This window comes from Bacillus rossius, chromosome 1 (genome assembly GCF_032445375.1).
Source record: "Bacillus rossius redtenbacheri isolate Brsri chromosome 1, Brsri_v3, whole genome shotgun sequence".
Taxonomy (NCBI): domain Eukaryota; kingdom Metazoa; phylum Arthropoda; class Insecta; order Phasmatodea; family Bacillidae; genus Bacillus; species Bacillus rossius.
Window position 1 is genome coordinate 240,170,696 of NC_086330.1, and position 288,358 is coordinate 240,459,053.

At 39.3% G+C, this 288,358-nt stretch overlaps 2 protein-coding genes and 1 long non-coding RNA gene across 5 annotated transcripts; 2 read left to right on the forward strand and 1 right to left on the reverse strand.

Annotated features, from left to right (window-relative positions):
• The first annotated feature begins 9,055 nt into the window (after window positions 1-9,055).
• On the forward strand, window positions 9,056-41,974 carry LOC134527405 (coatomer subunit epsilon). The gene is made up of 6 exons (XM_063360068.1): window positions 9,056-9,255; window positions 15,136-15,299; window positions 15,389-15,541; window positions 18,673-18,808; window positions 30,409-30,633; window positions 41,762-41,974. Exons 1-6 carry the CDS (start codon window positions 9,076-9,078, stop codon window positions 41,897-41,899), a joined length of 996 nt encoding a protein of 331 aa, XP_063216138.1. The 5' UTR covers window positions 9,056-9,075; the 3' UTR covers window positions 41,900-41,974.
• A 20,900-nt stretch (window positions 41,975-62,874) lies between these two features.
• On the reverse strand, window positions 62,875-228,177 carry LOC134527406 (protein regulator of cytokinesis 1-like). 3 transcript variants are annotated; one of them, XM_063360069.1, is made up of 13 exons: window positions 227,997-228,177; window positions 211,896-212,028; window positions 211,403-211,501; window positions 207,367-207,507; window positions 188,088-188,204; window positions 170,397-170,549; window positions 168,815-168,979; window positions 165,799-166,022; window positions 135,203-135,350; window positions 122,460-122,618; window positions 117,879-118,103; window positions 114,085-114,228; window positions 62,875-75,825 (listed from the first exon to the last, which is right to left on the reverse strand). In XM_063360069.1, the coding sequence occupies exons 1-13, from the start codon at window positions 228,011-228,013 to the stop codon at window positions 75,592-75,594; spliced, it is 1,959 nt and encodes a 652-aa protein (XP_063216139.1). In that variant the 5' UTR covers window positions 228,014-228,177; the 3' UTR covers window positions 62,875-75,591. The 3 variants fall into 3 exon arrangements, with proteins under 3 accessions (XP_063216139.1, XP_063216141.1, XP_063216142.1); XM_063360071.1 differs by having other exon boundaries at window positions 228,118-228,144; XM_063360072.1 differs by lacking the exon at window positions 227,997-228,177 and adding an exon at window positions 225,924-226,531.
• Window positions 225,931-226,805, forward strand: LOC134527407 (uncharacterized). Its single transcript, XR_010074186.1, has 2 exons — window positions 225,931-226,197; window positions 226,283-226,805. It is a non-coding gene; the product is annotated as an uncharacterized LOC134527407 (long non-coding RNA).
• Window positions 228,178-288,358: the final 60,181 nt, after the last annotated feature.

Genomic DNA, 288,358 nt, shown 5'->3' on the forward strand with positions numbered 1-288,358 from the left:
ATTCATAATACTTTTGAGAAATTGATGTTAATATGAAACTGTACAGGACCCGTTAAGTAAGGCGCAAACTGACATTTATTGCTATTCTGTGTAGTTAGGTAAGTGTTATCCGGCATACTTTTCAATTATACTAACGTTTCTTAATTTAGTGTAACAACAAATTACTTGATTTGCAGCTTGTTTTTACATTAATATTGCCGTCGCCCGGGTTCTCGTGTTCGAGACTCGGCGGTGTTCCTAGCGGGAAGGCTGTTCTGTTGAGGGGAAACGTGTCCAGGAGGGCGCCAGGCTAACGCGGTGGTTAGCCACGAGGTGGGTCGTGAGGTTCGAAGGCCCCTGCGTGGCCCACTAGGAACTGCGGCGGTGGTGATGAAGCTAGGGATCCCTAATGCTTGTTGCCCCACTGGCCCTACACAGCATAGGACGCTGATCCCTAACTGGATTGGTGAGGTTTTAGAAATAATGTACACGATTTTGCAGTCGTTCATACGTCTCGCACAGAGGGTGTGGAGTGGGCTTTAATTACGTTGGTAAACTACACGGCACTTACAGTCACACGAATTCCCTAATACAAAATACATTGTCCATTACACACTGACGTGTCCCGGCAACAGCATCAGGTGATGGAGTGGCATGAGGTGGGGCGACAGGCCCACTGGTAGGCTGGCTGCTTCTCCTTGACTCACTGATATTGGTCTAACCTGCCCTTTTGCTGGGCCAGGGGTAGAGGAGGGGTGGAGTCAGGTACAGTGCGAGGAAGGGGCGTTAGGTGGAGCCTTAGAGCGAGCACCCAAAGGCCGTTCCAAGGTGAGGGGAAGTGGCCGCTCCAGGGGAGGAGATCTAGAGCGTAATCCCGAAGGCCGCTCCAGGGGAGGAAGGATGCTAGAGCGTAATCTTGAAGGCCGCTCCATCAAAGGATTCCAGAGCGGAATCCCGAAGAGGCCGCTCCGGAGAGAGAGAGAGAGAGAGAGAGAGAGAGAGGGGGGGGGGGGAGGAAAGCAGTAAGTAAAACAAATCACCAATCCAATATTACTACTGTATTCCCCTAGATTTCTCTGGGGTAGAGATCTGTGGCTAGGCAATTTTTTTTTTCCTAACCTAACTAAAACTAAGTGTATTTTGTTTGGGAGGGGTCTGGGTTAGGGAAGACTCTAGGTGCGTCCCAGGCCGAAGCCCTTACGCCTAATCATGCTGGGTTTAAGCCATGCAGAAAGGGAGGCGTGCATCGTGTGCTTTGTTCGGGGATTGGCCAACCATGGCAGCAATTGGCGCCATGGCTAACTCCCCTATCTTAATTCTAGACTAATTACTAGATAAGTTGGGCCCAGGTAAAACCTGCATAGACACAGGGAAAACCCTGGGCACTTTCATGCGGGATGCAAAATATCATGCATTATTAGCAGGCAGGTTGAGTAAAGGAAAAGAAGGATGGTCCTGGAAGAAGAGTTGGGCAGATAGAAAAATTCTACTAAGCAATTTGGGAGCTTGGACCTTTTGTCCGCATTTGTTTTGGTGGGCACTGGTCTTTAGGGGCAACATGTTGTTGTTCCCACCAAGCTGCCAGTCAGCTCGCGTACCTAAAATAAAAAAGAAGAGTGATATGTTGTGTACGCACGATGTTGTTCATTGCATTAATTAACCGCGAGTATTGGCACTGGGTCGTACTCCGGAACAGACATAGCTTCAGGTCGCCTGTCGCCAAGATGGCAGTCGGCAGTTAGAGAAATTGCCTGATCCGTCATTGCAAGACCCTAGCCGCAACATCTACGCTATGAAGCTACGAATAATTAATTTGTATTGTGTTACCCGCAAGTTGATGTGTCGGGACACACTCTGGAGAGGACATAGCTTCAGATCGCCTGTCGCCAGCAAAAGGCAGTCGGTCGGTTAGAGAAATTGCCCACTCCTTCATCGCGGATCCCTAACAACAACTCCTACGCTTTATTTCTAACGGTGTTGTACGGGCTGTGTGAGAGCTTGATGTAAGTGTTTGAGCTGCCAGCAGGCTCGTGTATTTTGCCCAGCGGCATGGCCACCCATTACAGTATAGCCATACTCGGCGCTGGACGGAATTCTCTGAACAGTCCGCAACCATTTGGTCGGGGTCCGGACTCTGGGCGCGCGCGCGCTGTGATTGGCCGGAGGGTCCGGCCAATCACAGCGCTCTACGGTGGTCGGTGCGCAAGTACCATTTTCGGTCGCTTAAATTTAATTATTTCATCTGGATCATATTGTCCTAGTGATGAAACAAGTGGATTTTCATGTGTTGCACATTTGTCATAAAATGTCTGTGTGGTTCGGATGTAAAAATCATGTAATGTTTCTGTGTTCGTTTCCCGATGGAGAGCCTCGACTGAGCAGTATCGGGGAGCGTCTGTGGCGATGCGAATGCATCTGTTCTGTATTCGCTGTAGTTTTGCAAGGTGTGATTTAGCTGCTATAGCCCACACAGGGGCTGCATATGTAATTATTGGGCGGATGAGGGCGTTATAGAGCAGCAGTCCGTTTTTAACTGTGCCTCCGAGGCGCCTACTCATTACTGGGTACAATGCACACATTCTGCCATGTGCCTGTCCCTTCTTCGAATCTATGTGAATCCTGTATAGTAGTTTGCGGTCCATTTGAACACCTAAGTATTTAGCAATGTCTTTATGGGGAATTTGGTCGCCGAACAGGTTTAATTCAGGCCTGCGATCGTGTGGTGGTAGATTTTTACGCGTGAAAATTACAGTTTCTGACTTTGTAGTGTTTATTTTTATGCGCCATTTTGTGCACCAATCTTGCATGGAGCTCAGTGCGGTTTGTAGCCTATTTGTGGCTAATTGTAGGTTATGCGATCGGCTGTATAGGACTGTGTCGTCCGCATAACAGCCTAATTTTACAAGGCGGTGTGCAGGTTTTGGCATGTTGCTCACGTATATATTAAATAAAACAGGGCCTAGAATGCTGCCTTGTGGCACGCCTGCATTTATGGGTTTTATGTCTGATTTAGATCCTTCTGTTGTGACTCTAAATGTCCTATCGGCTAAGTAAGATGTTATTAATTTAATGTAACAGTCAGGGAAGCCTGTTTCATACATTTTATAGATTAGACCTGCGTGAAAGACTCGATCAAAGGCTTTTTCTACGTCCAGGAATGTAGCTACTACATAATCCCGCACATTAAATGTGCTAGTTATTTCTTCCGTTAGGCGGACTAGCTGTTGTACAGTCGAGTGTGCACTACGAAAACCGAATTGCTCGTCAGGCAATATGTTATTTTCTCGTATGTGTGTTTTAAGTCTGTTCAATAATATACATTCTGCTACTTTAGAGAGTGTATTTAGTAGGCTTATTGGCCTATAGTTTTGCGGTAAGGATTTATCTTTTCCTGGCTTATGAAATACTATAACATTAGCTTCTTTCCATTGTGTCGGAAAGTAGTGTAGGGTTAGCATAGCATTTATGCATGCTGCTAAGTATTCGAGTGTTTCATCTGGTAGTTGTTTTAGGACGATAGCCTGTATACTATCATTCCCCGGGGCTTTTCTAGGTCGCATGCGTTTAATAACACATTTGACTTCTTGCGCTAGTGTAGGGACTGGTTCTGCAACTACAGGTTGTTGTAGTTTCAGGCGCAATTCCCTGTATATTTGGGCAGTGAATTGTCTGTCGCACGGCTGATTGTGAGGCCGGAACGCAGCTTCAAGTGTATTCGCGAAGGCTTCTGCCTTATCACGAGGTTGGAAGGCAATACCAGTGTCTGTTTGTAGTGGTGGTATTTTATCTGTTTTATTTAGGATGCGTCTGGTCATGGTCCAGGCGCTGTTGTCCTGGATTTTGAGCCTAGATATTTTTTTGTCCCAATTGCTCGCTCGCCAGAGGGCAATTTCGTCCGAGATTACTATTCGTAATTCATTTATTCTACGCTTGGTTTGGGCCGTTCTACATCGTGTGTATTCGCGGCGCAGTCGACTTTTTTGTGAAATTAATTGGCCTATGTATGCTGGCAGCTCGTCATGCATTAACCTAATCTCCTTTTCTGGAATGCACCTGGTTACTCCGGTTTGAATTTTTGTTGTTAATTCAGTGATTGCTGCCTCTAGATTTTCACTGTCTGTTATGTTTATTTCGGCCGCGTCCGGTAGATTATTTCGGAGATAATTTTGAAAACCCCCCAGTCGGCTTTTTTATAATCTTTGATTTTACGAGGCGTGTTTGACTCTGTTTTTGCATCATCAAATACAATGTGTACCGGAAAGTGATCGGAAGACATTTCATGCACAACTTCAAGTTCAAATCCGGAATTGACTCTTTTATTAAGTGCAGTATCTAAAATGTCTGGTCGTGTGTTTTGTCTACCAAAATCATGCGTGGGCTCTGAGGGAGCATAGACATGATAGTTTCTATTTAATTGGTGCATGTAGAGTAGTCTACCATTCGCTGTTTGGTACCTACAGTTCCACTCTATATGTTTCGCATTTATATCGCCGATAGCTAAAAACGAAGGGCCTACATCAAATAATAAATCTAGGTCTGCTATTGCTAGTGATCTGCCGGGTCGCGCGTAAATAGAAATTAATTTAATTTGCTGCCTATTTATTACAAGATTAATTCCTACGGCTTCTAAATTTGGAAAGGGAGGGAGCTGGCATTCTGAGTGTTTTATACTCTTATGCACAGCTAAGGCCACACCCCCTCCTCTATTATTTGGTCTATCGCATCTGTATGTGACGTAATTTAAAATTGTGAACCGATCGGATTGTTGCAAGTGTGTTTCATTTATTGCCGCAATATTTATTTTATATTTGTCGAGGTGATGAATAAATTCGTTCATTTTATTTTTAATTCCATTTGCATTCCAGAAAAGGATTTTGTGTAAGTTTGTGTAGTTGGTCGAGTGTGTTATGTCGGGTCCCTGATTATTTGCTGCCATTATGGCGAGCAGTGATGACCTGGACAAAGCCCATTGTGGCTCTGATTTTTTCCTTAAGCTCCGTTGCGGGATTGCACCATATGGCCATGAGTTGGCACATAGGGAGGATGGTCGCGGCCAGAACTGGGTCAGCCTTAAAGGTCTCGGACTGTTCCAAGACCTGGAGGAACTGCGACATGTCTGGCGCAGGTGCGGGCTCACTGTGTGGCACTGCCTGTGGTTCGGTCGATGGGCCTGGGGCCGCGTCTACTGCCATTGTTTCGGCAGGTGGTGGGGCGGGGGCAGCTTGTGGCTTGGCCCGCGGAGTTGGTTGCGGAGAGGGGGCAGGGGCCGCCGGTGCGGCCTGCTGCTCCTTTCTCTCGGTGTTCTTTTTTGTTTGAGAAGCACCACCACCATTTTTGTGGCCGCTGTGGTGCTTCTTGAAGTGCGGCTTTGGTTGCCCTTGATAGGGTCGTCGCGGCCGGTAGTCGTTGGCAATGACTGGGAACTCCAGCTCATTGTAGGTAGGCTCCTGCGCGAGTGGAGCATACCGATTGTGCACGGCTTGGGCCAGGTATTGCCCGAAGTAGTGTGGCTCCGGGTGCCTGAGAGGGCCCCATGGGTTGGGCCTCGGTGGTCCCTGGTGGCCTGAAGGGCCTGGATGCTGGCCAGAGGGGCCTGGATATTGTGGCTGTGGCTGTGAGGCAGCCGCAGCTCGCCTGTTGTCACGCATCGCCCGCTTAGACTGGCGCTCTCGTTCCTTCCGGATTTGCGCGGGAAGATGTCGGCGGGATGCTGCCTTGTACTCGGAGCAGCCGCGGTAGTATGCTGCGTGTGGTCCGCCGCAGTTTGCACATTTTACATGGTCGCGGTTGCCACCGTGGGGGCAGTCGGAAGCGCGATGTTGTCCGCTGCACCATCGGCACACTGGTTTGGCCGCGCAGCCCCTGCCGACGTGCGTGAAGCGCTGGCAGTGGCTACATTGACTGGGACCCGCAGGGTGGCGGTAGTCCTCGACTCGAATGAGCATCCCCGCGAATTCGCGAATCGCGAGGATTTTTTCCGTGTCGCAGGTCTGAGGGACCTCGACTACGAGCTTGTCACATTTTTGTCTGGTTTGGCGGTTGTCCAGAAACCAGAACGACTGGACTGGCAGCTGCATGGATGCGAACACTTCGGTAAGAAATTCGCTCGGGGTTTCCCTGTGGATTCCCCGGAAAACGAATTTTTTCGGAATTTCGTCCTTCTGGAGGACGGAGTACTGCGCGTCAATTGCCTTAAGGGCCCTGATTGCTGTGTGGTACTCGGGCACACTCGCGGTCTGTATTTGCAGTTGGTCGCGTCCACGATTATATACTGTGAACTTCTCCTGAAGGGAGTTCTTCAGGGCGCTGTAGATCATTGGGTAATTGTGCCCTTTGTCTATGCATATGAACAGCGGCTTGATTTGGCTCTTGGTCGGTTTGGTCGCTGCCTGTTGCGGCTGTGCTGGCGCTGCGTGCACGGTGGGCGCTGAGGGCGCTGGAGGGGGGGGGGCGCGGGGGGTGAGGGGCCCCCGGCCTGGCCTGTCATGACCTCGTGGTGTCTTTTCACGCGCTTGCCCTGGCTCGTCTGCCATGGGCCGTCACTGTCGCACTCGCCTGCTGTCATGGGAGCCTATTCGGAAGTGTCCATTTCGAGTTTGAAGTGGTCTTTGTCGCAGCCTAACTGTACTGCCACACCCACTGACCGCTTCCCTGGGGCTAGTTAGCCAGGGTCGCGGCTAGGCCAAGGGGTGCTGCACCCTGGGTGTTAGCAGTACTGATGATCACTGATTTGTCCGTGTCAGTCAGTCAGCAGTTGTTACCCCCTGCTCGCTTAGAAGCGCACAGGAAACTAGATGGGCTGTGTAGCACTTAAAAGTGCACACAGTTTTGTAGTTCTCTTCTACTTCTTCACTGTAGCATGAAGGCCTGGAAGAGCTGCTCCATACGTCCGGTTTCTTCTGCTGCCGAAGGGCCTTTTCGTGGCTAGGCCGCCGTTTCCTCACATGCTCGGCCGGGAGCGTGCGACAGCGATACCGGGAACTATTACGTTCCCATAACTCGCTACGTGGCTAGGCATATTCCGACCTAGCTTAAATACAGCTCCTTCAGATATTGGTCACTGACAAAGCGACAATCTTTCCCCAATACAGAAAAACAGGCCATCCTGTGCCCTCCCCAGTAATTCACACACTAGTAAATTATTTACTTATAACATATATAGCACTGACACACATTTTATATTATACAGTCCTTAATAAATCCATATGCACTGCTATAAACGTTCAAAAGATGCGTGCTGCCATCTATGATATGTTTGCGGCACCACTCGTAGCCTATATCCCACGGCTGGTGTAGAGAAGCCTGTTGGGATACAGCTTTCCTTGTGAAGCGGCCATGTTGGTTGTAGAGAGAGGAGGCCGAGGGCAAATATAGGACACAACAACACTATGCGCTCTGACGTGCCGTCACTGACATTATGCCCTCATGCCAGTTACAGCTGAGGGAGAGTGTTCGATTAGAGTCGGCTAATCCCGTAATTGGTAAGCTGCGACGCGCGGGCCCACCTGTGTGGATCGCGGCTCGCTATTAAATTAAGAACACGTCTACGCTTTGATGTAGCTAGTGCCTGTGCACTAAGCAATTAAGTAAAGTTCTGTGGTGGCGGGAGTCGGCCCGTGCCGTATATTGCACGGCCCCACGTAATGCGTTGTGTGGGGCGTGTTAAATTGATGCGGCTGGGTTAGGTCCTACACCGGAAAAGGACCGGGCGCACACGGGGAGTATTTAAGAAAAGGTTTCGGTTGTGACTATAATTACCAGATTGAAGTTCGATGAATGCGAAAGATGATGGTTCCCCGTGGGACGTGCGTCCGTCCCGGTCCGCGAGTCGCGCTGTACTGGCGTCTGGCCCTATCGCGAGGGGAGGGGTGAGCTCCATGTCGCGTCAGAATTTCCAAAGTTCCGTTATTCGTAAAAATCTCTATAATTAACTAAATTTAAGTGGCTCTAAATTCACATAATAAAACATATTGATCAATTTAATAACTATATATGTTTTAGAAATGACATTTAATAAGTTTGTTTAAAATAAGTTTGAATATTAGAGTCAAGCTGGAGACTGTCTGTTTCTTGATAACTACTCCAGTGGCGAATGATAATGCTAATTTGGGGCGGTTTGAGTTACGTCACATATTTCACTTTTGAATTTAGGCTGAAGGCCGCAAGGGTTGCACTCACAGCTGTTTTAGTAGAAAGCTACACGTCAGTGACCCGGGCACTCCTACGTCGCACTTGTGTTGCGTGATGTTACTAATTCAATGTGTTGGGTTCGTTAATGTTTGGTGAATTTACTGTATACCTGGCTTGGTTTGTCTTGCCAATTAATGAAGGGCGTTGAAATACCTTAGTACCGTGGCGCTCGCCTGACTCGGGTGGGCCATGGCTAGGGGCGCGTTCCGTTAGCGGGGTTGGATACTGGTGGTTGCAGGTCGGGCTTTAGGGTGGCCTTCAGCCGGACGACGTCAATATTATTACGATGCTTAAATCACGACGTTGCTGTATTCTTGTAGCTATAGGTAGGTAGCCATTTCTTGTTTACGAGTATAAAATGTTTTTCCTTGTAATTGGAGAATGTTGTCATGTGAACATGAGCCAATAGGTGATTACGTATTCATTAATTAAAAACGGTGGCTGCGTGAATGCATGTTTTGAACAACTTATATATTAAAAGGTCAATTGACTACATTATAAATACTTTAAAACACTGCGGACGGTGAGTTAGGTTAGTAGTTATAGCTACATTAAAAATACTGTCAACTCATTTTAATGGTTGTTTAGGAATTTGCAATTTAATAATTATGTAGCTATCCTGACCTAACAAACATTCACACAATCTCCCAATTTTTTTAAATGTATCTATACTAACCAAATTAACCGACCAAAATCATTATTTTAATGATTTTAATCTTTTTAGAAGTATAACAACACGTATGTGTGTTTGTTTGTTGTTTAAAACAACTGTTCATGGAAACAATTTCTCAGCGCCATATGGCTTAGTGAATGCCAGCTTAAAGAAATATCGGTTATGTTCCATCTGGTCCAATTACTTATATCTGGTTATATATGGTCTATGGCATCTTGCAATGGCATAACCAGATGTTGACTCATGCACACCTACCAAAATTTTTATTTAGTTTATCTCTATACGTCTCTGTTCTATGGTGTAAAACAAAGATGTCACGTCAACAGGGTGAAGTTGACGAGTTGTTCGATGTAAAAAATTCATTTTATATTGGAAATTATCAGCAGTGCATTAATGAAGCTCAGAAACTGAAGGTTTGGTTTTTTTATTGTTGCGATGGAAATTTTAATTTAAATTTATGGTATATTTATAACGACTCTAAAATGTTTTTTTTTTCTCGGGGGAAGAAGGTAAAGAATTATGAAAATAGTGAGTTATAATGAGAAATGACAGAAAAAAAGTATTTATATTCGCTATTTTTACGGAAAAGCTGTTTTTTCCCTTAAAAAAACACTGGTTTAAGGATTAGATGACAGTACTCTTCCTTCCAAAATACTTTTGTGTGAATTTGATATTGAAAAAAGGGGTTAAAAAAGATAAAAAAAATGCAAACATTTGTGTGGGCAGCAACCTGCTCAGTGGTATATATATATCAAAACAGAACTATACACAAAATCAAAGCCTATATAGTCAGCATGATTCATGATCATTTCACATACGAAAATTGGCTTTACCCATTGGATCCTAAAATCTGGATACAGAGTAAGTTCTTTAATCTGGCATTCTTTGCTTTAGAACATGATGTAACTTGTCATTAATTGACCCAGAAGGATTCTGGTGTTTGAAATCCCATTTAAGTGATAGGTTATTGCAATCCATAATTTTATCAGTTAGTACATTAAAAAATATTGGGTAAATATGTAGTTAGCAGTATTTGCGAAAAAAAAAATGTTAAAAATCCGAAAATATTTTTATTATATACTCTTTAACATCCTCTTTTCATTAAACCCGGCGGAGATAAGATATTCCAAATACTTTAGGAGATATTGCCGTTGTTATTTTGCAATACAAGACCTGTGCAATCATTCGACCGCCGCAATTTTTTTATTTTGCTGTGTGTTCGTGAATGCCTAATTAATTAAAATGGTCAATTAGGTTAGGTTAGTTACATTATAAATACTTTCAAACTAAGAGGACATTAAAAATAATGTGAATTAATTTTAATGGTTGTTTGGTTTTAAAGTATTTATAATGTAACTGACCTGACCAAACTAACCGGGGCAAAGGATGAACAGTAGGAACTTACGTAATTTTTTTTTTTACTTATTACTTGTGCAACAATATCCAAATAACAAATAAAACATTAAAATTTGAAACGTTAAAAACTCACCCAAGTTAGAGGCGGGTACAATTCCTTTGCCATTAGTAGAAAATGATGTAGTCGTTCACCTACGTCGTGAAAAAAAATAATTCCTACTCGTAAACAAGAAACGATGTTTAATGCCGCATGAATGCACAGGTATTGTGATGAAATTAAAAAATTCTATATCTCCTAAAGTATTTGGAATTTCTTATCTCCGCCGGGTTTAATGAAAAGAGGAAGTTAAAGAGCATAGAATAAAAGTATTTTCGGAATTTTAAAATTTTTTAAACAAATATCGCTCAACTATGAAAATTAAAAAAATTCGATATTTCCTAAAGTATTTGGAATTTCTTATCTCCGCCAGGTTTACATAATGAAAAGAGGAAGTTAAAGGTCATATAATAAAAGTATTTTCGGATTATTAACATTTTTTTTGTCCGCAAATAACGCTAAACTACATATTTACCAAATATTTAATAATAAATAAATAAATAAATGAATTTAAAATTGCAGCCGGCGATGTTTTGGAACTACTTTGGTAAAACTACATGTACCTACTGCAGCCTGCCTGGAAGGAAGCCCTATGTGTGACTTTGCAGCAAAATGTTTTCTTTGTTTTATTACTAATCCACTACATTCTTCCCGTTGCTAGTAGAAATGATTTGGCTGTCTACAATACCTCACTTGTCCCTCCATTCCCACGTGTAAGGATAAATAGTTTACAGATATGCCCAAAATATACTCAAAATACATTGCTGCACACACAATCTGGTAGGCCACAGATCGGTTTACATTTTTTTTTACTCCACAAGACGCCTTTATACGTGGTGTGATTTTATTCCTAATATGTCTAGCTACTGAAATAATTTATTTATATAAAATGTTCAACCTTATTGTGAGAAGAGACAAAATAAATTTCCCTTACTCATTACTTAAACTAATGTATATTATTCAGTTATGAAACTGAGATGTTTTTGCAATACGACAAGATGTTCCTGTCATTAGTAAAATTTTATTGAAAAGATGTCTCTAAAAATTATTTTTATAACTAGGCATAATTTCTGCTTATATTTCTTCATTTGTTGACAACTAAACTGTTTTGTCCTTGTATAGTTTTGTTTTATTTGGAGACATTTTCCTACTTAAATAAATTTATAACAAATTTTATTAGGAGCCTCTCAAAATGGTTTTGGTGCATGCATTTCATTAAAACTTAATTATTAACTCATGTTAATGCTTTGTTTTTAGCAAGAACAATATCATTGATATGCCCTACTGTTGTATCGTTTTGTTCAGGAGACATGTGGCTGATAAAAAATAAAATATGATTTCAACAATTACATCCATGTTTTCTTGCAACCGACTACCAAAAATCGACTTTGCACCGTCGGCTCGCTAAGAGTAAGTGGGGCTCTGCTTCCTTTGGGCTTTAGAGACGTTTTATATGCCCTTCTTAAACATCACTTTATTCAGAATATGAAATATAATTAGGCCTAACTATAAAAGAATATTTCACTAATAATCATCCAACAGTTTTTTACGAAACTATTTAATTATTGTAATAAATATTTCAACAGTGTGGATAAAACACTTTATTAGATGCTTGTGTATTGCACGTATATCAACTGTGCAGTTAACTTTTTTATTCTTTGAAATTACAGTTATCACTATGTACCTATATTGGAAATATCTAATAGGCCCTAAGCGTTTTCTGAAGTGGGGTGGGTGATGAATTTGAGGGTAATTGTGGGGTGAAAATCAATGAAAACCTATATAATTTTAGTAAAAGAATGTTTTTAAAATGCTTTAGACTTAAATTACAGGATTGTAATAATTTTAAATCAATATTTACATGTTTTCAATATATTACGGATGGGTCTCTCATGCCATGGAGATTTTTTTAGTTTTTCCATCATTACTTTTATTTAAGAGCTATTTCTAAAATATTTTACTCTCATTTATTGTTCTGCTACAAATATTTTTAACATGTAGTGTAATATTATGGGTGTAAAAGGGGCATCATCACTTGTGCAACTTTTTACACTAAGATATTAGATTAAATGAATATCGGTTGGAAATATTTCTGGCAAAACAATAAATGCAAGGGAGGAATCGATTTACAATGTCAGAAATAACCCTTAAATAATAGTTATGATAAAAAAATATGAGACAATGTTTTAAACAACATTAATTAGTATAATTCATATTATTTTATAACTTGTGAGTTGTGCAGTAACTAGGTGGAATACAAAAAAAAACATGCAGAGTGTAAATATATTTAAAAATACATAACCATAAATTTCACAGTTAAAATTATTTGAACTTGCTGTAATGAATAGTGATCGTAAGTTGAATACAAACAGGGTGTCTACTGACCCTGGAAAACCTGGAAATATCAGGGAATTTTGTAATCAGGGAAAAATCAGGGAATTTTTGTTTGGTAGGTTGTAGTTGGCAATACGTTTTTTGTTTATTGATCAGCTTGCATTGAGGTGGCATCATGTGTATCCCCTCCCATTTTTATTTTTGAATGGCAAATAATGAACAGTTCCCACGTCCAAATTCTTTTATTTACCATCGGATGAAGTGGCATCAATTCACGTGATACAAACTGGTTCAAGATGGTCTGTTATCCTGCTGACGTGACGTGCTGCAGCATGTGCTTCTCACGTTCAGATTATACCGACAGGTGCATTTAATTTTAAGTATCTATGGATGCCCTCAACGTAAACTGGACATTTTTGTTAGCGTTGAAAATACATATCACAGACACTTTTGGTGAAGATTCACCATCGTTGCTAGAAATTGGTAGCTGTGGGCTTCATACGGTCCATGGTTCTTTCAAAACTGGAATTTCTGTTACACAATGGGACGTTTTTAGTTTTTTGAGGCACAGTTACTATTTGTTTAAGCACATATCTGCAAGGAGGGCACATTACATTAGAATAACTGGATCAGAGCTTTTTCCCAAGAAATTTTGTGCAATCAGATGGAATACTGCAGTTGCTGAGCGTGCCATGAAAACGTTACCCCACCTAAAGAAATTTGTTAGTGAAGTTTCTATTTCATCTCTCTCTTTCAGTGTAGTGAAATGTGCTCTTGAAGATAATCTTCTAAAAGTAAAATTGACATTCGTCCATTTTTTGGCATCAGAGTTTCTCACAATGTTCCAAAGTGAAGCACCCATGGCACCCTTTCTCTATGATTCACTGGTTTTATTAGCTTTGGCAGGAAAATTTTGAAACCATAAGTACTGAAGAGCTTTAGGGAGAAACGCAATGTATCTCGATTGGATGTAGATAACCAGGAAAATCTATTGACTGCTAACAATATCAAGTTGGGTTATGCAGTACGCCATGCCATCAAGAAAGAGAAAGTACCAGAAAAGTCTGTCCTGTTACAGAAAAATGATAGGACTTGACTAAAGGTTATGGTAAAAAAACTTCAAGACAAAAGTCCCCTGAAGTACAATCTTACCAAGGGAATTTCCTGCTTATGTCCGTCTGTGGCTTTAAATTCGGGTGTGAGGAAACAGCGTGTGAAGTACAGTTTAGAATGTTGTCTTCAAAACAGGTGGCTATCAGGACAAGAAGCTGATAACATTGAGTGATCATATCAGTTGATATGTTCCTTGCAAGATTCTGCAGCACTGTTCTCGTCTTTTTCTCGAGAAGACGGGTGCCTTGATCACTTGTGGATGCTCATTCTTAAGGCATATACAGTAGCTTCCAAAACAGGCCTTCTAAAGTTTGTGAGGATGGTGTTGGTACTTTCCCATGGAAATGCATCATTGGAAAGAGGATTTTCAGTGAATTCTAATCAGCTGACTGAAAACTTGCAGGAAGAAATACTGATCGCACAAAGATAGATGTATGACTTTGTTCAACGTTCTGGAGGTGTAGAGCAGTATGTAAGAAATGCTAGTTGTAGGCGTAAGGAAGCCCTGCAAACAAAACAAAAAGATAAGGAAGCTACAGACAAGAAGAAGGCAGAAAAAATAAGAGTTGAAGAGGAGATCAAGTCATTGCAGTTGAAGAAGGCTCGAATGTTGGATTTGGCTCGTTCTGAAGTAAGTGCAATAGACGCAAAAGTTGAGTCACTGCGAAATTGATGGGAGCTTCCTTTTACTAATTTTTTTTGCAAAAGGAAGTGTGTGAAATATTTGTAGCAGCATGTTTTATTTGCCATCAATTGAGTCACTTTGGTCACGTTTGGAAGAAGGTAATTTTTTTACTAATTTAAGTAAGTTGAAATACTTTGAAACCCGTCAATGTAATATTAAGCAATTTTTTTCAGTTTCTTGGAATGTCGTAATTGTGTTAAAGAAAACCTGGAAAAATTCAGTTTTAGACCTGGAAAACCTGGAAAAATCAGGGAATTTAATTTACTAGATCTGGTAAGACACCCTGTACAAAATATATTTTCAAATTTATTTAACTTAAGATGGTTTGTGCAGGATATTTTGATGTACTAAATTAAAACAGCAAGCATCATGTACCACAGGATCTAAATGAACAGGATTATGCCATCAGGATCCATGGGATAAACTTGGATATGTAAATTGAACTTTTACCCTTATTTTAAAATAAATTTTTTATTTTTGTTCTGTAACCTATAAATTAAATTTTTTTGACATTTGGGATAGCTCATAATGTAGGAATATAATACAAGGCAAGGCCATATGACTGGTAGAGTACAATAACTTTATGTAAGTCAACATCATAATTGTGTTTTGGCTGCTCAGATTGCATATCATTGTTTTGTTAACTGTGTTGTTCATGAGGTAAGTTTGGGTGCTAATTGAAACCACAGAGTGTGCGTGGTTTTGCAGAATGCAAGTGCTGCTGTTCAGTTGGAGAGGGATGTGTTCATGTACAGGGCTTACATTGCCCAGAAGAAGTATAGAGTTGTGCTGGATGAAATAACTGGAGTGTCACCAGACGAGCTGCAGCCTCTGAAACTCTTGGCAGAGTATTTTGCAATGCCTGCAAAAAGGTAAATAAAAATTGTATCTTGTGTTAGTCTCTAACATTGGCTGTAATCTGTCTTATTTGGTTTTAATAGCGTGGCATCTCCATTTTCAGGAGCTCTATTGTCTCAAAATTAGATCAACAGACATCAGGAAATGTCGATGTTAGTAATCATACATTCCTGATTGTGGCTGCAACTATCTATTACCAGGAGGGGAACTTCGAATCTGCATTGCGCATTCTGAATCAATCTGACCATCTAGAATGGTAAGTGATACTTGGATTTGCTTTTATATTGTTTTTCACTATTTAAGGGTTAAGTTAAGATAAATGCAATAAAAAGCATCATCCTTGCTACCATGGCGATGGTGTTAGAACCACAAAAATGGCATGTGTATGACTGACACATAACAAATTTATGTCATTTATCTTACTTCATGACCTCTTGGATTAATTTCTCAACCAGTTTCTATATTTATCAACTTGTCTCAGTATGATTTTTTTAATCTTTACCCATCTTAGAAATAAACCTTTGTTTTTGAAGTTATCATATGCCTGAATGTTTGTGTATGCTTGATATATAGAGACGGGAAAAAATGGTGTAATGATTTTTACGTGAATTTTCGCAAAATTATGCGACTATTGTGGTAAACAACAACAAAACGCGAAAATGGCCTTTCTCGCGAAAAACTATGAAAATTGGTAGATCGTTTCGCAAGGGAACAATTAAAAAAAAACTACGTCAGCCGACAAACGATGTATGCAAACTTGCCAATAATTTATGTTAAGTAAATAATACAACGTTGGGCATACTAAGAACATAAGAATAATATTTTGTTTCGGCAATTGAAATGTAAATACGGCGGCCATCATGGCTTCAGTCAAGATTATGGCCAGCGGAGCGGTATATAGCCAGACTGCTTGACAATTGTTTTGCTAGCAATGCTCCAGAGAGAACGTGTTCTAAACTACCAAAAAAGTTAAGTAAATAACGAGATTGAATTTTTTAAAACAGAAACCCAAGTGAAAAAATTAATTAAAATTTTTAAATCGCAGTGGAACGTTTGATTTCAAAAGACACGGATATTGGAATATTAACCATACAATTGCGCAGTTGTCTATTTACTGCACGGAATAAAATTGATACGTCAAATTCGTGTTAACGTTCATAAACAATTATTTTTGGTGCTTATAGTGTGTTCTGTGTTGTATCTGTGGAGGTTGTATCATTGTTTAGTTTCCTGGATCGTGTTGCATGACTCATGCAAACACACTCAATACTACCTCATGCAGCATGAGGTAGTATTGAGTTTGTTTTTCTTTACCGCGTTGCCAAAAATTAAAGCCACCCCCGAGTCACGTGCAGCAGAGTTAAAATCTGAAGGGTTGTATACCTCAAAGAAAATTTTGTTTTGCAAATGGTGTAATTGTAGAGTGGACCATGAAAGACGTGACACTGTTGTCAAACATGTGCAAGGCAAACATCACATTAAAGTAAGGTTAGGTAGTCCCGGTACCAGCAACAAGCGCCTTGCAACACTGGAAGAGGTAGCTATAGTTGGAAAGAGATGAAAGATGACAGGGAAAATTTCATTTTGGAAACCACAGAACCATTTATTTCGGCGAACATACCACTTGAAAAGTTAAACAGAAAATTCAGTGACTGGATAAACAAAAATGTTAAGTGAGGTGGGGATATTCCTTCCGTTAGTTCCCTTCGTAGAACATGTATCCCCAAATTAGGTGGAAAAATTGAAAATGATATTAAGAAAGAGTTTGAAGGTAAAGAGATATTTGTGTCCTTTGGGAAGAAACAACTGACATAGGTGGAAGATGTGTTTTCAACATTCTCTTTAAGAAATTGGAAACAGCCAGTAACCAGACCACAAAGCTAGTTGCTTCCACTGTACTTGATACTGCAAAATATGCAACATGTTCAAAAGCAATTTCGGATACCCTAGCAAAGTATGGAATTGGATTTGATTCAGTTAAGGCCATAGTGAGTGATTCTGCTCCTTGTATGATCAAATGTTTCAATAATCTGTCTGGTCTACTGGAACATGCAGTTCATTTGCAATGCTGGGCCCACAAGATGCACTTAGTGGGCAATACTTGGCAGACTTCACTAACACTGTTAAACAAAACAGTGGCAAAGATCAAGAAGGCATTTTTGAACAGCAGGAAAAGGAAACACCACTACCTATCCTACATACTATCAGAAAAGTATGGAATGTCCAGTGGAAAAGTAAAGGTGTTCCCTGAGCCAGTTTTAACGAGGTGGAATTTGTGGTTCCGTTCAGTAGTTTACATTTGCAGCTATTTTGATGACGACATTGAGTTCTTTGCATCATCTGGTAATTCATCAGACTATAACAACAGTGGTATTACTTGGCTAAAGGAGAGGAGCTCTGCAGAACTGCTATAAATCAAAGTTGAGGCTATAATTTGTTTCAGAATACTGCAAGCCAATTGAAGAGCTAATTCTTGAAGGTTCTTCTTATGCAACATCACATATCCTGTGCTGTAAACTAAATGATATAGAGACAAAACTACAGTTGCTAAGCACTGGACAAATCGAGCAGTTCAGCCCTTGTATGGTTTTGCTTGAGCAGTTGTCTGCAGTTAAGAAAGCTGAGGAACTGTCATCACTTAAAGCAGCAGCAGTGAAGGCACATTCCAAACTTCAAGATTTTAGGAAAAATGATTATGCTGCAAAAATGTTTTTGAGCATAAGTGTTCTGCTTAATCCCAGAAACATTATGAAACCAATCCCAGAAAAAAAACACCTTCAGAAGGATATGAACAACATACCTTTTATCAAACAACTTGCCCTGCAAACCTTTTTATAAGGTTAGAAACCCAATCATAGAAGATCTAGGGAGGCCAGATTGTTCTGAAGTAGACATGGTGAATCTGCTGTGCTCATGGAAGGCTGACCATAGTGATTTTGCTTCAGGATGTTTGAAGGCAATATGGTTGCCTGCCAGTAATGTGGACAGTGAGAGATCATTCTCCCAATACTCACTTGTGAGTGACAGGCGCCACAATCTTCTGCCAGCAAATGCAGAAATCTTGACAATGGTTAATTTTAATTAATGGTCAATGACTCAATAATTGAAGTGCAGAACAGTTATATGGATCATATAGGAGTTCTAAGATTTTAATTAATGTATATTATTTTGTTCATTTTAGAGGTTATCGTCAATAATATTGTAGTTTATGCTTAATGCATAAAGGTATTTTATTGAAAAATAGATAATTTTTGAAATCAATTGACTACAGAAATGAATGATGGGAAATAAAGGCTTTTATTAAACAATATTTTCCTGTCCATATTGATATATGTTCATAGTTTTGGCAATCTAAAGTTTGCATTTGTTTTGCTTCTTTTGCTTCAGCTCAGCCCTAACTCTGCAGACGTACCTGAAAATGAGTCGTGTTGATCTAGCATTGAAGGAGTTGAAATCTATGCAGGAGAGAGATGACGATGCTACCCTGACCCAGCTTGCTCAGGCATGGCTCAATATAACCATGGTAAGGCAAGAGTTGGCATGTGTGAGCTGATTGAGTATGTACATACCCTACAGATTATACACACACTTGTAGCCTAGGACGTAAAACTTATTTTAAAATTTCGAAAACTCTTTTTCTTTTGACAAATTAAAAAAATCACAGGAGGTAGCGTCGGGGACATACATCTTGGATTTGTGCGTCATTAGTTGTATTAAGTTCAAGCAGTCTCATTTAGGTGTATTTCAAATAAGGAGTACTTATTGTAGTCATTACTGTGGTAGGGATTTCATAAAATTACTGTGTATACTTAGTTTCATGGTCCTTAGATCCCAAAACTATAGGAAACTCAAATGTTTATTTACTTATTTCTACACAAAGGTACTACATTTTAATGGACACAATAACTGCAGTAATTTTAGACAAATTACTTCCAGGGTGACACAAAAAATATAAAGATAGAAAATCTGTGGAGTTTGTTAATGGCCAAAACCAGACCAAGGTGGTAGAAGTTAAGTAGGTTCCTTGAAAAACTGAAAAATCACAGTAACTCCCTTTTTCATCCAGTTGAGGTTATTATCCCTTCAAAGAGAAGAACCAAAACATTTGTTTAAAAGTTTGTTTTTATAAACCAACTATAGTTCAAATAAAATATGGGTGAAAAAGGGGGGGGGGGGGGGACCTAACTCCATTTTTAGGTAGAGTATCATATCTGTTCAAAGATATTGTAAACTTTTGAAGTATTATCCAAAACTTTTTTCTGGAACAATTTTTTATACGAGCAACTCTTACTGCTAGGTGTAACCAAAGATAGAGGTTGTTGGATAAAATAATTTATGGCTTTCTTAGTATGCACAATTAAAAAATATTTTGTAAACCTTATGTCCAAAACAGTTTCTGATTCAGTCGACTCTGCCTGCGGGAAAGGGGGGGTTACTAAAATGCAGTCTCAAGACAATAAATTAATCATTCCCTTAGACACAATATGGACCGGTTCAAAATAGTTGTAAATTTTTTTAATATCACCAAAATCTTTTAACTCCCTTAGTAGCATAGTATCAAATCCATTTAGTTTTATGATAAATCTTTTTTCATGTTTCTAAAACTTTTGCCTGAGACAGTTTTTGATACAACCAACTCTTCCTTTGAGAGTTGACCAAATTGAGCTCGCAGAGAAAAAAAATTCATTAAGCCTTTGCAGAGATATTATTGAACCCTCAAAAATTTATTTTTTGTAAATCCTTTGACTATAACCTGAATACAGTAAATTCCCTTTATTAAGTACTTGAGGGGACCAGAATATTACACACTATTTAATGAAGGTGTACTTTATATTGGGTTCATCCAGAAGAAATGTTACAATTTGTCACTTCACGCCAATTTCAACAACCTGATGGCTTTTTTATCGTAGGCCTAATTACTACATTATTATTATTATTATTATTATTATTATTATTATTTCTAGTAGTGAACTAATGACATTAAATAAAAAAAGTTACCTAAATTTCAAGACTAAACAGCACAATTAAAAAAAAAATTGAAATCCTGCACGACCTTTTGTTACAGTTGAATTAACATGCCAAATGCACTGACATGCAATGGAATATTACTAGTCCATGAGAAATAATTGGTAGAATTTGCATTTTGCATGTACTTTTTCCCTAATAGCTGGACATATTCAAACCCAATTATAAAATAATGTTCAACTGTACAACATACAGTACCTACAGTTTTTTCATTTAGTCAAGAATGTTTGTTTGAACTTTCCATTGAGAAATGTCTTTCATAACTACACACTCTATTTTCCTAAATAGTTCCATGTTTGCCTCTGGAACATCTGATGTCAGAAATACCCTGTGCAGAACATCCAGTGCATTTGTAGCCTCTTGTTTACTAGGATGTTTTTCTTCAGATTATGCTTCTTCCTCTTGCTGATCCTCATTTTCTTGGCAAGTTACTAAAGCATTGTCAACATCAACATAATCATTGAATGTTGTTGCCTCTACTATAAGACTTTGCGAGACTTGAGACCACTCAGGAACATCATCTTGGCCCTGGTCATCAAGTTCCAAAGTCACATCTGTAGAAGTGTCTCCCTTGAACCCTGCCCTCTTGAAACATTTCGCTATGGAAAGAGGTGGGATATGGTCCCATACCAGGCAGAGTCTTTGCATGGCATTTAAAATATTCCACTTCAGTTTAGAAACATCTTTTTGATGCTCCATCTGCCAACACAAGAACTGCACCAGCTGCCGCCTATACAAGCGCTTCACTTGTGAAATAACGCCCTGGTCTAAAGGCTGCAATTTACTAGTGCAGTTGGGTAGGAAGAAAAAAATTTTTATGTTTCGTAGCTCAACACAAACTGTGTGAGCACTGCATGAATCTAAAAACAGTAAAATTTTTCTGTTGTGTGCTCCCATTCTAGCATCCAAACTTTGCAACCATTCTTTGAACAAAACTGCAGTCATCCAGGAATTTTTATTATTTCTGTACGTGCAAGGCATCTGCTTGATAGTTTTGAAGCACCTAGGTTTGGAGTACTTTCCAATGATCAAAGGTTTTAATTTTTTGGAGCCATCAGAGTTTGTGCAAAAAAGTACAGTGAATCTTTCCTTACTGCGTTTCCCTCCGTGACAAGCTTCCCTATTTAGGCCTAATGTACTGTCTGGCAAAAGATTATAGAAAAAACCAGCTTCGTCAGCATTAAAGATGTTTTTGTCATCGTAACCTTCTGTGAGACTGTAAATTTTCCTTCCAATTGTCTGTTATTTTTGTGTCTACTGTTGCTTCTTCGCCACATATCTACAGTGTACTTAAATTCCACATGGCTTTGAAGCATGTGAGCCAGCCATTTGAGGCTTGAAAATTGTCAATTCCAAGCCTTAGTGCCTCCATTCGTGCTTTTTCTTGCAGTGCTGTGCCCGAGATGGGTATGTTATTAGAGCGTGCTTGCACAATCCAATCAAAAAGATGTTTGTCAAGGTCACTATCGATACATTTGCTATATCTTTTCCTCTTCTGGTGCAGTTTTGCAGCATTTTCTTCAATTTTTGCTCTGTCTTTTCTTATTGTGGACAGATTTGTAGGTGCAATATTAAAGCGTTTTGCAACATCACACTTTTTCTTGCAGTTGTCAACAACTGTAAGAATCTCTAGTTTTTTTTGCAATGCTGATACCCACACGCTTTTGGGTACTCATAACTTCTATGGGTAGGCCTACTTACATATGCTGCCGTAATACACTAAATATAAAAATATAAACTAGTTACCCACGTCGTCACGTCGCCATTAAACAAGCTTCACGAAACGTCACAAAATGTTCACTAGCGTCTGAAACTGTGTGCCACTAGATCTGTTAAATAAATGTTGTATACGTATATATTACATTTGTGTACGATTGCGAAATATGTCAATCTGAAATGATGTTTACAAACAAATAATAGGTTGGGTCATCGTAACAGAAAACAAACTGTAACAAAAAACGCATTAGTAGTTGTTGGCCATCGTATAATCCACGTTTTATGTACCTAGCCAGATATGGCCACCATCGGCCAATATCAATTGCTACAAATTCAAACGCGAAAATACACATTTTGTAGGATAAATATTATAATCAAATCTTTTTTTCTTAATTGAAAAAGCTAAGCGTTTTTTATTTATAACTCTAGATTATTCAGCATGAATGTTATGTTGCTACACCAATCACACAAAAAACTGACTTTTTTTTATACGAATGAAATTTCTATCCACACGGTTACCAGCACTGCAACTGCCATTTTACTCAACAAAATAAAGAAAACATCTGTAACAATTTCCACAATACCTGTCGTTAAACAAAGCTATAGAATTGTGTATGAAATGAGAAAATGTTTAATATTTTGTGTATTAATATTGGCAAAACGATACGTATCAACGAGAAATTACAGTCTAGGGCTTTGAAAAATGTACGTTATATATTTATTATGCTTATTAATTTGCATGGCGTTTCAAGGGACCGGCGGCTTTATACGTTATACTGGATTGTACGTTAACAAGAGGGACGTAATAGAGAGAATTTGCTGTATTTTGTTCGGAAATCTTTAAACATGCAACCATTAACACAAGAAGAGATAGTTTATGCTTGGCTTATGCAAGTATGTGGTTTTTTTTTTAAGAGTTTTCACTGTGTCATCACACAGATCCTGCCTACCTGCACCGAGATATCTATATTATAGAAATTCTACAAAATTGTTGTACATGTTAAATGGAAGAGACTAGAAACATTTTGGCTGCATGTAATTTGTGAAAATGTTTGCTATATCCTTTTGGTTTATAAGAGAACATATAAGGTGCTTTGTACATAAATCTACCTGAACCTGTAAGTTGAGAAGAAAGGGATTTTTTTGTTTACAAAACTTTGTTACAAGCAATAAGTGGAGAACTAAATGTTTTGTCACCTAAGTGCCTTCAGTCATTTACACAAACTGTTGGGAGTATTTTATTTTTTGCTGTGTCCCAAACATGAAAAGCAGACAGTTTTCTTGGAACGTAGGTGATTGGTTCTCTATCTTGTCGGCAAGGTCGTTCAAGACAAACATATATATCACAAGTCGGCCCATGGCCTATGGTAAGGAACCATCAGCATTAGCCTGGAGTGGTCCCATGAACCATGGAGAAACAAGATGGGGATTCTCCTGTTTGACCTTTACATCATGTGCTCTTTTTTAAGTTTTGTTGGATTGTCTGGAATGGCATCCGACGAGTATGGTCGACAGCACGAATGTACTGTACCGCATGCAGGATGCAATAACTGCTAAATTGAAATGAATTGGAATGAAACCCAAAACATCTCACCAGTGAGAAACATTTTTGATTAAGAACTGTAATATAGCAGACTCAATTATCTGGGCCCCCTTCCTGTCACCCACCCCCTCAGCTGTCACCAAATTAAACCCAAGGAGGATGTCCAGACACTGCTTCACTTTCCATTTTCCTTCTTGTTTGTTTAATGTGCCGATATGCCACTTTCCGCTCGTCCATTGGCCGGGCAGGCGCCCGGTGAGTTATGTGACTTGCTGGCTTTCGGCTGGAGGAAGGGACACACAATAATTCTAAAAAACAAACTTGTCATAATGTGTGTACATGGTTTATGATATCTTGTCTTGAGCAGTGTTGATTTAACTTTCCCTCTTCGGCTGTTGTAAGTGACCATGAATCAGCAATGTACGCAAAGGAAATTTTCATGTCTATCACAACGAGTTTTCATGACATCAACAATATTGTCTCGTGCTTTGTATTTCCCAAGCTTGTAACTGCAACATTTCAAGATGAACACTGCAGCTACGGCTCTGCAAGATGTATACGTATTGCCACATTCATTTTTAGTTATGGAAACTTTCGTGTGTTAGGTCTGTGAAAAGTACGCCTCGGAGAATTTGTGTATTGAAGTGTTACATATGCATTCCTCCAGCCTGGCACAAGTTTCTCTGTGTGCTAGTTTTATGAAAAGACTAGGAACTGAGAAGAAAGAATAACTTGCCATCGAGGGGTCAAAAAGTTAAATACAAAGAAAGAGGGGCAAAGGGGGAGAGGAGTGGGTGACTGCTGCTCTCCAGTAGACAGAGAAAGACAGCATGGCGACGCAGTGACGTATTGTTTTGTGTTCCAACAAAATCTTCACTTATGTTCAGAATTCTACTGAAGAGAAATATTCAAGGGTAACCCTTACAACGGATTACCTGTTTTTATTTATTTTTTATTACATTATTTCAACTATCCAGGCATCGATAGGTCCCAATTAACATGGATAATCGAGAGTTTACTGTAGCTTGAATACTGAGGGTAATGGTTGGTATTAATGTCCTTCCTCTGGGTTGATTTAAAGGACTTCTTAAAGAGTCTCTTTTAATATGCTAATCCATGATTATGCTACAGTTTCAAAAATTTCAAATAGTCTAAAATATCTATGATGTAGAATAAGGCCCAATGTAATCTTTGAACTAGCTAATCTTGCCTTCTTTGCAAAAAAACCATTTGTAGGCTATAATGTCAGACTTACAACAACTTACCATATCTTCACAGTTTCTGTCCACTGATGTTAATAAATGAAGATTATTAATTAATAGAGCAGAATATAATACTTAGTAAAAGTTTGTGTTCTTCCAGCAGGTAGGAACCCGTTAGGTTCCCAGGCAATGTTTAAAATAAGGACTATAGATAGCGCTTACTATAGTGAACTAGTTTTTTTGTAAATTTATAGAAATTGTTAATATTCGTGGTAAAATATAAATATAAATGTTTTTTTTACTGAAGTAAATGTATGTATAAAATGATAAATGCTGTTCTAATACTTTAATTTATTTAATACAAGTAATGAAAGAAGGGGAAATCAATACAGTTCTAAGTACTAATTCTGTATTTAATTCATTATAAATTTAAACATGTTTCAGAAATAGGTGAAAAACTAATGAGATACTAAAATAATTTATAATAATTACAGTACAGAATTTGGCAGAGACAGGATTCAAAACATAACAAATATAACAAAATTACTCAAATTTTTGACAACATACTGGCCCACATCAGTAGTGGATAAAACATTGCTGTTTCTAGATACCGTCTTAAAGTGATTCTGTAGCCTAAGGATCCTTGAAAAATGCATCTTAAGGATGTCATCCATTTTTGTTAACCTTCCAAATAGTTGTAAGCACCCTTACAGAATTTCCAATCCAACTGTTCGTGAAAGGACAAGTTGCTTGCATCTTTTAACTCACACTTGTGGCCATGTCTAAGTAAAAATGTAATAATCTGTTGCTTAGCCAGCAAACTGTTGTCTACATCCTTTTGTGTTTATCTGTTATTGTCAAATGATTAAATTACTTGTGTATTAATTGAAAATTTAGGGTGAAAAATGCATAGCTGCAAACAAATAACCGTCGAAAAAGTATTCCTTTGTTTGTATACTAGATTGTTAGCATCAAAATAATTTAGATATCCATTCATGGATGCAGCCTTGTACTAAAGAATCTTTGGTTAAAGCTGTATCGGTAAAGCACACATCCTTACTGTTCAACATAGCAACAGTTTACACATGTGTCCAGATGAGCCAAGGCAGTTTTTGGAAACTGACACCTATGTAATTCTGGTAATGCCACTATAGTAAGAAAACAACTATGCAAATGGGTATCAGAATCATTCCTACCCTAAAAACAGTTAGCAAGCCAGCTTTGAAAAAAAAACTGAAGCTTTATTTGTTACTTTTCTTTATCTTTCTGTTCAAGAGCATGAGATTATGAATACATTTCTAATGAATTAATCTATCACATGTAAAAGTAACAAAACTCAAGACAAAATTTAACTCGTACACCTCCTTTCATCATATGTCTGTCCTAGAAGAAGACTTTGTTTGTATAAACAACAGCTTCACTATGATAAACGTGCCAACTGTGATTCTACGTCGCCTATTCCTAGCCATTCAGGAAGGGCCAGCCCAAAACCCACATGTCTTGATTCCAGCCCTCGCTTTGTAATTTAAAAAAGAAAAAGAAAAAAAGAAAGGATTTTTTTTTATAAATGAAAATGTAAATATCTGGACAGTAATATCATTTTCATTGCCAGTAAAGGATGGTTTGAAGGATGGTTTGGAAAGTTCGCGGAAAGGTACATGACGTGATTTTAAGGTCTTATGGAAACATGGTTTACAGGTACCTTTTTTGACTCTCATTATCTTAACAACTCCTACTACATATTTAGGACAGAGACCCATCTCGAACTTGCAGGAAAAGAGGCGGCGGCGTATTTATAGCTGTTAATAATCATAAATTAAAAAATATAATATCTATGTGTGAATACGATCACCTCAGTATTGAAGCCATCTGGATAAAAATTAAAACTCATCAAACTAAATATTTAAATCTTGGTAACATTTATATTCCTCCCCATACTACTCCATCAACTTTTGCATCCTATTTGAAGATCTAGAAAATAAATTCAAGAATACTCAAGACAACATACTATTAATAGCAGATTTGAATGCCCCAGGCATTGAATGGTCACAAATGCATAAATTTAATATATCTCAGTTCACTATTAAATCCAAAGCATATGCTCTAATCATTTTTATAACAGCAAAGAGTTTATCTTAATGTAACTATAATCAACCATCTAATCGGATGCTGGACCTATATTTTACATATCTTGAACTCTGTACCATCAATAAAGCTCTGGATTAGCTAGTAAAAGAAGACATCTAGCATCCAGCTATTTAAGTTACATCAAATTTGACTCTGTTTCAACATTCCAAAATGCTTCGTGTTCCTTTAAAAACTACAAACATTGTGATTTTATTGGTGAATTTAATACTTTGAAAAATTAACAGTTATAATGTAAATTTTATGGTAGATCACCTATCATCCATGATGCAAGATCTATTACAATCTCATATTCCTACTACTGTGAAATATACATCAAAGTTTTCTGTCTGGTATTCTAAACAACTCATCAAATCTTTGAAACTAAAAAAAAAACACTATCATAAATTATACAAAAGAGGTATGAATTTTTTCTACTATTCTCTGTTTTCCCACTTCAGAAAAATGCTTATATCTAGAGATAAAAAATATTGGCTGTATAATATAAATAATAAAAAATTCTGGAATTATGTTAGAATTATGAGAAGAAATCTTTGAAACTAAAAAAAACACTATCATAAATTATACAAAAGAGATATGAATTTTTTCTACTATTCTCTGTTTTCCCACTTTAGAAAAGAGACTAAATTGCTTATATCTAGAGATAAAAAATATTGGCTGTATAATATAAATAATAAAAAATTCTGGAATTATGTTAGAATTATGAGAAGAGGCTATACTCATCAACTATCACTGAAGGTAAATGATATAGTAACTAGTGACCTTTCACATATTGCTAACTGTTTTGCTGAATACTTTTCTAGTGTCAATGTAACTCCTACCAGCAAAAATAATCTACCTATTTCCTTCTCCTTGCCCCTATCCTTCAGCATATGTATAACATTAGCATAAACAGTCAAATTGATCCTTCCAAATGGAAGCTAGCTAAAGTAATTCTCATTTATAAAAAAGGTAACAAGCATAATGTCTTGAACTATATGCCTATTTCACTCCTCAGTGGTTTTGCAAAAATCTTTGAGAAACTTATTTTAAAGCATCTTAAATTAAATTTAAAAAATCAATTCATCGACTCTCAGTTTCAGAACCGGTAAAACCATCACAACTAATTTAGTCTCTTTTTAAAATCCTATTTACTCAGAAGTAATTACTCGTAGGCAAGTCGATGCTTGTTATTTGGATTTAGTCGAAGCTTCCGATACTGTAAACCACCAAATTCTTCTTAACAAATGTTCTAAATTCGGTGTAAATGATACTTAACTTGGCTATCTAATCAACAGAAATTTCTTTGTATCAATAAACAATGTAAAATCCAATCTACATCTCGCTACTTCCGGCATTCCTCAAGGTGGCACACATTCATGCCTATCATTCAATATTTATATTAATGACATTATCTTATAGTTAACCACTCCACTGGAACTTTCTTCGTCTATGACTTAAAAATACACCAAAAAATATCATCCTATGAAGACTGTTACCTACTTAGGCCTGTCATCTCTGAAGTTGTCAATTGGCGTATTCTAACATGGTTGAACTTAACAATGAAATAACTACTGTTATAACCTTCTCCAGATAATTATATCCCATTGTCTATGACCATAATCTTGACAATTCTCCTATATTGAAATCACTTTATGTTAAAGATGTAGGCATTTTACTTGATTTCAAATTAAATTACCATTTACATATTGAATCCCTTATATCTCATTCTAACAGAAATCTTGGTCTCATGAAGTTCATTACCTACTATTCTACAAAAATTTATATTCCACTCTGTCCCTCATTACCCTTATTAGATACAAACTTTAATATGGTTCCATTATTTGGAATAATATCAACGGCACTGACATTGAAAAACTCAACAAAATTCAAAACAAATTTTAAATTATTTATCTCAAATAACAAATGAAATTATTGTTATAAATTCCTTTGTAGGATAAAGGATAGTGAAGGAACATTCTTGATGCATTATTTATTCATATTTGCTATTATCATTACCTAAAATGTCCTTATATTTTCGAAACTACAGGCATTAAAATTCCTTCAACAGCCGTAAACCTCCACTACTTTGGAACTCAAATAAGAATAATGATATAGTATATAGATTGATAACTAATTACAGCAAGTGTAAGGAATATTTACATCCAACCAATAAAAAAATCTTTGTTAAAAATGTTCTCTGTAAAGCCCATTCTTAATGTTAATTTATTATCTTATTTATTTCATCCTGGCATCTGCCTGTGACTTCATCTGCATGGATTTCAGAATTGGATCCAGAGAAAAATGTGAGAATAATAAAAAAAATTGGATAAAAAATTTTATCAGTCATATCGTACATTGTTTTTTATGTGATGCACATATATTAAGTTAATATACTTCTGTAGATAACATTCTTTGATTTATTATTATCCGCCAGTACGTGTAAGTTTTGGGCACTTGATACTCTTGAAACTTTCACAAACCCTACGCAAGATGTGACAGACTCATCAAACAATAGCGCGTTTAAATTCAAGGAAACACTATCTATTGAGGAAGTTCAGAACTAAACTAATTAATGTCGTTTGTTTGCTAGTCGCCGCTGCTCCACTAAGCGGACGGGTCTCACAAAGGAGAAGGATAGGAAGTTGCCAGACCTTACTACATGATTGTGTGGCAGACATAGAGAAATGACGACACTCACTATTTGTATGTCTATGGCCTATGATTTTTTCTGTTATTAAAATGAATTTATCTATTTTTCACTCCATTAGGGATGGAATTTCAAATTAATATGTGGTCTATGTGTTAATCCAGGTAATAAACTATCTGTGTGCCAAATTGAATTCAAATTTGTTTTGCCATTTTTGCATGATTGAGTAACAAACATCCAAACATACAAATTTTCACATTTACAATATTATTAGGATTATTGTTAGTTAAATGTGGGGTTTTTCAAGGAAATGCTTTACCACCGATTGCTTTTATGACAACTGAAGAAAATGAAATTAGCTGGTGTAATTTTGTCTACATGTTAATAATCAATGTAAGAACACATTTCAACAGAGGAGGAACACTTTCAGCATATTGAGATTGAATCGAGCATCCTGAAAGTAAGAATGTGGCAAATAAAAAGGTCTCAGGTGTTTATAATTTTTATTATTATTAATTAAAATGTTTGATCATACTACGTAAAAATGATAGCTATACAGTGCTTCTCTTCGAGCTCGAAAAAAGAGTTAGTCAGATTTTTCGATACAGTCTGTCATGCACTTTTGATCATGTTACTTCATTTGTAGATTCATGGAAGGAGGTGTATTTGGCAGTTGTATGTGGGTACAGAAAAACAACGTTGAGTTTCTGGTCTTTGACTTATATGGTCGTTGCTGTTAAATTACAAACTCCTTTTTTTTATTTATTAAGAAACAGCTTTTTTCATGGTGTAAAATTGTACACAGAGGAAATGAAAAATCAATAAGCATGGTGAATGCACATGGCGGTGCTGGATGCTTGCAGGGCGGGGAGAAGCTGCAGGACGCCTACTACATCTTCCAGGAGATGACGGACAAGCACACGGGCACCCCGCTGCTGCTCAACGGGCAGGCGGTGTCCTTCCTGGGGCAGGCCCGGTACGAGGAGGTGGAGGCCGCCCTGCAGGAGGCCCTGGACAAGGACAGCAACAACCCGGACACGCTCGTCAACATGATCGTGCTGTCGCAGCACCTCGGCAAGCCTCCGGAGGTGCTGCACCATTGCAATTACTCTCTTCTCAAGCAGTGTTAACATTTTACCAATGGACTCGTCGAGCTAATTAATTTTATGTTAAAAAAATAAATTTTTTCACAATATTATTATATTTTACTTACTCAGCACTTAACATTCAACATTAAATATAAAAAAAAGCATCTATGGTATCTTTCTAAAAAGATTTCATTGAATTAAGAGTAGCAATAAAAATGTATACTTTTTTTTTGTATCATCATGGAATAGATGGCAAACTAAACTATAGTAGAACTATTCATCTACATATAAAGTCACATTAGAATAGCTATAAACCAAATGTTTTGTTATAGTGATGGCCCGATATTCGATATCCGATATCGGAGATCGGTAATATCGGCACATTTTTTAATATCGGACATCGGTAAATACTTGCGATATTTTGATAACCGATGTTTGCTCTCGCCAATAATACTTCTCACATAACCTTAACTGTAATTCCAAGCTTATTTTCCGCGGGCGTAATTTATCTTTATTCACGTCACCATATTACCTAGTAATTCCAAGCATATTTTCCACAGAAAAAATTTCAAGATTTCAAGCCTATTTCTTCTTTCTGATACTGCAATGCATCCCGACGGTACAATTCTTCCATGTGTACACAAATCCCAGTCATTAGTGCATATTTATTCGTTTCAGATATTCGCAAAATGTTTTCGCTTGAAGAATTTTCGAAGTTCACTATGTGTACATAAATTGAAAACATAAACAAAAATAATTACGATATTTAATTTAATAAGTGGTGTAGCCGTAAGTAAACATGAAGAAGAATTAAAGTTGCTGCTTGATATAACAGACATTTTCTTTCCGTGTCATTTCATGGTCGCCAACTGCTGTTCTATACAAAAACATTACGTAAGTTTTTACAAAAGCTAAAATATGAAACGTGTTTACGTAGGGCAAGTTGCAGCAAAGGTATTATGTTGGCTATATTGAGTGCATTGAAAAAAACATAAAGAAAGATGTGTGGTTTTATAAACTCTGCAGTACGTTTCAAAGTTGTATTGAAATTACTTTTCACGTATTTTTAACGTGTTTTCGCACCAATAAATGGAGTGATACACTTTAACAATGGTCACAAAATTTACTACTTGAAGACCTTCCTTTCTAGCGTGTTGTTTACCGTGATGAAATTTTACAAAGGGTACAAAAGTTTGATGTTTTTCGGCGGTAGCCTACAACTCACGTAGTTTAGGTTCCCTACCACGTTCATGCAACTTCTGATTTCTCTCAAAAATTGAAATTAAAAAATATCAAAGTGTTAGGTTAGGTTAGGTCAGTCACAACATGCTTGAACTTCTGATTTAGCGGCTGAAGTGGCGTTAATAAACTTCGGAAATCTTAGAAAATTCTTGCAGGGAACCGAAACTACGTGAGTTGTGGGCTTCTTGTTTTTCGGACGGTATTTTTCGTAGAATACAGTTGAGACACTGGACTCAGTACATGCAGTGGCTTGTAATTCATACATTATAAGCAAATACACTAGAGACTAATACCGGACAGCTACAATATTTCTCAACATTTCTCCACAAAAATCTGAAATTTGTTTCCTTGTAGTTACAATATGTTTTTGCATACTGTAGGTAATACCTACACCAGAATATTGCTTTATCTGGCCTTGAAAAACAATTTAAATTTTTAAGACCTTGAATTTAGAGAGCTTATTTGTAGGCCATTATGATAAATTCATTATTAGCTTTCATTTAATGTGAATTTACTATATTTTACAATTAATAAAAATAATATACATTCACATATGTATGTTTTATTAATATTTAACATTTTTCATTATTGTCTCTAACAATACTCCAGAACCACAATTTTATAGAATCAGTGTTAGAAATGAGATAGGCCTATTATCGGAATATCGGGTATCGGTAGAGACCTGAAAAAAGGGAGGTTATTTTTTCTTAAAAGCGGTGTTATTTTTTACAAAATTCGCAACAAAAAGCGAGGTTATTATTTTTATTTTTTTCATTTTTATTTGACGGCATTTAAAGGTGAAACCGTAAACTAATGTTTATAAATAACTTTACAGAAATTTTGTTTTGTAAGTAATTGTTTTATCCTATTTTTTAAAAAAAAGTAAATGTTCATAAATATTTAAATTATAAATCAGGAATTCAGTCATCAAATGACAGCATAGTGAACACTTCACCATTTCTTTCTTTCAGGTTTTGCCTTCTGTCTGTGACAACTAAGTTGTAGTGACTAAGTAAACGTTCACTGTCAACATTGTTTGTCGGTCTGTAAACAGCACGGAGGGCTGCTAATGCAAAATTATGGTAATTTATACTTTGAGAAGTCAGCACTTTCAACATATCTACATGATTTTCAGTCTTGCAAATCTCTTGCACATCTTCTTTCAGGGCTTCGTAACCCTTGAAAAGTTCAGTGTTCTGAAAATTACTGAGTTCAGGAATGGATTTCATTACTGAAATAACATCTTCTGTCTTGTTAAGGATGATGTTCTTTGGGTTGAAACACTTATTTAAAGCCTTAAATACTGCCGCAGAAGGGTCATTGTTCAACAACATTTGCATTTTGTCCATGCTCAAAGCTGTAGCCTTTTGGCATTCGTGCCTAGCACGAGCTTGGTCACTAGTATTTAAGTTACGGGTAGCATTTTCAAAAGCAGAACAAAACACACCCTTTGATACACACTCAAAATCTTTACGGATACACTCAACATCACCATACAGAGTATGACCTGTTGGATACTTTGAACCTTCAAGTTTGGTCAGAAGGTTCACGAGATCAGCTGCATGATGTCTGATGAACACACACTGAGCTAAAATAATGTTAACATCCTTGTCAGATAATGAAGACAAGTACCTGATACCAGCATTACCCACCTCCTGAAGCTCATACCCCCTGAAAAATGCAATTATGTGAACAAAGTTCTCAGCCAGATAAAACACAGACTTGAACCAGGAATTCCAGCGAGTTATGACAGGCACTGGAAATGGCGAAGCAGGCTGTGATGTTTTTTCTTCCAAGTACTTGAGGAACAGGTGCTTTCTTTTCCTGGTGTTTAGGAATGCAGACTTCACATTCACCACAGCAGAGTTTACTTCAGTAAGTTCACTACTAAGCACGTTTCCGACAAGGGAGAGTTTGTGAGCCCAGCACTGGATGTGAGCAACATGATCACCAAACAACACTTGCAGACTTGTGACACATTTGGTCATGTATCTGGCAGAATCAGTTACGAGTCCCATGATATTCTGGTACTTAACACCATACTTGCTAATACAGTCTGTTATAGCCTGAGCACAAGTTGTAGCGTCTGCCTTCTGCAAGAAACTAACGGAAGCAACTAGAAGTTTTGCAGTATCAAATATTGCTGTATTAACTTGAAACAGTATTACAAAAACACACCTTCCCTTGCTGTCAGTGGTTTCATCACATAGTATATACAAAGGATTTTCTGATGCAACATCTTTGACTTTGTTGAAATGTTGTTCTGCCAACTGAGGTGTATATTTCTCCCTTAGAGTTTTTACACATGGTAAATCTCCACCACCTAAAACCAAAAGAAAAGTCAGATAATTATTTTATTTACAGATGATACTTTTTATAAAATACATTTTGTATAGCATATACAGCTATGTTTTATGCACTACAATCTAAAATATAATTAATTGACATACTAAAATCAAGTTATTCTATGATTTCTTGAACTACATAATAAACACAGGTTTGAATAAGAAATGCATCATTCTAATTAGGGATTTTATAACCACATTATAACTGGAACTACATAATAAAGTAAATTTAAAAACTTCTCACCTTCAATGAATTCATTCAACCACAACTTTATGTTTGGATCTTCCAATTTTTCCAGGGGTATATTTGCTTTCGCGAACGCCTCAGTTGTCTTCAGTGCCAAGTTTTCAATGTCTATCTTTCGCCGTTTGACACTGTTGAAATTTTCAACAACAGATGACTGCAATTTCCTATCGGAAGGACCACTAGAGAATTTTTGCTTGGCATTCACATGTTTGTCACTTTTTATGTGCTTTGCCACAGAATCTTTTCTCTCAAATGTAACTCTGCAGTTACAGTATTTACACATTAGTGTAACAGCATCGGATGCATAAATACCATCACTTTTGAACTCATCAGCTCGTTGCCTTGCACTAACCACATTTTTTGGCATTTCTTATGTGGAGCAATTAACATTTAAGCCTGGAAATGTTGATAACGGCAATGTTTACAAGGGTATATTAAAACAACAAGCAGGCAGCTATAAAAAAAATAGTTTGGTCGCCTGCAGCATAAAAGACGTTCTGAGCGCTAACATATAAACAGAGGATGTGGAGCGCCGGAGGAAAGAAGGGGAGGGGGCAGCGGAGTTAAGATAGATGTTTGACAAGGGGAGGGGGTGGCCTTTCACGGCAGTAACAAAGCAAGGAGGAAGGCTGAGGCATCCTGTGGCGAGTTCGAGTTCCATTAGCGCTGTCTCCCTCCCTCCCCCCAATCGTAAATCCTTTTCAGGGAAAGTCCAAAGTGTCATCACCTGTCACCCCCCTGTCCCCTCTAGCTACAGCTTCACGGAGACATTTCCAAGGCAGTAAAACCAACAGCGTCAAAACAGGCATAAGTAACACAGTTTAGACGCAAAGCGTGTTGTTTTTCAACCAAGCTTACTCACCCAGCACTCTGCCGACATTTCAAAAGCCACAAAGAAAAACAAGAAGAGGTCAAAACTGACATAAGTAACGCACATTAGACGCAAAAGTGTAGTTTCTCAACTAAGCTCTTCCAGCCCTCTGTAAACATTTCAAAAGCCATAAAGAAAAATAACAGTGGCCAAAACTGGCACAAGTAACGCATTTTAAAGGCAAAGTGTGTAGTTTTTCAACTAAGCTGTTCTAACCCTCGGCCCAGCATGTGAAGATACCGTGATGGTTCTTGGTATTGGGGAGAAGAAACGTAACATTCATGCTTTTGTGTTGAAATTCCTGACAAAGACGGAAAAAATGAGAAAATCGCATTTTAGCTTCAAAACATCAAAATTCGCGTTATTTTTCGGGTTTATCGCGATCGCGATTTTTTCAGGTCCCTAGGTATCGGTTATCGGAAGCGGTATCGGTATCGGTATCGGGTTTTTGGTTATCGGGCCATCACTATTTTGTTATGTAGTTTTTCAAGATGAAGGTGCCAACAGACACATAACTGGAACCGTACAGTATTTACAGGATGTCTACTAGGTCACGAAAGTCCCGAAAAAGTGACCATTTTTAAGTATATTTTGGTAAAAGTCACGAAAAAATTAATTACAAGGCTAATGTGTATTTCTTGTGCACTGATCTTGTATATATCATATTTTTTGTGCTTTTGGCAGTTTGCATTTTCAGGAAAATCATCGCTTAAGATGTTCTCACACAATACATTTTCCCGTGTTTAGCTAGGCCAGTCCCGCCTTTTTCGCCATAAGACGTTTGCTTTAAAATCCCGTTCAAAATTTTGCTTACAGCTTCTATTCTCCTACATGCAACATCATGATTTTCACATAGAATGTAGAGAAAATTTTAATAATAGCGATTTGCTCCTCTTTATTTAAAAAAAAAAAGTCCATTAGAATGCTGTAAAACGTAATTGATTCAATTCTCGTTCCTTACACGCTTAAAAAAAGGGTGGTATTTGTTCCGTGGCGGCCACGGCGTAGTCAGTTTCATTCTTACTCTACAGAGAGCACAATGATCGCACATAATCGATTGTATCTGTCAAGGCGTCAATGCACGCGACCCGCGTCCATATTGATAAGTTGTTAGCCAAATGGCGAGCGTTCATAATCGAACTTATAGCTTATAGCTTTGAGTTTTGTTTACTGCTTGCTTGTGTGTACGAAACGTAAATTTATGTTTGGCTAGGATAAAATAAAGCCAAAAATTTGTGCACAAAATGTTTTCATGTTTTGGTTTTGTTAACGACTATGTTTACAAATTACAAAACACAAAATACCTAAATTGCAGCCACATTTTATTTTCCAACTGAAATCATCGAAGAGGTTAAAGTAGTGATGGCCCGATATTCGATATCGGAGATCGGTAATATCGGCAAATTTTTCAATATCGGACATCGGTAAATACTTGCGATATTTTGATTACCGATGTTTTCTCTCGCCAATAATACTTCTCACATAACCTTAACCGTAATTCCAAGCTTATTTTCCGCGGGCGTAATTTATCTTTCTTCACGTCACTATATTTCCTAGTAATTCCAAGCATATTTTCCACTGAAACAATACATAAATTGAAAACATAAACGAAAATAATTACGATATTTAATTTAATAAGTGGCGTAGCCGTAAGTAAACATGAAGAAGAATAAAGTTGCAGGCATTTTCTTTCCATGTCGTTTCATGGTCGCCAACTGCTGTTCTATACAAAGACGTTACGTAAGTTTTACAAAAGCTAAAATATGAAACGTGTTTAAGAAGGGCATGTTGCAGCAAAGGTATTATGTTGGCTATATTGAGTGCTTTGCCAACAACATAAATAAAGATGTGTGGTATTAAAAACTCTGCAGTACGTTTCAAAGTTGTATTGAAATTACTTTCACGTATTTTTAACGTGTTTTCGCACCGATAAATGGAGTGATACACTTGAACAATGGTCACAAAATTTGCTAATTGAAGACTTTCCTTTCTAGCGTGTCGTTAACCGTGATGAAATTATACAAAGGGTACAAAAGTGTGATGTTTTTCGGACAGTATTTTTCGTAGATTACAGTTGAGACACTGGACTAAGTACATGCAGTGACTCGTGATTCATACATTATAACTATTATAAGCAAATACACTAGAGACTAATACCAGACAGCTACAAGATTTCATTCTGAAAGATTGTTTAGCTCTGCAGGTGGAATTTGTACATTTCACCTGAACACATTCAAATGCTAATATTTCTCCACAAAGAACTGAAATTTGTTTCCTTGTAGTTACAATATGTTTTTTGCATACTGTATGTAGGTAATACCTACACCAGAATATTGCTTTATCTGGCCTTGAAAAACAATTTAACTTTTTTAAGACCTTGAATTTAGAGAGCTTATTTGTAGGCCATTAAGATAATTTCATTATTAGCTTTTATTTAATGTGAATTTACAATATTTTACAATTAATAAAAATAATATACATTCACATAAGTATGTTTTATTAATATTTAACATATTTCATTATTATCTCTAACAATACTCCAGAACCACAATTTTATAGAATCAGTGTTAGAAATGAGATAGGCCTATTATCGGAATATCAGGTATTGGGTATCGGGTTTTTGGATATCGGGCCATCACTGGGTTAAAGTGTTACGGAATGGAATTGTAATATTTTCTATGAATGATATAATGTGCTGAAAATGTTTGCCAACAAATGTTAACGTGTTTTAGCGCTTAAAGTGCGACGAAAAATTGACATGCGGGAAAGCAGATCTAATTAATTTTATTCAATTAATTTTCAAACTAATCTTCATTTGTTAACTTAGTATATTTTTGCATGATTTTATTGCAACTACATGCAACTAGATGACAAGTCCAAGGCATTTTTCACACTCTGTAAATCGAAGTTTGATGTAAGTCACAGTGGTTTGTCATCTTTGAAGGTTCATGAAGCAGGAAAAAAACATCTGGAGCTGTCTTCTGCCATACTACAAAGCAACAATCAACACTAAGTTTTTTGACTGTTGACAAGCTCACACATTTGGGTCAGGAAAAAGATACTACACCTTCCACTTCAAGTAGTTCAGGAACTGTGACTTATATTGATAAATCATTTACTGAATGTGCAACTCCTTCAAATTAAAAGTCTCAACATTTCACAGGTTCTATAAATATTGTGTTGATGAGAATGTGTGGAAAGCAGAAATATTGTGGTCACTTAATAAGGTAATGACACACACATCTGACAGAGGTTCAGGCACTTTTCGTGTTTATTTGTTCACAGAATTCGAGGTTATTTTTCTGGAAAATCGGTGTTATTTTTCTCTGAAAGGGAGGTTATTTTGACTACCAAAATGGATAACAGTAATACCAATTCCAAATCTAAAGTGTCATGAAAATTGTTTTAACACTTAATACACACCAAATACTAACTACTTAATATTAAAAAAGATGACATTAAAAAGGTATAATTGAAATTAAATGTCCAATATTTGGAGAAGTATGAAGTAATTTCTCAATTCTTATTTAAATACTTACTGTACTCACTGAATTGTTCACTTCAAACCATTGACAAACTGGGACCTTACTGCTTCAAAATTATTACAACACTTAATCAACACAGCAAACACTATTTAAAATAAAAGTTAACTTAAAATAAATGAATATCAATTAAAAATAACACAGTAAGTAGGCTACGCTCACTAAGTTATTCACAGCTCAAATCTTCAAAAGAAAATATGGCCATTGTTGCAAGTTTTGACTCTGTGAGTGTTGTTCTTCTATCCGTCAACACTGTATTGTACGAAGACAAGAACCATTCACAGTCAACATTGGCACAAGGGAACCAAATCGCTTCAAAACACTTGGTCGCAAAATCTGGCCTCGTTAATTTCACAACTCTAAAAAGCTGCGAGAATGTCTGGGCGATTACTTTCTGAAACCTGCTGGTTCAGTGCCGCTTGCAACTGACAGAAACCTGAAGTTATTTCTTCAGTATCCAGTGAAGTAAATCCAAAAATGTTTCTAATTTTTTCAACCAGGCTTGGGTTTACTGTTGCTAGGATGATATATTTTGGATCCAATACTTTAAGGTGTTCAAACATTTTTTTGCTGGGATCCTGTGCCATTAAAGAAGTCAACTTTGCTTGGGCTTGTGAAACTATTCTATGAAGTGACAGTTTTGCTTCTGCTGCCTTAGTTGGGGCAAGAGACTCTAGTGCACTTTGGGTGCTATCAAAGTAAACATCATTTGAAACAGCTGTGTAGCATTCTTTGAGATGCTCCAGTTCACCATGTAGCAAATGTGAAGTTGGATATGATGAACCCTCCAACTTTAGCTTCAAATCCAAATCCACCAATTCCTTGGCATGCTCCTTTACGAAAATTGCTTGTACATGAACAGCTGCCAGATGCTGTTTGCTGATGGCACTGAAGTATTGTACACCAGCATTTTGAAGCGCTTTGATCTCATCTTTTTGGCAGAAGTCAGCAATATCAAGCAAATAATCTGCAAGGTAAACACAGATGTGAATCAAGAGTTCCACGTAGTAATTACAGGAATGGGGAACAAAGTTCGTTTCTCTCCGTACTTCTCTTCTAGGAAACTTGCGTACAGTTCTTTGATCCACACCCCACCAACAAGATTGAGTTTATGTGGCCAACACTGCACATACTGTAAATGATCGCCAACAATGATTTCCAAATCTTTGCTGCACTTGACCATGTACCTTGCAGAGTCTGTAACTAAGGATCTCACATTGTCATATTTGATGTCGTACTTATGCAAGGAATCAACAATTGCTCTTGTGCATGTAGTTGCATTAGCTGCAGTTAAAAAATGTAAACCACCCACAACAATTTGTGGCTTATCAAAATCAACAAAAAAACGAAATAAAACAACAAACACACATCTTCCCATACAATCTGTCGTTTCATCACAAAACACACCTTCTCGTTTCTCTTTCAGGACTCTATTTAGGTCTTCTACTTGCTGGTGTGTCAAGTCTTCCACGCATTATTCTCTCAAAGTACGTGCATTCTGCAAATCACCAGCTCCTTCTATGTACTTATTGAGCCATTTCTTAATGTTGGGATTTTCAAGTTTTTGTAAAGGTATATTTGCTTTAATGAAAGCCTCTGTGGTGTCCTTGATGAAGTTAGTCTTGAAATCTGTCTTCTTTGCGATGTTACTGAAAGATGCCGATATCGAACAGTGCCGTTTTACATTTTGCTCAGCAACACTTTCTGTTGCCCGTTTCTTAGGTTTTTAACTGCCAATATGCTTCGCACACGAGTCTTTGCGGTCCCATGTCACAGACACATTATAAAAATGACAGAAAATGGTTTTTTCATCACTTGCATACAAACCGTGTTGTGAAAACTCTCTGGCCCGTTGTTTGGCAGTCACTACAGGTTTCGGCATGTTTGTCAACAAAAGTAATTACAGTAAATGAACACATTTTTGTTAAAAATATTTATTACTTCGGATCAGTATGTAGGCCTACGCCACGTAAGTATTAGAGCACAACTACCACACCACGCAAGTTCAATTCATACAGTTTACAAGTTTGTCGTATTCAACCACGCGTGGGCACGGCCGTAAACAGCTTTGTTATGTTGTGACTTTGTGTAAGTGTGTGTGAGCGTGACTGCACGCACAGCCTACAGGCTGCCAGCTGCATTGCTGCTGCTGATTGCATCATTGTGTGAGCTCAGCAAGTAACGACGTGTTGTCTAGCTACTGCGTATTTGTTTGATGTTTTGTGTACAAGTGTATTAAACTATACTCATGTCTTTGCTTACATCGTTAAAGTTATTCAAAACATTCAATTTCGCCTCGATACATGTTTACACCATTTTTCTTACCATAAATACTAAAAACATCGTCACATGTTCGCGTGTTAGAGGAAGCAGCGCATCGTACTCTAGTTGAATTATGGCAGATGTGTTGTGTTTACTAATTCAAAACCAGGTTAGGCCTACGTTACGGACTTTGTCAGAAGTACGTATTTTTAGCATAGTTTAATCAAATAGTTATGGTATGGATATCGAGTTTATTTGTTTTCAAACGTTAAGATTCGCATAAGAATAGTATCCTATAATGTGGATATCGGGTTTATTCGTTTTAAAATGTTGAAATTTGCATAAAAATGATTTTATTCAAAATTCGTGATTATTCGCTTTAAAATATCAAAATTCGCGTAAAAAATAGTTTTATCGCAAATGCGAATTTTGCATACCCCTACTCATATACAATGAACATGACTTTTAAGCTGAGCTGATGCTACTAACTTGATTTTCGAGTGTGTGTTTATCTGTATAAAATTATCATATTGTTTCATTTGGGGCATTATGTGGCAAAGTGGAGGTTGTTAGTCTAATGACTAGTAATATATTGATAATTACTCTGGTTCATTTGCAGGTATCCAATCGATTCCTGAGCCAGTTAAAGGAATCTAATAGTGACCACCCCTTTGTGAAGGAATACCTGCAGAAAGAAAGTGAATTTGAACGTTTAACAAAATTGTACAGCCCATCTTGTGTTGGAGAAGTGCAGTAAATGTAAAAAAAAAAAAAAAAACTTTGTATTTTAGAAATGTTTCAAATTGAATAAATTATAATTTAATTTATCAGATTATTGAGTTTTTTTTTCAAAGTCACTGGTAGACTTGTGAAAAACATTTTAACTCATGGTAATACAGTACTGGTTACCACAGAGAACATTTTTATCATTTTTAAAATCATAATACAGTTAAATGTCTTCAATATTTGGCTTCAGTAGCTGCTCACGTTGATCTTTGCTGCCAGGTTACAATCTGTGCTGCCTGCCCTGCCTCCATTTTGAGTATGCTCAGAGCTTTTTAAAGTTGGTTTTCATTTCAGTGATTGCTCCTGTTTTCTACTGTTACATTTCACATTTTAACTCTTGGTAATACTGCGAAAACTATATTGACTTCCGATGATCATCTGGCATGGTCGTTGTCCCAAGTGTGTCAGATTAAAGATCTTTCATTATAAAACAAATGTGTGCTATCTTAAACCATGCTATATTACAGTGCTGATTCTTAGGGGTACAGCCATGTAAGCATAGTCATGTCAGAATACAACCCTTGTCTAATAAACTACCTTGGCTTTCGAGATTGAGCCACATCGAAGTGGTCACTGTAATGACGCTTAGCCCTGTACTGCAAAGCAGCCATAGCAGAACAATAGCCAACATAGAGAATCACAGGAACGTTACGAAGCCATAGAAATATTCAAACAATATCACAGTGAAGATGGCTACAGGCTGAGCAAAACATGGGCACCACTAATTAGGAACAAAAAGAAAAAAAGCAACAGGGGCGAAGCCACAAAGGGCCTAACTCCAAATGAACACAGCCAATGAGAAGAGGCCTGCTATGATTGGCCATCTGAAGACAAGCCTTGGCAGTATACAATTCTAAGTTGATTTCTCAACCTCGAAATCCAAGATAGTTGCTCGATCCACTCTGCAATGAAGACTGTGTGGTGGTTGGTGGAATACCACATTCCCCAGTTTAAAAGATAGTAGTATTACGCATGTTTGAAGAACTTAAATTTGCTACTCGCTTGAGTGACGGTACTGATTTCAATGCGTGGAATCTGCACTCCCAGTCCAAATAGGTAGGTCATTAAGCTGATTCATTGCAGAATGGCAAGAAAAAGCATCTTGTCCAGTCTTTCACCCAATCAATTACATCTTCCCGATTTACAATTGCCTCAACTATGCCAGCACCTATTCACACTCACAGCTTATGCACCAATCAAAGTTCAACTTAGTGAAATAATATCGATACCGAGTTAAAAATCATCAAATATGTTTTACCACAGATTATAGGCCTACTGTTTTCTTACATGGTGTAAACCGTCACTATGTTTACAGTTTTTCTTTTTCTTTTTTTCATTTTTTTTATGAGATTATGAGTGCAAAATTGATGTAATTTATTTAAAATGTTTTATGATAAAAAAAGTAAGAGGAAGATGTGAATAGAGAGCCTCAAATCTAATTAATGATGCTATTGCAAAGCTATTTTATCTATGCATTTATAAAAACATTACTATATTTTAGCACGGTTTAAATTATCATTATTCCTACTTGCATAAGTCTGTGGATTTTCAATTCCAGCTTTGGTTAATTCATCTATGGTTGCTATAAACAGGTATTCGTTCGATAGTGGTTTTTTGAATATGGATGTTTTGAAAGCAAATAAAATAAGGAAAAATTATCTGGAGAGGAAGATACATACTGAGTGAGGGTCCTACTTCTCTTTACATTTCCATTCAGCTCACAAGAAGAGACTACAGCGGAGTTCCGTTATTTTGATAGACGTCAAGTTGGGTTCATTAAATTCTGCATTAATTTGACAGAATTATGGATTTTCCGAACTTCAAGAATGAACTTACTCTTCGGTCGATATCTACATTTCTGACCATCCTGGGTTGGAATCTTCGTACTTTCCATCCCTGGACGATGGTCGGTGCCGTCAGTCGCTGTCACAAGAATTCTGAGGCCTGAGTTCCCGACACAACCATGATGACCATACATCCAAGGTTCCATGTTGTCTACGTCGGTGAGATCGTTTCAAATTAATTATAAAGACTTTTCAGGATCAGAGGAGGATGCTGGACTGCCGTCATCTAATTTTACAACTAGAACAGTAGTATTCGTAGTTTTCAGCTGGTCGAAAACGTCCTTGTCTCTGGTTACCGCTATCCAGATGTCCAGTGCTGCAGAGTTTGAAGTATCTCCAAACAACTGAACTAGACGTAAGGTTACGTGAATCGAGACATTACTAGTATGAAATACCTTTACTTAAATTTTTGGCTCTCTAGGAATGTATGTCCGCTTACAGATAACTATCACTGAAATAGTATATATGTTATTGAGACTATTTGATCACCTAAATAGATGTCATTTATGTTTGCTTGTTCTTTTAAGTCAAGATAATAAAAAAAACTAATATTTTGGAAGGTATAACTAGTTACGTCAAATTCCTAACTTTTGGCATTACTTTAACATATACATATTACAAATCGAATTGATGAATGAATATTTAGTTTATGATTCACTCTACACTTCCTTATTACACATTTTAGACACTTACATGTCTTGTAAGCGGAAACAAATTAGCCAGGAACAAATGAGTGTAATAACTTGGATAAAACAATATTAACTAGAGGAATCATAATCAATTGTTTATTTCTGGAGAAACATATATATAAAATTAGGCACCCAATTTCAATAAATAAATATACCACGTTCTACAATGGCAGTCACAAGTGGTCATTTCCTCCACTTTAGAAATTTCTAAGCTCCTTTTTTGACTTGAAGCATTCCTGTGTGTACTGAAAGGGCAGTGCACAGCCACAGCAGGAGGTTGTGGTAGTCACCGTTCTGTCTCATGCTCGTGCTGCAACTTGTAACGAGTCACAATCATGCTCGGTTAAGACAACAACTGTAACTTGTACAAACTCTTAAAACCATTGATGCAACTCTCTACAAATGTTGTAGGTAGTGGTGTTTAAAGTTTATTGATTATTAATTGGTTTGAAAGTGTTTACAAAAATTACTGAATAAAAACTTCCCAAATGAATTTCCACTTTTATTCTCTTCAACAACTAAATTGTAACTTGTCCTTTACACGCAGCACAAAAAACTCACTTTCGCTGATAGTTACTCACTGTTCTGTGCCTTCACAAACTAATATCCCTAGTGACTCCATCATCTAGGTATGCAGATATACAGGAAAAAATAAATCCCAGTGGGCCAGCGGACCACCCAGGCTATGTCACATGTCTCGGACCTACAAATTATAGTTTAAATTTTCAAAAATTGATGGGAAAAAAAAACTATGGTTGATATTAAACTGTGTAATGGCCTCAGCACCCAGATGTGAAATTGTCCCTTCTTAACAGCTCATTGCTATTAACTTTGTGAGCTACCGCCCTCGCGTGTTCTCGGCACAGCTCTTGAACGACTCACAACCCAGCACATTACCAAGCCTTTCAGAATACTTCAGTTAGCTGGGGACTTCCCTTACTACTGCCTTACTATTGGCTACAACATTTGATATTACAATTATGATGAAGAAACCCCTTACCTATGAGGGCCTCCCCTCGCTTTGTCGTTTGTCTCTATCCTTTGATACACTTTCTGTATCTTTATAATTTAACACCAAATTCTGGGAATTCCCAGTCAGATATTCCCACAGTCTGGGCTAAATTCTGTCTCTCTCTTACCCAGGATGCGATAAACTATCGTCTTTTGGCGCCACTATGTCGCACATTTTTCCCCTTTTTTTCACATAATTCCTAACTGTTTTAAAACCAATATAAACTCATAGGTACACAAAATTATTATTAAAAAAAAGAATATTTAAATGCAATAGATTACTGAAATTGACACTTAGGTATACAATTAATAACCAAGCCAGCAAAAATGAAAGCGAATAAAATTATAGTAAAGAGGCTTTTCCAAATAAAAAACCTAAACATTAAAATAAATTACCTTAATATTACCAATAAAATATTTTATAAATACAAAATTGGGTTACTTGGACCTTGAACTTTCATACTAGCTGAATGATATACTATTGTTGCGACATGTGGGGAGAACTGGGTTCGTAAGGGATACCCCAATTAAGTTTTATTACAGTTTTATAAATTACTAATATGTACAGTACTAATAAATAATTTTATTAAAAAAAATGTCCGATTACCAATCTCTGGCAATTAAAATTGTTTATATGCAAGTCACTCAATGTCTGTCAAGTTCCACAGTTCACACTCCTCACTGGAGCTAGGCTCGACAGTGATTCGCCCCTTATCTCGCACCTGTCCTCACACACTCAGTCACACTCTCTCAATCCCGGCGCTCCGCGTCGTGCCACTCTTGAGGGGGGATCTGCCACCCTCTTCACCGATGTCACACTTCCCTTCAAACGCGGAACTCTCTGAACACTCGGAACTGGCTCAGAACTCGTCGCGGGACTCTCGCGAAGGTCGGCATCATTGCTTAAGTACCTGCCCTTCTCAAACTGACGAGAGCGGCTGTGATGAGTTGCGTGATCCAGGGCCAACCCGACGTCTGAAACATTGAGAAAGGCGGTGTTTATTCTCGCCACTCCGCACGGCGGTCCGCGGAATTCCCAAGGCCGCTCAGCGATAGATAACGGCGGCGAGTGGAGGGTGAAGGGGGATAGCGACGACCCTTGTGATCTGGCCAGGCGTGTAGCATGCCTGTGTCGGTGAACGGCACGTGACAAGGCGCGTGACGCCAGTGGTCATGCAGGGCTGCCGGTCAGCTCAGAACCTCGCATCATGGTCTGGACTTCTCGCGTTCGTAACAATATAATATGTATTTTTTTAAGAAATACTTTTAAAAGCTTAAAGAGGGCAGGGGCTTGTAACGTTGCAAACTATGCCTCACTTGTAGAGCTTGGCCTGCCATCGCCACTGGCGTCAATTTCCCTCTCTGCATGTCACTAGGAAAAAATAACTTTTGCAGAAATTCAGATTAGAATTGGTTAAATGAATCCCTCCATAAAGCTTTTACCACTGCTTTATAAATGAGTGATTTTTACACTATAATGAATGACGTGAGTTTATGGTTGGTTTTAGCTATACGCAACTAGATTAATGGCTAATTTTTGGTGAATTAATGTAATGTTAAGAAGAAAAAAATTTATCATTTGAAATATAACCTTTTAGAATATAATTTAGCTGTTTTGTTAATGCAATCAGCATTATTAAATACAAGCATAAAATGTAACTGATCTTACAGTACACCTAAAAAAGTGAGCCATTAAAATTTGGAGAGGAATGTAAAATGGTTATTTGATTTGATAATATTCCTGGTTAATAAGGCAAGCGGTAATGAAACACAATTATGACGTTGAACTGAACCCTTAACAGCGTGAAATCAACAACACATTGAATAACTGGCACCTCAGATAGTAGCAAATAATAATGGCCAAATTGATGAATTGAATTAGCTTAAAGAAGTATCTTAGACTAGTTTTTGTACACAAAATAAATTATAATCAAAGAATATAGATATAGAATTTAATCAAAGTAAAATTCCATCTGGAAGAAGAAATTCGGGATAAGGGTTGCCCCTGTGTATGGGTCATAGCAACACATATTTGCACCATAGTTAGTTCTGAGGGTACAAGTGAAGTGTTTCTTTTCTCAGCTTATTGGCACATAAGAAATACGACATTGGCATTGACCCTTGACTCTTCTTTGTCTGTTTACTACAGGAGGGCGTAAGGCGGCCCATCCCCCGTGAAATATTTTGATTTAACAATTTATACTTACTGGTACTCATGGAGTTATATTTATTTTGAAACCAACATAGGTTAATTATTTTAGTACATATTAAATCCATAGTAAAATATTTTTTTAAAACCAACATACACATATGTATTGCAATAAATTTTTTTACACTAAAAATCTGCATAAAATATGCTATCCATATGCGGGTAAATTCTTTTATTTAATACATTATTTGAATATTGGTTAAGTCAAAAGTGAATTTATGTAAGTACAGTTTTTTAATGTATTATGGATTAATATACACATTTACTACATGTTAACAAATGCTCGAAAGAAAATGCACTTACACCCTTTACAAAAACAAGGAAATTAAATGTAGGTAAATACTATTAAATATAATTTTTGAAAATATATTTTTAGTCAAATGAACTGGTTAAAAATTTAATATTTCTTTTATGGAAATCCTCCCTACAATGAAATAAGTCAAGAATCGAAAAGAATTTGGAAATAAGACAATTTATTGTAGTGTTAATATTTCTGCTGGTAGGCAGATGTGACCTTTGTACACTCAGTAAAAGTTACAAGTTGCTTCATCTGATAAATAAGGTGAATAATGGTTCAATGAAACTGTTCATATTAAAGACAAAATAAGTAGTGAAAGAGTAGTACAGAAATGTATGTTCTGCAACTGGAGTTGGAAAGAAGGGCTGGAGCCAGTGTCTGCAATCTTGGTTTCTGATATGATGGCCATTTTGAATTACCTTGACCTTCATAATTCACTAAAAATCACAGAAAATTTGCCAAAAATTTAGAGTTTTTTGGAAAAATATTATGCCAAAAAATTTCAAAAAATTATATTTCCCTACTTGGAGGGAAAAATTTCTGTTTTGAGAGAAAATTTCTCATTTTAATCCTTAAAAAATGCCAGACTCTGGGAAAGTCCTCTAAGAGACTTTAAGAGCTCATTTACAAGGCTCCAATAAAACTCTTGAGGACACTTGACCTAGACCAAAAGGATGTCATGGCCACCAACTTTAATTGTTACATAGATTGCAATTTTTGTTATGGCTGCCATCTTGAACATCCGTATTTTTTATGCTAGAAAATCTGGAAATTTTTTCAAGTTAATAAAATTTATATAACAACATTTCTAATAAAAATTTGTTTTGGCAATTTTGAAATCATGTCACATATTCCATCTTGGAAATTCATAATTATTTAGCTAGAAATTTGGGAATAAATAAAGAAATAAAAATTTAATACAATTTTAGTAAAATTTTAATAAAAAAAATTGCACTTACGTCATGAAGCTCGATGTCCCCAGTTCGAACTCGGCGAGAGCAAAAAAATAAATGGTGACGGAACCTTCCTCAATGGAAGCCACCTAGAGAGTGACCTACCACTAATGCAAAGGTAGATATATTGCCAGCTAGTACGATGACATGCCCGCCACCTTGTTTTAGTCTGCTGTTGGTAGCCATCTTGGATCCAACATTGTTTTTATTTGCTAGAAAACCACCATGTTAGTTTAATTTTCACCCACTAGAGTGCAGTAATTATTTATTGCCAGGGTTGTCGTGGATAAGTTGGGTTTCCTAGGTTGGCGACAGTGAACTAGCGCAATAATGGACGACAGACACGAGGCAGTAGTGTATAATGTTTTATCTGTAACTAAGCAGTGTTTCTAATTATCCGTCTATGTAGTCGTGTATTGTTGACAACTACCTTAGTAGTTATTAAAGGACTTTATGTGAAACTACATGGTGCCGAAACCCGGGAGTGCGTGCGAACTAATTGGTGAAAAAATAGCAAACAATGGCAGAATCGGGGGTTAGCTTGAAACCTGATTCGGAGGCGTCCTTTTTGCTGCCCACCAGCAATCGTTTCGCGGTGCTCTCGGATGAAGATTTGCCGACTTCGCAGCCCAGCTCGCAGCGCTCACAGACCGCGCGTCGCGGTCGGGGGCTCTCGCGCTCCCGAGAGTCGCCTGCTGTCCAGACTTCTGCCTCTGATGCGGGACATGGTCGCTGTCCTACTCGACCTCGCCTAGTGCCGCCTCCGCGCCACTCACTGAGCCAGGGCTCCGATGGCTCTCCTGACCGCGGTCTCGCTGGCTCCTCGTCCTCTGTGGACGAGTTTGAGGGCGCCCCTTCTTCGGCTGTGTCTGTTGGCGATTTGGAGTTTTTCATGATGGCTTCTTCGCCTACTGTCACTCTGACTACCAACACGACCACCACGACTGTTTGTTCGTCGCGGATGTCCGCCACCGCTGTGTCTCCCCACGTGGCGGTGCCTACTGCGGGTCATGCGTCCTCGACCGACTCGTCCTTGGCCATTTCGCAGCCCTTGCCCGCTTCGCCTCCGCTTACTGATGCTTCGCCCTTTCTGGCCGAGTCACATGGTCTGCCTGTGCCTGATCTCTCGCTTCCTCTGGTGTTGGTGCCCTCTGTGGTCTCGTCGGCACCCTCTCCTGCTGCTTCGGCTTCGGTGGCGCTGTCTGTTTCGGCCCCGCCGTCGTCCTCACCGCGGACTACGCCGGATGCTGTCATGGCGCCGCCTCCTGTGCCGGCCTACCCCTACACGAACGCGCTGCTGGCGCCGCCTGCTGGCCCGATGGACTTCGTCGAGGGACATCTGGGAAAGCGTGCTGGTGCTGATGCCTGGTGTGATGACTCCGACGAGTGGACCAGAGGCGCCCTTCCGAAACAACAGCGCGTCAAGTCTTCGGGGATTTCCCGTTCCTCTTCTGCGCGTTCTGGCGCCTCTTCCAGGGACCCCAGCGCTGATGCCGTTCCCGCACGGCCGTCCTCTGCGCAGTCTCGCGGTACGCCGCGCCAGCCCCGTTCACGTGTCTCTCGTGGTGGCGGCCGGCCTTCTGCTTCTGCTGCTGGGCCCTCGCGCTCGCCTCCGCGTGCGCCTCCGTCTCAGGCCCCACCTCCGTCGTCGGCGGCGCCATCTTCGGCCCGTTCTCGCAAACCGCCACTGATTGTCTGCAAGGGTGGTCTTTCCCCCTCGGCCATCAAAGACATGGCTGCGCTGCGGTCCATGTTCACGGCGGATTTCAAGGCCACGCACTATAGCAACACGTCCACCTACCAGATGGCCAACCGTGAGGACCACTTCCACATGGCGCAACATCTCCGTGCGACTGGCGTCCGTTTCCACACGTGGACTTGTGCTGAGGACCGTAATGCCCGTGTCATAATCCGCCGTCTCCACATCGACACGCCCACCGAAGACATCTCCGAGGCTCTGTCCGAGAAGGGGATCTCGCACATCTCGGTGGTGCGTCTGCAGACCCGCCAGGCCTTTCCGGAACCGCTGCCTTTGTTTCTGGTCGTGCTGCAGGGCACTTCGCCCCTTCCAGCTGCACTCCAACTGACCAACCTCTGCGGCGTCGGGATTGTGGTGGAGCCTTTCCGTGGCGGCGGTCGCCTTGTTCAATGCTTCCGTTGTCAGGGCTTCGGCCACACCACCCATAACTGTGACGAGGCTGCCTGCTGCGTTCGCTGTGGTGGGGAGCACAATGCTCCTGATTGTCCTCGACCGACCACCGATTCTGCCACTTGCTGCAACTGTGGGGGGGCTCATCCTGCCAACTACTCGCAGTGCCCCATCCGCATCAAGAAGCTGTCCACCTTGGAGAAGCGTCGCGCTGAGTCCACTCGCCGTGCCCCGGTGGCGCCGCCGCCAGCCTCCTTCACGAGCAGTCTGCGTACACCTGGCACTTCCTTTGCTGCTGCCCTGTCTGGTGCTCCTGCTGCGTCTGCTGATCGTCGGGCTCCCCAGGAGACCGGGGCGTCTCTTGGTGACACTGTTCGGGAAGTCCTGGAGTTCCTTCGCGGCCTTGATATCTGCTCCTGGGTTCAGCGTCTTTTGGGACACCTCAAGCGACTGCTCCGCGCGCCTTCCTGGTCGGCGCGGTTAGATGCTCTCCTTGCTGCGGTAGCTGACCTTTGCGCCTCGTCTAACGGGGGTGACGCTCCTGCTGTACCCCGCTCTTCTGGTCATGTCTGACTCCATTCTCACGTGGAATGCCCGCTCGCTGCTCCCACGTTTGCCTGAATTTGTCGGCTATCTGGCTGTACACCGCCCCGCTGTCGTCAGCATCACGGAGACCTGGCTCTCCCCGCCCGACCGCCTCCAGCTGCCCGGCTACGTCGTCCACCGTGCGGATCGCGAGGCGGGGCCGCGCGGTGGTGTTGCCGTGCTGGTCCGCTCCGACCTACGCCACCATCGTCGCGAGCTGCCCCCGGCGCAGGCTGTTGAGGCGGTCGCCGTCAAGATCTCTGGTGTTCAGCAGCCGTTTACCTTTTTCGCGGTGTACATCCCTCCGCACGTGGCTTTTCCTGTGGTGCCTCTCACGGCCTTTCTCCAGCTGGACCGGCACTGTGTCTTCGCCGGAGACTACAACTGCCGCCACACGCATTGGGGCTGCGCCACCACGGACTTTCGGGGTCGTGGTCTCTATCGTTGGACTTTGGCTGCCGGGGTGGACATCTGTGCGCCCCTCTCCCCGACTTATTTTCCAGTCCGTGCTGCTCAGCATCCTTCGGTGTTGGACTTTTTCTTGACCACGGGTCTGCCCATTCTGGACGTTTCGGCGAAGCCTGCCTTGAGTTCGGACCACCTGCCTGTATTCGGGGTCCTCGTCCTCCAGCGGGATTTTGGTGGTGACCGTGAGCTTCTTGATTTTCGGCGTGCTGACTGGCGCGCGTATCGGCGGTGCCTCGATTCTCATCTCGACCTGTCGGCGATCCCACGCACTACACCTGCTCTGGATGCGGCGGTGGAAGATTTCACCTCTCTGCTCACGATGGCGGCGTCGCTCACCATTCCGACCTGCCGTGCGTCCCGGCGCGGCCCACGACTGCCTGCGGCCATCGGTGCACTTCTCACCAGACGGAATAGGGCCCGTGGTCGCTGGCAACGTTCCCGCTTGGCTGTTCATCTGGAGGACTACCGTCGTCTCCGGTCGGAGGCCCGCCGTGAGGTTGCCGCTTGGAACTCGCAGGTGCAGCTGGCCCGCATTCAATATCTGTCGCTGACTAGGGGCACGGTCTGGACTTTCCTTCGGCGGCTGCGCAACATTCGCGCCCCCATGCCCCCACTTGTTGACGGGGGTGTGGTATTGGAGGATCCCGTGGCCAAGGCCGAGGCTTTGGCGGACGTCTTTCACGGCACTTTTCGGCACCACGATCTGCCTCAGGGCCATCTTCCGCCGCGCCTTCCCGATCCGCCGCTTGTGGACGGGATGGATCGCCCTGGCCGCTTCTTGACCACTCCTCGCGAGGTGTACCGGGCCCTGGGCCGCCTTCGCTGTGGCACGGCTCCCGGTATCGATGGCGTGCAGGCGCAGCTCCTCCGCGCCCTCTCCAGGAAGGCGGTGGTGTACGTGACGCAGCTGCTCAACTCCATGATCCTGTTGCGGCACTTTCCGGCGCCTTGGAAGTCGGCCATCGTCGTGCCGATCCCCAAGCCTGGCCAATCGACTCGCTCGCTCACTGACTACCGGCCCATCTCGCTGCTGCCTATGTTGTCAAAGGTGGCGGAGAGGATCCTTCTTGGCCGTTTGCGCCTCCTGGCCGACCAGCTTCAGCTCTTGCCGCCGACTCAGTTTGGTTTTCGCCAGCGCCACTCGGCCCTTCACCCGGTCGCTGTGGCGGTGGATGACATCACTGCTGCCTTCAACCGTCGCGAGCATTCGGTCCTTGTTTTGCTGGACTTGTCCAGGGCCTTTGATTGCATCCACCATCAGTTCCTGCTTTCGAAACTCCGCTCCTTTGGCATCCCGGAGTCTTTCCTGGCCGTCCTGGACAGTTTTCTTGCTGATCGCACTTTCCGTGTCAGGGTGGACTCGTCTCTGTCCACTCTGCGCGGGGCGGGGGCCGGGACTCCTCAAGGCGCCCTGCTCAGTCCACTGCTGTTCAGCTTGTTCATTGCCGATCTGCCCACACCTCCTTCCGCTCGGGTGCTGCAGTATGCGGATGACACCGCCCTCTTGTTGTCTGGCCGCGATGCTCAATCTTTGGGCGCCAGGGCCCAGAACTGTCTGCGCGTGCTGAGCGGCTACCTTCAGTCCTGGGGTATGCTGCCTAACCCCAGGAAAACGGTCGCCATGTTCTTAACCAAGCGCCGCTCCAGGCCGCCTGCCCCTCTGTCGCTGCTGGGCACTATTCTTCCCTGGGCTGCCACGGTCAAGTATCTGGGCGTTCATCTCGATCCCGCCCTGCTGTGGACCGGTCACGTGGCGCGGATGTCTCAGCGGGCCCGCACTGCGATGCGCGCCCTGCAGCCCGTCCTCTCACACCGCTGCCCGCTGCCGCTGGAGCTGCAGGTCCGCCTCTGGCAGACCCTCGTGCTGCCGATCCTGTTGTACGCGGTGGCCGCCTGGGCTTACGTGCCAGCCTTTACCTCTCGCCCGGCCCGATCGACCTACAACTGGTGCCTGCGCCGCCTGATCCGCTGCCCCCACCGCACGGCCGTTGCCCGCCTGTACGAGATGGCCGGTGTGGACGACCCCGCCTCCATCACGCTGCGGATTGCCGACTCTTTCTTTCGTCGGGCAGGCCGCCACTTGAACCCGGTCATCAACGCCTTGGCGGACTACGACCCGTATGCTGCCCACCCTCACCGGCGCATCAAAGACTACGGCCTCCACGAGCCCCCGTGATGATGGGGCCCTTCACCTGGCTGCTCGTCGGTTCCTGTCGACCTATGCCGCGGACCCTTCTTGTATATGTATGAGTGTTTTTGTTGATTATGTGTAACATGTAATCTGTTTTTGTAATGTATTGTATGTATTGCTGCTTATTTGTTCTTAAACTCCATGTGTGCTTAATATTTATATATTGTACTTGTGTATGTTTGCTGCTCACAAGCCTTCTGCTGTGCGCTCGGTTTTTTAGTAATAAATACTTTTCCTAGCATTAAGTCTTGATGTATTGTATGTTTTTATGTATTGCTGTGTTGTGTATATAGTTAGCTTGTAAGCGTGTTAAAGCGCAGTGCCGCTGGGACATGCTGTCCCCCCGGCTGATCGGGCGTAAAATGTCTGTTGAAATAAATGGTGAATGAAAAAAAAAAAAGGCAGAATCGGGGGTTAGCTTGAAACCGCCAAAATATTTATCGGTATCAGAAGATGGAATGCCAGCACTCTGGAAATCGTGGCTGCAACAATTTAACTGGTACGCAACAGCAACCAATCTCGAGAAAAAGGCTCCTGAAATCCAAGTCGCGACATTCATTACCGCGATTGGACCTGATGCAGCGAACATTTACAACACATTCACACTCACTCAAAAGGAAAGTACGGACATTAGCGTCATCAAAACCAAATTTGATGCACACTTCGCACCAAAAACGAACATTACCTACGAAAGATACATCTTCAACAAAATGAAGCAAGAAGAAAGCCAACCATTTGACGAGTTCCTAACCTCAATTATCAACCAAGGAAAAAGGTGTGAATTTGGAGAGTTATATGATAGCTTACTTTGTGACAAGTTGGTGGTAGGAATTACCAGTGACAATGTTCGGGAAAAACTGTTAGCAGAAGAAGATCTCACATTTAACCAAACAGTGAAAATATGCAGGGCATGGGAAGTAACTAAACAACAAGTACAGGCTATGCAAGCTGATGCACCTTTACCAGCGGTACATACTGTAAGTCGTAAAAACCCCACCCTTGCAACTAGCGATCAACAAACACACACAAAAACTGTCACAGCTGCGGTTATATCCATCAACAATGCCCATGCCCAGCTCTGGGAAAAGAATGAAAAAAGTGCAGGAAATTAAATCATTTTGCTCAGGTATGTAGGTCAAAACAAGTGCACACAATTACTAGCAGACCCCAGGACCAATACTTACAAAAGGAAGACGCTGCCACGTTCTATGTGTCAACCATAAACATACACCAGGGTGAACTGGATTGGACAGAAAAACTGGTGCTACCCAACAACCAGAAGGTTACCTTCAAACTGGACACAGGCGCACAGTGTAATGTGTTAAATAGTAGCGTCGCAAGTAAAAGCTTGCTACATGTGACCCCTTCCAGAACAAGAGGACTCCTGTCGTCCATTATTGCGCTAGTTCACTGTCGCCAACCTAGGAAACCCAACTTATCCACGACAAGGGTGCCCACCATTTTGGATAATAGCCATCTTGAAAAACTGTAAATTTATGCTAGACAATTGGAATAAATTACAAAATTCATTTGAAAATATAGGCCCTATTATTAAAAATAATGAATGATGAAATCAATTATAGTATGCAAAAATGTTTATTCTAGGTATAAATCACTTATCAAAATAATGATTGATGCAACAAATTTCTGCCCTTGGTTTGATTCTCGGCAGGTGATAAGGATACTAAAGCTTAAAATAAATTTTAAATTCTTTTTCCCATTATTTTTTGTGGAAAACAACTCTAGACAAAATACCTGTCGGATGAATTAAACATGTTGTGCTAACACGGAAGTCTATTTTTTTTTTTTATGCATGAAATTCGTTCTAACCAGTCATGTAAACTGCTATACGTATAGGCCAAGTGTCTTCGGACCTTAATTAAGACCAGGTCATGTACAATGTCAGACGTATAGGCCAAACATTTCCGATCCAAAATACTTTCTTTGTTGATAGCTAATACGTATATATATATTTCAAGCAGTCAAGACATAGTCTTCGAAATGTCAGACCTAAAGTTTCAATAAAATCAAATACAAGCAATTAGACCAATGTAACATCTTTTACGGTTAGTTAAGGACCAAGACCCCCTGAAAAATATTTTATCAACACCAAGAGGTTTTGAACCAGTAAATGTTCAGAGCTACTATAGATTTGACTACACACATTTAACGTAGGTAACAACACACATTAAACAAAAGAAAAGAACATACAATACACACTGGACACACCGTACTCAGACAGTATGTACTCTCTTTCTTTAGTCACCTGTAATCTGCATGAAAATGCATGTTTACTTTTCAATTATTCTACATCATCTGGATCATCAACTATACGGCTGTAATCAGTATCTGGAGGAGATACAACTGTTCAATCTTTAACATGATCTTCAAACTCGTTATAAACTTATCTGTGGAACTTAGCTTTGCTTAGTTGGTGTTCACGTTTCTTTTTGATGTGTAAACATCTTAGCTCTTGGTATACTGCATTTAGTATAAATAATTTTGTGAATGGAACGGAAGTTGAATGACTGGAAATGCTTAACCACTGTGCTGCCATGTGTAGAAGTATCAGATATATCGAAAAGATTGTGCCAGCGTGATTCATTTGTATATATTGCTTTTGTAAACATAACAGAATTTATACCACACATGGGTATTAAAAAAATTAAACTTAATAGTCCTTAATAATTTAATACTTTATGTTATAATTTATGGCCATGAAAAAAAAAACAACTAAAAAAATATGTTAGAAGAATCCTAGTATTACAAACCTTAGATAACATTGAAATTTAGAGATAGTGCAGAATTATCATACTGCAGACATAACAAATTGCCATCCTACATATGTATTCAACAGCATGAAAAATAAAAGAATATTGTGATTAAATTGTTACTGTTAAATATTATATGTTGAATCAGCTCAATAAGATTAAGGTCTGTTTGCAGGAAGTACCTATATACAGACCGATCTTTCGTTTAAGCAGAAATAAATTTAAATATTTATACCTAGTGTTATAATGTGTTTAAAAAGTTTTCACTTTGATTTTGTTTGAATTTATTTATTGGAAAGCAACATTAAGTTTCAAAAATACTTAAAATATTGCACTGCATTTGTAATGCCATAGAGAACCAAAAATGTTTGTTCCAAAACAATTTTCCTGGCTAATAAAATATTTTTAAAGTTGTGATTATACCTTGTTATGACTATTCAAGTTTATAAAATGTATTCCAGGTTAGTTTCACTACCTTCAAGTTTCTTTTGGCACACCAATACGCTTAGCACATCCCCCAATTGTCATGAAAGTTTATTTATATGGATGCATGTTGCCACTCGTGGGTCCGCCACTGTGACGACTTCGTTTTGTGACTATAGCAGTTTCCACATGCATGCACATTGGACTTTCAACCTGTTAAATTTCCCTTGAGTAATACGTGCTTATTTAACATTTCTTGTGCATACTAAAATTTTACCCTCAACACACCTTAAGAGGTATAACCATAAAAATACAGGTGACGATTATTCCGGTCCACGGAGAAATGTTACAGGTTCAGAGTTGAGGCATTTGCATGTGACATGTTCGTTATCATGCTGAGAAATCAATAGTACCATCTTGTTAAACATAATTATAGTTAGGTTTAAAAAAGTGAAATTTTTTTAGTTTTTTTCCCTATAATGAATACTTTTTGTATGTATTTATCATACAAGTTTATTTACAAGATGAGAACATATGAATTTGCTTGTTACTGAGGTTAGATGTTTACACATCTCTATTGAATACTGACTCGCTCACATTTTTAAAATTAGAGTCTTAGATTTGTGTTGTCAGTGGGGTTTGCTCCAGGAAACTTTTTGGAAGGTTTGAGCTCCCATTGATGACCCTTTTGAAACAGCAAACTTGCAACACTGCAATGATGCTGAAAAGACCCTCTTTAGGTGAAATTTATTTATTACCATAAATTAATTCTTTCTTAATCTTGCCAGTGAATAATCATTTTTATAACACCAAAATTATTGCTCATCTCTTTGAAAAAGGAAAGAAAATGTTGCTTCTGAATGAAATATAAATGGGCTATAAATAATTTACAAGCTATATTACTATCTTATGGTATACAATATCGTCTTCCTGATTAAATTTATTGCGTTTTTTACATAGCGTTTAATATTTTTTTAATGTTATTTACCTGTAGTGTGGTATCATAAGCTGCCAACTATGCACACTGCAGAAATCGGCTACCTGGACCAGATTCACTTAAAAAATGTGCAAACATACACGTAGACAGTATTTCAATTATTTTCTGCGAAGAACATACAACTTCCTGAAAACTGATTTTAGCAAATTATTTCACTTTTTGGAAGTTGAGAGTTTTCAATAATATATAATTATAACTGGTTTAACAACAGCAGAATTGTTAGAAGCGACAAAAGTTTAACACATTAACACACACATGACCCTCCATTCAGAAGGAAAGTGATTCACAGTTTGATCAATCATAAGTCGTTAGCAGTCTTTTCCTTTTGAGGTTCCAGTGGATTGAGAATTCTGTACCGTCAACATACATTTCCAATATAATTGTTAATTAATAATCTTTCCCACTTAAAGTGTGCAGGCTATTTGCGGTGGTGCTTGGCTGAAAACTTATAGAACCCATGACCACCCATTGTGGCGACAGGTGCTACACCATACTTTTAGCTTCCCTCACATTACATCTCAAAAAACCGAATGATTCTTTACTAGTAGTGTACACCAAGTAGTGCATGCGGAAAAGTTTTTTTTTTTGCATAATGAAATGAAGAAAGCAATCTTCCTCTTTTTTTCTAAATGTCAACGTAACACTTTTTTGTATTAGGTATAAGTAAAGTTGTTATGCTTACCTAGTGAGAAATAACAAAAGGGATTGAGAGCTATATATTAAAAATTAATGTAACAGTAGGTTAACGAAATAACAAGATCTTAAATCTAGTGTTTAAAAAGAAGTTGTAAAAACAATAATAATATAGTCCACTCTATTTGAAACTGGTAACTCAAAATAGGATCCATGCATTTAAACACTAACTGAAATGAAACAATGAGAATTTAGAGTTATCCCTATTTATGGTAAAATCCCAGGATTTCAACGTAATTATATGGTTGCAATTTCTTTTCGTGACAGTTAAAAGTTTGTGAAATGTATTCCAGGATAGTTTTACTGTCAGAAAGTATTTTTTTTTGATAATACCTTGATATTCAGATATGAGAATACATACAAGATAATGCTGTCCATGCAGTTGGCTATGAACAACTCCAGCTTGTAGAAATACCAGAAACACAAGGAACTCCCGTGGAATGGTGTGTGCACAGATCACTGCATATCCATTCCTATCTGAAATTTCATTCTGAACATGCCTAAAGACATTTAACATCAAAAACTCCCAAAATGTACCACTTCACATTGTAATTTACTACATAATGCTGTGCAGTACCTACTGCAGGAATATTTATACACTAAATAAATACAATAAATCTTACGTACTCTTAGCAGCTAAGTAAGTGTAATTAAACGCTCTGTGACAATCATCAACTGGTGAAAGGACACGCAGCAACAGGGAAAAAACCAAATTTTTTTTGATATAACATTTCTGTACACAGAATAGTTTTTAAACACAGCAAAGAAGAAAACCAAAACTATGAAACATATAAAGCATTTAAGTAATTCTTAAAACTTGTTTTACCTCTCAGCACAAAATATTTGCATCATTTCCACTTCTTCGCATTTAAAAATGTTGAGTTTGTCACGTTTTCACTATAATAAAGAAAATAATTTTTTTTCTCAATAATGCAAAACACTGAACCGAACTGTAGCTACAGGAACCTTTAAAAAAATTGGTTGTCTGTAAAGTCGGTTTATGGACGATAGTTTAACGTGACGTCATAACAAAACATTGATGAAATGATTGCATACTTTTATGAATAAAATTGAATCATTTTTATTGAATTTTCACTATTTTGTATGGATACAAAGGAGTGAAATGAAATCTACAATTTAATTGATAAATTTACTTTTATTTGCACTTATTAATTCAAATATGTATATTACTTTAACGAAGAGATTATTTTAACTATAACTTTTATACATGTTTGCTATTTAACTTCAAGGTCGTCGAGAATGTTTTACGCTTTTTCGCAATCACACATTTAACGACGAAGTTTGTTCGTCGTGAAATTAAACGTAGAATTTAATAAAAATGCCCTTGCAGTTAATAAAATAAGTATTAGTAAGTTAAAGAAAGAATTTCGGCTTTAATCTCCAACTCAGATGCTCGTGGTGTGGTGGGGCCGAGATTAAAATTCGTCGAGAATATTTTACGTTTTCATGTCTTCCAGTGCTCAAAATGATATGCAATTGTGGCCCCAGGCACGAAAATTTATTTATATTTCATTAATAATAACACCCCTCGCGATAAACAAAGGAAAATATGTATTAACGAGTGCATGGTTGCAGTGGACGCAGGTAGTTTGCGTGGTTCGTTCGGTTCGCTTCCGTCACCATAGATGGCAGCACCGTAGGGGAATAATATTATTTCGTTTTTATAATACGATTTTATAACAAATACGCATCCCAAATACACCAAACTTATTTAGGTGTTACAATATTTTTTAAGACATTGTGCAAAAGATCCCGGGTGTAATTTGAATTATTATGTGGAACTGTAAAACACCATTGTTAGTACAAAAACGTATTTGAAAATTCAACATTACTTTTAAATAACCGTACGGATTGTGCTGAAAATCGGTGGACAATCGTTAAATTACATAATATTAATAATTCAAACGACGAAACATGATTGAAAATTCAAATCAATGGTTGTTCGAATCGAGTGGGACAATGTGTGTTACGGGACACTTTTTCGTGTGTGCAGCCCACGTTCATCGATTTATTAGACGTCACGTCAAAAAAAAATTCTTGAGAATTTTTGATTATGCAAAAATTAAAAGTTATCTTAAGAATTATATCACTGACAGCACTTTCGACTTATATTTGTGTCTATTTTTAGACTTCAAAATTATTTTATTACATTAATTTCAGTTTTAACTGGAAGAACAAAGATGTCTTAAAATAAGCAACAATATAAGATTTCATTTCCAAATAGATTAACCATGAACTAGGCAATGAGAGAGAAATTAAAAAAAAAAAAAACATGAACTGCACCCTTACGCTTCACAAGCACACGCTCCACCACTGTGCTAAGTCTATTGGGATTTTGCAAGGAGAATGTGTGTTATAATCATTGTAATGCCTGTTTACTTATGTATTTTAAAACTAGTAATTACTTTTAAGTGCGATAATTTTAGTTAACCCAATTTATTTTGGGGTAGTTTCACCATCATAGTTTTTTTGGCACACCAATACATTTTGCATGTCCTCTAGAAAGTGACTGACTACATACTGGTTTATAATGCTACACGTGGGTCTACCATCTTGACGACTTCGGCACCGTGGTTCACAGTTCCATTGATACAACTTCTGTTCCATTCACAAAATTACTTCTCCCATTAGCGTTTACACATAAAATATTTTTTTGTCAGAGTAGACAAAAAGCAGCAGAATCTTAATGACATGCAGGTAAATAGATTACTGACAAGTTACATCTGAAATTTCAGTTATTTAATCTCATTTCAGTTTCAATAACAAGTCATAATAGTCCACCAAATTTACGTTTTGGTATTTAAAATTCTATCAATGTTACAGCAAATTGATAAACACTATCTCTCAGCATAATAAATAAATAAATAAAATGCATAAATTATGCTAATGCAGCCCACCTGTATACTGAATAGGATGATATAACTTACTAATTCACAATCCACTTAGTTTACACACACACACATCTTTCAGGATTTGTTTACCTTTACATTTCATGTTTCATGATTTTTTTTTAGTTTGTAACTGAAATTTGTAATAAAAATATTTCTTAATTTATTGCTTGTTTCACTATTAATTATTAAATGGAAGTATCAAATCAAGGTATTGATACATTTCTTTAAGTATTTTTATGAGTACAATAATTTTCTTTCGGAAATGATCATTAGTACAGATTCAATACTTTCCATTTGTTACTTGTCGCTATTCAGAAGCCTCAAATGTGAGTAAATATACTGAATTCAAAAACATGGTTCTAAATAGTTTCTACTTTACAGCAAATAGAAACTTCTAAATCATTTTCTTGTTCGCTGCTGAACAGTCATAGCTCGCCCTTGCATTTTACCAAAAAGTAGTCTCACACACGGGCCAGAAAGTTGGTCACGCAGTCACTGGCCCACACGTAGTGTGACGGCTGGATCCTGTTTGCTGGTCACCACATCGCAGAAGAATAATTTTTTTTTTGGTTTACCACACTGTCCATAATGTTAAATTAAAATGTTTAACTTATAAGTGTGTCTACAATACATGTGCAACAAAACTGATGTTGGATGTAGAGATGTCACCTTCCAGATACCTGCTAATAAAGGAGCATTATCTCATCAATATCTTGGGTGTCCACTGACTGCATTACCAAAGAAAAACTAAGTAAACAGATTTGTTTTAGTTCTTTATTAAAAATGTACATAATAAAATTTCTAAAAATATTTACACTTATCCTTTTTAGAAATATTTGCTCATAAAGAATATCTATGAAAGTTGGTTGTTACATTAAACATTTCAAAATTATGCTAACAAGACATTTAGACAAATTGAAAAAATCCTAACAGCATATAACACTGTCACTCAGCACATTGCATTAGTAATTTTTAGTTACAACAACCCATGGCGAATTACAATTGATAAAAACCCTGTTAATAAAAAATCACTGTTCATACACTTTTTGAAGTCCCAAGAAATGTGCTAAGAGTCCAAACAACACACAGAAGTTGGTATAAGTTTGTAACTATTGTTCTCTCCAAAATATACGAAGAGGAACTTTAAAAAACACTTGGACTAACGGAAGTGCCGAAACTGTGTATAGTTCTCTCTGGATGGTACTGATGCAGTTTGTTTTAATAAAAGGCAGGAAGAGTTACATTGTGATCACGTGGAGTTTCCTCCCATAAGTGCTACCTACCCGTGCAACTTAAGACAGCCACAGCAAGGATGGTGTGGATGGCCGTTGTGGTTCAAAGCCCTCAAGAACAGTTGTTCACAGGCTCTAGCTACGGAGCTAGCCCGTACAATATAAGCATTGACAGGAATAACAAAAGGTGAACAACAAAGTGTTTTACAAGTCACGTCTAACAGCGGACCTCCAAGAATATGGCGTGCTCATAAATTTGAGTTGGCCAGGGCTTCAGGTCAAACCCACAACCCCTTCCCACGATCACGACACGTTAGATGTGGAAACGGACTGAACTGGAGTTCTGAACATGAGGATATTGATAGAAAAAGTACACAACGTAATATAATTGATGAAAAGAAAGGAAGGAAAACAGAGTTTTGCCATGACACTTGGATAGTGGTAGACCTAAATGTACGCTAGTAAAGTGCTGGATGCCAGAGGATCGAGAAGCAGAAATGAGAAGGACCAGATAGAGGATTTCTGCTCGACGAATGAGAAAATAGTTTAAGAAAAAAAAAAAAAGAACCCGAGCCACAGTGAATCTAGTTGGCCCAAAGTGTGACAAATACTGGGTAAACAAATTTCTAACATTGAATGCAATACTTTCCCACGAATAGTATGTATATAAACATAACCCTGTGATATAAAAATAAGTTATAAGAAAATTTTATTAAAATTTATGGCACCCTGCCCAATTGTGGATTTCTACTCTAAATACGTAGAGCTCCATAAACTGAAAAATGAAACAAGTGCATGTGTGATTGGGCACTTGAAGTCATTTTTTTTTCTAAGTTAGGAATTTCAGTGGGAGTTATGTCCGATGGTGGTAGTAATCTAAATTCCTTGCAATTTGACCAGTTTGTTAGCAAGTGGAATCAAGTTTGAAAAGTAGGGGTGCGACGATTATGCGGAGAAAAAAAAATTGTTAGGTAAAGTCATTCATAAAAATAAAACCTGTTCATGGAAAGTACGTTTATTTAAAAAAAGGTGGAGTATACAAGAGCACGCCAAACAATTTATATTAATAATTCATTAAACAAAAACCTTTCAACTTTAAATAGAAAAACCAAACTGTGACGCGAACGCAAGCCACTTGAATCTGTGACGTGAACTAACGCGTAACTTGCCACGAAAGAGTGCGGCACCTGACAAAGAGCACGCAATGCATGCAATCGGCGAGATATCGATATTCGACTACGTGCGCGCGCTCTTTATGGGAAACAACATAACCAAACAAGAATGATGCCAACTAGCGCTGGCTACATGTTTACAAAGCGGTACACTGCGGCGACACAGACGATCAGAAAGAGTAAATAACTTTTAAAAATGTCTTTAAAAGAAAATTTAAACGTCAGACAACTTCGTATTTTTGTTAATTAAATAAGTAAGAGGTAATGTCCGAATAAATATTAAATTTCTACTTTAAAATACATTATTTTATACGGAAAAGATATCTACACTGGTACACTGCGGCGACGCAGACGATCAGATAAAGATAATAACGTTTAAAAAGTCTTTAAAAGAAAATTTACACGTCAGACAACTTGGTATTTCCGTTAATTAAATAAGTGGTAATTTCCGAATAAATATTAGATTTATACTTTAAAATACATCTTTTATACGGATGCGTGTGTGTGTGTGTGTGTGTGTGTGTGAGGGAGGCTGGCGACCAGCAGCATCGTTAGCTAGCGAGAGTGTGACGGTAAATGTCGACCTTGACCACTTCCGCTTGCTGCAGGGCTCACTCTCTTTTATCTCGGTCTCCCCCTCCCACAAATATATTGGCGGGCAGCTCTCACCCTCTTCACCTTCTTTATCTTATCTCTCATGCACACTTGAAATTCATAGAATCAAGCCAACAATGTTACCAAATCAAAATCCAAAAACAAATGTGTGTGTCAACAATTATTCACAAAACCAAACCAGTAGTGTAACCAAATCGGCATCCAAGAAACAGTGTCTAATAAGTCGTCAATAATCACTAATAAAAACCAAGAGAAATCCGAATCAACAAGCGAGAGTAGCGTATCCACAAGTGAGCAAGATCACACTAACCAGTCGCAAGACAAAGGCACGGGACCGGGACGGCAATAGACGCGGGCGTAGATGCTATCAGGTGATGCGCGCAGTTTACCGGTATTGGCTAGTGTGGACAGTCTAGAGGGGTGGTATCTATTTTTAGCCATCTTTTGTATGCCTGCCTGCCTGCTTACAGTACAGCGCTTGCCAAGATAAACGTGAACACATAGCGCCAACAAAGTGTAACAGACTTGTTTTTCAGCCGATTTTACTCAAATTTTCAACTTTCTCTGCTCAAATTTTTCACGGTTTCTCAAAAAACTATCGTATAAACGGAATGGACGCATTATAGGGGGGTCGTATCGGTGGGATTCTACTGTAAATTTACAGACTGGCAATCATTAGTGTGTTTGAACGTTTGACAGTTTTAGTTGGATATTTTATAAAGTGTAACATGGCTACGCACATTATTTACAGTAAAACTTATTTCACTTAATTCACGAGTTTAGAATTTTTTTCGAGTCGAATTTGAGAATATTTATTAAAATAACATAGATCATTAAAAAATTTTAACATACCACCTTTGAAAAACTTGTCACATAATTCACAGTTTAAATCAAGTAACTAAAATTAAAGTGAGACTATATTGAAGAAGCACAACCAGATTCTCAAAAATTAAAAATTATATGTCTGTAGCACTAACATAAAATCACACTAATTACTGTATTTTGTAAATTTACAGACTGGCAATCATTAGTGTGTTTGAACATTTGACAGTTTTAGTTGGTTATTTTATAAAGTGTAACATGGCTACGCACATTATTTACAGTAAAACTTATTTCCACTTTTCATGGGGTCAAAGTAAAAAAGTTTAAAAAGCAGGAAAGTGTAAATAAAGGAAAGACCATAAAAAGTATCACAGCTTACCATATTTAGCATGTTTGACTTTCAAGGATAAAAATATTAATAAAAATATCACAGCATAAGGAAGTTGTACAAAAGAAAAATAACACATTTACCGTTTTTATCGCTTAAGCATCGCACATTTTATTCTAAAATCAAGTTTGAAAATTAGCGGTGAGACCGTGGGTGCTACTATTATGGGGGGGAAAAAAAAAGAAGAAATTCATAAAAACAACACCTATTCATGGAAAGTACGTTTATTTAAAAAGTAGACGTTGTGAAAGCACGCCAAAAAATTTAATTTAATGAGTGATGCCATAAAACCATTTTATTCAACGTAAAAAAAAAAAAGATACAACAAGAACGCGATTTGTAACTTTACGCACAACGATCTTGCGGGTTAACTCGGTTCCTGACAGAGCGCGCGCGTGCATGCAGTCTGAGAGCTATCGATATAAATCTTCGACTACGTGCGTGCGCTCTATACGGGAATACAGGAATCAATACAACCAAACTGGCACTGCTTACGTTTTTATAAGCGGTATAAAGAGACTCCCGAGACGTTAAAGATGAAGTTTATAACTTTTAAAAAGTCTTTAAAACACGATTTACACATCAGATTACTTTGTAATAGGATTAATTAAGTAAGCAGTTTTATCAAAACGAACGGCGTAAACTGCATAAAGCAATAGGCACGTTGTAAACAACGGGAATTTATTGCATTACATCAAATGAGGTTAAAACTGGACAGAAGTAAAATGGTTCAAATAACAGGAAAACGTAAATAACGGTAACATAAAGAAGGGGTTTCGCTGTATAATTTTTGTAAGTGGAAGATATAATCGTCCATTAACATTTCTTTTAAACATGGGGAGGGGAGTGGGGGTTGGGGCTTTGTCTTATATTAGCGTATCCGGGCCAGATTTTGCAAGTCAAATTATTGTAAAATGAATTTGATTCGAATTGACGAATCAAATATCAAAAAATTCGAACTTGAATTCGGAAATTTCAAATATTCGCAGAACCCATAGTAGGTAATTCACTCAAACAAAAGCAACGGCTGCACATTCATCTGCCGGTAACTGCATGTGCTTGATCACTTATAATGCATCGTGTTCAAGTATGTGAGACAAAACTAGAAGTATTACGGCACGCAGATAGTCATGAAGGACATGCTTATGTTGGTCGCACTTTAGTTTTAAGCAAGTCAACTGTGCACATAATCGTACGAAATAAGGGTTCTTACAAATAGTTTATATACATAAGTCTGATGCTGTTGGTTGTACTAGCGGGAATATATTTGACATTAGATACAGGAACAGAAATTAACAGATGATTCACGTGGAAAAGGTTTTCAAATGAATGTTGCAATGAAAAAAATAATCATTGGACTGACATGAATGGTGTGAACCAGGTGGTGATACGCGAATAAGCACTTTAATTTTTGAAAAATTAAAATGTAACTATCCAGACAGTAATATAGGTTTCACTGTCAGTAAAGGATGGTTTGGAAAGGTACGCGATGGAAGTTGAAGGTCACGCCCGGGCGGGCAAGTCAGCCAGTCGACTGACAATAATGTACATAACCACGTATCTCCCGTTACGCTGTGTCATATATGTCATGCAAAGTGTGATAGGAAGCATATAAAGATAAATGGTGTGACATATTTATAGTTGTTATTCAACGCATTTATATTATGTAAAATATATTTTCCTACACAATTTTGGAACACATTAAATAAATAAGCCTGGCTATTAATGGAAACTAATGCTTCAGAATATGCGATTTCGAACAACACAAGAATTTTTAGGAACAAATTAGTCGTGCTAAGTGAGGGATAGGTGTAGTGGATTTTGTCTATCGACATTAAAAATTAAAACATGAAATAATACGTGCATATAAAGCACAATAACATTGGTCATCTGCATCAACAATTCATGCTGAGGCACTAAATGTATTACATACAACAGTCCTACATATATTGATAAGAGTTAATAAAAAAAAAAAAAACTGCATTTAAAACATTCAACATTTTTCTGAAAAATTTATTTGTTCATGAGCAAACTACAAATATAAAAATAAAAAGTACAGTAAAAAACATTTAAAAAATGCAATGTACAAAAATTGTTATTGTTTTAATTTTTGACAAGTTTTGTAGTTATTTTAATTTTTGAAGTATTGTGCATCAATTTATCAAATTACTTAAATATAAAAAGAAGGGAGTTATTGGAACTTCTAAACCTAAATATAGTTTTAAGCAGTGGTAAAAAATATTTGTTTGATTTAGTGGTATAAGGAGTATTCTTCTTTAAATTCTTTAAATTAATTAATCTATCAAAATTGTTAACTTTATATTTTAATGTCTTATTCCAAATTACTATTTGAAATTCTGAGTTTTGCATCTGTGCATTAATTTTAGCAATATTTATTTCATTTTTTTACTTTCAATGTCTTTGGAATTTTTACGATTACTTAATAGCCAATAGGGGAGCATTTTTGTAATTATATTGTTTTTTAAATTAGTGAATTTTAATTTTATATTGAAGTATTTTATTGCAAGTATTCCTAATAGAACTCTAAATTAGATGACGCTATTAGTTCAGTTTTGATTGGCCAGGACAAGCCAAAAATGTAATATAAATCCCTAATCCAAATGTTCAGAATTTTTTTTATAGTGCCACTCTCTCTTCTCTGTAAAATACTTTAGCTGATTATGTGGGTGTTAGTAATGGTTCCCAATTACTGTCTTAAATCCGGCTTTACTATATTAGTCTTTTTAAATTTACATGGATAGATGTAGCAAAAAACTTCACATAAATAACCCAAAATATTACTTACATCCTGTGGAAATTTTGCCCCCACCAGATGAGAAAATCATCTGTAATCCCAAATTTTTCCATGCTTTCAAGATTCCACATAGCCATATTCATAAATTACAAAATATTTGTTTTTTCAAAGTGTTAGTATTTGAAATTGAATTGAATACAAATAATAAACTATTCATTTTGATATTTGAAAATTTGAATATTCACACAGGCCTAATTGTATGAAAGGCATTTTTCATCTTTTTATCTGTTAGTCTAAATTGGAACTGGTTACCCAGAGATTAAAGTTAAAGTGGGCTAACTTTTAACAAAGTTCCACCGTAGTTTTCAAATTGTGTAATTTTTCAGACAGCATAGTATGAATTTTTTGATACAAAGCACTTGAAATCATAGTCAATATTTCACAGCAATGTTAATGAATATAATGTGAACACTTTCAAAGGGCTTTCAATAAGTAAATATACAGATACTACAATACTACAAACAAGTTTCTTCCATTAACGATGAAAAATTATTTGTAGCTGAAATAAATATTTTCTTAAAAACTTGTTTTTTCTTCATAAATGGAGTAAATACAATGCTAACTGTTAAATTAAAATAATTTACATCAAAAAAGAAAGAGAACGTTTATACAGCTCATTTCTGACATCAGAACCAATGTGTGTGCACAAATGCTAGTGGTGCATCTATACATTTTGCTAAGATAGAGATGCATGCAGTGAGTGGGCAGGAATAATTAGTTGCTATCTATGCTATTTTTTATTTACTCTTTGAATTATATTATTTTCCCCAGCTAAATTTTGAAATAAATGCCTTTTCCCCACTGCTATATATGTTAAAAATGTTATGTAACTGCTACACATTTAACAAGTAGGTACTGTTTCACATTTAGAAGAAGTAGAAGAAAAACCAATCTTGTAGATTTCAGTGACCTGATTCATTTTATATTTGTATTTTGCAGTTTTTCTGGGACACATGTGCATGTATAATGAAATATTTTTAATGTATGTTTTTCATTTAAGACTTCTCTGCACTTCAGCTTAATACACAAAAACATGTCTACCATATTTGCCGTAGATTTTCTCTTGTGTGGATGGCTAATAATATGAAAACAAAAGAGGTTGTACTATATTACATTTTGCTTTAGCGCTAGTGGTAAGTACACCACAGCAGTACTGCACATAATAGGTGTTCCTTCAAATGTTACCTTGACCAATGTAGTGATTGGTCATTATTCTTTCTCTAGTTTACGTGACCATGCATTCTTACATTGCCATGTCTCTGTGATGTATCCAAGATAACAAAATATAATTCCAAACCAATCAATCTGGTGTGAATTACTGTCATTTTTGGTAGTATATTACACAGGTAATTTTATTTAGTAAAATAAATATTAGAATTTTTAATTTAGACAGGCATTAACAATTTTTTTTAAGTAGCATAAAAATGATAATTTTATGATAATAGATTATACAGTTAAAAAAAAAAAATATTCATGCTACCGTATAAACCCACGTACCAACCGCACCTTTTTAAAAAAAAATCAGGTTTGAAAAAGTAGGGTGCGGGTGTTACGTGGGTCTTGGGCCATTTTTGCACGGTGATGAAATAACACAGGCGCGACTGGAGGTTGCTGCGATAGCAAGAGGGGTAGGGGGAAAGGAGGGGAAGGAAGCGGCAGACAGTCAAGGTCACATTTCTCACAGCGTTGTCACGCTGCAGCTTCACTGGTTACAAACGCGCGCTACCACGCACTGTCCTATCCTCATTTGCAAAGTACCCAGTGGTTTTACACGTGTGTTGGCTGCAAGTATTGTAATGAATCGTAAAAAGTTGCGTTCTTTCACAGTGTTGTGGAAAAATTAAAAATACGTAATCAGTGAAACGGAAGAAATCGGTAACCGTGCTGCTGGGCGAAAATACAGATATGATGTCGACGAATCATGTGTGAGGGATTGGAGGAAAAGTAAAGACAAACATCTTTCGGCCAGTGGCGATAGACGTGCGTTCCGTGGTGCGGTAGCAAAGATTCTGGAGATAGAGGAAAAACTCTACGACTACATACAGGACAGACTGCAATTTGGGTTCGCTGTAAGCACGGAAATGTGTTCGCTAAAGGCACTGCAAATTGCTCGTGAACTTGGCGTGGGTGAAGGCTTTAAAGCAAGTAGGAACTGGATGCGTAGGTTCATGGTAAGAAAGGGTCTGTCCATGAGGCGGCGTACTACAATCTGCCAGCGTTTACCGACAAGCTACGATGAGAAATTAATAGCATTTCAGAGGCATGTGTTAAAGCTGCGGAAGCTGTAGAATATGCCACATTTAGGCACAAGGTTTTTTTATTATGCATGTAATAAAAATAGTTTTTTTTTTATGCGTGGCTAGGACTCGCATGCTTTATCGTTTATTTGTTTGAACGAGGTCATTGCCCGGCGCACGATAATGGACGCGGAAGATTGTAACTGTAAACAGCTGGGAGCTGGGCAAGGTCACGCGCATACACGGCGTGTTGTTCTTGATCGCGCGCGTCGATGCCACGTTCTACTCGCGCGATGTTGCCACATAGCAGTTGCCTGCCTTCTGTACTTTTAATACAAATGCCGAGGCTGTAATAAGTAGCATAGTACTTTTTTTGGTAATTCTTTACGATTTTTTACTGTTTGAAAGGAAAAGAAATCATGACTAAATTATTTTTTTCCATGCAGATTTGCAATAAAAACATTTTTTCCCACCATGGCATTCTAAAAATAAGGGTGCGGGTGGTACGTGGGTTTATACGGTAATTTTTCCAGCCTCTAGCAATGACTTATAGCACACCCAACTTTCAAAAAACCAAGGTTTAAAAAGTTGTTAGAGGCATACTGAAGCAAGCTTCGTCACATGGTGATGCAGATGCTAGTGTTTATTACACTGTCGAGTCATTCCATATCAAATCAACCAATGAAAAATTAATTTAGAAACTTCATGTTTCAGATTTATATGATTTTTTGTATATTGGTAATATCAACTAAATACATTATAAATCTATTTTTTCTAAAAAAAAAATTTTGAGTAATTTTTTTTGTATAAATTTTTGAAAATTGCAAAAATAGCCAATTTTAGCAATGTTTTGGATCATTCAAATACTTGTAGGTTTCCAACTAATGGTGCTAGAAGGCTGTTTGACAGCTCATTTTAAAGGTCATTGAATGGGCAATTAATGCATTTAGCTCTGGTTTAGATACCATGCCGCCTTAAGAAATAGTTGTAGCAAGGAAGAGTAGCATAATTTTACATCAAATTTTATTGTTGTAGACTAAATTTTTTTTGCAAATTATAAAAAAACGGATAACAAATCTTACCTTACATTCATCCAGTGTTCTTTGATTAAACATTTGATCAATATGATAATACAAAGCACGTGATCTTGCTGAATTAAAAACTGAAGGTTACTTGAAGCCAAAACTTCTGCCTTGGTAATTTCGAACATTTAATTGCTGCGGAAGAAACAATGCTCGAGAATTGTCTTTTTAGGACGTCTGCTAATAAAGTTGGCAAATAACATTATGTAGGATTGTTGTTTTGCAGTTTTTCAATGTTGTCTTCCAAAAACCAATAACGTCCAACTGACACTTAAAGCATTTATTTTATCTAACATGCCCCCTTAAGCATCTACTAAACTTCTCATTTTTATTTACTCATGATCCCATTTATTCTCCACCTTGAAATTTGGCACAAATCTAACCAATATATGTACGAATAACATACTTAAAAAAAAAAAAAAAAAAAAAATCGAAAATGGTGTTTTTTTTTAGAAATTCAATATTAAAAATTTTGAAAACAAATAAAAATTATTTTTTTCCCCGAAGTTGGTCATGTTACATATCAAATTGAAGCCCATTCAATGACCTATAAAATGAGCTGTCAAACAGCCTTCTAGCACCATTAGTTGGAAACCTACAAGTATTTGAGTGATCCAAAACATTGCTAAAATTGGCTATTTTTGCAATTTTCAAAAATTAAAAATTAAAAAAAAAAAAAAACTCAAAATTTTTTTTTTAGAAAAAATAAATTTATGATGTATTTAGTTGATATTGCCAATATACAAAAAACATGAAAATCTAAGGTGTAAAGGTTAAGGCCTCTGGTTGATTTCATATGGAATGACCCTGTCCCAATAGATGACACAAGAAAAGTTAGTCCGCTACCGTGATTTTACACTCATTTTCACATTAATTAGTAATACTTATAATTGCACTTGAAAATAGAATCAATTTTACAAGTAAATAAATCCTCATGGGTTAAAAAAAATTCTCATTATGTCACATTTTTCGTTAAATACAAAAACATATCGCCCAATGAATGTCGATTATTATGGCTCGCAAGTTTAGTTAATATTTTCTTATATCTGTCATCATTTAAAACTAAAACAAACCAGTCAAACTAATATAAAAATTGTATTACATACTTGAGATACATTTTGCTATATTGCAACCATATTTTTGTACACTTTTATGGTAGTACTTTTGTCCATTTCTCAGATATATATTTTAACCATAACCACCCTAATCAATAAAAAATATTACTGCTTCATTAAATTAAATAATAATAATAATAAAAAACAACAACAACCAGTCAATCTTTGTGCCAGTTTATAATGTATTCATGTCAACTTAAAATTGAATGACTGTAGAATTTTTTTTTAAGAACAATTAGTTTTGAGAAGTGAACCTTTAAAAGTTAGTACGTATAACTAGTTAGTAAAACAAACAATTAAAACCATTTCCACATTTAAAATAAAAAAAATTATTAAAAATTAGTCCTAAATTAACTTAGAAATGATTGATGAACATTTTCATTTGTAAGTTGATGGCTACCATATGTTTGTTTATGGGTATTAGGTATGCAGCATTTACATCTAAACCACTAGTTGAAGTATAGAAGACTAACAGTCAGGCAAGTTTAAAGTACATACAAAGTAAATCCTTAAATGGCTCAAATTTACTAAGGTGTAAAATTTGCTTTGCCAAGAAATGAATTCATTTTATCTATATATCACACAATATACTTCAAAATTTAATCAAATTTTCAACAATTTTAGTATATTTACATGGAAAGTCATTATGAGAACACGTCCTAACGTAAAAAATTAAAAACTATCTTCATTTAGTCATATCAAAATCAAATTTATAATATTCAATTGTTTATATTACTAGTATCAAGAATTTTATGCCTAAAAAAATAGATTTTGCTAGTATCATTTAAAAAAAATCTAATTTTAAATATAAATTTGCTAAAATAGTTTGTCCGGAAATGCTTGCGTCATTTCTGAGAACACAGATGTAATTGCCCGAAAATAATTTAAAGTCAACACACCCACAAGGTGACTGACTCCAATAGTGGGAGCAAACAATAACATAACTGGCTGAGTGTGTGTTTCGCGCTAATTAAATTATCATTCATTGGTAAGTACCTTTCAAGTCATTATTCATAAAGCGTACATCAATTGTTCATAAATTCGGGAATGTGGCAATTTGCCAGAGAATCCATTTTGAAAACAAAATCATCAGTTTGAGAACGTGTCATCATGTCCGGAAATGTTCACGAAATGATATTAAATAAACATGCGGTTAATGTAAAAAGTTTGAGGTTACTTTGTCATTTTAATTGGGTTCACGTAAATAGGCAATGAAGGAAGCAAATAGCTATTAAGGAATGGGTATTAACTTTCATTTGCATTAGTATTATTCATTGCATTATGTTTAATTTTAGACAAATGCAGTTGCCATTGTTTATGCAATGAAATAAAAATTCATGTAGCTGAAAATAGTTTTTACTTGAAATAATGCAGTAATTTATTGGTACTCATAACCACACAAATCTAACAGCATTATTTCGAGGAGCGGCTGTATAGCGTTTTATGTGACTTCATGAAGATAAGTTTCTAATATCGTAGATTAGGACATGTTCCTGTAATGCCTTTCCATGTAAATATATTAAAATCCTCGAAAATATAACTCAGTTATTAAGTATATTGTTAATGCACAGATATGTTCATTAACTCAATAAAGTAACGATCTCAGTAATTAATTTCTTGGGAAAGCAAATTTTCCACCTTAGTGATTTTGAGCCATTTAAGGATTTACTTTGTATGTATTTTAAACTTGCCTGACTGTTCCTTCAGGAGTAATTAAATCTTTTTTTTTTTTTAAAGCAAATTTATGATATCTGCAGGATTATTTTGTAATATCTTGTAATACCGCATAACACTAATGAAGCCAAATACAAAATACAGTGGCGAGAATTAAAATTAACATTAGTTATTCCTATCTACAACATATGAACAAACATACAAATAATATTACAAGTGCAAACACTAGAAGATACATTTGCTGAACAGAAGAAGATAAATAACAAAATCGTGTAAAAAAAGCTGTACATTATTTACATTTGGGCAGTCAGGTGACACTCAGATAAGGAATGGCATCTTGACGCGAGGCGTCGTGAGCCGCGGGGGTGCAGGCGCTCTGCCCTGAGGAGTCTTCATGGCGGGAGTCTGGAGTCTGGCTGCCGCCACCCTCGGGGTTTCAAAATTCCTTGGGGTCAGCGCTCGCCGTGACGGCTTCAACGGAGTCTCACTTTTAGCCCCTGGTTTCACAGAACTGCGACACTCTGATTCTGTATTGAGTAGTTCTAGCTGACCCTGTGGAGAAGGATGCAATTCAGAAACAATCAGTGGTTTCAACAATAAACACAGAGCTGCCAACCTTAAATCACACCTATCAGTTACGACAATTATATGAAAAAAGTAACCGTAAATCATGCACGATAAATTTTTCCTGGGGAATTATGAAACAAGGACAATAATATACAAAAAAAAAAAAAATCAAAAATATAGGCCTATGTATGAGGATAAAATGTAAATTAATAAATGGAAAAAAAAAAAAAAAAAACTATTCGAACAATATAATCATCTGAATATGTAAGAAATTTCAATAATTTTACTGGAAATTTTGAATCTTCAATTCAAAGTAATCAAAGTTAAACTTTTTCACAACTTTCTTATGGCTTGCTTGGCTTTCCTCAGCTGTTCTGAAAATATTTCGTCGATACCAAATTCTCCACTTGATTAACCTTTTATTTTTTGGATGAGAAGGGAACCTACGGTTTTTGTGCTTAATGAGGGCCGAAACTCAGTCAAAAATTTGTTCAGTAGCAGAATTACTATGGGGAACAGACAAAACTGATTGTTCTGTACTTAAAATTGACGCTGTCATTCTTCATAGCTGCAATCCTCCACCAATGTCATCAATTCTGGAACTGCTCAAAATGTCTTCAGAGAAATCATCACATTGATAAAGTGCAAATTATTGTTCAAGGCTGTCATGCTCATTTTCTGAAATAAAATTAGGAAATCTGGTAACTAAATAATCAATTGATGAGTAAGATGTTCTCTTCCTCAGTGTGATAACAACCTCTGCCATGTTTCAAGAAGTCATCAAGGGGAAACTTCTTTGCTGTTTCATAGAATAATCTGACACTAGAATAAAACTTCTGTATGCATGAATCATCTTCTGGTATTTCTTTAATATAGGCTCTTGCTTTGGCACCTATAATCATATCAGAATCAGGTTTTTGATTTTTTCGCTTCTGAAAATCTACTTCAGTGACCGAAGTGACTCTCTCATGTAATGATGAAGGTTCGATAAAGCAAACAAACAAATCTGTCAATAAACCAACTAATTTTCTCTGTAATACATGAATCACAGGATGCTCCTGTTGGAGAAATAAATTTACTTGGTTGAAAACAGGAAGTGAACTGCTCAGAAAACAGCAGTAAAGTTTCTTAAGTGGATCCTGCATGAGAGATTTTACATTTTCATACTGTGAAGTTGAAGGCTCTTTATTTTCAGGATCACTACAAAATAATAACTGTAGTGCCTCCCATTGTTCCAGCACTCTGCCAACTAAATCTAGGAGAGAGAGCCAACGTGTGCTAACATATTTCAAGATTTTGTGTGACTTTGCCCCACAAACCTCTTGATACACTTTCAGATGATTCTGGTGTTTTAAACTTTTTTCCAAGTAATAGAAAATGTTAACCAAAAATGTCTCAATGCTAAATGTTAGCTGTGCACTGGCTTTTTTTTAACAACTAGATGAATGAGGTGACATGAGCAGCCTTGCACAATAGCTGGATGTTTTTCTTTAACAAATGCTACCACACTTTTGTTTGTACCAATCATAGTAAATATTGGCACTGTCACACTACACAATTTTTCCAAGAAATTCCAAAACGTTCAAATTCTTTATTCAGCACAGAGAAAATACCATATCATGTGTTGTCTGTACTTGATGAACAAAATGGCTTTCAAGAAAGAAATTAAAACAACACAGGTTAGCCAAAGTACCATACAAAAATTATTGTGATGTAAGTAGCCAACAAACGAAAAGTCCGAGAATATGTACTAGTTGTATCGTACAACGTACGTAATACCATCCCATTATTATTTCAAAACACGAGAATTAATCTACTTATTTCGACAGTACATGCGCACACTTACTAGTTCCGTTATTTGCTTAACCACGTGATGTATTCCAACTGTGTTCACGAAACAGCACACCAGAAACGGAATTTTTCCCGTTACCATGCAGCACAAAGCCTCGTTTCCGTAATAAACCATAGATGTTCCGTAATTTCTTAATTCTGTGTTAAATCCGTAGTTATTACGGAAAATCCGTAATGGTTGGTAGCTCTGTGTAGAGAAACTCTATACTGGAAAACCATAACAGACTGAAGAGGGGTGGTTTTACTCGCTGCACCCAAGCAGGAAGAAAGGGGAAAATCAAAACTTGTCGACCACCAGTTTTATAAACATCCCTCTCCTTGTCAAAGCACGGTCCTAGTTCAATATACATCAGAGGCTGGAAATGGAAACCCATTCAGAATTTTAAACTCACTAAATGGTAATTTGCTACAAACCCGACCACTACTAATAACAAATTACAGTAGAATCCCGCTAATCCGAACTAATTAGGACCGAACCCTGTTCGGATTAGCGAAAATTCGGATTAGGCGGAATTCTGTCATATAATGCCATATATTGTCTTTTTGAGGTGTATTTAGTGTCTCATATGTCAAATATGTATGAAAGGTCAGACGAAAAATACATATTTATTATTTAGCGTACATAATTAGTATCATATAATATTTTTAATTACTCACATAGCCGAAACTGCAATTTCAAATATTCTGAGTTAAACAAATCCAACAGTCTACATTACGTGACATTAGGTCAAAATGAAGAGCGGTTCGTGAGTGTGTATTAGCGGAAGGGCAGTGACCTTCAACCAGAGTAAACAAAGCCCCCATCCTCCTTCCCGCATAGACTTACGCATTCCTCTCCTCTTCCGTTGCCAACTATGATGCGTCAGACAGTCAGTGCGTCACATGCTACTTACTGCTGTGTCACCTGCTACTGCGCATTTGCCCTGTGTTTTGTGAGCCCTTGTAAGCGGTGTGTAGTGTGGTTTTTACATTCTGTGCTTGTCCATGTTGTTGGTCATCATGACAAGCAAGCGTAACATAATTTGTGTACATTAAAAGAAAAACTGGAAGTGCTGAAAAGAATTGACAAAGGTGAAAGTGCCACTCTGTTATCGAAAGAATTTGGTGTCGGCAAAGCAACTATTTCTGATTTGAGAAAGAACAGAGGTAAAATTGAGCAGTTTTGTACTACTACAAGTAAAAAAATTATTGAAAAAGTAGCAAAACGACAGTATTTTCTTACGAAAAATTGGACGAAGCACTTTTTTATGGTTGACCCAAGAAAGACAAAAAGGAATCCCTATCACTGGCCCTCTTTTTTTAAAAAAAAAGCACTTAAATGGAACAAGCTCTTGGATGGTGACGCATCATTTACGACTAGTTGCGGTTTCTTAGACCCATGGAAGAAACGACATGGAATCAGGCAGCTTACAATAACTGGGGAGAAACTGTCAGCGAACAACGAAGCAGCTATTGAATACCTTGAGGAGTTCAAAAGATATCATTTCTTCCTACTCGCCACAGCAAGTTTATAACGCGGATGAGACGGGACTTAACTTTAAAGCATTGCCTACCAAAAGTCTTGCATCACAAGAGGAACAATCTGCACGAGGGTTTAAAATGGATAAAAAACGCCTAATTGTGTTAGCCTGCAGCAACTCTTCTGCCACAAATAAGCTTCCAATGATGGTTATCAGCAAATCGGCAAAACCACGCTATTTTGAAAACATGAACATGAACACTCTCCCTGTATTTTACAGAAACCAAAAGAAAGCTTGGATGTATCGTGTTTTGTTTCAAGACTGGTTGTGTCAAAAGTAAAGGCTTTTAACAAAGAAAATGATTGCCGCCTAGTGCTTTGTTACTCATAGACAATGCTCCATCACATCCTGAAGAAATGCAACTTGTTTGCGGTGACATCAAAGCCATTTTTCTCCCACCAAACTTCACTTAAATTTTGCAGCCAGTGGACCAAGGAGGTTTGCAGGCTTTGAAACAGAATTAAGGAAAAATGCTTCTTCGTAGCCTGCTTCAAGAGAATTAAGAACTGACAATCTTGCATAAACTCAAGAAAATCACCATCAAAGAAGTCATTTACTGGGAGCAGAAGCTTGGGAGAAAAAACAAAAGGAATCTTTACAGAAATCATGGAAAAATCTCTGGCCTGATTTAGAGTTTGTCCAAACGGTCTTCCCCCCGGCAAAAGAAAAGTTTGAACTTCATCAACAAGTGAAAAAAATTGTACCAGATTGCGAAAACACAGAAGAGTACGTTGAAAAGTGGACGGCCATTTACGACTGTGGCCACGAGGAATACACAGATGAAGATTTCGTAGCAGCTGTGCAGGGAACGTCAACTGATCTCGATGCAGACGACAGTGAGGAAGAAGGGAACGCGCCGAATGATGTTTCTCACACTATCGCAGCCAGTGCCCTTGATCTGGCTTTGCGCTACGTGGAGCAACATGCCAATGCAACCCCAACAGATGTTATGTTTATGCGGTGTGGGCGAAACATTGCATCTTCAAGCAAATTTAGTGAATTGTGTCAAAGGAAGATTACTGACTTTGCCTCTTAGATAATGGTTGGCTTTTTTACATTTTGTTTTGTGTCAATCCTGTACAGAACATTAATTCTACATATAGTATGTAAGTAAAATAAAAAATTGTCAGTACGTACATATGTATTTAAGTACTATGTACGTACAGTAGAATCCCGCTGGAACGACCCCTCACGGTTCCCGAAAAAACGGTCGTACTTACGGAAGGGTCGTTCCAGAGAATTTGGGCAATTTTTGGCCAATTCCCCCCCCCCCCCCCCCCCCCCCAACCCAACCCCCCCCGGCCGTTTCACGGAAAGAATCCTTTATTTGGGCAGCTTTAAAATAACATCGTGCTAACGTTATGTAACGTGGGTAGTTTATTTTTTATCCATTTATTGCCCCCCCCCCCCCCTTCCCTCTCTTTCGGCGTCACCATTCGTCCCGCCGCGCCGGACACGTCTCTCGGCGCCAGGCGAGCTAACGGGCGGCGGACATAATAACCAACCGACGTGAGAAGGGAAGCGGACGTCAGAGTATTTTCCCTGGGTTTTAAAAGTGTGACAGCTGAGGTTGTTTAAAATAAGGGTCGGGCCAAAAAGCTATTTTACATGGTACGTAACTGGGTGGTTTGAAATATTGAGCGGCCGAGTTTTCGTACGTCGCGCCCCTCAAATTTTTCAGTTGCACATTGCGGCCTTGCTTCTGTACTGCATTCACAATATCTTCTCTCTGTTTGAGAATCGTGAAGAGAGTAGACTTCGGAATGTTGTATTGCTGCGCTATCTTAGTCTTGGAAATTGTTTTCTTATCCACTTGCTGGATGATCTCATATTTTTTCATTAGCGAAAGTGTATTTCGCTTGGCACTCATTTTCACAAATGCGAAACGAAAATCCAAAAAAAAAAAAAAATCAAAATCCGTGTAAAACTGCGTGTGTCGTCAACGATCGTTCATAGAATCAAGCCAATAATTTTACCAAATCAAAATCCAAAAACAAATGCGTGTGTCGTCAACAATATACAAAATTCACAAAATCAAACCACTAACCAAATCGGCGTCCAAGAAACAAAGCGTAATAAGTCGTCAACAATAATAAAAACCAAGAAATATCCGAATCAACAAGCAAAAGAAGCGTATCCACCAGCGAGCAAGATCACACTAACAAGCCACAAGACAAAGACACGGGATCGAGACGGAAACAGAAATGCGCATGCGCACCACTGTTTACCGTTATCGCTAGGGTGGCCAGTCTGGACTCTGGAGGGGTGGTATCTATTTTTAGCCATGCGTGCGCCTGCCAACAGTACAGCGCTCGCCAAGAAAAACGTGATGCGCAGCGCCGTACATAGTGTGTAGCGCACTTGTTTTTCATCCGATTTTACTCATTTTTTTTCGAATTTTTTCACGGTTCCTCGAAAACTGGTCGTTCTTACGGAATGGTCGTTCCAGAGGGGGGTCGTTCGGGAGGGATTCTACTGTAATACTATTTTTCTCTCTTTTCAATTAGATAGTGTAATAGATAAATTAGAAGTTTCTTATGTACATATTAAAAAATGTACAACATTACTTAAAAAAAAAAACTGGTTTTTCTTTACTTTATTAGTTCTTAAACGTTATAACAAATAAATTTTTTTGTCCTAGCCCTGTTCGGATTAGGTGGATTTTCGGATTAGCGGGGTTCGGATTAGCGGGACTCTACTGTACAATTACACATAAACAAACATGTAACCAATTATAAGGACTTCCCAATCACTATAAATTACAAAATTCACACACCGTAACTCCGTATATGCTGACAACGATGTATATATGACAGACCTCTATTCTTTCAAATGTTCATGAGTAGCTGGCAGTAATTATGTGCTTCTACCAAACCCATGAAGAAAGTGCTCTCAACAGAATGGCGCTTTTTCAAACAAATTTTCTACTTCCCACAAACAAAAGATAAAAAAGGATACAAACAAATTTAAAATGTTTAAACATACAAAATCAGTCAGTTATCAAGATTTAACTGATTACATGCATCAGGCATGGTGTGATCACTATGTTCATTGTGCTGTTTGGTAATGCAGATAATAATACAGATGACTTTATTGTAAAATAAAATAAAAATATGGTAAATATAATCATTAGGCATTATTTTGAGCTGTTATGTTTAAGAGAAGCATCACGCATCATTGCATGCAAAGTACTCTTAATTAGGCTATACTGTCATTATAAATATCTTATGGAACAGTGCCTATATTAATTGGGACATTTTATTGTGCATTTCAAGACTAATATAACAATATATATATATATATATATGAACTTTTTTTTTTAAATCTTTTATTCAGTAAACCAGAAAATGATTTTGGGTAAACTCCATTTTTAATTGCACAACACTGGTGAATTCAGGACAACACAAGTTATTCAAAAGTACACAAGTTAAACTCAATCTTTTGAACAGTTTCTCTCTATAACAAACACTCAAATTAAAGATAAGATAAATCAACATAAATAAAAGTAAGAGCAGGGTGGCCACTCTACATGGAATTCTAAATTCCTGGTTATTTCCATATTTTTAAATGCTTTGAATTAAAAATTTTCAGGTTTTGCCTTTCATTATTTAAAAACCAGTTCCAATAAAAAGTTGGAGAGTTTAATAAATTTAACAAGCCAGATTATTAATTGATATCATACATGTATTACACTCAAAACAACCATAAGAAATTCTATTTTGTTTTTAACCTCATAAACACTTCTTGTCACTATGCATACTCATAAGATATTCTAAGAAGAAATTTGAAGTAAAACAAGAAAAATTTATTCTCTCTCTCTCTCTCTCTCTCTCTCTCTCTCTATATATATATATATATATATATATATATATATATATATATATATATATATACATACACATATATATAAATTGCCATGTGTAAGTCTCACTAAAACTAGAAAACATCTCGACCTAATTGAATGATTTTTTTTGTTTTGTTTGCTTCATTACAGGAATGGTTTAGTGTGGTAAAGGGGGGGGGGGGGGGGGAGGGGGGGAAGAAACAGTTGAAAAATCTAAAAAATCAAATTTGGTAATTTTGTATGGGAATTGCCACTTTGAATTACTTTTGAATGTTTCTATATTTGTACTCTATGCGTTCCTAAACCACTGATCCGATCTGATGAAATTTTATACACTTGACCTTTAAAACACGAGGAAGGTCACTGTCTAGGTGAGATTAAGATACCGCCAACCCTTAAAATAGAATTTGAGGTGGCGCGTGAGTCGTATGGATAGCTACCTGTAAGTATTTTAAAGTATTTCCTTTTTGCTATAGTTCGAATAATAATGGTGGAAAGGAGGGTGGAACAGAGGAAGATAGAGGAAGGGAGAGAGTGATAAAGAGGTAGGGGGAGGGAGAGAGTGATAAGGGGGTAGAGGGTAGAGATAGTTAGGTATAGAGAGAGCTATAGATATAGGTAGATATGGAGAGTTACAGAGGGGTATAGAGGTAGAACAGGATAGACACACACACTCACACACACAGTTTATGTATACCTACTTTTAAAAATTTGGAAAAAAAAAAAAAAAAATTAAAGATGCATTGCAACACATGCCGGGGCCTTAGTCTCTCTATATAAAAATCAATCGCAGTGCGTTAATATTGTCAAAACTCGAAAATGGCTCAACCGGTTTGAATAATTTTTTTTGTTCGCCTCAATACTGGGGTGGTTTAGGAAAAAAGAACATTAGGAAAAACCCAAAAAAACAGCAGAAATAATTAAAAAAATCGAAATTGGTAATTTTGTGTGGGAATCGCCACTTCCGATTACATTCAATAGATGGGATACGTGGCGGACCTTTCGTTTGACAGCTGCACCATGTAACTGTTTTTCCCCTATGTGTTTTTCATTCCGTGCCGTTGTGTGAAATCTATTACATTTAAAATTGTTCCCCATCCCCGGTTAAAGAAAGGTAGTGAATTTTGTGAATAGATTTGGTTAAAGCGAATTTAATTACATTTTGCACACATTATTTTTGATCAGCCATTCTATTAAGGCTAACTAACTTTGCAGGCTTAGACATAACCACAAATTAATTCAAATGTGTTTTAGCAAAACTCAAAGAATAAGTTTGAGGTTAATGATAAGTTTCATTTAATAACCAAACAAACCCAAACCGTACATGATAATGCTAAAATTCTTGATCTCAATGAATTAGAGTTGGAAGGTTTAAAAGGATTGATAATCGCTTATGAAGAGTTACAATCAATTTAATTTTAGGTCGTACGAAGTTCACCGGGTCATCTTGTAACGTTTATAAAAATTGAATAGTTTTTTCTTAATTTTACAATTTACATCACACATTTTAAAAATATTTTGAAGAAATAGAAACTTCATTTATATACGACTTATGTACACACAACATGTATTGTTTACGAAAATGTTTTAATATAAATTACAAGTTCACAAAACAACTAATACATTCAGATATCTTTTATGTTCTCATATAGATTAATTCTACTTATTTCTTAGCTTATACTCCAGTCGTTATGTACTTTCAACCTTCGATTAAATGCCGAGTTAATGCAACTTGGGGTGGTGGTTCGGTATGGTACAGCCAATTTATCCTACAAAAAATCCTTGTGGAAACTTTTGGGGGGCTGAAAAACCCCAATTTTTTGGCACTTTTTTCAGTTTTTTGCCTCATACGACAGACTATACTATTCGATTTTGAAGGGTGTTAAATTTCCTACAATTTGCACTATTCAAACATCTTTTTTTGACTTCATACTTCCTGAGATACAGGATTTCAAAAATGTGTGAAATATCCCAAATTGGCAAAATATGGCCAAAAAAAAAAACTGGTTTTTGCTGTATATGTTTCATATTACAACATATCCAATGGTATCATCATGGTACTTGAATCCAATTTCCTACGTTAAGCAACCTCCCCCACCCTTTATTACCCCCCTCCCCCCGCACCATGATGATAATGTTGTACCGGTACAGATAAAAAACTTGCCAAATTCACTCGATTTGTCTTTTGCTAAGTAACCCTTCCCCTCAATGTTTTTAAAAAATTTACATTTCTCTTATCTGTGTTCATGCCTCAACAATGTGTGAATAATACTCAACTAATAATAATACATACGAACAGCTACTTATTTATTGGGAATAATATGTAGTAAGAGTACTGCCCGGCTGCTTTGGTGCATTCATAGGAAACACCACTGTGACATTGCTACCAAAATGTTTTTTCACATAGTCCACGTATGTCTGGTGAACTGACTCAAATGTCGGTGTAGTTATCTTACTCCATACAACTACAGCGAAACCCCTTATTTACGTTACCGTTATTTACATTTTCCCGTTATTTGCACTATATTCTTGAGGTCCCGTTTGGTTCCCATATAGTCCAATACAATACTTTCCCGCGAATTACGTCTCAAAAATTGAATCAATCCCGCTATTTACCAGGGTATGTTGATTTTAATCAGCATGATTTAAATCGTGATTTTAATCATGATTTAAATCATGTGATTTTTTTTTAAATCAGTGAATAAAATCAATTTATAATATGATAGTATGAACTTTAATATTTCCTATACTATATTGTTTAAACCAAGTAATCATGCCTACTTACATAAAAATTGACTGCTGCAAAGATAGAATGAAAATTGAATAGTACTTAATTTCTTCTACAATGTATTTATAGTTATTTTGAAACACTTGTTAAAATAGGTGGGTGGAATGTACCTTTAAATACCACCTCATTTTCTCTCTTCTCTCCTCCACCTCATGTGTTTGTGTTGTGTGTGTGTCATATCTCCTTGGCAACAGGTTTGTCTTCCAACAATGTCAAATGCTATTTTTAGAACTATAGGAAGGAAATTTTCAGTTCTTTGGTATGTCTGGTTTGGTTCAGTCAACATTAAGAAATCTACTGGGTACAGAAAAAGCTGCAAAACTTGTATTTTTGTTTAAAATTTTAAATAAGTAATATTTTATGTAGAAGTTTTGCTTTGAATACTCTCGTATGTGTGCAATTCTGAGAAGAAGAAAAAAAAAAGGAAATTGTGGTTTTGGTTTAAATTACTTTATTTAGAACAATTGGACTATAAGACTATAAGGGATGACAGGAGTGACAAAGTTACATTTAAATATGCTATATTTTCAATGATGTAGTTATTTTCTATAAGACATCTTTTTTTTTTACTAATGTTAACTATGTTACTGGACAAAAATTTTCATAAAGTGACATCATTAATGTTTCCTTAAAACATTATGCAATGTAAAATGTGGTTATTTCAAAGAAAGAAAATTAGGTTAGTTGTCTTTACAAGATGAATTCATCTGTTATTAATTGTACTGTAGAGCAAAGTCAAGTCATGAAGACAGTCATGTAAATGTACTGTATATTACACAGATTACAATTTTTTTATATTTTAATCAAAAAAATCATATTTCAATCAAAAAAACCAGATTTTAATCCAAAAAATCTGATTTTTTTGATTTTTTTAAAACAATCAGGATTTTTTCATATCCTGCTATTTACGTCACGTAACAACCATAAACAACCAGAAAATACCGTGGAGCTAGTAGGCAATGAACATTTTAAATAGCAAAATATACATATTTTATAACATGAAAAGTTGCTTTTATTTCTAAACATGTAATAATTTAAGCCTAGGCGTGTAAAAGTACGAGTAATTATAGCAGGAGACAATCTAAAATGCACGAGGGAAAAACGTAAACTCATGAATGTACAAACATGGCTGCTTGTAAGTTCTGATACTGTATTTATGTCACAACTTAGCCGAAATACTGGTACGAGACATAAACTTCACAAGATAAAATGAGCGGTGTCTTGGTAACTGTTTTATACGTCTTTTATAATTTGGGAAGTATTGTACAGTTGACGCCATATTTTTTAAACTAACCATTTATTTCTGGGGATCGTAAATAATTAATTATTGGTATCAAGACATCATGATAAACGTAAACTTGAACATGTCACGGCAGCGAGAAAACTGGTGCGTATACCAATAAACTGGTATTAGAACTGGATAAAATTGGTACAAGGGGTGTGGAGCTTATATTTTTTTCCGCTAAGCTCGCATCTATTGGTTGGCGGCTGATGGCGTCATGAGTCTGGGCGGAGCATAGAGTGCGCATGCGCCGCCGCGTCGTTACAGCAGCTGACCGAGTACAATGACCTTTCTCCGCGTTTGGCGCGCTATTGACGGTAAATATTAATCAATTTGCGGCCTTTTCTTAAAATTTTTTTTACTGTGAGCAATGTGTATGTAGCCCGTATTTGTTATAAACCCTGCCGGTTGCAACTGTATTTATAATTTGGAGAGGCAAATAATCTCCTTGAACAGCCAAAAAAGCAAGCAGAAGAAAATTTCAAATTTATTTTTTAGGAAGTAATCAGAAAAACATTTTGGCTTTCATTCTTTTTTTATTTTTGTCAAATGTGGTAAATTAATAATTGATTAAATACTAAAGTAAAATTTGTTGTTAGTGTGTTTGTACCTGCATTGTAGTATGTGCTATTAAACAAAAGGAAAAAAATTCTAAATAAGGTAAACTGTACTCCTTTTTATACTTTTCCCTTTATTTACACTTTCCCGCTTTTTACACTTTTTTACTTTGTCCCCATGAAAAGTGCAAATAAGGGGTTTTGTTGTATATGTAGAAGATACCCTCCGTCGATGATAGAAGAACGTCTGCTGCCAAGGTTTACTTCTCCTTGTATAGGGGTGAATACTGCCTCATACAGTGTTGACTTTATTCCCTTGCGCATACCATCCTCAGTGAAGAGGGACATTGGAAATGGTGCAAGCTCATATTTGAACAACTTTTTAAGGTCGTCGTCTGACTGTTTGATTATACAAATTCGTTGGAATAAAGTCAGTGGGTCGACTGTAACTTTCTTGCCTGCAATTTTCATTGAACAGGTCACAGATGCGAGACTCACTACTTTATCCTTTCGATTCAGCTTCAATGGTTCGAACCGTTGACCCACGATTTTCATCATGGATGTGATGCCAGTTTCCCGTGCAGAGTGACAGTTCACATCTTCATGCGCTATTTCGCCTGAGCTCAGAGACACAAGTTCTTTTATTTCAAGGAATGGCGGGTGTTCAGCAAACCAGCCACACAGCTTATTCATGTCAAGGTTATCCCTGGTTACACATGAAGGCCTCATATCTACATGTTGTTCACAAGTAGCAGATAGTATTTCAGTGAATATCTCTACTTGTTCGCAAATATTTTGAAGGCACAGCATACCACAAGTCCAACGAGAAAGCACACTATCAGTCATGCCACGGCCGCGTGTTAGCCCTCCATAACACTTCATTGCGCGCATAAGGACCTGTTCTATGCTCATGTCAGACCAAATTCCTGACCAGAATTTTTCAGTTCGACGAATAGCGAAGTAACCTTGATTTGTGAACTTATCAAATTCCTGAGGATCTATTTTGTTTTGTAGGTTGACCAAAGCCTGATAGTACAGATGTGCACTTTTTGCATAGTTCAAGTGACCTGCTGCATGGAAGTAAGTAGGGCTGTGGGAATCCTCCATTTTAAGTTTGATTCGATTCCGAGTCGAATCCCTACCAACTATATGAAATTTGATTCCAATTTCGAACCTTTTTTATTTTTAAGTTTTATTATCATAATAATTTGCATTAAGTTTATATACTCATATTACTGAAGGATAAATAGATTCACAAACAAAAGAGTTGACAATATTATTTTATTACATACAATTTCCAGTTGGCAGTTGTAGAAATAATAATTAACTTGAATGTAAGAACTTCTTTAAATTATATTTGTTACTTTCATATACAACATTCACAGATTTATACAGGCTACACTGCTACAGTTTACATACAAAATAAAAAACTTTGACATAAGATTTATGGTAGGCTGTATATACATACATTGAAACAAAGATTTAAAAAAAATAAGAATTACGTAGACCTACATGTTAAAGCTACTTATTCCTTTCACAAAAAGCTAAAAATATAGGTATTTTTTTTAGATGTCTGCAAGCCTAAAATGATACTTCGAGCCGAGCTCGAGCGAGCCTACTTCAAAGTTCTCGAGCTTCGAGCGAGCTCGAGCTTTTGTGGTACAGTTACACTTTTGGAAAATTATTTTTACCTTAAAGTTAGTATAATATTTGAAAAAAGTATTAAAATGAAGTGTGCTTATTAATTTTGGGTAACTATTTACTGAGTGCATTTACATTTTGCACTGCTAGGAAAAAAAAATTTGTGCCATTGAATCTTACCTGTTTCCATTGGTTCATTACATCATTAGTAACTGATATCATCCAACTACATAATCACAGTTTACAAGCATATGTTTGTGTAAATGTAACATATCTTTGGAATAATTTCATCCTTGTCAATTTTTCTGGAGTCCTTACTGAGCTTCAACAAACTTAGCAGCATAAAAATTCTGAGAGAGATTGTCATAGAGTATTAAATTCTGTTCTTTTATACATCATGCAGAAAAAAAATTTGTTCTGCACGTTCGGGAGTTAGAATAGCTCTACGATCGAAGATAGTGTTTCCAGCAGAAGAGAAGCGTCTCTCGCTGGCAACCTGCGTGGCTGGAATGCTTTACATGGTGGCCACTCACAGTCACCAAAAATATTCCCTGATTTTTCCCTGATTAAAAATTCAAAATTTCCCTGATATTTACAATTACAAAAAAAAACATACTTTTGATGAAAAATATATTATAGAAAGAGATTACTCATATTTTAGCACCCTGCTGTATTTTCTTCATTATATACATACGGAAGTTCGTTAAATAACAAATACATTTTAAATATGTCACTTTACATTATAGCGTCCCGTTCAATGACATGCAGTCTGTGTTTTGTTTTATGTAAAGGGGTAATTCAGTGGCGAGTGCTCAAACATTTTTTCACACAACTTTTGATAACTGTTCTTTAATTCATGTTTGAAGTGTAACATTTCTAGTTGTGAAACAACTAATTGATAAATCTTCACTGCATTACAATCAGTACTCCCATCTGTAGCTAAAGCAAATGGTCCACTTACTAAAGATTCAACAGTTTCAATTTAGTTTCACCAGCCATATACTCCACTAAAGCAGATGTTTTTGCTCTCGCACAGCTGTATTTCTGTGCAATTTTTGAGTCCGGAAACATAGCTCTATAAAAATTATCCGAATGATCGGCTACTGCTATCGGTAAATTGTGTTCTACCAAAAAACTTGTAAACAATAACTCTGCGTTTGTTACTTTCGTTTCTTCAGATGTAGCGAAAAACGACGATATAGATTTATTGCTCGTCACGGCTTTAAATTTTTCTGCATGTTTCTTTGATTCAATATGCCGTCCTCAGTCATCCCTTCCACCATGCGCAATCGAAAAGTCACACGTGCATACATTACAAAAAGCGTGGCGTTCCAAAACATTTGAAGATGACAAGCATGGCCATAGTTTGGTCGAAAGTTCTGAAGAATAACGTTCTTTTTTTTTTTGACCCAGATACACATTGTTCTGTCACACGCTCCATTTCTACAACCGGCACTGAAGAACACAACACTATCGAACAACATAAAAAGGTTTCACGTCTGTACACACGACAAAAACACTTTGATGGAAAAAATGGCTTTCAAGAAAGTAAATAACACAAGACAGGTTAGCCAAAGCAGCGGGGTGTAACTCAAATGGGAGAATTGTGTAGGACATTGTGATCGATTATGATTCCTTGAGTGACAACTTGGAGCGCTAGCGATGAAGACAAACGAAGTGAAATGTTGATAGTTTTTTTTTTTATTTTGCAAAATGGAAAACTGGAATTCAGATTTTGATTTATGGCAGTGAGCGACTAAAATAAAATATTATTATTGCTTCTCATGGTCGTGTAAAAATTCTCATAATATTTAGCAAAAATGAATCGTAATTATTTAACGGGGAAGAAATGTGCAGCCTTATGGTGCTCGTCAAATTCGAAGGAGGTGAAATTTTTTCGTTTTCCGAGGAATTCAAAAGAAAGGTAAGTTATGTAAAAACTATTTGTGTGCACATATTTTTTTATCACTTGAATACAATAAATATATGCGATCGTGTCCCTTAAAAATTTTCGTGGACCCTGAGAATATGTTGCGAAGGCTCTCTCATAACGTGATGCAAGGTTAGCAACGAACGCACGACACGTTCTTATTTAACTGATCTGATTTCTTCGGGTTTCTTGTTTGCTTATTGCAAAATTTTGTTGGTATCGCGAAACAAAATAGACAGGGTGGGCTCATTTTAGCTTCGTGATACCATTAAAATACATTTCCGAAACAACACATGTTATAAACATTTTACTACGTGAAAAACAAAATATAACTATAATGCTACTTATCATCCACTCACCATTCGTCTTTTAATTTTCCCTTCCCACGTTAATTCATACTCCGACCATAGTTTCTCTTGTTACTACCTCACTTATTTAGTTGCTTTTACATTCATTCTTCTACACAATATTATCTTTCCTAAAGTATGGGAGCTATACTAACCTAACAAACGAACCATAAATTTTTAAGTTTTTTTTACTGTAGCTGTTGCTACACTGACCTAACAAACCATTAGTAATCTCTTTACGTTTTTTTAATTAAGCTATACTAACATAACAAACCATCCTTTAAGTTTTTAGTTTTTTACTTTAGCTATACTAACCTAACAAACTATTCATAAAGTTTTTTACCACACGAGCTAGTCATATGAAGCCACACATACCCACTAACCTTTCTTAACTTAACAGAACTCAAAATATACTGATATCAATTCCTCTTATAAAACAAAAACTTTGTGTCTTTTCACTTATTATAAATCGCAATACACGTAACGTCGATTTCCTATTCACCACTACGAATGCAAAATTTTTTTCTCTATTCAACAAAATGTCCTCATCACAACACATTTCTTTATTTACTTGTTAATACACGTTAACTTCACATTCACTGAAAGTAATTTATTCAGTTCTCTCCGTTTTTCAACCGCCGCCACGTCTCCTACTTACACCACAATCGTATTTTTCTATACTAATTAATTTCATTGGCTTACGTCCATGACGTCATACATTTCCCCTCCATTTAAATTAAATTATTTACAGGACTGTTGTCTTGGAATCTGATATAGTATTATTACGGTAGTGTAATTGATTCTGCTGGTCTCCTGTTTAAACTCCACTCTTAGTCCGTATTACAATTTATTGGCCTACTATGAATTCACAAAAATTAATGGAATGTTCTTTTTTTTTTTTTTCAGATACAAGAAATGGTCTGATATAGCAAAAAACCCAAAGTTAGATGTTGACCTGATGACGTCTTCTTATCTATGTGCAAATCACTTTGAAAGTAACCAGTTTCGTGACAGTAGCAAGACTACCTTAATTTTTGGAGCGGTTCCAGTAGCAGAGCCCAGTTCTGATCAGCAAATAGAAGAGCCACTACCAACAGGAAATGACAGTGTTATTTCTGAAACATTTGTTCATTCTACTCCCAAATATAGACACAGTTGTGCAACAAAACTTGTATTTACAGAGAACATTGAAGAAACATCAATTAGTGAAACATTGTGTAGTAGTCTTCAAATGCAAATTTCAGACACTTTGCCAAATGTGGATAGTCTCTTAGAGTCTCCTAATGTAAGTGAAGATGCAAATTCCATTAAGAAGAAGAAGAAAACAGTAATGAAAGACATTAATTGTTCACGTTTTAAATACTTGACACCCAGGAAAAAACTGTTGGTTCGAAGATGCCAGAAAAAGGAAAGGTCATTGAAATTGCTGCAAAAGAAGTACAAGGATAAGAAAATTACTTTGGAACAGATGTGTGCTGTAGATAGTGATACAGTTAAACTTGCTGAATATCTTTCAAAATCAGTTTCATTGACAACAGCCCGGTTTATTGCATCTCAGGTTCGGTGTTCCAATGTTAAGTCGCAGGGCAAAAGATGGAGTGACAATGATAAATTACTAGCATTGGTCATTTACAAGAGGTCACCTAAAGCATATGCCTTTTTGAGAACGATATTTGTACTTCCTAGCAAGAGAACGTTGATCAAATTGTTGAATAAAATTCCTTTTTGTGCTGGTATTGATCAACGCATATTTGCATCACTCAAAAGTAAACTGTGCACTGCTGATGCCAGTGATCGTACAGTTGTGTTGACATTTGATGAGATTTCTATTCGAGAACATCTTCAGTACGATGCCACTACAGATAGGATAATCGGATATGAAGATTTAGGGAGTTTGGGCCGAACAGAAAGAGTGGCAAACCATGCTCTTGTGTTTATGTTGAAAGGGTTGAAAGGTAATTGGAAACAACCAGTGGCATATTTTTTCACAAGAGATGGAATGCCAGCTGCAAAGTTAGTAGTGATGATTAAGGATGTTATCGCAGCATGTCATGAAGTTGGTCTGCTTGTTGCAGCAACTGTTTGCGATATGGCTAGTAGCAATGTCAGTGCCCTGAAAAGTATGGGTGTTACAACTGAAAGGCCATATTTTATTTTTAATGACTTAAAAATTGTGACCATTTTTGACCCTCCACACCTGCTGAAATGTCTTCGTAACATGTTGTTCAAACATAATGTTCAAGTTAAAGTGAGAATTGGTGGACAGATGTCAAGTGGGACTGCAAAGTGGCAGCATATTTTAAATGCTTACGAGATTGATAAAAAGCAGACATTCTTCAATCTCCTATACAAATTGACGAAAGAACATTTAAATCCTACTGGCTTCAAAGCGATGAAAGTTTCACTAGCTGCACAACTTTTAAGCCATACAGTTGCTGCGACTATAGAGTGCTTGGTTGCAAATGGTAAGTGCTTTTCATGTTTTCACTGTGTTAGCTGTTGATATCAGTATGTTATGCAGGACATTAAGTTGTAAAGCTGGTAGGCCTTTTAAATAAATAGCATGTGTTGACGTCGCTGCTGCATTAGCAACTTTCAGCTTGAAAATTAGTGCTGATTAAATTACCATACATATTGTGGATAGGCCACTGATTAGGACAGTTAAATGAACACAATAGTTACCTAAGTGAGTAAATTATTCTTCACCATGTAAGATTTAAAAAAAAAGTTCAGCATATCTAGAAAATGCTGTGTTTTATTTTCAATATATGCATAAATGTGTGATGGCCATTGCATATGCACAGCTAGTATGTTATACATTATGTTTGTGAATATATATGTCTAAATATAAATATTTTTGTGTTGTAGGTGCTATGTCTTCTGAAGCAATCTTTACTGCACATTTTGTCGGCTTCACAAACAAGTTGTTTGATAGTGTAAATGGAAGCAGTATGAAACCATCAGGAGCCCAGGGTTTGAAGTGTCAGTTGAGAAAAGAAAGGGAAAATCTTCATCTCAGTTTTTGGGATGCTGCAGTTGAAGAGGTAGACAGTTGGCAATTTGAAAGATTGAATGCCTACAAGCGTTCATGTAGTAATGACTCCAAATCTGCACAGTATTTTCGTCCGCCTTGTCAAGATGGCTGGATTATCACTCTTCGTGGTTTGAAGGAACTGTGGAGTAACCTTAACGAACAAAACTTTCTGTCTCTTAAGGTAAGATCTGTTAATCAAGATTCTCTTGAACATTTGTTTGGGTTAGTTCGTCTCCAGTGTGGGTCAAACAATAACCCAACAGTGCCACAGTTTGAAGCTGCCCTCAAATCTTGTATTGTAAATGGTTTGGCAACTGAAAAGTTGAAAGGTCACAACTGTGAAGCAAGTGTCACTTCATTTGAAGTTCTTTTAGATAATTTGCATAGCTTTCTTTCCGATACGTGCAGTACGTCGGATGTACCTGTACAAATAGCTGAATCTAATTCCAAACTAGTTGTCCCGAGTAAAGATGTTGATAATGGTATGAGTGTTTTATCAGTTTCATATGTTAGTGGTTTTGTTGCCAGTAAAGTTTTGGATGGAAACACCTGTTGTAACTGTAGGAATGCTCTCTCCACAACAGACCCTCAGGAATACATACACTCAGCAATAATGTTTAGGGAATATTCTGTACAGAAACATGGTTTAACATACCCAACCGAGAAATTTGTTACAACTATTGGCAAAGTAGCAAATTTGTTTGATGATGTTTTGCCATCTGTAGCTTCTAAAGATGGTGTGAGAGAGACCTTTACTAAGGTCATTAAAGAGTGTGTAAACTTCAGGTGGCTGCAGGAAATATGTGAAGTCCACTATGAAGAACTGTGTGAGAAAATATGTTATTCAGTGTGTAGAGTATCACTGCCCTGGTGGTGCAAAAAGAAGAATAGAGAAATTGCAAGAAGAGTAAGTGACAGGAAAACTAAAGATAGGAAACTCAAAATATTACAGCACACATGAACCTTGTTGACACATAGGAGTAGAACATTTCCTAATTGTAAGTATTGGAAGTTGTTTGGAAAAAAAAGGTTCTGTTTATAAAGTGTCCATATTTTTTGCCAATCACCACTTGTCACATTACCAAAATTTGTTGTGGTAGCTTCAGTTCTATCAGAATTACTAACAATTTTTGCAAAACCTTGTGTTCTGAATAAAGGTGCTACTGCAATATTTTTAAAGCAGCTTAAATCTATAAATGTCTAAAATCCGAGATAATTACAGTACACAAGTCAGACTACTGACAGTAATTGATAATACGAGGTTAAACTTCTGAAAACATTTAGTTTATTTAAATACCTACTACGTATTTTTGTCTATCATTAGAGGTTGTTATGACCATTTTCAATCCAGTTAAATATTAAAACAAGATATTCAAATAGTGAAGCATCAAGTGAGAAGATAGTGTACAGGCTGTATATTTATACAATTTAGTGGGTAGTGCCACATATCTGTTATCTGGAGATCAGGATTTTTTTTAACATAAATATTATGTCAATAATATATTTAGCCTGTATTTGAGTGCTTTAACTAGCTGAACTAATGAAGATACTTCGGTGATATAATGAAGTGTAAGTGTTAAATAGGCCTATATCATATTAAACAATTTATTGTTTTTTTTTTTATGTGTGTGTGTATGTGTGTGTATAAGTAATTAGGCCCTGCTGATATTTTTCTTTGGATTATATTAACAAGTAACATAATGCCACTTGTAACTGATTGTCGTCACCTGGGCTGCCTCTGCTTCTGTAGATGATGATGATGATGATGATACTGGAAGTGATGTGCCTGGCGCCAAATAGCGTTGCAAACGTGCGCTAGTTCACGTAGCTCAGGGGTGTCCGTGCCACGTGGCACAGAGGCAGAGTGTGAATTAAGTTTGACTGAGAGAAATGAGAAGTCCGGCAAATGCGTTTTCGGTTGTTTATTGAAAATTCAGACAAAAACGTAGTCAGACCCGCAGCACAATCGTTCTGGAGCGGAACTCGCCTGTACCCATGTACTTGATACGGTGGGGTGTGGGGCCCTTTTACGATCTTACACTGAAGTCTGTGTGTCCAGCGTGCGCATACATAACTACCCTAACAATTACACTACACAAACAGTTACCCTATACAGATGTACTTCGTCACAGTAGCGCGGACAACCCGCCACGGTTACGTCGGGGCTGAAGGCCCCTACAGTCCCGGTCAAGGTCTGGACAGAGTCCACCTCCAGACGCGGAAGAAAGTTTAATTGAGAGAGTTTACATGTTTAGCTCGTAAGCAACCCAGTGCGGGGTTAGCTGTGATGCACTGAGGCGCCGCGTGGTCAAGATGTTAGCAAAGAAACACAATTTACGTATTACGTGAAACGTCCCACGAGGGGCGCAACATTATTAGGTTACGAGGTCCCCGGGTTATGATGTACTCGGATGGGGTCAGCCACGGAGCCGATGAAAAGCGATTCAGAAGTACTTACACTATTGCAGCTACATGGAAGGTGATAAAATGTGGGAAGACTCCGTGCTGTGCGAGCGGCATCCGACCCCTTCATCCGCTGCCCGACACTACACCCGGCGCGTTTCTTACGCACACTCAGCATCCATGGCCATAACGGGCTATGCGAGCAAGGGGGAGCACCGGCTGCGGCGTCATGATATCACACCTTTTGCCAATGTAATCTTCCAGTTTTAAAAAATTCAATGGAATAACTTAACAAAATTGGTATGGAAAACTCGAAAAGTTAAAAAATATAGTTTCTGTGCCAACCAAAATGATTATTTCCTTTTTATAGGAAGGAACAGTATGTGATGCAGTTATTTGGGAAGGGTAAACACAAGTACTCAAAGATATGTACTACTTGTATAAAGTAAACGCACACACAATTTGGATGACACATATTTCCAAACTGTGTGTGTGTATTTACTTCCTACAAGTACAAATCTGTGAGTACTTGTGTTTCTGTCTTTTTATTATGTAATAAGTTGCCTAGCGGCCTTTGTCACGCCATGATATGAAAATGTAATCATCATTTCATTTGCTACCTGATTATGTATATACTATGACTAAATTGTACTCTTGTACATTCTTGTACATTCTTGTACACAACACTAAATTAAGGTGCAGTAACAATTAACATTTAATTTGAGAAGTGAACACAGCAAAGTTGCATTTTTCATGGATGTTTTACTATGTATCTTAGTTGTATGGTTGAATACTGTATAACTATTATTCATCATAACTAGTTATACAAAATTGAATTTACTTACATATCTTAATTTCATTTGTAAGTAATGGGTGAAAAAAATATGACCACAGATATAGTCCATGGATTGCATATATATAAAATAAATGTAATTAATCATTAAATGTGAACGATAAGAACACACTATTAATTGAAGTAATAATATAGTGTTGCATGACAAATAGGCGTAAAACATGAAGCTGTGGAAATGTTTCTTCCTTGTTACCTACCAGACATCATACATAAAATAAAGGACAGCAATTATTTACAAGTTTGTTTTAAAGGTCTAATGTATGCTCAAATTATTGTACATATGTAATTAAATAATAAACTTAAGAAAGTAGTGTGATGTTTTTATCCTTGCAGCAAAATTGATATTGCCAGACTTCGAGTGCTTGCAGATATGGCAAAACTCTACAAATACATCCTATGTCACTATTTAATGTAAATAGACTCTATTGAATTTACTTTGACATTGCCTTTTCTTTTACATGCCAATTTACTTGTGTAATCACAATGCAAATTAATTATATTTTTGTGATCATGATGCTTAAATATGTTGGTAGGAAAATTGTACAGTGTAAGGCATATTTTCATTGCATTTTGAGGTATAAGAAATGTGCTGAACTTATTTTAATTTCAAATTGTGTACTGGTTAGTGCTACACGTCCACATTTATAGGCCAAACAAAAGTGTAAGGACTGTCAAAACATTTTCTTATTTTTCATAAAATTCATGAAGAACAATGTAAGTGTAAGTTAGGCTATGTAGGTTATATTAAGGTTTACTTTTTATTATATCTGTCCATCTGTTCTGTTAAATTGGATTTAGCAATTCTTGTGTATGGTTGTATCAAAAGATATGAATATATTCATAGAAGTACTGTCTGAAAATTAAATGATGACAATTGTGTACTCTATTTGTTTAATTATTTTTGTTATATACTCCCTGCATTTTGTTTGATATAATTTTGCAACATTTTTTCTTATGTGTTTCGAAATACATTTGTGCACTGGAACCCAACGAAGGTAGTCAGAATTTCTAATTATAATGGCTGAATGACAATATAAAAACAATTAGGTTAACTTAAAACTCGACATGGCTATGATCACCAACGTTAAATTTTCTATCCCGCAATTCTCCTACATATTTGGCGAGAAGCCACCGATTGCGCCCTCGTGGTGCAGTGATCGACAGACTGGTGAATTCATGCCACTATTTCCTCCACGCAGAGAGGAGAAGTCACATGACCTCACCGACCAATCACACGCACGCTTTATTCACACTACACATCACAAGCCAATAAGAATACACGACACAGCTTGAAAACAGTTTTCTACACATAGAGCCAGGGACTTTACATTCTCTCTCTCACACACACCGTGAGACAGTAGCTATCACTCAGTTCCCACGACCAGTGGGGAATCCCAGCTTTTGTCTCTGTTGGCAGGGAATCACCGTTTCTATCTCACTTGCACTTACAGGCCTCTTATGACTCTTTCTTTCTTCACATCACCTCAGACACAGTGCCTTGTTCTAGAACCTTATGTAACAGCAATCATAATACAAAATTAAGCTTATTTAGAAAAACCTGAAAAAGTAGGCCAAAATAGGTAAAATTCCAGTACAACGACTTATTTGTGAATAATTACATAAAAAACAGTAATGATTAAAAATGTCTGTTAAAATACAAAGCACATTCTTAAAACACATAGCATGTGTAATATCAACCATTAAATATATAAAAATGGGAAAAGTATTTTTATTGAGACTTTTTAAGAATTGTTTACATTCATGAAAATAGTTAGAAGAATATTTAGCTAGGAGGGCAGAGGCAATGTTACATACTTCAGACAGTGGTATGGTGAAATTTCCTTAAAGTCGTGACTCGAGGAACTCCGCAATAGGTAGATTAGTATAAATCTACCTAAAATTAGATAAGTGTGTTTAAAAATTCAATTGGTAATGAGTAATCACAAATGACTGCATGAACCCCAAGAAAAACTGTTTACATCAATAAAATGTATATTCGAGTAATGGTACTTCAGCCATAAAATACTACAGTGTAACTAAATTTTCAGAATATATATTTAATATAAAAAATATATAATAATTATATATATAATATAATAAATATATATAATATAATAAAAATATATATTATTTACAAGCACTTGTATGCTTGTAATTTTTATGTATATATAAAAAAAGATTCACTTAAATATAGATATAAATATATATATGTATATATATATATGTGTATATATATATATAAATTTGTAAGTTAATCTGTTTTACATATACATAAAAATTTAAAGTATATGAGAGTTTGTAAATAATTAATATGTTACATTTAAATTTATGAATAAAGCATAATTTGGAATAAATAGTAATTTGAATTTCCCGCCGCCAGTGCCGTTTTTTTTGTTAGTAGCGCGAGTGACAACTTGGAGCGCTAGTGTCGAACATAGCGCACAGAAAATAGCATTGAGTTTCCCATCTTTCCGTATAGGTGGATAATCCTTGGCCAAAGTACCGTACAAAAATTATCGTGATGTAAGTAGCTAACAGACGAAAAGTCCGAGAATATGTACTAGTTGTATCGTACAACGGACGTAATACCGTACCATTTCTATTACAAAACACAACAATTAATCTACTTATTTCGACAGTACATGCGCACATTTATCAGTTCCGTTATCTGCGCAACCACGTGATGTATTCGAACTGCGTTCACGAAACACGCACACCAGAAACGGAATTTTTTTCCGTTACCCAGCAGCACAAAGCCTCGTTTCCGTAATAAACCAGCGATGTTCCGTAATTCCGTGATATTGTGTTAAATCCGTAATAATTACGGAAAATCCGTAATGGTTGGCAGGGAAATATACATGACACAAAAAATTCCCGGTTATTAAAAAAATTCCCTGACATTTCCCTGATAATTCCCGATCAACGTGATTTCCCTGATAAATCCCGGTTTTCCCGGTGAGTGGCCACCCTGCTTTAGTAAAATTGCTTAACCTCAAAATTAGTGTCATAAATATCTGTAACTTGTCATTAAAGTTTAATCAATTGAAAGTAATAAAAATATAAGCATTTTACTTAATTCAATTTACACTTGCAAAAAAAAAACATACATACAATAAACCTACATGGAAAGTAAAGTCTATTTCAATATCCTGTAGTCTGAAATATGATTACTCATGTCATCAAATGTAGAGCTGCACTGAAGAAGCCGATTTTGTCAATATTTAGTTGAAACGGCATTTCTGCAACTTCCGATACGCTTGTTAATTTTCGGCCGATATTACTAAAAAACGAAAGACACTGTCATAACCTAAAAAACCACGAGTACCTTTTTCACTTTTCGTAGTAGTACTGCATTCTTTCGGATCGCATTATTTCTTAGCAACATGTGCCAACCGTACATATCAAAATTTAAAATACCTTTTTTTCCAATAATGTTCTTTAATTTTAATATGTCATAAATAAATACATTACCATCACAAAAAATATACATCTTGGTTGTTACGGTAACTATAGTGCAAATGTGGTAGCTATCATGCTTCTGTAGTAATTATGCGAGTTTTACTGTATTTTCTTTCCGTAAATAGTATAACACCGTCACAATGCTTTCCGGCCAAATAACATGCTGCTGTTGAAGCTCGAAATTTTCGAGCCTAACAATTTTTTTGAGCCGAGCTCCAGCTTGAGGTAAGTATTCGGCTCGAGCTCGATTTTCGAGTACTAGCAGACCTCAAAATTTTTTTTTTGGACTCTAAGCAGTTTGAATCCTTTAAAATTAATCGGGGCGAGTTCGTGTATTCATGGAACCCAACCGAAATCAAAAATTTCAGGTACCCGCACACCCCTAGAAGTAAGGTATCATTTCTCTGACACATTCAAGATGCAGGTTCCAATCACTCATCCGTTCAGCCTTGATGAAATCTTTAATAAGGGTACTTATACATACATACATACATACATACATATTTTTATCTGTACAACATTACCATCCTGAAGGGGTAGGGCCTAAATGTATACGTACTTCACGAGGAAGGGGAGGGGGGGGGGGGGGAGGTTACAAAGGGTGGAGGTTGCTTAACGTAGGAAATTGGATTCAAGTACCATGATACCATTGGATATGTTGTAATATGAAACATATACAGCAAAAACCAGTTTTTTTTTTGCCATAATTTGCCAATTTGGGATATTTCGCATATTTTTGAAATCCTGTATCTCTGGAAGTATGAAGTCAAAAAAGATTTTGAATAGTGAAAATGGTAGGAAATTTAACGCTCTACAAAATAGAATAGAATAGTCTAAGTCGTATGAGGCAAAAAAAAAAGTTATAGGCAAAAAACTGAAAAAAGTGCCAAAAAATTAGGGGTTTTCGGCCCCTCAAAAGTTTCCACAAGGATTTTTTGTTAGATAAATTGGGTGGGGCACTACTGTACCATACCAAACCACCACCCCAAGTTTCATTAACTCAGCATTTAATCAAAGGACCCACCCTTTTTGAACCTATAACTACTGAACTATTAACTTCACTCAGCAGTTTAACTTTTTTTTGTCTCTAACTTCTCATTTCAGTAAATATAATGTGTACGGATTAGCGCCAAAAAAAATTGTACAAATCTGAAATAACTTTCATTATATGCTCTTTTACGTCCTCTTTTCATAACCGCCTGCGGAGATAAGAAATTCCAATTACTTTTGGAGATATCGAATTTTTAAATTTTAATTATTGTAAAAATTGTTTTATAAAAATCTGAAATAACTTTTATTATATGCTCTTTTACGTCCTCTTTTCATTACAGCCTGCGGAGATAAGAAATTCCAATTACTTTTGGAGATATCTAATTTTTAAATTTTAATCACTATACCTGCAGATTCACACTCCTATGACCATTGTTTTTTGTTTAAGAGTATCAATTTTTTTTTTTTTGATAATGTTGTCACGTGATAGTTCGTGATAGGCCAAATGTCTTCTTCGGTATTCAGTGTTACGATCAGATAGGTCCCGCTTACATGTGGGACACTTGTCACTGTTGTCCTCTCTTCCCGGTTCTGCACCCCTGTGCATCCTTTGTGTCTCTTGGGTATGGGAGATTAACTCCATTACCCCTTCCCTTACTTCTGGGGAACTCATCAATTGAGATTCCCCCATCCGAGGCTCTGCTTTATTATCTGCAACAATGAGTGGGTAAACATGCCAGGGTTGTTAGCCCTGACATGCACGCAATCCTACCGGTAATGCCGCCTTCAACTTAGGTGAGTTTTTAACGTTTCAAATTTTTATGCTTTAAAAAATTACGTTCGTTCCTACTGTTAATCCTTTGTTCCGGTTTGTTAGGTCAGCTACATTATAAATACTTTAAAACTAAACAACCATTAAAATTAATTTTATTATTTTTAATGTCCGTTCAGTTTCAAAGTATTTATAATGTAGCTGACCTGACCTAATCTACCTTTGTCCCATTTTGTTAGTTCAGGTCAGTTACATCATAAATACTTAAAACTATACAACAAGTAAAATAAATTGATATTATTTTTAATTTCCGTTTAATTTGAAGTATTTATAATGTAACTAACCTTACCTAACGGAATATTTCTGTTATTTAGGCATTCACGCGCACACGGCAAAATATAAAATGGCGACGGTTGAATTATTACATAGGTCTTGTATTGCAAAATAAGAACGGCGATATCTCCAAAAGTAATTGGAATTTCTTATCTCCGCAGGCGGTTATGAAAAGAGGACGTAAAAGAGCATATAATGAAAGTTATTTCAGATTTGTACGATTTTTTTTTGGTGCTAATCCGTACACTACATATTTACCCTCATTTCTTTAGCACAGCATTTCTTCTCTCTTGCTGCATTTTATTGCAATTTTTTTTCTCCTACATGCACCCACATAAACATGGGCAATTTGTGCTGCTTGCCGCAAGGAATTTGAGATTTTAACTGCTTGAACTCCTTCATTTATCACTGCGTCATACCCTTGTCCTAAGGCACCATTCGCTAGTCTAGTTTCTTTCACATAAATATAATTTGTTGGTTTAATTCTGCAGTAAAGCCTCCAGTCTTTGACGTTACAAATCAAAGCTAGAGTCCCGTTATAGCGAGGTGTCACAGTTCCGGGTTTGATCCTCGCTATAAACGAATAGGACAGATTTTGGCCCCCAAAGATAAAAATTAAAAAATTAACCGAAAATAGCATAAAAATTGTGTTTATACCTGTATAATTTGAAAATAACAGGTTATAAAAAAAAATATTTTTTTTTCTGTGAGCAGATGAGTGAATTCTCTTTAAAACTATACCCCACAAGTACAGATGCGATCACCGATTGCGTCAAAATAACCAGAAAACCCTACCACGCCATGTAAGAATAGCATCTCAGCCTGTAATCGATTACTCGACTCGGCCTGCGGCCGACGCAGCATTGTCCGGCTATCGATTAGTCTGCCGCTGCAGCATTGTTCCGCAATTGATAACTCGGCCACTGCAGCATTGTTTCGCGATTGATCACTCGGCCGCTGCAGCGACGCGCGTACGCCTCAAATATTTGCTGGAAAACTATACTTTTTCAATTAATGAAATCTGTAAACCTTTTTAGAAAATAAATTTGGGATTGAATTCAAACCATTACCACCTACTTCCCGGACAGATACCTCAACAACTGAAAGAAACAAAAGTTACAAGAAAACTGTCCTAGCGATTCGGAAATAAAATATTAAATCCATTGTAAAAATGATATAGAATGTTTTTTTGAATCAAGAAGTACTCGTGAATTTGTAAAAATTTGGTAGTACTCGCGAATTTCTGTATGTATTCAAAATTATACACGAATGTTTCGGATCCATCACAGAAAAAAAATCGGATTTATATTTAAAAATGCGGCAGCGGTTGCTTCTGCGACGTAGTGGTGCGCACGAAGCTCATCCAGGCTGGTAGCAGCGGCGACGGCATGACGTCATATGGCTTACAACATTTCCTCCCTTCATGCGACCTCAACACAACACCCATCTCCGCTCCCCCTCTTTTAGACACAGCGTGTGACAAAAGCCAGGCTGTATACTCCATTCCCGGTAAAATGAATATTTTTAAGGCTCACGCGACTGCCATTTACAGTCAGTAAATACTGTAAAAGTTACTATGATACACTTTATTTATTAGTCACACAGCAGTACATATTTATGCTGGTAAATCACTGAATCTTTTAAATTTCTTGAAAGGAGATATTTAGCAGGGCCGTAAAAATATTTATTTTACCGCAAATGAACTATACTCACCCTTCCTTTCTTCTCACATTTCCAGCGCGTGACGCATAACAACGGATATTAACTTATACAGCTGATAGGAGGAAACACATAGAAATGCAAGGACGGAAATTCTTACAGCTTAACAACCATGCGTGTATTCATTTTGAGTGGGCAGTGTTAAGCTACGATATTTTATTAATTTGATTGTTGTGAAAATATACCTTAATGCGCATGAACTCATGGTTTTAAAATAGTGCATTTAATTAATTTAAAATGGGATACCTATTATGTAGCAGTTTTGAACAGCCTTTTCGATTTATTTTTATCTTATATACATTTGTTACTAGGGCTGCGCGAATCCTCCATTTTCAGTTCGATTTGATTCCGAATCCCTACCAACTATTTGAAATTCAATTTCATTTTCGAATATTTTATTTCATTTTTAAGTTTTATTATCATAATAATTTGCATTAAGTTTATATACTCATATTACTGAAGGATAAATAGTTTCACAAACAAAAGAGTTGACAATATTATTTTATTACATACAATTCCCAGTTAGCAGTTGTAGAAATAATAATTAACTTGAATGTAAGAACTTCTGTAAATTATATTTGTTACTTTCATATACAACATTTACAGATTTAAATAGGCTACACTGCTACAGTTTACATACGAAATAAAACACTTTGACATAAGATTTATGCTGAGCTGTATATAAATACATTGAAACAAATGATTATACAAAAATAAGAACTACGTAGACCTACATGTTAAAGCTATTTATTCCTTTCACAAAAAGCTAAAAATAAAGGCCTTTTTTTTTTAGATGTCTGCGAGCCTAAGAATATTACTTTGAGACGAGATCGAGCGTGCCTACTTCAAAGTTCTCGAGCTTCGAGTGAGCTCGAGCTCGAGCTTTTGCGGTAGAGTTACGGGAAATTATTTTTACCATAAACTTAGTATAATATTTGAAAAAAGTATTAAAATGAAGTGGGCTTATTAATTTTGGGTAACTATTTACAGAATGCATTTACGTTTTGCACTGCTAAGAAAAAAAAAACATTTTTGCCATAGAATCTTACCTGTTTCCACTGGTTCATTAGTAACTGATATCCAACTAACATAAGCACAGTTTACAAGTATATGTTTGTGTAAATGTAACATATCTTTGGAATAATTTCATCCTTGTCAATTTTTCTGGAGTCCTTACTGAGCTTCAACAAACTTAGCAGCAAAAATCATGTTGTTTGAAAAGTACATTCACATTGTTTCACCATTTCCACTTTTCAGCAAAAAGTTCTGAGAGAGATTGTCATAGAGTATTAAATTCTGTTCTTTAATCTATCATGCAGAAAAATAATTTGTTTTGCACATTCAGGAGTTAAATTAGCTCTACTATTGGAGATGGTGTTTCCAGCAGAAGAGAAGCATCTCTCGCTGGCAATCTGTGTGGCTGGAATGCTTTAGTAAAATTTGCTTAACCTCAAAATTAGTGTCAAATATCTGTAAATCGTCATTAAAGTTTAATCAATTGAAAGTAATAAAAATAGAAGCAATTTACTTAATTCAATTTACACTTGCAAAAAAAAAAAAACATACGCACAATAAACCTGCATGGAAATTAAAGTCTTTTTCAATATTCTGTAGTTCGAAATATGTTTACTCATGTCATCAAATGTAGAGCTGTACTGAAGAAGCCGATTTTGCCAATATTTAGTTGTATCGGCATTTCTGCTGGCTTCCGATACGCTTGTTAATTTTTGGCCGATATTACTGAAAAACGAAAGAGACTGTCTTAACCAAAAAATCCACGAGTACCTTTTTCACTTTTCATAGTAGTATTGCATTCTTTCAGATCGCATTATGTCTTAGCAACATGTGCCAACCGTATATATCAAAATTTAACATCCTTTTATTTCAATAATGTTCTTTAATTTTAATATGTCATAAATAAATACATTACCATCAAGGTAAATATATATCTCGGTTGTTACGGTAACTATAGTGCAAATGTGGCAGCTATCATGCTTCTGTAATAATTATGGTATCTACAAAGAATCTTTAATTTTTTTATGGTAATTTTCTAAAGATAACTATTGGGTTTGTACTGTAGTTATGGTACATCATCCATATTTCTTCGTAAGTTGTTGTTCATTAGTCTTTACTTAATATTTACGTGCGCTATTACTATTTGAGACAGGAACTTTTAGGAAAAATTTTTAAACGGGACTTTACATCACACATTTAATGGCGTATATGATGAGATCCCGGACAATTTAAACGCTTTATACGGAAAAACCTACCATGCGGGACCTCGTAAGCGAGTTTTACTGGTTTTTTTTCTCCGTAAATAGTAAAACACTGTCACAATACTTTCCGGCCAAATAATATGCTGCTGTTGAAGCTCGAAATTTTGACCATCACATTTTTTCGAGCCGAGCTTGAGCTTGAGGTAAGTACTCAGCTCGAGCTCGATTTTCCAGTACTCGCAGACTTTTTTTTTTTTTTATTCGAAGCATTTCGAATCCATTAAAATTAATCGGCGCGAGTTCGGGTATTCATGAAACTGAACCAAAATCAAAAATTTTGGGTACCCGCACACCCCTATTCGTTACCCAAGAAATTTGGAAATTTATTCAAGAGTATTGGCAATTTTACTCAAGAATTTTGGCAGGTGCTATTCAATAAATTCCCTGCTCTCTATTAATGGTGGGAAATAATAGATTTTGTCTATTCTCTAAATAGTAAGAAATGCGTACAAGTAAATGTATATCCAAAGGCTTGGTTTATTCGAGTCGAGTATACCTTGGCCTTTGAAGCCAGCCAGTGATGCTGTGACTGTGAAGTCGTGCGCACGCACTGAGTTTGGGCATTTGGATCATAGCCGGCTTATCTTGTAGCGACGTAGTCAGAAACGAAACAAAGGAACTGTGCACTGTTTGTAACCTAGCGGTTGATTACACACGCACATATCCCCAGCACGTTCAGCATTTATTATACTAAGTTCACAGGAATACAATTATATTAATAACCAGATAACTAACGGAAGTTTGATAAAAGAATTATGTTCTCCGCTTTAGCACAGAACATTGTTTGATATTCAGTTACAGTAAGTACGTCCAATGTGTCTCACATTTTTCATTTTGCGATAAATTGAAGGTTGTGATTTACAACATGTAAACACAGCAATTACAGAAATTACGAACATTATAATTTAACAAAACAGTACAACAGCAACACACTTCACTGCTAGTGTAAAGGGGGGGGGGGGGGGGGGGGGGGGGGGTTTGGTAGTTTTAACTATTAAACATACAGAAACTGGATGATTAATGTTTGCATATTGTATTATTTTATATTTTATAAAAAGTATAAAGCCTGGTACAGTAGAGTGCAAAGTATAAGGGAAGACTGCGAGGCATTTTACTTCTTAAAGAAGTGTGTAATCAATGCATTTTTTTTTTTTTTTTTACCGTAGCTAGCAACGACCCATTTCTTAACATGCGTTAAGCTTGTCCAGACCTCAGCTTCTGTCTCACTATGCAACATTCCATTTGTTATAACTTCAATAGCCTCGAGGCCTCTCTTGTAGGTTTCGGTACCGCGTCCTCTTCTTCCTCCCCCTCTTCGTCGTCAGTTGACTCTTTATGCCCTTTGATAATCTCGTCGTCTTCCAAAGCTCCCCATGCTGGCATGTCATCGTCGACGGCAAGGTAGTCCTCATACGTGACACCCGGTGCAATTTGGCCCACAATTCCTTGTCGATGGGAAGTACAGGTGAAGCAAGAATGTAATTACAAGAGGTGCCAGGTTAGGGTGCTAATGGCATTCCAAGCTGTGTCGAGGATGCATCGTCGCCGCGCTCTGCGGTGACATTGTTGCCCAGTTCAACTACGACGTTGCCGCTGTCGGCAGGCAGAGAGCCAAGGTCGTCCGGGTTGTCGTCAATCTTTGTTGAGATCTGTCCTGGTTTGTCGGAAACAGTTGGCGATGTGTTCCGACTTGACAGCATTCCAACTGGTGCAAATGGTTCGGATAGCCCTCAGCACATCCCACTTCCTCTGAGGCTGGTTGAAATATATACGAATAACCATATCGTGGACCAGCATGTCACGAAACCTTTTTTTAACCAACTGTATGATGCCCTGGTCCATGGGCTGCAGGACACTGGTGGTGTTTGGCGGCAGGAACACGAGTTCTGTGTTGCGTAGTTCGACTGCAGGATGTGCCGGGCAGTTGTCAACAAACAGAACCACCTTCCTGTTGCGGGTGCCCACACGTGCATCAAATGCCTTCAGCCACTTTGTGAAAAGGTCGCCAGTCATCCAGGCCTTTTTATTATGTTCGTACCGGCACTGCACGATATTACCCTTAAAGCCTGGGGGTTTCGCCAACTTTCCTACCACGAGTGGCGTCAGTTTATCAGTGCCATCCATGTTGGCACAAAGTAGCACAGTGAGACTCTCTTTGCTGTGCTTTCCCCCCTTGCACGAATCTCCTTTGATCGCAAGGGTGCGATCCGGCAACAAGTTATGGTACAGCCCAGTCTCGTCCGCGTTGTACACGTCTCGTGGTGAATACCGCTTCAAGATTTTGTGCAGTGTCGGTAGCCACTGCTCAACAGCGCAGCCCGGGACTGCAGCACTCTCCCCCACAATCTTGTGCCACGTGATACCATTGCGCTTCTTGAAGCGGTCCAGCCACCCAGTAGAGCACTTAAAATCATCAACATTCATCTTCGCAGCGAATAAGTTGGCCTTCTCCATGATCATTGGTCCCGTGATCGGCACATTTTGCCCTCGCGATTGGTTGAACCAGGCAAGCAAAGCTTTCTCTAAGTCTTCATGGTCGGCACTTCGTAACTTTTTGAGTTTAATGTTCTGACCTCTCTTTTCCACTGCTGCCACAATCTCTTCCTTTTTTTTCAAAATCGTCGATAAGCTCGACAACGCAATATCGTATTCCCGCACTATATCTGCCTTAAACCCTTTACCTTCTTTTATCTTCATAATTATTTCGTACTTGGTAGTGTGCCGGAAATTAGGAATATCAACACGTTTTTTAAAAATTGTAATTATAATTTTAAATTATTTTTTTTTGAAATTTTATTTTATTTCATAATTTAATGATTTACACTTTGTTAGGCTGGTGTACTCTACGTAGTTAAACTTTGTGCAAGTGGACCAAGACACCTTTTCTCAAGGATCAATCTGAGCTTTTGCTAGTCTAATGTAGTTGTTAGCAGCCCGGTTGAAATTTCTCCTGCCTGCAGTCACGTCCGGGGTTTGTAATACTATTTCCCTGCATGACCAAAACTGCATACAGCAGCTCTGGACGAGTCGTTACCATTTCTCGGAGATGAGCTGACCATAGTCTTTCCCATCACACATACGTCTTAGGTTCACTCCTTGAAAGTCACGGCTAGGAGGCTTGTTCCCAGCCTGGTAGTGTTTTATGCCGCCCCCCCCCCCCCCCCTTACTCCACCTACAGCCCCCCTTGATTCTAAGAATTTAGCCCAAGATCATTGCCCTGGCGTGAACCCCGCCAAGGCAGTGGCCTACTCCAAGGACATTCTCCCTTGCCGTTAGTTCCCCTTTACGCCGCTAGAGAGCTGCTCTGCGGCGCCATATGCCCCTATGCTTTCAAATCGCGACCCGTAGAAGTCGATATTTGTTTGCTTTCTGTGCCTGCTGGTAGAGAGAGCGGCAGTCGCTCTTCGGCGCAAACTGAAGTCGTGCTTACGACCACTTCAGGCACCTTCGGATATGTTCGGTCCAAAGCCGAACCTTCCCCCTCTTTTCTCTAGGGCCTACCGCCCGTTTTAATTAGGAGTTCTGTCCACCACGGCGGCACTTAGTACTCAGAGGCTTTTAGTGGCAACGGCGAAATCGTGTGAATAAGATATGTAGTCAGCTGTCTTAAGGGATGTGATCCTAGCTAAATTTCTGTAGTAGCCAGTCAGTAGAAACAATTAGTACAAGTCATGTCTTAGTTTATATTTTATTAATTTTTTTTTATTTTAAATGATTATTACTGTTGCGTCATCCGCGCAATTCTCGGTCCGCGCCTTTCTGATGTCGGCGCGAGACATCTCCTGAGCCCTGGAGCTACACCCTGTTTGGTGAGTTACTTCGATCTTTTTCCTCCCCGAATTCCCGGTTGTTGGCCTTTTTGCGCAGACTGTGTTTGACTGTCTGGAAGCAGGTCTAATTCGTTTGGAATTTGGCTTGTGTTTCAGACAGGGTCCAACATTTGGGCGCCGAAATTGCACTCATCATGTTGTCCAGGACCTCCAGCTTCATTTCTCTCTAAGAAGAGCTTCCTCCCGGCCAGATGTCCAACTTCAAGCCCCAGGTGATATTGAACATATAACTTCCCCCTAGCGGCAACGAAACAAATTATTACATGCAAACCAGCGAACAGTGACTTAATAACTTAATCCATGAGAATATGTAAAATAATCAGTGAAAGAATCTAATATGGTGGAATATTTCAATTTTTTTGTTCTGTGATGATGTTTAATTAATATAATGTAAATTGTTTTACATAATTTCGGGCTGGCCCTCCTTTTGTTACTTGCTAATATCTTTTATTGTGAAATCGAAACAATGCCAAAACAAAAGATTTAATTTACCTATTTAAATAAACCAGGGATACCTATAGACCAAGCTACTTATGTAGTGTTTATTTATTTATTTATTATATACCTTATTCTATTTAACGATCCACTAGCTCCCAAGTTGCTTGTGTGCAAGGAGTATAAAATTGTCTTGTTCACCACCTCGTGCCCCCTCTGGTAATACTTGTATTTTTTTATAATTTTGCCCAGCTGTTTCCTAGGCTTTTTTTATTAAATTAAAATAATATAATTTTAGGGCACGAGGGGCATATCAGTAGCGAGATCCAAGGTCTTCCTTTTGCTACCCATGTCGTAAAATTACGGCAGGAACAAATCTAAGTCCAAAAAACTGTCTTAAGTCGTTAGTTGCACAAAATCATGAACTTAAAATCGTATTAAAATTAAGTTTGTCAATAACATGAAAACACTATAACATCAAAATCTAAAACGGCAAATAAATCAATGCAGAAATCAAATCTGTATAAAACTAAAACAGTTTAAAGCACAATGACCGAACGACGACGGAAAGGCTGAACACGGACTACTGGTGACTGGGAAAGAAAGAAAGGGATTCTATTTTTAAAGCCACCCACTTGGGTGGTGACTGCAAGGCTGAAAAAGACGTGTCAATGGCCGGATGTCTAGCGGCAAGCGAGAGGGGTGGAGATAAGGCAGACACATAACAAAAGCGAGCTTCACACAATCATGCCGTAAATCCCTCAAAAAGACCTCGTTATAGCCGTGCTCTCGCTATTACCGTGCTCGCTACAACGGGATTCTAGTGTAATAGTCTTCGGTTTATTATTACCAGTGGTAAAAATCTTACGTAAAAAAACACGGCATTTATTATTTTATATCTCAACACGTGTCGCATACTCATATCCACTGCGGAGGTTCGTATATACATAAACAGTACTCAAAAATTGTATAAGTAACATAGTTTATAGGCACGGCATGTAGTTTTTCAACTAAGCTATGAACAGCGCGAAAAAATAAATGGCATACAGCACTAAAAATTGGCACTAGTGATGCAGTTCTTAGGCATGATAAGCAGTTTTTCAACGAAGCCCTTTTTAATTTTAGGCACGGCATGTTTTTCAACTAAGCTATGAACAGCGCTAAAAAATAAATGGCATACATCACTCAAAAATGGCATTAGTAATGAAGATCTTAGGCATGATAAGCAGTTTTTCAACTAAGCCCTTTTTAACTTTCTAGACAAACAAATAATTCATGATGGTTTTTAAAAATTAACGAGTTTCTCACATTACCCAGGCTTTAATAAAATTTGCGGCTAATTCAAGGTTTCCTGATTTAACGGTCAGGTGGCATCCTGAAGCGTGACCTAACCTTTATTTCATGCAATGTATTTGTACCAAATGCAGTTAACTCTACACTGATGATGTTAGAAAGGAAAAATTTAGAGGGCAACTTCAGTTTGCTTGTTAGTGAACAACTTTGAAGGTTTTCAAACATCAATATAATTTTTCAAAATGTGCAGATTTTTAAGAAAAATAGTTGTTTGTCAAATCAAACAGTGAATACGTCTAAAAAAATACATGTTAAAAAAAAAAAGACCTCCTTACAAACTCTGACTATACTAAGAATTCTTTGATGACATCATTAACATATATTTATAAAAATAAGCTATAGAATTTAACTATGAATAGAGTAATTATTAACTTTTTAATATTTTCATAGCCATTCTAAATTTAGAGAAATAGAATCATCCATTAGCAACTGCAAATGGGGTCCTTACAGGCTGTGATCGCTAACAAGTCACACTCCAGGGTTTCTACAAACATCCAGTGAAAACATTTCTGGACTTTTTCAGAACCTTTTAAATTAAATTGCATACAAGTAGTTTTTTTTTACACCAACAGCTATTTTTAAATCCACATATACAACCAAAATCAAACATAAGCAAGTGTAATACAAAATTTTCTACATTTTACAGGAACGTAATGATTTTTAAGTTAGAAAGCTCAAACATTTTCAGAGATAATGTCCACATTTCCCTAAAACTGAAGCGAGGTTTAAAAAAAAAAAGCTGGAAACTTAAGTTTTGTGACTTCCAGGACTATAACTGTTTATTTAGGGACATTTTCATGACTTCCAGCACTATTAATGCTTATATAGGGACATTTTTATGTCTGCCAGCACGATTACTGCTTATTTAGGGACATTTCTGTGACTGTCACGCCCTGTAGCCACCCTGCACTCATGTGGGAAGGGTCGTGAGTTTGATCCCGACACGTGGCATGACTCAAGAGTTCTGAGTCCAATATGAAGAACCGTGCAACCAACAGCCTCTCAAGTCTGCACCAGCTCACTGACCTTGAAATGTGTGTATGAGAGAGCAGTGGAGGCCATGCTCTGATCTCTGGTGGGGACAAGGCAGCTCATGCTCGGCTGAGGGGACCCTTGGCTTGAGCCAGGCCTCGGGAAGTGGCCGCTCAGCCGCAGGGACTTCCTCACGGCCTGCACACATCGCTTGAATTAGGCCACGCTGAATCATGCTAGGCATGTGCATTACAACACCTCACACATCTATGACAACACGCCAAAACTATAATAAACAAAATAAAAAACCTTATTTTTGTCATTTCCATAAAAAATATATACTTATTTTCTTCTTCAAAAAATAACAAAACTACTTCATAACAAATAAGCAGGAAGACACATTCACAATTCTTATCCAATTATTTTTAGTTTAAATAATAATAAAAAAATAGAACCATTCATATTAAAATGGTCACAGGAATGCAGAACTGTCAGGAACATTAAATACTAAATATTGGTGGGATGGAAGAGTGTAATAGGTGCATTAATTACATGAAAGTATGCTCACGTAGCTATACATAAAGTGGACGTTAACTTTACTGAAGGGTATGAAGAGTGTGGAATCACAACACGTGGTTTTTAGCCTTTTTTTAAAACTGAACTTTAAATATCACAACTTTTGTTAGGACTCACATCAATTAATTGTACAAAGTTGGATGGGATAAAGGACCACAACGAGTGGGGAAGGGTGTAGGGGTGGTGAGAGTGTCATGGAACAGCTTCGTATGTTCTGTTTTCAGTCTCTGCTTTGTTATTGAGCAATGTATTCAAAATGTCAGGTTGTGATAGCAAGTGGAATTCCTTTTGCATCCACTTAACATTCTGTCGACAAAATGCCATTCCCAATAAAATATTTACACTTGGGTTCAAAGTTCATATGACAAGTTCTGCATTGTGAATGACCCCCAAGCCAACTGGACCAGAAAAAGTGGCATCAGTGAAAACTCCAACCGAGCAGTCCCAACTGTTTTGCACAGAGATCCTGAAAATGCATTCCTACAATATTTTGATAGCAGGTTAACTGCCTTAAGAACTATTAAAACAATATTGGTTGACTGTAAAGTCGGTATACGGACAATAGTTTAACGTGACAACGTAATAACAAAACATTGATGAAATGATTGCATACGTTTATGAATAAAATTGAATAATTTTTATTGAATTTTCACTATTTTGTATGGATTCAAAGGAGTGAAATGAAATCTACAATTTAATTGATAAATTTACTTTTTCATTAATTCAAATATGTTTATTACTTTAACGAAGAGATTATTTTAACTATAACTTTTATACATGTTTGCTATTTAACTTCAAGATCGTCGAGAATGTTTTACGCTTTTTCGCAATTACACATTTAACGACAAAGTTTGTTAGTCGTGAAATTATTTAGAATTTAATAAAAATGCCGTTGCAGTTAATAAAATAAGTATTAGTAAGTTAAAGAAAGTATTTCGGCTTTAATCTCCAACCCAGACGCTCGTGGTGCGCTGGGGCCGAGATTAAAATACGTCCAGAATATTTTAAGTTTTTGTCTTCCAGTGCTCAAAATGATATGCAATTGTGGCCCCTGGCACAACATTTTATTTATAATTCATTAATAATAACTCCCCTCGCAATAAATAAAGGAAAATATGTATTAACGAGTGCCTGGTTGCAGCGGATGCAGGTAGATTGCGCGATTCGTTCGGTTCGCGTCCGTCACCGTAGATGACAGCACCGTAGGGGAATAATATTATTTCGTTTTTATAATACGATTTTATAACAAATACGCATCCCAAATACACCAAACTTATTTAGGTGTTCAATATTTTTTAAGACATTGTGCAAAAGATCCCTGGTGTAATTTGAATTATTATGTGGAACTGTAAAACACCATTGTTCGTACAATAACATATTTGAAAAGTCAACATTACTTTTAAATAACCGTACCGATTGTGCTGAAAATGGGTGGACAATCGTTAAATTACATAATATTAATAATTCAAATGACGAAAACATGATTGAAAAGTCAAATCGATGGTTGTTCCAATCGAGTGAAAGAGAGATGCGGCGCAAGCGTGCAATGAGCGTAACGGAACACATTGTAGTGGGACAATGTGCGTTACGGGACACTTTTTCGTGCGTGTAGCCCATGTTCGATTTATTAGACGTCACGTCAAAAACTGTGCAATATCCAATCAAATGGCCAATGTGCCAACTAAAACTGATAACCAAGTAACTGATTACACAAGAACAGAGTGAAATAGAATTTGAAACTCATATAATAATGTATCAAGACCTTCCGAATGTTTGCTCCTTAATGTTTTTTCTTTTTTCATGAATGAAAACACACAGAAAATTTTCTTTCTGTTTAACACAAGAGACTAGTAAATGTGTTTCAAAATGGTAAAACCTAATGTGAGACTTGGTAGCATTTGTATGACACCATCCTTATTTATATGCCCTTACCTATCCAGGCTGAATTCTATTTACTGTTCTGTTTGGTTCACTTAAATATGACATAATTTTAATGTGAATAATAAGTTTGAGCTTTACAATTATTTGTGGGCATCATAAATTACCTCAGCTAAACAATTTTCTGGCGAAGTTCTACTACAGGGTGTTGGTAATATGTAGTACACATCTTTATAAAAAAAAACTACCAAACATAATATAAACCACATTAAGTAGAAAAAGAAGAAAAATCATCAAACTACCAGTTGTCTACTTTTAAGACATTAGTCATTTGGTATATTTATTCTAATCTCTTCAACATGGTCAAAATAGGCATTTTGTCACTGTTGTATTACAAAACCTTCTAACTGAATATCTCCTAACTACCCATGTGTGAAAACTAAACTTTGCTACACATTTTCTAACAATGAAAGTAATAGGGTCACAGCTTAGTCTAAAGTGCAGAAAGCACAAAGAGACAGCCAATGTTTATATCACATCATCTTGTGTCAACAGCAGCTAGGGAGAGAAAAGCCAGAAGCTTTCATGGCTAGTTTACCTGGCATCTAATAGAATGCGCCAGTGGCAAATCATGGTAGACATGCATTTAGTAAACAGCAGTGTTGGGAATTACGTTACCAGTAATTTGCTGTAATATTTTTCAACTCTAGTTGTATATAAACACTGTCAACAGTTTATGGTCCAAAATAAGATTTGAAAAAGGATCCTTTTTTTTTATTGTAAATGCAAATAATTGAGGTGAATTTTTTTTAAACTTTATACTTCCCAAAGCACACACTTCACAATTATTCATGACAAAACACTACTTTACCTATATAAAAAAATTAGATTACTGCTGCGGACACATTTTAGCGACCCCATAGCTTAACGACATACTGTGGTCCTAAGTGCATCAGTTTAAGTATTATACTTATGGCACTTGAAGCGAACAGAAGGTATGTACGAATCAGAAGTGTTTTTCCAGCTTTGCTGGAATGGAGAGGAAGCACCTATGGAGACTTTAAACTTGTCGCAGTTAAGTTTTCTTCGTTATGTCTTCCGCTACGAATTCCTGATGTGATGAATTAGTTATAAGCAATTTTTAAGGTCCTAATTGCTCTGGTTTTAAGTTTGAGATGTTTCTGAGCTAAATATTTTAATGAGGAAGGAACAAGAACACAGTTACAATAACTCCTACAGCCGTTTCACAGTTTCAGTACAGAGCAAATGCCGCACATGTTGCCAGGCTGATACTGTCTGACAATGTTCTGGAGCTGCGCTCCACATCCTTTAGCATTTAGCATTTGAAAGTTTTAGTACGTAGAGAACAGTGTTAGTAAAATCACTCAACTAACCTTTCTGATTCGTTCTGGATCTTCTTTAGGCCGCCACGTCTTCCCCTTGCGAGAGCTGGATGTCAAAGGAGTTGGGTTGCCGGACATTAGCTTTGGCTGCTTGCGAGAGCTGGGCGTGGTTGGAGTTGGAGTGGCGCCCCTCTTGCGCTTGCCAGTGCTGTCTTTACTGGCACTCCTCGCACCGAACCTCGACTCCACAGCACTTTCTTGGTCGCGCAGTTTCTTCTGCACAAGTGAAAACTGATAAATTACTTTTACACAGTTTTCCAGCACTTAACAAAACATATTTCAATCTACTGAAGTGTTCTGCAAAATAGAATGTAGTCATCTGTATCAATAATAAATTATACAAAAAAATAAAGAAGTACTTACTTAACCATTTCAATATAAAACAAATGTAGCTTTAATTTGATAAATAAGTGTCTAAGCCCTCACAATGCATCTCTAAAATAATGAAATATTAGTTGTGTCATCCAGCAATATCACTGCTATAATTCAGCTGGATGTTAATGTATTACAGTGAATTGCAGTTTCAATTTGCTTCATGTTTGTAACAATCCCAAACTACATTAAATGATATAATAAATTTAATTAATCAAAAAATTGGATAAAACGTTTTTAACACCTATATATATATATAAATTTATTTAGCTTCCATCATGTCGACAGCAAGGTCATATAGACAGAAACATACAACAACAACAACAACAACAACAACAACCAGGGATACTGGAGAAGTTAACTGACAATGGACTATTGAAAGGAAAGCCACAGAATCTGCTAGAATTTTGAAAAAACCATAAAATTTTTTATAAACTTTCTAAATCAATTTATAGTAATTTTAATTTCTAGAGGTCAGATAGATTCCTGCCACTTTGCATAACAGTCAAAGGCTTGTCAATATAGCAAATACAACACTGCTTATTTTCACATGTATTGTTAACAATGACAATAGCATCTTCAATTACACTGTTTGAAGCACCAAATTGCAACATTTCGGTGTTAACAGGAAATATTGTTGAATTTGTCAAATGAGCTGTAAATTCAGATGGCGGAAGGCCTGCTTCTTTCTCCATTTTCAGTAACTCTAGATCCATTTTATATGTTTCTTGTTTTGCTGTTTCGAATTTCTGTACCAGTAATAACGTTTGCAGTTTAATTTTTTTTGTTCTTAACAATTCATATTCCTTCTTTGCAGAGTTTATGTTTCTTTTCTTTGTGTTGTCACCTGTGCTTGTAGATAGTGTTTGATGAGTACCGCTCAAATTGTCAGATGCATTTGAACACATTGGTTCAGCAACACCATCTGCATTATTTACAATAACTTCTCCAGTCTGATTTCCTAAATCCTCGTGGTATGTGAATGTAATTGCAGCAATGTCAGTCCCAGAAGATTCAGGAGCCATTATTCCTTCAAAAACAGGTGATTCTTTTCCAATAATGTCCATGATAATATGATCTGCCTCGTCATAAATACATTTCTTCCCACCTGCACTTCCCGTCTTTGTTCTGTTATCTTTTTTCTCCTGGGCATGAAAAAGATTTAGGTTTTAGTAATTGAATTATAATATACATCCTATATCACTAAGGCGTGTTCCATTACTAGCAAAGGCAGATACAAAAGCTCAAATTTTAATTTTTTTTAATTTTTATTTCTTAAACCATATTAATTAGACTACTGAGGCTAAATATGAAGTGCTACTTGTTGCAAACACATGAAGGTAATTGTTAAGTCTACCTACTCATCGAATATTGGCTAAACTATTGATAATATAAGCAAGATTTATCAAAGAAAAATGGCTCTTTTGTTACGAAAATGAGTCGCCTGTAAAAACGTGCATGTGGCACATGTTAATTTTTTTCCCGATTTTCGTAGATTTTCTGTTCCACAATCAAAACAAGCTAAATGTTACATATAATTTGTACACAGAGACTAACCTAACATCACATCACCAAACATAACCTAACTTAACCCAACCTAACATAGGTTTATTTACATTAGATTATGTATGCTTACATTAGGTTTGTTAAGGTTTGGTTACTTTTGGTTAGGTTACATTATGTGACGTTGGGTTGGTTTAGGTTATTTTAGGTTAGTATCTGTGTACGAATTACAAGTCCATACATTTATTTTGCTTGTGGGACTTAGAAAATCTCTGAAAATCGAAAAAATAAACATTATTTGTAACATGCTCTTTTTGTCTCTCGCAACAACTTTTGGTAACAAGAGAAGCAATTTCATTAATACACCTTGCTTCTATTATCAATAGTTTAGCCGAAATATGATGAGTAACTATACCTAAAAAATATTCACATGAATAACATGCCTCTGTGTCCATACCTAACCTATTAATAATCTGGTACACATACAATTTGTACTTACAATCGTTCTCTTGCGCCAGTTTTGCCATGTAGTATCCCTAAGATACTTCCAATCCCTTGTAATGGCTCCATGGCTTTCGCTTTTTCAGTTACGCGTTTCCATGTGTCCATTTTCTGTTCATGTGTCAAACTGCATGAAAATCTTCCAAACAACACCTCCTTTTCCTCACAAATGAGGTTTAAAATACTTATCTTATCCACACTGTTGATTGTACTGTATGTGTGAAGGTTATATATGTTGCATAAATATTTTACTGCTTACTTTGTTGTGGTACAAATCGATTGTTCTTGAAACGCAAAGGTATGGCAGGGTTCGATTATCGCATGCACCACTTGAAAGCCAACTAATGTTTTGACATACACGTGGCCGCGGGCAATTGTTTTTGGCCACATCACTCAAAAAAAATTTGACCTACAATTAATTGTCACATACGGTCGTGTTTATGAGACAGTTGTTTTTAATTGTAGCTATTTAAAATTCTTTGCCTGTCAACCTCTTTTTATATGAAACGTGCACTTGTAATTACAAATTGACATATTTGTAAATTTTGACATAATTGTCGCATATGTCACGCCTGTCGAGTTTTATGAAATAGGGTCCTGGTCGTTGCTTTGGGCGTGGTTCCTGGAAAAGATGGAGGAGGGGGGTCTGCTGGCTCGTGAGAAAAGACTTAGGCCAGACACTGATACATCCTCGACAGCCCTGGAACATTAGAATGGGGCATGACTAGAGCTGCTAACCTCAGCCGAGCTCTGGGAAGTGGACTGCCTTGGGAGGATGTGAGAAACGCGCTACTGGTCATAAAGTCGGACACGGTAACTGGTCGTGTTCATGGCCCGAGGCGGGAAGAAAAATGAGGGCTAATACTAGCCTAGGCTAAATCCTACCACGGTATTAGTTGAAGCATTGGGAAAATGTTGTGGGACTCTAGTAGGAAAGATCTGATCAGGATGAACGATGGGCTAACAAAGTTCATGTTAAAGAATTTAGGTGAAAAATAAATTTGTGCTGGACAATCTGTAGTTCAAATTTCCTCAACAAATAAAAGCACATACTGACAGCTTACTAAATAAATACACATACAAAATAATGCATAAATTTTTTAATGGCAGGAAAAACTCCCTTTAATTTGAATACTTGGTAGTAAACCCATTCAAGTTCAATAAAAAATAATGGTTCTTTATGCACACTCCATAATATATGGTAAGAGATGTCTTTAATATAAGCTACACGGTGCAATAATTGATATTTGTCTCTAAATTTTCTGTGATACACCACTTGTTTTTGGTTTACATGCACACACCACCTGGATGATCCAAAGTTCTTAATTGGTGGCAGTATGAAGTAGCTTTTAGATGTCATTAGATGTTACAAAAAGAAGACCAATCCGGAGTAAAATTTTTTTGAATCTAAAGGTTAGTACATTACTTCCTTTTAGTGATCTGTCTTCCTAGAACTAATAATAACTTTGCACTTGTAAACTACAGTGTTGCCACTAAAAAAATTATTTCTCACCATCAAACATACAAATAAGATTATATACAAATAAGGTTTTACTACTCACATATGGATTTTTACAACTATTCTGCAATTTAGCAAACAATTTTACAGAATTCATTTCTTGACCATGACTACATTCCATTACCATTCCAGTGATATTTGCCCGCCTGCCTGCCTTCAGGCGTAGGGATGTGGCACCCGGCACCGAGTGCCCAGTGCCTGTGACACTGCAGCCAGCCGGCCGAGGGACTCCGGGACAAGGAGTCTCCCTCTGCCGAGTGCCAGCCGTCTCTTGGAGCTCAGACGAGCATGTGCAGGTATAGCGCACCCTTCTGTCCTTGAGGGGAGAAACTACTTGATGGTCAACAGCACAGGATGCAGAAAGCAACAGGAAACCACTGCATTAATGATCCTAGCTGATATCCCCAACACAATCATCATGGCTGGGTTCTAGCCTAGACATCCATGATGATTACAAACCTTCATAGAGGATAGCACATTCAGAAGATGAATTCCTAGAAATTTCCTCAATGTCCTGTCAGGTGGGTGAACACACAGATTCTGAATTAACCTACTCACAATTCGGAAAACGCAAAGTGCATTTTCTACTCTGCTGCAGCACCAATAACCAATTTAATAAAATTACGTGAGCAGAAAGCATACAAGAAATTAGTTAAAACTATGTTTCACATACTCACCCTAGCCTGCTTTTCGTGTTCTTTGTTCTCTTCACGTTCTTTCCACTGGTTTTTGATCACTTCAGATAGTACCTGACCATCTAACATGAAGGGGGCCTTGTGTTTCTTTTCGTATACTTTCAAGTAATCTAGCAAGTTCTTCTCAATCTTTGGCAAATCCTGAAAAATATATTACTGGTAAGACAAATTATTGGCAAATCCTGAAAAATATATTACCTATAAGACAAATTGTTACACACCTTAAATACAAAATTTCATAACATCATAACAAAATTTAACATATCTTGAACATACAACATGGCTGTTTATGCTAGTTGTCAGAAATGTCAGGAATGGACCACAAAATGAATACATGAGCATACATGAGAATAAGCCAATATCTGCTTATGTGTAATGTTGCTGATATTACATGCATAGACAACACAGAAAATTATGTGGAATAAATTCAGGGAAAATAAAAAGCTCAGACAAACACAATAGGCTGACAATGATGACAGTTACAAGAACAGTAAATACAGAAAAACTCCAGACCACAAAGCACACCACAAAAGAACCCAGTGATGAAACTAAACAAATGCTCTGAAAAAACCACAGCATGGATGAAAACAGCATTTAATTTTGCACTCAAATTAAAATTCAAAACAGTTAAGCCTGCAGCACAGCAAAGACGGTGGAATTTTGCATATTAACGGACATGCCGATAAGTCTTGAGTTACAAAAACCAATAAATTACACATGTTTATGTCAGGGCTGGAAAAACAGTAAGTTTTTTTTGTAAAAAAAAAAATCATACAACCTGTGTTATTGTTTCAACCAACTCTTATTATTACTTAAGTTATTTCGGTTCTCAGCATGTTCAAATGAAAGCCATACCATCATCCCCTTTCTGCCACTAATATTGAACTAAAAAAGTTATGTCAAAGAACTGAAGTCCAGCAAATCTGCAAATCTCACTGGGACTTAACCACAGAAAGGATATTTACCCAAAGAAGGATTCTCCATAGAAGATGGATTTACAGTACAGTCGGGGATTTCCCACAGAATAGGAATTTTTTTTAATAATAAATCTATTTATTTCCTATTTTTTTTACACTTTGTAGACAATTCACCAATTAGTTTTATTTTACAGGAGTATTTAGCTGGGTATAACTTATTAAGATAATTTAAATGATAAGATCATGATTAACATATATTTTGTTCCTGTAAATAACAAGAACATCAATGAGCTAACTTTTGTTGATATTAAAGAGTGGACTCATACCTTCCATAAAAAAATAATATAAGATATTCTACATAAAAGGACATTAATAATTTTTTTTATAAAACCACTTAGTTTAAACCAGCTAACCCTGGTTTATGTGTGTCAGACAATCTGCAAAGTACATATATATGATAAGTATTCCATTGTTTATTGGAAGGTGAGTCAGGTCACGGAAAGTGTACAAGACAGGTCTAATTCTGAAACAAAATTTTTTTTATAACTGAATTTTTAAAACACTATTAATAATAGAATAGAGGGACAGTTTGCGGATATATATAAAAAATAGTATCAAATAAAGCAACATTTTAAATTAACAAAATGGTAATTTTTCTGTCCCCTACCAATAAGCTGATGGTGGCGAAGGTGGTTTCTGTGCTCCTTAATGAGCATTGAAAAGCTCTGCCAGTTTCTCCAATGCACATGCATCCATTTACAGGGCATCTAATAAACACATATCCGGGGTTGAAATTGTCTGTTGCTGGTTTGATTTTGGTGATCACGCTTTTGATTGCAATATTTTACCTGACAGCTGTCCTTAGTCCGGGTTTGTTTTCCAAGTTCCTTATTTTTTCAAAGAGGTCATGTACATAGGAAATGTCCAAGAATGTTCTACTTGTATTTTTATTGTCCGTAGGATCTTTGGTTTTCATAAGCTGTCTTGTGATGCCAGGTGTAAAAAATACTTATGTAAAACTGTATTTTTATGGCAATAATGTTCCAAACATGGCAGAATGTCACCACTTGTTTCCTACACACATGCACACGAGCACTCAAGCGCACACACATGCACACACACGAGCACTCAAGCGCACACACATGCACACACACACACACATATATAGGCATGCATGCGCACACACACAATCTTGTCTAACATTTCTAGAAATTATGTAAGGAAAAATAACTTTAAAGTTAGATAGTTTGCACATACATACTATACACACAATGCTGATAGTGACTGTGCTTTATGCCAGTCTACCTGACGAGACTTGTAGTGTGACATAGACCCCTGCTTTCCCCAGCTTTGCAGAGTAGCCATGGGATTCATATTTCTCAGTAATGGAGTATATCAGCTGATAATAAGGTCCACGGTAATGGCAACACAGTTTTGTATTGGTTTTTATTGACATGAATATGCTTGTAAGAAATTTGTATGTTTGATCATTTAATCCGGAAATGCCTTTTTACTATGTCACGGTGGCCATTCTACACGAGTTCTAAATTCCTTTTTATTTCCAGGTTTTCCAAGCTCTGAATTTAAAAATTCCAAGTTTTACCTTCCATTAATTAAAAACAAAAATTTAATTAATTTAACAAAGCCAATTTCATTATTGATGTCATACATGTATTGTATTATATACAAAACAACCATAAGAATTTCTCCATGTTTATCTCTTAGGAAGGTTTCTTGTCATTATACATACTCAGATAAGATATTCCAAGAAGACAATAGTAAAACCAGCAACTTTAAGAGTAAATTGTTAAGTATATTTTGGAACATACTTACTTTTACATTTTAAATGAGCTCCATTTGTATCAAAAATTATTTTTAAGTATCCAAATATTTCTCACAGTTCAGGGAGTTTACATTTCACATTATAATTTTTTATAATATTTCAGTCACTCAATTCGAAGGAACAGAATCTTCAGATATAAAAGTAAAAGATAGAATAAATGAAAGAAAAAAATTGAAGTTGACTTCCCCTGGCGGCTAGTGATGAGCACCATCAAATAAAAACTACTGACTAAATTGATAGTACGAAACTATCATTATTTAACCTTAACATTAAAAATCAATCAATTAAATTTAGTCTTCATTTATACCCTCATCCCCGGCCACTCTGTGAGTTGTGTTTGTTGGTGTTTGGTATTGAATAAACAAGTTCATCATTAGCTTTGAGCTACATTTTCATGGTTATACTTTTTGATGATGCTATCTAATAAATCTATTTATCATGGCAGGAAATTTTTTAAAATAAAATTGTTAGTTAAACAAAGTATATAAAAAAAAATTGATAACATTCACCTTCGTCAAAAAGTTCACATTTATGGTTAGAGAATCATAGTTTTCAAAGCTGCTAACTTAGGCAGCTAGGCTAGCACAAAGATTTCTTTACTGGAGGGGGAAAAAAAAAGGCCCCCCCCCCCCCCCCAACTTCTTGGCATGTTTTAAAATCATTATCTAAATAAAAGGGCATTGTGATACTTTAAGTAGCTTACCAGTACTTGAACCATTTTAACAAGTAGTTAGGTTAGGTATGTAAATATTGAATAAAATCATGAAAATGTTTCTTAGGTAGCCACATCAAAAATACTGTGTGAACGGTTGGGTAGATTAGCTACATTTTAAGTAGGTAATACCTAACTCAATTTCAAATGATTGTGCAGTATATTTTACAGCAGCTAACCTAACAAACTAATCACAGTGTTTTTAAATGTTGCTAACCATATGCACAATTTTGTAACCTGTTTCAAGAGGCTGGAGTGCTCACACGGTTGACACTACAGAACCACAATATGAATCACTTAACATGTTATCCCGATTTAACTCGAGTTATATAAAGTGGTAATTTTATGATAACCCGAGTATACTCATGACACAATTCACTTTGTTGTCCTTCGTTATGTATCCTGAATATTTCCGCCGTGTTTCTTCGCTCTTGTAGTTTACTTTTTTCCGTGTAGATTGCAGCACATATTGACTACCTGTGTACACTTCAAGCTTTGTAACAGAGATGGCAGCTCTGTGCGCTTGCCGACACGCAAGATGATAAGCGTGTTCATGAAACGTTCGTAACTTACACCTGTTTGTTTACAAATATTTAGTTTATTATTTCCTTGACAGGGTACAGTATCTATTTAGATTTCATTACCTTACCGTGCACAGAGCAGTGATCAGAGACAATAGCAATGGTACTGTTTTCTCGTGAGTTTTGCTACACTCAAGTAGACAATTTCTTTCGTTTTCGTATGCGTATTTCATAAATAATTGTATGAATATATAAACTGAATATTTTATTTTTATTTTGAGTGAGTTTTGCCGTGGATATTGCCATACTTTTGCGATGTTTTCTTTTGTATTTGGGTACTAATGTAAAATGTAATTTGTGAATTTCTTTCAGTGATTTTTATTTTGTTTTTAAATGGAAACAGATGAGTTAGTAGATATTGAAGGATCGGATTTAGAAGATGCTGTTGCAGAAAGTGGAAGTGATACGGTGTACACAAGTTCTGACACTGGTTCTGACAGTTCATATTCGGAAAGTGACAATGTTCTTCAGTCTGCACGTCAGTGGCACAAAATCAACACTGTTCCTGCATCACCGGCACCCCCAAACTATGCATTCCATGGTACTCCTGCAGTGAATTTTATAGTAAGTGAGGATGCTGACATACTTTTGTTTTTCCACCAGTTTTTTGACGATGACCTTGTGCAACTTATTACTGACGAGACAAATAGATATGCTAATCAGTGTCAAATGAACTCACCTGGTAATTCAAATCGGGTGTGGCAACCTGTGCAATGTGATGAAATGCGTGTTTTTTTTTTGCTCTGAAATTTTGCAAAGTATTGTAAAAAAACCCGAACTGACACAGTATTGGTCAAAAAAATCCACTGATTTCGACTCCATTTTTTCTACAATGTATGTCTTCAAGAAGGTTTTTACAGAAAAAACAATATTTACATTTTCCCAACAATGAAGACTACAATCCAGAAAATCACCCCAGTCCTAAGCTGAATAAAATTTGGCCTGTTTACGACTTTCTGGTTGAAAAGTTTCGTAACCTGTGTACGCCTTGTCAGCACATCACAATAGACGAAAGCCTGATTCTATATAAAGGCCGTTTGGGATGGGTTCAGTACAATCCTTTGAAATGAGCCAGGTATGGTATAAAAACGTACCTTCTGTGTGAATAGTTGCGTAAAGGGGAAATAACCGGGTACCAGCGTAGAAAGGTGTGTGTAATGAAATAGAAAGACAAAAAAGATATCTGCTTGATTTCAACTATACATAACACTGAAATGGTGAAGGTCACAAAAAAATGGGAAGATAAATTGAAACCAAAAGTGGTAGTTGCTTACAATGATACCATGGGAGGAGTAGATCGTGTATATCAATATCTGTCAGACTATACCGTTCCGAGGAAAAGAGGCAAGAAATACTATAGGAAAATTTTTTTACACCTTCTAGATCTTTCACTGTGGAATTCATTTGTATTGTACAGGAAGTCTGGAGAAAGTAAGTCAGCGCTGCAGTATCGGATGGAACTAGTGAAACTAACCATGGAGAAATGTCACCATCCTGAATTCGCAGCCAAACATGGTCGTTCTGGGAAAACACCTCCACCAATGTGGCTAACAGGGTGCCATTTTCCTGAAACATTGCCTCCAACAGAGAAAAAGTCTAATCCAACACGACAATGTGGAATGTGCAGTAGAGTGCGTGATGGAAAGGGCAAAAGAATTTGAAGGGAAACAAGATATTTCTGCCCAGACTGTAATGTGTCTCTGTGCATTACTCCTTGTTTTAGAGTATACCACACTACATCAACTATGTATATAGAATGCTCTAGCACGTAGCATTTACCTAAAACAACAACAGCATGTGGGTAAGAATTTACATTTTGCTTGAGACAGTTTTGCATGTAGGTAATTTTTATTGGATTTGTTTTTATTGTTTTTTATCATGTTCATTATAAAGTTTATCCAATACTAGCAAAAAAATTTTAAAATTTAACATTTATTTGTGGTTTTCTGTAGCAAGGGTATGCATAAAATATACTGTGTATTTTATAAAACTCTATTCATGTACTTTATTTTCGCATTATAGATAGTATTATGCATTTGGGACATTTTAATGGTTTTTTTCCAGACTGTGTGTGACAAATAATGTGTACTTATGTAAACTTTGTTTCATGTATATTATTAATTGTATTGTTCTTATTTAATATTTTGGCCATTTTACTGGCATATGTAATTTTGGAATACATATAAATTTTTTTTACTCTTCATTAGTGTATATTGTGTAAACCTTTTGCATCAACATTTTGTAAGGATTTTTTTCTACAAATAATTTGTTATTACTTAATGTAGTGATGGCCCGATATTCCATATCCGATATCAGAGATCGGTAATATCGGCACATTTTTCAATATCGGACATCGGTAAATACTTGCGATATTTTGATAACCGATGTTTGCTCTCGCCAATAATACTTCTCACATAACCTTAACCGTAATTCCAAGCTTATTTTCCGCGGGCGTAATTTATCTATCTTCACGTCACCATATTACCTAGTAATTCCAAGCATATTTTCCACAGAAACAATTTCAAGCCTATTTCTTCTTTCTGATACTGCAATGCATCCCGACGGTACAATTCTTCCATGTGTACACAAATCCCAGTCATTAGTGCATATTTATTCGTTTCAGATATTCGCAAAATGTTTTCGCTTGATGAATTTTCGAAGTTCACTATGTGTACATAAATTGAAAACATAAACGAAAATAATTACGATATTTTATTTAATAAGTGGTGTAGCCGTAAGTAAACATGAAGAAGAATAAAGTTGCTGCTTGATATAACAGACATTTTCTTTCCGTGTCGTTTCACGGTCGCCAACTGCTGTTCTACACAAAAACATTACGTAAGTTTTTACAAAAGCTAAAATATGAAACGTGTTTACGTAGGGCAAGTTGCAGCAAAGGTATTATGTTTGCTATATTGAGTGCATTGAAAACAACATAAATAAAGATGTGTGGTTTTATAAACTCTGCAGTAAGTTTCAAAGTTGTATTGAAATTACTTTTCACGTATTTTTAACGTGTTTTCGCACCAATAAATGGAGTGATACACTTGAACAATGGTCACAAAATTTACTACTTGAAGACCTTCCTTTCTAGCGTGTCGTTTACCGTGATGAAATTTTACAAAGGGTACAAAAGTTTGATGTTTTTCGGCGGTAGCCTACAACTCACGTAGTTTAGGTTCCCTACCACGTTCGTGCAACTTCTGATTTCTCTCAAAAATTGAAATTAAAAAATATCAAAGTGTTAGGTTAGGTTAGGTCAGTCACAACATGCTTGAACTTATGATTTAGCGGCTGAAGTGGCGTTAATAAACTTCGGAAATCTTCGGAAATTCTTGCAGGGAACCGAAACTACGTGAATTGTGGGCTTCCCGTTTTTCGGACGGTATTTTTCGTAGATTACAGTTGAGACACTGGACTCAGTACATGCAGTGGCTTGTAATTCATACATTATAAGCAAATACACTAGCGACTAATACCGGACAGCTACAATATTTCTCAACATTTCTCCACAAAAATATGAAATTTGTTTCCTTGTAGTAACAATATGTTTTTTTCATACTGTAGGTAATACCTACACCAGAATATTGCTTTATCTGGCCTTGAAAAACAATTTAAATTTTTAATACCTTGAATTTAGAGAGCTTATTTGTAGGCCATTATGATAAATTCATTATTAGCTTTCATTTAATGTGAATTTACTATATTTTACATTTAATAAAAATAATATACATTCACATATGTATGTTTTATTAATATTTAACATTTTTCATTATTGTCTCTAACAATACTCCAGAACCACAATTTTATAGAATCAGTGTTCATACTTGCCAACTTTTACGATTTTTTCGTAAAATTTACGAAAAACATACGTCTTTACGATTTTACGAATCTTATAAATTTTTTACGAATTTTTCCAGTTTTTGTTGACACTTCTGATATCGATTGTTGCGACCTATTTTGTTCCAAGTCGATCGATAAATCGAACGCTTGATCGTTTACGAATCGTTTTTGGTTGGTTACGCCGCCATGTTGTGTCTTTGATATCGTGTTGTCTATTGTTGATCGTCTGTTCGTAAGCGTTTCGGGTGGTTTTTATTTGGCATGGATTGATTGCGTAGCATCTGCAATGGGCGGTGGCGTAAAAAAACATTATTGGCAGTGTTTTCGTAAAGATTATTCGGAAGAATTCTCGTTCATTTTGAAGTCGGACAAAGGTCAGAAATATGCATTCTGCAGTGTGTGTAGGTGCGATATTAGTATTTCTCATGGCGGAAGAAGTGACATATTACTTCATGTTAAATCTAATAAGCATGCAGGCAACGTTCAAAATTCCGAAAACAGCCAAAAAATCAGCACGTTCTTCACAAACAGTTCAAGCGAAGATAGCGTCACACGTGCCGAGTGTTTGTTTACGTATTTTTTGATTGAACACAACGTTCCATTAAGTGCAGCAGCCCACGCGGGCCCTTTATTCCGGAAAATGTTTCCGAAATCAGAAGAAGCACAAAAGTATGCGTGTGGCCGGACCAAAACAACTGCAATTGTTGAAGAAATGGCGAAAGATTCAAGGGACGACATCGTTAAACATCTGCAAACAGGTCCGTTCTCTTTGTCAACTGATGGTACAAACGATACAGACTCCAAATTGTACCCGATTGTTGTGACGTATTTTGATAAACATATTGAAAACATTGTGTCTTCTGTACTTTCACTGCCAGATTTGCAGGGCGATTCTACCGGACTAAATATTGGAAATTTAATCATAAACGAACTTGAACGTTTCAATATTCCTTTAAAAAACATGATTGCTTTTTCGGCAGACAATGCGGCAGTTATGATGGGTAAGAAAAATGGTGTAGTTGCGGTTTTAAAAAATCGACAAGAAAACCTTTTTGTGATGGGTTGCCTTTATCACCACATTAATTTAGCTGCCGAGAAGGGTACTGACAATTTGCCACTGAATGTTGAAGAGGCTTTGACCGACATTTTTTATTACCTTGAAAAGAGTGGTAAGCGGAAAGATTGCCTTAAAAAATTCCAAAACTTGCATGGTTGTGAAACCAGAAAAATTTTAAAACATGTCTGTACGAGATGGTTATCCCTGGGAAAAAGTTTGACAAGATTAGTAGAGCAGTGGGACCCTTTGTTAAGTTTTTTCAAAGACCAAGTAAAATGTGTGAAACCATCATGTTCTGTGGGGATAAGTTCATTCACAATACCAAAACAGCCAGCTTCAGATCATTCAGTTCAGCCATTAGTTTCAAAGTCATCTAAATCCTCACAACAGGGCTTTTCCCTAAAAAGGAAACACTCAGAAAGTGAAGATAAGATAATTACCAAAAAAACTGGTACTTCACATAATGAAGGTAAAAGTACATTTCCTTCAGTTAGATCAGAAAATCAAAAGTCTCTCGTAAACATTACCAGTGGCAGTTTAAGTCATGAAGAAAAACTGTTCATGTTTTTATCATCATCTGTGAACAAAGCATTTTGCTTGTTTTTACTTAATGTAATTCCCACATTTGATAAATTTAACACCATTTTGCAGTCTTCACATCCACAGATTCATATTTTGGGAGAATTAATTTGTGATTTGTATAAAGATTTATTACTTCGATTTGTCAAACCAGTTGCATTTAAAAATTCATCTTTGTTTGATATAAAGTATCATCATGCTGATAATCAGAGGCAAGACAGTGAGTTAATAGTTGGTACAGCAACATCAGAGTTTGTTAATACATTGAATGACAAAGATAAGAAACTATTTTTCTCGTCTGTCAGAAGTTATTTTGCAGCTTCTTGTGATTACATTTTAAACAAATTTCCCATTAAGATGAACTTATTAGCAAAGCAAGAGTAGCATCGGTGGAGAATGTAGAAAATACCAGTTTTTGTGATGTCAAGTTTTTCGTAGACTTATTTCCATTTTTGCTACCAGTAGATGAGAACGAAACCAGAGAATCAGCCTTGGATTCTCTTCAAAGCCAGTTTACCAGTCTGCAACTTGAAAACATAGATTTGTTAGTCCCTAAAGATGACACTGTAGTGAAAAAATGGGTTAGTATATCACATGCAAAAAATGTTTGTGGGCAGCCTAAGTACGACAGACTTTGCAATGTAATGTTTGGTGTGTTGACAATACCACACAGCAACGCGGAGTGTGAACGTGTGTTCAGTCTGGTGAAAAAGAATAGGTCCCAGTTTACGTCTTTGTTATCAACCAGAGTACTGGAAAATATTTCTGTAATAAAAAGCAAACATTCAGACAAGTGTTTTGAACACATGTTCAGTGAACAATTTTTAAAGAAGGCTAAGAAAGCAACAGCACTGTACTTAAAAAAGTAACAGATGTAGTTAAGACTTTTTTTTCCCAACCTTCATAACATTATCTTTATTAGTTCTCTGTATGTGTTTTATCAGTATGTTTGGGACTTGGTAGTGACATTTTTGTCGGTCTGCTTCATTGTGTTCAGACCTTTAGTAATGACTATTTATTCCTTCGGAAGTTCATCAAAGTCTTCGGTTTTTTGTTACACATAACTAGGACTTAGTAATAAGTAATAATCAGGGAGTCATTTTGTGAACTAGATTGTGCTGAAGTTTATTTTATAACTGACTGGTGACAATAGTACTCTGCTGCATTTCATGTAATTAATATAAGTTTTTTTACAGTTTTAGTCATAAGAATATTTTTTATGTGTGCTATAAAAATTTTACTATAATTTGAATGTGTTTTAATATCTGAGGGTCTACATTAGTACATATATTGGTGATGTTTAACAAATAGTTGAAAAAAAGGATATAACTTAATCCTTATTGTAATTAAGCCTATGGTACTGCAAAAATTGTAATCAGGTACACTTTTAATGCCAATTTTTGGATGAAATGTGTGAACATCAGTGTTTAGGCCTAAAGTGTTTGTCAGTTTGTTTAAGTGGGTTTTAGTAAATGTCTTATGGGTTTATTTTAGAAATAGGGTGTTTTTAATATTTAAAACAAATATATATGCATTTGTAGGATCATTTATTTTTTAAATGAAAAAATGCCGCGTGGAGTTTACGCTAAAATTTAATATTTTCGAGAGTTTTACTAATTCTTATTTGGAAAAGTTGGCAAGTATGAGTGTTAGAAATGAGATAGGCCTATTATCAGAATATCGGAATATCGGGTATCGGTTATCGGATCGGTAAATTTGGAAATATCGGAATCGGTATCGGTATCGGGTTTTTGGATATCGGGCAATCACTAACTTAATGCAAACGTAATTAATTACTCGAAATAAAATCGATTCACAAAATATGACAAAATATTGCTTGATTTGCATTTCCGCTGCAAGAATAACATATTTACGCCGACATAATGACTGGCCGAGTTAACTCAGGATAAAACTGTGGTAAAATTATTGTCCTTCATATTTCATAAACAAACAAATTTAAAAAAAAAGGACCAACTGTTGTTCGTTACATTTCTAAAGTACTTTTCTATTTAGTAATAAAAAAAAGTGATTTTTTTGGAACAGCTTTTGAAAATGTTATTGTAATGTTAAGTTGTTACAGAGAGGTGGTTCAGGAAAAATTTCATTTCAAAGTATTTTTTGTCAATAATACTTATTTTATAAGATAAAAATTACTAAAATAATGAGCAATAAACAATACTTGTAAAATAAAATGGAATCATAACATTTTTCCTGCACATTTTGTTTGAAAAATCTGCACGAAAATAACACATAAAAACTTGCAGCCTTTTAAACATAAGATTGACAGGCTAAGGTAGTAAAGTCAAATAATACAAACAGAGTACAGTAGAACTCTGTTATGTTTTTCCAGGGAGCATAAGGAAAAAATCTTATAAGCTGAAAATATCAATTTAGAACTTGTAATTGTTTGAACTATTTACCAACTATCAAGCTATGTAAACTTACTGAATGTTAAAACCACTTATGGGTACATCCGATGATCAAATTTTCTTAACCAAGCCAACAATTTTTCAACTTCATTGTACTTTCAACTTCTATCTTATTTGTCTTTAAAGACACACTGTAACATTTCTGTAAAATTCTCTTGCAATTCATGACGAAGACATTTAGAGTGGGAATGCCTATTTCCAATTCCTTCGCCACTTGTAAATGTGTAATTTTGGGATTCCTACCTACAAATGAAAAAAAATTAAACTCTTTATCAGCAATACAAAATACATTTTGTTTTGTCATCATGGAATAGTAAGAAACTAAAATTTTGTAGGACTATGTAAGTACATCTGAAAACACACTAGAATGGCAAGGAATGGAATGATTTGTTTCCCCCAAGAAAAGGGTACCAACTATGAACCTTGTGTACCTTTGATATATCGAATACACAGCATTAGTCAGTTAGTGTAACACTATTTTTCTGGCACACTTAAATTTTGTTTTTGCATACAATCTTATTGGAACAATCTACATCCATGCTATAAAAGTAATTGTATATAATTAGGTTTAGGTTTTTAAAACTTTTTTTTAAATTTTATTTATTGAATGTTAGAAAGCAAACATTATAAGTAGAAAATGCTCCTTCATGAAACTTTATATGCAGGAAATAATATATTGTCCCTATGGGGAAATTGTCGGGACTTCAATAAATATGATGTTGTAAGCAGGAACATCATAACAGGGTTCTATTGTAACTACAAACCTTCTGGATTTTCTTGCGTTCACGCTCCTCTTGTAACAACTTTCCACCTCTGTTACCAAACAGACGGTTTTTATCGTGAGTGCAGTTTTCAATATAAAGCATTCTGTCCCACAGATTTTGTCGTTCTTGCACAAGTTGAAATATATCACTGTAAACAAAAGCATGATCAAATGTTAAAAAAATGAAAAATATATATAATAAATGCCTCACAATAATAATTATTGCATGAACAGGCAGAAATTGGATTTTGAAATTCATACACCTTTTACAGGTTTTCAAGGAATTTTCTTGATGGTGGAACTACACAAATTGAAGATGTATTATAAAGTTATATATTAACGATGCAGGCCGTATACTTATATTCCAACAAAAGACAAAAATAAACAATTTTATTATTGATTCAGAGCTGTCGAAACTTAAAGATAAATATTATATTTTAATAGAATAGATCCAAACTACATACCAACATACCGAATCACAAATTATTTAATATACATTGTCACGTGGCAGGTTTAATTTCTTAAATGTCCTTATTAGCTTATTTCTGAAACATAGGTTACTTATTAAAATATTAGAAAATATTTTAATGGTTTCCAAAAGCATTTTAAATTTTTTAAGATTCATAGTTTAATTTGGAAATTACTAAGCTACTATATCTCACCCGAGCATTCGCAATCAACAGAGATGCGCACGGTCCTCACCTAGCCTGAATTGGTCCGTCCAACATTTCAACTGTATGGTGAGCTGTCAACATTAATGTGTCAGCTTTGAATCAGTCTGATTTCCTGGGGTTTGACTTACCCCCCAATAATGCTCTATCTTTAGAAACAAATCAGTTCAATCATTCGAAAATGTTTAAATCACCGCCCAAGAAAACCGCTACTAGTCCATCATTTGTGAAAAACCATATAGATTCTTTGTGCCAAACTTGACAACCTTAAAAATGAAAACTTTATTCTCAAAACCTTTGGATTAGCGATCTGAAACTGTTGAAATTAAGCAAAAACTTCATGACACTAAACAAAATTCATCTGGTGGCTGGAAAGGCAAGAATTTTGTACGTGAAAGTGTGAAAACTCCTGCCGTCACGAGCAACAGCAGCCCTGACCCACTTCCGTCTAAGCGTGCTGTCAACAGCAGTGTCAACGCCCAGAACGCCGACCACGATCCAGATGGTTTCAACATCATACAATACAGACAAAAGTTTAGGTCAAATACAAACTCTGATGAGAAACATGTTCAGAAGCACAAAAAAACACCAATGCAAACGGGAATCAGGAACATTCCCTCACTGAAAACTGTAGGGAAACCCACATTGAAAAGAACTGTGGCTTTATTTGTCACTCGTCTGGATCCTTCAGTATGAAATTGTCAAATATATCACCAATGAGCTAAATTTAAACCATGTTAAAGTAGCTAAGTTATGGACTAAGCATAAATTGTATGCTTCCTTTTCACGTTTCTGATCATGAAGATTTAATTTCATTAGGATAAACAATATTGCGTTTTGGCCAAGTGGATGACTGCTAAGCTCCTTTTACAGCAAGCTACACCCTGAACAAATTGCAGGAAATGATTTCATTCATCCTATCACAAACAACTTTGTTTTGGTCTTTTCCAATGCTTTTCCAGTAACGAGCTGGCTAAAGCTAGTAGTGCTTGCCCTCCAACCGACTTCCTTTGCAACTGCTTCAATGACTACAGTGGTGTTCGGAAGAGCAACGTACTAGTTCTCCAATGCATCGCATCTCCAGCAAATGTTCTATTGAATATAAAATTGTTAGAGGTTTGCGAACCAAGTTGAAAGAATTCTACGAAAATCTTGTAAATTCTCAATATAACATCTGCCTCACTGAAACATTGTTCAACTATTATAGTGTTAATTCTACCTATTTTGAATCTCTAGAAAGAAAAATGTCACCTGCCTAGATGAAATTGTGTTATTAGGCAATTTCAATGTTCCTGGTGTTGACTGGTCTAACAGTAACACCTCTCATATCTTGCATGCACAATAAAACACAAGGCTAAGTATCTGACAAACAATACTTCTAGTTTTGGCTTAAATCAATATAACAACACCCAATATTACAAACATCTTTGCGATCTATGCTTTAAAAATTTATCTCAATATATAATATTTTCTGCAGTTGATGTGGTTGTCAAAGAAGATTTATACCATCCACCATTGAATATCAATTTTTCAAGAGACTATGTCCACGGCTATAATAAATTACCCTTTGTATTCCGTAATTACAAAAATGATGACTTTCTTGGTTTATACGATTCATTAAATAATCACCATTGGTCAGATTTATATAAAAGTCAGATGTTAATCTCGTTGAATAACTAAATACCTGTATTTTGAATGTTAATAAATGTAAATGAATATTTACACATATTCATACCTCGTCTACCAAAAAAGCCTCGTTCTCATATGATCTAAAACAAGTGTTGGAATAAAAAACATTTCCACAAACTTTACAGAAAAAATATAATGCTTTAAAATGCTCATTTTTATTATTGCCGGAAACAAGAAAAAAACAGTAGAACCTCTAATATCCGACCATGATGGGACTGAGCCATGGTCAGAACGGTCAAAAAGTTGGATATCTGTAGGAGCAAAATACGCCTTTCCCAGCTATACAGTATGTACAGTAATACAGTAGAATCCCGCCGATGCGACCCTCCTCTGATGCGTCCATTCCGTTTATACAACCGTTTTTTGAGAAACCGTGAAAAATTTGAGCAGAAAAAGTCGAAAATTTTAGTAAAATCTGAAGCAGTGCAGGCACTGCTTAGCGTTCCTTCCCCTCCTTTCCCCTCCCCCCTCTCATTTCCCCTTCCTCTCCGACTTCCCCCTCCTCCCTTCCCCGCCGCGCTACCAGCGCACTCTGCCGTGTATTGTTCCCGGCCTATATAACCTCGGCACCCGGGCTATTTTCTCCAGTCTTCCGGTCGTTTGACACGAGGACTGTCACTTGGGGTTGGCGTCGCGTTGGTATGTATTCGGCTGTGAAACTTAACGTCTGTAATTTTCAGTAATTAGTATGATTTCTTGTTCTTGCTTGCGCGTTGTGGCCGCGCTTTCTCTTGGACCCTTCAGGTCAGTGCTTAACTGGATTCTTTGCCTTAAGTTTCTTTTGCTCACGCCGAGTACTACCGGTAGCTTATGTAACAGTGTTTTTCTGCGGCTGTATATGGGCATGCCATGATGGCTTTGGACACTTCTTGTCAAGCCGCGTCGTAACGGTAATTGTAAATGTAAACTCTTTCTTTCTTTCTCGTTGTTGCCTAGCGGGCCATATGATTGTGCTACCTTAAACGCATCGTCAGCTTGCCCCATTTATCGCACCATTGTTTTAACCTGTATTCCCGCGGGAATCGAATTGTTATATGCATATTATATGCATTGTATGCATTGTGATTAATAAATTGGATTGGTTGTTATTTCGTATTTTTTGACTTTCTTCTTGTAGCACAGCGAATTTCTGCCGTTGGTCGTACTGGAACGACCCTTTGTTGTTTATGTTGTTTTCAGTTGTAGGTGCGGCTACAACTTTTGCGCTACTCTGCTTCGGCAGTGGTTTTGCTGTGTTTTTGCTTGTTTTCTTTCATGACCATGAGTGGCTTGGGAGTCAGCTGGATCTACCGGCTTCAACGCGACGAGCTGATACGGTATCTCGAAGAGAACCAGCTGCCTGCCTCAGCGAGCGACACCGTGGCTGACATGCGCGCCTGGCACGTTCAATTCATACGCGAGGTCAGTGACGTCTCGTCTGGTGTTCCGACGGCGCAGCCCACACTGAAAGTAAGTCCGGCTCCCGATAATTCCTTTTCTCAAAAACTATTTTTCTCTGTTCTCAAATCCCTTCCTGTGTTGAGTGGTAGTGAGCCTAGGCCTATTCTAGATTTTTTTTTACAGGCTGAGCGCCTCGCTAAATTGAATTTAGTGTCAGCTTGCACCTTTATGAAAGCTCTGCTTAGTAAGTGTACTGGCGTTTATGTGTCTAGGCTAACAGAGGCAATCGTACAGAAGGTCGATATTCATACTTTTAAGACGTCGGTACTTCATGCTGTGTGTCCGCCGCGCGTCATGGACGCGTGTAAGCGCGATTTGAATTTCAGGTTTCAGTGTCCTAATGAGTCAGTGACTCATTACATTGATGAGGTTGTTTCCTATGCCGATGTTTTGGAAATTGACATCACTGAGCCTGAGTTAGTACAGCTTATTTTAGGCAACTTTGCACCCCATGTGCTCACCCACTGTGGCATATAAGCTCCGCCTACCACTTTCGATGCTTTGCGTGCCTGGGGTAGTGAGGTAGAGGCGCGTTTATTAGCGGTGTCTAAATATGAGGCTGAGTTCTCGCCTCCCGCTAGGTCTACGTCCGTGTCACGTGTTCGTGACAGGGGATTTTACAGCCTACAGGTTACGTCAGATTTCCGTGGTAGTGACGCACACGATGCTGACACTCGTGTTTTACGCACACATGAAAATAATAGTCATCAACATTCCTCCTTTGTGACTCGCCTTCATGACAGTTCACGTGCGTGGTGTTCGCCTTTACGTAGAGTTGACAGCGGGTCGCATGCACGCTTCCCCGCCAGCGGCGCGGATTGTGTAATCCCTCCCCCTGGCTGACTGTCTGCCCCGCCCCTAGACACTTCCCAGCCGCGCCGGCGTTTGACTGGCGGCGGGGTTGCCACTTCTACGCAGCCAACACAGGGTGTTCCAACATTCAGTCGCGCTCGCTGCGCAAATTGTTGCATGTTTGGACACGTAACTCAGGACTGTGATCAGGCACGCGTTGATGTTAACGCACATAAATGTTTTTCCTGTAGGGGATTGGGTCATTACCGGAGTAATTGTCCGGGAAACTGTCATTTACAGGACGGAAGAGAGGTCGTTTCTGTCGCTTCTATAGGAAAGCCTTTAGCTCTGTTTCTCTGAATTTCTTTCCCATGTGTATTCACGAGCATTTATTTTCGGCTCTCATTGATACCGGTGCTACATGCTCGGCTATTAGTGAGACGTTTCTCCAGACCTTAATCAAAACATTTCCTAAATTTTCTTTTCGTGGATTTTCTGAAAACCAGATTAATATTTGCGTGGCGAATGGCGAGCGCCTTCGCGCAAATACGTTCGTGGTTATTCACTTTAAGATTAAACATTTTTCCTGGAATTGGAAGTTTCTTGTTGTTCCTGGTCTTTCACCTAATTTTATTTTGGGCTTAGATTTTTTGAGCAAGACTCGCAGTGTTCTGGATGTGGGCCAGCGTGAGCTCCGTTTTAATTTCGCCCCTTCTGTGAAAGTTCCCTTATGTTCGCAGCCTAGTAAGTCTGTTATCTTTGAGTGCCGCGATGCTGATAGCATTGCGCAAGGGCAGGCTATTGCTGACTTAGTTAACGCCTTTTCCGATGTTATCACCTCTAAATTAGGACGTTGTGACATTTTGCCCTATAAATACTATTTAAAGGATGAAGTTCCTGTTCACGCTAAATATCTTAAAGTCTCTCCCCCTAAACTTCAGGCCATGCGAGACATCGTGGATAAGCTCTTGGCCGCTGGTGTAATTTCACCTTCTACATCTGATTTTTGCACTCCTACTTTTTTAGTGCGTAAAAAAGACGGCGCGAGCTGGCGCATGGTGCACAATTACATTCCTCTGAACCATAAAATTGCTAACGACGATGTTTATCCACTTCCTACTCTTCAGTCTACCCTTCAGCATTTAGGTAAGGCTAGATATTTTTCGGTTATTGATTTGAATCAAAGTTTTCACCAGTGCCTGCTAGATCCTAGTTGCCGCAAGTATACAGCATTTTCAACTCCTTTTGGCCATTTTGAATTTAATAGTGTGCCTATGGGTGTTAGTTTTGGCAGTCAGGCTATGAGCCGGATCCTTGATCATGTTCTATCTGATCTTAAGTATGATTATGTGTTTAATTATGTCGATGACATCATTGTTTACAGTAACACCTTTGAGGATCACATTACTCACCTGACTGAAGTCCTTTCTCGTTTACGAGGGGCCAATCTCACTGTTAACCCGAAGAAGGTTACATTAGGAAAAACATCTGTTAAATTTTTAGGTTATGTTATTTCACAAGGTACCCTCCTGATGGATCCTGACAAGATCACCCCTATCGTCTAGTTTCCTAAGCCTGTCAATTTAAAGGGAGTTCAGCGTTTCTTAGGTATGTTAGGTTATTTTTCCAGATTTATTTATAATTTTGCTTCTTTATCTGCTCCTTTAAATATTTTGCATAAGGATACAGTTTTTGAGGGGGGCCCGCCCTGAACAAGAGAAATCTTTTCAGGCGCTGAAGTCTTGTATGGCTTCACCCTCAGTGCTCATTCTACCAGATTTTAGTAAGCGGTTTGCCGTTCAGGTTGATGCTTCGCACAATGCGCTTGGAGCCGTCCTAGGACACCTGGAGGAAGGCCTATGCTAGTCGCTCGCTATCAGAGTCTGAGCAGCGATTAGGTGTCTATGAGAAGGAGGCCCTGGCTTGCCTGTTCGGCCTAGAAAAATTTGAAAGCTATCTGGATGCCCGGGAGTTTGATTTATATACCGACAACCGAGCCCTTAGTTGGCTGTTCAATCATCCTCATCAGCTGGGTAAGCTGGGTCGCTGGATTTTGAGGTTATCACGGTTTCAGTTTGTCATCCATCACATTCCAGGTAAAGATAATGTTATAGCTGACTCTCTCTCTCGCATGATTTGCACCGATGAATTCGAGCCTTTGGACGCTCTTCTGACGTTACTAAATTTATTACTGCCTTTAGATTTTTTCCTGAATCCTATTTTAATATTAAGGAATGTCAGACTCAGGACCCCCTCTGCCAGCAGGTACTTAGAGATCTTCATGATAAGAAGGCTGTTCCCTATGTTGAGGAGAGTGGCATGTTGTATTTTACAGGAAATTCTGGCAGAGCCCGAAAGGCTGTTGTTCCAGCTGTCTTGAGGCCTATGGTGTTAACCTATTTTCATGCATCTCTCCTAGATGGTCATCTAGGAATAGATAAAACTTTTCGCAGAATTTCAGCGCACCTGTTTTGGCCCGAGCTTCATGCTGATGTTCGGAGCTTTGTTCGATCCTGTCTCGACTGCCAGATTTCTAAGCCGCCGCATAATTCTAAGGTGGGTTTGTATGCTGCTGATCCTCCTGTTGCGCCCTGGCATGTCTTACATATAGATATTTTTGGTCCTCTGACACATTCTAAGAAGGGTAATTGTATGTTTGCTTGTTGTTCTGAATATTTTCACAAAATTTGTTATTTTATTACCTCTTCGAAACATGAAAGCTGCTACTATTGTTAAGGTACTTAAGGAACAGGTTTTCAAGTTGTTTGGTCCTCCATGTATGGTTGTTTCTGACAATGCCCCGTATTTTCAGTCTACTATCTATAAGAATTTTTTTTTGAATGGGCTGTTAAACCTATTTATAGTTCAGCTTATTTTCCGCAGGGCAACACGGTAGAACGACAAAATAAGGTTCTTAAAAGCATCCTGATTTCCTTCTACCGGTCTGATCAGACTATTTGGGATTCAGATTTGGAGTACATTAATGTCGGACTTAATTCGGCTCTTCATTCTGCTACTGGTTTTCCACCTTCAATTCCGTTCCTAGGCCGTGAGCTTACCATCCCCTACTGAACCAGTGGGGCTTGCTGTGCCTGGACACCAGCATGGACGCCCAGGCATTGGAACGTGTACTCGACACGGTTTCCTGTAACATTCATAAGGCCCTATGAGGCAGTTTCTGACAAGTACAACAAGGCTAGAGCTCCTCATGGTTATAAGATTGGGGATTTAGTTCTTTGTAGAGCATTTAAATTGCCTAAGTTGGCTGATCAATTGAATGTAAAGTTACTTCCTCCTTATTGTTTCGACAAGTTTTTGGGTGCCAATACCCTTTTGTTAAGGTGCTGTAAGCGCAAATTTAAATTTCGAAAGGCTCACGTAACCCAGGTAAAACCTTTGTTAAGTAATTTTTTTTATGGGTTTGTTGTAAGTTGTTGGCAGTATTATATCCAGTTACAGTATTATATATATATATATTATATCTTTGTTGTTGTACCTATTATTTATTATTGTTCTCTTGAGATGAAAATTATTATGAGATTATTATGAGATTAGCCTATTGGCCTGTTACGTGTTCGTGTTCCTAGGAACTTGTGTTTGAAAATTGAAATTTGTATCTGCATATGTTTTGTATTTGTCGGATTTGTGCGTGGTGTTGCGGCTCTTTTTCTTCTTTTTTTTAGTTCGGAGCGTTATCCTTTTTCCCTGTTACCCTTGCTTGCTGTGCTCAACTTCCGCCAGCGATCTTCAGCTTCACCTCACTGAGAGACGTCTCCGTGGGATCTACCGTACGTCGCCTCCTCCCTACTGGTGTTACCTGCCTGAGAGCCCATCGTCCTACCATGAACTTGCCTGGCGGCTTCCTCGTCGTGTGGAGGCTCGATGCTGTCTCGCCGCTTCTGGGTCTTGGAGAGCGACCGTGTTGATTCCGGCTGAGTGCTTCCCGCACCGCCGTGAGTCCATGGCTGCCCCTGGCCCTTGCTGGACGGGCTCTGGACATCGTAGCTGACCCCTTCGTCAGCCTGCTAAGGCACTGTGACTTTGTGCTCCCTGCTGGAGTCCCCTCCCATGCCTGGGTGGTTGCGACTCGCAGGACCGCCCTGCTTCGAGCCCTTGATCTGGGCTAAACATCAACTGCATATTTGAACTTCTTACTCCATACTCCGTATCAGCCGCTGCCTGCTGCCTACCGCTGTTCCGAAGACCTGCGTAGCGTGTGCCTATGTCCGAAGCCATCTCGTTGATCGCCGCGGCGATCCTGAAGTTTAAACGTCATTAACTTTCTTCATCGTGTGGATCCACATGCTCTCCGGACAGACATTTTAGGGAGGGGGGTTGAAGCAGTGCGGGCACTGCTTAGCGTTCCTTCCCCTCCTTTCCCCTCCCCTCTTAACTTTCCCCTTCCTCTCCGACATCCCCCTCCTAACCCCCTCTTCCTACCTTCCCCGCTGCGCCACCAGCGCACTCTGACGTGTATTGTTCCCGGCCTATAAAACCTCGGCACCCGGGCTATTTTCCGCAGTCTTCCGGTCGTTTGACACGAGGACTGTCACTTGGGATTGGCGTCGCGTTGGTATGTACTCAGCTGTGAAACTTAACGTCTGTAATTTTCAGTAATTAGTATGATTTCTTGATCTTGCTTGCGCGTCTTAGCCGCGCTTTCTCTTTTTTATTTTTGCCCTGTTTAGTAATGTTTGTAATTTCCCTTGGACCCTTCAGGTCAGTGCTAAACTGGATTCTTTGCCTTAGTTTTTTGCTCACGCCAAGTACTACCGGTAGCTTATGTAACAGTGTTTTTCTGCGGCTGTATATGGGCATGCCATGATGGCTTTGGACACTTCCTGTCAAGCCGCGTCATAACGGTAATTGAAAATGTAAACTCTTTCTTTCTTTCTCGTTGTTGCCTAGCGGCCCATATGAATGTGCTACCTTAAACGCGTCGTCAGCTTGCCTCATTTATCGCACCATTGTTTTAACCTGTATTCCCACGGGAATCGAATTGTTATATGCATATTATATGCATTGTATGCATTGTGATTAATAAATTGGATTGGTTGTTATTTCGTATTTTTTGACTTTCTTCTTGTAGCACAGCGAATTTTGCCGTTGGTCGTACTGGAACAACCCTTTGTTGTTTATGTTGTTTTCAGTCGTAGGTGCGGCTACAAATAGGCTGAAAAACCAGTCTGTTACACTTTGTTGGACGCTATGTGTTCACGTTTATCTTGGCGAGCGCTGTACTGTAAGTAGGCAGGCATACAAAGGACGGCTAAAAATAGATACCACCCCTCTAGGCTGTCCACGCTAGCCAATACCGGTAAACTGTGGGCATCACCTGAAAGCATCTACGCGCGCGTCTATTGCCGTCCCGGAACCGTGCTTTGTCTTGCGACTGGTTAGCGTGATCTTGCTCACGTGTGGATACGCTACTCTCGCCTGTTGATTCGGATTTCTCTTGGTTTTTATTAGTGTTTGTTGACGACTTATTAGACTATGTTTCTTGGACGCCGATTTGGTTACACTACTGGTTTAGTTTTGTGAATAATTGTTGATGACACACACATTTGTTTTTGGATTTTGATTTGGTAACATTGTTGGCTTGATTCTATGAACTTAAAATGTGCATGAGAGATAAGATAAAGAAGGTGAAGAGGGTGAGAGCTGCCCGCCAATATATTTGTGGGAGGGGGAGACCGAGATAAAAGAGAGTGAGCCCTGCAGCAAGCGGAAGTGGTCAAGGTCGACATTTACCGTCACACTCTCGCTAGCTAACGATGCTGCTGGTCGCCAGCCTCCCTCACACACACACACACACACACACATGCGCGCGCGCACGCACGTGTACGCACGGCGCATGCTCACTGCTCAGTCACAAAGTAGTGTTCAAGGCCGACAGAGATTGTTCGGGCCTGAAAAGTTTGGACAATTATCCACCCAACCCCACCCGAAGTCAAATTTTGTTGCCCGACCATGCCTAACTGACACGCAGGTCTAGTGCCTAAACAACTTACTGCCTGCCCAAGTCGGCATTTAACTTTGCTACGTTCCATCGTCAGACAGTGAATAAAATACAAGTCGCCAGACAGTGGCGACTGGTGAGTAGATGCGTGCGCAGCCAGCAGCTTAGCTCTCCTTCCCCTTACTTATAGAGTTCTACAAATATTCGAAATTTTCGAATTTGAGTTCGAATTTTTTGATATTTGATTCGTCAATTCGAATCAAATTCATTTTACAAGAAATTGACTTGCAAAAACTGGCCCGGATACACTAATATGAGACATCCTCCTTCTCCCCCCCCCCCCCCCCCCCCCAAATGTTTAAAAGAAATGTAAATGGACGATTACATCTTCCACTTACAAAAAATTATACAGCGAAACCCGTTATTTACGTTACCGTTTTTTACCGTTTCCCGTTAATTGAACCATTTTATATCTGTCCCGTTTTAACCTCATTTGATGTAATGCAATAAATTTCCGTTGTTTACAACGCGCCTATTGCTTTACGCAGTTTACGCCTTTCGTTCTGATAAAACTACCTACTAACTTAATTAATCCTATTACAAAGTTATCTAATATGTAAATCGTGTTTTATAAACGTTTTTAAAAGTTAAAAACTTCATCTTAAACGTCTCAGGAGTCGCTTTATAACGCTTATAAAAACGTAAGCAGCGCCAGTTTGGTTGTGTTGATTCCTGTATTCCTGTATAGAGCGTGCGCACGTAGTCGAAGATTTATATTGATAGCTCGCAGATTGCATGCACACGCGCGCGCTCTGTCAGGAACCGAGTTAACCCACACGATCATTATGCGTACACAGTAGAACCTCGTTAATCCGTGATGCGGCTAATTCGGGAATCGGATAATCCGGGACGATTTAAAAGTGCAGAAAAAAGAACGAAGTAAAAATTGTCAGGGCTTAAAATTAACATCACGCGGGCCGGCGGCCGGCAAGCACTGCAAGCCATCGCGTAGGCCGCCAAACTCTGCAACGCTGTTTGTACTGACTCTTTGTGTCGCCCCCCTTTCAGCTGTCACATTTGTCACTCTTTAAACTTGAGGGGAATGTCTTGACTTCTGCTTCCCGTCTCCCGTTTGTTTGAATGTTGTTTCACGTGCTGCTGAGTTACTTTCCGCCCGCCAACGCACGGCAGGCGCTTGGTGAGTGACGTGTCTGGCTGGCATTCGGCTGGTCAAAAGGGTGGCAGCGGGGAGGGGGGGGGGGGGGGGACCCAAAATTTGTGTGTTCAAGGTCAGCACAATCTTTATCTTATCTTTCTCTTTTCGGCTGTTGTAAATGACCGTGAACTAATGGCTAGGCAGTGCCGTAATTTATTAAGCCGAGACACTAATTCGTAGACGGCCCTTACTGTGAACGGATTATCGTGTTTTTTTTTTTTTTTTTTTTTTTTTACGGGATTTCAATTATCTGGGTATTGCCAGGTCCCAATCAACATGAATAAAGGGGACTTTACTATTTTTTATCCATCTGCTGCCAAGGTGCAGTAAGCCTCGGGAGATGTTACGTCACATGACCTTGGCCTTAACCCAGCTGCACGCCGGTGTCTGAGAAGCTTGACAAGACCTTCCAGGCTTTTAATAGCTAGTCCGTGAAATTCGGTAATCCGTGATTATCTCGGTCCCGACCATCAAGAATTAACGAGGTTCTACTGTAGTTACAAATCACATTCTTGTTACCAGTTTCTTTTTTTTTTTTACATTGAATTAAATGGTTTTATTGCATCACTCATTAATTTAAATTATTTGGCGTGCTTTAGCAAACTCTACTTTTTAAATAAACATACTTTCCATGAATAGGTTTTGTTTTTATGGATTACTTTACTTTTTTTTTCTCATAATAAAAGCACCCACGGTCTCACCACTAATTTTCAAAATTGATTTTAGAATAAAATGTGCGATGCTTAAGCGATAAAAACGGTAAATTTGTTATTTTTCTTTTGAACAACTTCCTTATGCTGTGATATTTGTATTAATATTTTTATCCTTGAAAGTCAAACATGCTAAATATGGTAAGCTGTGATACTTTTTATGGTCTTCCCTTTATTTACACTTTCCTGCTTTTTAAACTTTTTTACTTTGACCCCATGAAAAGTGGAAATAAGTTTTACTGTAAATAATGTGCGTAGCCATGTTACACTTTATAAAATAACCAACTAAAACTGTCAAATGTTCAAACACACTAATGATTGCCAGTCTGTAAATTTACAAAATACAGTAATTAGTGTGATTTTATGTTAGTGCTACAGACATATAATTTTTAATTTTTGAGAATCTGGTTGTGCTTCTTCAATATAGTCTCACTTTAATTTTAGTTACTTGATTTAAACTGTGAATTATGTGACAAGTTTTTCAAAGGTGGTATGTTAAAATTTTTTAATGATCTATGTTATTTTAATAAATATTCTCAAATTTGACTCGAAAAAAAATTCGAAACTCGTGAATTTTTTTTAAATTAGATTCGAACGGAAAAATCACAATGCACAGATGTCTACTTACTTACCCGTCCACATCCCTCCCCTCCTATACTTACCCTACTTCTCGCATTCCTGCATGTCAGCCGGACGAACCAGAGCGATAAGCACCGCCAGACCACCCGTCACGTACATATTGCTATTGTGTCACGGAACGCAACCTTTCAAACGCCACACTAATACAGCCCGCAAGAGACATGGTAAACCTTTAATATAAAGTTATCATTTCAACACTAAAACGTCAGATTTTTCTTTACAAAGATGCTGAAAATGGACACGTTGCACTGTGTTGAAATTTTTTTTTCTCGGCAAAGGGAGCTCTAATATTGCTTTCTAGGGTATCGTTTCTTCTGGGAGACATCATGCTATTTAAATACTGTAATACGAATTTAAAAAAAGTTGTCTATTTTACACCATAGACTATTTGATTATGAAATCTATGCAAACAAAAGTGATTTTTTTATGTATTTGGATATATTTGGGGGGGGGGGGGGAAGGGGGGTACAAATTGGCCTGAATTCTCTATTGCGACCATTCCGTTGATAAGTCCGTTTTTCTGGAAACCGTGAGGGGTCGCATCAGAGGGATTCTACTGTACAACTTTATTTGTAAAAATGTTGCTGTATACATTTCAAACATTTACTGTTGTTAAATTATAAATGAGAAGATGTATACTATGGAAGCATACCTTACTTAAAGAATACTGTAATGGATTTTTGTTTCACTTCTGTCAATCTTGATTTTGTGGAAGTGTCCCTCTACTTGTTTGCCCACAATAAATCCATTGGCGTTGCTTCTGGATGTTGCTTGATGAATTTCAGCATAACTTCAAAGGCGTCCTTAGCAGCAGAATGACTCACTACGTTGTCACTGGCTGTTTCGTCTTCATCCGAGTCTATTTCTTCCTCGGCTTTGTTCTCCACAACAGCAAATGATTTGGTCGTCGAGATCTTCATTGGTAACTTCCGAAACATCAGCCTCAACAACTTGTATATTTTGTAATGTTTCTGTTGTGTCTGTCTCAACGTCTGTTTCTGTCAAGGTCGGCTAATGATCAGTTTCAGGGTCTTCTTGTTTCAATGATGGCCAATTTTTTTTTCCAAGTCTTCGGATGGTGGTTTGATTAATTTTGTCCCAAGCTGCAGCAACGGTGCAGATAGCGTCTTTGATATTTAAACTTTTCATTGCCTCCAAAAGGTTACATCCTTGTTCTGTTTTGTCCATCAGAGAGCTGACATATTTTCTTCTGTACCTTCTCTTTTTAACTACTCAACGATGCCTTGATCCATGGGTTGTATTACAGGTGTCATATGGGGCAGTAAAAATATAGCCTTGATGTTTCCTTTCTTTAGTTCACATCCAGAGGGGCGACTGGGAGCGTTATCTAAGAGCAAAACAGAATGATCAGCTAAGTTTTTAGACTTTATATTTTATTTATTTCATTTTTTTTTTTACTGCAGGGACAAATTCATCGAAAAACCACTCCTTAAACAATGCAGCATCCATCCAAGCAGATGATTAATTCCGATAGTAAACTTGAAGTGTTGCCATGTTTAGATTTTTAAATGGTCTTGGCTTCTTGGACTTTCCTATGATGAACAATGGTATTTTTTGGCATCCATTGGCATTGCTACAAGTTGCAATTGTGAGTCTGTACTTAGCAAGCTTTGTTCCTAACATAGGCTCATTTTGAGCAGCAAGAGTAGATTTTGGAAGCATTTTGTTATTTAGGCCTGTTTCGTCTACATTGTAGACTTCTTCAGGTACAAGATTCTGTTCTGTAACCAACTGCTCATATTTTTGTACAAATTCTTCAGCAGCATAATCATCCGCTGAGAGTTTTCCCCCCGCAATTATAACATGTGTATGCCATGATGCAGCTTGCATTTATGAAGCCACCCTTCGCTAGCGCAAAACTTTTCTAGATCACCTCCCAACTTTTCATATAATTTTATGGCTTTTTTCTTTACGATGGGGCCTGACAAAGGCGTTCCCTTGCGCATTTCCTGACATAATCAAACCCATAATGCTTCATCCATAAGTTCAAGTTTTGGTTTTTTCAACATTTTTCTACTTTTTAAAGCATGATCTGTCTCAACTATCATTGAGTATACTTCCAAATCTTTAAGGTTCTTTTTCCAATCTTTTACCGTAGTCACCCCTACACCCAACTCAGAAGCTAGCTTAATAACAGACTCATACTTGGTTCAATCTTTGTAACACGTCAAGTTTTTGCAGAGAACAGAAACACGTTTACATTTTTGAGTTGCCATTGTCACACACATAACCCCACAATAAAGCTATGCGTAGTCATGAATAAACACAAACAGTATTGACGTTACGAGCACATTCTACACTAACAATCACAGCTGAACTGACAGTTTGCGACATGAAAACATGTAGATGCGTCACTTTTCCAAGTCTGAACAGGCTCGCCAATCACGGAGACTAGGTCGGATACCCGGAGAAGTCGGTTGTGGGAAGGTCGGATATGAGGGGTTCTACTGTAATACTAAATATAATCCAAAACTTTTTTGGCACTCTATTAAAATTATGAAAAATTGCAATAATAAAGACATTTCATTAAAAATTAACAATACATTTCAAATGATCTTGTATTACTATCCAAGGGTTTTTATTGCTTAGTATTTGCCAGTGTTTATGCGAAATCAAGTAACTATCCCCATGTACCTTTTACCAACAAAAACAATATCAATACCTTCCATTTCTGAAAGCGTTCTTCTCTGGGGTATCAAAGCTCTCAAATCTTCTAGGTCTATGGTCCAGATGGCATTAAGTTTATTCTAAAAGGCTGCTCTAACATACTAGTACCTCTTTTAAGACATTTATTTAAATCCAGTTTAAATTCTAAAGTTTTTTTAAAATCAATGGAAAATTGCCAAAAAATCCTCATCCACAAAAATGGCTCTAAATTAAATCCATCCCATACCCTTACTAAGTGGTTTCTCTAAGTTTTTGAAAAAAAAATATTTTTAAACTTAAAAAATAAAATAAAGTGTCTAATTATCAAAATGGATTCAGAGCCGGAATAACTACTTCTAACAACTTAATATCTTTCCTTAATCCTATCTATAATACAGTTGTTAATTGGCCGGCTATTTTTATCCTGCTAAAGCTTTTGACTCAGTTAATCATACAATTCTTCTTGACAAGTTAGCAAACATGGGTTTTAGTGAGAATTTAGTGAGAATTATTGTACAAACGTAATTTTGTTACAAATTACACTTAATAATAATAATAAAAAAAATTCACAAGGAAACCCCTTATTAAAATTTAAAAAAAAAAATTAATAAATACAATAATTCCCTTAACTTTCTACAGGGTAGCTACACAAAATCTCAAATGAAATTCCCTGACATTTCCAGGTTTTCCCTGACCAGATAATTTTCCCTGACTCTTATTTCCACTGTTACGCTAAATCATTTTTAAAAAACTAATTAACATCCTTTTTGAAAACTGCAAGTATTAAACAGAGAATAAACAAAAATTAAACTTAATTTAAATTAATAACATGTATATCTAGTTGTTTACTATCCATATACTAAACTCAGAGAGAGTAAAAACATTATATGGTTACGAAAAAAAAAAAAAAAACTAAATGAATCGTAGCAAACAGTTAAGTTAAAAAAATTAGACACAGTAATCACAAAGGAGAACCACTTTTCTGCTAATATTATAATAAAAATTCCAAAATGCTTCTTTTCTTACTTCTTGACATGTTTTCCAATTCATATCTAAGAGGGCATTGTGATTTAAGTAGTTTACCAGTAATAAACCATTATAAAGAGTGCTTATGTTAGGTACATTAAAAACACCTAATAGTGTGGATGGTTGTTTAGGTTAGGTTGCCTACATTAGATTTACTTTTAAATAGTGTTAATTGTTGGTGATCTTCATTAAATACACTACTAAATAGTCATGATGTTTGGTTAGTTTAAGTTGGCTAAATTATATTGGTGATTCCTAACCAACTGTTCAAACAATATTTCAGAATTTTTAATATAGCTAAGTTACCGTATTTACTCGCGTAAAGGTACCCCTTTTTTTCCAAATTTTCAACTCCAAAAAAGGGGAGGGGGCCTATACGCTAATTTGGAGGAAAAAAATAGATTTTTTTTTTTCAGATATGAAAAACTAACATTTAATAAAAGCAAAATGAAATACCTCCACAACTTATTTAAACGCCAATTAAATTTTTATTAAATGAAACAGCTGGCGGAACAACGGGCAATTCGTGCGTCTTTGTTCTAATGAGGGTGGTTGGGGGAGGCAGCGACGCGACAGGAGGGACAGTCCTACTGAGAACGGACAAACTATAATACCAGTCTCTGTATCACTGCCGCTTACAAAATCACCTCCCGCCGCTCACAATACGTGGCTTGCTGTTTGATGCATGCCAAGCTGCCCTGCCCTTAGTTAAACCCAGAAAAACAGGTTTTTAAATTTTTTCTCAAAAATATTACAAAAAAAGGAGGGGGGGACCTATACGCGGGCGGGACCTTTACGCGAGCAAATACGGTAACTTAACTAATCACTTTCACAATATCACAGCATTTGTAACAATTAACCTAACCTCAACACTTGAATCACAAACTCCTCATAAGGAACGATTGTAATACACTCAAATAAGCCTCGCACCCCGATATTTAGACCATAACCAAAAGTATATGAATAGAATAAACCTCACACAAAACTTAAACATAGGCTTTAGTATCATATTACAACTTTCTATTAATTTTTTATTCCTAACTTGCATCATCATTTTAATTACAATATGTCTTAAAGGTTTTCTGCAAAAATAATATAACACTCTTGGAACCATTGTAGACATCTACCAGTAATTTTTTTCACACTATATTCTTGCCGCAAGAATACTATTAAAATTTTCAATACTTCCATTAAATTGTAAATACACGTGACTACAATATTAGGCAGAATTGTACACTAGAGTCCCGTTATAGCGAGGTGTCACGGTTCCGGGTTTGATCCTCACTATAACCGAATTGTACAGATTTTGGCCCCCAAAAATTAAAAATTAACCGAAAATAGCATAAAAATTGTGTTTTAACCTGTATAATTGGAAAATAACAGGTTATCTTAACGAAATCTTAATTTCTGTGAGCAGATGTGTGAATTCTCTTTAAAACAATACCCCACAAGTACGGATGCGATCACCGATTGCGTCAAAATAACCAGAATACCCTACCACGCCACTTAAGTATCATAGCATCTCAGCCTGCGGCCGACGCAGCATTGTCCTGCTATCTATTGTCGACGCGGGCTGTCTGCTGGTGGCCATGTTGGTTTGGGATGTTGCAAACAGGCAGCGCTAGTGTAGCGCGACAATTTAATTCCTTACATAAAAGCAGGAGTGCGGCAACGCACGTACGCCTCAAACGAAATAGTCGCTGGAAAACTATACTTTTTCATTTAAAGAAACCTGTAAACTTTTTTTGAAAATAAATTTGGGATTAAACTCAAACCATCACCACCCCCTTCCCGGACAGATACCCCAACAACTGACTGAAACAAAAGTTACAAGAAAACTGTACTAGCGATTCGGAAATAAAATACGGTAGTGCCTACTATTTGTCAGATAATAAAATAAATAACGTGACGTGTTTGTAAATGTGTCACGACTGAAATAATCCCAAACAAGATTATAAATATTTGTGTATTATTAACGCGATCAATTAGCAACAAGTATAAAGAGGGTTCTGACGTTTTTGGCCTAACATAGTTATGTTATTATTCGTTAATGAAAATGTCCCAACAAATTAATTAAGAGCATTTATATTTAAAAAAAGGCACATTGTTATGTTTAATAGCGGGAAAAAATAGATTTTGTCTATTTTCTAAATAATAAGAAATGCGTACAAGTATATGTATATTAAAGGCTTGGTTTATTTGAGTCGAGCATACCTTGGCCTTAAAGCCAAGCGGAAGTTTGATAAAAGAAAGAAAGGACGGGATTCTATTTTTAAAGCCACGCACTTAGGTGGCGACTGCAAGGCTAAAAAATGTGACAGGTGTCAACGGCAAGATGTCTAGTGGGGAGCGAGAGAGGTGGAGATAAAGCAGACAAATAACCAAAGCGCGCTTCACGCGATCATGCCGTAAATTCCTCAAAAAGACCTCGTTATAGCTGCGTTCTCGCTATTACCGTGCTCGCTATAACGGGATTCTCCTGTATTTTAAACCACGCTAATATGGTTCCTAAAAAATATATGATTTTTACAGTTTTCCACTACAAATTTATCATTATTTTAACTGAGTTTGCCATCAATTTTTTTGACTCTTTAGATTTGCAAAAAAAAATTTAACTGAATTCTTGAATTCGATTCAAATAAAAAAAAGTATTCGCAGAAAACTAGTTATTTTTCTTTATATGATACTTATTATTTATATTTTTAAAAACTTTATAAGCAACAACAATGTTTTAGGACAGCTCTAAAAAGCCAGTACAAGTAATTTGAAGTAATTAACTCATTAATGGTACGTGTGGTGCATTATTTTGTTGTTACTTTCCCTGTTATTTTTGTTCACATGGATTGTTAGTTTTTTATTTCCAAAGTTTGTGTTTGTGTATGTGAAAAATAAATTTTTAACTACTACTTAACCATTGACATTGTCAGGTGTAGATACTTTTAATATCCTATTTTCTTTTATAAGTATCATTTGCTCTTGTGAATACGTGAATTGTGTTTCAATTACTGATTACTCTGACTCCCGACATTATGATTAATTCCCAAAGGAATCAAACTGGCCGTGTGGTCGGTTCTCGTCTTGTTCTTTTGCAGTTTCATTCTTCTCACTCATGTTCACCTTCTAAGGAATTGACTCTCAAATAACCAAATGAATCACATTATTTTGTTCGCACAAAGATTCATTTGTCTTGAACTAATCATTCACGAACGACACATCACTACTCTCCAGATTCCCCAGCTGCTGCTGACATGCGAAATGGCAGAATACAAAAATTGGCTGAAACTCTGGCATCATCAGAAACACATATACAATAAACGAAGTGAATAGCTATTGAGGAAAGAGCAAAATATTGTTTTATGTTTTGCCACTTTATTAATTTGTTGCATTACTAATTTATTGCATTGTATTTAATGCTACACAAGTGCGTTGCCATTCTGCCTGCACAGAAAAAAAGTCATAAATTATTTTTGTGTTCATAACTTATAGAAATAAGGCATCCTTAATCCGCACCTGGAAAATCAGGAGTCTACTGCATTACTTTTCCTAACAGCATTTGGCGAAATTACAATCTTCACAAACTACGACTATTTTCCACTGTGGTACGTCGTCTGTACAAACTAAAAAAGGAAAGAAGATTCTGGGCATTATTGCATCATTTATACCATTAAATTGGTTGGAAGCTATATAACAAAATTCAATAAATAAAAATTTTGGAATTTTTTTTTTTAAAGGTAAATTAACATATCACTAAGTTAAATGCCCTTTGTATGTATTTAAAATATATTCACTCTATTCCTAAACCAAGGAATATAGAAGAAAACAGAAATTTCACTCCCATGTTAAACATGAATACCTATTTTTTTCTCTCTGAAATCAGCCACTAATGATTCTGATACTACCAACTATACAGCATACAAAGAAAATAAATTTATTTTTGTCGTGAAGAATATGAGGATCTAGGTCACTTTCAGTAGGGTAAGTTTATTCATTTATAAATTTTAATAAATATATATTTGAATAAATATATATTTGAATAAATATCACCTAATTTTTATTTCTGTCTCTTGATATTCATGACAAATATAGATTTTATTAGAAGGTTGTGTTTGTTGATAGTTTTAAAGCATATTAAGTTATCCTAGTTGTTTCAATTATTGCCTTAAAAGAATCAACTGTTAAATTAAAATACACTTAGGCTCACAGAAATTAACATAAATGTTAGTTTTTAAAAATAAATGTTAATCAAGGTCTCCCGATTCCTTTACATTAAAGAAGCTACATATTATTTAATAGTTATGCATTCTATTTATTATTTTAAATACATCAGACAGGCATGTGCAAACAACTGTCTTTTCATAATTGTGATTAAAAAAATCAAGGTCTCCAACCTATGTTGATAAGCGCCTATGTTTAAAAACATTTTCAAAATAATTTCCTCAACACTAAAATGTTATACAAGTTAAAATAACCACATTACGAAGATAAAATTACAGTATATTTACAAATCATATTAAAAATATATCTACAATTATCTCTGATAATGAATGACATTCAGATGTTGGTACCGATGAATCAATAGTGTACATTAAGTGCATCATAGGCCCTATCTAGTGACAGGCCCTTGTCTGAGCCTAAAACATTCTGTAAAATAACACTGCCCCCATCTTGAAGATGCAAATGTGCAAGGACATAAATATATTGAATTGTTTGATGATCAGCCACCAATTTTCAATACACCAATCCCTCGCATAGCACGTCTTCAATTGATGCGAATTCAGTTAGCACGATGTAAATTTAACTGCCCTAGTCTCGAATAGCACGTCTGTAAATTTCAGTTAGCACGAAATCGCCACAGGCTAAAAAAAATCTCGGAAACGACGCGACGTCAGGTATGGAATTCGAGGGGGGAAGAGTGGTTTGGAATGCGAGGGGAAAGAAATGCGCACGCAGATAAACAAACACCGGGCCGTACTGTTGATGCCCGGCCGCAGACCAGGCCGTACCGTTGATGCCCGGTTGCAGACCAGGCCGTACCGTTGATGCATACATATTGTACATATTTTAATGTTATGTTTGTGCTCTAGGGAAAATCTAAATCTGTTTATCTGTTAACTGATTTGTTTACATAGCCACTTTTATAAGAGGTGTGCATAACAAATTAAATGTTTACATATGGCTGTCTGTTTTAAAGTTATATAAAACCGGTTCTTAATTTCATAAAAGTGTTTTAATTTTGTTAAGTTTTAAACGTAATAACAAAGGATCCAGCTGCTTGCAACAGCAGGCAGACAGACGCACGCGCGTGTTGAAGGTCACGCCTGGGCGGGCAAGCCAACCTGCTGACTGATGGTAAATATGTTACCACTTATCTCCCGTTACACTGTGCCATGTTTTCTTTATCTAACGTATTCGGTAGTAGGCTTAAAAAGATAAATGATATGACATATGCATTTTCAAGTATTATTCTACGCATTTATATTATGTAAAGATTACTTCCCTACACATCTTGGAACACATTAAATAATTTAGCCTTATATTTATGGGGACTAATGCTTCAGAATACGCGATTTCGATTAACACGAACATTTTTAGGAACGAATTAGTCGTGCTAAGTGAGGGATTGGTGTATGGCCATGGTCATAAAATTAATCAAAGTTGACTAAACCACTTTAAAGCAGAACTGCCACCAATTAGCAAATGGTAAAAACTATTAATGGCATTTTGTTATAGTGAAATGAAATTCTAATATCATCAAAAGTCTGGGTTTGACATATCCTGAAAAAACTAGCAGAAATATTGTCTGCGAGAGTGATATTGTAACGGTTCGTTACTTACAATAATAAAAAGATTTTTAAGCGTCAATTTTAGTTGTTTTATTCTTTGAAATTATAATGCACAAAAAACGAATCCAATGTTTCATTCACTCGTTTCACACATACGTCTACCCGTCGAAAATTGCCCGCAGTTCACTTGATGAGATTTAAATAATAAAATAATAACGTCGATTAAGTCCTTCAATAAGGAAACTATCCGAAATATGTGCGGCCTAGAACACGGCCAAAACCAAGCGAAAAAACAGCGAGCCGCCGAAACGCGGCCTCGCCTGGCAGCGATCGACAGACGACTGGTGATCTCATGAACTCGTCTCCTCCACGCAGGGAGTAGACGTCACATGACCTCACCGACCAATCACATGCACGCTTCATTCACTCTTACAGATATCAGCCAATTACAGAGCAAGTTACAACACATGAAAAAATCTTTTACATACAGAACTCTGGGCTTCCCCTGATCAGTCTCTTTTCAATTTCACCTCGAAATCGGGGACTCCCATTCTCGTTCTCTCTCCCACACCGTGAGACAGCAGTTATCACTCAGTTCCCATGCAGGGGGGGAATCACCGTCTTTATCTCGGTTGTCGGGGAAGCACTGTTCCTTTCTCACTTACACTTACAGGCCTCTCATGCCTCTCTTTCTATCCCTGAATCATTCCACACGTTAATGAACACTACAAATAGCAATTATAATACAAATTACTTTACCAAATTAAAATTATTTCGAAATAACCTGAAAAAGTAGGCCTAAACAGGTAAAAATCTAGTACAACGGCTCATTTGTGAATAATTTCATAAAAAATAGTAATGATTAAAAACGTCTGTTAAAATACAAAATACCTTCTTAAAACACATAGCAAGCGAAATTAACATATATTAATAGCCATAACGTCTGATTCTACTGTCTCATAATATACACACCACTCTAAAAACATTGACTTATTTATATTTACTTATACAGAAAGAAGTTTAAAAGAAAATTACTTAATTCAGAGGGCAGGGTTCTGCAATGCTACATAACCCCCCCAACTTTTCAATTAAATTAACACTACATTTAATTGAAAAGTTACAAAAGTGAAAAATTAACCTGTACAAAAATACATTCAAAACCTCTTTAGACATAAATGCATCCTGTCATTACACTCTTGTTTATAAAAGAAATTCAAAAACAATTATTTTTATAAATTACAAAGATTAATACAAATTTTCTGTTAAATTTAAAATTGATATTTCAGTTTTGGTACAGTCAACAATCCTCATCCCTAATGTTCTCTTAGTTTTATTAATACAAAATACAAGTAGTTTCAAAATTAATTTCTTCACAAATTTCAAGTAGTGTTCCCTGGTTTACGAAGAATCTTCCTATCACATCTCAACTCTGGTTGGAACAGCTGTGGACACCTCTACACAAACTGCAACAACTCCGACAAACTTAAATCTCGAAGACATAACTATTTCAGCTGCTCTAGCTGTAACAAGGACTGCAGGCATTACGTCCCTCTGACCACCTGAAAACAATCTCGACGACAAAAACAATCTCGACGACAAAACAATCTCGACGACAAAAACAATCTCGACGACAACCTACTTCAGCTGTGGAGCACCTCGACACTAGCTGGCACATCTAACCCCAATTGACGATGAACAACAACAATCGCCTTCTCAAGACGACAACTGCACGACGATGGATAACTCCTCTATTACCAGGACCCCCTCACTTTCATTTATGAATCAACCAATTCCTCTACTCCTCAAACTGCACCAACAAAACATTGACAACATTATCGCTTCAAAACTGTTGACACAAAATTTTCCTAAATTCCATTAAAAAAAAACAACTTCTAAAATTCTTCTAAGTATCTTCACAATAGCTCCATCATAACTTCAAACACTGGACAACACTTATTTCAAAATTGGAACTAGTCTGCTCAACATTTGTAACCCAGGAACTACAACTTCTAAACAGATTCATCAACTTCCTAAGACACTGAAACTCGTAGCAAACTTTCCACAACAAAGACAACTCTAAAACACATTAAATTAGTTATTGAAATTTTAAAACTTTTTTATAACACACTACCTTATCACTCATCATATTCAAATTTTCTTATTAAAATGTTACACCTCATAGCATTTACACCAAATACACATTAACTTAATTCTGTATCAACATACTGCATTTTCATTTGACATTATTCACTTACATCTTCTATTCTCATTAATCATAATATAAAAAACACAAAAACATCATTATCATCACACATAAAAAATACAGTTCTTTTTCCTCCAACTTCTTTCTCAATCATTCCTAGCTCCTGAGCTAGCCGAAAGGTAAGGGGCGCTCAATTACAACCCTTTTAGCTGCTAGTCAGCTCGGCTAACCTATTACTGAAATTTAAAACAAAAAATAATACAAAGCTATACACAAATATACACTGCACTTGTCAAAATTTTAAGCTTTACATACCTTACTTAAATTTCCATAAAACCATAAGTTGACATTTCTACAGTCATGGCATGACAAACACTTCATTAAGATTCAGACGTATGCTTCTATTCTTCAAAAACAAATTACATGAACTAATTTCTTTCCTCAGGTTTCAAACAATATCTCCCTTCTCAGCAACAACAGCACATAAAATTAACCTTGATGAGGGGTGGGAGCGACCAAGGAGAAGGGACTCACCCTTGCAAAAAAAAAACATCGGACTCCATGCCGGAAACATATTTCAAATTAATCTCCTGGCCCCCCAGCTGCCTCACAAAACACATTACACCAAGAAAAATACCTTTGCTGCATTATTTAGGACAATACCAAAATTCACCTAAACTCTGGCCATCATGAACACACAACTGCTTCTGTAGCTTCAAAACTTGACGACTGTTATTCATTAACGTTTAGCATTACATTTCATACCTTTAATATAGGATGTTGACACCCTGTTATTCAATCCAAAACAAATATTTAGCATTACCAATATGTTGCATTTTCATTTAAAATATTTAATCATTTCAAAATTATATCGTTTTTCCCAAAAAAAAAAAAAAAAAAAAACTCATAATAAATTTTAGTTAACATCTTCCCATGACACAACATTAAACAAACCTAACATTACCCAAGTGCAATGAAATTCTCACAATATAAAGCATTTCTTCACATAATCTTTAGTAACTGTCTCCTCAAAAAGAATTCATACCATTATTACTATTATTGTTTCAAAACAGAAAATATTCACATTAACTTAATTATTTATCTTCCTTCTCTCTAAGAATCTTGTAAAAATTTGCTGTCATAAATCTTATTTGTAAATTCCTATATTATACTATAACCATTCATCAAAAAATACCAAAACCCTTAAAATACACAACATTATTAAAAAGTACACAACTCAAAGAATAAAAAAATCTGAAAACATTAAAAATAAATAAAAAATGGCACAATTGGCAAAATTTTAAAAAACATCAAAAACAACAAAGCTAGTTTTGACTCTACCCTTCCATCTTGGCAGTGGGCTATACAAGTCTACACACACTGTTTCCAGATTTTGCATCACTCCTTTACATTTATCATGCCTTTCTTTGGCCTTTGAACAGAACAAAAAACTGTTTACTATCTCGGCGATAGTTTTGTACACATGCTTCCACACCCAAAACCTCTGACCATTTTTCACAGTTTTTCTCCTATGGATCAGGGCAAAATTTTTAGTTTGTACACTATTCAATGCACACAACCCACATCTTCGTACATTACTGCTTACATTTTGACAAAATTTCCCCTTTATCATTTCTCCGCAATCTGTCAAACTCAATTCACTGATCACTTCCTCAGTAAACTCATCTTTAAGTTTATCTGAGAACATTTTCATTTCAATTTCTACTGTTCTCATCTGTTTACACAAAAACCTGTTCACATGTCCATTAACTCTACATTTACTAATTTTTTCAACCACATCGTCCAAACATTTCCTGTTTCCCTCATCTAGGAATTTTTCACATGTATTCCCTATGTCTACATGTTTGTGTACATCATACCCAATACATTCTACATTTTCTTTTGACACTATCACTTTCATTTCACAAGTCCCTAAACTAGTTAGTTCCCTTTCCACTTGCATTTCTGTCACATTATTTGCACTCTCACCTACTTTGTTTGTACATGTAGCTACCTGTTCAATAATTTCATCCTTCATCTGTGACAATTCCCGTTTTATTTCCTGTTGTCCTTGTGAAAAATTTTGTGTGAGCTCCTGTAGTCCCTGTATTAATTTCTGATGTCCCTGTTCCATTTGCTGTTGTATTGACAACAGTAACTGCATGATTTGGTCTGACCCCCCCATAACCTTAACTGGGCTATGAACAGTTGGATCTGTTCTCTGTTTACTTTCGGCAGAATGTTCCATGTTTACAGGTTTTTCCTGTTGACATGAAAAATCCTGTTCAATTAGACTTGTTTCCAAATTTGGATTAGACTGTTCGGAATTTTCTCTATTTTCCTGAAAACCCATGAAATCTGATTCGCTGCTGTTGGTACTAGCGTTATCCATGTTGACATACACAAATTACCAAATTTTACACAAATACAAGTTAAATTTTCAAAACCAATACAAATAATACAGTTTTCTTAAATTTTCCACTTGCTATTTCGGCGATTCATCCCACATTGTCCCGCGAAGTGACGATCTCGAAGTCCCGCGATGCGACAGGCCTGAAGTCCCACGGTGCCTTGGGTCGCTCTGTCCCTCGAAGTACCGTTTTTCGTCGTTTCTCTGGAACACTTCACTCGCTGAAGCAGCTCGTAGACTCTCGTCGCGAAGAAAAACCGCCTTCGCCGCTCAGCTGCGCCGATAATTCTCGAAACACTTTGCCGTTTTCTTCTAAACTGTTCACTATTTGTCGTAGATTGTTGTTACTTGAGGTTATCGTAGTCGCAAACTTGTTTTGAGAATGTTTATATTTTCTTCTCTGCTGCCGAAATGTTCGTCTTAATCTCAGGGTCGTGTCCAAATTCAAGCCGCGCGGCCGGGCGCCAATTGTAACGGTTCGTTACTTACAATAATAAAAAGATTTTTAAGCGTCGATTTTAGTTGTTTTATTCTTTGAAATTATAATGCACAAAAAACGAATCCAATGTTTCATTCACTCGTTTCACACATACGTCTACCCGTCGAAAATTGCCCGCAGTTCACTTGATGAGATTTAAATAATAAAATAATAACGTCGATTAAGTCCTTCAATAAGGAAACTATCCGAAATATGTGCGGCCTAGAACACGGCCAAAACCAAGCGAAAAAACAGCGAGCCGCCGAAACGCGGCCTCGCCTGGCAGCGATCGACAGACGACTGGTGATCTCATGAACTCGTCTCCTCCACGCAGGGAGTAGACGTCACATGACCTCACCGACCAATCACATGCACGCTTCATTCACTCTTACAGATATCAGCCAATTACAGAGCAAGTTACAACACATGAAAAAATCTTTTACATACAGAACTCTGGGCTTCCCCTGATCAGTCTCTTTTCAATTTCACCTCGAAATCGGGGACTCCCATTCTCGTTCTCTCTCCCACACCGTGAGACAGCAGTTATCACTCAGTTCCCATGCAGGGGGGGAATCACCGTCTTTATCTCGGTTGTCGGGGAAGCACTGTTCCTTTCTCACTTACACTTACAGGCCTCTCATGCCTCTCTTTCTATCCCTGAATCATTCCACACGTTAATGAACACTACAAATAGCAATTATAATACAAATTACTTTACCAAATTAAAATTATTTCGAAATAACCTGAAAAAGTAGGCCTAAACAGGTAAAAATCTAGTACAACGGCTCATTTGTGAATAATTTCATAAAAAATAGTAATGATTAAAAACGTCTGTTAAAATACAAAATACCTTCTTAAAACACATAGCAAGCGAAATTAACATATATTAATAGCCATAACGTCTGATTCTACTGTCTCATAATATACACACCACTCTAAAAACATTGACTTATTTATATTTACTTATACAGAAAGAAGTTTAAAAGAAAATTACTTAATTCAGAGGGCAGGGTTCTGCAATGCTACAATATATGAAATTCCCGGCAACAATTCCATTGTTTTTTTTTTTTTTTTTAAAAAATACAGATAATGAAAATTTATGAGTATTTCCTGCTTTTACCAAATTCATGGCTGGTGGCCACCCTGATGAACTGACATATTCTGGAGTCAAAATTTGTGCAGTGGGGTAATTATTATGACAATTGTAGTCACCTGGAACTTACAGACTGGAGTCTGATAGCAAATGTCAGTCAGGTTGCAACAAGGAATGAGAGCTTGATAAGATATGATTCTCGACTTATCATGCCAAAATATATGGATAAGTTTTTAAAATTGTAAAAGGAGGTCCACACAAATCTCTAATAAAATTTTACAGACTTTTCTCAGCCAAAATTTCAAATTTCCCTATCTACAGTAGAATCTCGTTATAGCGAGCACGGTAATAGCGAGAACACGGCTATAACGAGGTATTTTTGAGGAATTTACGGCGTGATCGCTTGAAGCGCGCTTTTTTTATTTGTCTGCTTTATGTCCACCCCTCTCGCTCGCCACTAGACATCTTGCCGTTGACACCTGTCACATTCTTCAGCCGTGCAGTTGCCACCTAAGTGCGTGGCTTTAAAAATAGAATCCCATCCTTTCTTTCTTTTATCAAACTTCCGTTAGTTATCTGTGCCGTGTGTAGACAAAGTTTGAGATTGGAACAGAAACAACGTAAGAAAGTATTTTTTACAAATTAGAAATATGTATGTTTTTGTTTTTATAATCGCGTATTTTCATGTTTATTTTTTTGTTATCTTAAAAGAGATAATATTAAAAAGCCGCTCTAATGAGATTTAATTGTTTCTTGGTTAACAAAAACTATTAATTATCAAATATTGTTAATTGTTTATATTTATATTCTATTTATTATTATTTACGAGACGTCATACTGTACGCGAACGCGTACACAATACGACTGGATTCGTTGCTGCAACATAACATAGCATGTTATGCGGTATCAGAAGTAATGAGTAACGTAATGATAGTAACAAGTACTAATTGTTATAGTAATGAATACATACGGGTACACATTTTTTCATTACTTTTACACCTCTAGTAGGCACTACTGTATTTATTTCCGAATCGCTAGGACAGTTTTCTTGTAACTTTTGTTTCGGTCAGATGTTGGGGTATCTGCCCGGGAAAGGGGTGGTGATGGTTTGAGTTTAATCCCAAATTTATTTTCTAAAAAAGTTGACAGGTTTCTTTAAATGAAAAAGTATAGTTTTCCAGCGACTATTTCGTTTGAGGCGTACATGCGTTGCCGCAGCCGCACTCCTGCTTTTTTGTAAGGAATTAAACATGGCCGCCAGCAGACAGCCCGCGTCGACAATAGATAGCAGGACAATGCTGCGTCGGCCGCGGGCTGAGATGCTATACTTACGTGGCGTGGTAGGGTATTCTGGTTATTTTGACGCAATCGGTGATCGCATCCGTACTTATGGGGTATCGTTTTAAAGAGAATTCACACATCTGCTCACAGAAGTTAAGATTTCGTCAATATAACCTGTTATTTTCCAATTATACAGGTTTAAACACAATTTTTATGCTATTTTCGGTTTATTTTTATTTTTGGGGGGCCAAAATTTGTCCAATTCGGTTATAGCGAGGACACGGTTATAGCGAGGATCAAACCCGGAACCGTGACACCTCGCTATAAGGGGACTCTAGTGTATTTAAAAAACATTTTATGTATTACGCTAGTTTCTGAAAGAAATAAAGAAAGTCAATCTCTGGCATTCCAATAGCTGGCATAGTTCTCTCGCCACTTAATTTATTTCATACACAATCTTGCATATTATTATATGACTGTGCACTAAAACACAACATATTTTTTTTTTGCTTCCACATACTACTTATTGATGTCACTCACATGTTGGACTGGTGGAAATACTTGAGCTTCTGCACCTCCAGCTCGTGCAGCTCCAGCAGGTCCTCGGTGTAGCAGTCCGAGTGGTAGGGGATGAAGCTGAGCTTCTGCTGCTCCGACAAGTGGCACTTCTGCCACCACTCTTCCAAGTCCCTCCTCGCGTACTCCACAAACTTCTTTATGTTCTGACGTTTTATTTCCTCCAGCCGAGTCAGTTCACTTTTTAACTGAAAAACACAACCATGCCAACAAATTACATATAGTGAAACCTCTTTGGTAAAAAGACTGGTAAAACAAAACTCTCATTAAAACAAAGTGCTAAAGTGTATTCACAGTCCCAAGGCATTACACATGTGTTCTAGTGCTAACCATTTTGTTTGGTACAATACAGTGTTTTTATCGCATAATTGTACCACATTTTATGCTAAAAAAGATTGAAAAGTAGGGGTGCGAATATTATACGAGAAAAGCATTTTAGTTCAGGTTAAGTATTTCTTTAAAACAAAACATGTTGAACAGAAAGTAATTTAATTAAAAAGCAGACTATACAAAAGCACACAAATAATTTAAATTAACTAGCTAGACACAAAAAATTTTTTTTTGTTTAGTTTAAAATAGGAAAACGAGAACTGGGAATCAAATGTGAGCCGGAACTGACGCAATATAAGGTGCAGAAATAATAATACCTAACTATTGTCGTAGAACAAATTAACCATGAAAGAGCGTGGGCTATCAAATTTAGTTTACTCAGCAAGCTATCTATATCAATATTTTACTAAGTGCACACACTATAGTGACAAACAGATAATCTCGATGAAGATTATAACATTTGAAAAGTCTTTAAAAGAAAATTTACACATTAAACAACTTTATATTTATGTTAATTAAATAAGTGGTAATATCCTAAAAAATAATTAATTTTAAATTTAATATACATCTTTTTATAGGGGAAAAGAAGTTATGGGCAACATCTTACACGGGAAAAATTAACGTACATCTTATGGAGAAAACGGCGGGACAGAAACATTTGACCGTATTGGACGGAAATCATATGACATCTTAAATGAGTATTACTGTAATTGTAATGACTTTATTTTCCATAACTACTACACTACATCACAAGGCCATGTTTACTACCCAAACAAAGTGCTCAGAATCTAACAGCGAGATCAAAAACATCTTGCCACTTTTATCAGAGAATTTTTTTCTCTCCAAATTTTGACACCCTAAATAAACAGCATGACAATTATGCGGGTGCAATGATTATTCAATAAAACACGCTGTATGGTTATTATGTAATAAAAATTGTCCTTATCCCCCGGTAAAATTTACATGTATTAAAAAATGGTTATTACAAACATTATAGGAATTTGAAATAAGACACTGTGAATTTTGAAATAAAATTTTACTGATTATTTTTTTCTTACTTCCATGTAGGATAGATAAAACTACTAAGAAAGTATATACAATTTCATCTAAAATGGTGGTACGTCCACTTTTAGATATTTCCTGAACTTGGGTGGTATTTTATTTTTATATGCTTGTTAAGAGAAGCACAATGCAAACATCTTTTCAAACCATGTGGTACTTTAATTACAATTATTGTAATTTACAATCCCAGGAAAAAAAGTCTAAACTATATAGAATTATGTTTCTAAAGCACATTCTATGATTTTGGGAGAGTAACACTGTAGTCAAAGAAAAAAAAGTTCTAATATTTGTAGTAAATAGGAACATGCATTTATCACATTTGTGATAATGCAAAATTGAATTAATATTTTGATGTTTAGTCAAAGAAAACTCAAATTTTTACTTTTTTATATAAAAAACTTTCACCTCCAAATACCCAGAATACTGCAAAATGTTCATTTAACAAACTTACATCAATTTAAATTATAATTTGGGCCTTAAAACTGCAAGAAAACAATGTAATGATTGTGTACAAATTTTTTAAACTATTGTTTGGTTTCTACCCATTTGCAACACAAGCTGTTTAAAAACATGGCAACAACACCAAAGGTAATATGTATGCTTCAATATTAAACTTAGTGAATGCAAGCAGCCAGATGCTGAAAACTACACAATTGAAAATTGATAGTTCGATATTTTGAGTTCTCTATGCAAAGTTTTTTTTTATGACCAGAAAGGCTTTTTAAATTCCAGGTTAGCTCGGCAAAAAAAATCCACAAATATAACAAGACACTTTAAAACTTACTTTTGTATGTAGTGACTTGAAGATTGTTTTAAGTAATGTCTTTTAACCAAAGTGAGTTATTTGATAAAGTTTTTATTTTGAAAAAATAAAAGATTTTTTAAAATTCCTTTGTTTATTGTTTCCAAAAAAAATTACAATTTACGATACCAATCACAGTACCATTATCAGATCAAAAGTTAATTAATTGGAAAAGTTTGTTTCTAAAAACTTTTTTTATATTTATCTGATAACTTTCTGACAAAACAATTTTACAATACATACTAACACAGTTCCAGCTGAACTTCCTAGCTTCATAGCTTCATAGCTTCATTCAAGTAAGGTTGCAACTCGGCCTGGCCCTGACCAGCAGGCCTTACATTCTCACTTGAACATTTCTTGTCTGAACTTCATGAGTTACCGAGACGCAACTTCACGCGACGACAATCGAGTGACAACTGGCTTGCACCATGCAGTTACCTTCCTTTACAAAGTTAGAAACAAAGGGAGGCAACCCAGTGGGCCAACTGACCATTCACAGGACAGTATTCAGTATCTGATCATAAGGAAAACTGCATTGCTGAAAATTATCCTCTGAAAGTCAGGAAACTCATGTCACAACACATCATGGTTCTTCCTGATTAACAAATAGGTGATAAAACTAATTTTGAAGTTTGGTTCTTACTAACCTCGTTAGTACAAAGTGCTTGCATTATGGTCCCTTTAAGTTTGTATTTATAAGGTTTGACTGCAATTACTTATTGAATATTAACAATAGATTAGATGCCATTGATATCACTCATAATATTAGTGTACTTGACCACTTACCTTATCGACTGTGCTCATTCCACAGCCACGAACACTTGATAGAAACTTCTCTCTGTACTCTATACCTTGCGAGAGTCTGTCCCAAAGTTCTGTCAATTTTGTACGTAGCTCTAAAACCAATGCTTGTCGCTCCTGCAGATCTTTGCTCAATCTTTGATGCAGATTCTATTCAAACAAGACAAAATCACATTCATTTTTGGTGAAAGTTAAGTTTTACAATAAAGTCTGTTATGGTGGGGTTAAAGGCATTGTTCGCCTAGGGCCCTCTCACGTTGCAGGGGATGCAGGACACAGGCCCTGCAGTGACTCTTAATAACAGGGTGTGATGTCGCCTGTGTGGGTGCAACCAACCACAAGACCTGGCCCGCTCTCAACGCAAAGCACGCTTCTTACTAATAGGAAAAAAATATGATCAAACATGGGCTCTCCAGGCATCCCACCGCCTCAGTTCTAAAGTTGCCTATCACATGGTCGAGCAAAAAGATACATGACAATCTGGTTTTTATCCTGTTATTTATCGTACAAGACACTCGTACATGATTCCGAATACAAATTAAAATAATAGTGAAGCTATTCTAAAAACACAACAGCACCCAATCCATTAAGGTGCACTTAGAGTTCATTGCAAAAATCAGTAGAATGGAACAAAATAATTAAGTTAAGAAGTCTACCAGCCAAAATAGTTATCAAGGAAAAATCTAAAACATGGAATATTTTAATTAAAAATGACAGCTGCCAATCTATCAGAATTCCTCTAGGAGCGGAGATCATCATACTCCTGGTTGCATTCTGTTGGAACCGGGTGGTGCACTACGACCAAAGATGGCAGGCAAACATTTGTGCCCAAAAGATAACAATCGTTATGAATCTTGAGTCCATACCGTGGACAAAACGAAGAAAGGCCTTAAATATGCCTTTTTATTATAACTAACAACATATTATTCTTCTAATTATTAATTTACTTTAAAGGCAATGAAAATATGTCATTGCAAAAGGTAGGGGGGGGAGGAAGGCTGTTCGGAAAACTAGTGCATGACACGGCTCCATCATTAATTATTAATCAAATTGAAAGAAAAATACTTCAAACTTCAGAATACAAATTATTCCAGATTCAAATTATAATTACTATTTAAGGTACAAAAGCACATACTATCTACAAATATACTGTGTTATCTGTAAGTACATAGTATTTTTTTTACTGTTATTTGAAGTATTGACCACGATGTAATGCATCTTTTAAAGTTGAATGCTATAGGCCAACAATGTTTGTTTTGACCACACTGTCCCTCAGCTGGTTCAGCTACAGAGACCCAGTTCTCTGTGTCTGTAATATTGTTTCACTAATGTCATTTCACTCTGTAGTTGCTACAAAAAAAAAACCATGCAAATACATGCTACAATTCTGAGTAAATTACTGGCCATCCTCTTTCTGATATATCCTGTGGACACATCTCGAAAAGTTCCATGCCAAGGTCCACGCAATATGTCCTCACTTGTTCTGTAGCTTGCCACACTGTACCTAAGTACATAGAATCTTATAATCAAAAAAAATCATTTTCTAGTAAATAATTAAATTACTTACCTCTAGTTCTCTCATGTTTGCATCAGAAAAAACAAATGAACCATCATCATTAACTACACTCTTTTCGAACTGGAGAGAGGGACTCCATTCTAGTTCCTTAACCAAAGTGATTATATCAAGTCTTCTTTTCTTGAAAACACTTTCCAGTTGAGCCTAAAAAAAAATCACATATTCTCAACACTTGATAACTCTATCGTACTGTGTCTTTGAAGTGTTACAAATTCACAGTGTAGTCTGCAGAAACATGAAAACTTTCTGTAAGTGATAAAAAAAATACATACTATTTTATTAAAAAACAGACTAACACAAGTAGATCAGTAAGGGAAATATTCCTATCCTGATGAAGCACTAAGATATTGGGTTTGAGTGCCGTATTTACTCGCAGAAGGGTCGCACCCTTAATTTTCGGCCATTAAATGTAACATTTTCACTTGAAGGGTCGCCCTCGAATATGAGTTGTGTCATATAACAGTCTACAATAGAATACAAGTGAAGTCTTTACGGTCTCTGGTGTCTCAGCGTATTGCCACATAAGAAACGGCCTTTGTCTTTCCCTTCTTCATGGCCCTTCCTCCCCCTAGCACTATCCGACAAAAGATACAAAGGAAAAGACTGCTATTTTTTATACCCATGTTTCCCTTCCCATCTTCACCCAAGAGGAACAAAACAGCAGGCTATTTCCTTGTCAATTTTTTTTATCAGTTTCTTCAATAAAAACAAGTAAGCCCTTTACAGCAATTTTGTCTTGAATGAAATGTTCCAGTATAAAGCAAAGGAAATTTCACGCAAAAACGATGGACACAGTTGTGTCACAAAACCTGTCAAGACAGGTGATAATTGTGTACGGTGTCAGTTCATGATGAGAGAGGGCATTGTGGCCACGCGCACTTCCTTCCCCTCTATCTCTCTCCCTGTTTTAGTTTTAGATTCTTCCTCTTGCTGAGCGCCCAGCCTGGCGGCAGACAGCCACGTCTCACTTACCGGCGCCAGATGGGTAGCCACACAACAGGCGGCAGACATAAGCTTTACACTCATTGCTAGGATAGTTTAATCAAACAATTTATATTTACGTATGAAATATTTATTAAAAATCAACACATGCTAGTTATTTAAGCATATAGTCAACTACAACAATGCAATGCTAATTTTTTTTACCCAAAATGGAAGTTTTTGCATAAGGGTGCAGTACATTTTATTAAACAAAAATCAGCATAAAATCTGTGTCCCATACACAGGTACTTTTTTTGCTGGAGTTTAAAATTGTGTAGATGGAAGAAGGTTAAAAGATTTTATTCAATTGTTTCTTTAATTTTGTGAAAATTAATACTCTAACATGTATATTTTTTAATTACAGTGTAGGAAAAAAACAGCAGCACTTAAGCAAATTCCTGTCTCTCTGCTCAGTGTATGTATGTATGTATGCATGCATGGATAAAAGGTGCAAATATTTTCTTGCCCTCGTCATGAAGGCAGGAAGAATAAATTACCACAGCGGAAGAGATTAATACCGCAGACAGCAAAAACTAAAGGACAGCAGTCGAGGGAAAGTTTGCATTTAATCAGTTTATGTGTATTATCTACTAGAAAAAAAAGTGTCATGTTAGGGTTGCTGAGTCCTAATTGTATTCAAGTTAGGGGTCAAATGTTCTCCACCAAAATATAAAACAATTTCTTTCTCTTTGCCACATTGCCAACTTAACTAATCACTGAGTGGGCACTGCATTGCGTGTAGTTTCACTGATACCTATTTATCCTTATCAGTGTGCTGAAAGTTTAATCTACTTTTAACAACTTGACTAGTTTTTTTTAGTATATTGTAGCTAGTTGATAGCTTGGGTGTTAGATAATTACGTTCCCTAACAAATCTTCTAGGCCTGTGCAAATATGATTTTTTTTTTTTAGTTCTAGTCAAATTTGAATACAAATATCAAAATACATATTCTCTATTAAAAATATCAAATTCTAAAATTAAGAATATGGAAAAAATAGCTTTCAACTTTTCGAACAGTTTAAAAATTAATATTTAAAAAATACTTGTGAACGGTATTTGACATTAATGTTTATAGATACTAGAGCCTTAAAAATCACTATAAAAGAATAATGCTTTCAAAATTTTAGGATTTTTTTTTTGCAGTGTTTGTAAACTGCTTACTTTTTGCTTGTCCTCAACTTATGAAAACAATTTTCAGACTACAGATAGTCCCTCAGTCTGGACTTAGCAATCCATTCACTGTGCTCCCACGTTGAAATCAGTGATGAGTCAGTTCTACTTTTTTCACAGAACTCAGGTTTTAGGTTAACCTCCACAACTCACACCAAAGGTAAATTATGTCCCAATAAATGGTGTGTTTATTTGTTTAATATGACTTATCAGTACCCCACTTTACCATAATCCCACCACAAACAAGTCACTTATCCCCTAAGTAACACAGTTATCACATCTCGCGATGGCTGGAACAGCACTCTAATGACATCCTGTGCATTTGATCACAGATCGAAGAACAAATAACACAACTTTAAACCATTAGTTTATTATAAAGATAAGATTTACAAGCCTTTACTTTCACATGCCACACAGGGTGCTAATAGAATTTATTCATTGGCATAGAGTGAAGATAAAAAGGTGATACGGCCTTGTACCGGAAGTCTATTGTATTTTCACCAGAAATGGTTTAGCTTTTAAACTTTACATGATACCGGGATTTCATTTACTGTTCTCTCTGCTGGCAGAAACAAGAACTGGAACCGAGAGAAATGGAAAAGGCTGGGGGGCAGGGGGGGGGGAGGGGTGGGAGGGGGGCAACAGCCTCAGAAGGGTAAAATATACACTGGTTAATACAACTTCTGAAGTAATAAACAGGTATTGTACTAGGTCCAATTACCCCAATTGGTGTACAAAGTGGTATCTACAATTTTGTGATGTGTTTCGTGTGCGAATGACATGCAACATTTTTAGCACCGTGTTTTTCTCCTTGATTATTTGTTCCAACATTTATCATTGATACATTAAGTACATTGTATCATTTAGTACAATTCCATCAACAAATTTCACAAATAAATAGCTACTCAAGATGTTTCTGACAGAGCTACATATTCTGTCTTGGTAGATGAAATTACCACTGACTTTTATTTCTTAGAACATCATGAAACAGCATCTCAACTTAGTATAAATATACATCCTGAGAATGATATTCTATCAACAGCACTATTTCCATGATCTGATTCAGAATAGCCTTGAAACCCAAATAAGTCCTTTCTGAAAACTAGACAGTAATTTTGAATGCCTTGTGAACAGCACAATACCCGTTATGCTGCTGACCAATGAATGTCTTGATGTGTTTCATTAAAATGTGACAATCTGTTTTTAGTTAATGCAATATTTAGTCTTTTTTATTTCTAGATGCATAAGTGACCCAATATTGCCAGAATTGTTTTTCTCTTCACCTTCTCTTTGGATCCGACTTCCTTCCCACCATTTTGTTTGAGAATCAGGAGGGATTTTTAATGAATTTGATTCTTCCATGTTGAATTTCTTCTAGCATTCCTTTATGTATCTCAGTTGACTTAATTCAGTGTATCATGTATCATTGATTTCTTTCAATTCCTAAACAATACTATGCTAGTCCAAGATCCTAGAATTCAAATGCTCTCACAATACGAGACTGAATGTTATTTAACTTCTGCTTGTCTTATGAAATGTACAAAATATTGTCAATATAAACACAATTGTGTAATGATCTTCACTCATGTTTGTAACAACCCAGATTACAGTCTTCCTCATGCAATCCAGTAATAATAATTTGTTATACATTTTTTGTCAAATTTCAGGTTAGATGTAAAGTTTTTCCTTTTAAAAGTTATTGTAAACGTAATTCTCCAGGTTTATTGTTTTTAATTTCAAAATTCATAAGTTTATTTTTTAAGTAATTTTTTTGCTGGATTCTTTGTGTGGGAAGGCATACTGACGTGATTCTCCTTCGTTTTTTCCACGACCGAGGCTTTGTTTCACATGCTAGGCGTGTGAGTCACAGTCACGGGAGTGCGAGAAAGAGACCAAATTGCTGCACCGTGGGAACACAAGTAAGCATTTCGTGGAAGGTTCTGTTGCCAAGCGCCGTGATTGGTTGAAAATTACGTCAGCGAGCCCAGGACACTGCCCGCACAAAGGGAAGGAAGGCTGTAAGATCAGTCATTGTTCGAGCACCGTGACGAGAGGTTGTGGTCGGGCGATGGCTTGCATAATATAGAAATGTTCTATTAAAGTATAACTTTACAGCTATGGTCTGGGCGACACCTTATAACATTTTTTCCCGGACATTTTAATTAATTTGATTTTTTTTTACCATAGTCGTAGGCAAAGCCCACAGCGAGGCGACAAAGAGTTTTGTCCAGCCGTTGCTGCCCGGAACTGATCCAGGCAATATAATGTAATTCGTATTAAGAATCTACGTGTTTTTTCTCCTTTCTGGAGGTACAGTTAAATTTTTTTGTGTGCTCTTTTGTACGAAATATGGTGTGATTTTTACACCAATTAAAAAAAAACAGGTAATCCATTGAACATTGACTAATGATTTCTTCGTGACCTGCTTCTAACCTGTATGTTCCACTCATCACCAAATTTGAGCTAGCCGGAGGTGGTAAGTGGTGACATGTTGTAGCCAACTTACAAACTTTTATCCTTGTATCACTTCGAGCATCTTCTTAGCTTCTTGGCCTCTTCTATTATATTTACCATTATCTTTAATTATTTCTTGTAAAACTTCCTGAGCATATTCTGGGAATTCCATAAATATCTCTACTTCCAGGTTCTCATTTAAGTAAGCTGCAAAACTTTAGCTGAAAAATGGGCAGTTTTTCACGTGCAGCTAATGCCATTAAATGTCTGACAAGAGTCCAACCTTGATACAGGTGCAAATGTATCTGTGAAATCAATTCCTTACTATTGTGTGAACTTACAAGCTACAACTAGTAAGTACAATTTGTTCAAGTCTTCTGTAGCCTCGTGGCTACGGACTGTGATCGGGACGAGTAGGATCGCATTTCAATGAAACACAGTATAGTTGGAGGCGTCCTTTATTGGCGGCAGCGAGAACGCGTACAAAATGCTATGACCAACCCTGTGCGCGTGGCTGTGTTCCGAGCCGGACTGGCCCGCCTCTCGGGTCTTCCTCGCTGCGTGCCAGACCCCCCAGGGCGGCGGTGGCCTGCCGGCCTAACGGTACTCCTGGGGGGGGGGGGGCGCGTATCCTGCCAGCTGTCCGCTCGCCCGCAGGGAACCCGTGAAGCCGGAGGGCTCCGGTCATCGCTGCAGGCAGCAGCGACCACGGCCGCTACAGCACCCCCATGCCAGTGATGTGCCACATCACGAAAAACCGCCCTGCAGGCGGTCGGGGAAGCGTACACGACGCCCGGCCCGCGTCACGGGAGGCGCAGGGGCAGTCGTGGTGGGCCCCTGATGTTGCTGGGGAGGTGTTTCCCCCATAGGAGGGGGGGCGACTGTGGCTGGTGGCTCCTGGTCGGCCAAGATGTAGGCAGGCTTGAGTCGATCGATGGAGACCGTGGTGCGCCGGCCATGCATCAGGAGAGTTGCAGTTTTCGGAGTTCTGCCGAGTACCGGGAAGGGGCCCTCGTAGGGCGCGTGTAGGGACCCCTTTTGCCCCTCGCAGCGGACGAAGACCTCAGTGGCCGTCGGAAGGTCCCTGGAGACAAACGGCCTTGTCCCACCATGCCGCGAGCTGTTAACTGGCCGCAGGTCTCGGAAGTGCAGGCGGAGGTCCGTCACCAGGCCGGGGGCATCGAACCGAGGGGCGTCCGGATGAACTCCGAGAAATTCCCCCGGTAGGCGCAGGGGCTGGCCGTAGACCAACTCCGCAGCGGAGGCACAAAGGTCGTCCCGCCAGGCGGCTCGAATGCCAAGCAAGACAGTAGGTAGGACATCTACCCAGTGCTCGGTAGCATGGCAGCGGATGGCTGCCTTGAGCGAACGGTGCAACCTCTCCACCATCCCGTTGGAGGCCGGGTGGTAGGTGGTGGTCTGGAGGTGAGTCATGCCCACCAAGGCGGCGAGGGCCGCGAACAGGGAGGACGTAAATTGTCGGCCTTGATCGGTGGTAGCTCTCAGGGGGGTGCCAAAACGTGCCACCCATGTGGTGTAGAAGGCTCTGGCGACTGTAGCTGCCTCGATGTTCTCGACAGGCACTGCCTCTGGCCAGCGGGAGAAGCGGTCAACCATGGTGAGGCAGTAGCGAAAGCCTCGGGAACATGGGAGAGGGCCGACCAGGTCTAGATGGACATGGTCGAACCTGGAGGAAGGAGGTATGAAAGATCCTACCGGCGAGGAGGTGTGCCGTGCGATCTTCGACTGCTGGCACGGTATGCAAGATCGGGCCCACAGTCGACAATCTGCTTGCATGGATGGCCAGACGAACCGTTGTGAGATCAACTTCCCTGTGGCCTTGATGCCCGGGTGCGCCAGCCGGTGCACCATGTCAAATGCCGCTCGGCGGAATTGTGGGGTCAGGAAAGGCCGAGCTGTCGGTGTGGACACATCGCAGTAGACTTCCAGTGGCGAGTCCGGGATCTTGACCTTCGTCAGCCGCAGGCTGGAGTCGCACTGCAGGAACTGCCGCAACTCCTCATCCGCTGCTTGAGCCTGCGCCAGAGCATGATAGTCGACCGGAGCTGTGACCGATTCCACCCGGGACAAGGGGTCCGCCACGGTATTGGCCGAGCCGGGAATATGGCGAATGTCTGTCGTGAATTGTCCAATGAAGTCAAGGTGCCTGGCTCGGCATGGAGAGCACTTGTCAGAGTTTTGGGCGAAGGCGAATACTAGAGGCTTATGGTCCGTAAGGATGGCAAAATCCCTGCCCTCGACCATATGGTGAAATTGCCGAACAGCCAGGTAGATGGCGAGGAGCTCCTTGTCATAGGCTCCATACTTCTGCTGTGCCGGATTCATCTTCGCAGAGAAGAACGCCAAGGGTTGCCAGTGGTTGCGTACCTGTTGCTGGAGTACCGCTCCTACTGTAAAGTCCGAAGCGTCCGTCACGAGAGCCAGGGGGGCATCGGGGATAGGGTGGGCCAGCAGGGTCGCCGAGGCGAGCCTGGCCTTACAATCTTCGAACGCCGTGTTGCTTGCGGCCGTCCAGACGATGGTATCTTTGCCTTTGGCTGCCCCTCGTAAGAGCTCATGCAGGGGGGCCTGTGCTGCCGCAGCCCTAGGAATGAACCGTCGATAGAAGTTCACCATGCCAGTGAACTGGCGCAGCTGCTTTGCTGTGGTAGGCTTGGGGAAGTCCAGGATAGCACGGACTTTCTCTTGCAGAGGTTGGGAGCCGTTGGCTGTGATGGTGTGTCCCAAAAATGTGACGCAGGACTTGCCAAAGACGCACTTGCTAGGGTTGATGAGAAGCCCATAGTTCGTGAGGCGGTCAAAGAGCTCAGTCAGATGCTGCAAATGCTCAGTCTCGTCCTGGGAAGCCACCAAAATGTCATCCAGGTACGACACACAAAAGTCGAGGCCTCGGAGGACCTCGTCCATGAACCGCTGGAATGTTTGTGCAGCATTGCGGAGGCCAAAAGACATGAACGGGAATTCAAACAATCCGAATGGAGTGGTTATGGCAGTTTCGGGGATGTCCACCGTGGCGACTGGGATCTGACTGTACGCTCGGACTAAATCGATGGTGGAGAAGATGGTCTTGCCATGCAATGAGTGCGAGAAGTCCTGAATGTGCGGGATGGGGTACCTGTCCGGGATGGTGCGGGCGTTAAGCAGTCTGTAGTTCCCACAAGGTCGCCACTCTTCTCCTCTCTTGGGCACCATGTGGAGGGGAGAAGACCAAGGGCTGTCAGATGGTCGGGCTGTGCCCTGCTTGATCATAGCCTCGAATTCCCCCCTGGCCACGCGCAACCGGTCTGGAGCCAAGCGGCGCGGTCTGCTGTGCACTGGCTGTCCTGGCGTGGTGTTGATATGGTGCACGGTGGAGTGCTGCACTGGCTGGGGGAAACCTGCAGGCCGTGTGAGGCTGGCGAACTTGTGTAGTAGCTCGGGGTACGGCGGAGGGGGTGCAGGCGTTTTGACACTACAGACTTGACTTGTGGTAATGGTACAAACCGAGGTGAGAGAAGTAGTGCTGTCCACTAAGTGTCGATTCCGGATATCAACTAGCAAGCCAAAGTGGTAGAGAAAATCTGCCCCAAGGATGGGCTTAGTTACTTCGGCCACCACAAACCGCCAGACCAAGTCCCTTCGAAGTCCTAAGTTGAGGGTGAGTGTGACAAAGCCGTAGGTTGCGATCTGCGAGCCGTTGGCGGCCACCAGGGAGTAGTCGGACTGAGGGCGCCTGCCTGGCATGAGGGTACGCGGGTAGACACAGATATCGGAGCCAGTATCGATGAGGTACAGTACCTTGGTAACCCGCTCTGTGATGAACAGGCGGCGGCCGGTAGGCAGGGAAGGGTTGCCGGCCGCCATCAACGCGTCCCCTTGTCGTTTCCCCTCTGGTACGTACAGGGCGTGGTGCACCTGTGGGGTGCGTCCCCGAAACGGCGATGGTACCAGCAGGCTCCTGGCGGGCCCTTACTGCGGGAGCAGGAGCGGTATCCCGCGGGCGGCGAGCTGTCCAAGCGACTCCTGCGCTGCGCACTGCTGGTGGCAACTGCTGCGATCTCTTGCCGCAATTTCGCGGCCATTTCCCCAATCTTCGCGGACATCAGGGCCGCCATCTTGTCCACCATCGCCTCCAGGGAGGACACTGCAGCCGCCTGCGGCTGGGGGTTGGTATCTGCAATGGCATCGGCCAGGTCGGCCAACGCATCCAATGATGAGTTAGTCTGCGTGGCCAGAATCGCTTGGGTAGGCGATGGGAGCCGACCCAGCCATAAGGATCGCAGGAGGTCATCTGGGATAGCTGTCCCCGCCAGGCCGCGGAGGTGTCGGAGGAACTGGGATGGACGCCGATCGCCCATCTCTTCGGTCTCCAGCAGCTGCTTGGTTTTCCTCGCTTGCGAAGCACTTAGCCTCTTGACCAGCTCCGTTCTCAGTTTCTCATTTTGTCCATGGCTGGCGGTTGCGTGAGGATGTCGCGCACCTCGGTAGCATAACGGGAGTCCAGGTTGCCCGCCACGTAATGAAATTTCGTACTGTCTGCGGTTATTCCTGCAATCGCGAACTGGTTTTCGACTTGCGCGAACCACATCTCGGGATCTGCGGGCCAGAACGGCGGGATGCGAACCGCCACCCGATCCACCGCCGCAGTAGGAGGTACTGTGTCTGGGTCTAGCATGGTTTCCGCGGTGGTCCCGAACCGCCCGAGTCGCACTACTCACGTGTGGGAGGTCTCGTGCCGCGTGTGTAGGCGCGAACGCGCCAGGCGGCGCGGTAGCTCCGCGGTCGTACTACTCGCGGTCGCGGGCGCTTAGCGCGTGTGCGCCGTCGCTCAGGCGCCTCCGCGCGAAACGCGACCCGAACCCGCCTGGAGATCACGTCGGGGTCACCACTGTAGCCTCGTGGCTACGGACTGTGATCGGGACGAGTAGGATCGCATTTCAATGAAACACAGTATAGTTGGAGGCGTCCTTTATTGGCGGCAGCGAGAACGCGTACAAAATGCTATGACCAACCCTGTGCGCGTGGCTGTGTTCCGAGCCGGACTGGCCCGCCTCTCGGGTCTTCCTCGCTGCGTGCCAGACCCCCCAGGGCGGCGGTGGCCTGCCGGCCTAATGGTACTCCTGGGAAGGGGGGGCGCGCATCCTGCCAGCTGTCCGCTCGCCCGCAGGGAACCCGTGAAGCTGGAGGGCTCCGGTCATCGCTGCAGGCAGCAGCGACCACGGCCGCTACATCTTCCATCGAGTCTTATTTTGCTTCCAAAGAACAATTTTACATGTTATAACAGCTCTATTTTTAGGTCTACAATCTATCTTCTAAATAGATTTCGAATTTCCTAAGAAATGGCTTTCATCTCCAGTTATTGCTTCTTTCAAAGTTACCGTATTTACCTGCAAAAGAGTTGCCCCTGCAGGCAAGTCGCATCTATAAAACCAAAAAACCTAACATTTTTCACTGTCAGGGTCAGTCTCGAATATGGGTAGCACCATAAATCTGTCTTCAGTAGAATACAATTGAAATCTTTATGGTCAGTGTCTTAGCTTATGGCCACGTAAGAAGCACGGCACCGTTTATTCATAACCCCCCATTTAATTCTTTATGGCCCAGAATACTATTTTTTAAAGTTGTGTTTCCCTTCCTGTCTAATTTTTTTTCCTGCCTCCTTCAAAAGAGAAAAGATGGCAACCTGCTCCATTTTTTTTTTTTGCCAGTTCCTCCTATAAAAGCAAGCACAACCTTTTCAGCAGTTTTATCATTTGGAATTTTGCAGTAGAAAGCATGGGAAATCGCAAAAACCATTTGGATACAAATGCTTCACAAAAACCTGTGGAGAAGATGTGATGATTGTGTACAGTGCCAGTTTACGGACATTTACAATGATGAAAGAGGAAGGGAGAACCATAAACACTGCTGAATGGTCACACCCCCTCCACTTTCTCAGTCTCTGGTTGGTTTATTTTTAGATTTTCCCCTCTTGCCGAACGCCAGCTAGCGGCAGACAGCCACGTCAAATACCGGTGGCAGCCGGGTGGCCACCCTAAAGGCAGCAGACAGCTTATATTTTACACGGACTGCTGAGATATTTTAATTGAACAATTCATACTAACGCGTAACATATTTATTAAAAATCTAAAAAGACTAGTTATTTATGCACATATTCAACCACACAATGCAATTTTGATTTGTTTCAACCCACAATGAAAAAATTTGGATAAGGTTCATAGTTCATGTTATTAAACAAAATATTAACATAAAATCTGTGACTTATACGCGGTTCAGTAAGGTATATTGGGAAGGTTAATTTCTTTAATTATTTCAGCTTCATTTTCTGTTTCGTTACGCAGTTCTTGTTGTAACTCAGTGTCATAGTTACTTTTATATTTCTCCTAATGCTCATTGAAATTTGCCATTTGTATGATAATATGAATTTTCCATAGTGTTCGCTGATGACCTGACTTAGCAACACGATGTGTGCAAGGTCAGCACGATCTTATCTTTCTCCCTTTGGCTGTTGTAAATGACCGTGAACTAATGGCTAGGCAGTGCCGTATTTTTTTAAGCCGAGACACTAATTTGAAGACGGCCCTTACCGTAAAAGGATTATCCAGGTTTATTTATTTATTTTTTTACAGGATTTCAATTATCCGGGCATCGACGGGTCCCAATTAACACGAACAATGGGGAGTTTACTATTTTTTATCCATCTGCTGCCAAGGCGCAGTAAGCCTCAGGAGATGTTACATCACATGACCTTGGCCTTAACCCAGCTGCACGCTGGTGTCTGAGAAGCTTGACAAGACCTTCCAGGCTTTTAATCGCTAGTCCGTGAAATTTGGTAATCTGTGATTATCCCGGTCCCGACCATCACGTATTACCGAGGTTCTACTGTATCATATTTTGAAAGAACATCGCTTGGTTCTCTAGCAACAACGGCACGGATACGGCAAGAAGTGAACACTCACTGTTTGTGAGTCCCGTAGGAAAGAGCTCAATACTTTGTTTAAAGGATCATACCAGCTTTTTTTTTTAAAGTTATTTTCAGCGCTTATACATGTAATTATAAGAATGGCTGATAGTTCTGGGAATGTTCAGACTGTAAATTGTCGCACATTTGGAAATTTTATGAAAAACGAAAGGGTGAGGGTGAGTGCAAAGTGTGCAAAAAACGTATTCAAACACCAACTTGTTCAACAAGTGCTCTCTTGCGACACTTGAAACTTTATCCAGATGCCGAAAAGGATTATTTGGAATTAACAAAGGAAAAATCTACAAAACAAAAAGAAAATTCTTATAGACAGTTATCAATCCAAGACTGTGTCACAAAGAAACAAAAAGTTAGCGAAGCTAGAAAAAACATAACTGACAGGAAAATTGGTTTAATGATGGCATGTGATTTTCAGCCATACAGCATTGTAGAGGATCGCGGATTTAAATAACTGCTCAATGAATTAGAACCAGGTTATGAAGTACCATCTCGCACTTCATTTTCCAGGTCTATTGTAACAAAAATTTACCGTGAAGAAAAAGCCAAACTTGCAGAAGAAATAAACAGAGATGTTGATGATGGACTTCTGTCTGTTTAATTTACTACTGACATGTGGTCATCGGCAAGGCAGGGCAGTTTTATTTCTCTCACAAGTCACTATTTGACAAAAGACTGAGTTGAAATATCATGTCCTTGGAAATTACCACTTTTCAGGTTCGCACACTGCTCTGGCAATACAAGAAAAGCTGACAGCAGCTATACACTAATGGAATTTTCCCACCAATTCAATTCCATTGTACTTAGTTACAGATAATGCTAAGAATTTCACAGCTGCCATAAACAAAACATCATGGATTCACACACTGTGTTTTGCCCACACACTACAGTTGGCAGTTCAAGATGCTAAAAGTGAACACAATGTTGCAGACCTTCTAGCAAAAGGCCGGGCAATCGTGGGACATTATCGCCACAGCAATATTGCTTGAGAAAGGCTTCATGCTCTGCAGCTAAAGTTGAACAAACCTGTACACGAGCTGTTACCAAAGGTGCGGACAAGATAGAACAGTGAGTTTAGAATGCTCTCCCGCCTTGTTGAGCAGCAGGTACCCTTATCTGCAGATCTAGGAGATTCAATGGCAGTAGAAAATTTCACATTGAGTGAGTGGAAGCTTGCTGCTAATGTAGTAAGTGTGTTACAGCCAATAGAACAAGCCACAAGAGAGCTGTGTTACTCTAAATTTCCCACTATCTCTTCCAAAATACGATTGCTGTATGGCATTGAGGCAACACTTTCTAACTATGTTGAAGATCAAAGAAACCCTGGAATTGCATTTGCTATCTCTCTTCAGAAAAGTATTAAATCTAGGTTTCCATTGTACACAACAGTAAAAGAAGACATGATTGCAATGGTACTTGACCCACGCTTCAAAGACATTTTGCTGTAAGACCACGAAAATCTTACTTGTGTGCAGCGTATTACTTCAGATCTCAAAGTGGTTGTTGATAATAAAACAGCACCTGTTCCAGAAGAAAATCCATCAGATACAGTTGAAGCCATCTGTTCTCTGTGGAATACTTTTGAACATCTGAAGAAATCAAGCTGTTCCTCAGTAAAGTCACCAAGAGTTGAAAATGAACTTACCATTTATCTTGGTGAAAATGTTATCCCCCAATCAAGTGACCCTCTTATGTGGTGGCAGCAAAACCAGTCACGTTTCCCTGCTCTTGCCAGAGTCGCAAGAAAATATTTGGCCATACCAGCCACACAGGTGGAAAGCGAAAGGCTTTTCAGCAGTGCTGGTAACACTGTTACATCCAGAAGAGAGAATCCATTGGCCGAAAATATAGAGCAGCTTGTCTTTTTAAACAGCAGATTTTAAATGTGAGCTACCAAATAAAGTTGACTGTTTACAATAATAGGCCTATTGAAATGATCATGTGACTACAGTGCAGGGCTATTTATTTTTGTGGATTCATTTTTGTAAATGTATATTGTATAGCGTACAGTAGAATCCCGCTGATGCGACCCCTCACGGTTTCCGGAAAAACGGACTTATAAACGGAATGGTCGCAATAGAGAATTCGGGGTGTCACCGCATCGTCGGATACATGCATGGCAATGCCGCTCTGGCAGTGTCTAGCCGAGCTCGGCGCGTCCACTATCGCACAAAAAGCCGTCTCAGCTGTCATGTTATCTTACCCGCCCGCATGAAAAGCCGCTGTGGTAGTTTCTGAGTTAGCGTAAGAAACTTGTTCGGCCAGGCTGGCGGTAGCGGCGGCTTGACGTCATACGTGACGTGACGCTTACTTCTCCATCCCCTGCTAATTCTTCAAAGTTGATCCCTCCCAGAGCCACAAACCATGTAACCCCCCCCCCCCCCTTTTTTCAACTAACATTTCAATACTTTCCCTCCCTTTTCAACCTTCTGCGTGAGAAACTGTCAGCATCCTCCTCCCCTCCCACACCATGTGCAACAAAAGCCAGGTTGTATAGTCCATTCTCTGTAAAATAAATATTTTTATGGGCTTATACGACTGTCCTTCGCCCATTAATAAATACTTTATAAGTTATTATGATACAATTTGTTTATTAGTCACACAGCAGTTTCTGCTGAAAAATCACCAACACCTCGAATTTTATTGAATAGAAAAATTTAGCAGGGCCGTAAATATATTTATTTTACTGCATAGTTACTTTTCCATCTGCATTCCAATGTGTTTTTTTTTCTTCTTTTTTTAAGCTGTGAAAGGACGTGGAAAAGATAATTGCTTGAGCTGTCAAAATAAACATCGCTGACGGCTAGGGCGGGAGCGCATCCTGTCCGTCTGTCGCTGTGATTATCTACTCCAATAACATGTCACAGCATTTCAGGATAGCATTGTTCTTATATCTTTCGTTTATAGCCGAATGTTTTCTACCTGATCCACACAAGTTCCTTCGCCACGTTTTGAATGAAAATAACCACAAGCTGGCTAGCATAGCCGAACTCGCGTGACGCGAATTCACTTAGCGCAAGTATTTATCGGAACCCATTGTTCGCGGTATGCAAGTCCGAGGTGTATAGCATAATTCCACGCAATTTTTTTTTATCTGCGCGTGTGCGAAGTCAGCAATGTTATAGTAAAATAGCCGAGAACCAAACAACTAGTGACGTCGTTAACACAGTGAACACAGCTTTGTGTGGGCAGTGACACCTGAGATGCAGCTGGCAAGATCACACTAACCAGTCACAAGACAATGGCACGGGACCGGGACAGCAATAGACGCGCGCGTAGATGCTATCAGGTGATGCGCACAGTTTACCATTATTGGCTAGCGTGGACAATCTATTTTCTATTATCTAATTTTAGCCATCTTTTATATGCCTGCCTGCTTACAGTACAGCGCTCGCCAAGATAAACGTGAACATATAGCGCCCAACAAAGTGTAACAGACTTGTTTTTCAGCCGATTTTACTCAAATTTTCGACTTTCTCTGCTCAAATTTTTCACGCTTTCTCAAAAAACGGTCGTATAAACGGAATGGACGCATCAGAGGGGGGTCGCATCGGCAGAATTCTACTGTATATGTAGTCCTTTCATTTCTTTCATTAAATAGCATATACATGTAAAAAAAACTGTTGATACTTGCACATCAAGAATTACAAAGAACTCAAGAGGAAAAGAGTAGGGTGGGCCCAATTTATTGCGTCTAAAATCTCGTTGAGGAAAACTTCACTGACACCAAATTGCAATTTTGAAATAAGAAAAAAACTGAATTCTCGATTCTCGAGAATTTTAGTATTTCTGTCTAGATCTTGTATCGGTTTTTGAAAAGGACTTCTTGCACATCTCTAATATAAACCTTTGAGTTGACTATTATTTTGGGGTCTATGGATCATGAAACGAAAAACTATACAAACATTTTCCGGAAGTTGCACCATGGTAATGGCTACAATAGGTAGACTTTATTCAAAATCTACCTATACAACAATAATGAAAGCATAAAATACTGACAATGCAATTAAACAAATAATTACCTAGCAAAAAAAATAGTCAAAAGGTTTTCTAAACAAAAAATAATTAAACCTCAGAAACTATCATAAAAAATAAAATACAAATACAAAACTAAGTCGCCATGACCTAGGACCTATATAATTAGGTGATCTACCTGAATAAAGAAACACAAAATATTTATTCATTTAAAAAAAAATACTAATAACAGTTGAAATTGGCAAGGTCTGCAATACTACCAATTCTTCTACGAATACTGAAGCAAAGTAAACTGAAATACATTTTGTGTACTCACACAATTAACTATAAAAACACTAACTGAAGCACACATAAAAAAATATACTTCACCACTATTCTCCTAGTCATTATTCCATTACAGCCAACAAAAAACACACAAAATCACAACTCACAGGCATACCACACTTCACTTTGGCAACAGGCAACTATCAATTATTTAATCGCACTACTGTCAACAGAACTGAGGTCAATGTGTGAGGTCCAGTTCTGATACATTTAAGAGCAAAACAGAAATGGGGAAAAAACTTTTTGTAACACTTAGATACAGGTTGGAAAGGGGCAAGAAATGATGTGTACATGGAACAGGTACTAATGAAAATAAGTCTGTGCTATAACCTTAATTTTTCAGTATCTTCATTAACAAATTCCCTGACTACCTAAAAAGGTTGCTGACTTTTCCCTGTTGCTGACAATCCCCAAAATTTTCCAGAATTTTTCTAGTTTTTTCTGCTGAAATATCTTTATGTAACCTGTACACACAAAAACAAAATATAATGGTCTAACTATACCTACCTAAAAGGGGTCTACAGATGTGACTCTGTAAGGTGCATAACTGTAAAAACTAGGGCTATCAACATAAATAAAAATATGTAAACAAGTACTGAAAATAGAAAAATTTTGTGTGACGGGCGAATGGCGAATCTAGTAAAGTAGTAACAAACATATTATAATGGAAAACCAAGATGGTATTAAATTTATTATTGCTGTTTACATAAATTAGACCACTCCAGCACTTTATACAGTGAGTATGAAAAGGGGGTCAAGAATAAACAAACTGATCGCTGCCAATACGTCGGACACAACAAACAAAAGTTCTAATATTAAAATTATGTTCAAAAAATGTCAAATTAAATTTATCTCAGGGTTGTCTTCCGGCTAAATCACGTCGTTAGGGCTCAAAATTCTATCGTTCAAGACTTCTGGACGTGCGGTCGTAAAGTCTTGTGTGTTATTTGAATGTCAACAAATAAAAATAAATAAAAATTGGCCTTTAAGATTTATATATCAAAATGTTTCTGTTCCCAAATGATGAAAAATGTTACCCTTACACTTTTTCACTAAAATGATTATTTCGGCCTTAATCTAATAAGCGTCACCTGGAGCTATAACGTTTTTCAATGGTTACCTGGTGATGCGCAGGGTCCAATTTCAAACATTCATATAATCCTGTGTATTGTGCAGATCGGAGGATATCTTACATCGGCGACTGCCGTGAAACGTCGCCGTTATTTTAACAATGTTTTTAAGCCTCGCACACGGAGTGTTTGGGTCACTAAACGCCTGACGACCAGAGCTGTCGTCAGACCAAACGCACTTCCCAAGATGGGTCCAAACGTTCTCTTCCCCGGCATGCCTAGCGCCGGTCCTTCAAGCCAGGCGCCACCGGCCTCGGGCCAAACCCCGGCCTCCGTTGCGTCTAACGTACAAAATTCAAAGAAACGGCCGAAAGTAAAAGTTAATTAGGGTGGTTTTATCCAAAATAATCAGTTCTAAATTAATAAAAATAAATATAAAATGTCTTCGGTACATAAAATTGTTTTATAGTAAATGTAAACAAACATTTGAGATTGTTATTGCACACGTCTCGTTGCCAGGCGACGGTAAACAAAAAAAAAAAAAAAAAAAAGTAAACAAACCACACGACACGTGTCAGAACCTCTGTGATGAGGCCTATTATCACAATGGCTGCAATATATTTAATTAAACTGAATTCGTCATTTGTGGGTATTCTACATCTACTATAGTTGGTGACTAAAACGGAAAAAAAAAATTGAGGTAAAATACTTTACAAGCTGGTGCTTACCATTTCTTGTTTTTGATCATTCAAATACTGCTCAAAATCATCTAGCTCTTGCTGTGTGGGCACTCTGTCTGCAAAATGGACAGGGTCAATGGCCAATGACTTGCAGATGATTTTCTCCTGGAACAGACAGACCTTTCCATTAGGCATGCTAAAATAATCACGAACCTCTGCGCTAATTAAGTCAGGAACAGCTTAAATACAAGACATTGTATAAGACATACATTGATTAAATGCTATTCTTACACACAACCATGATAATCAAACTGACGGCTATACAGATTGCTTCAAGATATACAATTTCATTTATGTAATAGTCAAAACTATTAAGGTGTGGTTGAGGCAAATTAGCAGTGTTAGGAACTTAAAGTATTATTAGAGACTAGCTTTAAACCAGAGATGAGGCGTCCATGGAAGCTGTAGAAGCGGCGCTTCCCTTCCATTATCCAGTAAACAATAAAAATATTTAATTATATTATCTAGAAAATGTAATAAGCAACAAAAAATATTATCTAGAAAATGTAAAAAGTAACAAAAAAATCATGCGCAGTGTAGATGCATGTCACAATCTAACCGTACGAGTAGTCCGCCTAAACCAATGGAAGCTCCTGCCTGTCGGGCCTTTGCCAGTATCTGCGCGCGCAGCTGGACTGGTGCTTCTATCTAGGAGGGATAAAAGGAACTACGAACTGGGCTTGCTGGAGTTGCCGTTGGCCTGGAAGCGGCCTCGCCTGCAGCTTCCAGTTGTGCAAAAACAGTATAAGAACCAAGTGTGAAATATAAAGGATAAAACATTATACGTATGTTTTAACGTTAACTAATGAGTATCGAGTACTTATCTTGAAATATGCTTAAACATTTTGTTTTGTTAAAGTGAATAGTGGTGGTCTATAAATAAACCGTAAACTTTTCTCTCAATACACGAGCTGCGATATGCATGCATAGTGTGGCGGGCTATACCGCAGGCTGGAAGCTGCTGTGAAGAAAGCTTCCACGCCAGAATAATGGCGAGTAGTGAGGTTTCTCAACCTGGATTTTCAGGTAATGCTTTTTTGTTGGACTCAGAGGAATAGTGCGTCAATAATTGTAAATGTATTATAGAAAAACTAATAATCAGTCCATTTAGTGCTCTAACTTTTGAACAAAAAAATTAAATAATTCTCAGTGGCAGACCTAAACCTCCGTTAGCTCTGGAGATAAAAATTAAAAGCATTTACTAGGCATTTTCATCCACGCACTTACGAACATATAACCTGGTTATGTGGCGGCAAGAAACTAATGAAACTTTTGTGTTGGCCTTGCTTACTCTTTTGAAAAGAAAATTCAGTGTGGAGTACTTCCGGTTTTTGCGATTTAAATAATCTTCAGAAAGCAGAAAAATGGCACAAATTATCCCACAGCCACATTATGTGTTTGAAAGAACTCAAACAGTTAGGAAAAACACGTATTGAATTCACGGTAAGCAGTCAGTATCGGTTAGGCATTCAGATGCATAATGAGAAAGTGCGGAAAAACAGACGGATCATGAGTCATCTGATAAGAGCAACTTGTTTTTTGGCTAAACAAGAACTGGCTTTTCGTGGTCACGATGAGTCTACTATGTCACTTAACAAATGAATTGGCTGAATATGACAATGAGCTCAAAGCTCACCTTGAGAACTCAACAGTTTTCACAGGTTTATCGAGTGACATCCAGAATGATATTCTGTTTTCTTTGGCTGACTTACTGATACGTGAAGTAAAAAGAGAAATATCGGAGTCACCTTTTGTGGCACTGATTTTCGATGAGACAACCGACATAGCAGTCAAATTTCAGTACTACGCTATGTTACAAGAAATGGGGATGTTGAGGAAAGATTTTAAAGTTCGTGGATGTCAGTGATGATAGAACAGCTAATGGACTTTACCAAAATGCCTTACAAATTTTAGAAGACTTTAAATGTGTCAATAAATAAGAAGCGCAGACATATGATGGAGCTGCAGTGATGGCTGGAGAGCATGGTGGACTGCAAAAAAACTTATGAGCAGTCTGTGATCAAGCTATTTTTGTTCACTGTTACGCCCACAAGTTAAATCTTGTTCTTTCACAGTCTGTAAGTTACATCAAACAGTGCAAGGTATTTTTCATCTCTCTAACAGCATTTGGTAGTTTTTTTGGAAAATCAACGAAGAGGATGCAGGCTCTAGATGCAGAGGTGAAAAAGAGGTTTCCCGCGCTTACTCCAACTCGCTGGAATTACAATAGTAAGCTTGTAGAAACTGTGAACGAACACAAGGAAAATATAGCAGATCTAAGAGCTATGATAAAAAATGCTGACAAGTGGGATTCCGAAAAATTATGTTCTGCCCGTGGTCTTTTATCACATTTGAATGATTTCGATTTTAATTTCATTCTTGTCATATTTTCGTACATTTTCCCGCATTCTGATTCAATTTTACAAATACTTCAAGCTAAAATGAGTGACATAAATTTCTGTAAGAAGAAGATTGAAAACTTTAAAACCTTTATAAACGTTTTAAGAAATGATTTTGACCGAGTGTGGGGAAATGTTTGCTCAGAGTGTGAAAATACTCTCCCAACAGCAAAACGCGCTCGTGTAGATTTTTCCTCAGGTGAGGATAAAAAAGTTATTTACAGAAGACTTTTTTTCTTCAAATTGTGGATGCCATTATTGTGCATGTAAATCAAAGATTTTCAGAAGTACCCAAGCTAAAATTCGTAAGCTTGTTGGATGGCAAACTTTTCCTTCAGCATGCACAAAACTTCCCAGAAGAAGCTTTCGTATCTCTGAGGAAAAACTACAGGAAATTCTTTGATTTACCAAGCTTAAGAAGTGAGTTGTACGTTTTAATCACGGACAGTGACAAGCAAAAATGTCCAATTGTATTTGGTAGCATCCGAACCAAGTGACGTATTTCCAGAAACACTAAACCTTTCAAAGCTTATCTTGACAATGCCAGCTACAAGTGCTTCAGCTGAGAGATCATTCTCAGCTTTGAAGCGAATTAAAGACTACTTGCGGAACAGCCAGCGTCAGAAAAGATTGTCTGCCCTTGCACTACTCAGCATTGAAAAAAAAAACTGCTGCAGAAACTACGTCATGGATCATCTTTCAATGATGATGTGATCAATATATTCGCATCTAAAAACCGCAGAATTGAGCTGAAATATAAAATTTAAGGTAAGAAGTACATTTTTATGAGGTTCTTCTCTTTATTTTAAGTACTTACTCTGCTATGTGTTGTCTGTTTATATATTTTGTACCAGATATTGATGATACTACACTCCCAATTAGTATATAAATAATGTAGAGTAGGTATTTTATTATCAGAATAATGTAAGCCAAACGTTATTATTTTTCAAAAATTATTAATAGTTTAAAAAAAATGTCAATTTTTCTACCTGTGGAATAGTCAATGTTCAGTTAAGAAAACTACTTAAATAGCACCCTTTTGTACCTTGAAATCCATATTTTCCCGGGGGAGGGCCCCCGGATCACCCCCCCCCCCCCCCACCCGGACCATGTTTTCGAGTGAACGGAGTTGTTGCTTCCCCTCATGTAAACCTCACGCCTCGCCACTGCTTTAAACCCGTGGCTTCGCTCAAGCAATTTCAGAATATTTCTAAAACCTTAAAATTTAAAGAAAAGTACAGTAAAACTTGCTTAAGATGTTCCCGCATAATACGTTTTCCTGTTTATAACATTTAAATAATTATTCCCCATATCACTTCCATATAACCCTATGTTAAATTTTCCCAATCAAAATGTTTGCTTCCCGCATATAATGATCATCATTTCAGAAATAAAATAATGTAATAAAGTTTTTCTTTATACTCTTAAACTTTACTTATAGTTAAACGTTTAGACAATTGTCTCAAAACAATAATAAACATAACTGTAAAATCTTTGCCGCATGCAGTACAGTGTTAAAATATATTTTTTGACCAATCATCAGCTTGCATTTGTATTCTTTGTAAAGCTGTTCCATCTGTAGACTATTTCCCTCATTTGAGGCATAACGCTTGACGAATACACAACAAAAATAAACCTCTAGCCATTCGTTGACCTGATTGCATGACACATGATGCAAATGGTACAGCAATATGAGCAGCTCATTCAATTTCATTGTTTGCTGAGCACTGTGGCAAAAAGTTTTATATTGTGGACGTATTGATGAACATTTTAGTTTACTAATCTTGCTATGACTTCCGTTTTCGACCGGACTTATACAGTGTTTACCCGTAAATTGTACACAATTTTTCGTAAAACGAGTGTTGAAAAATCATAGAACGAGGCTTATTCAAAACTTGACAATGCAGCATGGCAACGCTGCAAATTGCACAGATTTCTTCAAGCTCTAGGGTTGGATGACCTGCTACTGCATAAAGGAACGACGGACATTTTGCATGTTGATTGTGCTTTGTGATTTTGTTTTTCTGTAAGAAAACGTTGCAATGATTGCCGAAGGTTTAGGATAGCGATCATCTACGCCTGCTGGGAAAAAAAACAAACTAAAAATTATTTAAAAAAAGCTCAGGATATAAACACTTGTGCTTTGGGTAGAAAAAAAAGTCACGGAAAATCAAATACGTGATTGGAAAAGGAAATTGGTTTTGAGTGATGATGTTATTACAACAAACAGTTTATTTAAAATTCGTAGCATGTGCTTTGCCAAGAATTTTCAATATATTTTGTTTGAAATCTTTTTAACATATTGATTTCAGTCCTCCGTGACCCCGTGACTGAGCAGATGTTTATAGCTCTTCAATGATGTAAACTTAACAGCTTCGATCGATAGCCATTACTTTGTTTTGTTCCCGGTCTGTCACGTTAAACATGTTATTCGGAGTTAATCCATAAATAAAATATTTATTACCCGGTATATTTAGATACAAGTATTTATGTGAAAGAATTATACTGAAAATATTTATAAATTTTGTAATACCTTTGAAGTAAAATTAAAGAATGCTGCAAAAAACATAACCGCAGAGGTTAACACCAATACCAAGAATGCTAACTGTGCTGAAGTTAGCTCTATCCACTGTACCTATTTACCACCCAATGCGACATTGTAGAGAGAGCTTGGGACAACGGCCTACACGATTCCACGTAACTAAGGCAAATTCTTTCGGTTTTTATTTTTTTACATTAAAATGTGCAATGATGCCGATAGACCTGAGGACTTTCCATAGGTGTCTACTACCATTAAAAAATAAAATTCAAGAGTCAACCACCGTACATTTACATACCTGCCAACTTTTTGAAACTCCCATCAGTAAAATTTTTAGAATTTATAAAATTTGGCATAAATCATGTGCTGCAATTATTAAGAACTGGTAACCAATATCAATTTCTCGACTTTCCCATAACCTTATACACGACCCAATAAAATCTTATGCAAAACTACTCTAAAAATATATTTTATAGTACTGCTGTAATAATATTTTTTTTAAAAATTAGCACAAAAATGTTAACAACTACACAAAAAACTTACACTAAGAACAATAAACAAACGTGAAGGTGGTCTTAGCTTAAAAAAAATGTTGGACTGATGGATGAACGATTCAAAATTTTATGTGAAAAAAAAAATTAATCTGTAGCGTTCTGCTTCATTTGTAATGATGAAGTGGCCTTCTTTGCTGCTTGCAGGAAAACCTTGTTAAGTTTTGTTGATAACATGGTCCAGACCTCTTGCATCTGAGAACAGAGATTGACTGAGTGTCTCTCTTGACACAAATGACTTTTTTTTTTTTTTTACCAAGCTAAAGATACGTTTGCATTCCGCATTACTGAGGTATACTTAAAATTGAAAAGAATTACCCTTGATATTCTGTCATATTTACAAAACCCTTCAACTCCTTGTGTATGTGATAACTGCCCATTTCACATCAATCGACACGTCTTTATCCACAACAGCCGAAATGTCATCAATCTGCACATTTGTAAATTGTTTATGGAGTTCATCTACTATTGCCAAATCAATAGTTTCCTCTTTTTCACAGGCAAGATAATGTGAAACAATTTCACAAAATAACGCACAGAGGAAAATTGTGCATTTTCAATTCCCTTCAATCGTGCCATTTCTGCATGTTATAAAACTTCACTTTTAAAAGGAAACTTATTAATTACATAATCACATGCAGTAGTGAAATATTTACTTACTGAGCTGTAGAATACATGTTTCTCATTGCTTTCGAGCACATTTATTAAAATTGTTGTGTGACTTACTAGTTGTTGTTGTTCTTATATTTCTTGACGTGTCCTATACCATTTGAATGTCTGTATGGTCAGATGGACGAAAAAAAATAAATAAAATAAATAGAAAACACAGTGATACTAGTAAAATATATTTAATTACTCGTCCATTTTCGCATTGGTGTAAGGTATATAGGAAATATAAAAGAACAGAACAATTAAAACTGTTCGGAATACTTCTATGTAATTATTTACAGCTTGCTACATTCCACCATGTTTGGAAACTAGAGCTGAGTGGCATTTGTTTTCCAAACGGAAAAGTAACTTAATTTTTGATTCGTCGGAAAGAGCCAATGAGAACGACGATGTCAAGAACAAAGATGCTTCTTTGTTTGGCATCCATGTCCATGCTTGTTGTCTATCTCATACAGACCTCGTCGTTACAAACTCAAATTACCAGTTCAGTGAATTTCTAAATTTATTAAAGTTTTTAAATCCGTAAAAAAAAAATCTAGGCTCCGTAAAACCGTAAAACAATGCCTCTTTCCATAAACTTTATGGACAATCCGTAAAAGTTGGCAGGTATGCAGTTAGCAGAGCCTCCAATATGTGGTTTTCAAGGTATCTGTCACAAACAATTTTTCCCCACCCAATTTGGCTATTGATAATGATAGAGCTAATACATAAGGGCCTTTCTACAGGTGTCTACTACCAATAAAAAATAAAATTAGAGAGGCAAACACTGAACAGATTACACCAGAACCCCTGAGGGTCTCCAATGTGTGGTTTTCATGGTAACTTCAAAGGTAAGTAATTCAATTATTTGAATAATTACTTAATTCCATAATAAACATTTAAAAGTAATGCGAGGCTTTTAACCAACAACAAATATTTGTGGTAATTGAATCCTCACAAATAGACAAAATTTAAAAGAGAAAGCTGAACAAACAGCACATAACTTAAGGATGTCATTTTAATGATTTTTTTTAATGTACCAACTGATATGGGCTATTTCCCTTTTAAGAAGTTTTTCTGTTACAAAGTTTTTATCATCCAGTCCCTTGAAAAATGTCTTAACAGGGTTTTACTGTATGTGATTTTAAGTCCAAACATTTTACTAAATAAACAGACACAATATTTTTGTCCGGTGCATAAAAGATTTATTTCATAACAATACTGTTTAAGAATGATAATTTTATATGGGTATGTGTAGACCTTTTTTTATTTTACTATGGATCAAATATCTGATTTTAAAACTTCGGTTTCAAAGTGTTGGGAGTACATATTTTACCTTGATGAAATCACACTTATTTCATTTAATGATTTATACCATTTAAAAAATCATTAAACACACATATATTTCATTTTAACTACGTTACTGCCATCGTTTACACTAACACTTTTATTTAATATGGTTAAAGCTATGCTTAGAATAATTAAATAACTTCACCTTATTACTAGAGCCAAGATTTTATGGTGTTATGAAAAAGGACTTTTCGTCATTAAGAATTGTGGATTTCGTCTTTATCGTCATAAAAAATTAAAACACATGTAATAACATGTACACACCTAGCAGAGCTGCCTTGATCAAATGCTTCAATAATTTGTGGTTAGAGACTTAAAATATGCACATTAAACAATACTATGTTGAGAGTACATAAAAAATTAACAACTAAAATATTCAGTATTCTTATGCAGGTAAGTACTGTTCCTGAGTTCAGGAGAGAGTCTAAATTAACTAAAATAGAAACTACAGTTAAACTTTTGTTCTATAAATGCAATATAATTAAGCTCAGGAAAAAGCCACCATTGTCAGCAGTTCAGCATTCTCTGGTTTTAGAGATCTTCTTCTGTCACTTACAACTACAGAATACTTAGAAAAAGATCTTTCTGAGTCCACATTCGTTGCAGGTATCCATATTAACTTTAAAGCAGCAGCTGCAAATTCAGGATAATCCGCTTTCATTTTACATAGTATGTCCACCATGTCTATGTAGTTCACATGCGGTTTCATCTGCTCTTGGGAAACCAGGTTTTGGAGTATTATGTAGCCTGTCGCTACAGAGGTCTTCTGCACCTTGCAAAGGAAAGGTAGGTTCCCAATATGTTTCTGGAATTCTTTTTCCTCCACACGAATGTTTCCTACATTTTGAGGATTCATTAGAGCGCTGATTCCCAGAAATAGTTGACGAGATGGATCAGTGTTCACCAGATCAATCAGTTTTATAAGACTGAGTTTAGCTGTGTTCTTGAACTGCTCTTTAAGGGCTGCAGAGTTGACAGTTTTCATTTCAGCCAAAATGTCTTCAACATTTTCAGGAAATATTCCCTTAGCCAAGACATCAAGAGTAGTTTGCAGTTTACTCAATTTTGTGCACAACTGATGAGCAGTAGGATACTTTGTTCCTTCAAGAAAATTAATTAGCTCTACAAATGTGTTACAGTTTTGAGCCACAAATGTAAGCGTGGCCTCAAGACATTGTAACTCTTCCTTCTGGAGTCCCTTGATATATTTAACACCAGAGTTATCTTCGCTAAGCTGCTCAAAGAATTCCACAATGTCGTGCAGATGGAGTGCGAGGTATGATACAGATTCAAACCATGTGTTCCAACGTGTAACAACTGGCATGGGGAATAACTTGACCAGAGCCTTGTTTTCTCCATGTTTCTGGAGAAGAAATTGAAGGTATGCATGCCTCCTCTTTCTGGTGTTAAGAAAGGCCATCTTTACCTTACAAACGAAGAGGTTCAGTTCTTCCAAGTTGTTTTGCCAGATCTGCCCAACAATGTTTACTTTATGGGCCCAACATTGTATGTGGTACATGTGGTCACCAAATACACCTTCAAGGGTGCCAGCAGATTTTGTCATGTACCTGGCACTATCTGTAACATACGCAATTATGTTTTCTTCCTTGACTTCATATTTGGAGCATACATCAATCACTGCCCGAGAACAACAAACAGCATTTGCTGCATCAAGGACACAAGAAGCCCCTAAGATAACATCTTGTTCAGCACCTGGTTTCAGAATTTTAAACAAGATGTTGAAAACACAATTATTACTCTTGTCAGTGGTTTCATCTGCGAGTATGACCACATCTTGCCCCAAGAGCTGCTGCTTGATTTCCACTTCTGTTTTCTCTCTAAGTAGGGGAATGTACTTTTTCCTCATCCAATCCGCTGTTGGAAGATCACCAGCACCACTTACATGCTTCTGCATCCATGCAGTCAGCTTGCTGTTGTCAAGTTTCTCAAGAGGAATACCTGCAGCTACAAAGGCTTCAACAGTTTCGAGAACAAAATCTTCCTTTTGTTTTCTTGCGCATATTTGCGCCACTCCTGCTTCTGGGATAGACAGCTGTCGTTTCAAAGTGCATGGGGATCGTTTACCTTTTACATGTTTGTCGCTAATTATGTGCTTGTTTACCGTGTCCTTACGTTCATGCTCCAAACGGCAATTACAATATTTACAGAAAAGTATTTTTCCGTCACTGACATATAATCCCTCATTCTTAAACTCGTCAGCACGTGATGCCGCAGTAGCTTTATTTTTCGGCATGATTAAGAAATTTAGCTTTCATTTATGCACGTAATTTGTAAACAAAGCCCGGAGGTACCAAAAACTAGTATTTACTGAAGTTGTAGCGAAAAAATAAACCGCGGGAAGCCTACTTTTTACAGGCGAGAGAGCCATATACTCAACCCGAAGTAAAAGGTTAGGTTATGTCAGGTCAGTGAAATAAATGTTTTTATTTATTTTCCGGGAGGGTTGGGTAGGTAAGCGTTATTTAAAATATTTAATGACCGTAAAATAAATAAATCCTTGCAATATGGTACTTTTTCATTAGCGATCGGAAAACTTCGATTATGTTACGATTTTGGCTCTCTCGCCTGTGAAGTGTGAAATGAAAATGAAGGCTTCACGGTAAACTGCTTATTCAACAAGCACACAAAATTGCGTTACAGTGAAATTTCATAAAATATCAAGTGATCATTAAATATCAATGTTCGCTTTTATTTTATTTTCATACGCATTTATTTAAAAAATGCAGTTTTTGTTCACGTGTATTTTTCAAAGGATACAGCAAACAAGGCGCTGAGATTTTTCACGTTGTTGTGTTTGTTAACTTGTTAATTTTAGTTTACGATCGTCAGTTGTAAATATTGCGTGATCTCTAGTGGCTAGATGCGTTTAAAAACCCTAACCTAACTCCGATAACGATCTTTTTTTTGTTCGTGATATCGTCAATTTTTGTGATATCTTGTAATTTTTTAAGATGAATAATTAACGCATTAAATAACCACCACACTGCAGTTGGATGACGACCATTTCTTCTACAAACAGATACGGAATTTTTGTCAATCAACCAATAGTCGGTAGTTAACGATTTAAATCAATATTGAGGTGTTTATTTGTGGTTAGAAAACATTTCACATTTTTCGCGGTTTGGGATGAATTTCGCGTAAAAATTCGCGATTTCGCATAAAACCATATAATCTTGGCTCTACTTATTACTAATACCTCACATTATTTAAGGTTGTTTGATATAATCACATCTTTATTTGAAATAAAGAGTATGATATCAAATCTATTATGATACATATTAGTTGACAGTTTGCTTAATATTTATTTTATGACTTAAATAAAATCCCCAAACCTTTTACCCCTCTCCTCTCAGTAAAGTTGAATAAGATTCCCATGTCATTTGAGTTACTATGAACTTCATTATATTTCCTTTTGCAATGAATACATATGATTTTAAAACCTTAGCTACATATTTCAAGGCAAATTTTATAACATGGTCCAACTCAGTTGAAGTCTTAGTTGATACCTAACCTTAGATTGATCTAATTGAAACAAAACCCAAATGGACTGACATATCAATTGTGAAAATGATGATCTGTACTTTAACCAGTGATTTTGCAAGATGTGTCATTAAAAATAAGTATACTTTGTGTTCATGTTCAAGGTTTGATACCGTATATACCCGAATCTAAGACATTTTTTACCATAGTTTATAATTCAAAACAAAAGGGTCGCCTTAGATTCAGATACACTTATTTTTAGGTAAACATACCTATTTTGGGTTAATGTTTTCGGGTTGTGTAGTAGTTACTAGCTGCACGTTACGACCGATGTTTTTGGAATGTTCTATAGCACAAGATAGCGCCCATCTTATCGACTAGTTTCTTGTACAAAAACATTATGTAGGTTATACAGTACTTCCTTGATGTGATTTTTTTTTCAGTTGGACGAACGGTTCCGCGAGTTATGTTACTTACGTTTTAAACACAAAATATTATGTGAAAATAGCCAACCACCTGTGTTAATGTTGATAAATATATGTGGACTGTATCGAAAAGTTTTTAACCGACGATGCGACATATATTACACGATAGCAATTGCCCGCACCATTGCGACGTACCGCCATCATGCCGATCCAAACGAAGACTGTCTTTTGTTTCTCACTGCAGGGATGCCACTCTTACGGTTTATGGACGCCAACACTTGCAGTGTTCCAACATGGTGCCAACTGTAGAAAGTTGGGGCGCGGGTAATTTAAACTGTGTCTATCACTTGGCCCAGTACAAGTGCCACAAAGTTAACTCACAACACAGTTCTATATACAAGAGTTCACACTAAGTACCAAACATACCGCCCACCTTGAAATGTGCCATTTCAACAAGTTAAAGTGGCAGTGGGCACAGTTTCACCACTGGCCGCTTGAGTTGTCCACTTGAGGTGCGAACAGTAGCAACTCTAGCAACACCGTCCTTACCCGGGTGGAGCTGCAATATACGTCCCAAGCACCACTGTAGTGGTGGAAGCCTGTCTTCCTTCAACAAGACAAGCTGATCTGGAGCAGGAACAGCACCTGGTTTATGCCATTTCTGCCACTGCTGGAGAGTATGCAGGTAATCTCGGTGCCAGGTGCGCCAAAAATCTTGGGGACGTTCCACAAGCTGCCACCGTTGCAGTCGATTGAGCTGGATTGATTCCAGATAAGGCTCTGGGACGGTCACCAACGGTTCGAGGGTCAGAAAGTGGCCAGGTGTCAAGGCCGTCAAGTCATTTGGGTCACTGCTCAACGGGCATAACGGACGGGAGTTCAGGGTAGCCTCTATTTATACGAGGACAGTGTAAAACTCCTCGAAAGTTAGTATTTGTTCTATCACCCTATGTAGATGAGTTTTGAACGATTTCACCCCCGCTTCCCACAGACCGACAAAATGAGGTGCAGCTGGGGGGTTAAAGTGCCACTTGACACCCAACGGGGCCAAGACATCTATGACACATTTCTGATGGGTTGGTGAGGACAGAAGTTGCTGAAGTTCTTTCAGACGATTTTCGGCTCCAACACAGTTAGTCCCACAGTCTGAGTAGATGTCTGATGACCTGCCTCAACGGGCTATGAACCTCTTATAGGCAGCAAGAAAAACATCTGTTGACAAGTCTGATGCCAACTCAATATGGACCGCCCTTGTAGCACAACAAACACACACAGGTAAGCCTTCAGGATAGCTGCTCTGCAAACACGTGCCATTTTCACCAAGAATGGGCCAGCGTAGTCAACCCCTGCCTTTGCGAACGGTTTTACTTGCTGTATTCTCATAGCTGGCAAGTCACCCATTAATGGCTGAATTGAAGATGGTCTTTGCCGGAAACAACGAAGACATTGATGCAGGCAACGGGTGATGGCATTTTTGTCGGGGCCAAAATCCAAAATTGTTCCCGAAGTATACCCTGAAGCGTTCTCACTCCAGGATGGCATGCTATCTCATGATAGTGTTGGATAATGAGGTCTGTCAACGTGTGTGTCTTCGGGAGAAGAAGTGGATGCTTGTGTTCAAAGGGAACGACAGACAGAGACAATCGGCCGCCCACCCTAATCAACCCAGAATCATCAAGGAAGGGAACCAGACTTCTAAGTTGTGGAGTGGTGCAGCGACCCTTCTCTAATGCGTCAATATCATCACGAAAGGACTCTTTCTGTACACGACGAATCCAGAATATCAAGGACTGAGTAAGTTCAGACACGCTGATGTGCCCACACACCCTAGTGGCCTGAGACACGCGACAATTATGAACAAACCGCAGGAAGAAGGTAGTGATTCTCAACAGTTTCGTGAGACGACTATAACGAGACATCAACTGGTCGAGTTCATTGCACTCTGTAAATGTACTCAGCGACACAGTCTTCTGTTCCAGCAACGCAGGATCCACCTCAGCCAATAACGAAGTCCTCAAAGGCCACTGCTCTGGGGGTTTTTTAAGACATGACGGGCCAGTCCACCACAAATGATGCCTGCAAAGTTGATATGGCAGCAGTCCCCGAGATGCGCAGTCAGCTGGATTATCTCCAGATGGTACATGTCTCCACCAAGATGGACGTGTAAGGTCTTGAATCTCGCTAACCCTGTTAGCCACAAAGGTTTTGAGTAGATGAGGAGACGAGTCTATCCAAGCCCACACAATCTGGGAATCTGTCCACGCAGTGACGGATGATATTACAAGATTGTTCTTATAAATCTTTCCCACATGATGAAGCAAACGTGCCAATATTACCGCACCACACAGTTCCAAGCGAGGCAGCAATTGTACCTTGAGTGGTGCTACCTTACCTTTACCCATCAACAAATGAATACTGACCTCACCGTCAGGACCTTGGGCATGCAGGTATACCACTGCAGCGAAGCTCTTCTCAGAGCTATCTGAAAATCCATGGATATCATACCTACAGGCCCTTTGACCCTTAATACACCGAGGAATAACAATAGAGGACAACCGAGGGAGGTCTCGACTGAAGCAACTCCAACGCTCTGCCAGATCAGCAGGGAGACTCGCATCCCAGTCCAAAGTCTTCATCCAAAGGATTTGTATGAAATGCTTTGCAAACATTAGGAGTGGACTGAGCCATTCTAACGGGTCAAAAATCCTGGCAATTGTTGACAATACGGTTCGTTTGGTGATTTGATGTGAACCAATATGCACCGTGTAAGTAAAGGAATCTGAGACTGGGTTCCACTGCAATCCCAGCACCTTAACCACATTCTGGCTGCCGCAATCCAATAGAAATGACTGGGGACTCTCCACTTCCTCCACTGGGAGCCAATCCAGAAGTGCGTTGTGGTTACTGGTGAATTTCCGCAGTTTGAAACCGCCTTTGTTGAGACACATAATTAGTTCCCTTTGCATGGCTAACGCGGAATCAACAGAGTCTGTTCGTGTCACAACATCATCAACATACAAGTCTGACAGCAATACCTTGGACATCACTGGGAATGTTGTCTCTTCATCCTTAGCCAACTGCTGTAATGTACGAAGTGCCAGGTATGGAGCCGATGATACCCCATAAGTAACCGTTTTGAGATGGTAATATTCTACCGGTTCTGTGTCACTGCATCGCCATACAATGCGTTGGTAGTTGTGGTGGTCCGGATGAACCACAATCTGGCGATACATTTGTTTTATATCGCCAGTGAAAACGACTTTATGCGAACGTAAATTTAACAATAAATCCCCTATCTCTTGCTGTAGCTTGGATCCCGTCAACAAGTTATCATTCAATGAAACACCATTAGAGTCCTTAGCAGAAGCATCAAACACGACACGCAATTTGGTGGTGGAACTATCTGGCTTAATGACACAATGGTGTGGAAGATAATATGATTGTGGCGATAACACCTGATCAGGGGGGACTTTCTCCATGTGGCCTGAATCGAGATAATCTTGTATGAATTCGGAATACATGATCCTGAGAGTTGGATTTCCTCATAAACGTCTTTCCAACCCAAATAAACGATGAATGGCTTGGGCTCTAGTATCTCCGAATTCAGGAGGATACTTACGAAATGGCAAGCACACACTGTAACGGCCATCTTCTTGTCGCGTGTGTGTTTTAACAAACAGGTTCTCACAAAGGTCATCCTCAGGTGCAGGATACTTCGTCAGCAGAAAATCCTCGACTTCCCAAAACTTCCTCAAGACAACATCCAATGGCAGTGTCGAGGTAAAAAGTGAGATGCAAAATGATTTTGAATAAGAAGGTACAGGTGCCGCTTTCACCTTTCCCATCAACACCCAACCAAATACGGAGTCCAAGGCCACTGGCGGGCCATCCAACCTGCCTCCTGTCATCAACTCGGGGAACAAATCTGCTCCAATAAGCAAGTCGATAGGGCCCGGAATATCAAAGGATGGATCTGCCAGTCTTAAATGGGATACACCCTTACGCACTTCACTAGACACTTTCACATTTGGCAGGTCACTGGTGATATTTGGTAACACAAAGGCATCTACTGAAAATTGAAGGCTGGCGTTGTCAACCGGCCCAATAATAACAGATGTACGAGCTCTGGCCACATTGACAGGCGTATTAGACAAGCCCTGAACAGGAAGATGAATTCTTTCGCGTTTCAAGTGCATTTTCTGCATTAAACGTTCTGTGATGAAGCTCGCTTGGCTGGCCGTATCCAATAGTGCACGTACAGTTACAGAACCGCCATTTGAGTCGAACACAGTGACTTTTGCAATTGACAGCAAGATGGTGTGATTTGCACAGGGGAGATTCACCACACGTGACGACATGGACGACACAGTGGTTTCTGCAGTTCGGGCTGTGTCGCCATCCTCACCCAAACCTGATTCCTGGTGAGAAACCCTTTCAAAGTGCAACAACGAGTTATGCTTGCTACCGCAGTGTTTGCAAGCTGCTGTCAAGGAGCAGTTTTTAGAGCGGTGTAACCCACCGAGACAATTCAAACATAGATTGTTTTTCTTTACAACACTATAGCGATCATGAGGGTTATATGTAAGGAATTCGGGGCACTTGAACAAGGGGTGGGTGGCACTACAGATACAACAAACTTGAACAGCGCTGAGATGGACCTTGGAAAATGATATGTTTCTTGTGGGCGCAAAACTCCTTTGCTTAGGGCCCTGTGCAAGAGCCTTGGAATGAGAGTAACTGCCTCTTGCACATTGCAATGTTTTTCAAGAAAAGTTACAAACCCATCTAAAGTTGGAAACTCCTGCCCCAAGGTCATTTCCCAATCCACCCTTAATTTAGTATCCAGCCGCTTACTAAGAATCAGGTGCTCCCAGTGCTTCCAGTGCTGAGACATTCTCCGAGATGACTGTGACTAACTGGCGTAATGACCTTGCTGATTCTGCTGACGCAGAAGGTGCTTGCAACAATGCCTCGACATGAGATGACACAATAAGCCGCTTATTATCATAGCGGTTTAGTAACAACTTCCCTGCTACATCAAAATTCGCCTCTGACAACGACAGCGAATGAATCATCCCCAAAGGTTCCCCACCAAGAGCACTCTTCAGATAAGCTAACTTTTCTACTGCCGATAGCCCTGAGTTGTTTGACACCAATGTCTCGAATAAGTTTGAGAAGTTGGACCAATTCTGAGGGATGCCATCAAAACACGGTAGAGCAATCTTAGGTAAGGCTACTTTACACCTACACTTTACACTTGCTACCTGTTCAGCCGTCTTGTCAGTGCTGTTCAGTGACTCTACAGTCGCCATAACCATATAGTAATGCTCCTCCAGCTGAGTCATCCGTTGAAGATGGTCGTCGCTGTTGAAGTCATCCAACATGTCCGCCGCTGCTTCCAACTCGATGAAGTCCGTATCGAAGGCTTGCTTCACCCCCGGTAGGTCGCGCGCGGTGGCAAGAAACAACTTTACTTTACTCGCGTCACTCGCTATTGCCTTCACAAGGTCAAAGGCACGCTTCACACGTCCCTCTGCTAACCGAAGGCGCAGTTGCAGAGCTTTAACATCGGCCATGACGAAACGGTAAGCACCAGTCAAAAGTTCGTCCCGATGATAACAACACTTCAACGAGCAACGCCACTAATGACCTCAACAAAAATTATTATACCACCCAAGTATGGTCGCACGCGCAACAAGGTTAGGTCGCCACACAAGACAAAATAATTACCGCGATATCTCACACAACATGTCGGTAGGTAAATTCCACAAACAATTAAGACTGCACACCAAACGAAGTCCGTTAATTTACAGTTATCACAACCGGCCACGCGGTGCGAACCGCACAACCGAAACGACACCAACGAAACGAATGTACCGGTAAAATCCGGCCCGATTGGACCAATTTTAATGTTGATAAATATATGTGGACTGTATCGAAAAGTTTTTAACCGACGATGCGACATAAATTACACGATAGCAATCGCCCGCACCATTGCGACGTACCGCCATCATGCCGATCCAAACGAAGACTGTCTTTTGTTTCTCACTGCAGGGATGCCACTCTTACGGTTTATGGACGCCAACACTTGCAGTGTTCCAACATGGTGCCAACTGTAGAAAGTTGGGGCGCGGGTAATTTAAACTGTGTCTATCACTTGGCCCAGTACAAGTGCCACAAAGTTAACTCACAACACAGTTCTATATACAAGAGTTCACACTAAGTACCAAACAACCTGGAAACTAGAGGAACGTCTGCAAGAAGCCGTTTTACTAAAAGGGAAAGAGAATTCTATGACAAAAACATCAAGATGATGGTAATAAAGTAGATGTGTGTGTCAACAAACCATTTAAAGACCGTCTAAAAGTGCTGTACTCTGAATGGCTCTTGGCAGGCAACCATGCTCTAGCATCAACAGGCAAAATCAGAAAACCAAGTGTAGCAGTCTTGTGTCAGTGGATTAAGGCTGCATGGGACACAATCTCATCAGAAGTGATCATCAAAGGCTTCAAGAAATGTTGCATTTCTAATGCATTGGAAGGCAGTGAAGATAGTGTCATGTGGGAAGAAGATGCAAATGAAGCTGAAGTCGACAGCAGTGAAGATGACAACAATGAAGATGATGCATCAGCATAATGAAACTAACAGTTACCTACAGTTACAGTATCAGCCATATACATAGGTATGTATTTATTTCTGTTTGTACATGAACTGGTAACAGTATTTCAAAAGTGGTTGTTGAAATCCTTTGTAACATTCATATTTTCAATTTTATATTTAATTTGTTGGCATGTGTTTAATACAATAAAAAATATTTTTCCTGAAAACATGAGGCTGCAGTTTGGGGGGTCGTCTTAGATTCTGGTATATGCGGTATTGTTGTGTGTCAACTCGCTAATTCTGCAAGGTCATTTAACATAGGTCATTTAACATATTAAAATAACTTGAATTTAGTTCTGTCAGTTATTTTAGCACTCTGGCAAACCCAGTTCATGTGTGCTATCCTCTATTGTGCTCATGCTACAAATATGCTGCATGTTGCTGTACTTGATAGGCAGGATATGTTATTACAACTATGTCATTTTTGCAGTAGCTCTGCAGTAGAATCTGTTTAGAATTGGTTCTGTGAATTAAATATTTCTTTTAATGACACTTTTATAACTGCTTTCCAATTATGTGAGCAGTGATTTTTTTCTCCGTATGTCAATACTCCCGTTGATGATTACGTAACAATCACTCCTCACGCAATTGAAAACTCTTTATAAAAATGATGGTAAAAGCTATGTGGAATTCACAACAAATTACTTATAAATGGCTTAATTTTACTTGCAATGATCATGAAAATGAAACCTGTTACAACTAGGGTTTTTAGGATTGTCTTGGAAGATTTGTCAGTGCACCCGTTCCTTATTCTTGGGGAGTATCGTTCTCCTTGAAGAAGCTACTTTCGCAAGGTCCTTGGTCGCTGCCTATTGATTAGCTGGCCATGCTTATCCAGGTGATACACATTATCATCAATATTTCATGGCTCACATACCATTTAATTTACCAAGTATTATTTAACAAGGGACTAGTTGTTAGTGTGGTATAGGGTAAAAGTATTTCACAGATTTCCCATTTATAAAAAAATGAATGAGAGCTAAAGAAAAATATTGTATTAAAACTTTTAGTCACAGTAACAAAATCCAACCCTTCAAGAATGACTAAGATAGCTAGTGGTATTAGTAATTTATGCAATTTATTACTGAATATGTTCTTCAGCAAAACAAATGTAGTCTAGATTTGTTTAACAGATAAAAACATACAAAAAAAAAAGAATGAGTTGTTTTCACAGAAAATCCAGTCCAATATTACCTTCTCTTTCAGCTCTGCCAGTCTGTTCAGTATTGCCCGCTTTATCTGACGATGTTCTTCTATGGTGCTCCTCAATGCTTTCTCCATTCTGTTCAATGGCAGATTTTCATAGCTAGTGGTAGGAATATCACAGCGCAGCTCCTGCAGACCACACAAACTACATATCAACCACCAATGCAGAACTCTGTAGTCCTCGCAGGAATAATTTCAAGGAAAAATAACACACTAGGGTTCATGGAAGGTTTTAGGCTTAAAGTTGGAAAAAATATCAATTTTGTTGGTGAACTTTGAAAAATAATAGAAAATATGTTAATTATCACAGCAGGAAATGCTTCTAACAAAAATTAAAAAGCATTTGGAGCTGAGTAAAATTTATTTTTTAAAAAGTTGTTAAGATAAAAATTGAGGGAGCTACAGCATTTTTCGTAAATGCTTGAAAATGCTTAAAATTAAAGGAAATATTTTGTTGTAAAATTGGTTTTGATCTCTCATAACATGTACCAATGAATGGACAAATCTTCAGAATTTAAAAAAATGTGCAGCAACCAACCCTGGTTGAAATCTTATGGAATGACCCACTAAATATTTATTTACTTCAAGCACTGCAAACTTTTTGTACTATCTAAATAATGTTAAATGTATATGGTATAACATATTAGTACTATAATTTGAGGGAAACAAAAAATAAGCTGCGGATTTCCACAAGAGAACTCTTTAGTAGTATTAACGTTTTAAAAGCACAATACCATAGCATAATTCCTGCCCCTTGCTACTAATAATTTTGTAATTGAGAATGTTATGTTGCTGATGTTCATTTCATGTTTCATAATTAATGTACATATATTCATGTTTCTTCCATTACACAAAGACATTTAAGGTCTTTTGTTTGTGCTTAAATATTAATTATTAATTTTGATTAGGTTTTATATGAAGTTGAATGTAGTTTTTTTTATTTTTTATCATTAATTATTCTCTATTTTGCGTGATGAATTAAAATTAACATATGTATTAAATACATTTTTGAAATTTTAAAGCATCTTCTGGTAAGTGAGGCAGTAACATTAGAGAAAGTTCTAAAAGAAAGGAAGACAGAGACGAGACATGGGCGTGGCACTTGTCAGTAAGTTATTTTTCACGCCTCAAGTTTGTGCGAAAACCCAGTACGTAGGCACATGACTGCGCAGCAATGGACCAGAACTTTTACTGGGCACAGTCTCACCAGCTACTCAGAACGAGCCCTGCTGCGGTGTGATGATACTTTCCAAATTTCAAGGGAACAAATGTTAGAAATGCACTTTCCCTATATGGTCATATGTCTGGTTCTGAATTGTGATTAGTCGGTTGAACCACGGGGTCGCTTCCCTTTGTTTTCACCTTTGTAAGGACAATACCTTTGTTTTTCAACTAGCTGTTGCTCAATTGCCACAGCGTGCAGTCGTTTCGTCAGCAGCTCACGAAATTATCGCATGAAAACCCTATAGTATTTCATGTTAACTTAAAAATTGTCAATATTTGCTAAGTTAATTGGATACGGGTACAGCAAAAACACACTATTTTGATTAATTTTTTAACTCTTGCAAAATCTTATAAAACATAGCATTAGGAAAGTAACCAAATTCGATCTTGGATTTTGCATCAAAATATTATAGACTAAACTCCCTATTATCCGCGGGCAGATGATCCACGCATGCTACGAAAAAAACAGCACATATGTAAATCTGTATTTTATTACAAGTGAGCAAACTTTAAATCTACTGACGAGTGTATTGTGTGCAGTATATAGTAAAATGCCACAGGCCTTCTCTAAATTGTATCCTTGTTACGAAGTAAGTACAGAGCACTTTTATGTTTACATTACTGAAAGTATTGTATGTTAATTATTCAGTAAAATACTAAAATTTTAGCATCATTTAAAATTTTTACTTTTAATTGTAACTTTTACTGTACATAAATTTTTAAGTTGAAATTAATGTTTCCTTTTTTGTTTCCCATTTTCGGCTCTTTTGCGGATTATCCGCGATTTTCACAATCCGCGTTAGCCCTGCCACTTAATTTCGCGGATAATCGGGAGTGTACTGTACCTCGGTTAGGAATTAATTTAGAGTTTGCTTCGCTTGGGAGAACACAGAATATAAGTCACCTCCAGGTATTAACGGTAGCAAAATTAAAATGAATTTTGAAGACTGGCTCAAAGTATCTGAACAATTTGTTGACTTTCCAGAAAATCCATCAACATTTTGTTGACTGTCTCATCGTACTGAGATAGCCTAGCTGCTGATCTTCCATGTAGCTGACCCCCGGCATTGGGACGTTGAGCTGGGGACAAATTTCTAGGTTACCCAGAATACTTGTATTTTGTTTATTTACAATGTTAAGAGTGTACAATCATTATATTTCATACCATCCGGCTTGCAGCTAAAGCAACCAACGAGAAACTTGATCACAAGAGCATTTAACTTATACAAGCCCTTAAATCGGAAGTAGCAGACCATACAGCAAATATGCAAGAATTATTATAAGTAGATAAAGTATTAAAAAATTAATAAGTTGAATGCAAAATAATGCATTTAATTGGTTTTTGAATAAATAAATTTTAGTTAATAAAATTTCCAACATTTTATTGCATACTTTGCTGTTAAAAAACTGTATTTCCTCCCTTGTATTAATTAAGTGAGTTTTAGGAATAAATCTCTGAAAGTACATATAATCTTTATTGAACATTACGACTGTTTAACAGCTAATATTAAAATGGTTAATAATTTCTGTAATAAATGACATATTGTCCATAATTACATATGTTAAAAATAAGTTTGTAACATCACTTTTTATGAAAATTCACAAGGAAAAGGCTTGCGAAACCATGGCTAGGACGATCAAATATTTTACTACAAACTCAGAAATAAATTAAAATTAATATTTTTTTTTTCAAGTTTATATTAGCTACAAATGTGCGTGCATGCAATGCTATGGAAACCCATTCGAGTTGTGTTAGTTTGTGCGTGTGTCAGCAGTGTTCTTCCTTTGGCATCATGTGCTCGGCAGGCTGCGACGAATGCTGCGTGACGGTAGTGAGCAGCATAGTTGCAAACTGGTTCCCCCAACAAGAACATGGTATTGTAAAAGTACTGGGATCTGTATTGATTTTTAAATATTAACTGCCACAATCAAATTTTCTGTCATCTGCAGTGATGAGGTGTTCTAAGCAAACATGCATGTACACAGAGAATTGTATTTGCACTAACATCCCTTCAAACTTAAATTTTCATTATTTAAAACATTCAATTCTTTAAAGGTGTGAAATGCTATTCCAGGCGTAAAACGTGAAATCTTACAATGGGGGATGGAATAATATTGTACCTTTTTTTAGACACTTGAAAAGAAAAGAAATATTAAGAGCTCGAATGCTTGTACAATATGCAGCATTAGGCAGCGAGGGTAACTACTTTGTGCCACACAGTTCGTCCCCTCTTCTTGTGTGTCACGTGACACCATCATGTCAGAGGGTGGGTACCTCAAGTCGTCCATTTACATTTTACAGGAGCTGCAACATTAACCTTTACCCAACCACTAGATTTTAAAACAAAAAATAAATAAATTATTATACACTTTTAATAGTTTTTGTTATAAAAAATAATTTAAAGTTCCTTAATTTCTTTTCTTATAAAAATGTTTTAAAATTATTATTTAAAAAAAAGAAATATTGACAAAAAAAATTAATAGGCATAAATTTTTTTGTGCATTACATGATGGTAATATGACAAACAACCATAGGACTTATATAAATTACAAACTTGATTTAGACACACAGACCTGTTGTCAAATGGCTCAAAGAACTTTCTTGATACATGCACCAATTCACTACTTTCTTCATTAAATGCAATGCTAACGACAAAACACATTAACACTATTTCGCAGGTGTGTACAAACCTGAATATATTGTTTGCATGCTAAGCATTTAAGATATCATGCCAAGACAAACAAAATTTACAATCAGTGATTAATTATATATGAGGAATGTCATATAACTAAAACTTACCTTGGACAGAGATGTTATTTCCTTAAGTGCTTCTTCCACTTTTGATATCAGAATGTTTTTAAGTCCAGTTTCTTCTTTCACCATGTCTTTTAAAAGCAACTGTCAAAAATTAAATCATATATTATTATACAAACTGAAATCAAATAACACTAAAACAATATCATTCAAGACAAACAAAACATTTTAGTTAGTTTATTCTTTCTGGTTATAACTGGTTACAAAACTGCTGTGAAATATTATGAAATGACACTAAATATTTAAATTATTACTTGAAACATACATAGAACTGATTTCCAAAATAACATACAAAATCAAATATGCTTGCATCAAAAATGTAATATATGAAATCTTTTCTTGTTAATGATAATGAAATACAGCAAAAGTTATAAAATCATATTTTTTTACAAACATTTTTAACAGGACTTCTTTGCTTTATCAATGGGAGCCAAGAGTCATCATCAGTAGCTATATTCTTAGCTATGCATAAACTTACCTTAACATGATTCACAACTACGCCACGCCTCTTCTCACATGTTCCCTCATCGTAGCCACAATCCGTCCAAATTCGATGCAGTTCTTCATAGCAGTCACCAACACACCTACTGACTTCATCCTGGTGTTCCCACCTGAATCATCAAAACAATTTATTAAATCTAGCATATGTTTATTGGCACACCCAAACTCTAGAATATCTGATATGCTTACAAACAAGACTATTTTTAAGAGTGCCTACCCGGGGGCATACATGATGTCAGAACCAAAAACTTTTAAGATATCAGAGTGGTGTCTGTTTACAAAAATAATTTAAGATTACACTGAAAGTGAATGATTAGGTCTGCTTTTGTATTTAGTTTTTTAACTGTATTGATACAATATTGAGAATGGCTAAAAACGCTTGATTTCACAATGATTTTTAGGCATGAAACAGCTGGTACAGAATCTTGAAAGCACTAAAGGGACTTGCAAAAACACATTTTTTCACTTCTCTGCCAAATATGGTTACTGCTCAAATTGATAGTGTGCTAGAAGCACCAGCCTGCATTGCTCTTACCATCCTGCCTCACTAAAACAAATGCATCCTGTTAACTAAGGCTTTAACGTCTTGCAGAAAATGAAATCATTATACATAACACATGACAATACAGAACATTGATATTCGTGAAGGAATCCACCATGTCCCATCCACCCATTGCCTGAAGTGAGTTCGGGAAACCAATGGGACTCGAACCCGGGTCTTTTGAAACACTGCATCACCTTGCTCCATGAACACGACTGTTCCAACAAAGTGCAGCTGCCAGAAAGAACACCACTCCAGCTTGGTAACAACAGGTACAAATTATCTTATTTGTGACACAAAGAACTACAAGCTATAGCACTATCTTGAAAACTCATAGGTAATGATCAAATACATGTAACCCATGTTCACAGACTAATTAAACAATGGTTTCAAACATTTAAGCACCACAAAAATATCTACATAAATCTAACAATTGTATCTCTCAGAATCTATAGCAATATTATTATTATTTATCTTTAAAATGTATATATGAGGATCATTCAATAAGTAACAAGACAAATCGATGTAGTTCAAAACGGGTTTATTTAAAAAATGTGAAACTTTTAAAAATTTTAAGTTGGCATCCTTGCAATAACTTTTGATAAGATTTTGTAACCATAACCTATAAATCAGTCAGTTCAAGATATCAAGTCTGATTGAGAATTGTACCGTGGAAGAACAAAGTGCTGTGATTAGATTTTTAATTGCGGAAGGTGTTAAAGGTAGTGAGAGCCATTCAAGGATGTTAAAAGTGAAAGAGAACAATTGTTTAAACTGTTTTAAAAGTGTTTTAAAAGTGACTGCAAAGGTATCGGTGACGGGCAACGAAATGGCCGACCAGTCGAAGTTAACACTTGCTCCTTTGAATCTCGCATTGACACGATATTCCGAGACAACAGAAGAATCACTGTTGAAATTATAGCTGCAAAAGTGTCTGCAATTGTTGAAACTGTCCATAACATCATTCAAAATAAACTACAATACAAGAAAACCTCCGCGAGATGGGTGTCGAGACAACTTACAGACACCCACAAAGAAACGAGGTTTAAAAACAGTGAACAGTTCCACTGAGAATGAAGTATCGATTTATGCCCATGAAAAAAAACTTTAGATAGTAAGATAGTTAAGTGTAATTATAAGTAAACAATTTGAACCACACAGAATGTTTACGTTCGCAGGTTTGGATGTGTAAGTAGAAACTTCTGGGCAGATGGGTGCCTCACATATTGTGCACACTTTTGTAATTTGTAGTTTTATCTGAGACAATATAAACAGAATTAATTTAAGAAAATATTTTTTCCAGCACCATTGCAAAAAAAAAACAGGACTAAATCTGCAGTGTCATTAAGTGATAATATTCACAACTATCTTCTCAGGTTTTACAAATGTGACTAGTTGCGCTGACGTGGACCGGGGCTACGCCCTCCCTGAGCCCGATGTGCCTCACGCCGTCGCCACACCTCTCCTCCCACCCCTTCCCTCTGTTTCAAACCTCCCGCCCCGTGTGCGTGTGAGCCTTGGCCCTGCAAGAGGCAGTAGCTTCAGTGCCACGTTCCCGTAAAAACTTAATTAAAATAATAATTAATTGTAATGTAAACCTTTTATATTCATTTTTTTAAATTCCTAAGTGTTTATGTTTTAAGTTTTAGTTAGTAAGGACGGTGCAACGCCTCAGGCGGGCAACCCCGGAACTACCCACAACTACTTTTTTGAACTTTAACGAATAAATTAAAAATAAGTTAAGTTTGGTAATGATAAATCACTGCGGTCAGTTTTTTCTTAGTGTTTAAGAGGGTTTTTCAAGGTTAATATGTGACCAGGTAGATACCTGGTAACATAACGGGAACTTAACGCTTCCCGGCGGCCATGATGCCCTGGCCTCGTCAGTCAGCTTCCGTTCGCCGCCCGGGGTAGAAGGCCTGCGCGCGCCTCGTCGACTTCAATATTTTAGTTTCACTGATCTGGTAACATCCGTCGCTCCGTAATTTTTTTTAAACCTTTTTTCTTTTCCTCCAGGTCTACCCCGGGAGGATGGTTCTTTAACGTAATTATTTAAATCCAGTTGGATATTTTATTTCTTTGTACGTAACAAACTTTTGAGGCCAGGCCACGAGGTGACCTGGTCAGCCTTTAAGCCGGTGTAATATTCCTGTTGCCATGTTATTTCAGTGTATCAGTGAATAACTCTTTTCACATAATTATTTATGTAACATTTTATTTCCTTGTGCCGCTCTACATCAATAAAGAGCTTTCCCTAGACTTCTGAGAGTTTCACTGAGCAGCCGTGTGCGTAATCTTCTGAGTCCCGAGGCGTGTGTGACGCCTTAAGAGCCCACTAGTGCTACTGCGCAAAGGGGGAGTCGAGCCTAGTCCCCACACGGGTCACGTCACGGCCCCGAGCCAGGAGTCTACGGCCGGGTCCACGTGCCCCTACACGTGGTGGCGCCCAAGTTACGCAATTTCAGTCTATCCGAAACCCCCGCCCCCCCCCCCCCCCACACACACACACACACACACACGACAGCGCAATAAGAAAAGTTCTCACACTACATATGCAAGCAGAGAACTGATTCAACGTTAACAATACATCATTCGTTGCAACAAATTTGGGTGTTGTCCAATGAAAGTTGGAAATTCAACTAGACGAGATGGCAAGGCAGCTACGACTCATCTAAAAAATAAAACCATATTAATTTTTAGTGAGAGAGAATAGCTCATAGTATGACCAATGACTGGTTAAAATGTTGGTGTAGGTTGAGTGGTATTTTCTGAAGTAGCTAGATGTTTGAAGAGCTAAGTAATAGTAATTAAAAAAAAGGACTGGTTAAGATTGTAAGATTGTTAAAATGTATGAATTTTCATTAAACTTTAGTTTTTTATAACATTAGATTTTGGAAAATTTGGTACTAGCTGAAAATGTCTTTGAAATCAAGGAAAATTTTGTGGTTCCTAAGAATTTAACTAGTGAAAATTAATGGAAAATTACTAAAACCATTAGTAATTTATATTTTCCTGACTTTCCCTGACAAATTTTATTTTACATAAGTTACATATTTTTGCAATTTCCTAAAAGAAAGAGAAATTCCTACTTCTACCATACCCACAAATGGCCTAGTTCTCTCCACTTTCTTTATTCTAAACAGAACCTTGCATACATAATTTTATAGTGAGTATGATTATAAAATAAAACACAATCTTGAGAAAAAAAAATGGCTGAACAGTCTGGGTGATGGCAAACTGTAAAATGAAATGTTACCCTCAAATTACCTACTCTCACACAAGATTTCCCATGACTTTTCAAGGATTTCAGTAAAGTCCCTCAATTTCCCTGGTCGATTTCAGCTTCCCTGATTTTCCAGAATGTGGACACTCTGTAGAAGGTTTTTTTTATGCTGTACCTAATAATTTTTACCATTATTCTATAAAAGGTAAAAATGATAATTGTATTATTTCATTACTTGAGGCAGAATTATTTATGTCACATGTTAAGGGTAGGATACAATTTTTGCCAATTTAACATGGTGTGTAATTATGGTATTGCTTCTTGTGTTGTATTTGGATAGTTGTGCCAACTATGTGAAAAATTAATTTTAGTTTTTGGTAAACTGTAATATTAGACAATTGTTAAAATGGCTGGCATGGAACCAAAGTGATCTATGAAACATTTATTTTTGCAAAATCCAGGCTATGGTAAATTTTAACCTAACAAGCAAGCATTTATATACGTTTTTAAGTGGTCTATGTGTCATTTCACATTATAAGTACCTCAAATATAAAAGTATAACTTTAGAATTGAAATATGTTTTGAATGGTGGACAATTCTTAAGTGGCCTAAGTAGTTGCACTGTGTATCATAGAGACCAGTCTAGTACCTAGGTATATAAAACTAACTAGCTGCCCGACCCGGCTTCGCACGCCTATACTAATGGAAAAAAATTAAGCCACATCTCCCATTTACAGTAATGGTAAATAAAAAAAAATTCAGTAAAAATTTATTACAATGCTGTATAATGTACCGGAGAGAAAATGAATAGCACCGATGGTTTCCCGACTCGTGCACGCATCGTACAACTGATGTACCCGTACTTCGCTACGGCAGTCTACAGGCAGATCACTCTTGCGCCGCTCATTATGCATGCCCCTCCTTGTGGGTACGCCACTGCTGCGCATCAGTGCAATATTATTGAGAAACCAGTTATGATAGATAACATTGATAGAATTCTGGTATGTATAGGTACATTATAGCCTACATGTTTAGTACACATTCTATGGCATCAATAGTTCTTTTTGCAAATTACCATTTATAAACATGGGGGAATTTGGGTATACTTATTGTTTATAGATTAACTAGGGCATATCTGACAATATTTCTATTTTTGTTTCAGATCATGCCTCGTACGTATGTTAAGAAACGAACACCTACATATGGCTCCAGTGATCTTGAGAATGCCAAAGAAGAAGTGAAAAGGGGCTCCTCAGTGTATGCAGCAGCAAAAAAATTCAACATTCCATATGAAACACTGAGGCGGTGGCATGAATGTCCACCTCATTAGGGTGCTGGCAGGGGTACAGTCCTATCGAAAAAAGAAGAGCAATACATTGTTGGTGCTTTAGTGTACACTGCAAAATGTGGATATCCCCTGGACAGACAAGATTTAAAATACATGGTGAACAGTTACGTGAAATCTGTTGACAGAAAGACACCTTTCAAAGATGACATGCCAGGATATGATTTCATTGTTGCATTTGAAAAAAAGGTGGAAAGATGATCTTGTTAGGTGAAAACCTTAGCTTTTAACAAAATCACGAGCAGAAGGTCTTTATCAGTTTGTTGTCGGAGAGTTTTTTACACGTTATCAGCAGGTTCTTGACGATAATAATATGAATGGACACCCAGAACGGATTTTTAACTTTGATGAGACAGGTCTCGCAACTGATCCTACAAAAAGTAAAGTTTTTGTACCAAAGAGTGCTAGAGTGGCCCATTCTCGTTCAGGAGGTGCGGGAAAACTGCAGTACAGTGTTCTTTTTGTGGCAAGTGCGGATGGTGAACGTTATCCACCTTGTGTCATTTTCAAAGGGACTGGAGCCTTGCAAAGTACTTTGGTTCAAAATGGACCCACTGGTGCACTATATGGTGTCACAGAATCTGGTTGGATGCAAGACTACATATTTGGCTCAATGCATTTGTCAATAAAGTAAAACACATTGAAAAGCCAATACTGGTCATCTTTGATGGTCATGGCAGTCATTTGACCTACAATGTTACATGTACAGCCAGAGAACACAACATTATTCTTCTCTGCCTTCCTCCAAATACATCTCATGCCCTTCAGCCATTAGATGTAGGTGTGTTTGTTCCCATGAAGAACGCTTGGAGAGACATCTTGTGAACCTGGTACCGTGAGTCCTGCTTGAAAAATATAGATAAAGCTGTATTTCCAAGTCTTCTAAAGAAACTTATAGCAGTTTCTTTCAAAGCTGAACATGTAATTGGTGGCTTTAAGGGTACTGGACTCTACCCAGTTAATAAAGATGCCCTTATAAGTAAAATTGTATCTGTAGAATCAGTGGAGATGCCTGTGCCTGAAAATGCCTCATCAAACAGGCCTAACAACCCAAATGATGACTTAAATTTGCCAGGCCCATCAAGTAGCAACTCCAAAGCAAACAACTTACTGGGATCATCATCAATGACTACGCATAGTCCTACTAATGAACCCTATCCATCACCAATGAAGAAATTAAGAGAAGCAATCATTCAAACATTAGCACCTGAACAGTCAGCAAATTCAAAGCGGAAATGACGAAGAGTACAAAACAGTGTTGGAGAAGTGCTTACATATGAAGAAGTCCAAGAAAGACTAAAAGAAGAAGAGTTAAGAAATGAAAACAATAAAATGAAAAACAGTAGGCCTCGAACAGTAGGCTGCGAAAGAACTAGGCGTATTGACTAAATGCAAGAAAGAAGAAGGAAACGGTAGGCTTAGCAAAGTGGTTGAGAAATTTGTTATTGAAAGTGATAAAAGTGAAGAAGGAAGTCGTGGACCTATTGCAACAACTAGTTCAAGTTCTGAAATAATTACAGGATCGTGGGTCTCGGTTAACTATCAAAGTGAATGTGGCAAGACAGTGAAGGAGTACAGGGGCCAAGTAATAAGTGAATCACAAGATGCACACAATAAAAAACAATATGATGTCAAGTTTTTAATTCAATGCAAACGGGATGGTCACCATTACATTTTTCCAGAGGTTGATGATATTGAGTGTGTTGATGTATCACAAATATCTGAAGTGTTTTCAGTCCCTGATTTCAATGGGAGATATTTTAAATTTACAAAATAGGTAAACAAGTAAGCCTTTGGTTGTGCAGTGATTCTTTAATTTGTAAACTTGAAAATGCTATTTTTTTAATTAACAAATTTAAAATTAATGTTTTGTAAACCTGTTTAACCTATACATTGTCTTAGATTTCATAAATTAACTAGCTGTTGTGGTTATTTGAGAATAAACGGCCTTAAATGCATTATTAGCTAATAGAATAAGCATTATACCCAAATTCCTCCATCCATGGGGTAAATTGGGTATAGATATACTTAAAATTATTAGGATATCAAGAATGGCTCAAAAAAATTTGAAAGCCCAATTAATTAATTCTAGAAGATCACATTGCTAACATATCAAAAACTGACAACAATATTTTATCACTGTAAAAAAATTTAGAGGGTCTAAACTTAAAATTGTGTGATTTTTGTACCCAAATTACCCCAAGCCACCCTTCACTTTTAATTTTTTTCCACGATGTCCACATTCTCATGGAACTTCCCTATACACGGTTTGAAAATTAAAGTTTAAAATGCCTTACTGGATACCAATGCTACAGGGATTCACTACCAAATTTGTTGAAATAATCTAGCCCGTATGCCCACTGATAAAATGCAATTGTTACAAGCAAAGTTTTTAACAGTTTAATTTGAAAAATGTTTCATAGTGTGAATTTTGTATCCAATTGTACGTCCATGATTAATAGAACTTCTTATTGAGTATTTTAGCCTTTTCAAAATACCCAAGTTTAGATTTAATTGTTCAATTCCAAGCATATAATTTATATATAAACGTATTTTCCCCATGCGCTGGCATCATTCCCTCACTCTAATATGTAGGCCTATGTTATGATTACTGCCACCAGGGTGCACTGATATCATACTTATTTGTTCATTTGGTAGCCATTTGGGGTTATGGTGATCTACAAAGAGTCTCATGGTGGTTGTATTATTGAAAGATGGTGTTTTTTTTAATTGAATCACAAAAACAGGTAAGAGTTTTTTTATCACATCATTCCCTCATGACATATAATTTCAAAACTACTATACAATAAAAAGTAAAACCTACATCACAGGTTAGTATGTGTGGGCAGTTTCTTGTAAAAATTTTCTAACCTCAAAGCTAAAACAACATAGGAGATATTGCAACATACATTTATTTTTATCATTCCCTCACCATAATTCCCTCACAATGAGGGAATTATACATTAAATGAGGGAATGACATAATTTATAAATTACTGTTATTGTTCATTTTGGGGTTATATAATTCATATATTATAATCACAAAGTGTTTTGGTAATTTATGAACTGTATATTTCCTTCACAGATTGTTTGAAATAATCATGAATGGAAAACAAAGTGATGCAAAAGCAAGAAAAAAAGAGTATGACAGGAGACGGCATGAAGAAAAAAAGAAAAACCCACAACAATTAGAAATAATGAGAGAAAAAGAAAGGCTAAAATATGCTAATAAAAGGGCTTCAGGAAATGTTAAGAGTGTATCAGAAATGACATCAAGAGAACACAGAGCCAAGAAAAAGCAATGGAAGACCAATTCGAAGAAATTTAGAGATATTAAAAAGTATATATGCGAATCATTACGGGTAATGTTGAGAAACTCTTCACCGCCACTGAGTCCAGATGACCCACACCAGGCAATGATACAGCATGACTCTGAACCATCGTCATCAAGAAAGAAATGTGGACGGATGACTGTTAAAATGAACAGAAGTGTCATGTATAGAAGAATCAAAGAACTTGAAAAAAAAAACTCAAGACAACAGAAAACCGTGCTGAAAGATACAAAAAAAGGTACCAAAAATCAGAGAAGCATTACACAAAGAATGCTGAATTAACTCATCGAACTAAAAGTTACAATGATAATAGGAAAGGAGAAAGTATCATCGGAAGTCAGAAAGAGATTATTATTTGGGGAAGTCATGAGTACTAAATTAAAAGAAAGTGTGCAGAGAACAGGGAAGAGTCACAATAGTAAAAAGATGCTTCAAAGAGTTGTTGCAGGAAGAGTGTTAAAGAAATACAGAATGTTATCTGTGGCTAAAAAGCACTGTAATTTAAGTTACTTGGCTGGTCCAGTTCACAAAAACATTAGATCACATTCAAAAAGAATTCAGTGTCAGGCAAGAGGTAAAGTGTTAACCGAATACATGAAGAACGATGTTACGAGATTTTTTGAAAACGACGATGTCTCGTATATATCCCGGCAAAAAGGACTGTCTTACCAAAAATGAAGTGAAAAAGCAGAAGCGTCTACTAAGTAATACCTTGCAGAATTTACACAAGAAATTTTCCGACACTGTTTCTTATGGGATAAGTTATGCATCATTTTGCAGATTGAAACCATTTTGGATAGTAACCCCAAAGCATTCCGATAGAGAAATGTGCAAATACATCATCCATGCCAACACTGAGCTGCTTGTTGCGAAATTGTATGAAAAGAAGATTTTTCAATATAAAAATCCGGATGAAGTTCTCCCATCTCTGTGCTGCGATAGTTCTTATCCCAAGTGTTTGAGGAGGAAGTGTAACAATTGTAAAGAAAAATTTATATTGTATGAAGTCCCAGATGCAGAGAAACAAATAACTTAAAAAAAAATGGGGTAATGAAGAAGTTACATACTTAAGTAAAGGAACCGAAAGAAAAATTAAGAAAATGATAAAAAAGGAAGTTGCAACTACGTGTAAGGATTTAGTTATTCAACTAGAAACAACATTTAATAAATACATGAATCATGTAGCAAACATTGTTCACCAATACAAAGAATATTCCAAGGTAAAGAGTGAATTAACACCAGGGACTGTAGTTTTACACGTAGACTTCAGTCTGTGCATTTTGGGCGTGGAAGGCAACAGATAACATTACACACTGGTTTTCTTTATTCTGCTGGTGAATCTGGTACATCAGTAAAATCCTTTTGTTCCATTAGGGGAGGCCGGGGTATTAAGAGACAGGGGTTATAAGAGACCAGGGCAAAATATCACCTTAAATATGAATAAAAATAAGTTTAAAAATATGAAATAATTACTTCAACATCTTTAATTTATTATTACTTACCTACTTGGTAATTATTTTCTTGATTTTTACTTCATAAATGACATGAAAAAAAATGTTTACTTTAAACTATACTTAAAAGTTCGCAACTATTTTACAACAAAAAAAAACCTTGTGTAAATTTCGTAAGATTTTTGGAAGTGATATGTACATAGCTTTTTGACTGAGATTATGACATTTGATATAGAATTTGTGAAGTTATTCAAAACCTTCTTATTTTACTAATTCTGGGCATGTCTCTTATAACCCCAGTTTAAGATTTAGTAGGGGTAATAATAGACACTGGTCTCTTATTACCCCATCAGAATTATTTTCTTTTGTTTCAGGTCTGTTTATTAGAAAACTAAGTGAACTAACAATGTAAAAGTGAAAAAAGTGACAACAGTGAAAAGACAATTTACACAATGCCAAGACATTATAAAAAGAAAAACATTCGGTGTCAGTTTGACCCTAAGGACATGAAAAAAGCAATTTTAGAAGTAAAGAAAGGAGTGTCAATAAGAGCAGCAGCAGAAAAATTTAATGTTCCTGTGTCAACTTTAGGCAAACATTATAAGAACCCTGAAAAAAAAATTGGAGGCGGGCGTAAACAAGAAATCTCAGAAGATGAAGAAGCAGATATGGCCAAATATTTAGAAGTGTGTGCAGTTCACAGGGAAGGGTTAACTAGAAGTGAAACATTGGAGTTAGTGAAAGAATATGTTGAGCACAGCAAATTGAATACCAGATGGCACAACAGTAAACCATCTTATGACTGGCTCAATTTATTTTTCAAAAGACATCCTCACCTGAGAATTAGAAAAGATGAACAGTTGAGCAACCAACGTGTAAGAGGAGCAGACCCTTTCGTAGTGAATGGCTTCTACCAAGAGGTCCAGAAACTGTACGCAAAAGAAAAAATAACAGAAACAGACCGTAGTTATGTTTACAATTGTGATGAGACCTCATTTTCACACGATCCTAGCGAAGTTCGCGTCATAGCTAAGAAAGGTACGAAAAGAGTTTCGAAGCATATAGCAGGATCAGGCAAATCAAACACCACTGTACTAGCATGTGGAGCAGCAGATAGCACAAAGATGCCACCATTCATAATCTTCTCGGTAACGTATGTATGGAGTACCTGGATTCCAAAAGATGACTATCCAGGCACAGCATATACAGCCCAAAAAAAAGGATGGATGGAGGGCTCCATTTTTGCAAATTGGTTTTCCGAATAGTTTCTGAAGCACATTCCTTCAAAGGAACATCGCAATGGCAAGAAAGTAATCCTTTTCTTTGATGGTGTTGCATTTCATGTGAGTTATCCTCTCATTAAAATGGCTTATGACAATGATGTGATCTTGATTAAACTCCCATCTAACATGACACATTTCATGCAGCCATTAGATTTGACAGTATTTAAACCCCTGAAAGGAGCTTGGAATACTCTGATGGTGCAGTGGAACAGACTTCACCCTGGCACTCCGCTACCCAGAGAAGAGTTTTCCAGAAACATTAAGAGACTGTGGGAGGAACATTTCCCACCTAGACTCTGATTTCCGGATTTCTTCATACTGGGCTCTTTCCTGCAGACGCAAGCAAATTTCCTGAGGAGGCATATAACCCCATAAAACTTCAGAGATTCAATGCGATTGAAAAAGCTAAGGCTTCACGAGTTTTACCAGAGACATCTCCCAGTGCACCTAGACCTCCGCCTGTTTCAACTTCTGTTTTGCCTAAGCACAAATCTACGGTGGAAACTGCAAGTACTCCTTGGCCTGCTTCTCAAAATGGACCTTCCGCAAATTCAGATGTATCAGAAGCTCTCCATACTTCAACTGTCCTTGACTCTGCTGAACAAGAAAGAGAAACAGACAACATAGGTGAGATTTTGGCTTCTCCACTTTCAGAAGAAGGTCAACCAGGGTGTTCGTCATGGACAGCAGAAGATCGTGTGCAGCATCAAACCAAATTTGAGAGTTTCATTCGGTACAAACTTACTGAAAACATAATGAAATCCACACCGAAAGTAGGCCTAACAGGAAAGAGGAAGAAAGTTTCAGATCAAAAGGGTGAAATCCTGACATCAGTGAAGGTCATGGAAAGGATTAGAAAGTCTGAGGAAAATCAAAATAAAAAGAATGAGAAGACAGAAAGGAAGAAATCTGGAAAAAAGCAAGAAAGTGACAACTCAAAGTCTAAGGCTACAGTACGCAAGAAATCAGTTAGGCCTAAACGAAAATCTGCAAATTCATCCTCTGATTCTGAACTTAGTGATGATTTACCTATTGAAACGGATGAAGACTCGCCATTACGCCTTGAAGAATTAATTTCATCGGACGACAGTGTGCCTGAAGAATTTCATCCAAGTAGTGTTGTTCCTAGACTAGAACTGTACTATGCTGTGTACTACTATTTGGACTGGTACATTGGGCGAGTTATTGACTTTCCAGATGAAGGACTTTGTAAGGTTAAGTTCTTGAAAAAAGAACTTAATGGGTTTAATTGGCCTCTTCATGATGATATACAAACAATAACATCTAAATACGTGTTCTACGGACCCATAAATTTAAAGGGGAATGGTCCTTTCCAGGTTAGTCGAGGGGAGTTACAAAAAATATGTTTGGTGTACAGCAAACTCAAGAAAAGTTTCAAAAAGTAAGCTCAAACTAGGCCTGGGAAACTTAGTGCAAAGTTTTTAAAAAAAAAAAGAATATTAATTTTATAAGCCTAAATTTTCTATTGCTAGGTCCTATCTTTTATATGACTTTCATTTGACTTATCAAGTTACATTAGGCCTATTAGGCATGCAGTATACAGAATCTTTTTATTGTAAACTGAGCTAAGTTTAGGTTACAAAAGAGTTTACAATCTTTTTAGATGTTTGTTTACTATTTACTTATCATTTGACTCTATAATAGTTAACTGTAAGGTACAAAATAATTTTTCAAATAAAACTGTTGTATTTCAATGACAAAATGCCCTATTTTTAGTATGTTTGTGGAATTGTCACAAAAAATTAAATATCAAAAGTACTTATGATTTTCATTTGATAAGCTTATGTATTGATTCTGTTCATTCCTTTGAACCTTTAAAATGGGGGTTATTGCTTGTTTGCTATTTGTTATTAGCATAAATTAATTTTATAAACCATCTTTCAGAAAGCATTTTTCATTCTAATGTATTTTGAGAACCAGCACATATATTTTTTATTTCAAAAAATTGAGAGCTTTAGAATTTTCTGAATATGTCTCTTATATCCCCAAATCATTTTATACAGTGTTTTTTGTGGACAGTGAAAGGTATGTCTCTTATTCCCCCTGATAGGGTAATAAGAGACACTGGTTTTTATAAATTTTCAAAAAAATAATTTCACAGTAAATTGTTAATGGAAAAATTTCAAAATAATCGAGAAAGATTCACTTAGTTTGTTGAGTATGATATAATTTTATTGAAGACATAAGACTAGAAATAAATTTAATATAATTTTTTTTTCTCTCTTATTACCCCTTGTGTCTCTTTTTACCCCGGCCTCCCGCCCTCCCCTAGTCCAAGTTTGCGAAATGACACTGTGTAGCAGTTTGGTCTCATCTACAGCCTGTTTTCCAGTGGGCACAAGACAAAGAGAATTTGCATACTGTACATATTCTAAGTGATGGCGCTGGAAGCCAGTACAAAAATAAAACCGCTTTCTACATAATGTCAAACTTTCTTGACCGTTTTTTGCATACTGTACATATTCTAAGTGATGGCGCTGGAAGCCAGTACAAAAATAAAACCGCTTTCTACATAATGTCAAACTTTCTTGACAGTTTTTTGCCAACAATAGAAAACTTCACTTGGAACTTTAGTGAATCAGGACATGGTAAGGGTGCTCCTGATGGTGTTGGTGGATGCCTTAAGCGAACTGCTGATAGATTAGTTGCAGAAGGTAAGGATGTTTCAAATTTTGAAACATTTGTAAAAGTTCTTGAAGATAACTGTAAAGGAGTGAAATTATTTACAGTGAAAGAGAACGAAATTGAAAGTTTGGAAGAGTATTTGCATCTCAAGGGCAAGAAGATTGAAGCTTTTAAGTGTACATTACAGGTTCATCAAGTTGTCTACTGCTCAAGGAAGAGTAGTAGCGGTCTGCAATTCAGAAGTTCAAGCTGCTTCAGCTGCCAACAAAAATGTGTCCATTTCTTTCTTGGTGAAGGATATAAGCCTAAAAAGAACATGGAAAGTTATTACAGGAAAGACAATGAAATAAACGGAGAAAATGAAAGTGAACCAAATGGCCGTGTCGATGAAAGTGGCTTTGAGAATACACATTATGAAGGAATAACCGAAGATGTACCTACACAATTACAACATTGGAGGTAAGTTTTTTAGGCGGCTTACTAAAATGAATAACATATTATAAAGTTATTATTCTTGTGATTATTTTTATATTTTTATTTACAGGTGTGACTGACGACACTTACAGTGTTGGAGAATGGGTTTTGGTAAATTACGATGGCATCAAATATCCTGGTGAAATAACCTCTATAGTATTTGAACATGCTGTTGAAGTATCTGTGATGCATCCAGCAGCTGGTGGGACTTACAAATGGCCGACATTGCCTGATAGACTGCTTTATAACTTGAAGGATGTCGTGAAAAAGATAAGCGGGCCATGCCCATCAGGCTCCAGAGCAGCCTTCTTTGTTTTCAAAGACTTGTGAAAAACTATGTTAAAATATTTTGGCAATGTTTCTTTTTTCCATTAACATGTTTTTAAAAGTAATTTTTTTGTTTTTAATATAACAAATATGTTATAGTCCTCTTGATTAAAGTTTGTTGTGTGTTTTTCCAACTATTGAACAAATGAGTCTGTTAAAATTTTGTGTCACAATTTCATTTCTTTACATGTCAGAATTTTTAAAATGTAATATGCTGTACATTTCTGCGTGAATTGGTTTGTATTAAAAAATTGTAAATAACAAAAGTTAAAATGTTTGTAATTATTTGATTTTGTCATTCCCTCATATCAGAAAATCATCATTCCCTCATTTCACAATATTAAATTTTTTTCCCCATCAAAATTGTGGAAACGACTTCGGCCATAGCATAATTTCTATTTCTAAACACATTATCTAGCACATAAAATATTATTAGCCTCTACTTATAAATATTTATGACATCAGATTTTAACTATCGGAAATCAGTAATAAGCTGAGAATCACCCATATATATATATATATACATACATATACATATATACATATATATACACATATATATATACATATATATATACACACACACATATATATATATATATATATATATATATATATATATATATATATATATATATATAGACACACACACACACAATATACAATATTTTTTCAGCGCCCAACTGATTTATTCAAGTGTTTGAGCTTGTCAGTAGGTGTGTGAACCCTGTGCCCGGACCATCATTCCTATACTACTGTTTACATTTATGTTTTACTTTAGCATTAATTGACTAGTTTAACTATAAGTGATGAACACTCAGATGGTTCTGGCTCTTTGGGGAGGTCTGTTCGGGGAGCAGATGGCGTCACCCTGTGTGGCCCCTCCTTCCCCTCATGCAGGAGACACACAGTGTCACAAAGGTAAAGTATTTGTACTTACAGTTCGCTTATGTCGACTTAAGTGAAGATAACCCATACCACCCATTCAGAAAGAAATGTAATAAAAATACTGCAAAATATTTTTAATGGTTCCTTAAGAATTACTAATTTGATATTTAGCTATCTTTACCTAACCAACCATTCATATGATTTGTTTTTTTTATGTAGCTATACTAACTCAACCAACCGTACACATTGTTCTAAAGTATTTTTAATGTAGCTATCCTAACATAACAGACCTTTTTAACAATATAAGAATTTGGGAAGAAAAAACAAAACGAAAGAATGGTATTTGGCTGTCACGAGAAGACGTGTGTGTCCAGCCTTAATCGACACTGAAAACTGAACATTTAACTTACAAAATCACATAGCTATACTTTAAACAAATATTACTATAAAAATTTCATATATGTATACTAAACGTTAGGACTACAATGCTTGAAAACAAAGTAAATAACATACAAGAAAAATACTCAAATAAAATAACATTTAACCGAAATTTAAGCGAAACATCTTACCATGGCTTTTCAGACATTTTTGACTACACAGTAACACAAAAATTTAACAGATTATAACTATTAGATACTGACTAAAATCACAATAATCATACACTTCAAAACAACTTGTCAAATCTCTCACCGCCAAAACATTCAACAGCTTTTTCAAACATTAACTTACTTCTTATTGGCAACAGTAGTTAAAAACATTATAGGGTGAAATTTATTTTCTAATATATAATAATTCCCTACTAAAAATTAATAAGTAAATACAAATTTTATGGCCAGTGCCTTTGATTTCGCAAACAAAACAACATTTCAGGTTAATTTTTAAGTTACATTTTATAATTATTGATCATATGTATTTGCCTCCATTTAATTTAATGGTTTTATGGTTCTTTGAAACTATGAGGTTGGCAACATGATCGTCGTTCCACGAAAAAGTTAATAAAAAATGTACAATATTAATTTTTTTTTCTAACGTAACTAAAACTAAATGTATTTTGGAGGGGTCTCCGGGTTAGGGAGGGACCTAGGTGCGTCTCAGGCCGAAGCCTATACGCCTAGTCATGCTGGGATTAGCCAATCAGGGAGAGGGTCGCATGCATCATGTGCTACGAGGGGATTGGCCAGCCATGGCAGTGATTGGCGCCATTAATAACTCCCCTCACTCTTAAATCTAGACTATAACTAGAGATAGCTTGGACCCAGGTAAAACATGCATAGACACAGGGAAAACCCTGGGCACATTCATGCGGGATGCAAATTGGCATGCATTACGTGTAGGAATTTACAGGAGACAGAGGATGGTCTGGATGAAGTGTTGGACAGAGTAGAAAAGAGTCTACTATGCAGGGGTTGGTCACTTGGACTCGTGGTCCACTTTGCTATTTGTCCAGTACTGGATTTAGGGACCAGGGACGCAAGCGTCCCTTGTCGTGAGTGGTTGCACTGACCACTCACTCCACCGCCATTCAGCACCTAAAAAACTAAGAAACTAAGACAGAAAACAGATAAATGACTTACAAACTAGGCATTTCGTTACGAAATATGCAAACACCCAACTCAGGGATGGATGTGCAGTGCTTAAAATAAAACTAAAATAATAACTATAAATATTATTTTTTTTATTTTTTGTTAGTTTTTATCATTATTTTAGAAATATATATTTTTGATGACTATTACTTAGTATCTAGGACTTATTACTAATTTACAAATCTCTGATATTTACTACTATACTACTAGTTAAATATAGAGGAACTGTCTGTGTATAAAGTTACAGGTGAATTAAGTCAAGACCTATTCGCATTTTGGTATTTGTTGCAAGCTTGCAATTCAAAATCCCATGTCTTTCAGAAACACAACCGGCACTGAAGGTGAAGGCTGCCATGCGGGCCATGCCCATCGGACATAGGGAATCAGCCCTAACACAACAGGCAGTGAACTCCCGGGAGCCAAACCTACACATTGCGTGCTTCGGACCATTTTGAATTAGCAAATTATTTCATTAATGTCTAAAATTTAAGTTTCAACTCGCAGGAGACTGATTGGCCGATCGCTCAGCCAGCCACAGCACACTACGGAGGTCTGTGAGCCAAGATTGCATTTGGCATTTTATATTTTCCATGCAACTCTCGATCTTGTTCGCCCAGTGATGAAATATATGGGTTTCTGCTTATGACACATTTATCATAGAATTTTTGCGCAGTTCGGAAATAATAATTTTTTAAAAGTTCGAGTTTGAGCTCTCTGTGCATAGCCCTTACGGGGCAATACACAGGCGCATCTGTCGCAATACGAATACTCTTATTCTGAATTCTCTGTAGCTTGATTAAGTGAGATTCCGCTGCTGTTGCCCACACCGGCGCTGCATACGTGATTATTGGTTTTATTAGTGCGTTATAAATTATTATTCCGTTTTTAACAGAGCTACCTAAACGTCTGCTCATGACGGGGTAGAGGGCCATGAGCCTAATGAAAGCTGTTTTTCTTTTCGCCTCTATGTGATCGCGCCATAGTAGTTTCCTATCCATGTACACGCCTAAATATTTAACCACATTTTTGTGAGGAATTTGCTCATTGAAAAGTGTTAGTCGTGGTCTATCTTCGAGTGGCGGGAGATGTTTACGCGTAATTAATCAGAAACAAACAAAAGCCCCTAACTAATAGAGTGCGACGTAGGAGTGCCCGGCTCACTCACGTGTAGCTTTCTACTAAAACAGCTGTGAGTGCAACCCTTGCGGCCTTCAGACTAAATTCAGTAGTGAAATGTGTGACGTAACGCAAACCGCCCCAAATTAGCATTATCATTCGACACTGGAGTAGTTACCAAGAAACAGACAGTCTCCAGCTTGACTCTAATATTCAAACTTTTTTTAGACAAACTTATTAAATGTCAATTCTAAAACATATATAGATATTAAGTTAATAATTAAGTTTTATTGTATGAATTAAGAGCCACTTGCTTTTTATTATTAATGTAATTATTTACGAATAACGAAACTTTAGAAACACTGGCGCGACAGGGAGCTCAACCCTCCCCTCACGCCAGGGCCAGACGCCAGTACAGCGCGACTCGCGGACCGGGACGAACGCATGTCCCACGGGGAGCCATCATTTCTTTGTGTTCACCGAACGTCCATCTGGTAATTATAGTCACAACCGAAACCCTTTTTTTTTTAAATACTCCCCGTGTGCGCTCGGTCCTTTTCTGGTGTAGGGCCTAACCCAGTCGCGTCAATTTAACACGCCCCACACAAAACATTACGTGGGGCTGTGCAGTATACGGTACGGGCCGTCTCCCGCCACCCCAGAACTTTAATTAAACGCCCAGTGCACAGGCACAGGCTACATCCAATCGTAGACGTGTTTTTAATTTAGTAGCGAGCCGCGGTCCACACAGGTGGGCCCGCGCATCGCAATTTACCAATCACAGGATTAGCCGATTCTAATCGAACGCTCTCCCTCAACTGCGACTGGCGTGAGGGCATAATAAGTAAACACACGTAGAGGCACGCAGGTGTCCCTCTCAGATAACGTGTGGAGTGTAATCGTGTACGTAAGAGCACCACAGGGTGCCGTTTTGTCAAGTGTAATTGTAATAATAGTGTAACCAAAACTTCTACGTGTTCCTCACTGGCAGTCATGTACCGCCGAGTAGACCTCGCGCCCAATGTAATGAACCAGTGTAAATCGTGAGCAATAAAACGTCCACCCCGCAGCTCCCGTGCGCGACGTGCGACCCGTAGAAAAACCAGAACAGTGTATGTAAATTAACCTAAACAACCCAACCTAATCAGGAAACAAATTCCATCACCGCCGACGGTTCTAGCGGGCCACGCTGGGGCAACGAACCCACGACCATCACACGGTTAGACACCGAGCTAACCTGGCGCCCCCCCCCCCCCCCCGGAACAGAATTCTCTAAGAAAGCCAGCCACCCCGCTAGGACTTGCGCCCGACCTCGAACACGAGACCGCGGCGGACAGCACAGTTTTATATAATTTATAAATTAAGCTTTCATGAAGTACTCTATCAGTGGCTTTTTCTATGTCCAAAAACGCTGCGAGATTAAAGCTATTCTGATTGAACGCAGTTATTATTTGTTCTGTCATACGGACCAGTTGATGCGTTGTTGAATGCGCGCTGCGAAAACCAAATTGTTCGTCCGGCAGTACGTTATTTTCTTTAATGTGAGCATTTAGTCGCTGCAGAATTATGCATTCGGCTACTTTTGACAATGTACTCAGCAGACTAATGGGCCTATAATTTTGGGGCAGTGTCTTATCTTTTCCAGATTTATGAAAAACTATCACATTCGCTTCTTTCCACTGCGATGGAAAATACTGTAGTTTAAGTATTCCATTTATTAATTGAGCTAGGTATTCCAAAATTTCGTCGGGCAGTTTCTTAAGGACTACTGCCTGAATGCCATCGTTTCACGATGCCTTACGTGGTTTCATACGCCTGATAGCCTGTTTAACTTCCTGAGATTGAGTTAAGTAAGGTTTTGAAGTTAAAGGCTGCTTTAATTTAATTGTAAGGTATCTGTATATTCCGGCATTAAAATGCGGGTCACAGGGTTCGATATTAGGTTGAAAGGATAATTCAAGGGTATTCGCGAAGGCTTGTGCCTTGTCTGTCGGTGTAAAAGCGAACCCAGTGCGAGTTTGTAGCGGAGGTATTTTATCTATCTTATGAAGGAATCGCTTTGTCATACTCCAGGTGCTACCATCTTGCACCTGTAGCTGAGAGACTTTCGTCTCTCATTGGCTGCTCCTCCATAGAGTTATTTTATCGGAAATTATTTTCTGTAATTCATTAATTCTCGCTTAAATGTCGCGCTGCCTACGTCGAGTATATTCGTGCCTTAATTTATTTTTCTGAGAAATTAAATCCCTAATATACACCGGCAGTTCATCTTGCTTAAATCTAACCACCTTTTCTGGGATGCACGAGTTAATTGCAGTTTGAATTTTAACTGTAAGTTCAGTGACTGCTGATTCGATGTTATCTTTCGTTTCGAAGTTGGCAGCATCGGCTGCAGGCAAATTATCGACTAAATACGTCTGAAAGCCTCTCCAGTAGGCTTTCTTATAGTCTTTAATTTTTCTCGGAGGACTGATGTCAGTGTCTGCGTCACCGAATAGTAGATGCACTGGAAAGTGGTCAGACGACATTTCGTAAAAGACTCTGAGTTCGAATCCCGTTTGAACTCTCTTATTTAATGCAATATCTAAAATATCGGGGTTGTGCCGCTATCATGAGTGGGCTCTGAGGGAGCATGTACTTGATAATTTTTGTTAGACTCGCGTCTTTGCAGCAGTAGGCCATTGGCTGTATTGCTCCGATTGTTCCAGTCTTTATGCTTGGCATTAATATCACCGACTGCTAGGAATGTGGGAGCTGAGCCATATAAGATGTCCAGCTCGTTTTCAGTTAGTGACCTGCCCGGTGGTGCATACCTCGAAATAAGCACTATTTGTTGTTTATTGACTTTAAAAGTAATTGCAACAGCTTCTAATTTATTAAATTCAGGTAAATGAAATTCACTATGTTGTATACTTCTGTGGATTAGTAGGGCAACCCCTCCACTTCTGGTATCGCGGTCGCGCCTATAAAAAGTGTAATTTAAGATAGATGATCTGTTGGAATTAAGTGTGTTTCGTTTATCGCCGCGATTCTAATATTATGTTTAATTAAATGATCGGTAAATTCGATTATTTTATTTCTAATTCCTCGTGCATTCCAGTAAAGGATGGTACTTAATCTACTGTCTACGGGGTAGTATTAATGGCAGAACCGAAATTAAGGGTGTGCGGCATTAAAGCTGGCCACTTATGCTGTCACGAAACCCGTGGTGGCTTTTATTTTGTCCTCTATTGACTTGGATGGATTACACCAAATAGCCATTAAAATGCACATTGGTTCCAGGACGTGTGCCAGGTTAGGGTCCTGTGCAATGGCATCCGATTGGCCTACAAGCTTCAGAAAGTCACTCGCGCCCATCGCTGGATTCTCCGCGGGTTTTAGCTGCGGTGAAGCAGTTGGCAATACTGTTGGTGAGTCAGTCTGCAACGGGCTGGCTTGTTGTTTCCCAGGCGCGACTTTCTTGGAATCACTAGGGGGGGGGGGGGGGGGGGAGGGGTGCAGTTGGGTGGCGCCTTGGTACCTGGATGATCCGTCACCTGACCTTGCGCCCGGCCTTTACCATTTTTGTGCCCCGAATGGTGTTTCTTCGAGGGCCTCTGGGGCAGGGGTTGGCCTCTAGGCCTGGGTGGGTTTGCCAAGACAGGATACTCCAGTTCATGCCTATCGCTCAACACTGAATATTGGTTAGGGCTCTGCCATTGCGGGGGGGGGGGGGGGTTAGCTCGGGGCTCGCTATGGCTGCCTTGGGGGCTGGGGGCAGTAGCCTGAGGGGCCAGCTTGATGTGGGGGCGGGCGGACTTGAGCCGCGGCTGCTGATCGCTTGTTTTCGCGCACTGCGCGTTTGGACTGCAGCTCTCTGTCTTTCCACTCATGTTGCGGGAGGTGACGCCAGTTCTCCCTCTTGTAGGCCATGCAGCCTCTGTAATTGGCGCAATGCGAACTTTCACATCGCGCGCACTTTGCCTTCGTCCTGTCACCTCCCTGGGGGCAAACCTCGGTTTTGTGCCCTTGGCTGCACCATCGGCACACAGGGGAGGCTCTGCAGCCTTTTGCGGGGTGGCCAAACCTCTGACAGTTGCCACACTGGAGGGGGCCTTTGGGGTGTCGATAGTCCTCAACACGAATGCTGAGGCCTCCGAATGACTTCAGGTCGTATATCCTTTCTGGATTTACGGCCTTTGGGAGCTCTACGACTAACTTATTTATAGGCTGCCTGGTCTGCCTGTTGTACAGAAACCAGAAGTTCTGCACTGGAAGCACCATTGCGGCGAACTCGGCCTGAATGAATTGTTTGTCGGTGCTGCTATGCACTCGACAAAACACAAACCTTTTCGGGATCTCGTCCCGTTGCAGCAGCACAGAGTGTTGCACTCCGGCCTGCTCCAGCGCACGCACTGCCCTGTGGTACTCCTCCACACTGGCAGTGTGAATCATGAGCTGGTCATGGCCGCGACTGACGCACGACCATTGCTCCTGCAGTGCTGCATCCAGCACTGTTTAAATGGCCGGGTAGCTGTGGCCAGAATCCACGAATACATACAGGGGTTTCACCTGCATTTTCTTTGCCTGAGGGTCAGGGTTTGGCAGGGCAGGGCTCGAACATGCGGACGTGTTGGCGGCCGTTTGACTGGCCGAGTTGTTTGCCCTTCTGACGGGCTGCTTGCGAAGTCGCTCGGCCTGCTGCCTGGCGATCGCGGGGTTCGTCAGAGGGGGGCGCAGCCTTTCGCCCTTCCCACCCGTTTTTTTTTTTTTTTTTTTTTTTTTTTTGGGACTGTAGTGAAGCCATCGTCACTGGACATTTCAGTTTCGTCGTCACTCGGTAGGGGCACATCGATGCACTCCTGCATCACCTGCTCATCACTTAACTGATCAGTCATGTCGCTAGTGTACACCCTACAACGTACTAACACCCACTGACCACACACCCGGGATTAAGACGGGTTGTGGCTAGGCTGTAGGGTCAGCTACAACCTGGGTTGTTTTGCACGCTTACACTTCCTACAAAAACCTGGGAATACCACCTGGCCTATGTGCGATTAAAAAGGCTGTTCCTGGAATCTCGCAGCTCCGCTTGATGCGTCCGTCCTTGGCCAAAGGCTCGAAGCGAACTCCAAAAAATGTACAAGAGTGGTGGAACATACCCGAACACACCCGAAGAATTCACTTCGGCCAACGTCGGGATTTTGTTTACATTTGGTAAATGTTGCGCGGGAATTTGAGTACGTCTGTAAGCATAGCACAATTAAAAAATTATTTAGAAATCTTGTACGTAAAATGTGTGAAGAAAAATTATTATATCGTGCAGTTTGTTGACACAGAAGTTGGATATAAATCATTTAAGGCCCTGTCACACTGTCAAATTTTAGCTTCCAACACCTTCCAATATGTTGGATCCAATATCTTTGAGGGTTGTGACGTCACGTTAAACGTCACTATCGCAGCCATGTTTATTTGAGAGATTGAATGTCTAGAGTTTCCTTCAAATATTTTACGTATAGGACTGGTTCTAAAATATGTTGGATGTTGGATGGGATCAGCCAATCAGAGTTATCTAAAATAAAGCGGCCGCTTTTGTTTCCGTTTCCGAAGTGTAATAGTTTATATATCAGCAATGGCGAATGGGAAATAAATGCAGTACTTGAATTAATACTATTTTATTTCCTGCTGGAATAATTGTTATTGTATATTTTCCTCCAATTGAATCTGTATGTACGGAAGTGCAGGTTAATATATTTGACTAAAAGAAGTTACTGTAGTTTTGGAATATTATGGTCCTTAAACCAGAAAACATCTTCTATTCAACTTACGATCATTATTTGATTGCTATACCAGTTTTGCTTATGTTCAGGTATTGTTGATACACTAAATTAAAACAGCAAGCATTGCGTACAAAATGTGCCATCAGGAATGAGGTATCAAAACTAGGATATGCATTTCGGAACTTTTACCTACAAATCCAAATTAATAACACCTAAAATAAATTTTAAAATATTTCAATTCAGAGACTTAATGTAACTAAAATTATTTTGGCTTACCCAATCAATCTTTCTTATAAGTCATTGTTCTCCTTATTTCACAATAGCTGCTACTCTGTAAGTATTGTCTGGAATTTTCTGCAATATAGACTCATAATTTCCTGACAATAGATGGTACTGACTTATGTTAAAGCAGCATCTGTGAGTAAGCAAGTAGCTCTGGTGATTTGCAAGAAAGGCCTAGAAATATTAAAATTCTGCCTACGTGTTCAATTATTATTATTTAAGTTTTGAAAGCAATACCATTTTTCGTGAATGTAAATATTTGTGTAGCAGATCCTTGTCAGTAAGCCTATACTTCCCAGGCTGTACGAAACAAGCATACCTGGTCTAATATGTCGTTAAAAAATTATTTTAAAGAGATAATGTGACTGAGGTGAAGTTAGCTTAAAGGCTCAGGTTGAGGTTTGTAACAGAAAATACACTTAATTCAAAATAAAACAAAATTGCCAATTTCTAAACACAGCAAAAATTAACACATTCACTTTAAAGTATAGGAACAATTTTGATGAAATACAAGTGAAAGTGTCCATACAACAGCAGCTAGTTGGGTGAGAAAATAAGCGGGAATGAGAAGGGATATGCCTACTTGCAGATTTACATTTAATTATATGTTTTATTCTTACTAAACATACCTTTAAATGTTGTTTTTGAAGAGCACTATAAATTGCACTACAAATTTCAGGTACAAATTTTGAGATGGTGTTGTGTGGAATACTTTTAGAGAACATAAGGGACTTAAATGATTCCCCTGTCGCCAAAAATCTTAATGTAACTGCCAGCCTCTGCTTTGCTGGTATAGACTGGCACAAATGAGTATCCTTCTTTGCAATGCGAGACTCCACAATTGAAAGAAGAAGATCAAAACTTTCAGAATCCATTATTAAATAGTTCGCGGAAATGAACCGGCATCTTCGTATCGAAGTTCATGACAAAAAGGGGTAAAACACCTTTTGTTTGCCGGGAAAGTATCCACTGTCTCGTCCACCATCTGCGTTTCCTTTTCTTAGATTTCTCTTCTAGTTTACTGAGACTTGCTACAATTGCAATTACAGCTACAGCTTTTGAAACACTTTGATGCTCTTAATGCAGGCATTGCAAACACCTGGAAAACGTAAATTTTAAACTGTGTATGATCACAATATACCTAAATTGGAATATAACCTACTTAAAAAAGCCCGCGTTCCTTGACCCAAAATTTGTTTTTGATTCTAAATACTGTCATTTACAGTTCTCTACAGAATGTTTGGTAAAACGAGCTCACTCAAAGAAAATTGATAGTGTGAAATGACTTCAAATCTATTTTACATTGCTCGTCAAATAAAATTGAATACAATATATTTGAAGACGTATTTCATCCAAAATCACCCTTCAAATTTTGTTGTCCAATTTATTGGATACAATATATTTGACAGTGTGACAGGGCCTTTAGGGATTGTCAAAATTGTTTCATAACAAGCAGAAAATAATGGCCTGACCAGTATTTTTTTCTCAGGATTTGTGTTCTTAGATTTGCTATTGGTGTCATTCCAACCACCCATAAGGACTCTCTATGATGAGCACCTATGAGAAAAATACTGATGGTTTCATTAATTAAAATACTTATTTAATATGCACCTAAATGGCAATAATAATTTATGGTGCATTAAAGAAACACTAATTTCATATTTTACATTTCACTCAAAATGCTTTACCTGTCAACGCAATCGTTTCCAAAAGATAAAAAATGTCAGCGGCTATTATTAAAATGACTTCATAAATTGCATTCTAAATGTAAAGTATAGAAATAATTTATCATTAAGTATTTAATGTGATTGTCCAAAGCTTTTGATATAAGTAATTAAATTAATACAGAAATATTATTTATAACAGAAATAGTTGCCAAACTGTATTTATGTAAATACTTTGTTACTCCAGAACTAAAGATGTTCCATATTAAGTCGAGGATGTTCATCCAGTTACCTGCCTAACAGGGCAAAATAATTTAATATTACTTACGGTAGTCATTACTATAACCCTCAACAGCTTTTAAAATTTTTTTTAATAGTTTTATTGTTGTATGGTCTCTAGAACAAAAAAAAACTTGCTGGGAATGTTTTAAAAAACTAATGAATCACCAGCTATGGTACATCTTACAGTTGTTAAACCCCACCTAGAGTAATATAAAAAAACCACTGAAATATATATATTTTTAAGGATTAAGCTAAAAAAAAAAAGTGTTATCATCTGTCCTTGTACATGATGTTTGCGTTAATTTAAATGATAGTGACAGTAGTAATCTTTCTTGTGATGGTTGTAATCTTTTGTGTGTATGTGTATAAAAAACCCACAATATATTAAAATAAATATAAAAACAAATATCTCCACACTTATAATCCACAAAAATTCTACTAAATTTATTACTTCCCAACAATGTTACAGGTTAAGCATATATAATATTGTGTGTATTCAAGGCAATAAAAGTATTGCAAAAGGCTAGACATTTTTTCGGCAGCTTACAAGAAATAGGCATATAATCAATCGAACATAGTGTTAAATACTAAAATAATGTAACAGTTTTTTAATACCTTAGTACACATAACAAGCAAAACTAATTTTAACTTGGAACAAGCATAAATCTATGCTAGCATTGTCTTAAATTTTGATTTAACCTCCAGTGTATGAAATTTTAATGGTGTAAGTTAAGGGAAGTAAATATATCCAGGCCTTCAAGAGCCTCTATTTAGAAGCAGTAAAATATAGAACACATTTACTCCAACATCACTCTCAAATGATTCTAAAATATTTCTGTAAAATTATGTTGTACACAGGATGTTGCAATGTTCAATGTTAGGTAGTTAATTACCTCACAGACAAAAAATTACAAAGTTGTACAAATTCAAAATATTTAGGTGTGAGAGCTTCCCACATGTTGAGCCAACAGTCATGTGGCTTATGAAACTAGTATATGTATTTTCTTAATTCATTATATTGCCGTCGTCCGGGTTCTCGTGTTCGAGACTGGGCGTGTACCACAGCGGGAAACTGGCTCTTATTGAAAATGTGTTCCGCGAAGGCACCAGGTTAGCTCAGCGTCTAACCAAAATTTGGTCTCGTGGGTGCGTTGCCCCTGAGTGGCCCGCTAGGACCGTCGGCGAAGTTCATGGTTGGAAGGGCCCCTAGCTGGTATCACATCACAGGCCCTGTGCAGCATAATACACTGATTCCTAGCTGGGGTGGGGAGGCTCAATACAAGAACAACACGAACTCGAGAGTTATCTTGTCACTGGCGCGTCGCACACGGAGGGTGCGGAGTGGCCTTTTAATTAGATGAATGAATTACAGTTGCAAATTCTACGTACATTACAATTGCATTAAACTCGCGTGTCGCACAAAGAATTACCCTACAAAATTACAATTAGTTCAATATGAGTGCTCTGACGCACTGTCACTAATTAAACCCTTATGCCAGCCGAGGTTAAGGGGGAATTTGATTGCAGGCCGCCAATCCCGAAAATTGCTAACTTGGCGGCGCCCGGATTCACCTGTGTGAACCGCGGACCGCAGTTAAATTAGTGATAAAGTTTACACGTAGCTGTCGTCGGCGCCTGTGCACTCAACCTTAGTGAAAGTTCCTTGGTAGCGGAAGTCGGCCCGTGCCTTAAGTTGAACTGCCCCGCATAATGTCTCTTGTGCGGGGAGTTTACAGTTAAGCGGATGGGTTAGGTCCTACATCGTAAAAAGGACCGGGGACGCACGGGGAGTTAATATAACGTAGAAAAAGGTTTGGGTTGAATAACTATATTTACCTGAAGTACGATTCAGTGTGGACAAAGGATGATGGCTCCCTGTGGAACGCATGTCCCCCCCGGTCCGCAAGTCTCTCGGTACTGGCGTTTGCCCTTGGCACGAGGGAAGGTCTCAGCGTTCTCTCGCGCCAAAGTTGCTAAAGTTTCGTTATTCGGAAATTATTTTAATAACAAGAAGTTGAGAGTAGCTCTAAATTAGTACATTAATTATTGCTAATTAACCTGATTGGCAGATACTCTTTATAATTATTGTTAACTAATTTACGTACATTTAAGTTTAAATAATAAGAGTCACACCAGAGACTGTTCGTCACTTACTGACTGCTCCAGTGGCTAGTTACACATACAAAACAGGGAGATAATATTTACGTTAACACAACACTATAATTAATTAAGGTTGTTGGCCGCAAACGAGGCACTCACAAACTTGTTAATGTAAGTCCACACGTGAGAAACTCGGGCACTCCTGAGTCGCACTTTCCTTAGGTGGGGTTTTTAATTACTAGTGTGGATATTATTAAATTATGTTTCATTATTAGTGAACTGGAGTCCAGGTGTTTCACGAATTAGACACGGGCCTTGATTCTACCATGGCATCGAAGGCTCGCCTGACTCGGGTGGGCCATGGCTAGAGGTGCGTTCCATTAGCGGGGTCGGATACAGGCGGGTGCAGGTCGGGCATTGGAGTGGCCATCGGCTGGACGACGTCAATATTACATACAAAAAGATAAACTGTTTGAAGCCATTTTGAACAGAGTGCGTATCAAGTAATTTTTAAAGTGTGACATCCATGTTCCTTTCCTGTTTTTCCAGTTTAGTTTATATGTAGAAAAGTGGGTGAATGTATCTCAAGTGACATTTTTTAAATCTACCTTATGCCACATAAGAAATATATTAGATTAAAATATATGTTAATAGTTTATAAATATATAAAATTTCGTGATGTGGCATGAAGGAAAATATGTATGGCACACTGAACATATAAACACTAATTTTTCACTGCATCAAGTCTTACTCTTTCTTTTACAACAAACTCTCAATGCATTCAGAAGATATTTATGTTATAAAATTGTAAAATCATAACATCTTCTCATTGATAGCATCAGAGATGATATTGACATTTCATGTTGTTGAAATATAAGGTTCTAAAAACATAGGTAGGTATTCTTGATTTTCCTTCAGAAATCTTTTAATTTAACCTTTATTAATTTCTAGCAATCATTTAATGGCCATTGAAATAACTTTCTCAATAAAACCACAGTTACAATGAAAATTGATAAAATAATTCTTTATAAACATTGGGCATCCAAGTAGTTAAGTGTAAGGTAATGTTCTAATTTCTTCACATACCTGAAACAAACAGAAGCAATTTACAAGTACAGTACTGATTATGTAGTTAATAGGTCTTAACAAATGGCACTCTGAAGAAACAAAGAAAATGACAAACACTGTCACAGAAATACTATTTCATAATAATTCAAAGCACAAAATAATGAAAATAAATAAAAATAAACTCTTCAACTAGTGTTTTTAAGCCAGTCTGGAACAACAATTTAAACAAAGTTTTTGCTGATTTCTTTTCTGAAATTTTGATATCTTTATCAAATTATTGTGAATAAATTATGTTCATGATATAAAATGAATAGGAGTCTACAGTTTTATGACATTTGCTTCAATAATACAAGGGCTGGTGCGGGGCCCTCGGTGGTTGACCAGCTTGCCTTGACCTGGAGCCACTCCTGATTACATTCTTTAATAATTCAGCTCTGAGATCTCTGAAGTTTAAATATTCTTTAGAGAATGAAGTAAATAGCTACCACAGCGTACAGCTGGTACAAAATATAGAAAAAGCCATATATTAGAGCTATAATCAAGTCATATAAAATAATGACTACTATATCAACAACCACGAAGATACACAAATCATATGCTCGAACCATAAGTTACTACATTAATTATCAACGACGCATTCACTTTCTGATGAACATAACGTATTTTAAAATTAAATACCACGCAAAAATAAACCAATAACTGCATGTAAGGAATTACGAATCTTCCTGCGCCTAACTTAATAACTAAATATTTTCAAACACAGAAATGGAATCCTAATGACAATCATTAAACATCTGACCAAATATAGCACAATTGCTTGCCTTTAATTTTTTATTATGAGTATTTTTCTTAGTATTTAATAACTGCTAAGATAGCGGACGATGGCCGTTTTCATATTTTGGGTCAACAGAAAAACAACATCCCGACGTTGGCCGAAGTGAATTCTTCGGGTGTTTTCGGGTATGGTCCATTACCATGGAGGTATAGTGGAAGCAGGTGTACTAAACAAGAGTCTAGCGGCAGCACCGCTACTTCCTGCAACTGGCTGCAAATGCCGAGCCTTTCCGAAGTTAGCCGATCGGGAGCGGCCAAGGTCAGCGCCTATCCCCCTTTTTTTTTTTACGCGCGCGTTTTTTCTCTCCAGTATAAAAAAGCCAAACAGACTGTTTAGTGGATGGTTGGTTATATTAGGTAAGTATAGCTACATCAAAAATACTGTAAAATCATTTTATGGTTGCTTAGCAAATAACTTTTTAATATGTAGCTATCCAGCGCTAGGAAACCGTTTACATGATTTCTCAGTATCTTTAATGTAGCTATCCTAACCAAATCAACCGTCCACAATGTTTTAAAGTATTTATAATGTCTTAACCTAACCTAATTGACCACTAGTTATCAAGTCCTTACCTGAAAATTACAAGTTGCGTAAAATTGCAAGGGAATATGGGGCGTCCCGAGAATATTTGTGGAAGACAAAGACTTCCTAGATTTTATACGGTATGAAAAATATACAAATCCACGTAGTATGTTTCTTCAATTAGGTATTTTCCTCTAAAAACAATTACAAATAAATACCGTTGCCTTTTTTATGGTCTTTCCTTTTAACAACACCACCATATTTATTTAAAATGAACAAAAAAAAAAAAAAAACCGAAGATGCACGATCGGACGTTTTGCTCTCTCGTCAGTGAAAAGAAGTATTCCCGTTGCGGGATCTCGCCGCCAGTCACCGAACGAGCGTGAGCGGTGCGGCATTTGCAACCAGTTGCAGGAAGTAGCGGTGCTGCCGCTAGACTCTTGTGTGTACCAACGACCTAGAGATATATAGACTGCTAGTGGAAGGCCATCTTTGATTCCAATTGAATTTGACAGAATGGTGGGCAAACAGTGCTTTGTTAGCAGACGATGTACGTTGACAGCAGAAAAGTGGCGTGTACTAAGTTAATTATGTAATTGCATTGAATCTGAAATATTAACAGTAAAGACACAACTAAAACTCGTGATGAACGAATACGACTACAATAATAACAAACCCACACAAATCATTTAAAAGTGGTCATTATTCCATTGTAGTCGATTATTTTTAATTTATAGTACCTACTTAGTGATGAGATAAATTCCATGTACTGTATCAAATTACCTACACGAAATTAATATATAATAGCCATAATAGGTTCAATAACTGATCTATGTATTGGTCACAAACGTTGGGTCGAAAAGGGTTAGCTATTTTCTAGCGCATTTAATGTCGTACCTCCACATCGCATTACGATGAAAATGTATTTAAAATTATATTTTACTCGTTCCATCTTTAAGTATTACCCGAAAAAACTGTAAAATGGCAAAAAACCTACATTTTTAGGGAATTTACTAGCAACTTGCATCTTTCTCCCATAAGAACCAATGCTTTTACAACTATGTTTTGCCCACCATTCTGTCAAATCAGCTCTCTGTCTCTCTCGCTCGGATTGTAGTTCCCCAGTATGCCGTCGACAGAAGCAATTGGCGCTGAAATCAGGGTGATAAGCAGTCTATATATCTTTAGGTCGTTGAGGTGTACTTTTCAAGGGTACCTACTTAGGGCGCGGTTACACGGGAGTCTGAACTACTTCAGGTGAACATGTTCAGCTGTTGAGTATGGTTACACACAGTCTGAACATGTTTCGTTCGAGGCCATTTCTCATTTAACTTAAACAGGTTGGCAAAGTAGTTCAGATCGACATATCTTCTACATTAGCCTCTGATTGGCTGTTTAGAATATAAACAGTCTTTTGCAGAAATTCTAGATGGAAAGTGGCACAAGTTCGAGTAATATTTTACCGAATGCAACAAAAAAAAACCAACAGATAATTACATATATTTTTTAATTTATCCTGACCTTAATTTTCTTAAAACTGAGATAGGTACTCTCGCTCAAAAAATAATAAAAAATAAGTTTAAAAATGTTACTATGCATGTTTGAATTCCCGATTTGTAAAAAAATATTGAGCAATATGTAAACACATTTCATTTCTGCTGATACTGCTGTATAAACAAGTGAGAAAATCCCGCGTTTTCTGGATGCAATTAAAAAATAGAGATCAACAACACAGTCATTCGTTGACAGTAGACAATCGGTTTTAGAGCTAAACACACTTTTCAGCAACTACCGTGTAACTGCACACTTTCGCGTTTGTAAACGTGTTTACTTAAACATGTTCACCTGAAGTAGTTCAGGGTCCCGTGTAACCGCGCCCTTAATCAATGAAGCCTGTACCCGAAATAAAATCTTCGGACTGCGCATGCGCATGACGATTGTTTACATGTACCGCCATATTGCGGGTGGCAAAAGAATAGCAGACAGCAATGTAATTTGTATGACACTTTAGGAAATGTGCGTGCAAAACATTTAAATATGAAACTATTCTTTTTATATAATTAGTAATAAAGAACCTGGCAGGAGGGCTAGCATAGCTTTCACATGTAAACTGTATTATAAGTGCTTAATTAGGAACGATTTAATTACAGACTACGAGGGTACGAGCTGTCAATACCACATTCAAGTATTTACGATTCTGCATGTTTGTTTAATACAATAGTTTTTAACATTGTCTTTCTATTGTTTTTTACTGTGAATATTATTATTGATGTACTGCGAAGACTGATGCGAAGTGTTATGAAATCGACACTATACTTTAGATAACAATTAACGAATGTTCAATTTAAACGAGTTTTTGCATTCCTTGAAATGCTATGTTGCAAACTATAGTCGAATAATTAAAAAAAAAACAGTTAATGAAAAAATTGTACAAAGTTTGCCAAAGCATAGAGTAAGTCACAGTGTGTGTTGCTGTTTACATGTAGATACTTCTCAAGATTCGTGCATTGTGAATAAAAAACATGCTGTTTTAATATTCCTTAAAAATTAATTTAAATCAACAGTTGATGTGCCTAGGGTAGGTCAATATGATTTTATGCATACTTAACATTGTTCATGCACATAGGTTTTTGCTAATAAACTTACTTAGTCTAAATGTTTAATTTATGAAGCCACTGAATTCAATTCAATTCTATGTTTTCCAGGATACTACACTTCTACACAAATAAGGTACAAGTAGTATAGGACTCGTCAGCAAAGTTATATTTCACAATATAAGTTACCTATTTGATCATAAATATATAAACACTTGACAAGTGATAATAAACAAAGGGTAAAATTCTTGGGTCGTGGTTTTTCCATAAATAAAATAATAAAATTCTGATAATAGTCAACAGTAAAAATTTATGTAAAATATTAAGTTTAGGTGCATCTGCCTTGCATCGTACATGTGTGGTCAGTTTACTCGCCAAATTTGAAGTAATGGTCGTTCTAAGCACATTAAATTTACATGTTCATGAATATAATATTATACATATACATTTACTGTTTACAATACTATTTACGTCGTCCACCAGCACTTAAAATTAGGTTAGTAAAATTTCTCGTCGTCCCCCTAGCCCTCCCTCGTTGTTCGACGCCCGGTTGCTCAGTTTTACTAGGTAGAGTGGGGTTCGACCAGTGTGGCCAAGGAGGGACAAGCTAAGACATATAATTATTCACCACCAGTCTGTGATGAACACCCGATTTATTAATACAGGACACTGTACATGGGGCTGTCCCAGCCCCACCTGCGTCAGTTTAGTTTCGCGCGCGGCGACACGAGGGTTTGACGTTTCCCGGCAACAGCATCCGGTGCTAAAGTGGCTTGAAGTGGGGTGAGAACACCCCCGGAGTGACGTCCTCAGACGTCACTGACGAACAGCTCCTGTAGTCGGGCAGTCCACCAGGCAGAGAGGGACTGTGGCCTGCCCTCTTGCTGGGCAGGGAACAAGGAAGAGGAGAGAAGGAATGGCCCTAGAGCGTAATCCTCGAAAGGCCACTCCAGGAGGAATGTCCTAGAGCATAATCATCGAAAGGCCGCTCCAGGAGGCTGCTCCAGGGGAAGAGGGATGCTAGAGCGAAATCCCGAGGGCAGCTCCAGCGAAGGATTCTAGAGCATAATCCCGAGGGCCGCCCCAGAGGAAGGATAGAGAGAGAGAGAGAGAGGGAGAGAGGGAGAGAGGGAGAGGAGATGCGAGAAGAAAGCAATATACCAATTCTAGATTCCTGCTATATTTCCCCAGATTTCTCTGGGATAAGGATCTCTAACTGGTACGCCGCCGTTTCCTCATATGCTCGGCTGGGAGCGTGTGACAGCGATACCAGGAACTCTTACGTTCCCATAACTCGCTATGTGGTTGCCAATATAAATATTGCGACCCCGTCACTTTGTTCGAATCATTGGAAACGACGGCGGGGCGCGATGTGTGTGATTTTAAGATTAAAGGTGGCTCACGGTCCAGAAAGAAGTAAAATAGCTGTCGCTTGTTGCTTGGCTCTATTTTTAATAGTGTAGATGTCAGGCGGGGGGAGATCACCCTTTCCCCTCAGTTAGTTGGCTAACTGATGCATGAAAGTGTCGTGATGTCTGTATTTAGAGGCGTGTGGAGTGTGCGCAAAAATGGCCTAATTAATCTCGTTGTGTGAGTGTAGTGTATAGCTCCAAGGCCGCACATACCCGGCTGACCAAGCAGGCATATCATCGTGTAGGTATAGTCCGGTGAAGGAAAGAGCGCATAGTATTAGTAAACACTGCGATGATCCTGCATTTTTTATTAAAAAGTACCTGGGGAAAACAACTAGCATGAACTATAGCCCCGTCTGGGCTAATGAAGACCTGAAAGAATGAAATTGTAATAATTTAAATTAAGTTAATAAAATGATTAACGTAAAAGTATAGTTTCCCGTGAGTTTCTGCTTCGGGCCACGCTCAGGAGAGGACATAGCTTCATGTCGCCTGTCGCCAGCAAAAGGCAGTCGGTCAGTTAGAGAAATTGCCCAAACCTTCATCACGAGTCCCTGGCCACAACTCCTACGCTTAAGTTCTAAACGTTGAGGTGGGTCGAAAAGTATCAACCTGATACTTTGTCACTGATACGCGCCTGTATCAGGAACGGCAAACGAGTACACTTGAAAAGTTTCAGAGACTTTAGTATCAGTTCAGAATTCACCTGGAACAACACCACGGCCAATGAGCACAGTACCCGATCGCAGATGACGGTCACTTGGGCGGAGCTTGTGAAAGGGGAGGGAGCAGGAACGACGAATAAGGGATAAAGAAGGGAAAGAATGTAGGGGAGGAAGCACAGGGGAAGGCGTTGAAGCCTTGAAGGAGAGGCGCAAAGCGATATTGTTACAAGCAGGGCTGCCACTCATGGGTTTTTCCACCCAGATCTGGGTTTTTCCAATGGTGTTTGGGTTTCTGGGTTTTTAAATAATGAATTCCAACAATTCTAGGTTTTTTATAATTTTAATTATTTTTATACCTAAAACAATAATAAAGGTAGTAGCTACTGTATCTGTTGCAATATCTGTTTGATAAATGCAAACAAGTCTATGTGTTTCACACACAAAAATACATATAAACACAAAACTAGTTTTCAAGAAGCTAAGTCGAATATTAAATTAGACACATTCTTCAAAGAGGCTTGCAGAACACAAAACCAATGCAACAATTAACCTTCAAACCAATCTTGTAGAATCAGACTCTGAATAAAGACTAACGTACATGATGCAGTTTTATAAAAACAATTACCGGTTTAAAGAATGCAGTGATGGTGTTTGTTTTGTCATGTATATATTTGTAGGTTTTTTTATGATATGTGCTGGTCCAAGAATTACTTATACAACCATTTTGCTGCAGTGTAATTTTCTTGTATTGGTTGTATTTAACCGTTTTCAGTCTTGTAAGGTAATTAATTGTTTTATATTAAAACCAGTTATGTTTATATTTTTGAATAAGTACGCAAACATTTTCAACGATAGCATTTTAGACGCATCTGGGTTTTTTACCCATGTGTCTGGGTTTTTTTGTAGGTTATCTAGGTTTTTCATGAATATCAGAGTGGCAGCCCTGGTTACAAGTCGTTCTGTTTATTGTCCTACTTCAAAGTACGCTCAGTGCGCAGTGCGTGCACCGTCTCGTTCAATAATAAAACTAATGAAATTTTAATATTAAAAAGTACATTAATACAAGATATAATATTTATATTTGTGCACCTAACAGCTATGAAAATGCAAATAAATTCTCAGTTGACACTAATAACAGATGTAATCAACATATGGACTTTCTTTTTTCGAAAACAATTAGTAACTAGTGTTTTTATACATTAAAAATTCACGATTTTATCAAAAATAAAAAATAAAAAAACAGATAGGTACATTAGTGAGCATACTATATCAATGTTTTTTCAAATGTTTCTTCAGATTAGTCGATGATTTATAACTCAGTTTTTGTTTACACAAATTACAATTAGCAAACTTATTATTTTCCGTGAAAAAATTCCACACAAATGAAGTCTTTTTCGTGCACTTATCCATTCCTTATTTCACTATAAAGATACTAACTACAAAGCATGACAGCCCGCAACATGGTGATACACGGCCAGGATGAACTGCAGTGAATGTTGAACTGATTGATACTGGTTGTATCAGGCGGGCATGAGAGTATCAGATAGACGTGTAAAAGTAACGAAAAAATGTGTACCCGTATGTATTCGTTACTATAACAATTAGTACTCGTTACTTTCGTATCGTTACTCGTTACTTCTGATACCGCATGACATGGCACATGCTATGTTATGTAACAGCATCGAATCGAGTCGTATTTCGTACGCGTACAGTATGACGTCGCGTAAATAAAAATAAATCGAATATAAACAATTAACAATATTTGATAATTAACAGCTTTTGTTAACCAAGAAACAATTAACTCTCATTAGAGCGGCTTTATTATAATATATCTTTTAAGATAAGAACATAAAACGTGAAAATGCGCGATTATAAAAAACAAAAACATACATATTTATAATTTGTAAAAAATACTTTCTTACGTTGTTTCTGTTCGAATCTAAAACTTTGTCTACACACACAATACCTTTAATAAACAGTAAAAAACTTGGACGACGAATTTCCAAATTATACTTTTATTAATAAACAAACATCGTTCTTTGTAACGAATACGCGCGCGCATGCGTGAAACATACGAAAGATGCGAGTAACGAGATGCAGCCGTGTGTAACGTTTCGTTACTCGTTGCTAGATGGCACACCCGTTACTCAGTAACGAATACATACGGTTTGCTACAGCTCTAGTATCAGAGGTAGAGAATCACCAGGCGTGATAAATAATGTATCAGATTCTCCTTCCGGTCGCACGGTCTGCGTACGCGGAGCTTTGTTGCCTCCTGGGACCGTCTGATACAGAAGTATCAGAGACTTGTAACATGGTACAATGCTGTATCAGTATCAGGTTGTAACAGATACCGAAAATTGCTGTAACAACCCACCTCTATCTAAACGGTGATGTACAGTTGACCGGGCAACACTAATAATGAATTTATATGCTAATATAGTAGTGATGGGTCGTTCGTTAACGATTCGTTCAAAAAGAACGAATCTTTGAGAGAACGAAATCTTGCGATTCGTTCGCGATGTAAAGAACCGGCTCTTTGAGAGCCGGTACCTTGAAAGATTCGGTAGAACGTAAATGCGGAGAGAACGAGAGAACCAACCGGCTCTTTGAGAGCCGGTACCTTGAAAGATTCGGAAGAACGAAAACGCGGAGAGAACGAGAGAACGAGATGAGAGAACCGGCCACGCGCCCGGTCTGATTCGTTCGTGAAATGATTGATGACGTCAGGAGTCTGAAGAATTAGTAATCACAGCGTGAGCATGTTCATAAGAGCAAACGATAACTGATCAAATAAAATAGGGTAACATGAAAAGTATCTATACCTGAAAATGTCAACTGTTAAGTAGTGGTTTAAAATTGCGTTTTCACATTCACATACACAAATTTGGGGGAAAAAAAACATGAATTAAAAATAACAGGGAAAGTAACTACAAATGTTCACACTTACCATTTAGGTGTTAATTAATGTACCTACTTAATTTTTCTCTCTTCATACTGAATCGCAGTAGTAGTATTCAATTTTTGTCTTTTTTTCTCTAAATGTGTTGGTCTACATGTAAACACTTTACTCTCTCTAGAGTGTAAATAGCCTGTATATTAATATTTGTAACTTAAAAAGTAATACAATATAAATAATCTTGTTTCATATACGCAACTGTGATTCACTGGCTACGAAAAGCAATGTTCAAGTACTAGCTATAATAGTGCGATTACAAATTAAAGTTAAGAAAGATCACTTTCGTACCTAACATTCTTAGATTTAATGCTCCCGTATTATATAGAATCACTGCATGAAGCATTTGCAGCGATCAACAGTCAATAATTTTATAACAGTCAGTATACAACTAGATGTTTGAAATTTCATTTACCCATGCAGAGTAGATAAAGATAACCACCCACGCGATCCAGCCTCCTCTCGTTATCGGGTCACGCGATAACGAGGGGAGGCTGGAAGCAAACACGTAGCCAATACTCTAAAGGATGAACGATTTACGACACCTGATAAAAGAGCCAGATCCTATTCACAGAAAAGAACGAAATGACCGAGATGAACGAATCTTTCTCGGAACTGATCCGAAAGTACCGGTTCGGTCAAAAGAACCGTTCTGCCCATCACTATAATATAGAGCCCCGCATGGGCCAGAAATAACCACAATCGTGTGCCCAGCACTCGGCACTGCCAGCCCAGGCATGTCACTTGTTGGCGAGACCAGCTTCAACATTGCATACTTTCACCATCTCTGACTGGTACATTACAAGCCAAGCTTATATACAAGTCGGTTATATTATCATTACAGTCAATACTTACAGATTAAGCCTTTGATGCATGTTATATAAGATGTCACTGACTGTCCTGATAATATGCTAATTTCTGACTCTCAGGATGCTCCCAACACGAGCAGAAGCCCGCTCCTTCCCTGAGTAATGCCACAATGAATCCCACTTATTTACATTCTGCAGCAGGCGCCATCTATTGGCGCTGGGTGCATCACCATCTCGCAGGATAACTAGCTTAGGCATAGAGATTAGGTAAAAAATACCCTGCGGTGTCGGGGCAGCCATGTTTGTTTCAGGGATGACCATGTAGCACTCGCACAAGGGGGCCGAGGCCAAATGCAGGACACGACAATTCGCCACCTCCCTCTGTGGCCTCGGCCTGGATCGTCGCACCGGCCAGAGGTCAGTAAACTGATCTTCAGTCCCAGGGCTGACCTCCCTACACTGGCCACTGCACTATGCTGAGGTTAGCCGGTAATGGGCTGGTCTGACCAGCGGTTCCTGTGGTCGTAGGATCCTGAAGGCACATCCCTGCCCTGGTGGAGAGGGGCTAGTAGGTTCCTGGGGTTCGGGGTTTTTTGACAGACCTGTTTTCTGCCTCCATGGCTGCAGGTGAATCCTGTTCTGGGGAATCCATATTCCTCGATCTGGAAAGACTCTTTATTCCGGGTGCATCTTGCCTGTATGAAGTCGCCACTCCGCTGCTGTCTCCATGACTACATTGTCGAATTACCCTTTGGGGATCCTCCTTTCTGGCACCACTGAAAACCACTGCCTGAGTTATTTTGGCTCAGCTTGGTTGTGGCAGAGTGTGGGGAAGGAGTTTCTTGGGGTCGTTGGTCCCCTTGCACTAACACAACCATATGGTGGTCTCTTTGTAGTTCCATGCAGATTCCAGGATTAGGATTAACAACACTTGGATCAGGAGTGTTCGGGTCACACATAACTGTGGTGCCCCAGTTAAGAGTTCGGCGGGACGTTTGTCCGAAGTGTATAGTTTTATCTTCGAAGTCCAATGTCGCCTGCTGCTGCATGAGCCAATCTTGGCCCAGCACGAGTTCTTCTCGAAGGTCCTTTGCGACTAGACATGGGATCTCCATCTCCACATCGGCTATGCATCATTGTACCACAGCGTTTCCCAGTAAGATCATGTTGGATCCCTGGGTGGCAAGCTGGGCCATTTGGGGTTGGGAATTAATAGGGTCCCTGTTGTCTGCACAACACTCTCGCATACATAATTAGTGGTGGCGGCCGAGTCGATAAGGGCCTAAATGGGCTGTGAGTCCAGTTGCACCTTGACTCTTGGCAGTTCTTGTTGTGGGTGGTGCTGTATGCACATAATGCTCGGGGTCGGTCTACTTTCGATCCGAGCTTGGGAGTTGAGGAATTCTACTTTCGGTGTAGGTGTAGGGCTCATTGGCACCACGTTTTCCCTCCAGGGGCCTACTGTGTTGAGACTGTTCCTTTCAGACTGTTTGCAGCGGAGCACTGGGCAGTCTTGGTGAAAGTGTTGTTCAGGGCAGTGCCAACACTTCGGCAATCTTTTGTTGGGGGTAGCATGTTCTTGTACCAGGGTTGGTGGTGAACCAGGTTTACTTGTTCCAGTGCCCCTAGTTTCGAGACAGTCTCGCTGCACGGCAGTGGCTCGAACCATAAGTTCGGATAAATTCTCGGGAGGTGGATGCCACAGAAATGGCAGTTGGTTGGGCCGCACCAGCTCCAACAAGGTAGGGAGAAATTCATTTGGTTCTCTCCCAGGGTTTAGCCTCTCATAAAGTTTCCTTTTCTATAGTAAGAAACTTTCGACATCCTCTCCTTCCTTTTGTTTGGTATTATATAATTGGGCGGTAAGCTTTGCCAGTTTCTGCTGGATTCCAAAATGGTTCAGGAAGCCCCTTGTGAACTCTTCCCAGGTGTCATACAGCTCTTCATGGTTATTCCACCATCTAGAGACTTCCCCAAGTAGTAATGGACCTATCCGGACCACCTATTCGGTGGGGTGGATTGCATATGACCGTAGGGCTTGCTCCCATTGGTGGACAGATTGCACATGGTCCTCATGATCCTGACCTCTAAAGGGCCGAGGTGTACCTACTTGCAGATCTTGTACTTGAAGGTACAGTGGGATTATCTCTACACTGGGCACATGTAAATGACATCCCAGCAAGGTTCATTGGTGTATCTTCCCAGCCTAGACAGGCGAGATGGTAATCGCGATGGCAGGCCTGGCAGGTGACGATGACTAGGGCTGTCCCAGGGCAGTTCGGTGCAAAGCAGTGCCGGGGAGCTGGGACTGTTGGCTTCTTCTCCACCAGAAGTTGTCTGCAGGGCTGGCATATGTGGATATATGCTTGTTCAATGACTTGTTTCATGAAACTAAGGCATTGTAGGTGAAACTGTGCATTGCAGCATACACAAGGAATGCTTGGTCTATCTGATGCACTGCAGCGAGGTGCTGCACAGGATCCAGAAGACATTTTTCAGATGGGTTGGGCGCCACTAAGTGTTTACTGCACTCCTGGAAGAAGTTGTTGCTCCGGCTGTGATGAGAAGCTCTCGTGGTGGTAGGTCGTGGTCCTCAGCCTATATAGACTGACACAGGCCCCATGTTTGGCGCCAAATTGACGTGTCCCGGCAACAGCGTTCGGTGCTGGAGTGGCTTGAATTGGGGTGAGAACACCACCGGAGTGACGTCCTCAGACGTCACTGACGAACAGCTCCTGTAGTCGGGCAGTCCACCGGGCAGAGAGGGACTGTGGCCTGCCCTCTTGCTGGGCAGGGAACAAGGAAAAGGAGAGAAGGAAAGGCCCTAGAGCATAATCCTCGAAAGGCTGCTCCAGGAGGCAGCTCCAGGGGAAGAGGGATGCTAGAGCGAAATCCCGAGGGCCGCTTCAGCGAAGGATTCTAGAGGGTAATCCCGAGGGCTGCTCCAGAGGAAGGATAGAGAGAGAGAGAGAGAGAGGGAAGGAGAGAGGGAGAGAGGGAGAGGGGGAGAGAGGGAGAGAGGGAGAGAGGGAGAGAGGGAGAGAGGAGATGAGAGCAGAAAGCAATACACCAATTCTAGATTCCTGCTATATTTCCCCAGATTTCTCTGGGGTAAGGAGCTCTGACTGGTACAGTACAAGACAAGCTTATATACAAGTCTGTTACATTATCATTACATTCAATGTTTACAGATTTAGCCTTTGTAGCATGTTATATAAGATGTCAAAGACTGTCATGATCATATGCTAATTTCTGACTCTCGGGATGCTTCTAACACGAGCGGAAGCTCGCTCCTTCCCTGAGTAATGCCACAATGAATCCTTTTTATTTACATTCTGCAGCAGGCGCCATCTATTGACACCGGGTGCATCACCATCTCACAGGATAACTAGCTTAGGCATAGAGATTAGGTTAAAAATACCCTGCAGTGTCGGGGCAGCCATGTTTGTTTCAGGGATGAGCCTGTAGCACTCGCACAAGGGGGCCGAGGCCAAATGCAGGACACGACAGGTTCTTCTCCTGACTGGATATGCGGCGTTACGTTCAGGCTAGTCTGCTCCATATTATGTCCGATAGTTCGGAGACACCCGGGAATGTGGCACGACACTGACACACTATGCTACAAGCTATTGTACTCAGACCTAAATGCCCCGCAAGATATTATGTACAACGTAAATGCTACTAATCTTCGCCGCATAAATATGACCATGTTGAAATTCGGATACTGACTCCAAGCTGCCACTATGCCTGCATCGCGACGCCAACGTACACTTACTGCTGGTTGGCTCAAGGTTCAGCGACCGTCTTGAGGCACGACTCTCGTGACGCGACCGCTCCTCGTGCCTGCCTGGCAACGACTAACTCCCCTCCGCGCTGCGGTGCGGTGTGCGGCAGCTCATCCCTTCCCCTTCCCTGCATCCCGCGCCGCCCCTGACGTGTCGCAGACAGGTGTGACGTATTCGCCCAGTGAACAATGATTGAAACAAAACATAAGCACTTCGAACAATAAAATTAAATAATTACAATAAAATAATATTAATAAATATTTACAACATTTGTCCTGCTGTAAATACAGCGTCAATTCTTTCAAGGAAGTTCGTCCTTTACCGTTGATTCTCCTGGCGCGCGAATCTCTCTCGCAACCCTCCCCCCTGCCCTAGCCACACTGCACTATTCGGCGCACACACGACACAGGGCAGGAGAAGGCATTGGCGTAGCATAACGGGCTGTGAGAGCTGGGTAGACACTTGGATCGACGTTAAATTGAAAAGCCAAATTTAGCTCTCGCTGTATGAACGGACATTATACACTTACAAAAAGTAAATGACAGTTTCTTACCTGTGGAAAGTTAATCCACCACAACTGCCGAATCTATTAGTGCAACCAAAAGCTGCACAAGCTTTCACCATGACGTGTATTCAGTGAAAAATTAAAACGGTGCCTTTAAAAAATGCTAAAAATTCGCATTTTCGTCACTACTAGCTCTATCCTTGTCTTTCAACATCTTCTGCTTGGTACTTCATGTTTGCTTCGAGATTTCCACTCCATAGACTATTACCTCTATGTCCACTACTCTTGTATAATGTAGACATTCCAACGAAAACATTGTATAAACCATGGGGGTAAGAAGTAAGGGAGTAGTTGTTTGTCGTGGATGCTGAAGTCATTTTGCTTTTTGGGACATGCCCACTAATGCGACAAACAAACGGCGAAAACCAGTTTGAAATGGTGTTTTTAATGAAATAAAACAATGTCGTGTTGTGCTTATGTTTGTGCAAATAGGCTAGCGAAAAAGCAGACTGGAATTACATTTCTGAAGTAAGTTTATAGTAATTAGATTTTGTTATAATATATTTACCATTGATTTTGTTGTCCAAATTATATAATTGCACAGAAAGATAGAGGTGGACTAACATACCCGTCTAAGGACGTGCAAAGTATTTGTAAGAGAAGTGAACAGTTTTTCAGAGCTGCAGTTAATTCTTGTTCAAAGAAAAACATTGATTGGTTTTCACACATCAAGTATCAGCAACAAGTGTTTTAAAGTATTTTGTTGGAAAAGGCATTTTTTCCTCTTTGAATCAGCATATGCATGACATGTCCCCATTGAATAATCATATTGTTTATTTGACAAAAGCAGTTTCTGATAAATATGTTAATATAAGGTTAAATAATTTTTCCAAGAAAATAATTGAAACTATTGATTCTGTTCGAAACATGTTTACGAAGACAATTTTGTTTAAGCGTCCATGAGAATTTTTGCAGTCAAACTTCTAGTACCTATGTATGTATTCTTCCTTTTGAGCATCAAGTGATATTGTTAACCCATTCAGGAATGACTGTTTTACATATTACAAATCAGGAACATAAGTATTTTTTGTTTTTATATGCAGGCTTAGTAAGTATTGATTGGTTATTGCTACATAGTATTGACGACAATCATTGTGCCCACCTAGACATAGAAGCCGTACCTGTCCATCGACGTGTGCCTAAGGGAGGCACTTGTCCCCTTGATGCAGCACAGTGCGCCCTGGACCGCTCATGGATGGCCATGTATTTTGTATCATGTTGTGTATTGTATATTGTAATTAATTTGCATTTGTATTTTTATGTATATAATTTTATTTCAGTGCCTGTATTAGTGTGTAGATCCGTCACCTGGCCTGCCGCGAGCTCGTGTCCTCCCGCGCCGGCCTCTTCCCCCCTCCTCCGCGGCCCACACGTAGCGGCGCGCGCGGGCGGGCGGGGAGCTCAGTCGCTGACTAGCTGCCGCGCGTAGCAGACATGCTTCACTCCGCTCCGCTAGAAGATACACATCACGTACGGTCGAGTATCGCAATTAGCTGAATACATCACGGGGCTACCTTCAGCTGTCTTACAAGATCGCGTGTTCATTATTTTTGTAATTCGGGAGTCCGGGTCGTGGCGAGGGAGAACCGTTCGTCTCGCAACGTGTCGGCCAGGCTGTGATAGGGCCTCCCCAAATAAAACCCGCTCACGGAAACGGACAAGACGTACTTTTTCCTACCGCTTTCGCCAGTACCTTCAATTTCCACGAAATCCTTTCCCTGTCCTACTTATTCCGGTCCCGGCCAGGTAGGCTCGAACTCACGACTCTCCGGCTGGAGCTATGCGGGCAATTGAAGGAGTTCAGGGCAATCTTCGATGGGGACCAAGGGACATATGGCCAGAAGGACGTCATATGGCGCCCAACATAGGGCTAGAAGACATAGTGCACAGGAGCGTGGGAGCGGTCAGAGACGTCGGTGCGAGATAATGCGACGCGGGAGCGGCGCGAATCCGAGACGGCGACACAGCAAGGATTGTCGGCGCGAGAAAACGCCGCAGGAAGGCTAGGACTGTATAACCGATCAGTTAACATTACTTCCCGAATCAGTTACGCTGCTGATAATGATGGATGGGGCGAAAATCGAGCAGGATACGGACAATCTGATAAACTTCGAGACGGAGATGGGCGAAAAGGAGGACTCCGGAAAGAGTGTCGGAAAGGACATGGTGTGTGGGGTGAGTGGCGAAGCCAGGTGTGTTCACGACATGGACATGAAAGGTCATGGCAGGGAAGGTGATTGGAGTGACGGGCGTGCAGATTTGAGAGGCCGGTCATGCAGTACGTGAATGCGCCGTTCATATTGCCAGTGTTCTTGGGGAGTGACAATGAGAATCTGAGGGAGTTTGTGTGGGAGTGAAAGCACCTTCTGAAACTGTACGGAGTGCAACGGGCAAAGTGGGCGTCGCAGGTGATCAGACAGCTCAGCAGTGATGCGAGGGACTGGTGATCGATGGCCGGGGGCTATAACACTGATTGGGAGGACTTTGTGTGACAAGTAGAGGCTCAGTACGACAACGATCAGGCGCGCGCGATGTGTTTGAGAACCTTTAATTGCCAAATGCAGGGCGAGGAAGAGAGCGTGGAGCTCTTCATCTATGAGAAGCTGCGCCTGTTCAAGCGAATGGGGAGAGGCGGGGACATAAGCGCGGCATTACCAACCATCGTTGAACAGCTGTTGCCAGAGTTTTGCCCCTTCATGAGGACGGCAGTCGGACGAGGCGCGGAGGAGTTTGTGGCCCTCACTCTCGTAGTTGAGCACGACCTGATGCAGTGGAGGATGGCGCCCAGGGGCGTGCAGTTTCCCCAGGTCCGCTCAGGGTCAAGAGGGGTGATTCTCACTGAAGTTACAGAAAATGACATGGCAGTGGTGAAGTTCACCGACAGTGCGGGTCTCTGGAGGGTGCTTGATCTAGGCGGCACCAGGGGACGTCACGAGCAGTTCCCAGCAGAAGGGGGCCGACGCAGAAGGGTGGAAACCAGGCTGATGGTAATGCAAGAAGGAGGAGGCAAAGATGTTCACCTGCCTTTTGCCCGGAGGCTTACCACTGGCATCGCCTGTGCCCCACCAAGGCCGCATGGGAAGGAGCGCGCGAGGACGGCGCATCGCAGACGGGAAACGCGGAGACAGGGGTTGACAAACAGCTGGGCACCGCCTCCCGATCCATCAACTACCAGCAGATCCAGTAACCAAGAGGAATCTTTGACCACAACCCGCACCGAGACTCCCGACATCACGTTTGCCGTCGGGAGGTGGCGAGAGTCGTGCATGCTGCCAGCCAGGTGTTCCAGTGCCCGGGTCCCTGCGGGGACAGCAGGGTGCCAACGCGACTCCGGAGACCCCGACAGCAGTCTTCCCGGAACCGGACCTGCCACTCCGTCGGCCTGTCGCCGGCGGGGTGGACTACCAGAATAACAGCGCGTCGACTCCAGAGCGAGCAGGTGAGCTCTCCGTGGGTCCCCCATGCCCGGACGGCCCGGTGGCTGGGGACGAGCGGGACCAGGCAGCTTCCCATCTGGGACTCTTAGCCCCAAGGAGCCGGAGCTGCTGTGGATACCCATCCGCGCCCAAGGGCGGGAGATGCTGGCCTTGGTGGACACTGCCGCCAGCTGGTCCTACATCGCAGCACACCTGGTGGTGGCAGAGGCGGTGTCCCCGGGTGCGGAGCTGGTGCAGCTGTCCATCAGGTATGCCAATGCAACAGCGAGGGGCACCATCCAGGTAACGTTGAACATCATTGGTCATGTTAGTCACATCGAGGCCTGGGTGGTCCCTGAGCTACGCGAGGGACTGATCATGGGAGCATGTGGCTGTACGAGGTCGACGCAACCGTGGAGGTACGAGCTGGGCGCATGCACTTCGGCACACATGGGCACTGGACCGTGTACGGTGTACACCAGGCTCCTCCCCGTCCTCCTCGGTCAGTCATCCGCCTGGAGGACCTCAGGCACAACGTCCCAGCAGAGCACGTCGATGCCATCAACAGTGTACTCGCCTCCCAATCTCAGGTATTTGCGGCCGTGGACCGGTTAAGACGCAAAACTATGACGGAACACCAGGATACCCATGGTAACACACCGCCCCCCTTTCGGGAAGGTGCACGGGTCCGGGCCCCGAGAGCGTGAGGCCATTCAGACCCAGGTAGACGAAATGCTGCGCGATGGGGTGATAGAACCCAGTACCTCTCCCTACAACTCGAGGGTGGTGATGGCCACCAAGAAGGACAGGAGTTTACGCTTTTGCGTAAACTTCAAAGCAGTAAACAGACTGACTATTCCCGCCCCGCCCCCACAAATCAACATTACAGACACTTTGGCCGAACTGGGGGACGTGACCATTTTCACGACTCTTGACCTGAAGTCAGGCTACTGGCAGGAGCCGTATTATGTCCCGCTGACCATCCGAAAACGGCGTTCACTGTGCCAGACGGTCAGTGATACCAGTTCTGTGCCATGCATTTTGGTCTCATGGACGCTCCTGCCACGTTTCTGGGGAGGCACGAGCACTCACCAACTCTCACGAGGTGACTGTCGACGATCGATGCGAGAACGCTCGATGATTCCAGGAGCAATACCTGGCCCGACATACGCCCCAGACACACCGGCCCCCAGGACTGCTCGAGCCAGGCCAGTGGGTCTTGGTCAGTCGTCAGGCAACAAAGGGCTTTTGCGCCAGCCTAGCCCCTAAGTGGGCAGGCCCGCAGGAGGTTTTTGGCCGACTGGGAAACACGACTTACCTTGTCTGTCGCGCTGACAGATGCACGACTAAGGTACACAGGGACAACATCAGATTGGCTGACTGGGACGGACGACGATGTAGAACCACGGTATGCAGTCCCTGCCGATGACGTCGCGAGGGAGCCGGACCGACCTCCCTCGAGAGGGAGTCAGGTGGGGGACGACTTTCCCCACTGGTGAGCGAGGGTGAGGCAGTGACATCCGACACGATGGATGGAGGGGAACCGTGAGGCACCAGCATGGTGGAGCTGGAGCGCTTTATGAGCCGAGTACTTCCGGACGACGACAACGACATCGATGACGGGGACTCTCTGCGCGGGCCGGGGCGTCGAGGACGTGACCGATGACCACACCATCCTTGGTGACTTGGTCGACCTCAGTGACCTGGTGGTGACTCTGCCGGATCACGAAAAGGGATGTAAACAGAGACACACCCACCCCTGGGAACGGTGGATGGGAATCACGAACATTGATGAGACGACAGCTGATGAGGTGAGGGTGCTGCTCCTCAGCGGGGAGGTCAATGTGACCCGGGCACAGCAGGTGGTCCTGGACATGCCCTCCGAGGTGCCGACGACGACTACACACGCAGGGCACGGGCTGGAGGTGCGCCGGTCCATGCGTGACACGACTGCCCCTTGCTATCTCAGGGACTACGAGTGGGAGGATCAGTACAAGCACCGTGACGTGCGACGGCTGGATGCCGGTGGTTTGCAATGTAGTGTCATGCAGCTCCTGCCCGGTTCGCCCGACCTCGAATGACTGACATGAATGCACCCGACAAGAGAGACCAGTCTCGCAACCGGACTTAGCCACGGCTGCCGGTATAGGCCGACGTCGGTGGCCAGGACGGCCTCGGGAGGGGGGAATATGACGACAATCGTCGTGCCCTCCTAGACATAGAGGCCGTATCTGTCCACCGACATGTGCCTAAGGGAGGCAACTTTCCCCTTGGTGCAGCACAGTGCAGTGGTGTAGTGTTTTTTGATCAGGGACGCACCCACGTGCGCACTGGACCGCTCACGGATGGCCACGTATTTTGTATCATGTTGTGTATTGTATATTGTAATTAATTTGCATTTGTATTTTTATGTTTATAATGTTATTTCAGTGCCTGTGTTATTGTGTAGATCCGCCGCCTGGCCTGCCGCGAGCTCATGTGATCCCGTGCCGGCCTGCTTCCCCTCCTCCTCCGCGGCTCTGCACAGGCGGGCGGGGAGCTCAGTCGCTGACTAGCTGCCGCGCGTAGCAGACATGCTTCACTCTGCTCCGCTAGAAGATACACATCACGTACGGTCGAGTATCGCAATTAGCTGAATACATCACGGGGCTACCTTCAGCCGTCTTACAAGATCGCGTGTTCATTATTTTTGTAATTCGGGAGTCCGGGTCGTGGCGAGGGAGAACCGTTCGTCTCGCAACGTGTCGGCCAGGCTGTGATAGGGCCTCCCCAAATAAAACCCGCTCACGGAAACGGACAAGACGTACTTTTTCCTACCGCTTTCGCCAGTACCTTCAATTTCCACGAAATCCTTTCCCTGTCCTACTTATTCCGGTCCCGGCAATGTAGGCCTGAACTCACCACTCACCGGCTGGAGCTACGCGGGCAATTGAACGAGCTCTCAGGGCAATCTTCGACAGGGACCAAGGGACATAGGGCCGGAAGGACGACAATATTTATGTGTGTCATCAAGTAAGGGAAACCAAGAAAAAGTCTTGACAAAAATAATTAGGTTTCCTAAAAAAAATATCCTATGAGATCAAAAAATACAAAAATATAATTTTCGAGTTATATATATTCACTATCCTGTATGGTAGCATTTTCTAATCCTCACTGATCTCAAAGAAGCTTAAGGCACACATTCAAGGCTAATATTGTGGGATGAAAATTAATAAAACCTAGACAGAATAAATAATACATGGAATCACTATAGTAAAAAAAACGTTGCAAATGTAGTTATCAAGCAACATTGCTACAGGTAGGCAGTTGTGCCCTCTGTTATCATTGTTACTTTACATTACTGGCTTCTAAAGTGAAATATTCGTGCAAAGGACTAATTAAGCTCTGAAGAAACTACTGGTATGTTTACTATCGCCAGGCCATTGCAATATATATATATATATATATATATATATATATATATATATATATAATGCAAAAGTTGTAGTTTTTACATGTTAATATAGGCGAGTGGGTTCGTGACAGCTAGTCCATCCATACACATAGGCCTAATAATTATGACATTATTTAAATGTCAGTTAATTTGTTCATTTACTTTACAGTAACATGTAGGTAGGAGTAATGCTCGTTGCATGTAGGTAATAAGTTTGCCGTCGCCAGGGTTCTCGTGTTCGAGATCCGGCATAGTTCCTAGCGGGAAGGTGGAGTTTTTACGGGAAAATGTATCCGGGAGGGCGCCAGGCTAACTCGGTGGTTAACCACGAGGTGGGTCGGTGGGTACGAATGCCCCTGTGTGGCCCACTAGGAATGGCGGCGGTGCTCGTGGTGTTAGGGAACCCTGGTTACTGATGCACTACTGGCCCTACACAGCATAGCACGCTGATCCCTAACTGGATTGGGGAGTTTTCACCAATAACATACACGAGTCTGGTTTGCACTGTCGTATACACGTCACACATTGAGTGTGCGGAGTGGACGTTTAATTAACGTTGGCAGTTACACTTGCAGTTACAGTTACACTATTTTCCCTACAGAAATTACACTATGTTTATACTGGGCGTTCTGACGCGCCGTCACTAAGATTAAGCCCTCATGCCAGTCGAGGTTGAGGGGGAGAGTTCGATTGGAGTTGGCCAATACCGTAAATTGCGAACGGCGATGCTCGGGCCCACCTGTGTGGACTGCGGCTCGCTATGAAATTAGTTAAAAAGTCTTTAACTAGGTGTGGCCGGTGCCTGTGCACTTCGGCAATTAACCAAATGTTTATGTTGGCGGGAGTCGGCCTGCGACGTATGCTGCACTGCCCCGCGTAAAGCGTGGTGGAGGGAGTTTACGTTTAATCGGCTGGGATAGGCTCTACACCGTAAAAGGACTGGGCGAACACGGGGAGTTAATTAAAAAATGTTTTGGAAAGTGACTATAATTACCAGAATGAAATCAGTGTAGACAATGGTTGAAGGCTCCCCGTGGGACGCACGTCCATCCCGGTCCGTGAGTCGCTCGGTACCGGCGTCTGGCCCTGGCACGAGGGGAGGGCTCAGCATCCTCTCGCGCCAAGGTTTCTAAAGTTCTATTATTCGTAAATTATTATATTACTAAAGATTGTAAGTGGCTCTAAATTCACAAATTAAATAATAACAATTACACTAATACATAGATACATTTTGGAAATTGGATTTAACAAGTTTACATTAATTAAGTTTGAATAATGTGAGTCACACTGGAGACTGTTCGTCGCTTGATGACTACTCGAGTGGCGAATGATACATGAACATTTGGGGCGGTTTTAATTAAGTCACACACTACTTTATTTAAATTAGGCTGAAAGCCGCGAGGGGAGCAGTCACAAATGTATTAATAAAAATCCACACGTGAGTGGCCCGGGCACTCCTACATCGCACTTCCTTTGCACGGGGTTGTTAATTAAAAGTGATGTGATCATTAATGTATGTTGAATTTATAATGTACTGGAATTGTGTTGTCCGGTTGATTAGGGCATAAGCTTTAATTCTACCTTTGCTCCGCGGCACTCGCCTGACTCAGGTGGGCCATGGCTAGGGGTGCATTCCGTTAGCGGGGTCGGATACTGGCGGTTGCAGGTCGGGCTGTAGGGTGGCCTTCGGTCGGACGACGTCAAGCTAATATCTTTAACATTGTAATAGTCCGATAAATGAAATGACGAATATAAACCTTTTTAAAGCACAAATAAAGTAAACAACAAGGGTTTAATGTTATTGACACAACATATTGCCTAACTAACACCAATGCACCCTACCTGAATGCTGTGAAGTAAGCAATAAATTAATTTTATAACCCTTTGAGGGCCGTATTCCAAGACACAAAAATAAGGGTTTAGGTGTTGAATATGCAATACCTGTACCCTAACCATATTCCAAGTGCACGATAGGACATGGCCAGTCCCTTATTTTTAGGGCACTGATTTTTGGTGTTCTATATGTTACCGATTTGATCCATAACTGTATATATATATTTTTTCGTTTTTAATGAACTTAAACGGAACTTTTACGATTACAATTCCCCCCCCCCCTAATATATTAAAAAACAGCAAACATAAATACGGCCAAAAATTCATCGTTTATTCTTGTACAACCAAAGTTAAATATTTTATTTTACATTATAATTCCATAGTTTTAAAAAATAAGCTAAAATTACGATGGATTCCACGAAGTACAACTGTTTATAGCCTCGCACAAGTCCTCGTTTATTAAAACGGCTGCCGATCTGATACCGTACAGGGGTTCAGTTAGGACACGTTTTGGAATATGACCCGAGAGTTAGGGTACGGCAGTTGCCCAACAAGGCAGTGCATATTCGCTACATTACCTACTCAAAAGTCTTGGAATACCGCCCTTAGTCATTACATACATCGGGATTTATTGCCTTAATTCTACTAAAAAATCACATGTTACATTCTTGTAAGACAACATTATATTTCATTTCATACACTTAACAAGATAAACTTGCACATATACATCGGTGGTAACTAATATCGGATTAACAAAATACAGTATTCTGCATTTAAATGCATTGCAACCAGTGACATTTTGTTCGCACAAGGGGGCGTGGTCATTTTTTGTTTTGACTTCAACTGTTAACACAGCGGAGATTACACACACCTACTCCCTAACTTCTTACCTCCAATGGTATAAATTCATTGATTTTAATATATAATTTTTTGTTAAGTTTAAGTTGTTTTTTAATTGTATCAGTTAATTATTTTATATTTAATTTTCCATGCCCATCATATTGACGTCCCTCGGCTTCAGGTCCCCGTTTTCCCGTTGAAATAAATGTCCTGTTATGCCCGTACTGCCCTCGTCGGAGAGGTGTGGGTCCAGGCCAACGTGGCCGGGACCGGGAAAGGCGGGACCTGGAGGGAGAGTGAAGTGATTGCGAGGAATGTTGGTAGGTTGTCGCAAGCAGAACACGGCATTAACGAATTTCACGAGCCGTCTTTTATTAACGCTTATAAAGTCCTGCCGCAGCCTGGCGGAACCGTCGCGGAACAAGTGCCCTACCACGGCGACACGGACTCCCTGATGACGGGGCGGTTCTCAAATACGTTTCGGCGCGAATCGTAAAGTTTATTAATGCTAGGCTGACCCAGTGAGAAAGGGCCCGAAGACGGAACGCTGTACATACGCGGCCCGTTACGTAATGTTCCGTGGACGGCGAAAAGTTCAGAGACTCGTAGCACCACGTTCGCGTTGTAGAAACTGCCCGCTAGACACGTCTCCCGATGACTCGTAAGTTAACAATGCTAAGCTGATTCGCGGTGGCAGCTCAGCTGCCGTGACCGACTGCGGACTGAGCGAACGTTCAATCCCGAGCGCAACGTGCGCGGCTCGCGGAGCAACGAACACGTCTGTCTCCGCTCGAGACCAGGACGCGACTGCCTCTCCCCGCTCGCCCGCGGGCCGGCGCCCGCGGGTGGCGGGGAGGGAGGGGAAAATCGGCCGGCGTGGGAGAGAGCTCCGTCCCGCGGCGCGCCAGGCTGCAATTACATACTACGGCGAAACACTTCAGAAAAAGTTATTGAATTATTTACAAAGACATACACGAGACATTAATTACACAGCGAACTTGCACAATGAATAATAAATAAAATAAGTTAATTACACACATTCAAATCCCTTAATCGTTTACAAATATATACACACTGAAATAAAAGATAAAGTCACATAGAAAAAACACTCGTTGGCATGCTAGGGCGCACGCGGGTGCGTCCCTGGCCGTCGCACACACTGGGGTTCACTGGGGGGGAAAACAGGCCCCCTCAGGCCCGCGTCGGTGGCCAGGTACGGCCTCTGTATCTGGGAGGGTACGACGACTGTCGTCATATGCCCCCCCTCTCCCGAGGCCGTCCTGGCCCCCGACGCCGACCTAGACCGGCAGCCGCGTCCGCGTCCGGCCACTTGTCTGGTCGTCGGAGCTCGTCACGTCATTCCGTCCGGGTCGGGCAAACTGGGGCAGGAGCTGCATCACGCTGCAGCGTAACCCCCCGTCGGTCGTTTGTCTTACGTCGCGGGGTTTGCGCTGACTCCCCCACTCGTAGTCCCGGAGGTAGTGGGGGGCCGTCTTCTCACGCGTGGACCGGCGCAACGCCGGTCCCCTCCCCGCGTGAGCGGTCATCCTCGGCTCCCCGGAAGGCAAGTCCAGGACCACCTGCTGGGCCCTGTCGACATCGCCCTCCCCACTGAGGAGCCGGACCGTTACCCCGTCTGTCACGTCCTTGCTCACGTCCGTCCCCGTCACCCGCCGTTCCCAGGAGTGGACGTACCTCCGTCCACGTCTCTGGGTAGGCTCCGGCAACGTCACCACTGGTTCACTCAGGTCGACCAGGTCGCCCTGAGCAGTGTTGTCATGTGTTACGTCCTCGATGAGTGGTCCATCAGTGTCGTTGGCGTAGGCGCTGACGTCATCAGGCGGGAGCACCCGGTCCACAAAGCGCTCCAGCTCTGCCATGCTTGCGCCACGCGGACCCCTTCCGCCCCTTCTGACGGGCGTCCGTTCCCCGCCCCCTCTTGCCAGTTGCCAACCACCGTTCCCCTTTTGCTGTCCCCCCGTAGGAGGCTGAGTCGGTGTCGTCGTGGGGGCCCGTCCATGTGTCGTGCCCCAGGTGTCGTCGTCCCTGTCAACGTTCCTGCCAACCCCCCGCAGTGACTTGGGGTGGGCGTGTCCTCGTCGACGTCCCTGATCCGGCTCCGGTGGCGTCACCACGGGGTCACCGAGGTCGACCAGGACTCCTACTGCGACGTTGTCATCGGTCCTGTCCCGTGTGTCGTCGTCCCTGTCAACGTTCCTGCCCACCCCCCGCAGTGACCTGGGGTGGGCGTGTCCTCGTCGACGTCCCTGATCCGGCTCCGGTGGCGTCACCACGGGGTCACCGAGGTCGACCAGGACTCCTACTGCGACGTTGTCATCGGTCCTGTCCCGTGTGTCGTCGTCCCTGTCAACGTTCCTGCCCACCCCCCGCAGTGACCTGGGGTGGGCGTGTCCCCGTCGACGTCCCTGATCCGGCTCCGGTGGCGTCACCACGGGGTCACCGAGGTCGACCAGGACCCCTACTGCGACGTTGTCATCGGTCCTGTCCCGTGTGTCGTCGTCCCTGTCAACGTCCCTGCCAACCCCCCGCAGTGACCTGGGGTGGGCGTGTCCCCGTCGACGTCCCAGGTCCGGCTCCGGCGGTACCACCACAGGGGCGCCGAGGTCGGCCAGTACACCTTCGGTGACGTCATCCTCGGCCTCGTCACCGTCCACTGGTCCGCTGTCGTCGTGGTCGTACTCGTCGTGCGGGTCGCCTATCAGTCGAATGTCGTCCCTGTGCACCTTAGTTGTCCGTCCGTCGGCGCGACGCACGAGGTACGAGGTGGTGCCCAGTCTGTCTACGATCTCCTGTGGCCCCGCCCACTTAGGAGCCAGACTGGCGCAAAAGCCCCGCTCGCCAGCCGACAGGTGATGACACTTAACAAACACCTGCTGGCCAGGCTCTAGTCGTGCTGGGGGCTGGTGCGTCTGCGGCGTACGTCTAGTCAGGTAGTCAGCTTGGCGACGTCGGGCGTCTTCGCGCAGATCGTCCGTGGTCATGTTGTGCAAGTCGGGGGTTGCGCGCGCTTCCCCGGGCAGGGCGAGGTTCCGGCCCTGCACCAGTTCAGCGGGGGAATGGCCCGTGACCGCGTTCGTCCGACGGCGCAGGCAAAACAGCAGCGTCGGCAGGTGCAGGTCCCACTTGGTGTGGTCCTCGTCCAACCGGATGCGCAGCTGAGTTTTAATGTCCTGATTCCGCCTTTCGGTCGGATTCGCGCGCGGATGGTAGGTGGGCGTCGTGTGATGCTCCACCCCCCAACCCGCGCAGGACACTCGCCAGCTTCTCCCCGTGAACTGCACCCCGTTGTCCGTCAGCAGGACCGCGGGGTACCCGTATCGCGGGAAGAACTCGCGCTCGAGCAGGGCAATCACAGTGCCGGCCTTCACGTTTGGTACTGCGAACGCCTCCGCCCAGCGGGTGAAGACATCCGTGACCACAACAATGAATCGCCGACCACGGGACGTGCGAGGATACGGCCCCATAATATCCACCGCCACAGTGTGGAAGGGATTCCGGGGCCGTCGTGGGACCTGCTGCTCCTTGCCGTCGGGTCGCCTGGACTTCCGCTCCTGGCAACGCAGGCAGGCCCGCACGTAGCGTCTTACTTCTGCCGCGTCGCCAGGCCAGCGGAACGTCCGTCTGACCTCACGCAGCGTCTGCTCCGCGCCCGGGTGTCCCGCCAGGGGGTGGTCATGCAGGTAGCTCAGGACCCAGCGCCTGGCCTCGGGCGGCACGTGGGTCCGCCACCCGCTCGACCTGTGAGCCCCCCTGGTCTGGAGCACCCCGTTCAGGCTCCGGCAGCCCGGTATCACCCCCTCCCCACACTCTGTCAGTCGGGTCCGGGTGTCGGGGTCCCGGAGTTGCGCCGCGTGGACCCACGCCAGCAGGTCAGTCATAGTCTCGGGTCGCGCGTCAGGTGCAGGAGCAGTGGGGCTTGTCAGCGCGTACAACGCGCACGGTCGCGGCACCGAGTCCTCTACCCCGCGCTCACGCTCAGGGAGGAGCACTTCCTCCCAGCCCTGGTCGTCGTGGAACTCATTCTCAGGGTCCGGATTCCGGGACAACTCGTCGGCCAACTGATTTTCACGTCCAGGAATGTGCTCGACCGTGAACGAGAATTCCTGGATCAGCATGGCCCACCGAGTGAACTTAGACTTCCGGCCCTGAGCGGAGTCCAACCAGCGGAGGCATTGGCTGTCGGTTCTCAGCGTGAATGAGCGGCCCTCGACGTGGTGACGGTACCTCTGTAGGGCCCAGACCACCGCAAGGCACTCTTGCTCATTCACGTGATACTTCCGCTCAGCCTGCCCAAACTTGGCGCTGGCGTACTCGATCACGCGCCTCTCGCCCCGGTCATCCATCTGGTACAACACCGCCCCCATCCCCTCCTGACTCGCATCCGTCTGGATGAAGATGGGGCGGCTGGGCACCAGGCGTGAGAGCGTGTGACAGTTCCTGAACCGGCGCTTCACCTGTCGCAAGGCCTCGTCCGCGGCGGGGGTCCACCGGAACTTAGTCTTCGGCGACAGTAGGTCCGTCATCGGGGCCGTCACCGTGGCGAAGTCGGGGACGAAGGACCGCAGCCAGTTGAGCAGCCCCAGCAGCTTCTGGAGCTGCTTCCTGGTCTTCGGTGCCCCCTTTCCCTCTATTAGCTCCAACTGCTCAGGTCGGGGGCGGCACCCCTCCGCCGTCACTATGTGTCCTAGGAACTCTATTTCCATGGCCCCAATGTGGCATTTCTTTGGGGCGCACGTCAGTCCGTGTCTGGCCATACGTTCTAGCACCAATGCCAGATGGTGCGCGTGTTCCTCCCACGTCCTGGACCAGATGATAACGTCGTCCAGATAGGCACTGGCGAACTCACCAATGTACCCATCCAGAACACGTACCATCAGGGCCTGGAACGTGGCAGGGGCGTCCATGAGACCAAACGGCATGGCGCAGAACTGGTAACGTCGACCGTCTGGTGCCGTAAATGCCGTCTTAGGGCGGTCCTCCAGACATACCGGCACCTGCCAGTAGCCTGATTTTAAGTCTAGTGTCGTGAAAATAGTGGCGTCCCCCAGTCCTGCCAGTGCATCTGTGATATTGATCTGCGGGGGCGGGGCGGGAATGGTCAGTTTGTTTATCGCCTTGAAGTTTACGCAAAAGCGTAGACTTCCGTCTTTCTTGGTGGCCAGCACCACCCGTGAGTTATACGGGGAGGTGCTGGGTTCCACTACCCCGTCACGTAACATCTCGTCAATTTGAGTCTGTATGGCCTCCCGTTCCCGGATGCCAAATCCGTATACCTTCTCAAAGGGAGGGCGGTGCGGTACCATCGGTATCCGGTGCTCCGTCACGTTTGTCCGTCGTAGCCGGTCCGCGGCCGCAAATACCTGTGCCTGAGAGGTGAGGACATGGTTGATGACATCGACGTACTCCTCTGGAACACCGTGCTGAAGGTCTTCTAGGCGAATGACTGACTGAGGGGGACTGGGGGGAACCTGGTGCACGCCGTACACCGTCCAGCGCCCCTGGGTGCCGAAGTGCATCCGGCCAGCTCGTACTTCCACGGTGGCGTCGACCTCGTGCAGCCATGGGACCCCCAGAATCAGCCCCTCGCGGAGCTCGGGGACCACCCAGGCCTCGACGTGGCTAACGTGACCAACGATGCTCATTGTTACCTGAGTGATGCCCCCTGCTGCAACGACGGCGTCCCTGGTGGCCAGCTGCACCAGCTCCCTCCGCGGTGTCACTGCCTCCGCTCCCACCAGGTGGGCCGCGATGTAGGTTCGGCTGGCGGCGGTGTCCACCAGGGCCAGCATCTCCCGCCCGTTAGCGCGGACAGGAATTCGCAGCAGCTCCGGCTCCTCGGGGCCGACCTGCCCCAGCTGTGCAGTCGTCTGTCCCCCACCGCCCCCGGCCACCTGGCCGTCCGGGCGTGGGGAACTCGCGGCGAGGTCCGCGGCTCGCTCCGGCGCCGACGTGTTGACGTTCCGGTGGTCCACCTCGTCGACGACAGGTCGACGAGGCGGCTGGTCCGGCCCTGGTATAACCGGCCTCAGGGCCGCGGTGGTGGCGCCGGCAGTCAGCTGTCCCTGCACGGAGATGGCCGGCGGGATGCCTGCGCTGATGCTCTGGTTGTCCGCCCCGTCGACGGCGTGTCGACGAGGCAGCTGGTCCGACCCTGGTATACCCGGCCTCAGGGCCGCGGTGGTGGCGCCGGCAGTCAGCTGTCCCTGCCCGGAGATGGCCGGCGGGACGCCTGCGCTGATGCTCTGATTGTCCACCCCGTCGACGGCGTGTCGACGAGGCGGCTGGTCCGGCCCTGGTATAACCGGCCTCAGGGCCGCGGTGGTGGCGCCGGCAGTCAGCTGTCCCTGCACGGAGATGGCCGGCGGGATGCCTGCGCTGACGCTCTGGTTGTCCACCCCGTCGACGGCGTGTCGACGAGGCGGCTGGTCCGGCCCTGGTATACCCGGCCTCAGGGCCGCGGTGGTGGTGCCGGCAGTCAGCTGTCCCCGCAGTTGCCTCGGCGTGGGGACAGCTGATGAGGAGTAGTCCCGTTGTCCCCTGCTTCCCGGCGGCATACAGGACGTTAGTGCGGTAGGCGCCGGTGGTGGTCGACGTGTTCTGTCAGTTACTGGGACTGCCGGTGGCTGGCGGGCCGGGGAGCGGCACCCAGTTGTCCCTCCGCCCCCGGTCCTGCGTTTCCCGCCTGCGACGTGTTGCCTTCGCGCGCCTCCTCCCACGCGGCTCTGGTGGGGCAGAGGCGATGCCAATGGTACGCGTCCGGGCAAAAACGGCATCGCGGCGGACGTTCGTCCCTCTCTCTCGTATCTGTCCGCTCGTGACGTCCTCCTCCTGTCGCAGCTGGTTCCGGGCGTTCCCTGGTGCCACCGCGGTCTGTTGTCCTGCGCGGTCCCGCGCCGCCGGCGTAGCTCACCACGGCCAAGTCACTGTCCGTGACCTCTGTGACGGTGACCCCCCGCGGCCCCGAGCGAGCACGGGGAGCTCTCGCGCCCCTGAGTGCCGTCCTCCACTGCGACATGTCACGTTCGATCACGCGGGCGAGGGCCACGAACTCCTCCGTGTCACGACCAGCAGCCGTCCTCATGAAGGGGCGAAACTCTGGCAGCAATTGTTCGACAATGGTTGGCAACGCCGCACTCACGTCCCCACTTGTCCCCAATCGGCGGAACATGCGTAACTTCTCGTAAATGAACTGTTCTGCACTCTCGTCCTCCTCCTGGTTTCGGCAATAAAATGTCCGCAAACACATTGCCCGCGCCTGATCGTTATCAAACCTAGTTTTGACTTGGCGTACAAAATGTCCCCACTCGGTATCAAAACTCCCGGCCATTGACCACCAGTTCCTTGCCTCACCGCGGAGCTGTCCCGCCACTCGCGGCGTCCACTCCGCCCGTCGCACTTCGTACCGTTTTAGGAGGTGTTCACACTCCCGCAAAAACTCCCGCGGGTCCTCGTTGTCTCTCCCCGCAAACTCTGGCAACTCAAACTGCGCGCTCACGTACCGCACTACCGGCCCATCTGCGTCCGCGTGCCTGTCCCCCTGTTCCCGATTACTGTCCTCAACTGTGCTGTCCGTGCTGTTCGCGCTCTCGGCCGCGCCGCCGGACCCGCACACCTCGTTTTTTACGTCCATTTTCGCGGAGTCTCCCTCCTCACCCAAGTCCGTTTCGAAACTGATTAGATCGTATCTTTCTTGTCCCGCCTGTTTCCACGCCATCCTGTCCTCCTGTGCTACTGATCCGCGGATCGTGAACACAATCTCCCCCAGTAATACAATACGATCCTCCCCAGCGCGTTATCTTCAGTCCGGGATACCGCTGCACCGCCGTCTTGTATTTCTGTCCCCCACGACGCGCTATCTCTCGCCGAAACGTCTCGTGTTCGCGCCGTTCCCGCGCTGCGTTATCTCCCGCCGGCGCGCCGGCGCGACGTCTCGAATTCGAGCCGCTCCCACGCCGCGCAGCCGCACCTGCTTCCGTTCTGTCCTGCACCTGCGCGCTTGCGTGCGCTTGCGTGCGCTTGCGTGCGCTTGCGTATGCTTACGGCCACACTAGTTGGGCGCCAAATGACGTCCCTCGGCTTCAGGTCCCCGTTTTCCCGTTGAAATAAATGTCCTGTTATGCCCGTACTGCCCTTGTCGGAGAGGTGTGGGTCCAGGCCAACGTGGCCGGGACCGGGAAAGGCGGGACCTGGAGGGAGAGTGAAGTGATTGCGAGGAATGTTGGTAGGTTGTCGCAAGCAGAACACGGCATTAACGAATTTCACGAGCCGTCTTTTATTAACGCTTATAAAGTCCTGCCGCAGCCTGGCGGAACCGTCGCGGAACAAGTGCCCTACCACGGCGACACGGACTCCCTGATGACGGGGCGGTTCTCAAATACGTTTCGGCGCGAATCGTAAAGTTTATTAATGCTAGGCTGACCCAGTGAGAAAGGGCCCGAAGACGGAACGCTGTACATACGCGGCCCGTTACGTAATGTTCCGTGGACGGCGAAAAGTTCAGAGACTCGTAGCACCACGTTCGCGTTGTAGAAACTGCCCGCTAGACACGTCTCCCGATGACTCGTAAGTTAACAATGCTAAGCTGATTCGCGGTGGCAGCTCAGCTGCCGTGACCGACTGCGGACTGAGCGAACGTTCAATCCCGAGCGCAACGTGCGCGGCTCGCGGAGCAACGAACACGTCTGTCTCCGCTCGAGACCAGGACGCGACTGCCTCTCCCCGCTCGCCCGCGGGCCGGCGCCCGCGGGTGGCGGGGAGGGAGGGGAAAATCGGCCGGCGTGGGAGAGAGCTCCGTCCCGCGGCGCGCCAGGCTGCAATTACATACTACGGCGAAACACTTCAGAAAAAGTTATTGAATTATTTACAAAGACATACACGAGACATTAATTACACAGCGAACTTGCACAATGAATAATAAATAAAATAAGTTAATTACACACATTCAAATCCCTTAATCGTTTACAAATATATACACACTGAAATAAAAGATAAAGTCACATAGAAAAAACACTCGTTGGCATGCTAGGGCGCACGCGGGTGCGTCCCTGGCCGTCGCACACACTGGGGTTCACTGGGGGGGAAAACAGGCCCCCTCAGGCCCGCGTCGGTGGCCAGGTACGGCCTCTGTATCTGGGAGGGTACGACGACTGTCGTCAATATATTTTATACATATATATATATATATATATATATATATATATATATATATATATATATATATATATATATAAACATACTTGGGCATTCATAAAGAAGTGTGAGAAAGATAAAAACTAGGACTAATTTCTTTGGCGCGCGACAGTAACGCGCAGCGACGACTAAACCGTGGATAGGTGGAAATAAGTCTAAAAGAAGTCACTCTTGGCTCAGGCAGTCGTGTAGCTAGAGATGACGCAGAAAAATGTCATGCAAAATATTAACATGAGGTGTTTAAGTACCTAATGATGTACTTTCAGTTTATCCAGATGTTTAACGTAAGCACGTTGCTTATTGAAAATAGTCGCCGCGAAACTTTTAAACATGTAATTTATATTTCCGCAAAATGCACGCGCAGTAATTGCAGTGGTGCGTAAATTTTCACTGAATTTGTCAGTGGGCTTCAATTCGTAAATTGTAGCACTAAGTTCTCACTACACAGCAAGCGAGGTGTTTATACTGCCACGAGAAACGTCTGTGTAGCAACAAAGCAATGGGTGCTTGGAACCTGCAGTATTAAAATTATTGTGTGGTGCAAATTTACGCACACACGCATCACTGGTGAACTGGCCTGCGATTTGCCATGTAAGAACCAGCTGGTGGAACTTTAGTGATGATGATTTAAAGAAATATTATTGTGTGATGCACATCATTAATGTTGACCGGTATGTCAGTACCTTAAGAAATTTGAAGACCACACCACACATTTTAATGGAACAAACCATAGATAGTTTTTTGCAAGTTACAATATTTTAATGTTGTGTTTAAATATTTTTGTGTGTAACGAAACTGACTTTAATTTGGAATGTTTTAAAGGAATAGTAGGAAAAAAAACTTTGTATGTTATCATGGTAAAAGAAAAATATATTTTTAAATATAAAATTTATACATGTATTTGAATTCGCCCATAAATATTTTACTTTGTAGTCAGAACAAAAATTTACACATCAGAAAACCCTGGCCATTTAAAAAAAGTTTTAATTTTTATATAGTTTTTAGACATTTTAAATGCTGCAAATAATACTGTATGCAAGTTGAAAACTTAAATAAACATTTTCGGTGGTATTTTATTATTTTATTAAGCTAACAAATCGTAAAAGCACCAATAAATTATACTTTACATTTTCATTTGTGTTATTTTAACTATTACTAATTCCTCCTTAAATCTGCTGCTGCTGTTTTTTAAGGCTCACGATCTTAAATTATGGGTAGTTGTCCAGGTATTTTCGGAGTTGTGTTGGAAATATTTTTGTTTGAATTTCTTTTATGATGTTTGAGCCTCCACGTATAAATAAGACTGTTCCTGGTAACATGTGGGGACTGTCACTGTCTGTTGATGCACCCGGGAACAGTGACATTTTTAATTCTTAAAAAACTTGACGATGCTCCTTCTGCCTTCCTGTAGAGATCGTGAGTCCATAAAGAAAATAAGTGGGTCCCAGAGTTCGGTCCGGCCATGTGACAGGAGGCAGAGGCGTGCCAACTGAAGGACTCCATAGGATGTTTAAGCTACCCAGGATTCCATATTCAATGAAACGAAGAATACACGTTTAATGTATAGTGGTTTAATTGCACTGGAACAAGGTACACTGTGCTATCGTACTTCTCACTGTTTCTGTTATAGGATAGACATCTCTGCACTAATGCGGCCCCTTCCAGTGGCAGCATTGCTAGTGAAAGTCTCTTCCGATGAGTGATGTGGTGGAAATATTCTTGTTGAACTAAGTCCCCGCAGCTAATACTAAAGCAAATACATGAAACCCTAACACTTTACTCAAGGCATAGATGTCGTCGTGCTTTTAATGTGCATATGATATGCAGTACTATACCGATGTGGTGGACATCTCCACTATATGCCCGATTGTGCGCGAAGGTTTTGATTCTGCATTGCATGGAGGCTGCTGGCCTCTGGGAGCTCCTCATGGTGACTAACTCTTTCTCTAGCACCTGGCCGGAGGAAGACACTACCTCCTGCTTAGAAGCGCAGAGTGCAGGAAATCAGAAGTGGCCAGTTTAGAACACAATCCCAAGTTGAACAATTTGTATTTATCAGAAATTGAAATCTGTTACAAGTTTAAGTTCGTCCTAGAAAACATATACATAAACCCTTTTGCATAGTTCGGCGAAAGCATCTGGCCACACCTGGCGGAGTGAGACTGCCAATGTAGCCGGTAGCATTGCTATCTTTGTAGAATTCGTGCACTGCTTACACCTGTACTGTGCTGCGCGCATGGGTGTGATCATCGCACACGCTTCTTGGCAGGTGTTGATAATGCATAACGGCCTGTGCAACAAGAGGATCTTCGATGGGTGGTGTCAAATGCCCCCTTCAACGAGGTTGCTATGTGCATCACCACCCTTCATACACACTGTTTGGGTGCACAGGGTCACAACACTGGGATGTAGGGAAAGAGCCTAGGTTGCGTGTCTAAACATCGGGGACCAATGTGGTGTGACCCCTGAAAACTGGTCTATCCTGTGTATCACTATACTGTGAACTGCAAAGAGGTGTCTTCCCATGAGGTTGAGCTCCCCTATAGTGCCCTAGGTGGCCCAGCACCCTGTGCTCTCTGGGTGTATTCTCTACAGGAAGCTTAACCACCACATCGGTCCCCTTTAGTTCTATCGGTAGGGTGATAGTGCCTAGAAAGTAGTCCCAGCAAAGGGGTTGGAGACCTTAGCATAAAACTTGGTCGTCTCTGCACTTGGATGGGGTCAGTCTTAACTAGCCGGCTATCCAGGAAGGTTCTGGAAAGTTCGATAGGTGTAGGTTCTACTGAGGATGGTAGGGTGTCCATCTCATAATCTTGCAGGTAGTCAGAGGGTTGGTGTAACCATTTCGACTGGACCGTTTATGGACCATGCATGGTTGTGACAGGTATATCTCCAGGGGTTTTCTGGATGGTTTGTTACCTGGGGCGACCATCCTGCCAGGTTTGCCCACATCTGGATGCTCTCCACATCCCCGTTACGGTTCCTTTGCACCCGAGCAACACTGCTTGTCATCTGTCGCCACTCCCGGTGCAGGTATCTCCCTATGGTTTTCTTCCCCTCCTCTCCAAAAACTGGTTTCTCCACTGACATTGAGAATGTGGACTCACTAATATTCAATTCTGGTGACCATCGGGGCACATCGATTTCATTGTGCTCGAAAGCCATGGCTTCGCTATCCTGTTGCCAGGCAACTGGAATGTCCTCCAGGTATTTCCAGTGAGGTTGAGGGAAGATGAGTGGGTTATTTTGCTACAACTGAGGCTGGCGAGTGACGATCCCGCTCATTCATTCCCGAGGGAACAGGTGAGGCGAGAAGGACATCCGGAGGACATGTTCAGGCTGGTCGGGATGAGCTGGTTGTGCCCTATCTGCTCCCTGATCTGACAGGTAAGACAAGTACAGGACTTGTTGGTGCGGCCAGGGTGACTACAGGGGGCCTGGGTTTGGTGCCCTCCTCCCTGGCTTCCTCGGGGCGCTGCTCCGACAATTCCAGTTTGGGTTACGGTGGATCCCTGCAAGATGTCACTAGACGCAGGTCGTCCCAGTGGACTTTGGCTGAGTGGTCGTTTGGAGTTCATATGGCATAAGAGAATAGGCTGGTTGCTCTCAAGATTTGGTGGAGTGGTGATCATGTGGGCGCTAGACTCGAACAGAAATTCCAGGCCTTCACTGAGAGGTGGTGCTGTCGCACATACACTTACTATCTGGGCTCTAAGGGGTCTGGTAGGTGTGTGGTCTATGGTGTTTTCTCTGCGAGAAAATTTGCCTGTCTCTAACAGACTTGTTCCTGCATGGTGGTGACCTGAGTACGCAACTCGTCTCCCCATATGTCCTCGGTGGCAGCAGCAGCTACTCGGCACTCTTCTGGCAGGGATAATTTCTGTCCCTGCAAAAGTTCAGCTGGGTAGTGTCCAGTAACCACACGAGTGCTCCTATGTAAGCAGTACAACAGCTTAGGTAAGTTGGCATCCCACTTGGAAGGGTCATTCCCCAGGTGGAGGCCAAGCTGAACCTTGATGTCAAAATTCCTCCACTCTGTGGAATTTGCACAGGGGTGGTAGGTGGGCATGTAATGATGAGATATACCTCATTGACTACAGCCCATTCACCAGCATTTCCCTGTAAACTGGTGGCAATTGTCCATTATTAGGACCTTTGGGACACATGTAACACGGATAGATTTTATCCTCCAGCAGCTTTATGATAGTGCCAGCCTGGTTGTTTAACCTCGGAAATGCCTCTACCCATCTAGTGAACAGGTTGGTAATAATGACCAGGAAGTGCTTCCCTGTGGAAATGCGCGGATACTGACCCATGATGTCTAGGGCGAGAGTGTGAAATGTTTCGCTTGACCGGTGGGGCCGCTGTTGCTCTACCCCATTGGCCCGATGGGCCTTCCACTGCTGACACAATTGGCAGTGCCTTATGTAATCCCGCACATCGTGGGCGACCCCAGGCCAGTGAAATATCTGGCAGAGCACTTTCTGGGTATGCTCAGCGCCTGGGTGCCCCGCGAGGTCGTGCTCGTAAAAAATGGATTGTCGTCAGCCAGGCGAAGTCGGGCACGTATGTCCGCCAGGTGTCAATGTCCCCTGGTATCCACATATGAAGTTCCCTATAAAAGCACCTCCGGTCCAGATAGTGTTGCATCCCACATGCGACTATCTCCGCATGAACTGCCTCGTCAACCTGCTGTGGCTGCTGTATGATCTCAGTGAGATCAGCTAGAGTGCCATGTAGGCTGGGATTTGGGGTTTGAGCAGGTTGAGTAGTTTAAAGGATAGTGGGTGTGTCAAACCCTCTACGGGGCAGAAGGTTTTCCCGGTAGTGGTAATAGGTCTTCTTAGCTGCTCCATCGTGGTACACAGTCTCGGGGTCGGGGTGACAGCCAATTTATTCTCGTACCCCGGCATATGTTCTACATGAAGTTCAAATTATGTTATGTGAGGATCCACCAGGTAAATTTCAATTTATGCCCCCTGCACCTAGTCCAGCCACTTGAGCACTGGCTGTCAGTCTTAAGTGTGAATGTTCTGCCTTCCAAATGATGCCGATACCTTCCTACCGCCCACACAACCGTCAGGGACTCCTGCTCGTTCACATGGTGGCGGCATGACACTGGTACGAACTTGGCACTGGAGTACTCCACGATGTGCCACTCGCCCTTTGGCTCCAACTGGTACAGGACCATGCCCATGCCCACCTGACTGGTATCTGTCTGTAGGTATATGTTGTCCATGGGCTGTAAATGATCTAGGGTGTGGCACTCAAGAAACAAGCATCTGACCTGCTAGGGTAGGCCCAGAATTAGGTTGTCCCTCAGGTCTCGTAACACCCAGGCTGTTGTCTGACTGGTCATATCTCGAATAGTGATTGTTACCTGAGTGCACCCAGATGTGAGTACACAAGTTATCTGGGTGGCTACTGGTGCTCCAGGTCTGCCTCCGGCCCCAAATTGGCTGCGACGTAGGTGTGACTCGCCACATAGTCTACCAGGGCATGGACTGGCCGGCCATTCAGCAGTCCCACATCATCGCCCACATGTCCCAGCCGAGAAGCTTCATCACCTGGTACCACAGGTGGTTCCAGAGTCATCAGTGGCACCTGGTGCTTGGCATCACTCTGTAATCTCAATAGTTACCATAGTAAATTGATAAAAATTCTGCAGGTAATTGGTGCACATTTGCAATAATGGTTTTGAATCTATGTATGTTGCCTGCCGTATTAAAAACAAAAAGTAAGTTTTCACTAGGTACTTTACTGCATTAAACAATTTTTCGGGAGATCTTTTCAGATCGGGTATATTGTGGGGTAAAATGTGGTAATTAAATAAACATTAATATCATGACTAAATAATTAAAAGTGTGTTAATGATTCAATAATGCTTTAAACTAACATAGTATAAAATATTTAGATGTCACAAAAATAATTATTGTTATTTAACTGTCCCTTAATATTAAGTAAATAACCCAGTATCAAAGAAAGGTATTTTTTTTTTAAATAATTACAGCTGCAAGGCCAAACCATTGTCAAGTGACCACAGGAAAAATACTACACATAAAATTAGTTGGCAGTAGTATGTAAATGGGGCTCTGGGCGCAGGGTCCAGGGTGAGGTGCCGAGGTGCCGAGGTGCTGACCGCCATATTAGATTGTGACGTCGCGGCGGCCATTTTGGATCTGCCATCTTGGATCCGCCATTTTGGATGACGTCATTTTGTTTTCTCGAACATTCCGGCCTTGTGTTTTCCGCCATTTTGAATTATGACTTTGCCGTTGGAATTTCCGTTACGTCCGCCATCTTTAACTTTTTTAATTATCATCCGATTTTAATGAAAAAAATTAAAATTTATAAAAAAATTAACTAATAAAATTTTATTAAAAAATATTTAAAAAAATTACATTTACGACATGGAGCTCGGAGTCCTCGGTTCGAACCCGACGAGTGCAAAAAAAATAAAAATGGCGACCGCTCCTTCCCCGTGGTGGTTGCTGGCAGACTGGCCCCCACCATTTTGTTCATTGCATATATATCATCAGGTAGTATGACATCATGTCCAGCAACTTGTCTTCGTTTGCTGGAAGCCATCATCATGTTATCGTCGGCTAGAGTGCGCTGATGCCATGTTAGTTTAATTCTTACCCGCTAGAGTGCAGTAATCATTTATTATTACTGTGACACCCGCCATCTGGTCATTTTGACGCCATCTTGGAATTGTGTAATTATTTAGCTAGTAATTCGGAAAACATTCCAAAATTCATTAAATAAATCACTCATTAATTTACATATTGATTCGATCGATTCCTGTCCTTGGTTCGATACCCGAACGATGCAATAATGTTTAATTGTATGTTAAAAAATAATAATAATTTCAATGAACCATGTTCAAAAATCTTAAAGAGACTCTAAATTAACTACTACAATCATTCTATAATCCATCAAGAACACCATACTGGAAATTCGTAATAATTAACCTAGAAATTCAGAAAAAAGTTCAAGATTCATTAAATAAATTTGCAATCAATATACTGATTAATTACATCGGCTAAGGTACTTAGTACGATCCCTGGGTGATACAAAACAACTTTAATTTAAAAAGATACCACAAAAGTGACAGGTTTGAGAAAATAAAAACACTACATGTTCTTTTAAAAAACAAATAATTTTATTACATAAATTCTACACTACTACAAGTACAAAAAACACAGACAAATTACTAAAGTCTTGTGGATTTCTCGATTTCTGCATTTGCCACCCACGAATTAAAGCGAGGTGGAAAGCCCCACCACCTGACGTAGGACAGTCCATATCTACGTTTTATATTCTTCTCCACCAAGTACGTATCGGGATACAATGTAGGCTGAATCTCTTCGGCATAGAAGCCACCATGGATAGGTTTGTGGTCCAAATCTTCGAGGTAGTAGGTCCTAGGCTCTGATTCACGAACATGTGTCACATGGAAAAGTTCAGGACTTCAGTTCGCAGTGAAACCTTTCTCGAAGATACCTTTCTGCTTGGAGATTCGCACAATGTCACCGACCTTAGCTTTAAGCTTTCGTGGATCTTTCTTCTTCGTGTTGGAAAACACTGTTTGAAGCAGGCGATTGTCCGTTACGTCCTTTGGCTTCATTTTCGTGGTAGAATGCACTGTGGAATTATACTCGCTTATTAGTTTCGGCAAGATGTCAAGCCACTTGAAATTTCCGTTAGCCGTGAACTGCCGCCACATCTTGGAACGCAAAGTTCTGTTAAACCTTTCGACAACGGAGGCTTTGACATTACTAAATGTAGAGTAGTGTTTGATGCCATACTTCATCAAAGCCTTGAAGGTTGCATTGTAGAATTCTTTCCCGAGGTCCGTTTGCAGGTAAAACGGTACAGGTAAAACCTGCAAAATATTGTTCATGGCCTTGGCTACGACAGTTGCAGTCTTTGATTTTACAGGTCTAGCCCAAGCGAACTTGCTATAAAAATCGATGACTGTCAACATATACTTGAAACCTTTATTCAATCGGGACAATGGTATCATCTCAACAAGGTCTGCCTGGAAGAAATCATCAATTCCACGAACTATGACTTTGCGACGAAGATATATCCGTCTGGCAGGAGCATGATGTTCGCGAGCGATTCCGGTTCGACTCATTGTATGTAGCCGGCTTCCCTCAGTTCTTCAAGTATGGAGACTATTTCGTTGATGTGCGAATAGTTTCCTACACTAAGCGAAGCATGTAGAAGTCTAAGACGATCAAGTAATTCATTGGGGTCGGCCCAATATACATAGTCAAATATCTGACCACTTTATAGCTTTTTTAAACCTTCTTCATGTACTGTTAGTTCACTGAAGAGATTAGCGAGAATGTCGATTTTTTCATGATCATCGTCTTTATATACACCACTATCTGGATCGTTATCGCGAAAATGTGCATTGGTTAGCCTTAGCAGTTTTTTGTACGCTTGTAAGTCTTTGTGAGAATATCCTTTAGGCTCCCTGCGAAACAGCAATTCGTACAGACCTGGAGTCCCGCGTGTTTTGAACTCTTCTACGCGGACGATATTTCCTGGTAGAAAGTCTATTTCTTTAGCACCGAGGAACCACTTATTATTTTTTCTGTACTCTCTGTAGGTCGTGTCTTTATTCCGACTCGTAAACGATATCAGGTATGGCCGGACCATTGTATTAACTTGGTGTCCCTTTAACGGTATTTTTTTCTTGTGCAGGGACTCTATACTCGTTAAGTCCTCTTCTTCTCGATCTGGTTCATACTTTCTCTTCTTTACAGTTGGCATTTCATCTTCAACTTCTGTCTTCACAATGATGGCCGATTCTTCCTTGTTTTTAAGTTCGTCGAGACGACTAGTGATTGGTTTAAATATCTCCTCATTTGCCATCTCTCGTGCAAGTCTGGTTCGTCTAGCAAGTAGATATTTTTCACGAACAGACTGTATAGCTCGATGAAGGTCACTGGCCAGGTCCGACATTGTACTGGCTGAAAACTTATTGCAAGACCTCCTTTTATACTTTTTTATTCGTTCGCAGAAACTTCTTTCTTGTGTTTGGCTGAATCTGAATTTGTTGACAAGTGAGATAGTGATGCTTTCAGACAACTTTGCAAAGTCCTCAGATCGTCCCGTCTTTGTTCATTCGATACTTCGATCATGTCACGAATGTGAGAATCCGAAGCTTCCACGCGCTGGTCGATGGCAACGAGATACTCTAGTAATTCATTTTTCACACTTTCTAGTTTTTGAACCAGAAGCGAAATGTATTTGCGGATAACGTCGTCATGAGACTTGAGAGCAGTACGTAAGTCTCGACTGCTACGACCGAATTTCGAAATGCTATGGCTCATGTTTGACGATAAACTTAACGAAACCTCGTCTGTACCTGCCCTTATATAGAGGCCAGTCTTTGACTATACTAGGAATCTGTGTTCGTCTTTTCAACACAAGGAGCACATGTCTTTGAATTCCTGGAATGTCATGACTGTGTTTACGTGATCGTCATAGAAGTGACGTAAATTAAGTTCGTCCATGCGAAAAAGTACTACGACATTCGCGTGGTGCAGGCGTGCAAAAAGCCAAGCAAAAATTACAGACTCTCGACAAGAAGATTAAAGGAGGATTTCTTCCTTTGCTTTTGCCTGCATTGTGTGGTCTCGGCGGCCTCATCGGTGCAACGAGCGGTATAGTGCGAGCAGTTAACACTCCGAAGGATGAGCGCAAGCAGTTAAAGGAAGCACAACGACACAATGCCAGCATGGAAGCCATAGCCATGGGTAAAAAAACGGCGCAGGACTCTACTTGCTACCTCACAAATCAGGTCGAGGCATGAGAAAGAAACGAATGAAAAAATCCTAAGATCATTGCCGAACGTCCGTTCACCAATATAGATTTAATCAAGTATGCTCGAAAACTGAAAATACCAAATTTCCGAGGCGTGTTTATGCGAGACACTTTACCCAGCAAGCCAAAGACACGTGAGTGTGCCATAATTAATTTAGACACATCGGCAGGTTGCGGCACGCACTGGGTGGCGTACATAAAGTCTGGAAGAATGGCCGAGTATTACGATAGTTTTGGAAATTTACGACCTTCGCCAGAACTTAGGCGGAACCTTGGTCGAACCACTACATTGTTCTACAATTACGAAACGGAACAGAAGCCTAATCAAACAAACTGCGGATACTTGTGTCTTCGCCTCTTAACTAAAAAAAATTAACTGCCAAAACAATTGCTACATAAAGGCTGTGCAGTGATGATAATTTACTAGTCATGTTGATAACACTTACCTTGACAGGTCACGCATCTGAGCTGAGGGCGGTTCATTTGCCGCCTCTGTATTTAGACGGAAAATGGTGTATCGGACTCGTAGATTTTCAAACGTATAATGCCATACTGAATATCGACGAAGAAAATTGCAAGATCTGCTTCCTGAAAAGTGATGGGACCGCTCATGAAATACAGTTACCTGTAGGCTCTTACGAAATTGACGACATTGCAAATTAAATCAGGGATATGTTACCACAGGATGTACACTCTCAACTGCGAGGAAATCCAAACACTCAAAAAAGTATTCTAACATGCAGTGAAAATGTCGACTTTACGAAACCTGGGACCATAGGTACGATGCTCGGATTCGAATCGAAGGTGTATGATACAGGAAGAACGTGCGAATCAACGCGCGCAGTAAACATTTTGCCTGTAAATGTCATTAGAATAAACTGTAATGTGACAAGTGGAACATATCTCAACGGGAGACTAAGCAACAGGCTGCATGAGTTTTCGCCGATGGTCCCGCCATGTCGTGAATGTAAATTATTTAATATTTTTTAATACAATTTTATTAGTTAATTTTTTTATAAATTTTAATTTTTTTTCATTAAAATCGGATACTAAATAAAAAAGTTAAAGTTGGCGGACGTAACGGAAATTGCAACGGCGACGTCATAATTAAAAAAGGCGGAAAACACAACGCCGGAATGTTCGAGAAAACAAAATGACGTCATACAAGATGGCGGATCCAAAATGGCCGCCGGGGCCAAGGTCAAGGTCAAAGGTCAAGGTCACAACCATCCAAGATGGCCGCCTTGACGTCACAATCCAATATGGCGGGTGGCACCTCGGCACCTCACCCTGAACCCTGCGCCCGGAGCCCCATTTACATACTACTGTTGGCCCACATTTTCCACAGGAGCCAACCTGACCGTAAAAACCTAACCCATAATGGGGCCCACTACACATGTCAAATACATGTAATTAAAAGCTAACATAAGAACTGACAAAGTAGTATTCTTACAAATACGAGAGACAAGATTGCGATGCGCGCCTGGTTTGGAGCGGGTTGGCGGTCCCGCACGGCCACTGACGTCACATTCCGTCCATTGACGCAAAGCATGCCACGCGTACCTGGCTGGATTACAAGAGTCCTCGCTACCCACCCCCATCCGCTCCTCACGCACCATCCGGCCTCGGTCTATTGTCATCTGTAGAGGCCTGGGAATTATGGGCTTACAGAGGCCACCGCGAGGGGTTGCATGAATACATGAATAAGCGTCGCTGTTCTGGGTGTTTCGAGAGTATGGTCGGCCCGGGATGACGTGACACATCACAGCCACTCTCGTCCATGTTAGAAGGACGCCACACGTATATAAGCGACGTGGGCTTCCGTGAGCGTTCCGAGCGAGTTCCAAGTGTTTGAAGTGTTCTTAGAGTAGGGGAGAGTCTCCCCCTCGGGAAGTGATACTGGCGATACCCGTGCGAGCAGCGAGAGGTGAAGAGGGCAAGTGGCCTTGTTGAGTGAGCCGGACCTATCTGAAGGCGATACCTGCAAGAAGGCCTGGTGAGCCAGTCGGGTGTGATGAGCGATAGTTGAGGACTGTGCTGCAGTGTGGCGTTGTGGGTGAGTGTGCGAAGGAAGCGGACAGAGGCGGACAGAAGAGCGTGCCACTGTCGAGCCAAGCTCCAGTGGAAAGGGTTAATGTTTCAATAATCAGTGTAAGACTAATTGTTGTGGACAGAAATATTGAGTGCAGTAATTAAATTTATATTGTATACATTAGTAATAAATAAAACAGTACTAATTAATTGATCTCCTATGAACCCAGGAGTTTTCTTGTCACATTATAGCCATAAAAGTATATTATACAACATGAATTATTTTATTGAATAGAATAGTGTTCTTAAAATTAAAGCAAACTGTGTGCTATAATTTTTGAAATGACAACGTCTAATAAATCGATGAACGCCGGCTGCACGCACGAAAAAGTGTCCCATAACGCACATTGTCCCACTACGATGTGTTCCGTTACGCTCATTGTACGCTTGTGCCGCATCTTCCTTCCACTCGATTGGAACAACCATCGATTTGACTTTTCAATCATGTTTTCGTCGTTTGAATTATTAATATTATGTTATTTAACGATCGTCCACCGATTTTCAGCATAATCGGTACGGTTATTTAAAAGTAATGTTGAATTTTCAAATACGTTTATGTACGAACAATGGTGTTTTACAGTTACACATAATAATTCAAATTACACCCGGGATCTTTTGCACGATGTTTTTAAATATATTGTAACACATTATAAATAAGTTTGGTGTATTTGGGATGCGTATTTGTTATAAAATCGTATTATAAAAACGAAATAATATTATTCCCCTATGGTGCTGTTGTCTACGGTGACGGACGCGAACCGAACGAATCGTGCTCTCTATCAGCTGTCGTGGCAACCAGGCATTCGTTAATACATATTTTCCTTTGTTTATCGCGAGGGGCGTTATTATTAATGAATTATAAATAAAATTTCGTGCCCGGGGCCACAATTGAATATAATTTTGAGCTTTGGAAGACATAAAAACGTAAAATATTCTCGACGAATTTTAATCTCGGTCCCAGCGCACCACGATCGTCTGGGTTGGAGATTAAAGCCGAAATTCTTTCTTAAATTTACTAATACTTATTTTATTAACTGCAAGGGCATTTTTATTAAATTCTACGTTTAATTTCACGACGAACAAGCTTAGTCATTAAATGTGTAATTGCGAAAAAGCGTAAAACATTCTCGACGATCTTGAAGTTAAATAGCAAACATGTATAAAAGTTATACTTAAAATAATCTCTTCGTTAAAGTAATAAACATTTTTGAATTAATGAAAAAGTAAATTTATCATTTAAATTGTAGATTTCATTTCACTCCTTCTTTGTATCCATACAAAATAGTGATAATTCAATAAAAATGATTCAATTCTATTCATAAACGTATGCAATCATTACATCAATGTTTTGTTATGACGTTGTCACGTTAAACTATCGTCCGTAAACCGACTTTACAGACAATCAATATTTTTTATCAATACCAGAGCAAAGTTATTTTTACGACTGAACCTAATAACTCTTTTTTTTTTTGCATTGACAAACATATTGACGAAATTTATATTTCTTGGCATTAGTGGTGTGAGGTCAGTCTGTCTGTGGCTACCGTGAAGGAAGGATGTCGTATTGTTTTTTTTAATTTTTGCCCTCACTGGGTTCGAACCAAGGACGTAAGTGCGTGTTTTAAATATTATTTTATTAAATATTATTAAATAAGTTTTTTACAAATTTAAAATTTTTTCCCGATTTACAAGCATAAAAATTACGGATTTTAAAACGGATGGCGGCCGTAACGATATGAGTAACGGTGTTTTTAAATAAAATTTTATTATAATTTTATTACTTTTTTATAAATGATATATATTTTCTCAAATTTCTAGCATACAAATTACAGATTTTCAAGATGGTGGCCGTAAAAATAATTTTCAGCGGTTAGGTCAAAATTAAAGATGGTGGGTGAGACATAAAAAATTATTCTTATTTTTTAAATTTTTATTAAGAATTTTCAAAAAATATTATTAATAAATTACATGTTTACTCTCGCTGGGAAACGAACCGAAAACAAAAAAAAAACGATCAAGTAACTAAACAATTATTGAAGTAAGGAATTTATAAAAATATTTTTTGGATTTTTTTAAAGTGAAAATTCAAAGAAATAGAATTTTATAGTCAAGGTCAAGGTCAGGGTCAAGGACCTGATACCAGCGACTTATGGTGGTTTGTCGTTGGGGAATCTGAACCATTTTTTAGGAATTTGGGTTCTTTCTAAGGCAAAAGTCTTTTGAGATTTTTCGAACTCCAAATTTTTTTAATTTTCATGGAATAAAGCG

Coding starts and splice junctions, on each gene's coding strand:
- LOC134527406 (XM_063360069.1), bottom strand. Junction 135,351..165,798: donor TATTTCCACCAGTCCAACAT/GTGAGTGACATC, acceptor TTTTGTTTACAG/TGATATATTTCAACTTGTGC. Junction 122,619..135,202: donor AACGCAAGAAAATCCAGAAG/GTTTGTAGTTAC, acceptor TATATTTTTCAG/GATTTGCCAAAGATTGAGAA.
- LOC134527405 (XM_063360068.1), top strand. CDS start 9,076: ATGTTGACTCATGCACACCTACCAAAATTTTTATTTAGTTTATCTCTA. Junction 15,300..15,388: donor TTTGCAATGCCTGCAAAAAG/GTAAATAAAAAT, acceptor CTCCATTTTCAG/GAGCTCTATTGTCTCAAAAT. Junction 30,634..41,761: donor ACCTCGGCAAGCCTCCGGAG/GTGCTGCACCAT, acceptor GTTCATTTGCAG/GTATCCAATCGATTCCTGAG.